The sequence below is a fragment of the Nomascus leucogenys genome, chromosome 18 (genome assembly GCF_006542625.1).
Source record: "Nomascus leucogenys isolate Asia chromosome 18, Asia_NLE_v1, whole genome shotgun sequence".
NCBI classification, from domain to species: Eukaryota; Metazoa; Chordata; class Mammalia; order Primates; family Hylobatidae; genus Nomascus; species Nomascus leucogenys.
In genome coordinates, this window is record NC_044398.1 from 98,573,015 (window position 1) to 98,850,863 (window position 277,849).

The following is a 277,849-nucleotide window of genomic DNA, read 5'->3' on the forward strand; positions in this document are numbered from 1 at the left end:
ACCCTTCCCCACTTCTTTCACCTGGGGAATCCTACACATCCTTCAAGTCCCAACTTAAATGTCCCCCTCTCTGAAGCCTTCCTTGTTCGGGCACTCCCTCTCCTGAACTCTCAAAGCACTCTGTTTTGACATCTTGAACATAAGCTATTGTATTAGTCTCCCGTGCTGGACTGTGTGCGCTTTGAGGACAGAGATTGGGCTTTATTCCATTTTGTGTATCTCCAGGCCTAGAACAGGACCTTGCTTGGTCAAATGAGTAAATGAATAAATATTCTAGATCTGTGCTGTCCAATACAGTAGCCACAAGCCATATGTGGCTATTGAGCCCCTGAAATGTGACTGCTCCAAATTGAGATGTCCTGTAAATATAAAGTACACATTGCATTTCAAAAACAGGGTGAAAAAAGAGTAAAATATATCATTGATAATTTTTTTTTTGAGACAAAGTTTTGCTCATCGCCCAGGCTGGAGTGCAATGGCGTGATCTTGGCTCACTGCAACCTCCGCCTCCCGGTTCAAGTTATTCTCCTGCCTCAGCCTGCCGAGTAGCTGGGATTATAGGCGCCTGCCACCATGTCAAGCTAATTTTTTGTATTTTTAGTAGAGATGGGGTTTCACTATATTGGCCAGGCTGGCCTTGAACTCCTGACCTCAGGTGATCTGCCCACCTCGGCCTCCCAAAGTGCTGGGATTACAGGCATGAGCCACTGCGCCCGGCTGATACTTTTTTATGTTGACTACTAAAACAATATTTTGCATATATTGAATTAAATTTATTACTAAAATTAATTTCACCTGTGTCTTTCTATACTTTTAATGTGGTTACTGGGAAATTTTTATTTTTAAATTTTCATTTTTTTTTTAGAGACTGAGTTTAACTCTGTTGCTCAAGCTGGAATGCAGTGGCACAATTCTTGCTCACTGCAGTCTCAAACTCCTGGGCTTAAGTGATCCTCCTGCCTCAGCCTCCCGAGGAGGTGGGACTATGGGCGTGAGCCACCACAGCTGGCTAATTTTTTAATTTTATAAATTTTTCTGTAGAGATGGGAGACTCACTATGTTGCTCAGGCTAGTCTCAAACTCTTGAACTCAACGTCCCAAAATGTTGGTTTTACAGGTGTGAGCCACAGGGCCCAGCCTGGAAATTTCTGCATTACATATGTGCTGGTCGCCCAGCCTTCTATTTGCCTCTCTTGGTCTAAACCATTCTCCACACCGTAGTCAGATGATCCTGTGAAATATCAATCGAATCATATAAGTTGCCACAAACACTGAATTAAGCAAATACTGAACCACTGCTTCTGGGGGAACAACCTAGGTTCCTGTGAGCCTGTGGACACAACATTTTTGTCAACCAATCAATACATTACCTTGTTTTATGGGTGTTTCTGGTTAAAGGCAACTTAGTTAATATATATTGTTGATTCAGTGCAATTGAACTCAATTGCCTGCACCAAGCTAACTGAGCACAGCTGTTTTCTCTACAAGGCAAATCACCACCTTCTTGCACTTAGGAATGCTAGACAGCACTTCTGCACAACACTAAGGGCCATTTTAAACAGCAGAATCACCAACGAAAAGCGTAAAAATGAGAAAAAGGTGACACTATATAGACCAAAAAGGAGACCTGTAGGCAGCGCTGCCCTATTATTTTTAGAGACAGGGTCTTGCTCTGTTGCCCAGGCTGGAGTGCAGTGGCACAATCCCAGCTCACAGCAGCCTCTACCTGCTGGGCTGAAGGGGTCCTCCCACCTCAGCCTCCCGAGTGGCTGGGACAGAAGGCAAGTGCCATCATGACAGGCCAGTGTTGCCTTATTTGACCTCAGTGGAGAATGTGCAGGATCGTTACGTCCACGAATGAATGAGAAAGCACCACAAGTATTGATTTTGGGATTAGAAATAAATGTTAGTGAGTAGGCAAATTTGCAAACACAAAATCCGTAAATAATGAAGATTGATTGTAACTCTACTGCTTAAAACTCTTCAAGGGCTTCAAATTCCACTTGAAATAAAATCCAAACTCCAGCCAGGTATGGTGACTTATGCCTGTACTCCCAGCTACTTGGGAGGCTGAGGTGGGAGGACTGCTTGAGCCTAGGAGTTCAGTCACAGTGAGCCACGATCATGCCACTGTACTCCAGCCTGGGTGCCAGATCAAGATCCTATCTCAAAAAAAAAGAAAGAAGAATCCAGAGTTTTATTTTATTTTGAGAGAGTCTTGCTCTCTCAGGCTGGAGAGCAGTGGTGTGATCTTGGCTCACTGCAACCTCTGCCTCCTAGGTTCAAGGGATTCTCCTGCCTCAGCCTCCCAAATAGCTGGGATTACACGTGTGTATGCCTGGCTAGTTTCTGTATTTTTAGTAGAGACGGGGTTTCACTATCTTGTCCAGGCTGGTGTCGAACTCCTGACCTCAAGTGATCCACCTGCCTCAGCCTACCAAAGTGCTGGGATTACAGGCATGACCCACCACGCCCGGCCAGAGTTCTTAAAATGACCTACAAATCTCAACATGACTTAGATCCAGCCTGCCCCACTGACATCCTCACCTTGCTGACTCACCAAAGGCAATCCCTCTCTCTGGAATGCCCTTCCAGAACAGAATGTCTTTTCAGTTTCATGCCCCTGCCTCAGCATCACCTCCTCTGAGAGGCCTTTTCTCTTTTTTTTCTTTTTTTTTTTTTTTGAGACGGAGTGTCGCTCTGTCACCCAGGCTGGAGTGCAGTGGCGCGATCTCAGCTCACTGCAAGCTCCGCCTCCCGGTTTCACGCCATTCTTCTGCCTCAGCCTCTCTGAGTAGCTGGGACTACAGGCACCCGCCACCACGCCCGGCTAATTTTTTTGTATTTTTAGTAGAGACGGGGTTTCACCGTGGTCTCGATCTCATGACCTCGTGATCTGCCCGCCTCCGCCTCCCAAAGTGGTGGGATTACAAGCGTGAGCCACTGTGCTCTGAGAGGCCTTTTCTAACCTCCCTGTTTAGAGGCACCATCCCGGAACTCTGTTAGGGCATCCCTTCCTCTCCTTCACAGTCCTGGGCATTTTGTGGTTTCTTTGTATACTGTCTGTAACAAAGGAAGTACCTGAGCAAGTAGCCACTCAGTGGGTTCTTCTTCCTGGCTGCCCTGATAGAGCCAATGTATCAAGACAGGGGAACTGCAATAGAGAAAGAGTTTAATCCACACAGAGCTGGCTGAACGGGAGACCAAAGTTTCATTACTCAAATCAGTCTCTCTGAAAATTCAGAGCCTAGAGTTTTTAAAGAGTAATTTGGTAGATAAACTGCCAAGGAGTAGGGAGTGCTGGTTGGTGGGGTGGGAGATGAAATCACAGGGTGTTGAAGGATGCAAGAACTGGTTGAGTCAGATTACAGGTCTAGGTGGCCTTGGCTGGTGCATCAGACTGCAGGGTCAGAAAAACACCTAAGAGTACCAATCCTAGGTTTTACAATAGTGATATTATACCTAGGATCAACTGGTGACGTTTAGAATCTTGTGGCCTCTGGGTGCATGACTCCTAAAGCGTAATTTCTTTATTTTTTTGAGATGGAGTCTCAGTGTGTCGCTCAGGCTGGAGTGCAGAGGCATAATCTCAGCTCACTGCAACCTCTGTCTCCCAGGTTCAAGCAATTCTTGAGCTTCAGTCTCCCTAGTAGTTGGGATTACAGGTGCGTGCCACCATACCCGGCTAATTTTTGTATTTTTAAATAGAGACAGGGTTTCACCATGTTGGCCAGGCTGGTCTCTAACTCCTGACCTCAAGTGATCCACCTGCGTCAGCCTTCCAAAGTGCTGGGATTACAGGCGTGAGCCACTGAGCTGGGCCCTAAACCATAATTTGTAATCTTGTAGCTAACGTGTTAGTCTTACAAAGGAAGCCTGGTTCTCAGGCAAGAAGGGGGTTTGTTTTGGGAAAGGGCTGTTACTATCTTTGTTTCAATATTAAACTATAAACTAAGTTGCTCCCAAAGTTAGTTCCGCCTATGCCTAGGAATGAACAAGGACAACCTGGAGGTTAGAAGCAAGATGGAGTGGGTTAGGTCAGCTCTCTTTCACTGTCGTAATTTTCTGTTGCAATTTTTGCAAAGGCAGTTTCAAGCGCAGGGACAGTGACCGCGTGGTTCAAGGTTTTATGTAATGTACCTCCCAAACTCAATAAATATTAGTCGCATAAAGGAAAAAATGCAGCCCTGGAGGAAGATGCCCTGCCCTGTTGCTGGCATGAGTGAAGAGGACGCGCTCACAGGGAGGGTTCTTTCCCTATTCTCCAGCCTCGTATACATTGGGCAAACAGGCCCCATTGGGCAAACAGGCCCCGAGCATCCCACGTGCTCAGCCCCAGCTCCAGGCCAAATCGCCTCCGCTCCCACTGACGTCACCACGGCGCATCACGTGCCTCCCGAGACCCCGCCCCCGCCGTGACGCCCGGGCCTCGGCCCTGGTCCAAAGTCTACCCGCCTCCTTGTGACAGAAGTGCGACCGCCAGCTGCTGAGGCGTTCGGTCGTGCTATTGCGGCCGCTGCCCCAGGGCTGCGGGGACGGTGAGTCGCCTGGACGCATTCGGAGACGGCCTCTCGCGGGAGCCCTCCTCCCCAGGGGAAGGGTCTGGGCGCCGGCTCCCCTCAGGTCGGGGCGTGACCTCGGACCGTGGCGCCCCCTCCCCGCCCCCGCCCGCGGCGCCTGGGCGGTGCATGCCGGGCACCGTAGTCCCCAGCCTCTCAGAGCGCGCTGTAGGGGGGGGCGACCGGGCGGACTACAAGTCCTAGAAGCCTCTGGGCGGTGGGGCGGGCGGTGGGCCGGGGGGTGTTCGTGTGCGCGCAAAGCCCCGCGGGGCTGAGGGTCTTGTCCTGCCGGCGCCTGTCCGGACCCGGGCCCGTCTCCGCGTTCGGCCGGCCTCGGGCACCGGGCTTCTGGAGGTAAAGCGGGGCCGGCGGTTGGGGCGGCATGGCGGGGCTCGTCCTCCCCTCAGGGCGATGCCGAGACCTAGCGCGGCCCTGGGGATGTCGAAGCCGCTGCGGTGGCGGGGCCCGGGCGGGCGCCCCACTGTGTGCCGCGGGGTTGTGCGCCCGGAATGGCAGCCTGCTCGCCCGCACGCTTTTCCGTCAGGGAAGGTTGTGGAAATTGCCATCTCCGTCTTGCAGGGCGAGACGGGGAGGGGAGGGGCGGGAGTTGTTTTCTCAAGGAAAGAGGGTCGAGGAGGAGCCCCGTGGCCAAGCCAGCCCCTGCCGAGCCCAAGCCAGCCCCTGCCGAGCCCCGCGGGTGACCTTGGCAGTCCGGGAGCCCAGCAGCGTCCTGCACCCGCGCCCGGCTCGCCGACGTGTGGAGTCGGGATGTGGCGCTCGGCCGCGCATCACCGGCGGAGATGGCGACGGCCTGGCCTAGCTTTGGGCTAGGAGTAGCGTCTTCGAGGACTTTGGCTTAGCGAGTTCCTTGGGGGGCTTCTCAACAGGTGTTAGGTGAAGTGGGGCGAGCCGCTGTGAGTTCCTCCAAAGGTGGGCTCAAGATCTTCTGCGTCAGAACCACCTGGGGCTCTTGGGAAACGGGCAGATTCCTGGGGCCCACCCGAGGTGTTGCGATGCTGTAGTTCCGTCGCGCGGCCCGGGAATCTGCATTTAGTAGGCTTCCCAGATCATTCCCGGGCGCAGCTGTGGCTGAGAACCTGTCCCAGTAAGAAGGATGGTGGGCCCGGGGCAGGGACGTTCCATAGCGTTTCTGCCAGTTTCTTCTGTATTCTGGGGCCTGATGCTGGGCAGGGCGGTGCCTGGGCAAGTGACTGCTCTCCTGGGTTCTTTGCTGCTTCCCTTGGGGCCGATCTAGGTAGAACTGGGTGGAGGGAGGTGTGCCAGCTCTGCCTTGCCCTCTGCCCTTAATCGGAAAGGTTATGCCCAGTCACTTGCCAGTCTCAGAAGACTCCGCCTCTACACATTCAGTTATGAAAAACGTGAAACATACAAAAGTTGAAGGAATTTTACAGTGAACACCCACAGACCACCACCTAGAATGTAGAGTTAACACTTTATTGTATTTCATCACATATCTGTCCAACCAGCAGTCCCTCTTGTTTTTTGTGTCAAATCAAGTTGCAGATATCAGTGCCTTTCCCTCCCAAATAAGCATGCATATCATTAATTAGAGTCTTAGAATTGTTGTTTATTGGGTTTGACTTTTTTATCTTCTTAATGGTTTTTACCTTAATGGAAGCCCTGGGTATTTAGAAATCCATCTCTCACCCTTGAGAATTTGAAGGAGTTTGGAGGTTTTCCACAGGATGGGAGAACCGGGAAAGAGCTTTACAGGTTCTCTTACAAGGGTTCATTTATTTTTTTAGAGCCAGGGTCTTGCTCTGTGGCCCAGGCTGGAGTGCAGCGGTGCCGTCACGTTTACTGCAGCCTTGAACTCCTGGGCTCCAGCGATCCTCCTAAGTACCTGGAACTACAGGCATGCGCCACCATGCCCAGCTAATTTTTTTTTTTTTTTTTTTTTGTAGAGATGGCGTGTCATTATTTTGCCCAGGTGGTCTCTAACTCCTGGGCTCAAGCGATCCTCTCGCCTGACCCTCCCAAAGTGCTGGGATTACAGGCAGGAGCTACCGTGCCCAACTTCTTACAAGGATTTAAGAGCAGCCAGCCATGGTTCTAGATTCACCATAAGAGCAGAACATTGACCGTGTGATGTAAAGTAATACTTCAGGGAACATAATTGTTTTGAGAAGGAGCTAACGGAATGCGTCCCAAAGGCCAGCTTGCCCCAGCAGATCACGTTGGCAGTAATTGAAGCTAGTCATCAGCTTGCAGCTCCGTGTCGGCTCTTTACACTGTAAGCTTGTCCAGGTTGAACCTACCAGTTCAGTGTGTGTTTTCTAAGGTCTAGGGGAACTGGGGTGTGTAGTGCAATTGAGCTCATGGTGTTGATGGACTAGAGGCCATGGCTTTGAGACCCTTGTGCCCAGGTACTTTTGTTCCTTAGCCACAAACGCCAGCCCTTCACCCTACTCAGTTGCCTGAGTGGGAGGGAAAAGATAGGCCCTGTGAAAATTTGTCTCCACTTTGAGGAACATGGTTCCAAGGGCTAGGACATGTTTTTACTCATAGGAGGACACAGGGAAATGTGGCAGTTAAAGTTGTGGCATTTTATAGCATGTCACTGTCCTGTAGGTGGAGGCAGTGCTGGTGAGAAGGTGGCAGGCAGGGAGAGCTCTGCAGAGGACCTTGGTGCTCCATGGGGAGGATGGAGAGAGCGAGCCAGGCTGGCAGTGGTGACAGGAGGTTCCCTTTCCCCCACGAGGGGACTTGGAAATAGATTACTCCAAATGGAAATGTGCCCCTTTCTAGGATCCCACAAAAAGTTTCTGTTTCTGTCTCTGCCTAGTCAGGAGTCTCCCAGCCACAGTCTCTGTGGGAGGTGGTAGAGGCTGCCTTGCAATACAGTGCAGCAGAGGTGGGGGCGCCTAGTGCCTGGGCCAGAATCTCCCCATGCCCAGAGGGCTGTCCACTCTGGGAGACACTGGTTTGGCAGCTCCTGAACCCGTGGGCCTGATGGCCCTGGTCACCACTTCTCCTACTCTGTGAGTCATCAGGCAGTGGTCCGGTGACAGTGGTGGTGTCCTGGGACCAGGGCTGCCTAGACATGGAGACCTCTCTGTCACGTTGAAGCTGTGTGACAGACAGGCCTTGCTGGCTGCATCTGTGATAGGTGAAGAGCAACACCCAGGCCACAGGAAGGCCTGCATCTGCTGTTAGTGCTGAAGAGATGAAGGGCCCCTGACAGCGGACAAAGCAAAACCAATACTAAGCCTGCAGTGCAGGGTGAGGGGGTCCAGCAGCATTCTGATTCTTTCCTTGAAAGCAGTTGTGATGCATTTTTGGTAATACTGGATCATTTTTCCAGAAAACATTTCTTGTCACCTTTTCAGTGCTCCTGATTTGTGGGTGAGACCTGGCTTGGTCTGTATATTGAGTGATCCAGTACCATCGATTCTTACTGCAAGGAGGTGTAACGGGGGTTCAGTAAACACTGAGGGTCTTCTTGAGATGTAATTGTTCAATCAATGCTAATTAAGTCTGAATTCATATCTAGTCCTAGTGTCTGGGTTTTCCCCCCAAGAAGGAAAAGAGGCCAAGACAGATGGAAGCAGGTAGAGAAGGGTGCGAGAGTTCCCTTGGGAGGGTTTAGGGAGAATTTCAACCCATATTACTTCAGGAAGAAAGCGAGCTCGGTTGTCACAATTCTGATTAACATGCAGGCCGGGTGCTGTGGCTCACGCCTGTAATCCCAGCACTTTGGGAGGCCGACAGGGGCGGATCACCTGAGGTTGGGAGTTTGAGACCAGCCTGACCAACATGGAGAAACCCCGTCTCTACTAAAAATACAAAATTAGCTGGGCCTGGTGGTGCATGGCTGTAATCCCAGCTACTCCGGAGGCTGAGGCAGGAGAATCACTTGAACCTGGCAGATGGAGGGTACAGTGAGCCGAGATTGTGCCACTGCACTCCAGCCTGGGTGACAGAGCAAGACTCTATCTCAAAAAACCAAACAAACAAAAACCAAAAAGAAAAAAAAACATGCAAACAGCGGCCTGACAGGCTGGGGAAGCAGGAGGAAATAGGGTTCTTTGCAGCGTACCGCCCTGCGAACATGCGTTGTTCTCACCTGTCAGCCAGGGAGGTGGCAGCACAGTGGGACTTGGCCAGCTGAGGCAGCAGCCAGAGTGTCTAAGTGACTTGCACGTGGTTGCCAAATAATGGCAGAGAAGGGCCCATGGCTGGCCCTGAAATAGCAGGGGTGGCGGGAGAGCAGCTGAGGGAGACGTGGGCTCTCCCAGCCCCATTGTGATCACTGCGTCATGGAGTTGACTGGAATTCAAGAAATGGTGTTTTTTCCTGTCTGGATATTTGGCTATGAACGTAAGTACTTTCCTAAGGAGGCAGTGGAGTCCGTCTCGGCTGCGGCTGTGTTCTCACCCTGGGCCTTTGGGTTAAGAATGGCACAGGAGGGGCTGGGCGCAGTGGCTCATGCCTGTAATCCCAGCACTTTGGGAGGCTGAGGTAGGTGGATCATTTGAGGTCAGGAGTTCGAGACCAGCCTGGCCAACATGGTGAAACCCCGCCTCTACTAAAAATACAAAAATTAACCAGGCGTGGTGGCAGGTGCCTGTAATCCCAGCTACTCAGGAGGCTGAGGCAGGATAATTGCTTGAACTCGGGGGTTGGGGGTTGCAGCGAGCCGAGATCGCACCACTGGACTCCAGCCTGGGCGACAGAGTGAGACTGTTTCAAAACAAACAAAAAAGAATGGCACAGGAGGTCCACTTAGGTTAACCCCAAACCTGTGCACTCATTTCTTCAACGCATATGGACCAGGCGCCAAGCAGGGCCCAACAATACAAATGGGAGAGTCCCAGGATTCTTGAGGGGAGATAAGACAAGGGACAGAGAATCCCCTGGCAGCGGAATCCTCAGGAAGGCCCAGGTTTGCAGGGAAGTGGGGTATGGGGGTGTTTGGAGGCCAGGGAAAGAGTACAGGGGCGGGCTTGGGAAGAGTGGGGGGATGAGATAGTTTGGAGGAGTGTGAGTTAAGATCCGGTAGGGTCGTGGTAGATCCAAGTCTAGACTCTTCCCTGTCACCCTTGACTGTTAGATGAGATAGTGGATCTGAGGGCCTTTGAACCATGGAGTTAGTAGGACTTGCTGACTGGTCATGGTTTAAGGGGATGAGAAAGGTCTGGAGCGCCTCTCAGCCATCCAGTTTGGCAATGGGAGTGAAGTGAACAGAAGGGTCCGCTGGCTGGAGAGCAGAGTTCCTGCCTGGAGCAGCAGCCAAGCTGCAGCCCATCCACCCACTCACCCATGTTTCACAGGCTGCCTGGTACCTTGGAGAAACTGGCCCCAAGGCCTGATCCTGCCCTCCAGGAGCTATGGGTCTGACTGGGAGATGGCCCTGATCACAACTTTCTAATTCTGCATGTTATGAATGACTCTATTGCCCTAGACCCAGAATTCCCTGCCCACCTCCCTGCAGGGCTGTGAAGCCCCTGACAGGCCTCACCTTTTCTCTCCTGGAGCACCTGCTGTCACAGAGGTGACAGCTCCTGCTGGCCTTGCCTGTGTATTTTTTTATAAGTTCTTCTCAGCCGGGCGCAGTGGCTCACGCCTGTAATCCCAGCACTTTGGGAGGCCGAGGCGGGCGGATTACCTGAGGTCAGGAGTTCGAGATCAGCCTGGGCAACACGGTGAAACCCCATCTCTACTAAAAATACGAAATTAGCTGGGCGTGGTGACACATGCCTGTAATCCCAGCTACTCGGGAGGCTGAGGCAGGAGAATCGCTTGAACCTGGGAGGCGGAGGATGCGGTGAGCCGAGATTGTGCCATTGCACTCCAGCCTGGGCAACAAGAGTAAATCTCCGTCTCACCAAAAAAAAAAAAAGGAAAAAAAGAAAAAAAATAAGTTCTTCTCAAGTGTCACTTGTCTTGCCAGGTGCATCTGCAGCTCCCTGAGGGCAGGGACCATGAGGTGAGTGACCTCCATGGAGAGTCTGATGAGTCTTTTCAAACAGGTAGTCACTTAAACAAAAGAGAGAGGAACTTGGATGGTGATGGATTTGCTGAGTGAAATGGCCTCATCCTTGAACCTGAAGAGTCCTGCCCTGTTCAGGGGAGAAGGCCTCAAGTGAGCACTTCTCAGGTCTCAGATTCCCCAGGCATTTTGTGTCACCTGACCTCAGGCCTTAGTTTCTGTCCCCAGCATGGTCAAGCTTAGGTTCTGTGGTGTGTGTTTAGCTGCTTTGCAGGGAGAGTGGCCACACCATGACACATTCCTCTGTGGCCCCAGTAAAATTGGCCAAAAAGGAACTACACCTGTTGGAGGTGGTGGCCGAGTGCTCTCAGGCTCCCCAGCTCTAGGAGCCACCTACTTGATGTCAGAACTTTGGAGGACTGGATTAGCATGGCAGGTGAGTGCAGAAAATGGAGAATCGCGGGGCGACATGACTTCCCAAGCTCTCTGCAAGCCTCTTGGCTTTTCAGGGTAAAAGTGGGCATCCTGCTGTGGCCAGAGGACCTGGCTCACCCGTCCTCCAATACAGGGAGTGTTCCCTGCTCAGTGGAGCTGTCCCTGGTGAGAACTGCAGCCTTGCGGCAATCCGTGCCACGGTTTGTTCTGTGCCAGGCCCGATGTTTTATTTCTGTATTTTATCCCCTCAACCCCCCACTGAAGGTGCCTGCCATTAAGACAGACGTTGATCTGCCATCTTCAGTGCCTAGGAAATGCCTCACACATAGTGTGTGGTTCATATTTATTGGATGAATGAAATGATACACCATGCCTGCGTTTCAGCCGTCTCATCTTCCTAAGAGCCAAGACGCAGGGACCGTGGTCTGCATGTGCTCTGTCGTTCCCTGAGTGTTGGGGGTGCTGTTTTGCATGCTGTGTTGAATTCTTCAGTACACATTCAGTGGGTTAGGTTCTAAAGTCAACTAGCAGAGCAAAGACCTCATTAGTCAAACTGTCCTCTAAAGTCCTTGAATTGCCTATTAGCTCAGAGGCACTCCCCCTGCCAGAGGCCCAGCGGGGCCTGAGGAAACAGCACGTTCTGTGTCCCATTTCCCTCCCCAGGGAAAGCAGGGGACTGGGCAGCGCTGCTTCAGCTTTTTGTCCTGCGTACCATGAAATAAATGTATGTAAACGGAATGCATGTGATGGAATTGCACTGTGAGCTGCACCGTGTGAAGCACTTTATTGGGAGTGTGAGATCCCACTCAAGTGTATTTTGAAAACCGTTTCTGGAGAATGTCTGAGAAAAGAAACAGGGCTGACAGTGATGTGGAAGGAGAGAGTCAGGACAGCTGAGGTCCTGTCTTGGCTCTGTCATCTTCAGGCAGCTGGGGTGCCTGGGGCAGCCACTTCTCTCCTTGGAGACCGCTCCCCAGTCTGTGCCACCGCTTGTTCGCCCACCATCATCTCCAGCACTTCACAGGGCTTACTAAGCACATGGGTGCTTAGTAAACATTTAAGACAGAAATGAATGGCAGTTTAGACTTGGACTCAGTCATCTCTGATGGCCTTTCAACCTCCAAAAGGTGTTCTCTGGCCAGGCGCAGACACTCACGCCTGTAATCCTAGCACTTTGGGAGGCTGAGGCAGAAGGATCACTTGAGGCCAGGAGTTTGAGACCATGGCGAACATGGCGAAACCCCGTCTCTAAAAATACAAAAAAAAAGGCTGGGCACAGTGGCTCACACCTGTAATCCCAGCACTTTGGGAGGCCGAGGTAGGCGGATCATGAGGTCAGGAGATCGAGACCATCGTGGCTAACACGGTGAAACCCCATCTCTACTAAAAATACAAAAAACTAGCCGGGCGTGGTGGCAGGCGCCTGTAGTCCCAGCTACTTGGGAGGCTGAGGCACGAGAATTGTGTGAACCTGGGAGGTGGAGGTTGCAGTGAGCAGAGATCATGCCACTGCACTCCAGCCTGGTCTCTGAGTCATAGAGAAATATATACATGGCCATGCATATGGCAATCCCAATCATGACGTGAGCTCCTGTTTTCCCAAGCTTCTGGAATAAGTCTTCTGTCTCAGCCAGCATGAGTGAACTCAGGGCCAGATGTTGACTTAGAGTTACAGGAACTTAGGCAAAAACTGCAGTTACTTTTGTACCAACCTAATAAACTTCTGTATACTATTTCTTTCTTTCTTTTTTTTTTTTTTTGAGGCAGAGTCTTGCTTTGTTGCCCAGGTGGAGTTCAGTGGCGCACTCATAGTTCACTGCAGCTTTGAACTCCTGGTCTCAAGCGATCCTCCTGCCTTGACTTCCCAAAGTGCTGAGATTACAGTCCTGAGCCACAGTGCCTGGCCTACTATATACTATTTCTGTTTTGTTTTGTTTTTGAGATGGAGTCATGCTCTGTCACCCAGGCTGGAGTGTACTGGCGCAATCTCGGCTCACCACAACCTCCACCTCCTGGGTTCAAGCGATTCTCCTGCCTCAGCCTCCCGAGTAGCTGGGATTACAGGCATGTGCCACCATACCCGGCTAATTTTGTATTTTTAGTAGAAATGGGGTTTCTCCATGTTGGCCAGGCTGGTTTCGAACTCCCCACCTCAAGTGATCTGCCCGCCTCAGCCGCCCAAAGTGCTGGGATTACAGGCGTAAGCCACCGCACCCAGCCTATGTACTATTTCATATAATGCAGTGTAAACTACTAATTCAGTTTGTTTCACACCCAACCGGTATAAGTGAATTCTTAGGGTCAGATGCCAACTAAGAGTGATAGAAACTCAGTTAAATTTCTGTATGCTATATACTGTTGCATTTAATGTAGTGTAAAATACAAATGAGATTCCCACTCTCAGTTCCTAGAGCGCTTTCTTCACCCAGCAGAAATGTCTTCAAAATAATTGAAAGAATGCCCTGTAACATGAGAGATCTAAATGTCGCAGGGGTGAGCCACTCTCCTCACTGCTCTGAGGGAAAATTGCTGGAGGAGGAGCTTTTGTGTACAGGTATGTATGGTGACTGACACATTTGGAGGAAGAAAGCCTAGAGGTTTGCTTTTCCACATTCCACCCCGACCCACGCAATAGGGGGACTCAGGCAAGGCCTGGCCGCGGGCAGAGCCCAGCTCCCCGGCTAAGGAGGGCCAGGAGACATTTGTGTCTGAATTAAGACTCTTCCACCTGGGTGGCCGTGAGTGGCCACATGTCTTGACTGCACTTAACGGCCTGGTGCTTTTTTGTAGATTGCAATGGTGTGTCTTGATCTCACCCAATAGACAGCTGCTTGAATAGAGTCAACCCAAGACTGTCCATTTTGTGTCTGCTCAGTACAGGCAGACGGAAGGATTTTTTTTTAAGGGCTCCATTTTGAGCGCTTAAGTGATGGTTCTTTAGGTTCATGCTGTTTCTAAAATTAGTCAGCCTTGTAGTTACCAAGCCCTGCCTGTGGGACAGGTGCAGATGACTTGTTTATTCACTTGTGGTTGAGCTGTGTCTGTTTCTTTCCTTTTGCTCTGCATTTCCCCTCTTGTCTCTGCTTCCTTCATTTTCTCTGCCAGCAGGAGAACATGCAAGAACAAGCTCTTGAGCAGCGTTCTGCCTGGGAGGTAGTTCAGAGTCCTGACGAGATCACTGGGCGAGTTGGGAGGCCGGGGCTGTGTCCTCAGCATGGGCTCCATCACTCTCGTTTTTATTATGCATCCAATGGGGACTTTCTTACCAGCCCTCCTTGGTCAGGTGACCTCCTGCTGGGTCTCCTGGCAGGGTCTCCTAGGCTAGCACGACTTTGAGGTCTTTACATTCCAACTTTACAGATCTAAACTTTCCATTTGCCTGGAGTACCGGGAGGTGATCTGGCAGAACTGACTCATTTGACCAAACTCATGGGAGACCTACGGCCATAAGGGGCTGGCTTCGGAGAGGAGGCCACTAACCAGTCCAGGCCTCTGGCTTGCTCTGCAGAGCATTTTCTCCTGTAGGTGAAATCAGATTATAGTCTGAGGTGTGTTTCTGGATTGAAGAGGAGTATATGTATTTTTTTGAGATGGAGTTTCGCTCTTGTCACCCAGGCTGGAGTACAATGATGCGATCTCAGCTTACTGCAACCTGTGCCTCCTGGGTTCAAGTAATTTTCTTGCCTCAGCCTCCCAAGTAGCTGGAATTACAGGCATGCGCCACTGTGCCTGGCTAATTTTTGTATTTTTAGTAGAGATGGGCTTTCACCGTGTTGGCCAGGCTGGTCTCAAACTCCTGACCTCAGGTGATCTGCCTGCCTCTCAGCCTCCCAAAGTGCTAGGATTACAGGTGTGAGCCATCGCAGCCAGCCTTTTTTTTTTTTTTTTTTTTTTTTTTTTTTGAGACAGGGTTCCCCACTGTTGTCCATGCTAGAGTGCAGTGGTGCAATCATGGCTTACTGCAGCCTCCACCTCCTGGGTTGAGTGTTCTCCCTCTTCAGCCCCCCAAGTAGCTGGGATTATAGGCGTGAGCCACTGTGTCTGACAATGACCATTTTGAGGAAGGAGTCATGTAAAGGTGCTGCCTACCGTTAAAAAACTAGAAACTCCACATCAATAGAAAGTTTCTGTATGTGTACTTACATATAAACAAATCCCCTAAACTCTTACTGCCCAGAAAAACTGTTAATATGTGGTATGGCTGAGTGCAGTGGCTCATGCCTGTAATCCCAGCTCTTAGAGAGGCAGAGGCGGGAGGATAGCTTGAGCTCAGAAGTTCGAGACCTGCCTGGGCAATATATTGAGACCCTGTTCTCCACAAAAAGGAAAAAACAAAGACAAAAAAATGTGTTATGTATGTAAATACATCTAAAGAAGAATCACACCGTGTTACTGCTTTTTTATTCTTCACTCACTGCTATATCAAAACCATTTTTCTATGTCAATAAAAATCTATATCATTGGCTGGGCACAGTGGCTCATGCTTGTAATCTCAGCACTTTGGGAGGCCAAGGCCGTCAAAATCACCTGAGGTCAGGAGTTCGACACCAGCCTGGCCAACATGGTGAATCCCCATCTCTACTAAAATACAAAAATTAGCCAGGCGTAGTGCTGGGTATGTGTAATCCTTGTTATTCAGGAGGCTGAGGCAGGAGAATTACTTGAACCCGGGAGGCAGAGGTCGCAGTGAGCCGAGACTGCACCATTGCATTCCAGCCTGGGCAACAAGAGGGAGACTCCATCTCAAAAAACAAAAACAAAACTATATCATTTTTTGGGGGCTGAATGCAGTTACATTATATAGCTAATCACATGCATGTAACCAGTTCCATTTTCTTGAACATCAAGACAGTGGTGCATATAAACATCTTTGCCTGCGAATCTGTGTTCACACGTCCATTTACCTCTAGAACGAATACCTTGAAGTGGAATTGAGTCCGTAAGAGTGTACAGGTAGCAAGGCTGTCCAAAAAAGTTGTACCAATCCACTATGCTGTGGCCCCGTGCCGTGGACGGAGTGTCAGCAAGTGAGAGTGGTTTGCCAGGAGGTTTGACCAAAATTCAGCATGATGTACATTGCATAGTAATTGTCATCATCCTAGTTCCTAGAGGCCTTAGTACTTTTAGGTTTAGAACCATTCTTTGAGTCCTCTGTGCCTTTTGATTTTGCTTCTGCTTAAGAGCAACAGTGTCACTGGGCGTGGTGGCACATGCCTGTAATCCCAGCACTTTGGGAGGCCGAGGCAGGTGGATCACGAGATCATGAGATTGAGACCACCCTGGCTAACACGGTGAAACCCCGTCTCTACTAAAAATACAAAAAATTAGCCAGGTGTGGTGGCGGGCGCCTGTAGTCCCAACTACTTGGGAGGCTGAGGCAGGAGAATGGTGTGAACCCAGGAGGCGGAGCTTGTAGTGAGCTGAGATCCCACCACTGCACTCCAGCCTGGGTGACAGTGCAAGACTCCGTCTAAAAAAAAAAAAGCAACAGTGTCTTCTTTTTTCTTTTGTACTTCCTCTCTCAGGCTCCTGTGGCAGGCCGAGTGGTGTGCTCTTCACCCATGGCCTCTCCCGTGCCTCATCACAATTCTTGATAAGGGGCTGCTCCTACCGCCATATCACAGATGAAAACAAATCTGAGACTGGAGAGTCAGGTGGCAGGGCAGGGTGGTGGGCGTGGGGCCTGATACCTGTGCCCCACTCGTGCAAGATTCTGCCCCTGCAGCTCTGCCTGCGACACAGGGCTCGTGCTTCTGTTGGAGGGCGCAGTGGTGTTTGGGGCCATGGGGTTGGGCTGATACCTTTTTTATTTTATTTTTATTTATCTTTTTTTTTTTTTTTTTGAGATGGAGTCTCGCTCTGTTGCCCAGGCTGGAGTGCATGGCGCGATCTCAGCTCACTGCAAGCTCCGCCTCCCGGGTTTGCGCCGTTCTCCTGCCTCAGCCTCCTGAGTAGCTGGGACTACAGGCGCCCGCCACCATGCCTGGCTAATTTTTTTGTATTTTTAGTTGAGACAGGGTTTCACCATGTTAGCCAGGATGGCCTCAATCTCCTGACCTGTGATCTGCCTGCCTTGGCCTCCCAAAGTGCTGGGATTACACGTGTGAGTCACCGTGCCCGGCTACTTTTTATATTTTGAAACAGAGTCTCAGACTGTTGCCTGGGCTGGAGTGCGATGGTGTGAGCTCGGCTCACTGCAACCTCCGCCTCCCTGGTTCAAGTAATTCTCCTGCCTCAGCCTCCCAAGTAGCTGGGATTACAGGCGCACGCCATCATGCCCAGCTAATTTGTGTATTTTTAGTACAGACAGTTTTACCATGTTGGCCAGCCTGGTCTTGAACTTCTGACCTCGTGATCCGCCCACCTCTGCCTCCCAAAGTGCCGTAATTACAGGCATGATCCACTGTGCCTGGCCAGGCTGGTGTCTTATCTCCGTTGAGACTCATCATGATAGAGGAGGAGCATGTAGGGTTGGGTGGGAGGAGAGCCAGCAGATGGGAAAACCAGATCTGTTTTCTGGTCCTTTCTGTGACTTAAGTTGAGCTTGTTTTGAAGTGTTTAGAATTCCCAAGGCATCAGATACACCCATGTTCAAGTGTAAAAATAAATAAATGGTTCATAGCCATTTATTTAGCCCGAGATGTTATCTGAGGGAGGGACTGTCTCGTCCTGCCTCCATCAGGACAATGGGAAATGGGCCATGTTCAGGATTTCCCAGGCCTGCCTGTGCTAGAACTTGGCAGTCGAGGACAACGGTCCCACAGAAGGGGACACATTGGCAACCTCCCTTAGTCTTGGGAGGGCTCAGCCTCACTAGAGGCTGCTCCGCAACTGAGTGGACCTTTGTGGAGGGCCTCCTCTTTCCTGCTCATGACCCAGCGTTGGGAATAATGTCCCTCTGGTCAGCTGCTGAAAGGCCACAGGGAATCCTGGCCTGGTCCCACATGGACTGGGGTGGCTGGATTAGCCCCAGGTTTGGGTAGGGCATGGTGGAGAGAGGACTGGAGAGGGTTTGGGGCCCAGGAGCAGTCTCACAGCAGGGGCTCCCTTTTGAGCACCTCCTCACTTGGAGCACGCACTTCCTTCGTGTCCCTGTGCTGGGCACCTGCATCCAAACAGTGCACGCTCTATTAACGTTCACTGCACGCCATTGTCCTCCTCAGCTCCTCCTTGAGCCAGTGGTCATGCTGAAATGAGCGCTGGAGTTGCAGAAGAATGTGTCCTCGCTCCAAGGCAACCAGCTGCACTTCTCTCGGGGCCTGTTTTAACTACGGAAGCATCTGCTCCAGCCTTCCCGCCAGGGAGTATTCCCCATGCCTTGGCCTCTGTACTGGCTGAGGCTGTGTCGTGTGACCTAAAGAAAGCCATGATCCTTTTGATCATGGATCACTTGAAGAGAACTTGTGTTCCTTCAGGCCTAAGGAACTGTAGACATATATTTTTGTGGTGGAGGGGGGATGGAGTCTCACTCTGTCACCCAGGCTAGAGTGCATTGGCGTGACGTAGCTCATTGTAGCTTAGAATCCCTGGGCTAGAACAATCCTCCCGCCTCAGCCTCCCAAGTAGCTGGGACCACAGGCGTCTATCACCATACCTGGCTAATTTTTTTTTTTTTTTTTGTAGAGATGGGATCTTGTTATGTTGCCCAGGCTGGTCTTGAACGCCTAGCTTTAAGCAATCCTCCCACCTTGGCCTCCAAAGTGCTGGGATTACAGGTGTGAGCCACTGCACCTGTCTATGCTGTATATTTGTAATGACACTTGTTAATACTTAACCTGAAATTAATTTACCAATAATTAACCAGTAAAACAAGTTTTATTACTCATGTGGAAGATGTGGGAGGTGGTCAGTTTGTTGCTTGTGTGGTGTCCCATGGCTGTCCTAGGCACTGGCCTCCATCCCAAGGCCCTCATGGTGAAGCACAGCTACTGGAGCCATGGCATCCATCTTCCAGGTGGCAGATGGGAGGAAGGCAGGAAAGATGAAGGGCCTGGCTCTGGGCTGAGTCGGCTTGCCCTGAGTGCCTTCTTATGGTCTGGACACTTCTGCTTACAGCTCATCAGCCAGAGTTTTGTCACCCTAAGAAAGCTCAGGGACCCTCTTGGTTGATAGACTTGCCCTGAGTGAAAGTGGAGGTCTGTATTCAAGAATGGGGGAGAGAGTGGATTTGGGTGCAGCTGGCAGTCTCCATTCTGTACTTCATTAGGCGGAACATTGCTGTTTGAGATCTTGTTTTTCTGCCTTCTTCCTTTGCAGTGTGATGTGGAGGAATACAGCACAGCTCTGTATGGATGGTGTTATCTGCGTAGTCATTCATGGAAGGCGTCTTCAGCAATACAGTCTGGACATTTACATGTGGGGTTTTGTTCAACCTTCCAAGAACCTCATTTTCCACGTGGGAAAACTGAGGCTCAGAGAGGTTGAGGAATTTATCTAGGGCTGCAGACCATCAGCGGCGAGGCAGGGTCCCAGGGAGACCTGTGCTCTCCCAATATTCTATTGACAGTCAAGCAAAGAAGGCCACTGTCTTTGTTCCCAAGGGCCACAGTGCAACAAGGCTGAATGGTGCCGGAGGTCTCCTGGGGAAGCCTAAAGCCTGAGGAGAATGGCCTGGGACACTGCCCAGCTGGCCTTGTCATCCTTGTCCTAGAGATCTGGGGTATTTGAGCTCTGGAACAACCCCTGTGGCCGGGTCGCTGTAAGGGCCCCAGGCTGCCATCTGGCCACCCTCAGGGGCACAGCCCTCCTTCCTTAGGCCTTGTGTACTCACTGTTCCCTCTGCTGTCCCCATGCCTCCCTTTGCCTGCTGGTCTCATTAACTCTTCCGCCACCTCCTCCCAGGCTTGCTTGAAGAGATGGTGTTAGAGCTCCAGAATGGCGATCTTGCTGTCCTTCTATTGTGCCCTGGACTTTCTCGACACCACTGGTCACAGATGTAATTGTGTTTGTGGTTTTTTGGCGAGGGGGGTGATTATTTAATGCGCATCCTCTTCATTTGACTGTAAGCTTCTGGAAGGCAGGGATGTGTCTTTTTTTTTTTTTTTTTCCTTTGAGATGGAGTCTCGCTCTGTCACCAGGTTAGAGTGCAGTGGCGTGATATCCGCCTCCCGGGTTCAAGCGATTCTCCTACGTCAGCCTCCCAAGCAGCTGGGATTACAGGCACGTGCCACCACGCCCAGCTAATGTTTGTATTTTTAGTAGAGATGGGGTTTCACCATGTTGGCCAGGATGGTCTCGATCTCTGGACCTCGTAATCCGCCCTCCTCAGCCTCCCAAAGTGCTGGGATTACAGGTGTGAGCCACTGCGCCCAGCCAGGGACATGTCTTTAATCCCCAGCCTGTATCTGGCACGCAGGATGTGCTGAGTAACTATCAGAAGGAAGCACCATCCCCCGCCCTCCCCTTAGAGGGCCTCTGTTACGTGGTCACCTTACAGACTGTGCTTCAGCCCAGCCCTGGGGTGCTTGGGAGAAAAGGCAGAACAGCTACGTGGTACTGTGCAGGGAGTCAGCGGCCATCCCTTGCAAGTAACAGTCCCCCTCCTAATGACCCTCACGCTGCATGGCCTGTTGCAGTGGTTCAGTAAGTTTTTATATCCATGCCTCACTTAATTCTCACACCGCCTTCCAAGGTGGGTTTGAACTAATCTGTGTGTTGGATGGAGATGTCACAGGATGGAAAGGCCTAGTGTGGGCCAAGCCTCCCTGGAAGGGTCCCCTTCAGGCCTGCACCCTTGGTGGGGATTCTGTGCTCTCCTTTTCCCGCTGCCCTGTCCCTGCAGGGTGCTGCTGTCTGGACTGAGAGCATCTTCCCTGAGGCCCACATCAGCTCCTGCTTGCTTCTGGCTCGCTTCTTGCTTTGGCCTTTTCCTCCAGACCTGGTTTGGGCCTTGCCATTCTCTTTTCAGACCCAAGAAGCACAGAGAGTGTTTGTCTTTTACCTCAGCTCTACCCCTCGTGGAGCAGCGGGCGCCGCCTTTATTCAGCACATGGAAGCTGCAGGCGAGGCAGAAAGCGGCCTTTCAGTTTTCCCAGCAAAGCAGAAAGCCCTGTTCCTGGCTGGGTGCCTGGGACCTGCCTCCTGGGGACAGAGAAGCCCCTCTGAGGCCAGCTGGCGTCCCGATGCCATGGCTGCCACGTGGGTAAGCACCTCCTGGGGATGCAGCGCCAAGCCAGCCAAGCCCTGAGAAATGTGTCTGGGCAGCGGCTGCTGCAGAGCCCCTGCCACCAGGGTCTTTCGGTGGAGCATCCTTCCAGGGGCATTGCCAACCTTGGGCACTCCCAGGCAGGCCCCTGGCATTTCCACAGCCCACCAGGAGAGATGGCCCTTGGAGGACTGCTAGTGTCTCTGCCTTCTCAAAGGATTGTCTTGGGTTCCCGTGGAGCAGGTGGCCCAGCTGAGCTGTGCTGTGAGGGAACGCTGCTGAGCTGAGCTTAGGGCAGGGTTTTGATTGCAAGTCCCTCCGGAATCCTGTAGAGGCATCCCCTTGTAGTCATATTAGTGAACGTGCACCCGGATCCCTCATTGGGAATCAGAAGCCACCGCATGGCAGAGGCATCAGTACCTGTTGTTTTCCTCCCTGTTGGAAGTTGCCTAATAAAGCATAATAATAGCAGGTTCCATTTATTTAGCGTCCTTGTGTGCTAGGCCCAGCGTTCCTGCTGCAGGCATTTCACACACACTGTCTCTCTTCAACCTCACTGTCACCCTGAGAGGTAGGCATGATCGTCTCTGTTTACAGAGGAAGAAACCGAGGCTCAGCTCGCTCAGCTGGAAAGTGGTGGGTCTGGGGGGTCTGGGTTTGAACTAACCTGACGCAGAGCCACCCCCGCTTTTTTTTTTAAATATTGATGACGTCTTGCCATGTCGCCCAGGCTGGTTTCGAACTCCTGGGCTCAAGTAATCCTCCTGTCTCGGCCTCCCAGAGTGCTGGAATTACGGGCCTGAGCCACCACACCTGGCTCAGAGCCCATGTTCTTGATCGCTTGCTTCATTTAAAGCCTTCCATGGGGTGGCAAGCACATCCCTGGGGTGGAGCCTTGCCAGAACAACAAACTCAGGGCCTCCGCAGGAGCGACTCCAAGACTTGCAGGCCACTCTTGATCCTTCTGGTTGTGAAGCCCTGTCCCAGCCCTGCACTTGGCTGATACGCACCCCTTAACTCCTAGTGGGGGTTCCTTTAGCACAGCAGTTCTTGAAATGTGATCTGCAGTCTCCTGGGGGCTTCCTGAGACCACTTGGGAGGCTGAGGATCAGAAGTGTTTTAATAATAACACGGCCATGATTTGTCACCGTGCCTCTTTGTTTGTGATGGCTTTCACATTGATGGTGTAGGAGCAGTGGGGAAAGAAGCTGTGGGGCCTGCACTGACTCAAGACGGGCACCACACTGTGCTGGTCTTGTTGTAACTGAGTCTTCACCACCACACACACACAGTACACACACACACATGCCAGTGTTGCATCAGAAAAAGCAGTAAAATCAACTTTATTAAGTCCTGACCCATGAGTCCACATCTTTTCACACATGAAATATGTCAAATGGAGTTTGATGCTGTCGTGAGGAAAAGCACACGTGCATTCATTTGACGTGTGGGCTGAACTAGCTGCCCTTTTCATGGACTCCGTCTTCACTTGAAGAACAACTGGCACACACTGTGGTTATTCAGATTTGGATATTTAGCATATGCTTTCTTGAAAATGAGCACAGTGAACTTGCTACTTCAAGGGAAACAACTGACCTTTTATTTTTGTATATGTTGCTGTTTCTGTATTTGTTAGTGCTTTGTTGCCAGTGATGAAATTCAAGCTTTCAAATGATGATTAGCATAACAATATTCAGTGACTTTAATGATGACATTGGTGGTGACACCAGCAATGTGATTTTAAAAAATAAATAGTGTTCAATGAGATGTGTCAGCATTGGTAGATCTGCATTACAGGAACCAGTATTTTCAGGTGACCCACACATGATGTTAAGAAATCATGTCTGTGTAAAAGACCCATTCCAAATGCAAGGTACACCAATGACTTCTATGTAACACATTAGAAAAAAATCATTGTTAAGGCTTCCAATTCCTGTGCAGCTAACCCTTAAGAAACTACCACTTGTCGGTCAGGCGTGGTGGCTCACACCTGTAATCCCAGCACTTTGGGAAGCCGAGGCGGGCAGATCATGAGGTCAAGAGATTGAGACAATCCTGGTCAGCATGGTGAAACCCCAACTCTATTAAAAATACAAAAATTAGGCCGGGCGCGGTGGCTCACGCTTGTAATCGCAGCACTTTGGGAGGCCGAGGCGGGCGGATCACGAGGTCAGGAGATCAAGACCACGGTGAAACCCCGTCTCTACTAAAAATACAAAAAATTATCCGGACGTGGTGGCGGGCGCCTGTAGTCCCAGCTACTCGGAGAGGCTGAGGCAAGAGAATGACGTGAACCCGGGAGGCGGAGCTTGTAGTGAGCCGAGATGGCGCCACTGCACTCCAGCCTGGGCGACAGAGCAAGACTCCATCTCAAAAAAAAATTAGCCAGGCAGCACGCCTGTAGTCCCAGCTCCTCGGGAGGCTGAGGCAGGAGAATCGCTTGAAACCAGGAGGCGGAGGTTGCAGTGAGCCAAGATCGTGCCACTGCACTCCAGCCTGGTGATAGAGCGAGCCTCTGTCTAAAAAAAAAAAAACAACACAAAAAACCTACCTCTTGTCAAGTCTTGATGTAGTATTAGTCCATTGTGCTTCTCTAACAGAATACCTGAGACTGAGACTGGGTCATTTATAAAGAAGAGGAATTTATCTCCTTACAGTTCTGGAGGCTGGTGTCTTAGTCTATTTGTGTTGCTCTAAATTACCTGAGGCTGAGTAATTTATAAAGAAAAGAGAGTATTTGGCTCCTGGTTCTGCAAGCTTTACAGGATGGCATGGTGCCAACATCTGCTTCTGTTAAGGGCCTCAGGCCGCTTCCATTCATGGTGGAAGGCACAGGGGGGTCTCTGTGCAGAGATCACATGGCGAGAGAGGGGGTGAGAAAGGGAGGGGAAGCGCTGGGCTCTTTCTGACAACGAGCTAGGATGGAGGGACTAACAGAGTGAGAAGTTACTCACTTCTCCCCCACCCCAGGGAGGGCATTTATCTATTCATGAGGAATCCACCTCCCATGTCCCAAACACCTCCCACTAAGCCCCACCGTCAGTCACCCACAGTCACCAAAACTGTGGTGGCTGGGAAGTCCAGGATCAAGGCACTGCCAGCATCTGGCAAGGGCTTTCTTGCTGTGTCATCCCATGGTGGAAGGGCCGTGGGGTGATGCACCCACAAAAGACTAGCTAATCCTCTTATAAGGAATCTGCTCCCAAGATAATGATTTATAGCCAGTCTGTCAGAAGCGCAGGTCGCAAGCTAGGAATTGCGATTGACATCAGAAGTGGGGGGCAGTCATGGGACTGAGCCCTCAACCTGTGGGATCTGACACAGTAGCATAAGACTTGAATGCGACTAGAAGATGTCCAGCTGGTGTCCGCTGCAGAACTGACTGCTTGCTTGTTATTGGGGAGAAACCCCCAAATGTTTTGCCACAGAAGTCTTTTCTGTTGATTGTTATGGTGTGAAAGCAGAGGAGAAACAGGTTTTTTCTCCACACCTTCACATGCCACAGAACCCAGAGGGTGTGGAGGGATAGACTTTGCAGAGGTCTCTGGTCTCCCAGAGGAGTGACTTACTATTAAGTTTATGATTGAACTTGAAAAGATTTTCAAACAGGCACCTATTTTGTTTACAATTTGTAAATCCAAGATTTAAAGCAAGAAGGCCAAGAAGCCTCTCTTGGATTTGTCAGGGCTGCAGGTTGACTTCAGTGGGCTCCCCAGACCCCCCAAGTCTCCCCTTCTTCCTCTGTTGGGAACTGGGCAGATCCCCAGGTCTCCCAGCCGCCTCCCTCACCAGCACCTTCCCACAGCAGAGGTGCTGGGGCTGCATTTTCAGATCAGACATTTTCCATTTTGTAGCTTAATTTGAACAGTACTCATCTTATTGGAAAACTATTTTGCTTCTGATCGTGTGATTGAAAGATTATTCTTGTAGTTTTTATTACACCCTACACAACATGGTTTTGTGGGAACGCGTTTGATTTTATATTGGAAGGCACTGGGAGAATGGGTGTTTGAATTCGGGAAATCTTCATGAGCTATTTCCCAGATACCTCTCCTTGGTAGAGAAGGATCTGCCCTGCAGTCTCTGCTGGGGTTCAGGAAGACAGCAGGAGGATGCATGTGGATATGGAGGGGTGAGAGGGAGCAGTGAGTAGCAGGCATGGCCCTAGGTGGGGAAGACACGGAGGAGCAACAGGGCCCTGCGGCCCCCGGTAAGGGGCAAAGAGAAGGTGGGCTCTGGTGTGGCCAGCGAGCTGGAGTGGAAGCCAGCCCTGTGCAGGTCCGAACGCTTCCCCATGGCCTGCATTGTCTGTACCCAGGTTGGGTGGACACCAAAGGAGGGCCTTGCCCTGTGCGCTTGCACCCTATCATCATGGGCAAGGCTGTATGTGGAATTCCAGAAATAGAATTTTTGAGCTCTAAGAGACCATAGGATTATATCTGTTGACTTTGATGAAAAGATGGGCCAGAGAAAGGCAACACCTGCATTCTCAGAGATGGGGTGTGTGTGCACACGTGCGTGTGTGTGTGCTCCCTGCAAGGGACCCAGGCTGGGATCTGCAGGTGCTTAAGTGACTCACCAAGCACAGTGCAGCTTATTTTCCTGGTCTGCTCAGAGCATCCCAGGGCCTGGACCATTCCCTGATGAGCAAGACCACTGCAGACCACAGTGTTGGGCCACTGGTGGATGGTGGTGCCACCCAGAGGTGCCAGGGAGCATTTTCTGGGAGTCTGGGAGTTTGTAGCAGGGGCTGGCACTTATTCCAACTCAACATATTGGAGCAGTTTTCCAGACGCAGGTAAAGCCCCATGAAAGGCTGCCCTCTTCTCCCCTGCAGGAGGGCACCTGGCGGGCTAGGAGCAGCCTGGGCAAGGGACCCCAGGACCAGCTCCAAGAGGCACTGCCGCTACTCTCTGTTGTTCTTTTTTTTTTTTTTTTTTGAGACAGGGTCTCGCACTGTTGCCCAGGCTAGAGTGCAGTGGCCTGACCATGGCTCACTGTATTCTCTGAGTCTTGGGCTCAGGTGATCCTCCTGCCTCAGCCTCCCCAGTAGCTGGGACTACAGGCATACACTATCACGCCTAATTTAAAATTTTTTCTTTTGTAGAGACAAGAGTCTTGCCATGTTGACCATGCTGGTTTCGAACTCCTGGCCTCAGTTCATTTTCCAGCTTCAGTCTCCCAAAGTGCTGAGATTACAGGAATAAGTCCCTGCACCTGGCCACTGCTCCCTGTTCTTAACCCCGTGCCATTGGAATTCACTCTGCGGGCAGGAGGGTGGGAGAGTCATGCCGGGGTCCTAGACTTATGCCCCGCCCCATCCTTTTCTGGGCCTCCATGTCTTCCGTGGATAATAAGGCAACTCAGAAGAGTGTGTAATTTCTGAACACTTGGAAAGATGTTCTGTCTCCCGATTGCCAAAGAAATGCATATAAAAATAAGTGTCATTTTAATATTAAAATTAATAACTAGCACTATAAATTGGCATCCTTTCAAAAAGGCATAAAATGCTCATGTCCTTTGACCTAGTCATCTCACTCTGACAAACTTAGCCTGAGGAAATAATCTAACAAAAGGGAAAGAGCGGTGGACAGAGGTGTTCTCTTGTATTTCATGAAAGCAGCAAGTAGGGCCTTGCCTAAATGCCTTAATAGGGTTTGGTCAAGTATGCCCATTTTGTGGAATATTAATATCAGTGGTCACGGAGTCTTGTAAGATGGAATATGTGTGACACAACATTAAAAGGATTTACCAGCCTGGTCAATGTGGTGAAATCCCGTCTCTACTAAAAAAATACAAAAATCAGCCAAGCATGGTGGCGTGTGCTTGTAGTCTCAGCTACTTGGGAGAGGCTGAGGCAGGAGAATCGCTGGGACCCGGGAGGCAGAGGTCGCAGTGAGCCAGGATTGCGCCACTGCACTCCAGCCTGGGCAACAGAGTGTGACTCTGTCTCAAAAAAAAAAAAAAAAAAAAAAAAAAAAGGATTTAAAACTGTCAGGACAGCAACTATATTTTTATATAGTATGGGCTGGGCGCAGTTGCTCCTGCCAGTAATCCCAACACTTTAGGAGGCCGAGGCAGGAGGATTGTTTGAGGCCAGGAGTTCGAGAGCAAGCCTGGGCAACATAGTGAGACCCCCGTCTCTACAAAACAAAACGAAAAGGTACAGGTGCCTGTGCATACAGACCAGCAGGGACATGTGGAGACGGGCTGCAGTAGGACTAATTTTCTTTTCCCTCATTTTTTTAAAAAATAAGTTTTATTGACTAATTTATGTGCCATTCAATTCACCCATTTAAAGTGTACAATTCAGTGGTTTTTAGTGTAGTCACAGAATTGTTCAACTGTTGCTACAGTCAGTTTCAGAGCATCTTCATTACCCCAGAAGGAGATTCCACGTTCCCCATTTCCCCCTCTCCCCCAGATCTAAACAGCTACTAATGTACTTTGTTTCTATGGGTTTGCCTACTGGGGACATTTCATATAAGTGAAATCATACAGTATGTGGCCTTTTGTGTCTGGCTTCTCTCACCAAGCATGTTTTCAGGGTTCATGCTGTAGGGTGTCAGTGCTTCCTTCCTTTTAATAGCTGAATCGTCTTCCATTGTCTGGGCAGCCTACGGTTTTGTTTATCCACTTTGTTGATGGACATTTGGATTGTTTCCACTTTTTGGCTATTATGATGCATGCTGCTGTGAACATTTGTGTACAAATTTCTGTGTAGACAGGTTTTCATTTCTCTTGGGCAGATAACTACGGGTGGAATTGCTGGGTCATCTGGTAACTCTAGGTTTAACCTTTTGAGGAACTGCCAGACTGTTCCTCAAAAGGGGAACAGGGGCTGGCAGTTCCTCAAAAGACTGGCAGGGGCTGTCCCCCACCAGCAGTGTATGAGGGTTCCAGTTTCTCTACATAATGCCTATTACTGACTTTTTAAATTTTAGCCATCTAGTAGATAGGAAATGGTCTCCTTGTGGTTTTGGTTTTCATTTGCTTTATGAAAAGACGCTCAGTAGTTTTTCATGTGCTTTTGGCAATTTGTCTTTTAAGAAGTCTTTGTTCAAATCCTTTTAAAAATTGGGTTGTCTTTCTGTTATTAAGTTGAGTTCTTTGTATTTCTTAATACAAGTCCTTTATCAGATCTACGAATTATAAAATGTGATGGTGTCCTTTGAAGCACAAGAGTTTTTCTGATGACATCCACTTTTTTTTTTCTTTTGTTGCTTTGCTTTTGGTGTCATATCTAAGAAACCGCTGCCTAATCGAAGGTCGTAAAGATTGATGCCTGCATTTTCTTCTAACAGCTTTTTGATCCCTTTCAGTTTTCAAACTGCCATGGTACTTTATAGTTGAACCCAAGAGCTTGGACTTGGTTCCTCTGGCCCTGCCCCTGCCCCTGCCCCTGATTTGTTAAACTTTATATTCAAACTTATGTGCCCTCCATCCCCTGCAGGTGCTGGGCTTTCTGGGAAACACTCCTCTCCCTGTATTTTTTGTTCCACTGAAACTGATTTTTGTCTCATTGTTTTACTTTTTTTTTTTTTTGAGACGGAGTCTGGCTGTCACCCAGGCTGGAACGCAGTGGCGCGATCTCGGCTCAATGCAGGCTCTGCCTCCCGGGTTCACGCCATTTTCCTGCCTCAGCCTCCCGAGTAGCTGGGACTACGGGCGCCCACCACCTCGCCCAGCTAATTTTTTGTATTTTTAGTAGAGATGGGGTTTCACCGTGTTATCCAGGATGGTCTCGATCTCCTGACCTCGTGATCCGCCCGCCTGGGCCTCCCAAAGTGCTGGGATTACAGGCGTGAGCCACCGCGCCCGGCTCATTGTTTTACTTTTAGCTAAGGTAACTGAACCCCACTTCCCAAGTCCTTTATGATGCTAAGTAACAGCAAAAGCTTCCCACCTTTCTGAGCTGTGCTCAGAGTTTGGTGACAGAAATGAGGGAAAAGATTTCACTTGACTCTTCTTCCCCCCGACCCCTGCCTCAACAAACAAACCAGAAGGGCACAGGCCAGAGCACAGCTTGCCTGGCAGTCGTCATGCATGGGAGCTCAGGCTTGGTGGGAGGGGATGCAGAGGGCCCAGCCGTGGCCCTTGGGTGCCAACAGTCTTGGGGGAGGGAGGAAGCAGACTTGTGATGGGACTGAGGAATGGAGGGGTGGTCGGGTGTGTGGATGGCACAGAGTGACAGCCAGGGAGAAGGCTGATGTGGGAAGGGGAGGAACTGTGTGGTATTCCCAGGCCCCTGGGCCCAGCCCTGGCTTGGCAGCCCTTGCTCCCTGCTGAGGGCCCTGCCTTTCCTTCCACTGAAACAGCTCCTGGAGCCCTGCCTGTTCCCTGTCCTTCCAGGCCAGCAGCTGAAGGAGCCTCACCTGCCTCCCTTCCCTGAGTAGCAAGGATTTGAGGTAAGAAATCCCCCAGAATCCCCATTCCCAGTCCAGCGTCTGGCAGAGATCAGTCCAGTGTCTCCTCTGACTGCCTTAGTGCCCGCTAAACGTTTGGGGAGGGGAGAGCTCGGTGCCAAACTGCTCTCGTGTGGGGCAAGTGCTGAGTTAGGCTCCCTGGGGGACTTTACCTCACTGGGCCCTGCTTACTGGGTTCTGTCCTTGCCCTCCAGCTTCCAAACAGGGAAGAGCAGGTGACTGCTGAGAGGTGTGGATGGTGGCTCTGGGCTAGGTGGCCCTGGGGAAGGTGGAGGATCCCCAGTGCCTGGAGGCAGCCCCTTCTGAGGATGGTCACACGCCTTGTCCAGCATCTGAGCCACCCCCCAGGGCTGAAGGAGAGGAACCTGGCTGGGAGCTTAGTTCATGTCTGGGTTTTCCCTCCATGTCCAGGAGAAGCAGTGAAGATGTCCAACGAGCCTCCCCCTCCTTATCCTGGGGGCCCCACAGCCCCACTTCTGGAAGAGAAAAGTGGAGCCCCACCTACTCCAGGTAGGGGGTCACTACTCCTGAGGCTCCTCCCTGTTGCAGCCCCCTGCCCCCATGGCATGGTTGGGACTCTCTAAGTGGTGATGCCCACTCCAGGGTTACCCCTGGGCCCCATCTGTGTCCCAAAACAGTGGCCTCTGGTCCAGCTCATCGTGCAGAGACTCCAGCTCAGTCTCCTCTTTCTGCCTCTCTCTGTCCAGGCCGTTCCTCCCCAGCCGTGATGCAGCCCCCTCCAGGCATGCCACTGCCCCCTGCGGACATTGGCCCCCCACCCTATGAGCCGCCGGGTCACCCAATGCCCCAGCCTGGCTTCATCCCCCCACATATGAGTGCAGATGGCACCTACATGCCTCCGGGTGAGTGGGAAAGGGATCTGAGGGGAGCATGGGGAACTCCTGGCTGCTGTCTGGCCTGCGCTGGCTGTCCTTAGTACAGGTGGGCATCTGCTGTAGGGCAGGGACTCCACACGCCCAACCAGCCCTGGCCTAGGGCTCAGGCTGTGTGTGGACAGGGACTGTGGACGTGGGAAGGTGGGACTGCTCTTACTCAGGCTGCTCGGGCAGGGCTGGTCCTTGGCAAACCAGGACCTGACATGGGTGGGGAGGGGCGCCCTGTGTGCAGGAGAGGGGTGGGTGACCCGCAAGGCTTTCCCTCCCTTGGTCATGGGCTTGAGGCTGAGTGCCCTGTCCTTGCATGCTGGAGACAGAGGAGCAGAGGGACCGGGCCATGTGCCTGGCTCTCTGCGACATCTGTCATGGTCCCCAAGGGGTGGGGACCAGGAAGGGCTGGGAGAATGTGGCCCCACTTGACTTAGGGCCCCAGCTGTAAGGCCTCCCACTGGCCCGTTAGGAGGGCGGTAGGAAGTGTGAGGCCTAGCCTTGCACGCTGGGCGCTGTGGACCGTTGGGGCTTTGCGCTGATCTCTTTGTCTGGGGCAGGTGGCAGGCCAGTGACCTCTCGCCTCCATCTTCTGTGCCATTCCAGGTTTCTACCCACCTCCAGGCCCCCACCCACCCATGGGCTACTACCCCCCAGGGCCCTACACGCCAGGGCCCTACCCTGGCCCTGGGGGCCACACAGCCACAGTCCTGGTCCCTTCAGGAGCGGCCACCACGGTGACAGTGCTGCAGGGAGAGATCTTTGAGGGAGCACCTGTGCAGACGGTGTGTCCCCACTGCCAGCAAGCCATCACCACCAAGATCTCCTACGAGATTGGCTTGATGAATTTTGTGCTGGGTTTCTTCTGTTGCTTCATGGGGTAGGTGGTATGGGCACTGGTAGGGTGGGGGCTGCACCAGGGTCAACTGGCTGCCTCTGCCTCCTCTGCAGCAGGCCTCAGCCTGTTCTTCCCTGTCTCTGATTCAGATGTGATCTGGGCTGCTGCCTGATCCCCTGCCTCATCAATGACTTCAAGGATGTGACGCACACATGCCCCAGCTGCAAAGCCTACATCTACACGTACAAGCGCCTGTGCTAACGGAGCTGGGACTCAGGACTCCCCCGCCTGTCAGTCTGGCCCCCTGTGCTTTGCTCCCTGCGCTCAGTGGTCACTTTCCCGCCCCCACTTGGGGCTGGGAGCTGTGCCACCATCCCCTAGAAGTCCTGTCCTCTTCGACCTGCCCTGCCCTGAGCAACTGACTCTTCTGGCAAAAATTCTGTTGGGATTTAAGGCCAAGGGTCAGTGGGTGGCAGGGGGCTGGCACTGAGCTTGTGTGTTGTTGGTCTGCTTGGTGTGTGTGATCAGGAAGATAAGCTGGGAGGGGTCTCCTGCTGGGGTCCTGATTCCTCTATTTCCAAACAAGGTACAGATTCAGTCCAGAGTCTTTCCCCCTGGGACCAAAAGCAGCCAGAGCAGTAGCCAGTTAGTTCCCCAGGCCTGTGGCCACAGTTGTTTCTGACCTGCTGGGCCAAGAATGGGTAAGTTGTCTGGAGTCAGGCGGACCCACGTAGCACAGGGTCACGAAGCCTGGGTTTGTTTCTGGGTACTTTGCATCTCTGGGGTGCTAGAGGTGGGGCATGGTGGCTGGAAGTAAAACTGCCAACTCTGGCCCTCAGAACTCTCAGGTATAGAAGCCCAGGGTGTCTAATACCCTGTCCCAGTGCCCGAGAGCTGCCTGGTGTCAGGTAGAGAGGACAGTGTACCTGGGTGAGAGATCAGACCCTGGTAGCTAAGAAGGAACTTGTCCCTTTGAATCAGTGTGCAGACCCCCTTTCAGGCCATGCCTCTGTGAACTCTGTATTGCTGGGGCCGGAAGGAGCCCCTGAGCCTAGCCCCTTCCCGTCTGCCCTGTGTCCTCACTGCGTGTGGGCATGACTTCTGCCCGGTGGCTGGTGTGTCCCAGCTGGGCAAGACATGGCAGAGGGTCCCCCTTGTGGGTGCGCTTGGATGTGCAGAGCCTTCTCCATGGGTTTCCTTCCCTGTAAGTGCCGGGCCCCTTGCCCCAGCTGACAGGCTGTTGCTGTGCCTGCTCACACCTGCTCCTGCAGGCCCACTGGGCTAGGGACGAGGAAGGAGCAGCCACAAGTGGTAGAACTGCCTTGGTGGACACCAGCCTCGCCCTTTCTTTATTTCCTGAATGGTTTGTGAACTTGCTCACCTGGACTGCTGTATCCTGCCACTGTCCTTCCTGGTCTCGCACTGCCACTGCATGGCCTCCTGTCACTGTGAATCGTGGCCCAGTCTCAGTTTGTAGTTTCTCATTAAATTGGCCCTTTCACTCCCCCGCCCTGGGCCTCTGCTCTCTTGCCTGGATTCCTTCTTTTTTGAGGGAAAGAGGGTGGGGCTGCAGGCAGTCTACTGGCAGGGCAGGAGGCTGAGTCCTCAGGGTCTCACACCCTCAGTGCTGATGCCATGCCAACTGCCTGGGACAACACCAACATGTAAGGACCTAATTAAACCAAACCAGAGTCGGGTGTAGACCAGCCCTGGGAATTCCAGCTGTGACTGGGCCAGGGCACACGTTGGTCTCAGCAGTGGCTGTAAGGTCACCTTTCTTCCTCTGATGCTGGTTTCAGCCATCTACATACCATGGCATCCACGCATGGGATCTGCAAGCTGGAGCCCTCCTACCCACAGGCTTGAGCACAGCATCATCCAGCTCTGGGGAGGCGCACCCTTAAGCAAGACAGACTTGGCCAAGGCTGATAGGCTGAAGACTAACAGCACAGTCTGCACACCCAGGTTCTGGGCCAGCTCTGGCCCTGGCCACCTCTGCACTAACTCATCTGAATTATGAAGGTGGCAGGCTTGGTCAGTAGTTTAAAGTGTTTCCCTACTTTTTAACCCTTTTTGAAATAAAACTTTTACAGGTAGTAGATTCCTATTAATAAAAATATTTAAGTTCATGTTTCTATTTTAGAAAATGAATTGTTTAAATACAAATATATGGTTTTTTAAAACCCTTATTTATATATATAGATATATTTTAAAAACTTTTAAGTAGGAAACCTCTAAGGTATTTCTGAGCTAAAAAAATAGCAGTGCTGGATACACTTTAAAGACCTTTGCAAGACGGTTAGGGTGACTTTGCTTTGGAGACTAGGGGTGCTGGAGAGTAGACCAAGGTCAGGAGGTGGCTGCTGGGGGCCATGATGGACGATGTCCACTCCCCACACAGACATAACATGCCCTTGCTTCTCAGGGACTCTCCTGTGGGGAGGTGGCTTGACCCACCCGGTGCCAGGAGGCAGGGAAGGAGGCAGCTTGCAAAGCCCACTTTATTGAGTGCTGGAGCATTTACACAGGGTGGAGGAGGAGACAAGCTGGGGCTGAGCAAACCTCACCCAGGCGTTAGAGGGATTCTGGGTAAGAGGGATGAGCTCCTAAGGCCTCTGAGGCTTCCACCCACACCCACCCTCACTCCCAGGGTCCAAGAGAGGCCCAGAAGTTGTACAGCAGCATCCAGCAAGGCCCCCTCCCACAGCCTGGGCTTACAGGCCACTCACCTCCAGCAGGGGAGATAGTCACCCGTGTACTGCAAAAACGGACTACCGGAAGCAGCCAGAGGTGTGGAAGCCTGGAGTAGAGCTGGCTCGGGGGCCAGGCCTGCTACACTGTGCCGACTGCTCCCAGGGTGACAGCCTGTGCCCAGTGCGGAATGTGGCCCATAGAGAGGATGCTGTCAGGCAGAGGCTCTAGCATCGGGCTTTTATTGGTTGCCTTTCTTAAACCCAGCATTTTTTAAAAAGCCACCTGAGGTGGTAGTTTAGTCAGGGCTGGAGAAAGGGGTAGGCCAGTGGTCAGTCGGGAGGGTACCGGCGTGGCATGATGGGTCCTTCACATGTAGTACCAGGCCAAGAGTCCAGCAGCTAGGGCCACGCCAGCGGCCAGGATGAACTGGAGGCTGGGCTTCCTCAGCACAGCCATGGCTGTTCGGAAGGGACAGCTGCTGCCCTCCAGGGCACCTGTGTGGCAGCACCAATAGGAGACATGGCATCAGTGGAGTCTCCTGCTACACCTGTCCCAGGAGGGGAGCTCAGGACACACAGACCTACCTTTGTCTTGTTCAGCAGCGTAGAAAGGGCATTTACGCATGTCTCCTTTCCCATCGTGTACAGGGAACCCATCCTCCAAGGTCTCTCTGGCCAGCGTGGAGCCGGCCTGGTCCAGTTCATTGAATATCTGCAGGAGCAGAGGATCAACTGAGCCATCTTTGGGCTGCCCATACTTTTTTTTTTTTTTTTTTTTTAAATGCCTTTTGAGATGAGGTCTCTGTTGCCCAGGCTGGAGTGCAGTGTTATGAACATGGCTAACTCACTGCAGCCTCAAACTCCTAGGCTCAAATGGTCCTCCCACCTTAGCCTCCTACATGTGTGTACCACCATACCTGGCTAGTTTTTAAATTTTGTGGGGAGATGGTGTCTCACCTTGGTTGCCCAGGCTGGTCTTCAACACCTGGGGTCAAGTAATCCCCCTGCCTCAGCCTCCCAAAGTGCTGGGATTACAGGCATGAGCCACTGCGCCTGGCCACACTCTTCTTTTAGAGGATGCCCTCCAGATAGAGTGAGCTGGAGCAGGTGAGCTTGCTCAGGTGTGCCAACTACACAGCAAGCAGCACTGGTGGGCAGCAGCTGCACTGCCAGATGCTCCTCCCTCCCTAGCACGAGCTTTGGGGAGGTGTGGATGTTGGTACCCCAAGAAGGCTGCCAACTGCTGGGTCTCCCCTGGGAACTGACCAGACATGCACCCCATGCCTGGCCTTCTCTGAGGTGGCTCAAGCCACTGAAACTACTACAGCACAGACAGGAGGGCATGAGTACATCCCCATTTTAGCTGCTGGTTATTTTTTTTTATCAAGAAGCAACAGAAAACTTGGAATATGGGAGAACGAGGCTGTGGCAGGGCATACCCATCCTGAGTGCCCTGGGAGGCCTCAGTGGAAGCTGACAGGATCTGGGGACAGAGTAAGCCTCCTCAGGTTCAGCCTCATTTAAAGGCTACTTGTAAACAGAGCTTACTTACTCTCCTTGGTGGCACTGGCTCTCTATTAACTTACAAAGGGCTTTTCAGAGCAAAACTTAACTAAAAAGAAAATTATCCATTCTTCAAGACCAGCATCCTGCAGTGAGGGAGGAAGCCAGCTCCATTCTCCCAGACCCCTCTATGTGCTAGAGGACTCACCCTTCCCAAAACACTACCCACTGGCATCTATCACACCAGGCCTCCATGCTGGGAACCACCCACTGGGCCCACAAGCTCTGGTGGCCAATCTGGTGGCCACCTTCCTCTCGGCACCCTGCAGCTCATCTGTCCTAACGCCATGTGTGCCTTCCTAGGCTACTATGGATCTGCTACCACTGTCAAAGTTTCCCTCTTCAGCCCTGGCAGCTGGCAGCCCCCAATAGTACCTGCATGTTATACTCAAAAGCCTTGTTGGCCTCCTCCACGATCCCCTCTTTGGTCTTCATGTTCAGGTCCAGGGCGTTCATCCTGGCCCGGTAGAGCTGCTTGAACTGCTGGGCATTGTCCACATTCTCAAACAGATAGAACTGGGTCCCTTCCCCTGTGCTGGGGAGTTTCAGTGCTCGCTGGGCCACCTTCTTCAGCACCTGGCCCCCCGAGAGGTCCCCCATGTAGCGGGTGTATGCATGGGCCACCAGTAGCTCCGGCTTGTTCTGCCCTATGTAGTGGATCCGCTCCACATACTTTTGGGCAGCCTTGGGGCACTGCACCTGCTCCTCCCAGTTTTCACCAAAGAAATACTCCATGTCCTTGGTCAGCGCCTCCTTCCGGTGCAGCTCCATGGGGAAGTACAAGGGGGCAAAGGCTGGATGGTCCTTGTTGCGCTCCATTTCCTCCTCGAGGGCTGAGTATGTGAAGTAAAGTGCCGTGGTGGCCAGCTGTGGAGGTGACAGGAGGAGGCCAGCCATGCCTGAGCACACCACATCCAAGCAGCTGGATGCAGAGGCTCAAGTGACAACCCCCAACCCCGAAGAACCAATCCTATGGCCCATTTTTATGTAGTGAATTATTTAACACACAAGGAAGTTTTTGTGTTTCTTAAAGGAATGGCATGGTGAAGTCTTTGGAACACCCATACTTTTGCTTCCTTCACACCACTATGTTATTCTATCTAAGCCATGAGAACCATTTTTTTTTTTTTTGGCGGGGGAAAGAGTCTCGTTGTGTCACCCAGGCTGGAGTACAGTGGGGCGATCTCGGCTCACTGTAACCTCCACCTCCCAGGTTCAAGTGACTCTCCCACCTCAGCCTCCCAAGTAGGTGGGAGTACAGGCATGTGCCACCACACCTGGCTAATTTTTGTATTCTTAGTAGAGACAGGGTTTCACCATGTTGGCCAGGCTGGTCTCAAACTCCTGGCCTCAAGTGATCCACCTGCCTTGGCCTCCCAAAGTGCTGGGATTACAGACCTGAGCCACCGTACCCAGCCGAGAGCCAGAGCTTAACGTCAAGAAGGAATGGAGTGTGGAGAAAAGCCTAGCTTTTCCCTCAGAGTGGCTCCAGGGGCACTTTTCTCGACTAAGGCCCCCACCCCAACCCCGTATGACAGTCTGAAACCCAATGCAGGGCACAAACCTTAAACAGCTCCTTCTTAATATTGCCTTTCAAGAAGTCCTTGACAAACGGGGTGTTTTCTGCCCGGTCGTGTGCTTCCTTGGTCCCTTCCTTCAGGAGCTCCGAGAGGTCAGCCATTCTGTGGAGAGATAGGAGGTGTTTGTGTGTCAATTAGCCCTTCCCAGCTTCCCAGAAAGGACCATAGGAAGAAGATTGAGTCCAAACCCCACGGTGACCACCTGTTGTACTGGAGGCTGGGGCTTCTCAGACACTTCACTCCAACACAAATAGCAGGAACTTGTCAGGGAACACAGGGCAAGCAGACATGACAGTCTGCTCCAAAGACTCAGGACACAAGGGATAACTGTGGCCTGCTCCTTGAGAATAGTACCCACGTCCATGTGTCTGTGTTGGGAACCACCCAAATGAGCAACGCTTTGCTTCTGTGGCCACCTAGTGGTCGAAGAGACACACATCTGTATTTCCATCAGTATTTGCTGGCTTCTCTAAGAACAGCCTTGGAACGTGTCTCCTGGAATTCACACACCTCGGTAAGGCTGTGACCGTGGGTCTCCTCAGATGGCCCTACTGCCTTCCTCCCACCTTGGACCAACAGCTTCTTTGGGACTATATGTGACTAGGACCAAGCACGGAAGGATGCAAAAGAGAGAACCGAGAGGCTGGGGCCAGGACCTTGGGTTTGTGCTGCTTAACCAAATTACACAGTTGTAAAGGTGTGTGGATGGATGGACAAGGTAGAAAACGTGATCCTAAAGATGGTGGTACTTGGGCAGGGGCTTACATGTATCCACACAATCCACCTACAAGAGTGACAAAAATTTGGCCTTATGGTCTGGCTTCTGCTGTCTTCTTTAGGAGATTAGCTCGTTATCATCCATGTGCTGAGAATTAATTTATTATTAGCAATGATTTCAAGGGATAAAAAAAAACTTGGCCAATGACAGGGCTATAATGAGGGGCTAACGATGCAGAACAGGGCCTGGAAGCTCAGGTTTAGCATGAGCTGTCCCTATACAGAGTAAGGAAAGGCTGCCCTGCAGTCAGAGTTACTCCATTTTATGGGGTAAAATACTGAACAGAGCCAGCTTTGCCTGTGTTTACCCTTTCTCAGCCCAGATGAGGAAACACGCAAGTTTTTAAGAAGAAAAAACGATAACTACCATCAAATCCTATCAGCACTCCCAGGAACACCTGCCCTGCCTCCTTGGATGAGACAATGGACCAGTGGGGAGAGTTCTAAGCAGCAGAAGCTGTATGCAGTCCCTGCAGGGCCAAGAAGGCACCCAGGGGTCCAGAGCTCATGGCCCATGGCCACCCCCCAGTGCTGCTGGCAGACAAAACCAGGTGTGCTGAGCACGACAGGTGCTGGGCCCACCTGATTCAGTGCAGCCAGCCCCCATCGCTCACCTCATTTGGTTCTCCTTTTCTAAGGCCCCAGAGTTCTTTTTCTCTGACTCGTCTACCCCCTCTGAGGTTTCCACTTCCACTGACATTGCTGCTGGGTGTGGTTCTTGCTGCTCTCGCTCCTCTGGTCCTGCAGAGACACAAGGAGCTGGTGATGTGGCACCCACGGCAGTCACTTCCCCAAATACCTGCCAGTTCTTTCGTCGGAGCCAATGTAACCAAGGTGACACCCACACACCCCAGGATTGTTTTCTTTAAAATAAAGCTCTGCCATTGCTGGGACCATAGTGGAATATGGAAAAAATCTGAATATGAACAATGTATTAGATAATAGCATTGTATTGACATTAAGCTTGCTGATTTTTAAAAATAATCGTACTGCGATTATATAAGAGAATGTCTTTGTTCCTAAGAAATACACGCTGGGGTATTCAGAAGTAAAGGTACACTGCTTGCAACTCCCTGTCAGATGGTTCAGAAGAGAGTGTGTGTGCATGTGCATACGCTGCAGGGTGGGGGACACTGGAAAGTCAGAAAAGCAAACAAGGCAAAATCCTAGCAGTGAATCTGGGGAAGAGGTATGAGAGTTCTTTGTACTATTCTTACCATTTTTCTGTATGCTTAAAACTGTATCAAGGCAGGGCACGGTGGCTCACACCTGTAATCACAGCACTTTGGGAAGCTGAGGCAGACTGGAGTTCAAGACTAGCCTGGTCAACATGGTGAAACCCTGTCTCTACTAAAAATACAAAAAATAGCCGGGCATGGTGGTGCGCACTTATAATCCCAGCTACTCGGGAGGCTCAGGCAGGAGAATCTCTTGAGCCCAGGAGGCAGAAGTTGCAGTGAGCCGAGATCATGCCATTGCACTCCAGCCTGGGCAACCATTGCACTCCAGCCTGGGCAACAAGAGCAAAACTCTGTCTAAAAAAAAAAAAAAAAACAACAAAAACAAAAAACTATCAAAATTAAAAGTTAGGCTGGACACAGTGGCTTATGCCTGTAATCCCACCACTTTGGGAGGCCAAGGTGGGTGGATCACCTGAGGTTAGGAGCTCAAGACCAGCCTGACCAACATGGAGAAACCCTGTCTCTACTAAAAATACAAAATTAGCCGGATGTGGTGGTGCATGCCTATAATCCCAGCTACTCGGGAGGCTGAGGCAGGAGAATCGCTTGAACCTAGTAGGCAGAGGTTGCAGTGGGCCAAGATCGCGCCACTGCACTCCAGCCTGGGCAATAAGAGTGAAACTCTGTCTCAAAAAAAAAAAAAAAAGAAAGAAAAAATTAAAAGTTACCAAAAACAAAGAAAACCTCAAAAACTTTAGGGAAACAAAAAGCTTGGCAAGCAACACACAGTTCCACCCCTCTGCAAGCGTACTGAAGCCAGTTCATCCTACCTGTGAGAGACTGGGTGCCTTGTGCAGAAGGCAGCCTACAGGAGTTACCAAAAAAGCAGACTGTCCCTAGCCTACTCAGGACTTTGCTAGGCTGAAGGAAATATTAAGCTGGCCAATCAATTCCCATTGCCTGCTGCAAAGGCTGAGCCTTCGTCAGCCAGGGAAACACAGTCCCATAACAAGGCAAGCTCATCCTCCATCCCTCCGGGCTTCTGCTCAGGCAATGTAAGGCACAGCCCATTTGGGGAAACTTCCACATGAATAGCAGCACAGTAGCACCAACAACTAATAAAGTAACTCACAAAGACAGAACTGGGGCCAAATCAGGCCAAACTGGGCCAAGGAAAAAGAACTTATTTACTGAGCATTTTCTATGTGCTCTACCCAGAAACAGGTGTCAGGAAGAACAAAGAAGTGTAAGAAACGGTCCTTAAAAGGCTCAAGGCACATATCCTTCCTGAGTTTTCTCTAGATACCTAGTTACATTTTTGTTATCTTTTAGGATATTATAGTACACGGTTTGCTCGCTGAGGTCTTTTTGAACCGTCTCTCTCACCTTTAGATTTAGCATCTATACTGAGATTATTTTAGGAAGTCAAGCGATAACTCATATAGCACAATGCCTACCATGTGGAAAGCACTCAATGAACATTACATCATGATCATACTTTATTTTGACTGAGGCTTAGTGATGTCTGAGAACACTCAGAAAATAAACATCGGGATGTACAGAAAAATGGAATCTTCTGACTCCAAATCAGAGACACTCTTTTCTGCAATAACACTGATGAACTGTACGATGCACAGCACAGTCTAGAAGAATGTGAAAGCAGGCAGGTATTACATGGAGGGAACAGTATGCAGAGGGCTTCCTCGGGCAGGACCCTCAACACAGACAGGATTTGGGGCAGGGATCAGGGAGGGCCTCTATCAAGGGAATATTATGAACAAAGCCAGAAACGGGTGGTTCACAGAGATAGCATAAGGCTGCCCAGTTGTGCATCCACTTACCAAGTGGCCAAAACAGGCACTGCAAGCTGTAGAATAAGCCTCACATGGGCCTTCAGACCTTGAGTTATAAATGTTTTCTTTTCTTTTTTGTAAAAGTACAGCTTTGCTGGCCGGGCACGGTGGCTCACGCCTGTAATCCCAACACTTTGGGAGGCTGACGTGGGCAGATCACAAGGTCAGGAGTCCGAGACCAGCCTGGCCAACATGGTAAAACCCTGTCTCTACTAAAAATACAAAAATGAGCCAGGCATGGTGGCAGGCACCTGTAATCCCAGCTACTCAGGAGGCTAAGGCAGGAAAATCCCTTGAACCCGGGAGGCAGAGATTGCAGTAAGCCAAGATCATGCCACTGCACTCCAGCCTGGGCGACGGAGCAAGACTCTGTCTCAAAAAAAAAAAAAAAAAAAAAAAAAAAGGGAAGAGAAAGCTGCTTCCTTTGGCACCCACTTGGGCATTTTCTCAGCAGCACTTTACTTGTGTTAGCTCCCCTTAGGCACACCCTCTTCAACCTCACTCCTGTGTGCCAGCTCCTGGTTCTGACCTCCCAGCCCGTGGGAAGCCAAACTCTGGACCAGAGCTATCTTTTCCACTACTATAGCTCCAGGGTCTGGAAAATACTAGACTCTCAATAAATACTTGTTGAGTAAAAACATCCAACTAAAAAAATATAGGGAGAGGAAGGAAGGAGAACATCTCGTGCATGATGCCAATAATATGCAATTTTTTGTAATCTGCTGTCCACAACTTCAAATTTTCTACACTCAAAACAGGTTCTACCAATTTTACTTTGAAGGAAAGCTAACAGGAAGAATACTGAGTCCTCAAGGCGGGCTGAAAGTACCAACTACCATCTGTACAGACCTGGGGGCTGGGGACTGGGGACAGAGGAGGCTCCTGGGAAGGTTCGGGTAGCACATTCAACCCACAGACTGGGGCCAGGGGAGGCGACCTTGTGGCCTAGCCACTGACCAAGGGAGTGGCCCCACAGTGTGGCATTCAGAGGCCACCTTGCAACGGCACAAACATAAATTTTTTTTCACTTTCTGAAGAGCTACATGTCCAGACTTAGTCTGGCTGGTTTCTATACTTGAATGCTCTTTTCTTTGCAGGAACCATTGGAATCTCTAGAAAATTGCGGGCCAAATCATAAACGTAGAACCTTTTTAGACTTCAATCTCTAATATCCACAAGAAGCTACATGTTCCCCACCCCCCACAAAAGAGAAAAAAAGATCCTAAAATATTCCACTCTGGGAAATACACTTCAATAAATAGTAATAGTAATCGTAATCTGTATCAAAATAATACATAGCCATACTATGATGTTAGGAAAAAAACAACACACAGCCAAAGAACAAAGGGCATGACTGCTCAAACAACAGTTAACAATGGAATCCTGGCACAGCTGGGGCAAGTTGATAAGCTGTGTTCATGCATGGAAAAGCCTACAGAAACTTTTTATTTTTTTAAAAAGGACCCCAAACACTGACTATAACTGTGTGCAAAAGTATACCGATAATGACAAGCGGGAAATTTGGAGAGCTATAAATACTTGTTTTTTGTTGGACTTCTTATCCAACTGGCTGCTTCTTTTACCTGGAGTGACTCAATTCTCTTGGAAAGAAAAAGGGAAGAGGAAGAGGAAGGCAGGGAAGGGAAGGGAAAAAAGAAACCAAGAGACAGGAATTAGACCAAGCAAACCAGCTAAGATCCTTCACTGCATTAACTAACTAGTCAATGGAAGCTCCTGGGTCCTCTTTCCTATTACAAATTCTAGAAAGGCCAGTCTATCCTCTCTCTTTCCCATTTCCAAAAAACTGTGACCCTCTTTATAAAATCTACCTCCACTACTCCATAATTCCAGTACTCCTAACTGTTCACCTGATCAGCTGCTGATTCTCATTCCAACACCTGAGTTAAAAGAAGCAGTAACAAAGTTCCTATCACAGTTACTTCAAGCAAAAGAGGTTCCTTTAGACCAGCTCAGCAGATCCAGAACACTGTGTCAAAGCTTTTGCTCCTGCTAAATTGCTAGCATGAGGCACTACTAGGACTTCTGAGACAACAAAGATGGTAAATCCTCCTCCATGGAGACTAAGTCCAACAAATTTCAGGTCAGGTAACTCAGTGCATTGCTGCCAGATGGGAATATAATCTAAGGACTATATTATAATTCATTTCCCATCTGGTGATACAGAAAGGAACAATAAAGACTTCTTTGCCCTGCAGAGACCTGAACAGAAGGAAGAGAGCAGGTTGCTGAGCTCAGCCAGCACCGAGTAAGGAACAGCAGGACTGACTCACTCCCTGGAATAAGAACAGTTCTGTAGGCTTCTGACTCAATGAAATAGTGACACTTGACAGTGACCAGCTACTGCACTGCATGAGATGCCCACAACATGAACTCGGGTTGTTATCTCACATGCACAGGGAGGCTAAGTGGCTGCTCAGAGACTTCTGCACTGGGACTCCACCAGTGCTCCCTCCCTGCTGAACACCTTGCAGCTGGGCATCAGGATTCTTACCATCACCCTGGATGGGGGTCTCCTGCCTGCTTCTTAGAAGGCTGTTTGCAGCTCAGAGCTCACTCCAATATAAAATTGCCACCATATTAATATGAGGTGATTACGCTTCAGCTTCCACAACTGACTGTCATCCTGTCTTCCCAGTTAAACCAAAAGCTTCCTACAAGACAGATCCAGATTCCCTCAGATTCAGATCAGGGTCCTATATAGGCCAGCACTCTGGGGAGCATCCAACCTGAGTTACAGCTGTTGCAAATACACAGATGGAGTTCCTACTGAGAAAGCCAGTTAAATAGAGGATTTGTGTGCCTGTGCCTGTGTGTGTAACAAGAAAATAACAGTTAAATTCTAAAACACCAAGTAAAGTAATACAAATTTTTAATTGGGTGCCATATCTCTAAATTAACTGTATGAAATCTGTTTTGACTTCTCTTCAGATCTGACTTGACTCTTCTAAGTTTTTAACTGACAATTATATTTATGGGGTACAGTGTGATGTTTGGACACGTGTATACATTGGGGAATAATCAAATCAAGGTTATTAACATATCCATCAGCTCATATGCTTATCATTTCTTTGTGGTGAGAACTTTTAAAATCCACTCTTTTAGCAATTTTGAAGTATACTATTATAATAGTAACTATATTAACTATAGTCACCATGCTGTAACACAGATCATCAGACCTTATTTCTCCTAACTGAAATTTTGTACCCTTTGATCAACATCTCCCCTTTCCACACCCACCTTTCCCTTCCCCCAGCCGCTGGTAACCAACATCTTACACTCTCCTTCTATAACTTTGACTTGATTTTCAGATTTCACATATAAGTGATATCATGCGCCATTTGTCTTTCTTTCTTTGGCTTACTTCACTTAGCATAATGTCCTCTAGATGCATCCATGTAGTCACAAATGACAGAATTTCCTTCTTGTTTATGGCTGAGTAGTATTCCATCATGCATAAATACCAGCTTTTAAAAATCCATTAATCCACCATGTGCTGCGAAGACTAAGTGGGCTAACATGTATGAATGTTTGACAACATGCAGCACCATCTCAAATATTAAGCTCTTACCGAGGAAGTTGCTGGTGAGAATGAGCAATTGGGTGATTGTTAAACACTGAGGAAGAACAAGAAATCCAGCAATTTCAGATCGTTCTGGGCAGGTCACACCTGAGGACTTCTGACTTAGACCTCATTCTCCGGCAGCATCAGGAAATAGGAATATCTGCCCTTTCTAAGGTGAGCCACGTAACCACTGCAGGCTAGAATATCCACATTGCAGATGCCACTGGAGATTGGCTGAGCCACATGTTTGGGGCAGCAGACAGCTCAATCAGCTCTAATCCAATAAGGCACTAGATAACAGAGACTTCTCAACACCCTGAAGAAGCCACATCATCTAGAACTATAGCTTCTGAGTTTATAGAATAAATGGCCTGAGGTCTCCTCTGAACTCTGGTACTACCACGCCTCAGGAAATGTTATACATAAGCCCTTTCATTTCAATCACTGGGGGAATTCAATCCCACAGTTCATTGAACGGAAGAATAACTATTAACCTCTTGATAAAAGAGCAAATCCAGGCTGGGTGCAGTGGCTCACACCTATAATCCCGACACTTTGGGAGGTCAAGGTGGGAGGATCGCCTAAGCCTAGGAGCTCAAGACTAGCCTGGGCAACACAGTCAGACCTTGTCTCTATGAAAAATAAAATTAGCCAGGCGTGGTGACACACGCCTGTAGTCCCAACCACTCAGGAAGCTGGGGCAAGAGGATCTTTTGACCCCAGGAGTTCATGGATGCAGTGAGCTATGATCACACCATTGCACTCCAGCCTGGCAAGGGAGACTCAAAAAAAAAAAAAGAGCAAGTTAAGACTGAATCCAGCCGGGCGTGGTGGCTCATGTCTGTAATCCCAGCACTTTGAGAGGCTGAGTGGGTAAATCATCTGAGGTCAGGCATTCGAGACCAGCCTGGCCAACATGGCCAAACCCCATCTCTACTAAAAATATAAAAAAACTAGCCAGATGTGGTGGCGTGTGACTGTAATCCCAAATACTCGGGAGGCTGAGGCACAAGAATTGCTTGAACCCAGGAGGTGGAGGTAGCAGTGAGCCGATAGTGCCACTGCACTCCAGCGTGGGCAACAGAGCAAGACTGTGTCTCAAAAAAAAAAAAAAGACAATGAATCCTGGAAAAGTGGGGACTCTGGGGACACAAAGCACTTGAGTCAGATTTACTAAATAAGCACTTGCACGTTTGGGCAAGAAGGAAGGCAAAGGCAAAACAACTGCAAACTAATTTAAAGGCATTAACCTCTTAAGTAACCTCAAAAACTGACAAGAGACCGGTTGTGGTAGTTCGAGCCTGTAATCTCTGCACTTTGGAACACAGACAGAAGGATCACTTTTGGCCAGGAGTTCAACACCATCCTGGGCAACAAAGTGAGACCCCCTCCATCTCAAAAAATATATTGAATTAAAAAAAAACAACCGAGAGCAGTTCAAGAAGTCCAAGACTTTTGTTGCAGGCTTTTTTACTGGAGAAGAGAAGTGTGCTCATCTCTAGCCATGTTCAAATATAACTGAGCAAGCAGTGAAGACAGACACCAAGGACGGAACCCGAAACACTGAAATGAGTTCAAAGAAGGGGCCTGGAATCGACTATTGTTGGGACAACGATGAGCCCTGGTAGTTTCCTATTGTAACTGAAATAAGCACAAGACTCGCCCCTGTTCCCTGACTGCCACCTCGCTTTATATGAGGAGAACGTGTCCCAAGGCTGAGATGAGGATTCCATAAGCAGCACCAGGAGGGGGAGGGGTGAAGTCCTGAGTGAATTCTAAAATGGTTCTGGTGGGATTTTTATAGGGACAGAGCCTAGGCTTCACGCATCCCATAGGGCTGGCTTTAACTGATGAAACCTTGGGTCATCCCTAGGTTACCATCAGGCAAAAATTATTCCAACACTGAACAACCTTGAAAGCAGGTGTCCTGTGGATAAGTGGAGTCAGTTATGTTTCCTTTCATACAGGCACAAAAATTGTCACCTGTAAGCTTCAGCTTCTATCATAAACAAGGACTGTGAATAGCATTTGGGGGTGGAGGGAAAAAAAGTAGGTGATTAAGGTGCATATGCAGAACTGTCATTTTGGGAAACCTGAGAGTGCCATCAGCTCCCAGATGCTTTCCTCTCTACAAACAGCCTGAAGCCTTAGAAGCCATTCCTGGAGGCTGGTACTGGTAGCTCACACCTATAATCTCTGCACTTTGGGAGGCCGAGGGTGAAGGATCACTTGAGTCCAGGAGTTTGAGACCAGCCTAGGAAACACAGTGAGACCCCTGTCTCTACAAAAAAATAAAATATTTTTTTTTAAAAGAAGCCATTCTGCCTTGGCAGAAGGCCCTCAAGTTCACCCAAGAGAGCACCAGACTGTAAGTCTGACAGACCTGGGTATACCAGGCTAAGTCACTTTCATGCACTGTCTCATTGGCTCTGAAGAAACTAAGATCAAGAGAATTAACATGGGTAAGGTCACTCAGAGAGCTAATGGTCAAGTTGAGTCTAAACTTGAGTCATTCTGAATGCAAGGTGACTCCTCCTGTGTCCCTGGCTAATCCTCATTGGTTCCTGCATATGAGATTAGTATGGTGTCACCACAGACTGCTAGCAACAAGGAAACTGAAGTTATGGGCTACAGAGGCACTCGTACCACACTGCATTTATGCATGCAGTAGAGAGGTTAAACTACAGGCTGTAATTTGTTATTTTAGTATGAAAAGTGAGCAAGAGGCCAAGCATGGTGACTCATGCCTATAATCCCAGCTCTTTGGGAGGCCAAGGCGGGCAGATCACTTGAGGTCAGGAGTTCGAGAGCAGCCTGGCCAACATGGTGAGACCCTGTCTCTACTAAAAATAGAATGATTAGCCAGGCATGGTGGCGCACGCCTGTAATCCCAGCTACACAGGAGGCTGAGGCAGGAGAATTGCTTGAACCCAGAAGGTGGAGGCTGCAATGAGCTAAGATTGATCCACTGCACTCCAGCCTGGGCAACAGAGTGAGACTCCATCTTAAAAAAAAAAAAAAGAAAGAAAGAAAAGTGAGCAAGATTCTATTATTTCTGAGAAATAAGTGCTCAGGCCCAGTTGAAGATTCCGAAGTTGATGCTGCTTGTCCCCAAAACACTCACCTTGGCTCACTCAGATTACACAACAACCTGAGAAGATTATTCCCTAGTGAGATCTATTTTTGATGACTAACAGGGCAGGCCAAGGCTGGTTCCAGCAGGGGAGGATGGCATACCCCACCACTCAGTGCCTGAAAAGAGGCAATCAGACCTGCCAGACCTTAGTGGACAAGGAAATCAGGGGCTCCAGAGCATCCCTATACCAAAGGGAGGTCACAATAGGGTCTGCACATCTCTATAGCACCCACTGCCATAGTAACTAAAGAGAAATAGACTAAACTGTGTCAAGCATGTACTGAGTGTTTAAAATCTAAGCAGTCCTATCTTTCTGCCTACTGAAATATATTGTGCCTCAGGAATGGTAGTGCAATGGATAGAAAGTATGTTAACATAAACTTCCTGTAAAATTAGTAACTCCATAGGACAAGCCTTTGGTCAATCAAACAAGGTGGCTCCAATTTCTCACTCTGGGCCTGCAAGGTATCTTTACGCGTTTCCACAGGCCTATAGAGTAAGGTATTATTCCTAGGCTTCTTCACAATGACTGCCCAGATTCTGGTGGGGGCTGAACCTGGGGCAAGGAACAAGCCCAGACCAAGAACCAGTAACTCCACATATAGTTGGCTCATCCTACACAGACTGTGCCTACAGTGGGACGGAACTAGCAGCAGCAGCTATTGGACTTGCTCAAAGAAGGATGGTCGGCTTTCCCAGCACTACCAGCAGGCCCTGCCTACACCCAAAGAGTGGTAAGGGGAGTGGAATCTGCTTCCTTCTTATCCTCTGACTCACTATCTTAATGCACAAGGCACCAAGAGCTCCTAAAAAAAGGAGGTCCTCAACTGTTTTCCCCTCTTAGTATATAGGGCCTGATTTGCACATGAATGACAACGTCCCATAGGAGTAGTCGGGCAGAGTGCCCAGAAAATATATTGCAGATGATGTGAAATTACTAACAATTAGCTGTAAATGCAGCCCTCTCTTCTACTCTAAACAACTTCTCAGAATTAGAGCCAACTTACAGGGATAATGTTTAACCCAATCAAATCCAGACTGGTCTTGACCTCCTAGCCTCAACAATCCTCCCACTTTGACCTCCCAAAGTGCTGTGATTACAGTTATGAGCCACCATGACTGGCCAAACTTTTTTTTTTTTAGACAGTCTCACCTTTTCACACAGCCTGGAGTGCAGTGGTGTGATCATAGCTCACTGCAGCCTGGATTTCCCAGGCTCAAATGATCCTCTTGCTTCAGCCCCCGAAGTAGCTGGGACTACAGGCACACGCCACCACACCTGGACTCAAGCGAGCTGCCTGCCTCAGCCTCCCAAAGTGCTGGGAATACAAGCATAAGCCACTGCACCCCTCCCAAACTTATTTTTTTAAAGGCAAAGCATTCATCAACTTCATGGTTAGTAACAAATTATTTGGAACACATCTCATAACCACACTTAAAGAGCAGAAAATCGGGGGGAGGGACAGCATTAGGAGATATACCTAATGCTAAATGACGAGTGAATGGGTGCAGCAAACCAACATGGCACATGGATACATATGTAACAAACCTGCACATTGTGTACATGTACCCTAAAACCTAAAGTATAAAAAAAAAAACAAAAAAAAAAACAGAAAATCTAAGTGACACAGTGATTACTTAGTAAAATGTACACTTGCTTTCTAGGAAAGCTTTCTAGACACTCCAGCTGTTCAAAGAAACCTTTCAGGATTGGGGCAAAGAGAAAACAGATCACCATGCATTACTCTGCCTAGTCAATGTGTTAAATTTTCACAGCCATGTTTTCTTTTTTTTTTTTTTGTGAGTAGAGTCTCACTCTGTCGCCCAGGCTGGAGTACAATGGCGCTATCTCGGCTCACTGCAAGCTCCACCTCCCGGGTTCACGCCATTCTCCTGCCTCAGCCTCCAGAGTAGCTGGGACTACAGGCACCCGCCACCATGCCCCGCTAATTTTTTGTATTTTTAGTAGAGATGGGGTTTCACCGTGTTAGCCAGGATGGTCTCGATCTCCTGACCTCGTGATCCACCCGCCTCGGCCTCCCAAAGTGCTGGGATTACAGGCGTGAGCCACCGCGCCTGGCCCCACAGCCATGTTTTCTACTTTCCTCACCAGTATGTAACTCCCCGGACATGGCCTCCCAACACAGCTGTCACTTGGCTGTAACTCGCTATCTGTATAAATGGCATACGTGACTATTAATTTAGATAAAGATTTAAATATTTGTATTTCTGTATATATTCTATGATAAGAAGACCGAATCCCTCCATCTGAATGAAAGTTTCTAGAAACTGGGTTCAACAAGTGTAATAGCAGGCATATGCACAGAAGTCCTTTCTGCACAGCACAATACTAATGTGTTCAAAAGACACACGACGAGCTGGGGCAGTGGACTGGATTTTACAAAGATCTCTACAGCCTGAGCCGTAGTAGGCACCCAACAAATGTTAATTAAGACGAGCCTAACCATGAGAGAATCTACTGGCCACACAGAGGCCAAGAGGCAGCACATGGATGTGGTTAAGGCACAGGCTCTAGAAAGGCACAATCAAGAGCAAACCCTGGTTCTGCCCATCCCAGTTGAGTGGACTTGGGCCAGCTACTTAATTTCTTGGAGTTTCTTTCTTCATCTGTAAAGGACAGTGATAACAATTCCACAAGGTAGGTATGAGAATTAAATGAGATAAATGAGTTATAAAACTGTGACATCATATGGTGCTGATTAATAAACTAAAGAAAACGTCACTTGCAATTTAAAATTAATGGCTGAGCCCAGTGGCTCATGTCTGTAATCCCAGCACTTTGAGAGGCCAAGGCAGGAGGACTGCTTGAGCCTAGGAGTTTGAGACTGGCCTGGGCAACACAGGGAGACCCCATCTCTACAAAAAAAAAATTTTTTGAATTAGCTGGTAGGCAGACGGGGGTGGAGGGGAGTGGCATGCAGTTGTGGTCACATCCACTTAGGAGGCCTAGGTGGGAAGATCACTTGAGCCTAGGAGGTAAAGGCGGCAGTGAGCGATGACTGAACCACTGAATTCCAGCTTCCAGCCTGGGCCACAAAGCGAGACTCTGTCTCAAAAAAAGAGGAAAAAGAAGAGAAAAGAAAAAAGAAATATAAAATTAACAAATGTCCCCTAATATTTCCTTTTTCTCCCCACTCCTGGGTTCAAGCAATTCTTGTGCCTCAGCCTTCTGAGTTGCTGGGACTACAGGCATATGCCAACACACCCAACTAATTCTTGTATTTTTAGTAGAACCAGGGTATTCCCATGTTGCCCAGGCTGGTCTCAAACTGCTGACCTCAACTGATCCGCCTGCCTCGGCCTCCCAAAGTGTTGGGATTACAAGGTGAGCCACTGTGCCCAGCCTTTTTTGTGTTTTTTGTTGTTGTTGTTTTGTTTTTGAGACAGTCTCGCTCTGTCTCCAGGCTGGAGTGCAATGGCGTGATCTTGGATCACTGCAATCTCTGTCTCCCGGGTTCAAGGGATTTTCCTGCCTCAGCCTCCCTAGTAGTAGGGATTACAGGCATGTGCCACCACACCCAGCTAATTTTTTGTATTTTTAGTAGAGATGGGATTTCAGCATGTTGGCCAGGATGGTCTCGATCTCTTGACCTCGTGATCCGCCCGCCTCGGCCTCCCAAAGTGCTGGGATTATAGGCGTGAGCCACCACACCTAGCCTGTATCTAGTGCTATTAGAATGAAAATGGAGATTCTTCATGATGAACCTCAACTCAAAGTCTGTGACCCTCAGTGTAAACCATTTATTTATTTATTTAATTTTTTTTTTTAGAGACAGGGTTTTGCTCTGTCTGGAGTGCAGTGGTGAGATATTAGCTCACTGCAGTCTCTACCTCCTGGGATCAGGCCATCCTCCCAATTCATCCTTCTAAGTAGCTAGGACTACATGTGCGCACCACCATGCTAATTTTAAAGTATTTTGTAGAGATAGGGTCTCACTATATTGCCCAGGCTGGTCTCGAACTCCTAGCCTCAAGGAATCCTCTCACCCTCCCAGTGTTAGGATTACAGTCACGAGGCACCACACCTGGCCCCTAGTGTAGATTTGATGCTGCCTGTAGGGCTTTTCATGGAGACAGTGATATTTCCATTTTTTGTTTGAAAGTAAATGGGCGTTAGGCACAGGGGCTCACACCTGTAATCTCAGTACTTTGGGAGGCCAAGGCAGGCGGATCACAACATCAGGAGCTCGAGACCAGCCTGGCAAATATGGTGAAACCCTGCGTCTACTAAAAATACAAAAACTAGCCAGATGTGATGGCATGCGCCTGTAGTCCTAGCTACTCAGAACCTGGGAGGTGGAGGTTGCAGTGAGCCAAGATCATGCCACTGCACTCCAGCCTCAGTGACAGAGTGAGATTCCGTCTCAAAAAAGAAAAGGAAAGAAACAAAAAGAAAAGAAAGAAAAACCTTGGAATTTCTAGCAAAATATATATATTTTTTGAGACAGAGTCTCACTTTGTCACCCAGGCTGGAGTACAGTGGCACAATCTCGGCCCACTGCAGCCTTGACCTCCTAAGCTCAAGTGATTCTCCCACCTCAGGCCCTCAAGTACCTGGGACTACAGGCATGAAACACCATGCCCAGCTAATTTTTTGGTATTTTTTGTAGAGATGGGGTTTCACCATGTTGCCCAGGCAAGTCTTGAACTCCTGAACTCAACTGATCCAGCCGCCTTGCCCTCCCAAAGTGCCAGGATTACAGGAGTGGGCCATAGTGCCTGGCGTAGCAAAATAAATTCTGCAAAAGACCTAAGGGAAGATATCGTATTGTTTTAGTTTAACTCCTTCAAGGAGATCCTAAACATGACTTAGGTGAAGGGCCCTCCAGGAACCGAGAATCAGGATGGAAGACAGGACACACTTTTGTTTCTTTAGAGTGACTTATAAAAAGTAAAGGTTTAATTAGGTAACTGAAAATTTACTTTGTCCGGTGACAAATCTGATTTGCATTTTTATCTCATGACAACCAACCTCCAATCCAGTGTTTCTCCACTGGGGGCCAACTTGTCCCCCAAGGAACATGTTTGGAGATGTGGAAATGTTTGCAGACATGTTTAGTTGTCACAACTGAAAGATGGGAGCGTGCTATTGACAATAGTGGGTAGAGGTCAGGGATACTGCTCAATGTCCTATAATGTACAGAAAGCACACAAATGTGCTTGCATGCACGCACACACACACACATACCCCACCACCACAAACAATCCCGCCCAAAATCTCAACAGCACTAACGCTGAGAAACCCTGCTGGACCACAAAAGCAGTGTGCATTCAAAAGAGGACATGAGTCTAATACCCATCTCATCCCTTCATCAATTTACAGAGACGAGATTGTTAGTCAACTTTATCAAACATCCCTTACATAGATTTCTGAGGAAACTGCATTTCCACCAAAAAAACAGAAAAGGCTATTAGAGGCAGCTTGGCACTGCCCACAAATGACAATGAAAAGGGTTACAGTATCTTCCTGGGAATAGACCTTATTTGTATGTATTTGGATCTCTGGAAGCTAAACATTTAAAACAAACTCAGTAACAAAGCCAGGCAGGCTGAAGCCCCTGACAGAAATGTGTTTATTACTTCTTTGTGGGATGGAACATATAACTGGGAGAAATCTGATTTTCGTTTATCAGCCTGGTACCTGACTGCTAAGAAAGCTAAGAATCAGGAGAACTAACTTCTACTACCAGCTCTGCTACTAGCTAGCTGTAGGACTTCCTTAGAGCTCCAAGGAGTCATTTCTCAGCGAACTGCAGGGAGGATGGCTTGGAACAGGAGGCAAAGCAGGAAAGGCTGTGGGCCTCCCATACCTTGCTTCAGTCAGAACAGCTCCCCTATTCCTTGCTATATTTCCTCCAAGAAAAAGGTTGTGCTGCTTCTAAAAATAAGATCCAAAAAACAACGTAAGTGATAATATTGTAGGCCTGATATTACATTCAGAGCTACCTAAGTAAGCCTTTTATGATCCATCCTAGTACTTGTATCTCGTTATGGTATGTATCTGTTTATATGTTTGTTTTCCAGATTACAGTTCATTTATCTTGACCTCCTACTGCCCAATTACACACCAGTCAGGGTTTGTTGACTGAATGAATGATTTCCAGAATACAAGGTATTCTCAAAATTGAGGCATTCTCAAAATGCTCATGACAGAGGGCAATTAAAGGTGAATCTCAGATATAAGAATAATGGGCTGAGCGTGGTGGCTCACACCTGTAATCCCAACACTTTGGGAGGCTGAGGTGGGCGGATCACAAGGTCAGGAGATCAAGACCATCTTGGCTAACATGGTGAAACCCAATCTCTACTAAAAATACAAAAAATCAGCCAGGCGTGGTGGCGGGCACCTGTAGTCCCAGCTACTCAGGAGGCTGAGGCAGGAGAATGTCGTGAACTCAGGAGGCGGAACTTGCAGTGAGCAGGGATCACACCAATGCAATCCAGCCTGGGCAACAGGGTGAGACTCCATCTCAAAAAAAAAAGAAGAATGGGGCAGGTGTGGTAGCTCACACCTATAATCCCAACAGTTTGGGAGGCTGAGGCAGAAGGACCACTGAGATCAGGAGTTCGAGACCAGCCTGGGTAACATATGGAGATCCCTGTTGCTGCCTCCCCGCCAAAATTATAAAATTAGCTGGATGAGGCTGGGTGCAGTGGCTCACACCTGTAATCCCAGCACCTTGGGAGGCCAAGGCAGGTGGATAGCTTGAGTACAGGAGTTCCAGACAAGCCTGGGCAACATAGTAAAACCCCAACTCTACAAAAAATACAAAACTTAGCCAAGCATGGTGGCACACGCCTGTAGTCCCAGCTACCTGGGAGGCTGAGGTAGGAGTATCACCTGACCCTGGGGGTGGAGGCTGCAGTGAGCCAAGATCGTGCCACTGCACTCCAGCCTATGTGACACAGCAGGACTCTGTTTAAAAAAATTTTTGGAGGCCGGGCACGGTGGCTCACGCTTGTAATCCCAGCACTTTGGGAGGCCAAGGCGGGCGGATCACGAGGTCAGGAGATCGAGACCACGGTGAAACCCCGTCTCTACTAAAAATACAAAAAAAATTAGCCGGGCGTGGTGGCGGGCGCCTGTAGTCCCAGCTACTCGCAGAGGCTGAGGCAGGAGAATGGCGTGAACCCAGGAGGTGGAGCTCGCAGTGAGCCGAGATCGCGCCACTGCACTCCAGCCTGGGCAACAGCGCAAGACTCCGTCTTAAAAAAAAAAAAAAAAAAAAAATTTTAAATAAAATAAGGCTGGGCGCGGTGGCTCACGCTTGTAATCCCAGCACTTTGGGAGGCCGAGGCGGGCGGATCACGAGGTCAGGAGATCGAGACCACGGTGAAACCCCGTCTCTACTAAAAATACAAAAAAATTAGCCGGGCGCGGTGGCGGGCGCCTGTAGTCCCAGCTACTCGGAGAAGCTGACGCAGGAGAATGGCATGAACCCGGGAGGCGGAGCTTGCAGTGAGCCGAGATTGCGCCACTGCACTCCAGCCTGTGTGACAGAGCGAGACTCCATCTCAAAAAAAAAATAAAATAAAATAAAATTAGGTGGATGTGGTCGTGAGTGCTTGTGGTCCCAGCTACTCGCGAGGCTGAGGCAGATCACTTGAGCCCATGACTGTGCCACTGCAGAAGGAAGAAAGGAAGAAAGTAAGGGAGGAAGGGAGAGAGGGAGGGAGGGATGATGGCTGCCTAGTGACTAAACACTTGGTGAAAGGTAAGAATGGCCTTGTGGGGGGATCAAGCATTTGATGCTTTGTGCTTGAGTAACTCACTGTTTCATGTATGAAGGGAAAATGCTGCATTACATTGGTCTTAAACTGGCTTCCTTACATTCCACAGATATGACTACTAAGAGCGTACCTTTTAGATTTTGTTTTATGGTCTCTGAAAGCCTGATTGGTAGCATAACACTGAGTTACTTGCCCCCTCCTTATATAAAGAAATGTATACCAGCATGGGCAACATAGCAAAAACCCTGTCTCTACAAAAAAACTACAAAAATTAGCTGGGCGTGGTGGCACATGCCTGTCATCCCAGCTACTCAGGAGTCTGAGGCAGGAGGATTGCTTGAGCCCAGGAAGTGGAGGTTGTACTGAGCCACAAACACAGCACTACACTCCAGCCTGGGCGACAGAGTGAGATCCTGTCTCAAAAAAAAAAAAAAAAAGAAAGAAATGTACAGGCACATTTTTAACAGTCGTGGTAGCAAATGCTTGCCAGCCTTCTCCACTCAACGCATACACAAACCACTGACTCCTTGATGTCTACATCTGTGAAAAAACATCCAGTGTCCCCCAAGTTGTCCTTAGAGTCTGGGTTTCATAGCAGCAGCAAGGTGTCTTCATGTTGTTCTCTAGGGAAGGGGTCAGCCACAAAAAGGCAATAGTTACACAACTTTGTAACAAACCCACATCATGTATCTACGTGTATTTTGGAGGAAACACCAAGGCCTTAGGTTATCATTATTGCAAAGGAAAATGCTACAGTTATCATAATTTACTGAAAAAAAAATAATAAATCCCAGCAGTTTGCTGTAAAACTGTGTAACTTCCTGTTACAATCTTCTCCAATGGGGCAGCACCCACAACTATACACATTAAAGTGAAGTTTAATGTCCAATAGTTTAATTCCTTTAACTCCCAAGAGTTCCCAGAACTGGTCAAACATCATTATCTCCATTAATCATTATTCAGAGGAAATTCAAATAGCCCAGAACATCAACTACTGACTGAGGACATGATTAGGCAACACTGAATGAATAGCTTTAGAAAAAAGCAGACAAAATGGAAAAGGCAACTGTCCAACAGCTCAGGCATTCTCCAGGGCTGTGAGAGGTATACTCAAGCCTTTTTTTTTTTTTTTTTTTTTTTTGAGATGGAGTTTCCCTCTTGTTGCAGGGAAAGGGAAACAGTGGAGTGCAATGGCACAGTCTGAGCTCACTGCAACCTCTGCCTCCCGGGTTCAAGCGATTCTCCCGCCTCAGCCTCCTGAGTAGCTGGGATACAGGCATACGCCACCACACCCGGCTACATTTTTTTTTTTTTTTTTTTTTTTGAGACAGAGTTTCACTCTTGTTGCCGAGGCTGGCATGCAATGGCGTGATCTCCGCTCACCGCAACCTCCGCCTCCCGGGTTCAAGACGTTCTCCTGCCTCAGCCTCCCGAGTAGTTGGGATGACAGGCATACACCACCGCGCCCGGCTAATTTTTTTTTTTTTTTTTTTTTGAGACAGAGTCTCGCTCTGTCTCCCAGGCTGGTGTTCTCGGCTCACTGCTGCAACCTCCGCCTCCCGGGTTCACACCATTCTCCCACCTCAGCCTCCCGAGTAGCTAGGACTACAGGCACCCACCACCATGCCCGGCTAATTTTTTGTATTTTTAGTGGAGATGGGGTTTCACCATTCACAGGATGGTCTCGATCTCCTGACTTCGTGATCCACCCGCCTCGGCCTCCCAACGTGCTGGGATTACAGATGGGAGCCACTGTGCCCGGCAATTTTGTATTTTTAGTAGACATGGGGTTTCTCCATGTTGGTCAGGCTGGTCTCGAGCTCCCACCCTCAGGTGATCCGCCCACCTCAGCCCCCCATAGTGCTGGGATTACAGGTGTGAGCCACTGCGCCCGACTACGCCTGGCTAATTTTGTAGTTTTAGAGGTCAGGCTGGTCTCAAACTCCTGATCTCAGGTGATCCTCCCACCTAGGCTTCCCAAAGTGCTGGGATTACAGGCGTGAGCCACTGTGTTCAACCTTTTTTTTTTTGAGACAGGGTCTTGCTGTGTTGCTCAGGCTGAAGTGCAGTGGCTCAATCATAGCTCACTGCAGCCTCAACTCCTGGGCTCAGGTGATACTTCGGACTTAGCCTCTCTAGCAGCTAGGACTACAGGCATTCACTACCATGTCTAGCTAATTTAAAAATTTTTTTGTAGAGACAGGGTCTCACTATGTTGCCCAGGTTGCTCTCGAACTCCTGGGCTCAAGCAATCTCTCTTTGGCCTCCCAAGGTACTGGGATTACAGGCGTGGGCCACCATTCCCAGCCTCAAGCCTTTTTTCAAACAAAACCCTACACGAACGGCCAATACATAAAGGAAATAAGTGAGCTTCCATACTTAAAATGAGGAGGGAAAGAGAAAGGAGGGCCAAAAGGGACTGAGCTCAGCTCCTCATTCCCCTCAGGACCTTGAGCTTGGCCTAGTTTGCTCAGCTGTGGTCTAGGAAACATAAGATATTCAATTAAACATTTGCTGGCTACCATTTCCCACTACCTGTGCTAAGTGACCAGTGGCTCTGGGTACGGTCTCTTATCTTAGGCCTGTATGTCCAAATCAGCAGTGGGAAGCTGGGCCTGGATTAGTCACTGTTCCCAGACCTGACCTGCCCAGAGCTTTCTGGCCGCTGGGCCACAGCTCCCTCTACTGTTTCACACATCATTTCCAGTTGCCCACTAGCTCCTCGAAAACTTCATGACCTTCCAAAAAACCAAGTAGTTTCTGTGTCTTCAACTCACCTCATCCCCAGCATTGGTACTGAGCTCTAACCCTGTATTAGGGACAGGCACATACTCTAATCTGCTGTCCTTGACTAAAGGCAGACCTTGAGCTTCAAACACTTCTGCCTCACCCACACTAGCCAGTTAAGTTGCTGTGGCCTCAGCAGTCCTCTCCTAGGAACCAGATTAGACTACTGCCTACACATGGGGACACGCTGTCCTTTGGACAAGTACTCAGGCAAGTCCCTTGACAGTTGGTGTTTGGTAAAAGGCTGTTTGTTTACAAAGGAGTGTCCTACAGTTTCTGTCTTTAATCTACTCAAATACTTCCTTTTTTGAACACAATTTGTGTTTGAAGACACAAACTGAGAGATGTGTACTTCTGAAGATGGGAAGAAAGGGTATTTGTCAGAACAATCCTTATCCTTTTTTGGTTGCAAATCCCTTTCAGAATCAGAGCAAGTCTTCACATTCTATCTCCAAGACAATCGTACAGTTTAAAAATGGTGGCTGAAGCCTGTAATCCCAGCACTTTGGGAGGCCGAGGCGGGTGGATCACCTGAAGTCAGGAGTTCGAGACCAGCCTGGCCAACATGGTGAAACCTCGTCTCTACTAAAAATGCAAAAATTAGCTGGGCGTGGTGGCAGGTGCCTTAATCCCAGCTACCTGGAAGGCAGAGGCAGGAGAACTGTTTGAACCTGGGAGGCAGAGGTTGCAGTGAACCGAGATCGAGCCATTGCACTCAAGCCTGGGGGACAAGAGCGAGACTTCTCTCAAAAACAAAAACAAAAATAAAAACAAAAACAAAAACAAAAACATAAAATCAATCCCTGTTCTAAAAGGAGTCTATCAGTGACATTCTCTTTTTATGGGTAAAGTTTTCAGCAAGACCCTGAGTGCTCTAAGAAGGGGTTCTTCTTTCTTTGGCCTCCTTCCTTCTCTTCTCTTCCTACTCTGTCCTAGTGGGTTCAGTACAAGTTCTCCCGTTTTCTCCATTTCTCTGCTCTTTAACTTCCCTGGCCTCTCAAAACTCTCATAAACCTTACAAAGTGATTTTACTGTTTTGTGTCTTCCCAAAGTTACTACCAGCTCCTAGTAAACAAAGACTATGCTTCGTTTGTTGTTGTATTTGCACATCCCCTCAGTGCCAATACTCTGCACACCTTAGAAGCTCAATACAGTACAGTTAGCCCTCCATATCCATGGGCTCTGCATCTGTGGATTCAACCAACCTCACATTAAAAATATTCAGAAAAAGGCCTGACATGGTGGCTCACGCCTGTAATCATAGGACTTTGGGAGGTGGAGGTGGGTCAATAACTTAAGGTCAGGAATTCGAGATCACCCTGGCCAACACGGTGAAACCCCGGAATCTGCTAAAAATATAAAAATTAGCTGGGGGTTGTGGCAGGCACCTGTAATCCCAGCTACTCGGGAGGCTAAGGCAAGAGAATCGCTTGAACCCAGGAGGTGGAGGTTGCAGTGAGCCAAGACTGCACCACTGCACTCCAGCCTAGGTGACAGAGTGAGATGCCGTCTCAATCAACCAATCAATCTTCAGGGAAAAAAAAAAAAACAGATGGCTACATATGTACTACACATGTACAGATTTTTTTTCTTGTCATGATTACCTAAATGATATAGTATAACAACTATTTACATAGCACTGTATTAGGTATTATAAATACAGATGATTTAAAGAATACAGAAGATATGCATAGGTTATATGCAAATTCTATACACCATTTTATATAAGAAACTTAAGCAGGGCACAGTGGGTCATGCCTGTAATACCAGCACTTTGTGAGGCCGTGGCAGGAGGATCACCTGAAGTCAGGAGTTCGAGACCAGCCTGGCCAATGTGGTGAAACCTCGTCTCTACTAAAAATACAAAAATTAGCCAGGCGTGGTGGTGCACACCTGTAATCCCAGCTACTCGGGAGGCTGAGGCAGGAGAATCTTTTGAACCTGGGACGCAGAGATTGCAGTGACCCGAAATCGTACCACTGCACTCCAGCCTGGGTGACAGTGCAAGACTCTATCTCAAAAAAAAAAAAAGAAAAGAAACTTGAGCATCCTGAATCTTGATACCCTTGAGGGGTCCTGGAACTAATCTGCACAGATACTGAGGGATGACTATATATACTTGTCAAATGGCCTCATATTACTGTTTCTTGATCCTTCTACCTTTAGGCGTTTGGACTTGAATGTGTTGCCTCCTTTAAAATTTGGGCATATGAGGCTGGGCGCAGTGGCTCACGCCTGTAATCCCAGCACTTTGGGAGGCCGAGGTGGGTGGATCATGAGGTCAGGAGATCCAGACCATCCTGGCTAACAGGGTGAAACCCCGTCTCTACTAAAAATACAAAAAATTAGCTGGGCATGGTGGCAGGAGCCTGTAGTCCCAGCTACTTGGGAGGCTGAGGCAGGAGAATGGCGTGAACCTGGGAGGCGGAACTTGCAGTGAGCCGAGATCGCATCACTGCACTCCAGGCTGGGCGACAGAGCAAGACTCCATCTCAAAAAAAAAAAAAAAAAAAAAAAAAAAAAAAAATTGGGCATATGCACGGGTGTGATACTGTAATTTATAAGAAGATACACAGATAAATTTGAGGCTGGATGCAGCGGCTCATGCCTGCAATCTCAGCACTTCAGGAAGCTGAGGTGGGCAGATCACTTGAGGTCAGGAGTTCAAGACCAGCCTGGTTAATATGGTGAAACCCCGTCTCTACTAAAAATACAAAAATTAGCCAGGTATAGTGGCGCACACCTGTAGTCCCACCTACTCAGGAGGCTGAGGCAGGAGAATCGCTTGAATCCAGGAAGCGGAGGTTGCAGTAAGCCGAGATAGCGCCATTGCACTCCAGCCTGGGTGTCGCAGCAAGACTCCATCTCAAAACACAAACAAATAAAAAGATTTATAGATATATTTGATCTGCACCCTAGGTTCCTGGCACAAAGCTCCTAAAACCTTTGTAGATGGGGACACTAGGAGAATCTTTCATTCTGATATTGGTCTTTAACTCCAGTTCCTGACACAGAGCTCCTAAAACTTTTGTAATTTTCTAAATCCTTTGGAATTTCCTGGGTAATAGGAGCATCTTTTGTTGTAAGTAAGTAACTCTTGGTGGGCTCCTAGATGGGGGCTGATTGCCTAGGGAACCAACCATGTGATTAGAGGGTGGGAACTTTCAGCCCTACCTCAGGCGAGGGGAGAAGGTCTAAAGGTTGAGTTGATTCACCAGTGGCCAATAATGTATTCAATTACGCCTTTGTAATGAAGCCTCCATAAGCACACACACACACACACACACACCACACACACACACACACCAGGGTTTGCATTAGCTTCAGGACAGCTGAATACACGAAAGTTCTACAGAGGGCGTAGAAGCTCCATACCCCTTCCTACATGCCTCACCCTACACATCTCTTCCATCTGGCTATTCATCTGTATCCTTTTTTTTTTCTTCCAGCCAGGCTGGATGGAGTGCGGTGGCGTGATCTCAATTCACTGCAACATCTGCCCCCAGGGTCCAGGCGATTTTCCTGCCTCAGCCTCCCTAGTGGCTGGGACTACAGGCATGCACAACCACGCTCGCCTAATTTTTTTGTATTTTTAATAGAGATGGGGTTTCACCACGTTGGTCAGGCTGGTCTCAAACTCCTGACCTCAGGTGATCTGCCCTCCTTGGCCTCCCAAAGTGCTGAGATTACAGGCATGAACCAGCATGCCCAGCCATCTGTATCCTTAATATCCTTTAGAGTAAATTGGTAAAGTGTTTTCCTGAGTTCTGTGAACCACTCTAGCAGATTAATCAAACTTGAGGAGGGATTGTAGCTGGTAGGTCAGAAGTATAGATGACAATTTACTACTTGTGACTAGTGCCTCAAGTTGGGACAGTTTTGTGGGCCTGAGCCCTCAACCAGTGGGATCTGACGCTATCTCCAGACACAGAGTGTCAGAATTTAACTGACTTAGAGGACATCCCACTGGTGTGTCTCCTAGAGAATTGCTTGGTGTATGGGGAAACAACTCCCATATATCTGCTATCAGAAGTGTTGTGTTGAGTGACTGTGGGAACAGAGTAGAAAAAACACTTTGGGTATTTTTGCCTCCATCAAATAACTAGAAGAGCCGCAAGCAAAGACAGAAAAGCATAACCTACAGCAGCTAGTTTCTCAGCACAGCACATTTCTCCCCTTCTGGGTCCACTTGCGTTTTTATAAACACAAAAAGTCTTACAAAGCAGGACAAATATGACACTGAGCACAGACATTTGAAAATTTTGCTGAGATTGACAAATAATCAAGTATATGGTAAAGGAATGGAGTTTTTAAAGTTATTTTCTAATTAGTGGCCTGCCTACTATTACCAAGCAGACCGAAGGCCTGACTTTCCCTGTCAAAAAGAAGGGAGTAAAAGTTTAATGACTTCTAGGTAGAAGTCAGAGGACCACCCAGGCCACACTTCACCAAGTTTGCTTTTTCATCTGCCTTCAAATACCACTATCCACACTCAGCTTTGCTCATTTATTCTTTCCCTTCTCCCTCCTGCCCTCCTCCAGACTGCCACAAAGATAGTTCAAGGTGACAACGGCTCCTCTGCAGCAGCACATAGTGGTCTTGCCAGAGACAACAGCAGATCAAGTAACTACTGAAGATGATGGCTACACTTGGACAGATGATATTACATTATCATTGACAAATATTTATCACCCTCTTGAGTACTGTGACTACAAAAAAAGATAAGATCTTGTTCTGCACGTCAAGTACCTTTCAATCTAGAGAGTTAGGTGGAAAAATAAAAAGATAACATAAGGTGTATCATTCTATAAATATTAATTGTGCAATACAGACAACTGTGCTAAAGATAGAGCTTTATGTTCCCAACTTTCCAGAACAATTCTGATTTCAAATATCCTGTTCCACTCAATTCTTTCAGTACACCTGTATGCTCAGACAATGACATGTGTTTGGCATAAAACTTATGATCATCACAGCTACTTATGAGGCCAGCCAGTCAACTAGATTAACTAAAATCAGGATGGCATTATAATGCCAGATTTTTTTTTGAGATGGAGTCTTGCTCTGTCTCCCAGGCTGGAGCGCAGTGGTGTGATCTCTGCTCACTGTAAGCTCTGCCTCCCGGGTTCCCGCCATTCTCCTGCCTCAGCCTCCGAGTAGCTGGGACTACAGGCTCCCGCCACCACGCCCAGCTAATTTTTTTTTCTATTTTTTAGTAGAGACAGGGTTTCACCGTGTTAGCCAGGATGGTCTCGATCTCCTGACCTCGTGATCCGCCCACCTCCGCCTCCCAAAGTGCTGGGATTACAGGTGTGAGACACCGTGCCAGGACCAGATTGTTTTAATCACACTAGTAACTTCTTGCAGCCTTAGCACAGTGCTTTAATAGTAGGCCCTCTATCTCAGACAGGTAAACATGAGCAAAACAAAAGATACTAGGCCTGGCCTGGCCCGGTGGCTCACGCCTGTAATCCCAACACTTTGGGAGGCTGAGGTAGGTGGATCACCTGATGTCAGGAGTTTGAGACCAGCCTGGCCAACATGGTGAAACCCCGTCTCTACTAAAAATACAAAAAATTAGGCAGGCGTGGTGGCAGACGCTATAATCCCAGCCTCCCCAGAGGCTAAGGCAGGAGAATCGCTTAAACCTGGGAAGTGCAAGTTGCAGTGAACCAAGATCACACCACTGCACTCCAGCGTGGGTGACAAGAGTGAAACACTGTCTCAAAAAAAAAAAAAAAAAAAAAAAAAAAAAAAATAGTAGGCCCTTAGCCGGGCACAGTCGCTCACACCTGTAATCTCAGCACTTTGGGAGGCCAAGGTGGGTGGACCACTTGAGGTCAGGAGTTCGAGACCAGCCTGGCCAACATGGTGAAACCCCGTCTCTACTAAAAATACAAAAATTAACTGGGCATGGTGACACACACCTGTAATCCCAGCTACTAAGGAGGCTGAGGAAGGAGAATCACTTGAACCCAGGAGGCAGAGGTTGCAGTGTGCCGAGACGGCGCCACTGCACTCCAGCCCTGGCGACGGAGCAAGACTCTGTCCAAGGAAAAAAAAAAAAAAAAAAAGGCCGGGCGCTGTGGCTCACGCCTGTAATACCAGCACTTTGGGAGGCTGAGGAGGGTGGTTCGCTTGAGGTCAGGGGCTGGAGACCAGCCTGGCCCACATGGCGAAACCCCATCTCTACCAAAAATACAAAAATTAGCCAGGCATGGTGGTGCATGCCTGTAGTCCCAGTTACTTGGAAGGCTGAGGCAAGAGAACTGCTTGAACCCCAGAGGCAGAGATTGCAGTGAGCTCAGATCAGATCACTGTACTCCAGCCTGGGTGAGAGAGCTAGACTCTGTCTCAAAAAAATAAAAAATAAAAAAGCCAAGCACAGTGGCTCATGCCTATAACCCCAGCACTTTGGGAGGTAGAGGCGGGCGGATCACCTGAGGTCAGGAGTAGGAGACCAGCCTGGCCAACATGGTGAAACTTCATCTCTACTGAAAATACAAAAATTAGCCAGGCATGGTGGCACAGGCCTGTAATCCCAGCTACTCAGGAGACTGAGGCTGGAGAATCGCTTGAACCCAGGATGCGGAGGTTGCAGTGAGCAGAGATTGTGCCACCACACTCCAGCCTGGGTGACAGAGCAAGACTCTGTCTCAAAAAAAAAAAAAATAGAACAAGAAAAAGGCAGGCTGGGTACAAAACACCGGTCTGTTATGCCATTCTTTCCCACAGCCTTTTTAAAGTTATTGAGAACTATGACAGTAATTAGGCCTATAATACTCCCGGGAAGGAAACGAATCTATTTGTGAAACAAAAATTAATTTTTTCCCTAAGCTGAGTGAAGAGAATATCCACTTCGTTGGCCTCTGACATACACACTGACAGCACAGTTCACCACACAACAATCACCTCTTCTGGTGTCCCTTTCCCCAGGTATTCTATTCGCTTATTGCTCTATCATCCCTGCCAGTCCACTCTCTCCTCTTTCCAGCCTGTGCCTTAGACAAGGACTCCAAACAAGGATCACCTGGGAAACTCCAAAAACAGATTCCTAGTCATAATCCCAATTTTACCAAAAAACAAGGGTTTGGAAACCCCTTAGATCAACAAGCAGCATCCAAAGACACCAAAAACTTAGGCTCATCAAGTCTTAACTTCCTACCTCAGCCTCCCAAGTAGCTGAGATTACAGGTATGTGCTAGCATCCCAATTACTGTTCACTCTAACAGAATTTTTTTTTTCTTTGAGATGAAGTTCTGCTCTTGTCGCCCAGGCTGGAGTGCAATGGCACGATCTTGGCTCACTGAAACCTCTGCCTCCCAGGTTCAAGCAATTCTCTTTGCTCAGCCTCCCGAGTAGATGGGATTACGGGCTACTTTTTGCAAGGCTAATTTTTGTATTTTTAGTAGAGACAGGGTTTCACCATGTTAGCCAGGCTAGTCTCGAAATTGCAAGGCTAATTTTTGTATTTTTAGTAGAGACGGGGTTTCACCATGTTAGCCAGGCTGGTCTCGAACTCCTGACCTCTGGTGATCCACCCGCCTCGGCCTCCCAAAGTGCTGGGATTACAGGCGTGAGCCACCGCACCCAGTCTAGGTCAAGTTTTTCATCTCTTTCCTCTCCAAGGAGTTGGAAGCTGAATTTCAAATTTTACACTGAAATACACAATTCTAATTTTCTTTTTCTTTCTTTTTTTTTTTTGAGATGCAGTTTTGCTCTTGTTGCCAGGCTGGAATGCAGTGGCATGATTTCAGCTCACCGCAACCTCCGCCTCGCAGGTTCAAGAGATTCTCCTGCCGGGCGCGGTGGCTCACGCTTGTAATCCCAGCACTTTGGGAGGCCGAGGCGGGCGGATCACGAGGTCAGGAGATCGAGACCACGGTGAAACCCCGTCTCTACTAAAAAATACAAAAAAAAAAAAAAAATTAGCCGGGCGTTGTGGCGCGCGCCTGTAGTCTCAGCTACTCGGAGAGGCTGAGGCAGGAGAATGGCGTGAACCCAGGAGGCAGAGTTTGCAGTGAGCCGAGATTGCGCCACTGCACTCCAGCCTGGGCGACAGAGCAAGACTCCGTCTCAAAAAAAAAAAAAAAAAAAAAAGAGATTCTCCTGCCTCAGCCTCCCAAGTAGCTCGGATTACACGCATGAGCCACCATGCCCAGCTAATTTTTGTATTATCTTTTTTTTTTCTTAGTAGAGACGGGGTTTCTCCATGTTGGTTAGGCTGGTCTCTATCTCCCGCCCTCAGGTGATCTGCCCATCTCGGCCTCCCAAAGTGCTGGGATTACGGGCATGAGCCACTGCACCGGGCCCACGATTCTAATTTTCAAAGATATCTTCCTCCTGGAGGAGTGATATTCCAGTTTTGGGTGCAATCCTGATGTAGAGCCCAACTGTCCTGTGAAGAGAGTCAGCTGTTAAAAGGAAACCAAAAAATCAAGGTAGCTCTAGCTGTCCAATTTTACAAGTTTTCAACAGACTTGATGACGGGTGAGCTAAAGGCGGTCAATGCTTTATTGTGTGTAACTCATTGGCACCGGCATTTCTAGAGTTGCTCATGTTCCCCCTTTTGGTGACTCACAGCATTTCAACATGTTGCCACAGCCAAGGAAAAAAGGAAATCAAGTCAGACAATGGAGGAATCACAGGATTTCCCTCTTCACGTCCCCAGTTAGATGAGGTCATTCAATGAGTGTGTGTGTTTCCAAGGCTCAACAAATTCCCACAGCCTCACCAGTGTTTAAACCTAAATGTTTTATCTGATAACTTTTTCTACTTTCACCAAGTAAGCTTATATATGTCTTAACTGTGAACTCCTGATAAGCACAAATTTTGACTTGTGACATTTATTTTTTTCTTTTTTGAGACAGGGTCTCACTCTGTCACCTAGGCTGGAGCGCAGTGATATAATCTCAGCTCACTGCAACCTCCACTTCCTGGGCTCAAGTGATCCTCCAACCTCAACCTCCCCAGTAGCTGGGATTACAGACACGCGCCACACCGCCCGTTTAATTTTTTTGTATTTTTAGTAGAGACGGGGTTTCACCATGTTGGCCAGGCTGATCTCGAACTCCTGACCTCAGGTGATCTGCCTGCGTCGGCCTCTCAAAGTGCTAGGATTACAAGTGTGAGCCACCCTGCCCAGCCTAAGCTGAGTCTTAACACTGACCTCGTTTTACACGTGGAAAAATCATCAACTCGCAAGGCTTTGCAAGGGGCTGAGAGGAGAGGGCTTCCTCCAGTGGAAAGTATTATGCAGTGCTTTTTTTTTCTTTTTTTTTTTTTTTGAGACGGAGTCTTGCTCTGTCACCCAGGCTGGAGTGCACTGGCGCAATCTCGGCTCACTGCAAGCTCTGCCTCCCGGGTTCACGCCATTCTCCTGCCTCAGCCTCTCCGAGTAGCTGGGACTACAGGCGCCCGCCACCACGCCCGGCTAATTTTTTTGTATTTTTAGTAGAGACGGGGTTTCACCGTGGTCTCGATCTCCTGACGTCGTGATCCACCCGCCTCGGCCTCCCGAAGTGCTGGGATTACAAGCGTGAGCCACCGCGCCCGGCTTTTTTTTTTTTTTTTTTGAGATGGAGTCTCGCTCTGTCGCCCAGGCTCTGCCTCCCAGGTTCAAGGGATTCCCGCCTCAGACTCCCGAGTAGCTGGGATTACAGGCACGTGCTATCACATCAGGCTAATTTTGTATTTTTAGTAGGGATGGAGTTTCACTATGTTGACGAGGCTGGTCTCGAACTCCTGACTTCAAGTGATCTGCCTCCCTCGGCCTCCCAAAGTGCTGGGATTACAGGAGTGAGCCACTGCAGACCGGCCAGCGTTTCTTTTTTCAATCACACTCCACCTTGTCTGGTTTATAGCGGCATCAACAAAACACAGTATGTAAGGATGGACAGCCACAGGCCACAACAACTGGCTCATCAGAAGCGATTTTTTTTTTTTTTTTAGATGGAGTCTTGCTCTGTCGCCCAGGCTGGAGTGCAATGGCGTGATCTCGGCTCACTGCAACCTCCGCCTCCCGGGTTCAAGCGATTCTCCTGCCTCAGCCTCCTGAGTAGCTGGAGCTACAGGCTCACGTTACCATGCCCGGCTGATTTTTGTATTTTTAGTAGAGACGGGGTTTCACCATATTGGCCAGGCTGGTCTCGGACTCCTGACCTCAAGCAATCCGCCGGCCCCGGCCTCCCAAAGTGCTGGAATTACAGGCGTGAGCCACCGCCCCGGCCCAGACGCGATTTAAATGGCATGACACAGGCAGCCGTCGTGCAAAGACTGCAAGAAGGTCCCGGCAGCTTTTGCAGGGCAATTAATGCACCCAGAGCACTGCGCTCAGAAGGTAACAGGTAAGCCCGCGTCCGGACTAACCGGCTGCCCCCACACTTCATCCCTCCCAGTCCGACTCTGCTCCAAGGCGTACCAGGGTTCACTCGTGAAGTCACGACACCCACTCAAGGGGCACTTCCTATAGAGATAAGGGCACTAGAGGAAGGGCAGAGCCCCGGTCAATGCCAACAGCCCGGGAAACAGCCAAGCCGGGCTCCAATCTCTGCCGGCATCCCCTGTCTGCACCGCAGACGCCCCCAGCTACGACTCCGGGGGTCACCTCGCCCAGCACAGCCGTGACGCTGGGAGGGGGTGGGCCCAACGGGGACGCCAAAGAGAGCCGCTTAGGCCTCCCCGCGCCCCCGGGGAGACGACTTCTGGAGAGCGGCATCCGGGGTTTCGCCCTCCCCTGACAGCCCCTCCACGCCCGTCTTCGTCCTTCTGCCCGGTCTCACCCAGCTTCCGGCAGCTTCCGGCCGCCCCCGGCCGGGTCTCCCCTCACACCCGCGCAGGGGACCCAGAGGGCTGTGGCCCAGCCGAGCCCAGGTCCGAAGGCCTGGACCGAGGCAGGGTCCGCGAAGGACGCGGCGGAGTCCGAGAAGCCGGGCGGAAGGAAGGCCCCACGAGGGCGCAGACAGCTCACCTGCCGCAGGACGCTGTTGCCCGTCCACCAGCCTCCACTCAGCGTGCCCGTCAACGACTCCCTCAGGCGCCGCAGTCCCTGCAGCCCAGCGGACTGGCGCGAGGCCGGCGTAACGTAGGCACGCAGCGCGGGGCGGGGCCTAGGGATGACACGCCCCTTGTAGCTGACACGCCCTTGCGGGGGGCGGGAAGCGGAGCATGTGGCTTTCTCCAGGTCTCTAGAGGCTGCAGGCTCAGGCTCTGCTCAGCGGGGTAAGTAGGCTTGCTTCGGCAGGAACGCTAGTGTTCACAAGAGCCGAGGTGTGTGAGGGTGCCTCAGGGCTGAGCACTTTTCTTCCCCAGTGTGGTTTAATCCTTGTACATCCACTCAGTGATGTAAGAAATAGGATTGTCAACCGTGGCACCACCCACTTGGTCAGTTGCCAATGCAATCTGCGAAACTGAGTCTCAACTCTGACACCTCGGTTATCAGTCTTGTATCTGATCTCCCTGTTGCATTATTCGCATTCTTCAAACAGCAGCCAGAATGACAGAATGATTTTTTTTTTTTTTTGAGACGAAGTTTTGCTCTTGTCGCCCAGGCTGGAGTGCCATGATGTGATCTCGGCTCACTGCAACCCCCTTCTCCCGGGTTCAAGCGATTCTCCTGCGTCAACCTCCCGAATAGCTGGGATTACAGGCACCCGCCACCACGCCCGGCTAATTTTTGTATTTTTAGTAGAGACGGGGTTTCACCATGTTGGCCAGGCTGGTCTCGAACTCCTGACCTCAAGTGATCCACCCGCCTCGGCCTCCCAAAGCGCTGAGATTACAGGCGTGAACCACCGTGCCTGGCTTTTTTTTTTTTTTTTTTTGAGACAGGGTCTGTCTCTGTCACCCAAGCTGGAGTGCAATGGTGCAATCATAGCTCTCTGCAGCCTCGAACTCCTGTGCTCAAGCCATCCTCCTGTCTCAGCCTCCCAAGTAGCTGGGACTAAAGGTACGCACCATCACACCAGGGAATTTTTTATTTTTTGTAATCCCAGCACTATGGCAGGCAGAGGCAAGAGGATTGCTTGAGTGCAGGAGTACAAGACCAGCCTGGGCAACACAGGAAGACCCCGTCTGTACAAAAAAATTTTTAAATCAGTCTGATGTGTGCCTATAGTCCCAGCCAGTTGGGAGGCTGAGGTGGGAGGATTGCTTGAGCCCAGAAGTTCCTAGGCTGCAATGAGCTGTGATGTCGCCCTTACTCCAGCCTGGGCGACAGAGTGAGGACCCGTCTCTTCCAAAAAAAAAAGTCACCAGAGATATGAATATGAATACATAGCTCAAATAGGACACAATGGCTCATTGCTGTATCTTTTTTTTTTTTTTTTTTTTTTTGAGATGGAGTCTCACGCTGACGCCCGGGCTGGAGTGCAATGGTGCAATCTCGGCTTACTGCACCCTCCTCCCCGGTTCAACCAATTCTCCTGCCTCAGCTTCCCAAGTAGCTGGGATTACAGGCAACTGCCACCATGCCCAGCTAATTTTTTGTATTTTTTTTAGTAGATATGGGGTTTCACTATGTTGGCCAGGCTGGTCTCGAACTCCTGACCTTGTGATCCACCTGCCTTGGCCTCCCAAAGTGCTGGGATCACAGGTGTGAGCCACGGAGCCTGTCCCAATTTTTGTATTTGTAGTAGAGACAGTTCACCACGTTGGCCAGGCTGGTCTCACACTCCTGACCTCAAGTGATCCACCCGTGTTGGCCTCCCAGTGTTTTTTTTTTCCAAAGAGAGTGGGGTCTTCCTATGTTGTCCAGACTGGTGTGGAATGCCTGGAAGCGATCCTCCCACTTGGACCTCCCAAAGTACTGAGATTACAAATGTGAGCCAGGTCACCTGCCTACTGTCTCATTTTACTGTCTCTCTGGGCCTTACATTTTAAAAGGACTCACTTTCCTCAGATAAAATTTCTTTTCTTAGCCAGGCGCGGTGGCTCACGCCTGTAATCCCAGCACTTTGGGACGCTGTGGCGGGCAGATCACCTGAGGTCAGTTCAAGACCAGCCTGGCCAACATGGTGAAACGCCATCTCTACTAAAAAAAAATATAAAAAATTAAACAGGCGTGGTGGTGGGCACCTGTAATCCCAGCTACTCGGCAGGCTGAGCAGGCTGAGGTTCCAGCCTGGGCAACAAGAGCGAAACTCCATCTCAAAAATAAATAAATAAATAAATATTTTCTCAAACTCTAATTAATGTACACACTGAAGTGTTTAAGGGTGAAGGGCACTGGTGTCTGCAACTTACTTTAAATGAGTTTAAAAAGTAAGACACTTGATGAATGGATAGATGGATAAATATATCTAGGTGGTAAGTATATGGGAGTTCACCATTCAGCTCTTTCAACTTTTCTATATGTTTACACATTTTCATAATAAAATTTTGGTGAAAATAATGTAACTGCAATAGTCTATTGCCAGATGTGCACAGCAAGTCAATACACCAAGACACAGGGTTGCAGCAGAGAGAGGCTGAATAGTAGGGCCAGTGAGGTGCAGTGGCTCATGCCTGTAATCCCAGCACGTTTGGGAGGCCAAGGTAGGAGGATCACTTAAGGCCAGGAGTTCGAGACCAGGCCGGGCAACATAAGAGAACTCATTTCTACAAAAAGTAAAAAAAAAAAATGGCCTGGCGCAGTGGCTCACGCCTGTAATACCAGCACTTTGGGAGTCTGAGGCGAGCAGATCACAAGGTCAGGAGATCGAGACTATCCTGGCTAACGAGACCATCCTGGCTAACACGGTGAAACCCCGTCTCTACTAAAAATACAAAAAATTAGCCGGGCGCAGTGGCTCACGCTTGTAATCCCAGCACTTTGGGAGGCTGAGGCGGGCGGATCACGAGGTCAGGAGATCGAGACCGCGGTGAAACCCCGTCTCTACTAAAAATACAAAAAAATTAGCCGGGCGTGGTGGCGGGCGCCTGTAGTCCCAGCTACTCGGAGAGGCTGAGGCAGGAGAATGGCGTGAACCCGGGAGGCGGAGTTTGCAGTGAGTCGAGATTGCGCCACTGCACTCCAGCCTGGGTGACAGAGCAAGACTCCGTCTCAAAAAAAAAAAAAAAAAAAAAAAAAAAATTAGCCGGGCACGGTGACGGGCACCTGTAGTCCCAGCTACTCGGAAGGCTGAGGCAGGAGAATGGTGTGAACCCAGGAGGCGGAGCTTGCAGTGAGCCGAGATAGCGCCACTGCACTCCCGCCTGGGCGAAAGAGTGAGACTCCATCTCAAAAAAATAAATAAATAAATAAAAATAAAATAAAATAAAATTAGCGGCGCGTGGTGTTGTGTACCTTTATTCCCTGCTACTGGGGAGGCTGAGGTGGGAGGATCGCTTGGACCCAGAAATTTGAGGCTGCAATGAGCTATGACCACACCACTGCACTCCAGCCTGGGCAACAGAGTGAGACTCTGTCTCTTAAAAACTAAATCTTAGGGCCACCCAGTGAGGAGATGGGAGGAAACCTCAAATCTGTCTCCCCCAGGAATTTGGGGCTAGGGTTTTTAAGGATTTTGAAGTGGGCCAAAGTGTGGAGACTGTTGATTGGTTGAAGAATGCAGAATGAAGCCATGGGACAGGGAGACAAAGGAATTATAATCTCATGCTGACTCTATGGGGGTCTTCAAACTGGTTGACATCACCTTTTTTCCTGGAATTTGGAATCTGAAAAATATCTTAAGCAATTCTTTTTTATTTTTATTTTTTAATCAATATTTTTTTTATGATGCACTTTCTGCTTTCGTAGTATCTCAAGCAATTCTTTTTTTTTTTTTTCAAGCAATTCTTAAATAAGAGCTTATGATTCTAGTGTCACAGATCCTAACTATAGGAACAATGGGGAGGCAAAAGGTCAGTTCTCAGTGACTTTCAATTACAAGGAAGTAGGTAAAAGTGCACAGCCTGATTAGTGCTTCATTATAACTGAGTGTCTGTCCAGAATTCTTGTTAACAATGTGAGGGAGTCGGGGGGAGGGGGGAGGGACAGCATTAGGAGATACACCTAATGCTAAATGACGAGTTAATGGGTGCAGGAAATCAACATGGCACATGGATACATATGTAACAAACCTGTACATTGTGCACATGTACCCTAAAACCCTAAAGTATAATAAAAAAAAAAAAAAGCAAAAAAAAAAAGCAACAACAACAACAAAAAAATAAAAAAAGATTCATTTAAAAAAAAAAAAAACAATGTGAGGGAGTCTTAAATATATTCATTAAGATCCTCCAACTTTTTTTTTTTTTTTTTTTTTTTGAGATGGAGTCTCACTCTGTTGCCGAGGGTGTACAATGGCATGATCTCGGCTCACTGCAACCTCCAACACCTGGGTTCAAGCAATTCTCCTGCCTCAGCCTCCCAAGTAGCCTAGACTACAGGCGCGTGCCACCATGCCTGGCTAATTTTTTGTATTTTTAGTAGAGACAGGGTTTCACCATGTTAGCCAGGATGGTCTCCATCTCCTGACCTTGTGATCCACCTGCCTTGGCCTCCCAAAGTGCTGGGATTATAGGCGTGAGCTACCGTGCCGGGGCGATCCCCCCCCTTTTTTTTAAGAGATGGGGTCTTGCTTTGTCACCCAGACTGGAGTGCAGTGGCACGATCTTGGCTCACTGCAGCCTTGACCTCCTGGCCTCAAGCCATCGTCCTGCCTTGGCCTCCCAAATAAGTGGAATTACGGGCCACCGCACCCTACCCACAGTCATTTTTTACTTTTATTGAACACAAAGAAATTACTGAAATCGTGGGCCAGGCGTGGTGGCTGATGTCTGTAATCCCAGCACTTTGGGAGCCTGAGGTGGGAAGATCACTTGAGGTCAGGGGTTCGAGACCAGCCTGGCCAGCATGTCGAAACCCCGTCTCTACCAAAAATACAAAAAAAATTTAGCCGGGCATGGTGGCTCCTGCCTGTAATCCCAGCTACTCAGGAAACTAAGGCAGGAGAATCGCTTGAACCCAGGAGGCAGAGGTTGCAGTGAGCCAAAATCGCACCACCACTGCACTCCAGCCTGGGCGACAGAGCAAGACTCCACCTTGAAAACAAAAAACAAAACAAAACAAAAAACTGAGATCAGTGCAAGCAGCAGCAACTTCAAAAGTGAGTTAGGGCTGGGCATGGCAGCTCCCACCTGTACTCCCAGCACTTTGGGAGGCTGAGGCGGGTGGATCCTTTGAGGCCAGGAGTTCGAGAACAGCCTGGCCAACATGGTGAAACCCCCCCCCCCACTAGAAATACAAAAATTAGCCGGGCATGGTGGTATAGCAGGATGAGCCGCAGACAAGAACCCCTCAGACACTGAGTTGTAGAAGGAAAGGGCTTTACTCAGCTGGGAGAATTGGCGGACTCACAACTCCAAAAACCGAGCTCCCCAAGTGAGCAATCCCTTTCCCTTTTAAGGGCTCACAACGCTAAGGGGGTCTGTGTGAGAGGGTCATGATCAATTGAGCAAGCAGCGGGTACATGACTGGGGGCTCCATGCACCGGTAATCAGAACGGAATGGAACAGGACAGGGGTTTTCACGATGCTTTTCCATACAATGTCTGAAATCTATAGATAACACAAGCAGTTAGGTCAGGGGTTGATTTTTAACTACCAGGCCCAGGGCGCGGTGCTGGGCTATCTGCCTGTGGATTCCATTTCTGCTTTTTAGTTTTTACTTCTTCTTTCTTTGGAGGTAGAAATTGGCCGTAAGACAATATGAACCCAGGAGGTGGAGGTTGCACTGAGCCAACATCATGCCACCACTGCACTCCAGCCTGGGCGACAGACAGAACCAGACTCTGTCTTAAAAAAATAAATAAATAAATAAATAAAATAAAAGAGGCTGGGTGCGGTGGCTCCCAGCAATTTGGGAAGCCGATGTGGGTGGATCACGAGGTCACGAGTTCGAGACCAGCCTGGCCAACATGGTGAAACCCTGTCTCTAGTAAAAATACAAAAATTAGCCGGGCACGGTGGCGGGTGCCTGTAATCCCAGTTACTCGGCAGGCTGAGGTAGAAGAATTGCTTGAACCCGGAAGGCGGAGACTGCAGTGAGTGGAAGTCGCTGCACTGCAGCCTGGGCAACAGAGTGAGACTCCGTCTCAAAAAAAAAAAAAAAAAAAAAAAAAAAAAGAGACCGGGCACGGTGGTTCATGTCTGTAATCCCAGCACTTTGGGAGGCTGAGGCGGGTGGATCAGTTTAAGTCAGGAGTTCGAGACCTGCCTGGTCAACATGGTGAAACCCCCTCTCTACTAAAAAATACAAAAATTAGCCGGGCTTGGTGGCACATGCCTGTAATCCCAGCTACTCGAGAGGCTGAGGCAGGAGAATCTGTTGAACCTGGGGGGCGGAGGTTGCAGTGAGCCAAGATCGTACCACTGCACTCCAGCCTGGGTGACAGAGCAAGACCCTGTCTCAAAAAAAATAAAAATAATAAAATTTTAAAATTGAGTTAGGCAAATAAAATATCAAGCGGACAAGGCCTCAAGGGATAAGAGTCATGGACATAGCTTTAATTATCTTTGCCTGACGCCCAATACCTGAAAATTCAGATGTTCATGCAAGATAAAGAGGTAATTTTTTTCCTCCTCCCAGTCGTCACTCGTAGCATCCGGCTAAGCGGCTCTCCACCTTGCTCATTTTGGTCTAACTGGATTTACACAAATTCACTGTGCACGTGCCTGGGGCCCGCAAACCCGGAAAAGACGCCGAGTCCCGCGGGATCCAGGAGGCACCAACTGCGCCGGAGGTGGGGTTTCGGCCGACAGGTCGGGATTGGCGGCTGCAGCCAGGGGTCTTCGGACGCTGGGCTTCCGGGAGCGGCGCTCTGCCGGGTGGGGCCGGAGCTGCTGGGAGGGAGTTGGCGCCTAGAGCGCAGCTCCATCCCCGCCTCTGTGGTGGACTCGGCCGCAGAATCGGGGTCCGGGATCCTGGAACTTGTCCCGGCCAGGCCGCGGCGAGGAGGTCACTCCAGCCGGTGGGACCCGGGCCAGGGGGCGGGTGACCGGAACCGGGGGAGGCGGGAAGGAGGAGAGGATCGGGCCCAAGGGAGACGAGGTGGGTCGCGGGACCCCGATATCTCGGGACGGGCATCTTGCCGCTCCGGGCCCAGCCTCCCCCCTCGACACATAATCGGTGCGCAGACAGTGGAGGTGTCCGTTGCCGCTCCTGGCGGGAACCCCGGCCCCACCCCCAACTCCACGCCTCTCACTACCCCCAGATCTCTCTGGACCGCATTCGTCGCCTTCTCGTCCTCATGGTGGACAAGAAACTGGTGGTGGTTTTCGGAGGCACAGGTGAGCGAAACCCCAGAGCCAGGGCGCCTAGTCCTGAAGACCGCCCGTCCTGGGGTCTGCAGGGAGGGGTAAGGTCACTGGGACCCCCGACCCAGCTTGGGGCTGTGGTCGCAGGAACGAGGCCCGAATTGCTTTCCAATTTTTTTTTTTTTTTTTTGGACGGAGTTTTGCTCTGTCACCCAGGCTGGAGTGCAATGGCACGATCTCGGCTCACTGCAACCTCTCCCTCCCGGGTTCAAGCGATTCTCCTGTGTCAGCCTCCCGAGTAGCTGGGGATTACAAGTGCATGCCACCACGCCCGGCTAATTTTTGTATTTTTAGTAGAGACGAGGTTTCATCATATTGGTCAGGCTGGTCTCAAACTCCTAACCTCAGGTGATCGACCCGCCTCAGCCTCCCAAAGTGCTGACCCGCCTCAGCCTCCCAAAGTGCTGGTATTACAGGCGTGAACCACCATGCCCGACCTGCTTTCCAAATTAAAAAAAAAAAATTACTTAACTTACTTGAATAGGAGTACTTGAACATGATACCAAAATTAAATATTCTTCCTAGCCTCCTCTTCCACCTCATCTATCGCTGTTACCAAGTTTCTTGAATATCCTGCCAGAGTAGATAACATGTTACCATTTTTTCAAATGATAGCATATTATTTCACTCCTATTTTTTCTTATTTATGCATATTTAATATCTATAACAGCTTTATTGAGATATAATTCACATACTATACAATCTATCTGTTTAAAATGTGCAACTCACTGTTTCTAGTGTATTCACAGAATTGTACAACCATCACCACAATCAATTTTAGAAAATTTCCATCACTCCAAAAAGAAACTCTGGCCCAGGTGCAGTGGCTCAACCCTGTAATCCCAGCACTTTAGTTGGACCAAATGGGCAGATGGCTTGAGCTGAGGAGTTTGAGACCAGCCTGAGCAACATGGCAAAATCTCATCTCTACAAAAAATACAAAAATTAGTGGGGCATGGTGTCCTGCACCTATAGCTACCTGGGAGGTTGAAGTTGGAGTATCACCTGAGTCCAGCAGGTCAAGGCTGCAATGACCTGATTGTGCCACCGCACTCCAGCCTGGGTGACACAGTGAGACCTGATCTCAAAAAAAAAAAAAAAAAAGAATTCCATGAACCTGTGAACAGTTACTCCCCATTCTTACTCCTCCCAGCCAACCCCTAGAAAGCTCCAATCTACTTTTGGTTTCCATGGATTTGTCTATTCGGGACATTTCATATGAATAAAATCATAATATGTAGCCTTTTCTGTCTGACTTCTTTCAGTTAGCATGTTTTCAAGGTTTGTTCGTGTTGTAGTGTATGTCCGGGCTTTACTCTTTTTTTTTTTTTTTGAGACAGAGTCCCGCTCTGTTGCCCAGCCTGCAGTGCAGTGGCGTGATCTCTGCTCACTGCAACCTCTGCCACTCGGGTTCAAGCGATTCTCCTGTCTCACCCTCCTGAGTAGCTGGGACTACAGGTGTGAGCCACCATGCCTGGCTAATTTTTGTATTTTTAGTAGAGATGGGGTTTCGCCATGTGGGCCAGGCTGGTCTCAAACTCCTGACCTCAGGTGATCTGCCCACTTCAGCTTCCTAAAGTGCTGGGATTAGAGGCTTGAGCCACGGCGTCCGACCAACTTTACTTTTTTTTTTTTTTTTTTTTAAAGACAGAGTTTCTCTCTTGTTGCCCAGGCTGGAGTGCAATGACGTGATCTCTGCTCGCTGCAACCTCCGCCTCCCCGGTTCAAGCAATTCTCCTGCCTCAGCCTCCCAAGCAGCTGGGATTACAGGTGTGCACCACCACACCCAGCTAATTTTGTATTTTTTTAGTAGAGACGGTGTTTCACTATGTTGGTCAGGCTGGTCTCGAACTCCTGACAGCTTTACTTATTTTTATGGCTGAATAATATTCCACTGTATGGATAGACCACATTCTGTTTATCCATTCATCAGTGGATGGATAGTTGATTTATTTCGACTTTTTGGCTATTATGAATAATGCTGCCGTGGAACATTGTTGTATACTTTTTTCGGAGTCAGGGTCTTGCTCTGTTGCCCAGGCTGGAGTACAGTGGCTCAATCATCACTCACTACAGCTTTGACTTCCAAGCCTCAAGCAATCCTCCTGCCTCAATCCGAGTAGCTGGGACTTCAGATAAGTGCCAACAGGCCCAGCTGATTTTTTAATTTTTTGTAGAGACTGGGTCTCACCCTGCTGCCCAGGCTGGTCTCAAACTCCTGGCCTCAAGCAAAACCCATCCCCCTTACCCTCCCAAAGTGCTTAGATTACAGGTATGAGGTACTGTGCCCAGCCTCAGTCCTTATTTTTGATGCATTTCCGTGTAAATTGCAGATATGTGTACACCGCCCTTCCATACTAAAGCATGCATAACATTAGCTAGAATTCCGTATTTGTTTACAGATTTTTTTTTTTTTTTTTTTTTTTTTTTTGAGACGGAGTCTTGCTCTGTCGCCCAGGCTGGAGTGCAGTGGCGCAGTCTCGGCTCACTGCAAGCTCCGCCTCCCGGGTTCACGCCATTCTCCTGCCTCAGCCTCTCCGAGTAGCTGGGACTACAGGCGCCCACCACCACGCCCGGCTAATTTTTTGTATTTTTAGTAGAGACGGGGTTTCACCGTGGTCTCGATCTCCTGACCTCGTGATCCACCCGCCTCGGCCTCCCAAAGTGCTGGGATTACAAGCGTGAGCCACCGCGCCCGGCCTGTTTACAGATTTTTTTAAATTATGAGGTAAAATATACATATAATACAGAATTTTTTTTTTTTTTGGAGACAGGGCTTTACTCTGTCACCCAGGCTGGCGTGCTGTGGTGTGATCACGGCTCACTGCAGCCTCAACCTCCCGGCTTCAGGTTTTCCTCCAGCGTCAGCCTCCCTGGTAGCTGGGACTACAGGCACATGCCACCACGCCCAGCTAATTTCTGTATTTTTCGCCATGTTGCCCAGGCTGGTCTCAAACTCCTGGGCTCAAGAGATCTGCCTGCCTCAGCCTCCCAAAGTGTCAGGATTACAGGCATGAGCCACCGGGCCCAGCTGCAATGCACAAAAATCTTAAGGGTACATCTGACAGATGCGCATGCCTGTGTGACTCAAGCTCCATTGAGATCTGAATAAGTTTTTGTATTCCTTTCTGTTAACTACTTTTCTTTGTCCCGTTTTTGAGCAGATCTCAGTATGGTTGTGTATCTGAATATGGCTTTATATTCTACTTCAGGAAGAATTCAAATCCCAGCAAGATCTGAATATGGTTTTTTTCTTTTGTTTTGAGACAGAGTCTCACTCTGTCACCCAGGCTGGAGTGCAGTGGCCCGGTTTCGGCTCACTGCAACCTCTGCCACCCTGGTTCAAGCGATTCTCCTGCCTCAGCCTCCCGAGTAGCTGGGATTACAGGCTCCACCGCGCCCGGCCTAATTTTTTTTATTTTTAGTAAAGATGGGGTTTCACCATCTTGGCTAGGCTGGTCTTGAACTCCTGACCTCATGATCCACCTGCCTCAGCCTCCCAAAGTGCTAGGATTACAGCCACTGCACCCAGCCTGAATATAGTTTTGTATTCTACTTTTTTTACTTTATTACATCACAAATATTTTTACCTTTATGTTTTTGAGACCGAGTTTCGCTCTTGTTGCCCAGGCTGGAGTGCAATGGTGCAATCTCGGCTCACCGCAACCTCTGCCTCCCGGGTTCAAGCAATTCTCCTGCCTCAGCCTCTCCAGTAGCTGGGATTACAGGCATGTGCCACCATGCCTGGCTAATTTTGTGTTTTTAGTAGAGACAGTGGTTTCTCCATGTTGGTCAGGCTGTTCTGGAACTCCTGACTTCAGGTGATTTACCCACCTTGGCCTCTCAAAGTGCTGGGATTACAGGTGTGAGCCACCGCACCAGCCCCCACCCCACCCTTTCTTTTTTTTTTTTTTTTTTTTTGAGAGGGAGTCTCGCTTTGTCACCCAGGCTGGAGTGCAGCAGCGCGATCTGGGCTCACTGCAACCTCTGCCTCCTGGGTTCAAGCGATTCTCCTGCCTCAGCCTCCTAAGTAGCTGTGACTACAGGCGGGTGCCACCACACCTGGCTAAGTTTTTGTAGTTTTATTTTTATTTTATTTTATTTTATTTTTTTTTTTTGAGAAGGAGTCTTGTTCTTTCACCCAGGCTGGAGTGCAGTGGCGCGATCTCGGCTCACTGCAGGCTCCGCCCCCTGGGGTTCACGCTATTCTCCTGCCTCAGCCTCCCGCGTAGCTGGGACTACAGGCGCCCGCCAGCTCGCCCGGCTAATTTTTTGTATTTTTAGTAGAGATGGGGTTTCACCGTGTTAGCTGGAATGGTCTTGATCTCCTGACCTTGTGATCCGCCCGCCTCGGCCTCCCAAAGTGCTGGGATTACAGGCGTGAGCCACCACGCCCGGACAGTTTTTGTATTTCTAGTAGAGACGGTTTCACTGTGTTAGCCAGGATGGTCTCGATCTCCTTACCTTGTGATCCACTCGCCCTGGCCTCCCAAAGTGCTGTGATTACAGGCATGAGCCACCGCGCCTGGCCTTTTTTTTTTGATACAGATTCTCGCTCTGTCACCCAGGCTGCAGTGCAGTGGCGCAATCTCAGCTGACTGCAACCTCCGTCTCCTGGGTTCCAGCAATTCTCGTGCCTCAGCCTCCTGAGTAGGTGGGAGTACAGGCATGTGCCGCCATACCCAGATAATTTTTGTATTTTCTGATAGAGGCGGGGTTTCACCGAGCCAAGATCGTGCCACTGCACTTCAGCCTGGGTGATAGACTGAGACTCCATCTCAAAAAAATAAAATAAATAAAATAAAAATACTTGAATGAGAATCGTCGCTGAGAAGGTTTCCTGGATGTTTCTTGCTGTGGTGGAGCACTCCCTTCGGGGTTTCGCTCTTCAGTGGGACTTTCAGGCAGGTCTGACCTGAGAGGTATTTTTGACTGTTTGTAGGTGCCCAGGGTGGCTCTGTGGCCCGCACACTCCTGGAAGATGGGACATTCAAGGTTCGAGTGGTGACCCGAAACCCTAGGAAGAAGGCAGCAAAGGAGCTGAGGCTGCAAGGTGCAGAAATAGTGCAGGGAGACCAAGATGACCAGGTCAGCATGGAGCTGGCCCTGAATGGGGCCTACGCCACCTTCATCGTGACCAATTACTGGGAGAGCTGCAGCCAGGAGCAGGAGGTCAAGCAGGTGAGGGCAGGCGGGAGCTGCAGGGAGGCCGGGCCAGGCTAGGAGCAGAGGGCCTGAGAGGAGCTCCGCCACTGCAGGGAGGGCCAACCACTGCAGGCCTTTTCCTCTTCTTCATGCCCCGGCCTGCTCTAGGCTTTGAAGCAGGTGGACGCTGTTGCTTTCTCATCCAATGCCTTTTTTTTTTTTTTTTTTTTTTTTTTTTTGAGGCAGTCTCAGGCTCACTGAGCAACCACACCTGGCCTGTTTGTTTTTTTTTTTTTAATCAAAAATGTTAGAAGTTTTTTTTTTTTTTAAATAATTTCCACTTTTGTTTTAGATTCAGGGGGTACACGCACAGGTTTGTTACACTGGTATACTGAGTGATGCTGAGGTCTGGGGTGTGACTGGACCTGTCACCCAGGTAGTGGGCACAGTACCCAGTAGGTAGGTTTTCAACCCTTGCCTCCCTCTCTCCCGTGGTCCCCAGTGTCTGTTGTGGCCTTCATGTCCACGTGTACCCATCCAAACTTGTTATTAGCCTTGACCCTTTCTTCAATTATGGTCTTACCTAGAAGCCCATTATATAGAGCGGACAAAGACAACTTCTCTGATTAACGCAGATCTTTTTTTTTTTTTGAGATGGAGTCTCGCTCTGTCGCCCAGGCTGGAGTGCAGTGACGCAATCTCGGCTCACTGCAACCTCCGCCTCCCGGGTTCACGCCATTCTCCTGCCTCAGCCTCCCCAGTAGCTGGGACTACAGGCGCCCGCCACCACGCCCGGCTAATTTTTTGTTTTAGTAGAGACGGGGTTTCACTGTGTTAGCCAGGATGGTCTCGATCTCCTGACCTCGTGATCCGCCTGCCTCGGCCTCCCAAAGTGCTGGGATTACAGGCGTGAGCCACCGCAGCCGGCCAGATCTTTTTTTTTTTTTTAAGACGGAGTCTCATTCTGTCACACAGCCTGGAGTGCAGTGGTGGAATCTCAGCTCACGTCAACCTCTGCCTCCCAGATTCAAGCAATTCTCCTGCCTTAGCCTCCCGAGGAGCTGGGATTACCGGTGCGCACCAGCACACCCAACTAATTTTTGTATTTTTAGTAGAGATGGGGTTTCACCGTGTTGGCCAGGCTGGTCTTGAACTCCTGACCTCAGGTGATCTGCCCACTTTGGCCTCCCAAAGTGCTGGGATTACAGGCTCTTATTTCTTTTATTTATTTATTTATTTTTTGAGACCAAGTTTCGCTCTTGTTGCCCAGGCTGGCGTGCAATGGTGTAATCTTGGCTCATGGCAATCTCCGCCTCCCGGGTTCAAGTTATTCTCCTGCCTCAGCCTCCCAAATAGCTGAGATTACAGGCATGCGCCACCATGCCCGGGTAATTTTTTTGTATTTTTAGTAGAGGAGGGGGTTTCTCTATGTTGGTCAGGCTGGTCTCGAACTTCCGACCTCAGGTGATCCGCCTGCCTCGGCCTCCCAAAGTGCTGGGACTACAGGCATGAGCCACTGCGCCCAGCCCAGCAGGTCTTATTTCTAATCCTGATGATTCCGTGTGGGCTTCCTGGTACTGTCACGACAAAGGACCACAATCCACGTGGCTTAAAACCATAGAAATCAGCTGGGCGCAGTGGCTCACGCTTGTAATCCCAGCACTTTGGGAGGCCGAGGCGGGCGGATCACTTGAAGTCAGGAGTTTGAGACCAGCCTGGCCAACACAGTGAAACCCCATCTCTACTAAAAATACAAAAAGTAGCTGGGCATGATGGCGGGCGCCTGTAATCCCAGCTACTCAGGAGCTACTTTTTGCCCCGGAAAGCCCAGGCAGGAGAATCGCTTGAACCCGAGAGGTGGAGGTTGCAGTGAGCCGAGATTGCGCCACTGCACTCCAGCCTGGGCGACAGAGCTAGACTCTGTCTCAGAAACAAGAACAAAAACCACAGAAATCAATTCTTTAATATTCTAGAAGCTAGAAGTCCAAAATCAAGGTGTCAGCAATGTCACCCTCTCTCCAGAGGCTTTGAGGCCAGGCTTGGTGGTTCATGCTTGTAATCCCAGCACTTTGGGAGGCTGAGGTGGGCAGATCACTTAAGGTCAGGAGTTCAAGACCAGCCTGACCAACATGGCAAAACCCTGTCTCTACAAAAAATACAAAAATTAGCCAGGCATGGTGGCGGGTGCCTGTAGTCCCAGCTACTCAGGAGGGTGAGGCAGGAGAATTGCTTGAATCCAGGAAGCGGAGGCTGCAGTGAACAGAGATCGCGCCACTGCACTCCAGCCTGGGTGACAGAGCGAGAGTCCATCTTAAAAAACAAAACAAAACAGAACAAGGGGTTTGAGGGAAATCCTTCTTCACTGTTTCCGGCTTCTCATGGCTCCAGGTGTTCCTGGGCTTGTGACTACAAAGCTCCAATCCCCACTTCCCTCTTCGCATGGCCTTCTCCAGGTGTCGTCTCTTCTCCCGTGTCTTATAAGTACCCTGGTTACTGGATTTAGGGCCCATCTAGTTAGTGCAGCATGTTCCCATCTCAAGATCCTTCATGTAATTACATCTGCCAAGACCCTTTTTCCAAATAAGGTCACATTCACAGTTTTCAGGAGTGAGGATGCGGCATATCTTTTTGGAGGCCACCATCCGAATCCCTGCATCACCTCATGCGGTAGGTAGTGTTGTCATCTGCATTTAACCAACGAGGTCAGGATGGTGCCTTCACTTCTCTGGGGTCACACAGCTCGTACATGGCAGAGCCTGATTGGAACCTAGGCAGCTGTGCTGCCTCTGTATAGCCTTCCAGGGCTCTCCAAGGAAGATGGGTGAGCTCCATGGACAGGGTGTTCTCACACCAGCAGAGATGGGACGTGTGCATTGTCCTTTGGGCCTCCATGCAGGCCGTCCCCCTGCAGCCGACCTGCCCGCCCCTCCTATGTTGCACATGGTGGGCCAGAGTCGGTGGCTGGTAGAAGGCTTCCGGGGCTGTGTTAACGGGCGCGGTGTCGTGTGTGAACATCATTCCGGGAGAGGGGGCCTCCTCAGGGGTAAGTGGGGTCTGGCTGTTAACCTCGCAGATGGTGGCCGCTCCGGGATTAGAACACTGGGGACGTGACCAGGGACAGACGTCCTTCCTCTGAGCCTTGTGGTCTCTCCTTCCCTGCCCTCCAGGGGAAGCTGCTTGCTGATCTGGCCAGGCGCCTGGGCCTCCACTATGTGGTCTACAGCGGCCTGGAGAACATCAAGAAGCTGACGGCAGGGAGATTGGCCGCCGCGCACTTTGACGGCAAAGGGGAGGTGGAGGAATATTTCCGGGACATTGGCGTTCCCATGACCAGTGTGCGGCTGTCCTGCTATTTTGAGAACCTCCTCTCCCACTTCTTGCCCCGGAAAGCCCCAGACGGAAAGAGCTACTTGCTGAGTGAGTGCCCTTCCTCGCACATGGTGAGGCAGAGCTCTCGCCTTGTAAAGCCGTTGGTGTAGCAGACCGCGGGCCGCTGTCACGTGGTGCCAGGTTCAAGCCGTGGCTCCCTCACGTTAGGCCCAGGACTGAGCACGTCCTGTTAGCTTGTGGGGCCTCAGCTTCCTGTTCTGTGAGATGGGCTTTATACCAACGTTCGCAGGGGTGGCAAGATCTACTGAGATGATGGGGACACGATATTCGCTTGGTCCATTGGAAGGCTTTACAGAGAGGACCTAGTGATTGTCAGTTCTCCTTCAAAGATGAGGAGGAGGGCAGGGCACCGTGGCTCATGCCGGTAATCCCAGCACTTTGGGAGGCTGAGCTGGGGAGATCACCTGAGGTCAGGAGTTCAAGACCAGCCTGGCCAACATGGTGAAACCCCGTCTCTACTAAAAATACAAAAATTCGCTGGGCCTGATGCCACCCACCTGTAGTCACAGCTACTAGGGAGGCTGAGGCAGGGGAATTGCTTGAACCCAGGAGGTGGAGGTTGCAGTGAGCCGAGACTGTGCCACTGCACTCTAGCCTAGGCGACAAGAGCAACACTCTGTCTCAAAACAAACAAAACAAAACAAAAAAACCAAAGACAAGGAGGAGAGGATTTGGAAAATGAAGTTCAGTTGCAGATTTCACAAACTAGGAAAGCTCTTTCTTCTCAGTGCCCATCGGGGCTATAAACAGGTTAGGTGCACTGGCCCTGGCTGGGAAGGAGGCTCACCCAACCTGTGTCCTGCTGGTCACTCAGTGATCAGGGCAGGAGGGGTTGGGCCTCTGGCTGGCCACTCCTTCCTCTGCTTGAATGCCAGGTCACCCTCGAATAAGGGCCTGCGGGGCTGCAGATAGCCCATGGGAGTTCTGCTCACTTGGTGGGCCGAGTCTGGTGGTAGCAGTAGCCCCTTGGTACCACCATTTATTATAGTTTGCAAAGCTGGCCGGGCACAGTGGCTCACGCCTGTAATCCCAGCACTTTGGGAAGCCGAGGCGGGTGGACCACCAGGTCAGGAGTTCGAGACCAGCCTGGCCAGCATGGTGTGAAACCCCATGTCTGCTAAAAATACAAAAATTAGCCAGCCCGGTGTGGTGGCGCACGCCTGTAATCTCAGCTACTCAGGAGGCTGAGGCAGGAGAATCGCTTGAACCCAGGAGGCAGAGGTTGCAGTGAGCCGAGATTGTAGCACTGCACTCCAGCCTGGACGACAGAGCGAGATCCCGTCTCAAAAAAAAAAGGCCAGGCGCGGCGGCTTATGCCTGTAATCCCAGCACTTTGGGAGGTCAGGAGATCGAGACCATCATGGCTAACTTGGTGAAACCCCTGTCTCTACTAAAAATACAAAAACTTAAGCCGGGTGTGGTGGCAGGCACCTGTAGTCCCAGCTACTCGGGAGGCTGAGGCAGGAGAATGGCGTGAACCCGGGAGGTGGAGCTTGCGGTGAGCCAAGATTGCGCCACTGCACTCCAGCCTGGGCGACAGAGTGAGACTCCTTCTCAAAAAAAAAAAAAAAAAAAAAAAACCTGCAGTCAGGGATATCTCCTGCTCCGGTCTCTGAGCTCTGCACCCTTGAGCTCCCAGATGATCTGAACAGGAAGCTGCATTGGCCCCTGTCTCTAGGTAAGGAGGATGGGACCCGAGCATTCCATTCCACAAGCCACACCCAGACACTTGCCAGCCTCCCCATCTACGAAACCTCAGCCTGGAAGGTTGCGAGTCATTCATTCATTCAGGATTTATCACAGACGTGCTGCTCTAGGCCAGCCGTTGGTGTCCGGTTAATCAGGATTCCTGGTAAGCGAGTTGGTATTTGCAGTATCCACCCAGAGGTGGACATTCCAGCTTCCAGGAATTTGGGATATGACAGAGTTCTTCCAGCTGGTGCCTCGGGATCAGCAGAGACCCTGGGCTCCAGCCACACTCTCTGTAGCAGCTTTCAAAGTCCTTTTCCTTTGTCCCTTCTCCGTCATCCTAGTGCTCAGAGAGCTGGGCAGGCCCATGTTCTTAGCCCCATTCTAGGAATGCAGTGACCCAGGCTCACAGAGCCTCAATAGCCTGCCCTAGGTGGCAGTACCCGGATTCCATCCCGTTTCCTGACTCAATTCCACTGCTGCCTCTGTGCTACCACAAATAGCAAGACTTGTCTTAGCTATGCCCGAGTGCTGGAGTGTGCAGCTGACTGCTGGGAAGAACCAGCTTGCACCCTTTGGAGAGGGGCTCTGTCCCTACCTGTGTCTGCCCTTGGGACATGTGCCAGCTCACATCTCTGCCCCACAGGCTTGCCCACAGGTGACGTTCCCATGGATGGCATGTCCGTGTCCGACCTGGGTCCTGTGGTGCTCAGCCTGTTGAAGATGCCAGAAAAATACGTCGGCCAGAACATCGGGCTGAGCACTTGTAGGCACACGGCCGAGGAGTACGCTGCCCTGCTCACCAAGCACACCGGCAAGGTCGTGCACGATGCCAAGGTGGGCCTCCCGCCCCAGGGGACTGAGGCATCCTCGTCAGGGCTTTCTGGCTCCCATAGGGAGGGTGTATCCAGGGCTGCCCACCCCTCTGGGCAATGGATCTAAATTCATTTGTTCATTGTCAAAGTTTATTTTCTGCTGTTCCAGGAGCTAAGTGGCCACAGAGTGAAATTTCTGACTTAGATGTTTTGACCAAATAGAAAAGCTTCCAGGAGGAGGGGGCCATAGGAGCCAAGGCGAGGAGGGGTGAAAATGCAGGCCCTGCTGGGCTCCTCTGTGGGAGGGGATTTGAAGGGAAAGAGTCTGGAAAGATAGGCCCAACCCCTCCCCTGTGGGAGGGGATTTAAAGGGAAAGAGTCTAGAAAGATAGCCAGCCATTGGCCTGGCTGGGTGGGCAGGAGGCCTACTGGACAGACTCTTGGGTACCTGGTTTCTAACGTTTGTTATTGCCATTAGGAAAGTAAGACATACTCATTAAAGAATCTGGGAGGCTGGGTGCAGTGGCTCACGCCTGTAATTCCAGCACTTTGGGAGGCCGAGGCAGGTGGATCACCTGAGGTCAGCAGTTCGAGACCAGCCTGGCCAACATGGTGAAACCTTGTCTACTAAAAATAAACAAATTAGCCAGGTGTGGTGGCAGGCACCTGTAATCCCAGCTACTTGGGAGGCTGAGGCAAGAGAATTGCTTGAACCCAGGAGGCAGAGTTTGCAGTGAGCCGAGATGCCACTGCACTCCAGACCGGGCGACAGAGCGAGACTCCAACTCCAAAAAAAAAAAAAAAGAATCTGTGAAACACTGGAGTCCTTAAAAGGCAAAAGTTGGGCCGGGCGCGGTGGCTCACGCCCGTAATCCCAGCACTTTGGGAGGCTGAGGCGGGCAGATTACAAGGTCAGGAGATCGAGACCATCCTGGCTAACACAGTGAAACCCCGTCTCTACTAAAAATACAAAAAATTAGCCAGGCGTGGTGGGCCTAACTCCTGGGCTCAAGCGATCCTCCCACCTCCACCTCCCAAAGTGCTGGGATGACAGGTGTGAGCCACCGTGTCTGGTCAAGCTTTGGTTTTTGAGCAAGAAAGTGATGCAGGCAGGTCTCTGATTTGGAAGGGACTGAGATATTTTCGTCTCATGATCTGAAAATAATAGTCTTTTTATTTATTTATTCATTTTTGAGACAGGGTCTCACTCTGTTGCCCAGGCTGGAGTATGGTGGTGTGATCTCAGCTCACTGCAACCTCCACCTCCTGGGTTCAAGCGATTCTCCTGTCTCAGCCTCATAAGTAGCTGGGATTACATGCACCCACCACCAGTCCTGGCTAATTTTTGTATTTTTGGTAGAGACGGGGTTTTATCGTGTTGGCCACGCTGGTCTCGAACTCCTGGCCTCAAGAGATTTGCCTGTGTCAGCCTCCCAAAGTGCAGGGATTACGGGCATGAGCCACAGCATCTGGCCAAGAACAATCTTTAAACTGATCTAGAATGTCAGGCAGGCTCAGGAGAGCAGCAGTTTCTGAACTTTTGGCTCTTAGTAGAAGTTTTCAAATGACCTTGTACTGAGGACCTGGGTCAGGGACCGAGATAATAGTGGCTCTGGGTGTAGCAGGTCGGGAGACCCCAGCCCATCCGGCCTCCCCGCCCCGCCACCTCCCGGGGCACTGGAGGACACCAGCCACGACAGGCTCCTCTGCTTCCAGATGACTCCTGAGGACTACGAAAAGCTTGGCTTTCCCGGTGCCCGGGACCTGGCCAACATGTTCCGTTTCTATGCCCTGAGACCTGACCGTGACATACAGCTGACCCTGAGACTCAACCCCAAGGCCCTGACGCTGGACCAGTGGCTGGAACAGCACAAAGGGGACTTCGCCCTGCTGTGACTTGCCCGCCTTGTGGCCCCTTGTGGGGGGTCAGGAGCACCAGAGGGGCAGAGGCAGCAACATCTGAATAAAGCCATTGTTCTCCCAGATGGCTTCCAGGAGAAAAGGACTCTGCTTCCAGGACTTGGGTTGGGGTGGTAGCTGTGTACCAACACAGCAGTAAGGGGGGGTCCAGGGCTGTACCAACACAGCAGTAAGGGGGGGGTCCAAGGCTGTACCAACACAGCAGTAAGGGGGAGTCCAGGGCTGTACCAACACAGCAGTAAGTAGGGGGGGCACAGGGCTGTACCAACACAGCAGTAAGGGGGGTCCAGGCTGTACCAACACAGCAGTAAGGGGGGGCCAGGGCTGTACCAACACAGCAGTAGGGGGGTCCAAGGCTGTACCAACACAGCAGTAAGGGGGAGTCCAGGGCTGTACCAACACAGCAGTGGGGGGCACAGGGCTGTACCACGCAGCAGTAAGGGGGGCACAGGGCTGTACCAACACAGCAAGTGGGGGGGCACAGGGCTGTACCAACACAGCAGTAAGGGAGGGTCCAGGGCTGAAAGGATCACTTGGTGACTGGGACAAGTGACCTAAACGTGTTTAGTCAAACAGATGTGAAGTGGCCTGTTCTGACCTCGGCTAGCAGAACAGCTCTGACCAGCAGCCTCTGTTCCCACATTTGAAATTCATTCACAGATGGGGACATAGCACAGGACACAGAGGAGCCCCAGGAGCTGAGCTTCTGACACACCCCTTTCATCTCGAGTTAGTGAGGCATCTGCACATGTGAGCTGGAGACAGGCTCTACAGGGAGGCAGGGGAGATACGGGCTTCTCCCTTTCTCTCCTCATCCTTGTCCTGGAAGGAACCGGCCTTGGGGTGCCATCCTGGACACAGGTGAACTTCAAACAGGTTGGAAAAAGGAAAATCGGATGTGGCAGAGCTGTGGTCCACAACGCACAGTTAATTGGACACTGCTGGGAAAAGGTGACACTGCCTGCAGCAAAGGCTGGGAAGCAAAACTGAAGGAGAAACAACCCACCTTGCTTGCTGGGGTGGGTCACAGAGAAGAGAGACAGGCCGAGAGACCAGTAATTTGCCTGAGAGTTTGTGGTCCATGGCAGCTCCATTTTTTTTTTTTTTTTTTTTTTTTTTTGAGACAGAGTCTCACTCTGTCACCCAGGCTGGGGTGCAGTGGCACGATCCCAGCTCACTGCAGCCTCCACCTCCTGGGTTCAGGTGATTGTCCTGCCTCAGCCTCCCGAGTAGCTGGGATTACAGGCATGCACCATCACACCCAGCTAATTTTTGTATTTTTAGTGGAGACGGGGTTTCACCATATTGTCCAGGATGGTCTCGATCTCTTGACCTCGTGATCCGCCCGCCTCAGCCTCCCAAAGTGCTGGGATTACAGGCATAAGCCACTGTGCTCGGCCAATTTTTTTTTTTTTTTTTTTTTTTTTTTTTTTTTTTTTTAAAGAGTCAAAGTCTTGCTCTGTTGCCCAGGCTGGAGTGCAGTGGCACAGTCATAGCTCGCTGCAGCCTTCACCTCCCACGCTTAAGAGATCCTTCCACCTCAACCTCCTGAGTAGCTGGGATTACCGTACAGGCGTGAGCCACCGAGCCCAGCAGTTCTGTGAATTTCAAAAGGTTTAGGTTTGTGTGACTACCATCACAGTTTTTATTTTTTTACTTCCCCACCCTTGCTCTGGCACCCCCAGGCACAGAAGTTCATTCTATCCATTGACTGAAGCATTTCTTTGACAATTTACCAGTGTGCTGGGCCCTAAATACAATGTAGCAAAAAAAGTTATGCTCCCTGCCTTGAGGAGCTTATATTTAGTGGGAGAGCCTGATAGAAACACACAATAAATAGTTATAAATCCACGCCTGTAATTCTGGCACTTTGGGAGGCCGAGGTGGAGGATGGCTTGAGTTCAGGAGTTCGAGACCAGCCTGGGCAAAGAGCAAGACCCCATCTCTACTTAAAAAAAAGAAATACGAAAGAAACTAGGGCCAGGCACATGGTGGCTCATGCCTGTAATCCCAGTACTTTGGGAGGCCAAGGCAGGTGGATCACTTGAGGTCGGGAGTTCAAAACCAACTTGGTCAACATGGCAAAACCCTGTCTCTACCAAAAAATACAAAAATTAGCTTGGGCATGATGGCGTGTGCCAGTAGTACCAGCTACTCGGGAGGCTGAGGCAGGAGAATCAGTTGAACCCAGGAGGTGGAGGTTGTGGTGAGCCAAGATTGTACCACTGCACTCCAGCCTGGGCGACAGAGGGAGACTCTGTCTCAAAAACAAAAAAACAGAAGAAATGGTGGCAGGTGTGGTGGCATGTGCCTGTACTCCCAGCTACTCAGAAGCTGTGCTGGGAGGATCACTTGAGCCCAGGAGGTCAAGGCTGTGGTGAGCTGTGATTGCACCACCACAAGCCAGCCAGGAAAAGAGTGAAAGCCTGTCTCAGAAACAAAACAAAACCCAAAAAACAAATTGACATAAGGGCTGCAAAAAACAAAACAGAAAGGATAAATAAATGGGGACAGGAGCAGCATCAGGAGAAGTGACCAGTAAGCTAAGGTCTGTGGATCATGCCCTTGGCCATATGACTGTGGACCCACTTCGCCTTTTACATTCCCAGCTGGCCAATTTGTGACCCTTCAAGAGTCATGACAAATAAGCAGAACTTCTAGTTAAAAGATGAGACCTGCACAGTATTTATTAACAAGCAAGAGTGTGAAACAGCCCACTTGCAGGAGCCGTGCAGCTGCCGTCCTCCACATCAGAGCCAGCTCTGCAGTGCTGCGAACACAGAGGGGCAGGGGTAGCTGGAGGTCTGTGGGCCTTGAGAGGATTCTTGCACACTGAGGGGGGTTTGTTTGACATGGAAGGAAACAAAGGCCAGTCCACCAGAACCCAAAGGACTATGAGTGAGGAGGGGTTTCAGGTTGGAAACAGGCCAATCCCAGGCCTGAGGTGGGGATGGGGCTCAGGACCAATGCCTGAGAGCTTGCCTTGTCCACCCTCCTAATGTTTTTTTTGAGATAGAGTCTCACTCTGTCACCCAGGCTGGAATCCCGTGGCGCAATCTTGGCTCACTGCAATCTCCGCCTCCAGGGTTCAAGCGGATCTCCTGCCTCAGCCTGCCGAATAGCTCGGATTACAGGCGCCCACCACCATGCCTGGCTAATTTTTGTATTTTTAGTAGACAGGGTTTCACCGTGTTGGCCAGGCTGGTCTCGAACTCGTGACCTCATGACCCACCCACCTTGGCCTCCCAAAGTGCTAGGATTACAGGTGTGAGCCACCACGCCTGGCCCACCCTCCTAATGTTTAAGCAAGTGCCAAACATGCACCTCCCACAGGCTCATGGGCCTAAAGATACTTTATTTTCTTGAGACAGGGTCTGGCTCTGTCACCTAGACTGGAATGCAGTTGCATGATCACAGCTCACTGAACCTTGAACTCCTCAGCTCAAGCAATCCTGCCACCTCAAGCTTTCTAAGTAGCTAGGACTACAGGTGCAAGCCACCACTCCCAGCTAATTTTTAAAAATTTTTTGTAGAGATGGGGGTTTCACTCTCTCGCTCCTGGACTCACGCAATCCTCCCTCCTTGGCCTCCTAAAGTGTTCGGATTACAGGCGTGAGCCACCATGCCTGACCCTTTTCTTGTATTTTAAAATAGATACTCCTACTCAGAAGCTATAAAGAAGTCTGGTAACAAATACATCAGGAGCACAAATGGAAATAAACCAAACCCAGGCCTGGAAAGGGCACTGAATTCTACAGCTGTTGCACGGCCACTTTTTTTTTTTTTTTTTTTTTTTTTTGAGATGAAGTCTCGTGCTGTCGCCCAGGCCGCGGTGCAATGGCATGATCTCCAATCACTGCAACCTCTACCTCCTGAGTTCAAGTGATTCTCCTGTCTCAGCCTCCTGAGTAGCTGGGATAACAGGCGTGCGCCACCACGCCTGGCTAATCTTTTTGTATTTTTGTAGAGACGGGGTTTCACCATGTTGGCCAGGCTGGTCTTGAACTCCTAACCTCAAGTGATCCACCCACCTCAGCCTCCCAAAGTGCTGGGATTATAGGTGTGTGCCACCTTGCCTGGTCATGCACAGCCACCTCTAATCCCTTGAGGGAAGAATGCTTCAACACAACAATGGTTTCTGTTTAGCAAGAAAATCCACCTTTCTCTTCCAAAGTCTTTCTCTAGACTTCTGCTTTGAAGCAATAGGACATGAATGAGATTCAGGGCGACTGTTCCAGGACTATGCCCAAGCTTTCACAAGAGACACGGTCTAGCTCCCCACTGCTGTATCCCCAGGAACTAGAATAGGGCCTGGTCCATACTGAGTGTCCACAGTAGGCAGGCAATCAGTATTTCATTGATGAAAATACTGGGAAGTATCTGAGATGAGCAGAATGTCACTGCTGAGTCTCTCCTGTCCGTCAGCTCTTTCCCAAGTCTCTTCTCCACCTGACCCAGCGAATAGACTCTCATCTCACCTTGCTCAGCCCGGAGCGCCAGGGTGGACTGAGCTGTGTATCAGGGCCCCTCTAGCCATGCCAGGCATAGAGCTTGGCTGGGAACCCAGAGTAGCCAAACTATAATACATAAAAATTTTGGCCAGGCATGGTGGCTCACACCTGTAATCCCAGCATTTTGGGAGGCCGAGGCAGGCGGATCACCTGAGGTCAGGAGTTCAAGACCAGCCTGGCCAACATGGTGAAACCCCCCCCCCATCTCTACTAAAAATACAAAAATTAGCCAGGCATGGTGGCATGCACCTGTAGTCCCAGCTACTCAGAAGCCTGAGACAGGAGAATCGCTTGAACCCAGGAGGCAGAGGTTAGCAGAGACAGTATCACTTCACTCCAGTATGGGCGACAGAGCGAGACTCCATTTCAAAAAAAATAAAATAAGATTGAATGTAAAATATGCAAAGACTGAAAAGAATGGAGGGAAACAATCCAGTGAGGGAGACTGAAATGCAGGGACCCAGGGACATTGGCCAGCTCTCACAGCATGGGGTCCCAAGGAAAAAGTCCCATCCAGATTCTAGAACATTCACTCACATGGGACTGTTGCATCATGGCAAGCACCCTGCTCTGGAATCCGAGTGAGGGTCAGCACTGTCGGCACCCCAGACCCGTCTGCCTCTGTGCTCTGGGTGGCTGTGAGCACAGGGTGAGGCCAGCCAAGTCTCCTGTAACCCCCATAAGCCACCTGCAGACGCTGTCTGAATTCTTACAAAGAAGAAATGACCAAAATTTAGGTTTTAAATATCTTTTTGCAATAGATAATCTTATTTACATTAATACAGAATCATTTTACATTCCTAAATCAGACACTAATAGATGCTTTATTTTAGTGAATTATAAAGGAAAACAAAAAGGAAACTGTTGAGAAATGTTCTTCATTAACCTGTCTGACGACAGCCCGAGGATCCTGAAACACATGGAAACTGTGACATGCTACCAGCAGAGGCTGGGGAATGGGGGTTCTGCTCTCACTGAATGGTAGGGAACCTTCAACTGCTTAGCCTGTGCTTTCCTTTTCTGAATCAACATTTACACAGGAAAATACAATGATTAGCACTGAATAATTTAAACACACTTCAGAAAATAGATGTCAACAGTGTAAGTGGGAGAACCAAGCCCCTGGCTAGCAACGGTGGCAGGGCTTCAGTTCCCAAGGCAGCTGAAGTCTGGCCAGCACAGTGCTGCAGTGGGCTGTGGCTCAGCAGAAGGGCAGGAGCCCTCCATGCCTGGCTTACAACAACAGGACTCAATGGTCAGGGACAGGTGGCCATCCTGGATGGGGTGGGAGCAAGGACTGTACATCCTGACAAGGATCACAACCCACACGGTCAGGAGCAGAACCCACAGGGACTCTCTGGGCCTCTATGTACCTCCCAGGCCCCGATTGTGCAGCTGCTTGGTACCCCAGGAATAAAAACTAACTGAGCAGAGCAGCTGACGCCTCAGCAGGGCCCCTCATCAGGGGAAGACGGTGCTGGTGGGGCCTGGGGGCCCCAGGCTCCCAGTGAAGACAACCTGTCAGGAAGAACTCATTCTGGAACCTCCCGGAGGTTTGCTGAGAAGGAAATTAATCACTTCGTAACTTGATGCAGCTTAAGGCTTCATTTCTAAGCTGTAAGCATGGCCTTTAATTAAGATCTCCACAACATTCAATTCCAAATTAGAGTTTTAGCCCTGCAAGAGTCTAACCATCTCCCTCTGCCTGAGCCAGGGGCCGTCACCTACCCATGGACAGGAAACTGCCACCAGCCTTTGGGGCTGCATCCTACTGCCCGGGCTGTCCACTGTGACCTTTCCGTGGAGAGAGGTGTTGTCCATGATTTTGCTGTTGCCAAGGCTGTCCAGAGGCTCTGCGGGTGGGAGCTCAGTGCTGCTATTCTGGAATCCTCCCGTCTCCCAGGTGCCCTGGCCCTTGGAAAGGCTGCTGCTTCCCGGCCTAGTTTCCAGTGGATCTTTTTCCTGAGCCAAAGAGATAGGCTGTTACCTTACACTCAACATCTCAAGGGAACACACCCTTGTGGGGAGCGTCTGTTAATCCCTGGAAAGCAGCTGTGCCAAGAGAGGGGCGAGAACCCCAGCCGATGAGATAAGCATAATAAACATAAGTGGGTCCCAAGATGACACGGCGAGCAAGCGCTACCCCGGAGCAGCCCCCAGGCTTGCACAGCCCTGCGCTGTCCATGCAGGAGGACAGCTTCCAAGCAGGCAGGACGTGAGGAGATCTGAGTTCTAGGCCTGGCTCTGCCTGACTCGCCCTCTTGTGACCATAGGCAAGCCGGACCCACCACTGCAGGGGGGCTGTACAACAGCCCCCAGCATCGCCACCTCCCCAGGAAGAGGACACAGCCAGAGGCTGGGCGCGGCAGCCTAGCAAGTCCTGCACTACAGGCTGATTGCCACGTCATCTATTCCCTAGGCTGAGAGGCCAGCTCCTAGTGGAGCTAGGTTTACCACACCTTGGACTGGCACCTGTTCCAACTCCTGGGGGTGGGGGCACAATATTGGTTAAAGTGGGAGAAAACCAGGATTAGTTCACAGAGGAAAACAAAGGGAAAAAAACCTCCAGGGTTTTCCTACCTCGGCTGGGATATCAGGAGGTAAAAATTTTCTTAAGTTTGGAAAGGAATCCCTCCTCGTCCTCCCCAGCCTCACGCCTAGCCTTGCTTCCTGCGGAGCTATCCATGGTGCTGCCACCTGGGCACAAACAGCAGAAAGAACTGGCATCAGGGGCCCGCACCTCCACAGTCACATCCCAGGGCCCACCTACCCCCCCCCGGCCACCCAGGGGCCCACATTCAAGGAACGGCCAAGTGCCACCTCAAGAAGAGTGAGGGCCACTCCTAAAATGGCACAGGATGCCTCACCTGGCAGATGACTGAGATGAAAAGGCCACTCAGAGCCTGAGGGTCTCCCAGCTGCTCTTTTAATCATGGACCCACAGCAGGGAAACAAGAAATAGAGACGGACTATGACAGCTGTCTCTATCTGAACAACAGTGACAAAAACACAGTCAAGTGCCAGGCACCTCCCAGGCCAGGCCACACACTTCCTTACAGGCAAATTTCACAGATGCAAAAAAACAAAAAAGGAGGCACAGAGAGGTTACAGGGTTTACCCAAGGCCACAGAGCCAACAAGCGGGAGGGAGGACTGAGTGCAAGCCCGTGCAGTCTGACTCCAAAGCTGAGACTCAACCACCATGCTATTGGCTATAAGAAGGTAAATAATGACTGCCAAGAAAAACCCTACTCTAGACCAACTGACCAGATTCCATGCTGCTGGGCACGCAAAGACCCTGCAGAACAGCCCATGTGGGAGTCACGGCCACACACAATCCTCTGTCACAGGCAATCCATCTCATCCCTCACATCAGCAGTCTATCTCCCTGAGCGAGTTGTCCCCATTAGGGGCACCTAACCTAAGTGCTCTCAACCTAGGGAAGCTGTGCTGCAATTTCTTTAGGGCCCAGGCTGACACCATCTAGAGGTACGTTCTCGCACAAACGTGTTACAGATCTGCCAACTAGACAAGGAGTGCACACTTTTGTTGTGAGTTAGAATACAGACCTGAACTTGGCATGTTAACTGCAGAGCGCATTTTTAACGTGCTCAGAGACCGAGGCCATGCACAGTGCAGAACAGAGTAACGGCCTCAGTCTAAGTAAGACGGTGCCTTCGCTAGTGAAAGGTCCAAAGTTTGGGGCCACAGGTCCCCAGGAAGGGGTGAGAGAGGCTACATAAAACAGAGTGAGACCCAGTCTCAAAAAAGAAAAGGCCGGGAGCAGTGGCTCACACCTGTAATCATCGCACTTTGGGAGGCCAAGGCAGGCGGACTGCCTGAGCTCAGGAGTTTGAGACCGGCCTCGGCAACATGGTGAAACCCCATCTCTACTAAAATACAAAAAATTAGCCAGGGGACGGCATGCACCTGTAGTCCCAGCTACTTAGGAGGCTGAGGCAGAATTGCTTGAACCCAAGAGGCAGAGTGCGTTGCAGTGAGCCGAGATCGCGCCACTGCACTCCAGCCTGGGTGACAGAGTGAGACTCCGTCTCCTAAAAAAGAAAAAAAGAAAAAGAACAACAAAGAGCCATACTGTGTCTCTCACTCAAAAAGTCACATAGTAATTGCAAGCCCCCCCAGTTCCCTCTCTTTTTGCCAGAAGATGGATCTGTTTATCCCTGCAAGTGCTGAGTCTCTAAGCACACCATGGTCTTTCTGGGAGACCGGGGTCAGCTCTTAAGGTTTTCAGCAGCTACATTAAGATACTAAACGCATCAAAAACTATGCTGGTCAGGCAAGTGGCTCATGTCTGTAATTCCGACACTCTGGGAGTCCAAGGTGGGAGGATCACTTGAGTCCAGGAATTTGAGGCTGCCATGAGCTATGACTGCACCACCACACTGCTCTGTGGCTGGGCCACAGAGCAAGACTCTGTCTCAAACAAATAAATAAATCCCACTGTTGCTTAAGTTCTTAGGACATGAGAATTATATGTCCTGTAATACTGTCATATGTGGACGCAAAACTAACTTCCTTCACAGTATAATGAGAGACTTAGCCACCCACAGGCAGCAGACTGACATGTGACGGTGTATGCTTAGGGACAGAGTCTCGCCCTGGCACCCAGGCTGGAGTACAGTGTCGCTGTCATGACTCACTGCAGCCTTGAGTACTGGGGCTCAAGTGATCTTCTCATCTCAGCTTCCCAAGTAGCTGGTGGTAGAGGTGCATACTACTTTGCACCTGGCTAGTTTTAAAATTTTTTGTAGAGACAGTCTGGCTATATTGCCCAGGCTGGTCTCGAACTCCTGGGTTCAAGTGATCTTCCTGCATTAGCCTCCCAAAGCGCTGGGATTATAGGAGTGAGCCGCTGCATCCGGCCTCACCAAGATCTTTAAAAGGAAGAACTGACAGTGTCTTGCACACAGGAGAAGAAACCCTGGCTGAGTGAGGGAACAGCTGAGTGAGGCTGAGTGATCAGGACAAGGAACCATGAAAGTGACAAAGGATCTCAGTGGGTGGTGGAATCAACTCTCAACTTACAGCATCAGAGAGGGGGTCAAAACATGAACTGGTGACCAATAATACCCAACCTCCAATAGAGTAAGCAACACGTCCACGACCTCACCCAGGGCCCGGCCCTAGCACACCTCAAGCTACCCTGATGGGCAGGAGGAGGGAAGGACAGCTGTCTGTGGAACCAATCTTGCATGTTATGCGATTGTAGGGTTTGAGGAAGGAGAAGCCACAGGTGCACTGATTAGAGTTCCGGGGAATAGCTACTCTATTACCACTTCTATTTTAGTTCAAGAGATAAAACAAGAACAAAAGATAGTATACATATAACATAGTATATGTACCAAACCATTAAAATAAGTGACATTCGGAACCTGGTTGGGCTACAGAGTTTTGTGGCAGCTCCTTTTTTTTTTTGAGACAGAGTCTCGCTATGTCACCCAGGCTGTAGTGCAGTGGTGCAATCTCGGCTCACTGCAACCTCTGCCTCCTGGATTCAAACAATTCTCCTGCCTCAGCCTCCTGAGTAGCTGGGATTACAGGTGCCCACCACCATGCCCGGCTAGTTTTTGTATTTTTTTTTTTTTTTTTTTTAGTAGAGACAGGGTTTCACCATGTTGGTCAGGCTGGTCTCAAACTCCTGACCTTATGATCCACGCTCCTCGGCCTCCCAAAGTGCTAGGATTACAGGCATGAGCCACCGCGCCAGGCCTTTTTTTTTTTTTTTTTTTTTTTTTGAGATAGTCTCACTGTCGCCCAGGCTGGAGGGCAGTGGCACAGTCTTGGCTCACTGCATCCTCCGCCTCCCAGGTTCAAGCGATTCTCCTGCCTCAGCCTCCTGAGTAGCTGAGATTACAGGCATGCACCACCATACCCAGCTGATTTTTGTATTTTTAGTAGGGATGGGGTTTCGCCATGCTGTCCAGGCTGGTCTCAAACTCCTGACTTCAAGTGATCCACCTGCCTCTGCCTCCCAAAGTGCTGGGATTACAGGCGAGAGCCACTGCGCCAGGCCAGCAGCTGCTTTTTAAGAGAGGACTTCCGGTCCCCTAGGAGCAACAGAAGCTCAGTGAAATTCCAGGGACTTCCATCCCAGCCCCTGCCCCTGCCCCTGCCCCTGGAGCTCCAAATCCTCCACTTTATTGGAAAATCTGCCCCCAGCTCCAAACACCTGCTACGAATTACCATGCACTAATCTAAGGCCGCTCAAGTTCTGAGAACTCCACCCAGGATCCGAACAAAGACAAAATGATGCAATGAGGAGGAAATACATGCAGCCTGAACCAAGGACCCCTGGGCAGAGCCTGCCCTGCCCTGAGCAGGAGTCCCAGGAAAGAGGCCCCAGGCCCCATGGGAAGAGGGGCTGCAGCTGGGGTGCCATTGTCACAGCACCCACAGCAGGTGTTCTGGTGACAGATCCCTAACACAGCCACTTGCTAGCACGATGTCTGAGCTCAGGGTAAATGGTGCATCTGTTCACGGCTAGATGAACTCGGAGGGAGTCCTGCTCTAAAGCGGCGGACTGAGTCCTCTGACTGCGGCTCCACTGCTGTGGCTACTGTTGTTTTAAGACACTCTGAAATCCTGGAGGAGTGTCCTAGGTGGGAAGTGCACAAATCCTTCCAATCCATGCTCTCCTTACGCTTTTGCCAGGAGCTCTCAGGGAAGGATTTGTCCGAGGTCACAGAGCAAGTGGCAGAACCAAGAATAGAACTCAGAACACTGGGTCTAAGACACACAGAGTTGCCTGCAGGAAGTGCCCTGGTGCTCTCACCTCAGCACAGGAACACAAATAGAGAGAGGAGGCGAAGCTTGGACTGGGGGCTGCGGCTCCCTGCCCGCTGTTCCCGCCCACAGCTCCCCTCTTTCAACTGCACATTTTAAAGGCTTCATGAAGAACCCGAAGTGGAAACCCCAGCATGCTGCCCTGAATCATCCATACCCCGGGGGGCTCTGAGGCCCCCATGTGTCGCTGTGTAGTCTTCAGACTCCTTACCAGAGCTGGTGAGGGTGACGCCATTCACCGTCCCCTCCACATCTGTCTCATCCTCGGCGTAGCTCAGGATCAGGCTCTGCTGCCGGCTCGTTAGCCTCCTGTGGACCGAGCAGAGTCAGCAGCCAAGGCTTCCGCCGGGAAGCTTTGGAAAGAACTCAACGGGCAGCCAGCGCCCTCGCAGCACATGGGAAGAGAGGGACCTGACCCTGGCAGGGGCAGACACCCTGAGCCAGCGCAGTGGTGAGAACCTAAGGACCACGCCCTCAAAGCTTCTGTACAGAAAAGCTCCTAAAACACCCTACTAAGTCGTTTAAACAAGTGTCACTGTGACTATGCTAAATACAGTTTACAGGAGGGGAAACAGATTTTACGAGTGTGTATGTGAAGCAAGTAAGAAATTATCTAATTAAGCCAGGCGCAGTGGCTCATGCCTGTAATCCCAGCACTTTGGGAGGCCAAGGTGGGCAGATCACAAGGTCAGGAGATAGAGACCATCCTGGCCAACGAGGTGAAACCCCATCTCTACTGAAAATACAAAAATTAGCTGGGCGTGGCAGCGCATGCCTATAGTCCCAGCTACTTGGGAGGCTGAGGCAGAATTGCTTGAATCTGGCAGGTGGAGATTTCAGTGAGCTGAGATTGCACCACTGAACTCCACCTAGAGACAGAGCTAGACTCCATCTCAAAAAAAAAAAAAAAAAATGCAATTATCTAATTAACAAAAAGCATGAGTGCTCCCGAGAGGAGTCAGGCATGTCCCGCCCGAGGTACCCACAGCACTCTGCCCAGGCCACCTCTCCAGGTCCTAAGAGTGCTAGTAACATCAACAAGAAAAGCAACGGGCCAGGCGTGCTGGCTCACACCTGTAATCCCAGCACTTTGGGAGGCCAAGGTGGGCAGATCACCTGAGGTCAGGAGTTCGACACCAGCCTGGCCAGTGAAACTCCGTCTCTACTAAAAATACAAAAATTAGCTGAGCGTGGTGGTAAGCGCCTGTAGTCCCAGCTACTCGGGAGGCTAAGGCAGGAGAATCATTTGAACCGGGGAGGAGGAGGTTGCAGTGAGCTGAAATGGCACCACCACACTCCAGCCTGGGCAACGCAGTGACAGACTCCTCAAAAAAAAAAAAGAAGAAAATCAACAATAGCAGCAGCAGCAGCAAAGCAATTCCTATGTGTTGTTCATTTAATTCTCCCAACAACTCCAAGAAGTCGACCATTCTGCCCAGGCATGGTGGCTCACGCCTGTAATCCCAGCACTTTGGGAGGCCAAGGTGGGCAGATCACTAGGTCAGGAGATTGAGGCCACCCTGCCTAACATGGTGAAACCCCGTCTCTACTAAAAATAAAAAAAATTAGCCGGGCATGGTGACAGGCACCTGTAATCCCAGCTACTTGGGAGGCTGAGGCAGGAGAATCACTTGAACCTGGGAAGCAGAGGTTGCAGTGAGCCAAGATGGCGCCACTGCACTCTAGCCTGGGGGACACAGCGAGACTCCATCTCAAAAAAAAAGAAGTCGACCATTCTATTATGTCCACTTTACAGACAAAGAACTCGGGCAGGAACCACCTGACTTACAGGGAGCAGTGACCTGCCCAAGCCACAGAGCTCCAGGGGCAGTGCCACCGCAGGACCAGGCGGGCTTGGCCATGGCCGAGGGGGCACTTACTTTGGAACTCGTATCTTGATGTGGATGTAGTGGTCTCCGTAGCCGTAGCTGTTAATCCGGGGGATGCCTTTTCCACCCATCCGAATCTTCTGGTCTGTCTGAGTCCCAGGGGGGATCTATAAAGAAAGAAAATCTGTGGTTTCCCCTGGTCCCCAGTTGCTCAAATAAAAAGTTTTCACTGCCGGGCGCGGTGGCTCACGCTTGTAATCCCAGCACTTTGGGAGGCTGAGGCGGGCGGATCACAAGGTCAGGAGATCGAGACCACGGTGAAACCCCGTCTCTACTAAAAATACAAAAAACTTAGCCGGGCGTGGTGGCAGGCGCCTGTAGTCCCAGCTACTCGGAGAGGCTGAGGCCGGAGAATGGCGTGAACCCGGGAGGCGGAGCTTGCAGTGAGCCGAGATCGGGCCACTGCACTCCAGCCTGGGTGACAGAGCAAGACTCCGTCTCAAAAAAAAAAAAACAGTTTTCACTATATGAAGACAATCTTGATAGGAATTCCTTGAAAAGAACTACCACTGGCTCACGCCTGTAATCTCATCACTTTGGGAGGTCGAGGTGGGCTGATCACAAGGTCAGGAGTTCAAGACCTGCCTGGCCAACATGGTGAAACCCCATCTCTACTAAAAACGCAAAAATCAGCCAGGCATGGTAACGTGCACCTGTAATCTCAGCTACTCAGGAGGCTGAGGCAGGAGAATTGCTTGAACCAGGGAGGCAGAGGTTGCAGTGAGCCAAGATTGCGCCATTGCACTCCAGCTCTGGCTGACAGAGCAAGACTCCGTCTCGGGGGGTGGGTAAAAAAAAAAGGCTGGGTGCAGTGGCTCACGCCTGTAATCCCAGTACTTTGGGGGGCCGAGGCAGGCGGATCATGAGGTCAGGAGACTAAGACCTTCCTGGCCAACATGGTGAAACCCCGTCTCTACTAAAACACAAAAAATTAGCCAGGCCTGGTGGCGCGTGCCTGTAGGCCCAGCTACTCAGGAGGCTGAGATGGGAACTGCTTGAACCCGGGAGGCAGAGATTGCCATCAGCCAAGATCATGCTACTGCACTCCAGCCCGGCAACAGAGCGAGACTCTGCTCAAAAAAAAAGAAAGAAAGAAAGAAAGAAAGAAAGAAAGAAAGAAAGAAAGAAAGAACGAACGAACGAACTGCCACTGAGCTGGGCGCAGTGGCTCACACCTGTAATCCCAGCACTTTGGGAGGCCGAGGCGGGTGAACTGCCTGAGCTCAGGAGTTGAAGACCAGCCTGGGAAATACGGTGAGACCCTGTCTCTACTAAAATACAAAAAATTAGCCAGGTGTGGTGGCGTGCGCCTGACAACAAAGCGAGACTCCATCTCAAAAAAAAAAAAAAAAAAACTGCCACTTGGGTTTCTGGGCCAAGCCCGCCCACAAGCACATGGAAATGAGCTAAGTTGGGTCTGCCCAGAGCAGAGCCTGTGACTAGGATGAGGGGGCAAGAGTTTGGGCAAGTGAGCCCAGGAAGCAGGAGTGAGGGAGCGAAGCAGGAAAACTCGGGAGCAGGAAAAGCCAATACAGGGTGTGTGGCTGAGGTCGCTCCCTGGCCCTTGGAACCACAGGACCCTGGAGAAGCCAGGGAATAGCCCCCAGATGGAGGAGAAAGCCTTGGCCCAAAATGCCCACCTCCTTGGTGGAGGTTACCCCAAGGTTCCCCACAAAGAAGATGGAGAAGGTTCTGAGGCGAATACAGAGAACGATGTGGCCTGGAGGTGGGAGGAGCTGGCGGGGCAGGTCAAGAGAGAGGTGGGGGACAGGTGCAGGCAGCACACAGGCAGCCATCACTGTGGCAAAAGGGATGTGCACCCCAAGGCTTCTGCTCTCAGAGCCAGACATTGGACAGAAGCAAGTGCAAAGAACACAACCCAGGGTGAACCCCTCTGTGTCCTGGGTGCGCCTAGTTCCCAGGCCCCGCTAACCAGTGTGGGAGTGATGCCAGCCAGGAACTGCTTCCCATGCGATTATAGAGTCAAGGCCTGTGGCTTGTGGTCCACACTCAAGAAGCAGCCTAAAATTCCTCATGTCCTCCCCTGTGAGTGCCCCCCGACATGCTGGTCACTCATGGGTTCCAAGCCACTGGTCAGTTCTTTTCCATTTCAGAAAATGAGCAATAAACTACAGGGGTGACAAAGGTGTTCTCACACACCCTCTTACCGTCACGTTGATCGTCTCGTACAGGCCCTGGGCTCTGGCTGTTCCCCCAAGAAGAGCTTGAGCTATAGAAATAAAGAGGTCGGAGTGGATGTCTGCGCCGTCCCTCCGGAACATAGGGCTTTTCTGCACCTAAGGCCAAACATGACAGATGCATGTGAAGATAAGCCCACTGCAGACTAAACACCAGCTGCGTGCCTGGCCAGGCCCAAGCTCAGACCTGACAAACTACACACTCCTTCCAAACATAAAGCGCAGTGTTGAGGGAAAGAACCGTCCTTCCACCAAGGTGACACCATCCCAGGCCCAGGAATGACATGTTCTACATATTTCAACACTGCAATGTTCTACACACTTGAAACGCTGAAATGGAAGCACGCCTGGATTTCCTCAGTCTCAGATCAAGCCATTCAATCGTGAAGGGAAATAAAAATGTAAAACTGTCTTTTGAATTTTTTTTTTTTTTTAATCTTACTTTAGCCAGGCACAGTGGCTCACACCTGTAATCCCAGCACTTTGGGAGGCCGAGGCGAGTGGATCACCTGAGGTCAGGAGTTTGAGACCAGACTGGCCAACGTGGTGAAACCCCATCTCTACTAAAAATACAAAAATTAGCAGGTGTGGTGGCGGGCACCTGTAATCCCAGCTACTCAGGAGGCTGAGGCAGGAGATCCACTTGAACCTGGGAAATGAAGTTTGCATTGAACAGAGATCACACCACTGCACTCCAGCCTGAGCAACAGAGCGAGACTCCATCTCAAAAAAAAAAAAAAAAAAAAAAAAAAAAATCTTACTTTATTAGAAAGTATAGAGTTGCAGTCGTGTTCTCCGAGTTCCTGTCTCTCTGCCAACGCCGCCCGGATGGCTTCCCAAAACCGCGACCCAGCCGCCACTAGCGTTGCCGCCGCCCGTAAAGGAGCTGAGCCGAGCGGGGGCGCCGCCCGGGGTCCCATGGGCAAAAGGCTACAGCAGGAGCTGATGACCCTCATGATGTCTGGCGATAAAGGGATTTCTGCCTTCCCTGAATCAGACAACCTTTTCAAATGGGTAGGGACCATCCATGGAGCAGCTGGAACAGTATATGAAGACCTGAGGTATAAGCTCTTGCTAGAGCTCCCCAGTGGCTACCCTTACAATGCGCCCACGGTGAAGTTTCTCACGCCCTGCTATCACCCCAACGTGGACACCCAGGGTAACATATGCCTGGACATCCTGAAGGAAAAGTGGTCTGCCCTGTATGACGTCAGGACCATTCTGCTCTCCATCCAGAGCCTTCTAGCAGAACCCAACATTGATAGTCCCTTGAACACGCATGCTGCCGAGCTCTGGAAAAACCCCACAGCTTTTAAGAAGTACCTGCAAGAAACCTACTCAAAGCAGGTCACCAGCCAGGAGCCCTGACCCAGGCTGCCCAGCCTGTCCTTGTGTTGTCTTTTTAATTTTTCCTTAGATGGTCTGTCCTTTTTATGATTTCTGTATAGGACTCTGTATCTTGAGCTGTGGTATTTTTGTTTTGGTCTTTTAAATTAAGCCTCGGTTGAGCCCTTGTGATGTATATTAAATAAATGCATTTTTGCCCTTTTTAAAAAAAAAAAAAAAAAAAAAAAAAAAGAAAGTATAGGCCGGCTGCGGTGGCTCATGCTTGTAATCCCAGCACTTTGGGAGGCTAAGGTGGGTGGATCACCTGAGGTCAGGAATTCGAGACCAGCCTGCCAACATGGTGAAACCCCATCTCTACTAAAAATACAAAAATTACCTGGGTGTGGTGGTGCATGCCTGTAGTCCCAGCTACTCAGGAGGCTGAGGCAGGAGAATTGCTTGAACCTGGGAGGTGGAGGTTGCAGTGAGCTGAGATCATGCCACTGCACTCTAGCCTGGGCAACAGAGCAAGACTCTGTTTCCAGACAAAAAAAGAAAAAAAAAAGGCAGAGTAAATAATATAACAAGCATGTCATACCCACAACCCAGTGGAGGTAACAAAATATCACAGGCCAGGCACAGTGGCTCATACCTGTAATCCCAGCACTTTGGGAGGCCAAGATGGGTGGAACATTTGAGCCCTGGGGTTTGAGACCCGCCTGGGCAACATGGTGAAACCCTATCTTTACTAAAAATACAAAAGTCAGCCAGGCCTGGTGGCGTGCGCCTGTACTCCCAGCTACTCAGGAGGCTGAGGTGGGAGGATCACCTGAGCCCAGGGAGTCTGAGGCTGCAGTGAGCCAAGATCGCCCCACTGCATTTCATCGTAGGCAACAAAGCAAGACCCTACCTCAGAAAATAAAGTAAAATAAAATAAAACATCATAAACACAGGTGAGTCTTGCCCTCCTCAGCTAACCACGACCCTGACTTTAGCATTTATCATTCCTACGAGCTTCTATTTACTATGTATTTCCATGTCCCTAAATAATACATAATGCCATCTCACATGCTTTAAAACTTTACCTAGATGGTCTCTGAGGCCCTACAGCCACTGGCAAGCTGCCTTCCATCCCTGCTCTCTGTACCCGCAATGCCTGGAGCACCCCTTGAGTGCAGCTCTTACTTTTTCCTTCCGACTGCCCTGCAGCAGCCTCTGACCACCACGGCTCACTGAGCCATTCTCTTGTTGGAGGAAGGCTGTGTCTTGCTACCATGGACAGGACTCTCACGCACCCCTTTGTACCTATCACCTGCTAGGCTTGTGTGGATTTTTCTCAGGTGTACACATAGGAGGGCAATTGCCAGTAGAAGGCATTGTCTTCATTAATGTTTCCACCATCTCAGAAAAGCAAGGTTTGCCCCTCTATACAGTATGTAAAATTGTAACTTTCACACTCACTGCCTCATCAACAATCTTATCATAAAAACACAAGATGTTTTCTGTATTTTTATGTGACCTGTATTTCTAACTTGTTAACATCTTGAAGAAGTTGTCTTCTCTCCACACAAGGCACAGAATCTTGAAGGTAACAGATGGCTAAAAACCGCATCTAGGTGGCCACTGTGCCCCTCAGAAACATGAATGGCAAGACATGTTCCTGTGAATCTTTGACCGCGTGGGAACAGCCTCAGCCACACCCATCCGAAGAGAGGAAGAGCCCAACAGAAGCTGTGCGGGGCAGAGCACCTACCCTGAACGTAATGAAAATTTCCCTTTTTCCCACAGGCATCCTCACGGTCTGGCCATCCTCGACTCCTACAAGGGACATTAGAAAGGGAGCAGTTAGGCAGGATGCGGTGGCTCATGCCTGTAATCCCAGCACTTTGGGAGGCCAAGGCGGGCAGATCATGACATCAAAAGATCAAGACCATCCTGGCCAACAATGGTGAAACCCAGTCTCTACTAAAAATTAACTGGGCGTGGTGGTTCACGCCTGTAGTCCCAGCTACTCAGGAGGCTGAGGGAAGAGAATCGCTTGAACCCAGGAGGTGGAGGCTGCAGTGAGCCGAGATCGCTCCACTGCACTCCAGCCTGGAAACGGAGCAAGACTCCATCTTAAAAAAAAAAAAAAAAAAAAAAGAAAAAGAAAAAAAAAGAAAGAGAGCAGTTATTGTGAGACCTCCCACAGCACTTCCCACCCAAGATCCATTTGTAACCCACAGCTTCTTCCCCACTCCTGTTTCTTATTAACGAGGAACGATGTGATTATCTAAGAGGCACATGGGTAACGTTCCAGAGATGCAACACAGACACCTGCTGACTGAGCACCTGCCTCAGGCCTGGTCTATGCAGTACCTCAGGAAGTTCGTGGTCTGACTGGGGTGATGGGTGTTAACCAAACGATAGCATTAATGCATAATTACAAACAGAGACATGTTCTTCAATGGAAATGCTCACAACTCTAGAGAAAGGGACATCTAAAGAATAGTAAAGCAGGCCGGGCGCCGTGGCTCACGCCTGTAATCCCAGCACTTGGGGAGGCCAAGGTGGGTGGATCACGAGGTCAGGAGAAGGAGACCATCCTGGCTAACATGGTGAAACCCCATCTGTACTAAAAATACAAAAAATTAGCCAGGCGTGGTGGCAGGTGCCTGTAGTCCCAGCTCCTCGGGAGGCTGAGGCAGGAGAATGGCTTGAGCCCGGGAGGCAGAGCTTGTAGTGGGCCGAGATCGGGCCGCTGAGCTCTAGCCTGGGTGACAGAGCGAGACTCCGTCTCAAAAAAAAAAAAAAGAACAGGGAGGAGGGTGTGAGGCTAGCTAGGGAAGGGATACTCAAGCTGGGATCCCCAAGATGAATAAAGTTAACCCAAAAAAGAAAGCAGAAAGTGAGTTTCAGGCAAGGGAACAGTAGACATGGAGTGGGAAGTGGGATCCGTGGGGCTGATGTAGACAGGGTGGCAGTAGGGACAATGATGGCTTCAGTGACTAAGACAGAGGAGAGAGGAGCCCGGGGGTTGGAAGCTGCTCCCTCACCTGGAAGAAGCAGAGTAGGCACGTCAGGTCTCTTCTCCCCAGTGTGACATGCAAAGTGTAGATTTTAAGGATAACTGGCACAAACAGAAAGACTCAAGGAGACTCCAGTTCCTCCTCCAGCCTGGGGCTCCAGGGCCTCAACCATAACTTCTACCAAGAGCCCACTCACACACAGCATGGTGGCCTCAGCCCTTTCCGCCCTCTCCACAGAGTGCGGTGGCCTCAGCCCTTTCTGCCCTCTCCACACAGTGCAGTGGCCTCAGCCCTATCTGCCCTCTCCAAGCTCCTGGACATGGCAGGCCCAAGCACCCACCTGCAGGCACAGGGACCATCACTCGCTTTTTCTGCTTGGCTTGTCCTGCTCCCCTGCAGACCACACAGGGCGATATGATGATGGTGCCGCGGCCACCACATCTCCTACAGGTGGAACGCATCACAAAAGGGCCCGTGTTGATGGTTTCCTGATAAAAACAAGAAACATGGTAACCGAAGTAGGCAGGTAAACCGATGGGTGGTTCTGGGACCACAATGTGCATAAGAAAAATGTCTCTTTAAGGCTTGTTTTTTATGTGCATGTGCACTCAAACACACTGCCTAGGAACCCAGGTGCAGGGCCTCAATCTGTTCATCTGATTTTCTAGAACACACAAACTTCTGCGCTCCAGATCATCAACTTGACCACACGACACTGAAAAATATGATACCGCCTCTCCACAGAAGTACCTGAAGACTCCTGGGAGCTGAGCAGTACATTTAAAAAAGATTATTTCCCTTTGAATTACAAAAGCAATTGTTAGAAAAATAAAGAAGAAAGTGACAACTGGATGCAATCCCCCGCCCCGCCCCCAGAGCTGCTGTGCTCTGGTTGCTGAGCCTGTGGTGCCAGGGAAGGAGGAGCACAGGCTCGTCTCCTCAGGGTCACGGGGGAAAGACAGCCAGGCTGAGTGCACCAACTCCCCCTGCTCCCAGCATAAGTTCTCTGGGAGCAGTGCCACAACCAGCTCTTCTCACGGTCAGTGGCGCAAGCTGTGGGAGGTGGAGTCTCGGGCAGACCCTTACCATGCCGGAGCCGCCGCAGTAGTGGCAATGCTGCACCTTGGTGCCGGGCTCGTTCCCCTTGCCGTTGCAGCGCTCACAAGTGTCCATGATGTTCACGGTGAACTCCTTGTTGACCCCCTTTGCAGCTTGATTGAATGTCAACTCCATGAAGTACTAAAGAAACCAAGGGACAGCCTGTCAACTTTTGTTTGCAACGACCAAAACTGACGCTTGGCTCTAAAGGGAAAGGAGGGTACTGGCCCACATTTTCAGTCACTCTTTCACCACTGTACTTACTTGCACTCTGCCAAGTAAGCATAGGTAGGACTCACTGAACGAATTCTGCCCTGCTTTTTGGGATTTTTAAGAGATAATGTATGAGTTAAATGAAAATGTGCTTTCAACAAACTGAAAATGTTCACAGATAAATACTCGTACATGGCACTTAAAAACAGCCTGAATGATCCACAATCATAACTTAGATCATAAATATATCTCCTCTCTCTTCCACTCTGACAGTGTCTTATAAGGACATAAATGAGAGAAGATCAGCAGTGCCTTCCCACCGGATAGAGCTCTCCTGGAATACTGTAGCAGATGAGAGATAACACTCACACCCTCATCATGGGCTCTGAAAGCCTTAGGTGCTACCTGATTATGCAACTGTTAAGAATACCATCAGAATGGAGGTACTCATTACTACCTATGCGATTTTTCAAATACCGAAATTATTTTCTACTAAAATGGCTGCCTCCAGATCATTCCATTTAAGCTGCCTTGCCTTTCTGAGAAACAGAAACTGATAAAAAAATTTGTTTGACTCATACTTAGTCTAAAATTTGAATAATTCTTCAAAGTGAGGAACTTACTTCCTGAGGCTGATCAAACACAGTCTGGAAATCTCCAAATGAAGAGGATGAGAACTCGCCAAAGATCTTCCTGAACAGCTCCTCGGGGTCCACAGTGGGGCCTCCCTTCCAGTAGCTATGCTGGGAGCCGCTGGCCCCAGGATCGAAGCCTGCAGAGCCATAGGCATCGTACTGCTTCCTCTTCACCTCATCACTCAAAACCTACAGTGAAAAGCAGAGCCACTGGGCATCCCGGGTCTACCAAGGCTCAGGAATACAGACGAGAGTTCACAGCAAATAAGGCAGCCATAACGTTTACTAAGTGGCCCTATGTGCAAACACATCCTATGAGATTGGGGTGGGCCTGCGACTTTAGCACCTAGAAGAGGGACGAGATGACCAAACTGAATGCTAAGTGTACGGAGTGAAGTGCTTCCAAAAGTCTCACGAACTCTCCCATGCTGGGGAAATGCTTGTGTTGATCCTCACTCGGCCTCACAGGCACCCTGGATTCTTCACAGATTCACATTCACCACTCTCCTCAGGAGACATTACCTCATAGAGAATTTATGCTTCCTACCCTTACCTTTATCGACAGGTCTTCTGGAAGCCAGAACAACCGGAGTAACAGGTAGAAGTAACAGCAACGACAACAGCAGTGGTGCAATCCTAGCTCACTGCAGCCTCAACCTCCCAGGTTGAAGCAATCCTCCTGCCTCAGCCTCCCGAGTAGCTGGGTCTACAGGTGCACACCACCAGGCCTGGCAAATTGTTTTAAGTTTTTGTAGAGACTGGGTCTTGCTATGTTGCCCAGGCTGCTTTCAAACTCCTGGCCTCAAGCGATCCTCCCCCTTCAATCTCCCAAAATACTGGGATTACAGGCATGAGCCACTGGGCCTGGCCCACAAAACTATTAATAAGGACTAACTACCTCAAAAAGGGGGATTAGGGAGGGGTAAGAAAAAATGAAGTATTCACTTTGTATCTTTTTTTTGTTTGTTTTTTTGAGACAGAGTCTCGCTCTGTCACCAGGCTGGAGTGCACTGGCGCGATCTCGGCTCACTGCAACCTCTGCCTCCGGGATTCAAGTGATTCTCCTGCCTCAGCCTCCCGAGTAGCTGGGACTAAAGGCATGCGCTACCACGCCCAGCTAATTTTTTTGTATTTTTAATAGAGATAGGGTTTCACCACGTTTGCCAGGATGGTTTCGACCTCTTGACCTCGTGATCCGTCCGCCTCAGCCTCCCAAAGTGCTGGGATTATAGGCATGAGCCACCGTGCCTGGCCCTCACTTTGTATCTTTTTTTTATGTGTTTGTCTTACTTTTTTTTTCTTTAATTAAAAAGACACTGCCCTAGGCTGAGTATGGTGGCTCACACCTGTAATCCCAGGACTTTGGGAGGCCAAGGCAGGTAGACTGCTTGAGTTCATGAGTTAAAGACCAGCCTGGGCAACATGGTGAAACCCCATCACAAGAAAAATACAAAAAAATTAACCAAGAATGGTGGTGCACGCCTATAGTTCCAGGTACCTGGGAGGCTGAGGTGGGAGCATTGCTTGAGCACGGACGTTGAGGTTGAGGCTGCAGTGAGCCGTCATTGCACCATTACACTCCAGCCTGGGCAACAAAGTGAGACCCTGTCTCAAAAAAATAGGCACTGTCCTTAAGGCCAAAGAGAAAAGAGTACGCTTCCTCCAAAGGAAAAGACACTTCCACCTAGAATGGAGGGGGACTAAGAAAGCAGGTGGAGGACAGCTTGGTGTCTAGGGTAATTTTTAGGGCACCCAGTTAAGATGCCAAAGAAGAAGGAGACAGGTAGGAGTTCATGACTTCCTGGTGGCTTTTATCTCCTGGTTCCAGCCCTTCCCAAGGAATTGCTGCTCTTAGGTTCTGAGGCTCGGTCCTTTTAATAACACCCCCCTTGGAGACAGAAGTCAGCAAAATGGTGGATTAGGACTCTCCAATACTCATCCCCCTGGCAGAAACACAAAATCAACTAACCATGTGGAAAAACACATTCACAAGAATAACACTCCCCCATCCCACTAAAAACTGAATCTTCTGGGTGCAGTCGGGAACCTGTAGTCCCAGCTACTCAGGAAGTTGAGGTTGAGGCAGGAAAACTGCTTGAGCCCAAGAGTTTGAGGCTGCAGTGAGCCGTGATCTTGCCACTACACTCCAGCCCAGACAACAGAGTGAGACTTCAACTCTTTTTTTTTTTGGATTGGGAGTCTCGCTCTGTTGCCCAGGCTGGAGTGCAATGGCGCAATCTTCAGCTCACTGATGCCTCCCGGGTTCAAGCAACTCTCCTGCCTCAGCCTCCTGAATAGCTGGGATTACAGACGCCCACCACCACACCTGGCTAATTTTTGTATTTTTAGTAGAGACGGAGTTTCACCATATTGGCCAGGCCGGTCTCTTGGCCAGGCTGGTCTCGAACTCCTGACCTCGTGATCCGCCTGCCTTGGCCTCCCAAAGTGCTGGGATTATAGGGATTATAGACGTGAGCCACCTCACCTGGCTGAGACCTCAACTCTTAAAAAAAAAAAACTAATTTTATCTTCCACAGAAGCAGGTTCCAAGACTCTCTAGTTATGGTATCAATTAGTTTGAGCTACTTAATAAAAACATATTATTTTAAAATTACACTAGTAAATAAACCTTTCATTAGATCTAGTTGACAGATATTTACTCAAAAAAGATTTACTGAGTTGAGACTGTTCTTGTACGTGGCTGTCTGCTCCCGAAGATATATGAGCTCCTGTATATCCTGAACCCCTTTAGGACGGCCAAAGTCGGCCAGCTGTGGTGCCTTGCACCTATAATCCTAGCACTTTGAGAGGCCGAGGCAGGAGGATCTCTTGAGCCCAGGAGTTCAAGGCCAGCCTGGGAAACATAGAGGGACACTGTCCCTTAACCAAAAACAAAAAAGATGGTCAAAAAATCTGGGGAAAAGGTCTACTTTCAGAAAACTATGGAAGTGGTCAATAGCTGTTTTCAGAGATGTACGCTTTGTCCTCTGATTACATTGAAAATTCTTATAGGACAATAATGGGCTTCTACTTTTACAATAACCGCTATCTCCAAAAAGCACTGATGCCCTGAGGTGGAGGAAGGGGGTGTCATTGAATAAGGGCTGACTTAATTAATCCAACTGTGAATTCCCAAATCAGCTACAAACCTAAATTACCGGGCAACTTTATTAGTACAGATTATTGGATCCTGTTTTTTTTTTTTTTTTGAGATGGAGTCTCGCTCTGTCGCCCAGGCTGGAGTGCAGTGGCGCAATCTCAGCTCACTGCAAGTTCTGCCTCCCGGGTTCACGCCATGCTCCTGCCTCAGCTTCCCGAGGAGCTGGGACTACAGGCACACGCTGCCACGCCCAGCTAATTTTTTTGTATTTTTAGTAGAGAGGGAGTTTCACCATGTTAGCCAGGATGGTCTCGATCTCCTGACCTTGTGATCCGCCTGCCTTGGCCTCCTGAAGCGCTGAGATTACAGGCATGAGCCAGCGCGCCCGGCCTGTATCCTGTTCTTCACTGAGATTCCAAGTTAGTCTTAGAATTTTTTTTTTTTTTTTTGGGAGAAGGTCTTGTTCTGTTGCCCAGACCATAGTGCTACGGCACAATCATGGCATCATGGGTCACTGCAGCCTTGAGCCCCTCAAGTGATGAACCTGACTCAGCCTCCCAAGTAGCTGGGTTTACAGGCGCACCACCACCATGCCTGGTGATTTTTTTTTTTTTTTTTGTAGAGGCGGGATCTTACTACATTGCCCAAGCTGGTCTCAAACTGCTAGGGTCAAGCCAACTCCTGAGGTCAAGTGATCCTCCTGCCTCAGCCTCCCAAAGTGCTAGGACTACAGGAGTGAGCCACCATGCTTGGCCTGGAATCTCTCTCTTTTTTATTTTTTTAACAAGATGACTTGGTGCAGGGACATGGCCTTCACACTGGACTGTATGACACACCAGGCTGTCCCAGGTAGCAATGGAACCTTTGATTCATACACATAACTGAACAGCAGTGACCGCATGCACCAAAGTCATATTACCTCATAGGCTTCCGCCAGCTGGGAGAACTTCTCCTTGGCTTTGGGATCATCCTTATTTGTGTCAGGGTGATACTTCTTGGCAAGCTAAGGGAAAAACATGATAAATTACTCCAGATACAACATGAACCCCCAATACCAGATACAACAAAACCCCAGATACAACAAAACCCCAGATACAACAGAACCCCAAATACCAGTCATAATTATGTTCCCTTTATAAAAGTTGTCTCTCGGCTGGGTGCAGTAGCTCACGCTTGTAATCCCAACACTTTGGGAAGTGAAGGCAGGCAGATCACTTAAGCTCAGGAGTTCAAGACCAGCCTGGGCAACATGGCGAAACCCCTCTCCACCAAAAATACAAAAAATTAGTCAGGCATGGTGGCACATGCCTGTGGTCCCAGCTACTCAGGAGGCTGAAACACAAGAATCACGTTCGAACCTGGGAGGTGGAGGTTGCAGTGAGCAGAGATCGAGGCACTGCACTCCAGCCTAGGTGACAGAGGGAGATTCTGTCCGCTCCACAAAATAATAATAATAATGATCTGTTTTAATGTATCCATCTCTTAACTTGAGGGCAGGAACTGATTCTGATGTATCTTTGCCCTTAGCACCCAGCATGGCTTAGAATAGGTAAATGAACAAAAAAGAAAAACAAATTTTTAAAAAGGGGGCCGGGCGCAGTGGCTCATGCCTGTTATCCCAGCACTTTGAGATGCTGAGCTGGGTGATCAACAGAGGTCAGGAGTTTGAGACCAGCCTGGCCAACACGGCGAAACCCCATCTCTACTAAAAATACAAAAATTAGCCAGGTGTGGTCACACATGCCTATAAACACAGGTACTTGGGAGGCTGAGGCAGGAGAATTGCTTAAGCCCGGGAGGCAGAGGTTGCAGTGAGCCAAGATTGCACCACTGCACTCCAGCCTGAGCAATAGGGTGAGACTCTGACTGAAAAAAGAAAAAATTTTAAAAAAGGGAAGAAAATGACTGAATAAATAGACGTCTCTGCTGTTTCAATTATTTTTGTAAGTAAATAAAATACAGTAATTGCTACAGCTTTACCTGATCTTTTTACTTCCATGCCTAAAAACTTGAATGGTTCTCTAAATTAAGTCTTTCTCTTAAATTATGTCTCTAGCACTTGCTAAGGGCCTCAAATCAACTGTCATGTGAGTTCAACTCAGCCTCCATCTTTTCAATCTTTTCCCACTCTTGGATCAGGCACCTAACTCTTGAGCTCAGGAAGAGACAAGCCATTCGCTATTCACAGGCCAGGATCTCTGCTTCCTGTCCCCATGCCTCTGTTCATTCCATTACAACCCAATTAAAAAAAAAGACAACCCAGTTAAAAGTGGGCAATGGATCCAAACACACATTTCTCCGAAGACATAGTAATAGCCAACATGCACAAGATGCTCAACATCATTAGTCACCAGGGAAAAAGCAAATCGAAACTCTAATGAGATAGCATTTCATATTCACTAGGGTAGTAATTAAAAAGACAGATGATACTAATAAGTGTTCACTGGGATGTGGAGAAATCATGGACCTCACATGCTGCTGATGGGAATGTAAAATGGCGCAGCTGCTTTGAAAAAGGCTGGCAGCTTCTCAAAAGGTTAAACATCCAGTTACCATATGACTCAGCAACTATACTCCTAAATATCCAAGAGAACTGAAAACATGTCTACACAGAAACTTACATATGAATGTCTATGTAGCAGCACTGTTCATTGATAGCAAAAAGTGGATAATATCCAAATGTCCATCAAACGATGAATAAACAAAATGTGATCAATCCATGCAACAGATTATTTGACCATGAAAAGGGATGAAGTATTGACACAAGCTATAACACAGATGAACCCTGAAAACATTATATGAATGAAAGAAGCCAAGACACACAAAAGGATACATATCGTATGATTCCCTGTATATGAATATTCAGAACAGGCGAATCCGAAGAGGCAGAATGCAGGTTAGCATCTGCCAGGGACCGGGGAGAGAGGACAATGGAAGGGGAGTGCTAATGAATACAGGGTTTCTTTTTGAGGTAATGAAAATGTCCTAAAGTTGACTGTGGTGACAGATGCACAACTCCAGTGAAGTGTGCACTTATAAAAAGCTGCCAATCCTACAATGGTGCCTCCAATATTATTTTATTGGTCAGAGCAAACCAAGGGTCTAGGAAGCAGTGGTGTAGACATCTCGTATACAACTTTACTCAGCTACCCTAACTACCCTAATACACCCTGGGATACGAAAATGGGAATTTCACATCTTCCAGGTTAAGAAAGGGCCAGGCGGAGTGGCTCACGCCTGTAATCCCAGCACTTTGGGAGGCTGAGGCAGGTGGATCACCTAAGGTCAGGAGTTTAAGACCAGCCTGACCAACAAAGTGAAACCCTGTCTCTACCAAAAACACAAAAAAATTAGCCGGGCGTGGTGGCGGGTGCCTGTAGTCCCAGCTACTTGGGAGGCGGAGACAGGAGAATTGCTTGAACCCAGGAGGCAGAGGTTGTGGTGAGCCAAGATTGCACCACTGCACTCCAGCCTAGGCGACGGAGTGAGACTCCATCTCAAAAAAAAAAAAAAAAGAAAGTAAAGGAAGTAATTCTAAACCTATAAACTTTTATCTGGATGCAAAGAATGACTACCTAAAACTTAGACTAGCGTACCTACTGATTCAGAAAATACAGATTAAATTTAATTATGAAAACAGCTCTGGAAAAAAAAAAACTTTTTAAAATGTCTGGTTTGGACTCACCTCTTTTTTCTGAAGCACCAACCTCTATGGCATTGTGCACCGAAAAACAGTCTAGCAAAGTCCAGCTTTATCACACCCTTCTATACTATCAGCTCATGAGACCTATCCATATGGGCACATACGCCGTACTGATCAGGATCAGATGGGATCAACAACATTCCTTCTACAATTTGGTCACCAAAATGTGACTTCCATACAGACCTGATAATAGGCTTTCTTGATCTCTTTCTGGCTGGCATTTCGAGGCACTCCTAATATCTGGTAATAATCTTCTTTGGCCAAAGGGGCACTCGTGTGGAAGGAGGCAGTACAAATGAAAGGGTAATGTTTTGTTCCTAAAAAGGAAAAAACAAAGAAAATCACTCTGGGAATGTTCTCAACAAAAGAAAACTGTGAGTACATGACCCACCAGGCTGTATCTGTGAAGGAACAAACAAACTGATAGGGTTTGGCTGTGTCCCCACCCAGATCTCATCTAGAATTTTAGTTCCCATAATCCCCAAGTGTCATGGGAGGGACCTGATGGGAGGTAATTGAACCACAGGGGCGGTTACCTCCATGCTGGTCTGGCGATAATAAGATCTCACGAGATCTGATAGTTTTATGAGGGGCTTTTCACCCTTTTGCTCATTCTTCCTGCTGCCATGTTAAGAAGGATGTGTTTGCTTCCCCTTCCACCACGATCGCTGAGGCCTCCCCAGCCATGCTGAACTGTGAGTTAATTAAACCTCTTTCCTTTAAAATTCACCCAGTCTTAGGTATGTCTTTATTAGCTGCATGAGAATAGACCAATACACAGGCTATGGCTTTAGGGCTGTTCCCTAATGCACTTCAATAATGGCTAAAGAAGCCACAGTATTCAATTAATATTAAACAATGTCAGAGTATTGGATGAGGCTGATTCTCCTGGCTTATACTACTGGAGTGGTCTCAGTACACCACTAAAGAAATAATACTCCTGACTGGGAGATGATTAAAAAGGGATTCAGCTCCCCACCTTATGCCACATGAGCACTTACCATTTGCTAGGTATTTTCACATTCTCATATTCTTCTGTCACACTTAATGCTTAACAGCTCCCCACTTTCTTTTCCCTCTATCTCGCAGCCTTGGGTATCTACCTAAGGAGCAGTTCTCAAGATTGTGCTCCCTGGACCAACAGCATCATCAGATTGATGAAAATACAGACGTTCAAGCGCTACTCCAGACATTCACCAGAAACTCAGGTCTCCACCCACTAGATGCCAGTAGAGAACTCCCTGTCTCCAGGCATTGCCAAATGTCCCCTGGGAAGTAAAAGTGTCCCCTGCTGAGAACCAGTGACAACTCAATCTAAGATGGTCGGGGAAGAACTTCTAGGCATCAGCTGTTAAGCTGCAGAAACTGGCTGAGCTGCCCAGGAAAGCATTTGCCATTTTCAGTGGAAAACAAGTGGCGGTTACTAACTAGGATGACTTCGTACTTTGGATCTGGATTCACAGCACCTTTTTAAATAGCAAGACACCAACTGCTTAAAAAACAAGGATGTTTTAGTTCATCCGTTTAACAGATAGGAAGAGCAGGTTTTTTTTTTTTTTTTTTTCAGACGGAGTCTCACTCTGTCGCCCAGGGTGGAGTGCAGTGGCGTGATCCTGGCTCACTGCAAGCTCTGCTTCCCGGGTTCACGCCATTCTCCTGCCTCAGCCTCCCAAGCAGCTGGGACTACGGGCACCCGCCACCACGCCCGGATAATTTTTTTGTGTTTTTAGTAGAGACGGGGTTTCACTGTGTTAGCGAGGATGGTCTCGATCTCCTGACCTCGTAATCCGCCTGCCTCGGCCTCCCAAAGTGCTGGGATTACAGGCGTGAGCCACCGTGCTCAGCAGGCTTTTTGTTTCTTTGTTTTTTTGAGACGGAGTTTCGCTCTTGTTGCCCTGACTGGCGTGCAATGGTGCGATTTTGGCTCACTGCAACCTCCGCCTCCTGGGTTCAAGCGATTATCCTGCCTCAGCCTCCCAAGTAACTGGGACTACAGGCGTGTGCCACCACGCCCAGACTGGAAGAGTGTTTTAATAGGTGAAATCTGTTTAAAAAGTGAATAAGCCGGGCCGGGTGTGGTGGCTCATACCTGTAATCCCAGCACTTTGGGAGGCCAAGGTGGGTGGATCACTTGAGGTCCGGAGTTTGAGACCAGCCTGACCAAAATGGAGAAACCCCGTCTCTACTAAAAATACAAAATTAGCTGGGCGTGGTGGCGCATGCCTGTAATCCCAGCTAGTAAGGAGGTTGAAGCAAGAGAATCGCTTGAGCCTGGGAGGCAGAGGTTGCAGTGAGCCAAGATCGCGCCATTGCACTCCAGCCTGGGCAACGAGAGCGAAACTCCATCACAGAAACAAAAAAAGAAATAAAAATAAGCCTGGGCCCAGTGGCTCTCGCCTATAATCCCAGCACTTTGGGAACCTGAGGCGTGAGGATTGCTTGAGCCCAGGAGTTCGAAACCAGCCAGGGCAACAGAGACCCTGTCTCTATTAAAATAAATAAATAAATAGATCAAAGACTTGAACTTATATGGCATACTAGATATGTTTGTAAATAAACTTATGACATGGAAAAAAAGGAGAGACAGAAATAGGCTAAAGAGGACTTTGAATCCATACAGATTTATGCCTATAACTAAACTAGAGACTGTGTATGTGGTGGCAGTGGTGGTTAGAGATGATAACGATTAATGGGGCCTAGGAATAGGAAGGGCCTTAGAGCTATGCTAAGGAGTCTGGATTTTATCCTAAGGGCAATACGGAGCCACTGCAAATGTTAAACAAAGAACCCCTTAGGTTTGCATGAGAAACAACTCTAGGCCGGGCAAGGTGGCTCACGCCTGTTGTAATCCCAGCACTCTGGGAGGCCGAGGCGGGTGGATCACTTGAGGCCAGGAGTTTGAGACCAAGCTGGCCAACACGGTGAAATCTTGTCTCTACTAAAAATACAAAAATTAGCTAGTCATGGTGGCGCACGCCTGTAATCCCAGCTACTTGGGAGGCTGAGGCATGAGAATTGTTTGAACCTGGGAGGCTGAGGTTGCAGTGAGCCAAGATCACGCCATTGCACTCCAGCCTGAGCGACAGAGTAAGACTCCATCTGAAAAAAAAAGAGAAACAACTCTAGGAAGCCTGGGAGACTACTCGAAGTTAATGAGCACAAAACACAACCAGAGGTTGGTTGAGCACATCCAAGTAGGAAGCCAGGTAAAGGATGATCAGACAGGAGAATGAATAGGAATGGTCAAGATACTTAAAGTTAGAAATAGGAAATAAATCCGTGTGTTTGGCACACCCAATACCCTCGGAATACAAAAAGCACACTGGAAGTAGTAGGGGTCAGAAGACCACTTTGTGTTTCTTCAGTCAGACTTGAGAAAACACTAGAGCTGGCCTATTACTGAACTTGTACTCAACCCTCTTTTTATTTCGGAGTAAGGGGTTGCCCTGGCCCAGTCCAGCCTCTCTGTCACCACTCCTTCCAATGCTAGAAGGCTGAGGCTGGTAGTGACCTGTGGCAGCTGTGGCTTCAACACTGTGGGCAGAGAACATGGACTGGAGTTAGTACAGAGATAGTAACGCACAAAACTGCATGTGGATAAAGACAAATCACATTTAATTACAAGATTGATGGCTTCGTTTTTTCTTTTTTTTTGAGACAGAGTCTCACTCTGTCGCCCAGGCTGGAGCGCAGTGGTGTGATCTCGGTTCACTGCAACCTCCGTCTCCCCGGTTCAAGCGGTTCTTCTGCTTTAGCCTCTCAGGTAGCCAGGACTATAGGCGCACACCACCACGCCTGGTTAATTTTTGTATTTTTAGTAGGTAAGAAGTTTCACCACGTTGGCCAGGCTGGTCTCGAACTCCTGACCTCAAGTGATCCGCTGGCCTCGTCCTACCAAAGTGCCGGGATTACAGGCATAAGCCACCATCCCCAGTCTGATGACTTTTGACACTATCCAAAGCGCATCAATGATTAACAATAATTAGAGTTCATTTAATAGACAATTTATCAGATACGACCAGTAAATGTCCTGTCCTTTTTAGAACTCCCCAGAATAAAATAAGCCTCCAAGTCGTTCCAAGAATGGCCAAACCCACTGTCCAACAACTGCTTTTTTTTTTTTTTTGACAGGGAGTTTGGCTCTTGTTGCCCAGGCTGGAGTGCAAAGGCGCGATCTCGGCTCACTGCAACCTCTGCCTCCTGGGTTCAAGCGATTCTTCTGCCTCAGCCTCCCGAGTAGCTGGGATTACAGGAACCCGCCACCACGACTGGCCAATTTTTTCTATTTTTAGTAGAGACAAGCTTTGGCCATCTTGGCCAGGCTGGTCTCAAACTCCTGACCTCGGGTGATCGATCCACCTCCCAAAGTAATGGGATTGCAGGCATGAGCCACCACGCCTGGCCACCAACAACTGCTTTCTTTCTGCTTGGAAGAAAAGTCAGATCTAAAGTGTTGTTACATCATCTTACTACTAGATTTGAAACTAGATTTAAAACAATATCACAGACTAGTGTTTGGAAACTGAGTCGATGACCTTTTTAAATTTTTTTTTTTTTTTTTTTAAGAGACAGGGGTCTCATTATGTTGCCTAGGCCAAATTCAAATTCCTGGACTCCAGCAATCCTCCCACCTCAACCTCCTGAGTAGATAGGACTACAGAGGTTCGCCACCAGATGGCTTCTCAGTTAATGACTTTATTTATTAATTTTTTGGTAGAGAAAGAGTCATACTCTGTCGCCCAGGCTGGAGTGCAGTGGCAACATCATGGCTCACTGCAGGATCAACCTTCTGGGCTCAAGTGATCCTCCCACCTCAGCCTCCCGAGCAGCTGGGACTATAGGCAGTTGCCACCACAGTTGGCTAATTTTTTTTTTTTTTTGAGACACAGTTTCACCCTTGTTGATCAGGCTGGAGTGCAATGGTGCGATCTCGGCTCATGGCAACATCCGACTTTCAGATTCAAGCAATTCTCCTGCCCCAGCCTCCCGAGTACCTGGGTTTACAGGCATGCGCCACCAGGCCTGGCTAATTTTGTATCTTTTGTAGAGACGGGGTTTCTCCATGTTGATCAGGCTGGTCTCAAACTCCTGACCTCAGGTGATCCGCCTGGGTAGGCCTCCCAAAGTGTTGGGATTACAGGCGTGAGCCACCGTGTCCGGCCACAGTCAGCTAATTTTTAAAAATCTTTTTGTAGGCCGGACACGGTGACTCACACCTGTAATCCCAGCACTTTGGGAGGCTGAGGTGCGTGGATCACGAGGTAAAGAGATCGAGACCACCCTGGCCAACATGGTGAAATCCAGTCTCTACTAACAATACAAAAATTAACTGGGAGTGGTGGCACGTGCCTGTAGTCCCAGCTACTCAGCACACTGAGGCAGGAGAATCGCTTGAACCCAGGAGGCAGAGGTTGCGGTGAGCCGAGATCATGGTGAGCTAAGATCACACCACTGCACTCCAGCCTGGCTACAGAGCAAGACTCCGTCTCAAAAAAAAAAAAAAAAAAAAAAAAAAAAAAAAAAATCTTGGCCAGGCGCGGTGGCTCACACCTGTAATCCCAGCACTTTGGGAGGCCGAGGCGGGCGGATCACGAGATCAGGAAATCCAGACCTTCCTGGCTAACACAGTGAAACCCCACCTCTACTAAAAATACAAAAAATTAGCCGGGCGTGGTTGCAGGCGCCTGTAGTCCCGGCTACTCCAGAGGCTGAGGCAGAAGAATGGCCTGAACCCGTGAGGCGGAGCTTGCAGTGAGCTGAGACCACGCTACTGCACTCCAGCCTGGGCGACAGAGCGAGACTCCGTCTCGGGGGGGGGAGACAAAAAAAAAATCTTTTTGTAGAGATGGGATCTGCCTATGTTGCCCAGGCTGGTCCGAAACTGCTGGGCTCATGTGATCCTCCTGCCTCAGCGCCAGCATAGCGCTGGAATTACAGTCGTGAGCCACCCCGCCCAACCACTTGACTCTATCTGTGAAAACAGAATGTACCCTGAAGGATGCCACCTCTCACCTGTGTACACTACCTGATACAAAACTTGCCCATGGCAGGTTATGGGCTCACTTGGGGAACCAGACCGCTAACGGCAGTTCCTTAGTCACAGCCTCACACAAAGCTTAGTGTTTAGTGCCTGTTTCTCTCTTTCACATACATAATAATAATAAATGCTCCCAAATTTGTACAGCTGGAACATGAACAAATTTGGCTTAATAAAACAAGTCACCTAAGGAATTAATATTTGAACAAAAAGATGCAGCCAGATTCTATTTAAAACAACCTTGACATTAGAAAATGTTAGCAAGCTCTAAAAATGGCCACTTTTGCTCATGTTGAAAAATCTAGCCTGGCATGGTGGGTCACACCTATAACCCCAGCACTTTGGGAGGCCAAGGTGGAAGGGTCATTTGAGGCCAGGAGTTTGAAACCAGCCTGGGCAACGTAGTAGGACCATGGCTCTACAAAATAAAAAAAATATGTATGTGTTTAAGAAAAAAATAAACAAAAAAAATCCATCATGACATCTCTCCAAATAATCCAGATGAAACCTAGAAAGAATACTGAACAGACAACTGCTCCTTCCATGAGGTATATAGAAGCAGGGACAGAATTTAAAAATTCATTCTTGGGCCAGGCCTGGTGGCTCACGCCTGTAACTCCAGCACTTTGGGAGGCCAAGGTGGGGGGATCACTTGAAGCCAGGAGTTCAAGACCAGCCTGGCCAACATGGTGAAACCCCATCTCTACTAAAAATATAAAAGCGGACTGGGCATGATGGCTGACACCTGTAATCCCAACACTTTGGGAGGCCAAGGCAGGCGAATCATCTGAGGTCAGGAGTTCAAGACCAGCCTGGCCAACATGGTGAAACCCCGTCTCTACTAAAAATACAAAAATTAGCCAGGCATGGTGGTGGGCACCTGTAATCCCAGCTACTCAGGAGGCTGAGGCAGGAGAATTGCTTGAACCCGGGAGGCGGAGGTTGCAGAGACCTGAGATCACACCACTGCACTCCAGCCCGGGCGACAGAGCAAGACTCCATCTCAAAAAAAAAAAAGTTAGCGGGCACGGTGGCACCCACCTGTAATCCCAGCTATTCGGGAGGCTGAGGCAGGAGAATCGCTTGAATCCGGCAGGCAGAGGCTGCAGTGAGCCAGGATCACATCACTGCAATTCGGCCTGGGCAACAGAGCAAGAGTCCATCTCAAAAATAAAAATAAGGCCGGTCGTGGTGGCTCAAGCCTGTAATCCCAGCACTTTGGGAGGCCGAGGCGGGGGGATCAGAAGGTCAGGAGATTGACACCATCTTGGCTAACACGGTGAAACCCCATCTCTACTTTTTTTTTTTTTTTTTGAGACGGAGTCTTGCTCTGTCACCCAGGCTGGAGTGCACTGGCGCAATCTCGGCTCACTGCAAGCTCCGCCTCCCGGGTTCACGCCATTCTCCTGCCTCAGCCTCTCCGAGTAGCTAGGACTACAGGCGCCCATCACCACGCCCGGCTAATTTTTTGTACTTTTGAGTAGAGACGGGGTTTCACCGTGGTCTCAATCTCCTGACCTCGTGATCCGCCCGCCTCGGCCTCCCAACACGCTGGGATCACAAGCGTGAGCCACCACGCCTGCCCCATCTCTACTAAAAATACAAAAAATTAGCTGGGCACGGTGGCGGGCACCTGTAGTCCCAGCTACTCGGAAGGCTGAGGCAGGAGAATGGCGTGAACCCAGGAGGTAGAGCTTGCAGTGAGCTGAGATAGCGCCACTGAACTCCAGCCTGAGGGACAGATCGAGACTCCGTCTCAAAAAAAAAAAAAAAAAAAAAAAAGTTAATTCTCTTGGCCAGGTGCAGTGGCTGATGCCTGTAATCCCAGCACTTAGGGAAGCGGAAGCAAGCGAATCACTTGAGCCCAGCCTGGGTAACATGGTGAAACCCCATCTACAGAAAACTAGCTGAGTGTGGTGGTGCATGCCTATAGTCCCAGCTACTCAGGAGGCTGAGGATGGAGGATCGATTGAACCTGGGAGGTCAAGATTGCACTGCGTTGTAATTGTGCCTCTGCACCAGTCTGGGCAACAGGAGGCCCTGTCTTTTTTTTTTTTTTTTTTTTTTGAGACGGAGTCTCGCTCTATCGCCCAGGCTGGAGTGCAGTGGCGTGATCTTGGCTCCGCCTCCCGGGTTCATGCCATTCTCCTGCCTCAGCCTCCCAAGTAGGTGGGACTACAGGCGCCCGCCACCGCGCCCGGCTAATTTTTTGTATTTTTAGTACAGATGGGGGTTTCACGTGTTAACCAGGATGGTCTCGATCTCCTGACCTTGTGATCCGCCCATCTCGGCCTCCCAAAGTGCTGGGATTACAGGCATAAACCACCACGCCCAGCCCTGGAGGCCCTATCTTAAAAAATAAATAAATAAACAATCATTCTCTTAACCAAACACACATCCAATCTCTTTGTTCTCTGCCATCTCCTCAGTGCCCAGAACACTGGCTGGCATACAATTGCCCTCAATTAATACCTGTGAATGAATGAATTTTCAAACAGAGGCTCAAAGGGATTAAATAATACACCCCGCTCACACACACTGGGGAAGTTCACCCCTGAAGCCCAGGCTCTTTTCTTTACATTGCATGAAGTAACCACAATCACTGATACTTTAACGACTGTTAACTATGTATTACAAACTGGACTGCAATAGGAAGTTACTTCGTATAAATTATCTTGTCAGGGCCCTTTAATTAATCTTTACAAATTTATAGATAGCTTAAATATCATTTGCACAAATTCTAGAGGACACAAAACTAGCACAATTCAGGTACGTACAACATACAGCACAAAACTCACAGCATAAGAAAACAAGGCTAAGCAGGGCACGGTGGTTCACGCCTGTAATCCCAGCACTATGGGAAGCCAAGGGGGGGCGGATCACCTGAGGTCAGGAGTCTGAGACCAGCCTGGCCAACATAGCAAAATCCCGTCTCTATTACAGATACGAAAATTGGATAGGCGTGGTGGCGCGTGCCTGTAGTCCCAGCTCGTTGGGAGGCTGAGGCAGGATAATCTCTTGAACCCAGGAGGCGGAGGTTGCAGTGAGTCGAGATTGAGCCACTGCACTCGAGCCTGGGCAACAGAGCAAGACTTAGTCTCAAAAAACAAACAAACAAAAAAAAATTAAGAAAATAAAAGAAAACATGACTAAGCACTTCAAGGCTTAATGTAAAATTCAGTGTCATCTCAAGCAATGAAATCAAGCTTCCACCTCTGTGACATTTATAAGTGGTTTAACATCTAAGCCTCAGTATCTTTATAAAACAGAATAACAGTGCCTATCACGTGGAAATGTGATATAAGGGGAAAACCATGCCTGGCCAACAGTAAGTGCTCAAAAATGTCTGACTGTGTTATTATTACAATCACCAACTAAAGACTTCTAAAAAGATTGTTAACTGTGCCCTTCAATTAGCACCACGTGGTAGAAAGAGGGTAAACTATGACATGACAGCTTTGGGTTTGAGACAACTCTTCTAGTCTAACTTCATGACCTTGGGCTGGTCGATTCCTCTGTTGAATCTCAGTTTCTCATTCTTTAAAATGGGGATGACGACAGGCATCTTGCATGGTTGTTGTAACAAAAAGTACCTAGGCCTCTCCGAATGGCAGTTAGCTCTTCCGTTCCGCTACGGGCTAGAAGGTGGAGAGATGGGAAAGGAAGAGGACGAGGGAGCAGCGGCCTCCAGAAATGTTGACAAAGAGCTGAAAGTTCACAATCTACTGGGCGTTTCATCACCGCCGCCGGGGGCTCCACGCTTCTCTCCCTTCCTGGACGGCTGAGTAGCCTCTGGGGCCTCCCCACCACCTGCCTGTCTGTATCTCCGGCAGTTGTGCATCCGGGTCGGAAGACACCCTCCACCCCACTACCCCTGCAGCCGTAGCCACAGCGAGGAGACTCACTCCTTTCTAGGCCCTGAAACCGCCACTCGGGAGTTGGAACCTGCCCTCACCTGTGAGGCTGACACCAGGTCTCAATGTCAGCAGCGCTCGGGGGCCGCGAGGGGTCAGGGAAGATGCAAAGGCGGGGACGCTCAGCTTGCGGCTCAGCCATGCCCCCACCACGCCCTCCCTGGGCGACCGGGCCCCTCTCCCCGATGCAGCCGGCAGCCGCGGGGTCCCCACAGCCACCAGCAACCAGCGTGGGGAGCGCCGCGCAGCCATCTTGGCCCGGGGACACTGCGCCTGCGCCGCCCGGCTCTAGGTGGCCTCGCGGGAACGGCGGGTGCGCGTAGAGGCGCATGCGTCGGGCGTGCGCAGCCGCACCGTACGTGTAGCCGCATCCAACGCGCCTTCCGGGTAGCCATCGCCTTTGCTCTGAAGAGTGTGGTTTGGTAGACTTGCCCTGCAGAACCTCGTTATTCTGTGCTAGACAACCAATGAGTGTACCTTTTCGGTGTAAGGACGTAGTTGAATGTAGCCGAACTTAATAGGTCCGAGGGTTCTGGCTAAGGGCGAGACTACAAGTCCCGGCATACAACGCGGCCTTCCGTCGCGCCGCTCCCAGCACGTAGAGCGTGGTTCCCTCCTGCTGACCCTGAGACTTACGACGAATTGCGTGAGTTTTACTCATGCCGTCTTCGCGCGCTTCTAGTAAATCTTCACCGCTACCTCCAAATCTTGGCTGCAGTCTCACTTTCTCTTAGGCTGATTCCCCACCCGCCTTCTCTAACAAGACTCCGTTCTCTCCTTTTTTTTTTTTTTTTTTTTTTGACAGTCTCGCTCTGTCGCCGAGCTGCAGTGCAGTGGCGCGATCTCGACTCACTGCAACCTCTTCCTCCCAGGTTCAAGCAATTCTCTGCCTCAGGCTCCCGAGTAGCAGAGATTACAAGCGCGTGCCACCACGCCCGGCTAATTATTTTGTATTTTTAGTAGAGATGAGATTTCACCATCTTGGTCAGGCTGGGTCTTGAACTCCTGACCTCGTGATGCACCCGCCTCGGCCTCCCAAAGTGCTGGGATTACAGGCGAGAGCCACCGCGCCGACCTCAGCTCTCTGCTTAAGCGTGTTAGCCTTCTCCAAACCTGCAGTGAACTTGCTGGTTCAGAATGAGAGCCGTGCTGCCCAAAAACTAAATTAGTAAAACTTGTGAGCGCCTACTGTGTGTCATGCATGTTCTAGAATATCAGGGATACAATGATGCATGATACACCATCCCTGCTGGGGAGGAGCAAACAATGACTCGAGAGATGCTCCTTAGCAACTAACAATGTTAAATGCTATCACAGGAATAAGCACTGTTACCGGCACACAAGGTGAAGATTCCAATTCTAAAATGGGGAGAGGAAGTTTGGAATGTCAGGGCTTCTAAGAGGTAAGATTCCAATTGAACATCGATGAAAAGTGTGTCAGGTAGGGATGGAGTATTCCAAGTAGCCTGAACTTCAGAAACATGTCTAAGATATGAAAGTGTTTGCGTTCTTTGCTTAAGCCCTAAATTTAAGAGTATGTGATGAGGCTGGTCGCGGTGACTCACGCCTGTAATCCCAGCACTTTGGGAGGCCGAGATGGCGGATCACGAGGTCAGGAGTGTGAGACCAGCCTGGCCAACATAGTGAAACCCCGTCTCTACTAAAAATACAAAAATTAGCCAGGCATGGTAGCACGCACCTGTAGTCCCAGCTACTCGGGAGGCTGAGGCAGGAGACTCGCTTGAACCCAGGAGGTGGAGGTTGCGGTGAGCCAAGATCGCGCCGCTGCACTCCAGCCTGGGCGAAAGAGAGAAACTCCATCTCAAAAAAAAAAAAAAAAAAGTGGCGGGGCGCGGTGGCTCACACCTATAATCCCAGCACTTTGGGAGGCCGAGGCGGGCGGATCACCTAAGGTCCGGAGTTCGAGACCAGCCTCACCAACATAGAGAAACCCCGTCTCTACTAAAAATACAAAATTAGCCGGGCGTGGTGGCGCATGCCTGTAATCCCAGCTACTCCGGAGGCTGAGGCAGGAGAATGGCTTGAACCCGGGAGGTGGAGGTTGCTGTGAGCCGAGATCGCGCCATTGCCCTCCAGCCTGGGCAACAAGAGCGAAACTCCGTCTCAAAAAAAAAAAAAAGAAAAGAAAAAAGTATGTGATGAGATGAGGGTAAGAAGGGAGACCTGAGGTGGTTAGTCTTGCAAAGGACTTTCAATTTTCACCCTCCCACCATCATAACCACCTCAAGCAGTAGGAAAAAAACCTGAGGATTCTTCGTTGGGTTTAAAACAATCTGTGCTCATAAATCTTCGCCCCCATCCCCAAAGCCTGGGAATCTGTGATACTCCCCCTCCGCCCTACTCCTAGCATTGTACACCAAATTTTTGTGTATGTAGATGTTAATTTGGGTAGATACCCATAGCTTTCGTCAGTCAAATTCTCCACAGGCATTGAGACTCGAAGATTAAAAACCACCAGTCCTGCCAGGCGAGGTGGCTCACGCCTGTAATCCCAGCACTCTGGGAGGCTTAGGCAGGCGGATCACCTGAAGTCAGCAGTTTGAGACTAGCCTGACCAACACGGAGAAACCCCGTCTCTACTAAAAATGCAAAATTAACGAGGTGTGGTGGTACATGCCTGTAATCCCAGCTACTCGGGAAGCTGAGGCAGGAGAATCGCTTGAACCCAGGAGGCAGAGGTTGCGGTGAGCCGAGATCGCGCCATTGCACTCCAGCCTGGGCAACAAGAGTGAAACTCCCTCTCAAAAAATATATATATATAATAAATAAGTTAATAAATAAATAAAACCACCAGTCCTTTGAAGAACAGTGACCAAGCTATTGTAAATTGCAAGTAATCGTTGAAGAGAGTTTGGGCTATGGAATGGAGAGGACTGAGATGAACAAGGGTGTTGGGAGGTGAGCAAGAGTGCCTTTAATACATTCAGCAAATACTTAAATGACCAGCATAGTGATCATAGTGGGCCGGACGCAATGGCTCACACCTGTAATCCCAGCACTCTGGGAGGCTGAGGTGGGCGGATCACCTGAGGTCAGGAGTTCAAGACCAGCCTGGCCAACACGATGAAACCCTTTCTCTACTAAAAATACAAAAATTAGCTGGGAATGGTGGCAGGCACCTGTAATCCCAGCTACTCGGGAGGCCGAGGCAGGAGAATTGCTTGAACCCGGGAGGCGGAGGTTGCAGTGAGCTGAGATAGTGCCACTGCACTCCAGCCTGGGCAACAGGGTGAGACTTTGTCTCAAAAAAAAAAAAAGATATGGGTTCTGACTGGGCGCGGTGGCTCATGCCTGTAATCCCAGCGCTCTGGGAGGCCGAGGAGGGTGGATCACGACGTCAAGAGTTCAAGACCAGTCTGGCCAACATAGTTAAACCCCGTCTCTACTAAAAATACAAAAATTAGCGAGGCATGGTGGCACGTGCCTTTATTTCCAGCTACTTGGGAGGCTGAGGCAGGAGAATTGCTTGAACACAGGAGGCAGAGGTTGCAGTGAGCCAAGATCGCGCCACTGCACTCCAGCCTGGGCAACAAGATCAAAACTCCGTCTCAAACAAAGAAAGAGTATGGGTTCTGGCCGGGCGCGGTGGCTTACGCCTGTAATCCCAGCACTTTGGGAGGCCGAGGCGGGTGGATCATGAGGTCAGGAGATTGAGACTATCCTGGCTAACATGGTGAAACCTCGTCTCTACTAAAAAAATACAAAAAAATTAGCCTGGCCTGGTGGCGGGCGCCTGTAGTCCCAGCTACTTGGGAGGTTGAGGCAGGAGAATGGCGTGAACCCGGGAGGCAGAGCTTGCAGTGAGCCGAGATTGCACCACTGCACTCCAGCCTGGGCCACAGAGTGAGACTCCGTCTCAAAAAAAAAAAAAAAAAAAAGAAAGAGTATGGGTTCTGTGGCCAGGCGTGGTGGCTCACACCTGTAATCTTAGCATTTTGGGAGGCTGAGGCAGGCGGATCACCTGAGGTCAAGTGTTGGAGACTAGCCTGGCCAAATGGCGAAACCTCGTCTCTACTGAAAATATGACAGTTAGCTGGGCATGATGGCGGGCGCCTATAATCCCAGCTACTCGGGAGGCTGAGGCAGGAGAATTGCTTGAATCCAGGAGATGGAGTTTGCAGTGAGCCAAGATTGCGCCACTGCACTCCAGCCTGGGCGACAGAGTGAGAATCTGTCTCAAAAACAAAGAGAAAAAGAGTATGGGTTCTGTGCCAGGCATGGTGGCTCATGCCTGTCAATCCCTGCACCTTGGGAGGCCGAGGCAGGAGGATCACTTGGGCCCAGGAGTTCAAGACCAGCCTTGGCAACATAGCAAGACCTCATCTTTACAAAAAAAATTTTTTTAATTGGCCGGGCATGGTGGCGCATGCTTGTGGTCCCAGTTATTTGGGAGGCCGAGGTGGGCGGACCACTTCAGTCCAGGAGTTCAAGGCTACAGTGAGCTATGATAGTGCCACTGCATTGCAGTCTGAGCAACAGAGCAAGACACTTTCTCAAAAAAAAAAAAAGAGTATAGCTCTGGAGTCAGACTGCCTGGGATTGAATTCTAGCTGTGCCACTTACCATGTGTGCGTCCTTGGGCAACTTACTTTACTCTGCTCTTCTGTTTCCTTTTCTCTAGAATGGGGACATAGGCCGGGCATGGTGGCTCACACCTGTAATCCCAGCATTTTGAGAGGCTGAGGTGGGAGGATTGCTTGAGCCTGGGAGGCTAAGGCTGCAGTGGGCCATGATTGTGCCACCGTACTCCAGCCTGGGTGACAAATGGAGACCATATGTCAAATAAATAAATGAGGACTTTTTTTTTTTTTGAGATGGAGTCTCGCTCTGTTGCCCAGGCTGGAGTGCAGTGGCGCAATCTCGGCTCATTGCAAGCTCCGCCTCCTGGGTTCACGCCATTCTCCTGCCTCAGCCTTTCTGAGTAGCTGGGACTACAGGTGTCCGCCACCACACCCGGCTAATTTTTTTGTATTTTTAGTAGAGACGGGGTTTCACCGTGGTCTCGATCTCCTGACCTCGTGATCCGCCTGCCTTGGCCTCCCAAAGTGCTGCGATTACAAGCGTGAGCCATCGCGCCCAGCCATGAGGACTTAATAGTAATGACCTCGGCCAGGCATGGTGGCTCACGCCTGTAATCCCAGCACTTTGGGAGGCCGAGGTGGGGGGATCACCTGAGGTTCAAGAGCAGCCTGGCCAACATGGTGAAACCCCGTCTCTACTAAAAAGTACAAAAATTGCTGGGCGTGGTGGCTCATGCCTGTAATCCTAGCACTTTGGGAGGCCAAGGCAGGTGGATCACCTGAGGTCAGGAGTTCAAGACCAGCCTGGGCCACTTGGTGAAACTCTGTCGCTACAGAAATACAAAAATGAGCCAGGCATAGCAGCACGTGCCTATAATCCCAGCTACTTGGGAGGCTGAGGCACGGGAATCACTTGAACCCAGGAGGCAGAGGCTGCAGTGAGCTGAGATTGCACCACTGCACTCCAGCCTGGGCAACAGAGTGAGACTTTGTCTCAAAAAAAAAAAAAAAAAAATTCACCAGGCATGGTGGCGCGCACCTGTAGTCCCAGTTACTGGGGAGACTGAGGCAGGAGAATCACTTGAACCTGGGAGGCGGAGGTTGCAGTGAGCTGAGATCACGCCACTGCATTCCAGCCTGCACAACACAGCAAGACTCTGTCTCAAAACGAAACAAAACAAAAAATAGTAATGACCTCAAAGGGTCGTCTGAGTGAAATAACTATGTAAAGGCTTCCTATAGTACTTGATGCATAGCCAGTGCTCAATCTGTGTTGGCCCCATGTGCCAGGCTCTACTAAACACTGAGGATACTAAGAACTCAGACAGAGTTACTTACTCACAGGGAGCCCAAAACTTAGGGGAAATGGGGGTTGGGGAAAAGTTGCTGGTTGAGAAGAACAACTTTCAAGAATAGAAGCTGAGAACAAGAGCCCAAAGGACTTTGATTTACTGCCTCAGAGTGAGTTAGGAACTAGAGGAGAGCTCAGTAATATGAAAACTGTCACCGTTGTAACTTCTCCTTTTTTTTTTTTTTTTGTATTTTCGTTTATCCCCCATCTATTTCCCCATAGTGATGAACAGTAAAAATCGTCTACATTGAAATGGTGTGTGTGTTCTGGTTTTCAGGGATAGCAGGAAGGCTGATTGTCGGGGAACCAGCATTTTCTGTTATGAAGCAGAGAACTCTTAAGGAGTGGAGTGGATGATGGTAATTACCAAAAGAAAGGACAAAGTCCTTGGGATCTGCCACACAGAAGAAAGAAAAACATGGGAAAGACTCCCAGCTGAGAGCAGCCTAGGCCTATGCCTGGTCTCTTTTTGGTTAGACTTTATTTTATTTTATTTTTTTTTTTGACACAGTGTTTTGCTCTTGTTGTCCAGGCTGGAGTGCGATGGCGCAATCTTGACTCACCACAACCTCCACCTCCTGGGTTCAAGCGATTCTCCTGCCTCAGCCTCCTGAGTAGCTGGGATTACAGGCATGCGCCACCGCACCCGGCTAATTGTGTGTATTTTTTGATACAGATGGGGTTTCGCCATGTTGGCCAGGCTGGTCTCGAACTCCTGACCTCAAGTGATCTGCCCGCCTCAGTCTCCCAAAGTGCTGAGATTACAGGCATGAGCCACTGTTCCCTGGCTTTGTTTTCTATTTTGATATGAGCACAACCCTATGAGGTAGGTAGTGGGAGGACTATTCCCATTTTCACAAATGGACACCAACCTGCCCACAAAGAAAAAAAACAACAATAAAATAAGCTCTGAAAGATGAAAAGACTTGTCCAAGGCCACATAGCTAGTAAGTGAGTGAATCAAGACCCAAGCCCAGGTCTTCTCACAATAAAACCGTGTTTTTTTTCCTTTAAACCACGTGCCTATCAGTCGTCATTGTGATCAGTATCTCCCAGGCATATGGCTCTTGAGAGTTTCTGAAGTACTTTCTCATGCTTATTTTCATTTGCTTTTCACAACAAAAGAGAGGCAGGGCAAGCATTTATTACTACTGTGGGTACAAACTGCCGCCCTGCCTTTCAAGGACTTCTGCTGCAACTGGACACAAAAGGATCCATCCCAGGCTTGTTGCCAAAGACTGCAGAAGCCACAGGCTATACCTATCCACAGTGCCAGTCAGAATATGACCCCGTGTTCTCCAGGCAGAAGCTCAAAAATGTGAGCTTTAAGGAGAAACCGGCCAGGTGCAGTGGCTCATGCTTGTAATCCTAGCACTTAGGGAGGCCGAGGTGGGCAGATAGCCTGAGCTCAGGAGTTTGAGACCAGCCTGGGCAAGATGGCGAAATCCCATATCTACGAAAAATATAAAAATTACCCAGGCATGGTGGTATGCACCTGTAATGCCAGCTACTCAAGAGGCTGAGGCAGGAGAATCGCTTGAATCCAGGAGACAGAGGCTGCGGTGAGCTGAGATCGCGCCACTGCACTGCCTTGGTGACAGAGACTCTGTCTCAAAAGAAAAAAAAAAGAGAAACAAATGTTACTTGCAAAGGGAACACAAAGTCGTAAGCGTTTCCCCCTCCATACTTTCATTTCACTAGACCAGCAATTCCACCAAGCCGTTTCCCCATCTCCTGAGCTGTAGATATCTGTGAGAGCTCGGAAGGAGTTTAATGGTGCTCCCCGAAGTGCTAGGCTGAAGGCAATGGGAGACAAGATGGTCTCCGTGATTTCTTGCTGAAACCACTGATCATTTGAAGTATAATGGGACTGGCCAAGTTCATGGCTGCCAATGGCTGCAACTCTCCCACGTAAGCTCAGAGCTCTTTTACAGAGGGCAGAAGAGCTTGAGCCCAGCTCTTCAGGGGCATGATTTCTCTAAGTGTAGCATTTTCTTTACTTCACAGGGAGTATAGGACAATTCCAAGTGGGTGAGCAGTGTGTGGTCCAGATGTTCTGGTCTGTGATATCTGTAGCAGGTGCAGTTCCCTATGAAAGGGGATGAGCTGTGCCTCGGTCGCCTAGGATCCAGTGGGACCACTGTCCTGATGATTCTCTTTTTTCATTATTATTTTTTTGAAACAAAATCTCACTTTTGTCCCCCAGGCTGGAGTGCAATGGCCTGATCTCGGCTCATTGCAACCTCCGCCTCCCGGGTTCAAGTGATTCTCCTGCCTCAGCCTCCTGAGTAGCTGGGATTATAGGCGCCTGCCACCACACCTGGCTAATTTTTGTATTTTTAGTAGAGATGGGGTTTCACCATGGTGGCCAGGCTGGTCTTGAACTCCTGACCTCAGGTGATCCACCCACCTCGGCCTCCCAAAGTGCTGGGATTACAGGCGTGAGCCACTGTGCCTAGCCACTTGATGATTTTCTTTTTTTCTTTTTTTTTTGAGACAGTCTCGCCCGTCACCCAAGCTGGAGTGCAATGGCGTGATCTCGGCTCACTGCAACCTCTGCCTCCTGGGTTCAAGCAGTTCTCTGCCTCAGCCTCCCAAGTAGCTGGGATTACAAGCACCCACCACCACGCCCAGCTAATTTTTGTATTTTTAGGAGAGACGGGGTTTCACCATCTCGGCCATGCTGGTCTTGAACTCCTGATCTCGTGATCCACCCACCCTGGCCTCCCAAAGTGCTGGGATTACAGGCGTGAGCCACCGGGCCCGGCCAACATGATGATTTTCTAAAAACCTTTTTGGACTGGGCGCAGTGGCTTATGCCTCTAATCCCAGCACTTTGGGAGGCTGAGGCAGGTGGATCACTTGAGGTCAAGAGTTTGAGAACAGCCTGGTCAACATGGCAAAACCCCATCTCTACTAAAAATACAAAAATTAGGAGTAGTGGTGCACGCCTGTAATCCCAGCTGCTTGGGAGGCTGAGGCAGGAGAATTGCTTGAACTCAGGAGGTGAGGTTGCAGTGAGCTGAGATGACACCACTACACTCCAGCCTGGGCAACAGAGTGAGACTCTGTGTCAAAACAAACAAACAAAAACCTTTTCAATAAACCACAAGTGACTTTGGCTCACAGTAAATATACTTCTGCCCAAACTAAGATAAAATGTAAGCATTGATTTTCAGACCTTAGAAATGCAAGAATCAGCTGGGTGCATTGGCTCATTCCTATAATCCCCACACTTTGGCAGGCCAAGTGGGAGGATTGCTTGAGTCTCGTTCGAGACCAGCCTGGGCGATAGAATTAGACCTCATCTCTACAGAACATTTTTAAAAATTAAAAAATAAAAAAATTAGGTGGGAGTGTTGGCTTGCACCTGTAGTTCCAGGAGGCTGAGGTGGGAGGTTCAATCACCTGAGCCCAGAAGACAGAGGTTGCGGTGAGTCAAGATTGCACTGCAGCAGTACAATCAGGGCAATGGAGTGAGAACTTGTTTCAAAAAAAAAAAAAAGAAAAGAAAAGAAAAGAAATGCAAGAATCTCGGCCGGGCGCGGTGGCTCAAGCCTGTAATCCCAGCACTTTGGGAGGCCGAGGTGGGCGGATCACGAGGTCAGGAGATCGAGACCATCCTGGCTAACACGGTGAAACCCCGTCTCTACCAAAAATACAAAAAAAAATTAGCCGGGCGTGTTGGTGGGCGCCTGTAGTCCCAGCTACTCGGGAGGCTGAGGCAGGAGAATGGTGTGAACCCAGGAGGCAGAGCTTGCAGTGAGCCGAGATCGTGCCATTGCACTCCAGCCTGGGGGACAGAGAAAGACTCCGTCTCAAAAAAAAAAAAAAAAAAAAGAAATGCAAGAATCTCTATTTTAAAGGAAAAAAAGTCTGGGCACGGTGGCTCACACCTGTAATCCTAGCACTTTGGGAGGCCAAGGCAGGCGGATCACTTTGGGAGGCCAGGCAGTTCAAGACCAGCTTGGCCAATGTGGTGAAACCCCGTTTTGTTTGTTTATTTTTTTGAGATGGAGTCTTGCTGTGTTACCAGGCTGGAGTGTAATGGCGCCATCTTGGCTCACTGCAACCTCCGCCTCCCAGGTTCAAGCGATTCCCCTGCCTCAACCTCCCAAGTAGCTGGGACTACAGGCATGTGCTACCACGCCTGGCTAAGTGTGTGTGTGTGTGTGTGTGTGTGTGTGTGTGTGTGTGTTTTAGTAGAGATGAGGTTTCACCATGTTGGCCAGGATGGTCTTGATTTCCTGACCTCATCATCCACCGGCCTCGTCCTCCCAAAGTGCTGGGATTACACGTGTGAGCCACTGCGCCTGGCTGGTAAAACCCTGTTTCTACTAAAAATAAAAAAATTAGCCAGGCGTGGTGGCCCATTCCTGTAATCCCAGCTACTCGGGAGGCTGAGGCAGGAGAATCGCTTAAACCCGGGAGGCGGAGGTTGCAGTGAGCCGAGATTGCCGCCATTGCACTCCATCCTGGGTGACAAGAGCGAAACTTCGTCTCAAAAAAATAAATAATAATGGCCGGAGTCCAGAGAGTGACCATTTGTCTCACATGTTCTCAGATCCTTTCTGGCTGAAGAGAGTGATTTCATGAGAGTTCAGAGTATGCCGGCTGCCACAAACTTAAGCAGAATAAATAACTTTCTGAATTGCAAAGTTGAACTGGGAGGGCCTCCGATATTCCTCCCAGTCCCATGAACCTTTGAATAATCAGCTTTGTTTCTTTATACTCCTAGTAATGCAGACAACTCCACTTTTTGTCTTAAGGATACTAGAAGACACCTCTCTACCCTGAATGGCTGTCCGTCAAATGGCAGGTCAAATTCCAGCAAAACAATGATGTCTGGTTAGTCTGCTGCCTGGCATTGGTGATTTGGATTTCACAAGTCCTGTTTTCAAGAATAATTAATAACAAACAAGAATTTGAGAGTTCATTGTAATGAGGCCCTCATTCTGGAAAACTCAAAAACAATTCATGCAACTGAAGGAAGTAACATTAGCAGAAAGAAAAAGGGCTTCGTGATGAAGAAGAGGGCAAAAACCTTGCAGAAAAGCCTGGAAGAGTCTCACGATGCGTCCCAATTTTTCACTGTCATGCCAATGAAAGAAGTTTCCAACCTGCTGTCACTTAATCTTCTGGGAAATCAGTGATTTCCACAAATCAGAGTTTCAGTGGGAGAGGGATAAATGAGGCCGGCTTCAATGTCAACAAACTCCTTAGATCTAGTTATCTGTCCCCGAACTGACTATTCATTAAAATGCATATTGAAAACATTTTTTTGGCTGGGCACTGTGGCTCACCCCTGTAATCCCAGCACTTTGGGAGGCCAAGGCAGGTGGATCACCTGAGGTCAGGAGTTTGAGAACAGCCTGGCCGACATGGTGAAATCTTGTCTCTACTAAAAAAAAAAAAAAAAAAATGGCTGGGTGCATTGGCTCACACCTGTAATCCCAGCACTTTGGGAGGCCGAGGCGGGAGGATCACGAGGTCAGGAGTTCGAGACCAGCCTGACCAACATGGTGAAACCCTGTCTCTTACTAAAACTACAAAAATCAGCTGGGCGCGGTGGCAGGCGCCTGTGATCCCAGTTATTCGGGAGGCTGAGGCAAGAGAATTGCTTGAACCCCCGAGGCAGAGGGTGCAGTGAGCCGAGATCGCGCCACTGCACTTCAGCCTGGGTGACAGAGAGGGACTCCGTGTCAAATAAATAAATACTAAAGAAAAATTACAAGCTATTATTATTTTTTTAAGAGACAGGGTCTCTTTCTGTCCCCCAGGTTGGAGTGCAGTGGCACGATCACAGATAACTGCAGCCTCGACCTCTTGGGCTCAAGGGATCCTCCTGCCTCAGTCTCCCGAAGTCCGGGATTACAGACCTGAGCTACCGCGCCTGGCCGGATGCAGAGCGCCTGGCCGGATGCAGAGGCTTTTGAGTAGGCCCGGAGGACAGGTATTTGCTTTAGACCTGGGCCCCTGTTCCCCCTCTGCCTCTTACCATTGGTGTGACTTGGGGACCAACAGCTTACACTCTCCTTTAGCAGGGGGTTTCCTGTCTCTGAAATGGGGCTAATTTCGCCCCTCTCTACGGGAAGAGGTAGATAGTGCTGGAAGGCGTGCTAGGTACACCGCAAAGACTCCACAGCAAATCCTACAAACAAAATCGCGAACGCTGCAGCCCAGACCCCACGCAAGCAAGCACCTCAGGGGACGTGGGCGGACAGCTGCGCCCCACGTGACCTCCCACCAGCGCCTGTCCGTCCCCTCTATATCAGGGCGTGGTCTCGCGGGGCGGCCGTACCGGGATTGGCCGGGAGGCGGGGCCAGTGGTGCGCGCGCGAAAGGAGAGGGGGTCGGGGGCGTGGCCAGCGGGCCGGAGACGGCTGCGATTGGCAGTGGGGCGTGCCGGGGGCGTGACCGCGGCATTAGGTCCCGGGTGGGGCCGAGGCAGCGGGAGTCGCGGTTGCTTATCGTGCACCTGAGACCCGACGCCCGGGGTCCTCGAAGCCGCGTCCGCCGCCGTCCCCGTCGCCATGAGCCGTTTCAGGGTGTCCAAGTTCCGGCACACGGAGGCTCGGCCGCCCCGCCGCGAGGTGAGTCCGGCCCGAGGACCGGGCGCTGTCGCCTCGGGCCCCGTCCGGCTGCCCCTCTCCCTGCCCGGACCCCACACGGGTACCCCCCAGGGCCGCCTGGACCCCCGAGACCTCCATCCCCGGGGAACCCCCTTCAGGCCAGAACCCCGGCGTCCGGGCCGTTTCGTCGCCGCCGGAGGGCAGAGTCCGGTACTCCCGTGACTCGCTCTGGCGCTTGGTGACCCTGGCGGTCTGCCCCCCTCGCCCACCTCTCCCCGAGACCCCCGAGGCGGCGCAGCCCTCCTAGCCGGGGCACAGGCCTGCGAGGCCGCCTGCCTTCCCAGCTTCCGGTCGGCCTCGCCGGGAGCCGGGGCTCAGGGCGCTGCCGGCCCCTGGCTCCTCCTCCATGCCGCCGCAGGTCGCCCCTGCCGCGGGCTGGGCTGTGGGGAGACGCCCCTCTCTCCTCTGGCCCTGGCGAGCCAGAGTGTGTCAGTGGTGGGGAGGGAGCCCCTCGGCCGCACGCGTCCCTCCCTCGGGTTTCCGCCGGTGCTTCCTCCTCTTGCTGCTGGTGCAAGCTCTTCCTTTATCTCGGTGATGCTGCCACGGCTGGGTGGGGCCTGGGGAAGCCTGAGCAGGTGGAGCCCCAAACAATTGCTGAGCCACGTGCCGGGAGACCCTTCGGACCCCCGAAACGGCAGGAGGACTGATGAGGGGTGTGCCTTGGAGACGATGTCAGCTCTACTCTTCCGCTTTCCGTGTTATTTGTAAGGCCTGGGAGCGTCCTCCGATAACTGGGCCTAGGAATTAACATCAAGTGACCCCATCAGGGTCCCAAAGCAAGTCAGGGCAGTCTGGGTAGAGGCTCCGTTTCTGTAGTCTGGACAAGATTTCCTCTGCTTCCACTTTATGCTGTGCTAAGCTGCTGGAGACATCGCGGTGAACACAATGGCATTTTCCTCCCCCTGTGGCACTTGTAGCCTCATGAGGGAGACAGCAAGCAGACAAACGAGAGCACTAGAGGTTTTCATAAGGACATTGAAGAACACACATGAGGGGCTGGGATGGAGAATGGAGGGGGCCAGTCTCAGTAGGATGGTCAGGAAAGGCTGCCTGGAGTAGATGGCGTTTCAGCTGAGGCCAGAAGGGTGAGAATTGAGAAACAGTCTGGTGGAGAAATGGAAAGTGAGCATGAGTGGATGGAGGGGATGGCCGGAGCAGCATGGTGACAGATGAGTCCAGAGTGGTCCTGCAGAACCCAAGGGCCACCAGAAGAAGCTGAGCTTTATTCTGAATGCAGTGCAGAGCCATTGAAAAGTTAGGGGGAGGGGCTGGACACCATGACTCACGGTAATCCCAGTACTTTGGGTGGACTGCTTTGAGCTGAGGAGTTCGAGACCAGCCTGGGCAATGTGGCGAAACCCCTCTGAACAACAAGTTAAAGAAAAAAAAATTAGCCAGGTGTGGTGGCTCACTCCTGTGGTCCCAGCTACTTGGGAGGCTGAGGTTGGAGGATCTCTTGAGCCCAGGAAGTGGAGGTTGCAGTGAGCCGAGATTGTGCCGCTACACACCGGCCTGGGCAATAGAGTGAGACACTGTCTCAAAAAAAGAAAAACAAACAAACAAACAAGAAAAGTTAGGAGGAGGTACCTAGGTTTGCATCAAGACAGCCAGTGGCTCTGAGTGCAGTTAAGTACTGCTTGGAGGGGTCTGGAGAATACTTGAGGGGCCCTAATTCTTGCTTCTGTGTGGGCCTTAGTCCAGCAACATAAACAGATAGGCATGGAACTACAGACTGTAGGGAGTACTTAAAACAGTTTATGTTAGGGAGGTGGGAGAACAGGTGATCTGTTCTTTTCAGAGATATTTGCAGTCACTGTGTTTATACAGTAAATACGAATCAGGAGGGATAAATAATAGGGTGGGACTGATGCACTAACCATGGCAGGTGAACATTGATATAGAAACTTCAGGTGGTGGAGGTGGTTTCCGGGGTGCTATGGGTGGGTGGAGTGGAAAACATGGGTGTTCCGTCATCGAGGGCAGGAAGGAGTGCTGAGCGGTGGTTTGACAACAGAGAAAATGTGTGAACCTTGCGAATCTTAGTTTCAGAAACATTCTCCTCTGCCTCTCCTTGGGCGGGGGTGTTTCTTTCACTCACTTATAAGACTTTGTGGAGAGGTGTGTCCTGATGAGGCCAGGCCTTGGTGGTTCCCCTCTCGGAGCTTGAGTGTTTTTCTCCGGGTACTTGGAGGAGACCTGGCCACATTTTGCATTTTCTTTTTTTTTTTTTTTGAGACGGAGTCTCGCTCTGTTGCCCAGGCAGGAGTGCAGTGGCGTGATCTCAGCTCACTGCAACTTCTGCCTCCCAGGTTCAAGTCATTCTCCTCCCTCAACCTCCTGAGTAGCTGGAATTGTAGGTGCCCGCCACCATGCCTGGCTAATTTTTGTATTTTTAGTAGAGATAGGGTTTTGCCATGTTGGCCAGGCTGGTCTCGAACTTCTGACCTCAGGATGATCTGCCTGCCTCAGCCTCCCAAAGTGCTGGGATTACAGTCATGAGCCATCGCACCTGGCCCACATTTTGCATTTTCTAAGGGACTTCGTGAGTGGGGACAGAGTGTGATCTGAAGTAATACAACACGGCTGGGCGCAGTGGCTCACGCCTGTAATCCTAGCACTTTGGGAGACCAAGGTGGGCAGATCACTTGAGGCCAGGAGTTCGAGACCAGCCTGGCCAACGTGGTGAAACCCCATCTCTACTAAAAATACAAAAATTAGCTGGGCTTGGTGGTGGGTGCCTGTAATCCCATCTACTCAGGAGGCTGAGGCAGGAGGATCACTTGAACGCAGGAGGCAGAGATTGCAGTGATCTGAGATCGCGCCACTGCACTCCAGCCTGGGTGACAGAGTGAGACCCTGTCTCAAAAAGAAAAAAAAAGTAAATAAAAGAATGCATCTCAAATGGTGCAGCTTTGAGCTAGAGTTCCCCAGATTATGCCCCACCTCTTGCTTTAGGCATGCGTGGAGGTGGAACCCTGGCTCTCATCACATACTTCTTTACTCCTGATTTTCAGGCCTGGATCAGTGACATTCGAGCAGGAACTGCCCCTTCATGCAGGAACCACATCAAATCAAGCTGCAGCTTGATTGCATTCAACTCCGACCATCCAGGTAGGGAGTCGCCCTGAGTGTGGAGATTTGCTCACGTATTCGGTCATCGTCACCATAGATGGGGTGGGGAGCAGGGGCAGGCTTGGTGTATTTGGAGACTTGGAACAGAACTGCCTTGGGGGGCTCAGAGGTGAGCCCCATGCCAGGCCTTAGACCTCTACAAACTGGTCCAGGTGCAGTCATCTGATTGCTTTTGATTAGGGCATGTGTGTGTACAAACCACAGGCAAGAGCATGGCCAGGAGGGCTGGGAGGGGACTGACGCTTGTATTTCCAGCTGTCCCCCCGTGCTCCCTGCTCCTCATCTTCGGGACCTGGATGGCTGGGGACAGTAGGAACATAAAGGCTTGAAAAGCCCATGTGTTGGTTGGCACTCTCTTGATTGCTACTGGTAACTCAGACCCTCAAGCTGGCTTAAGCAAAAAATGGATAAGGTTTCAGCCTAACTAAGAGGTCAGGGGCTTCAGGCAGATCGGTACCCAAAGGCTCACATGTACTGTTGGCCGTGACCTCTCTGGGTCTCTCAGCTCTGCCACCTTGGGTGTTGGCTTCTTTCTCAAGCAAAGGTGGGAAAAGTGGCAGATGGTAGCCGCAAGCCCCATACGAAAGCCCCACGCCCCTTTTGTACAACCCCTGTGAAAAAGAGAGGACCTCTCGCCTAATGTCTTCTGTATCCATCCGAGGCATGGATGGCTCATGCATGGGGCCAGAACCTACCCATAGGCCATTGCTACGTGCAGAGGATATGATCTTGTGATTGGTGGAGGCTCTGGTGAGCTGCTGGGTTTCATCTACTCTGGGATCCCTGGGCAAGGAGGTGGGTGGCCGTGTGGGGCCTGAAGTCAGAGCCTCCGTGTTTGTTTAACAGGTGTACTGGGCATTGTGCCTCTGCAAGGCCAAGGAGAGGACAAGCGACGCGTGGCCCACCTGGGCTGCCATTCAGGTGAGTGGGTGTCTGACTAGCAGTTGAAGCCTGAAACTTGCACCTCCCTCTCCAGGGCCAGATCATCCTCACCTGGTCCCACTGCCCCGTGGCTTGCCGGGTCCCTCCTGACACCCTGTCTGTGCACTCTCTGAGAGACAGTGGGCCTCAGAAGGCTTCCTTCTGGTGTAGAATTCCGGCCTGGGCAGAGAGGAGGGAAGCTGTGTGCTCCATTTGTGAGCTGGATGGAGCAGGGTGTGCAGTGGCCAGGCGATGCTGGCTCCCTGTCCCTGCCGAGGACTCCGCGTTGGATGGCTCTGAGCCCTCCATCTTCTCCTGGAGCCCCCTCTCCACCAGGCATCCTCCCCAGCCCAGTCGCTCGGGGCCCTCCAAGGAGTTGGTGGCTGTGTTGGGCTGCAGGGGTGGAGATGGGCCCTCACAAAGAGACCTTTTGTGTGCCGCAGCTGCTTCTGGGGGCGCCCAGCAGCCTGCCTGGCAGGCTGCCCGCCTTGAGGGAACAGTTTGCTCGCCTCAGATGGAGGCAGAGCAGCCCAGCTGGCCTCGCCTCTCACTGTCCAGCTGCAGCGGCCGTGGGCCCAGTCTCTCTGGCCTGCATTTCTGGCTGCTTGTTTGGAGGCCTTCGGGTGAGGGAAGGCGGTTGATGCCTGGTCCTCAGGCTGGGTGTGCAGGGTCGTGGAGGGGTTCTGATGATGGTAATGACGGTGGTTAATAACAACAGTAAAGATTTATGGAGAGTGCTCCGTGTACTAAGTACGTTAGCTGAGTTTTCTCATCTAAACTTTTTAAAAAAAATTTTTAAAAAGTATATAGAGACGAGGTCTTGCTATATTGCCCAGGCTGGTATCAAACTCCTGGGCTCAAGCAATCCTCCCAAGTCAACCTCCCAAAGTACTGGCATTACAGGTGTGATCCACCAGGCCCAGCCAATGTTACCCGTTTTTTGTTTGTTTTTGTAACAGGGTCTTGCTCTGTCACTCAGACTGGAGTGCAGTAGCATAATCATGGCTCACTGTAGCCTTGACCTCCTGGGCTCAAGCAATCCTCCCATCTCAGCCTCCCAAGTTGTCAGGACCACAGGTGTATGCCACCACCCCTCCCGCTAATTTTTAAAATTTTTTTGTAAAATGGAGTCTTGCTATGTTGCCCAGCCTGGTCTTGAACTCCTGGCCTCGAGATATCCTCCCGCCTTGGCCTCCCAAAGTTTTGGGGCCTGGTCAGATTACCTGTTTTAAGTAAAGAGCCTGATGATTCTTATTAAAGTGACCGAGTCATGTGCACTGCGATCCAGTTTTAGAACGTTTCCATCATCCCCAAAAGATCCCGCATGTCCCTTTGCAGTTAATCCATTTCCACCTCGAATACCACAGCCTCAGGCAACAGCTGATCTGCTTCCTGCCTCTGTGGCGGAGGTCTGCAAACTACTGTCATGGCCAGATCCAGCTGGCTGCCTGTTTTTGTAAATAGTTTTATTGAAATACTGCCACGCCCATTCATTGATGTATAGTCTGTGGCTGCTTTCTTGCAACAACTGCAGAGTTGAGTTGTGACCGAGACTGTTGAGCCCTGAAATCCTAGAATATTTACCGCCTTGCCATTTGCAGGAGACGTTTACTGGCCTCTCCTCTATAGAGTGGCCTCTTTTGCGCATCTCACGTAAACAGAATCACACAATAGACGATCTTTGGAATCTGGCATCTTTCACGTAGCATGTTGTTTTAGAGATACATCTGTGTGGCAGCTTGTATAACAAGTCTGTTCTCATCTAATCTCAGATCTCTTTGAAGCAGCTTTTAAAACAACCCATTTTATAGCTATGAAAACTGAGATTCCTGCAAGGTTAGGAACTTACCCATTGTTATAGCAGGGCCAGAATCAGAACCCAGGTTTATAGGAGCCTGTGTTTGGGTTTGTCTTTTTAGACACAGGGTCTCTCTCTCTGTCGTCCAGGCTGGAGTGTGGTGGTGCAATCATAGTTCACTGCAGTCTCAAACTCCTGGGCTCAAGGGATCCTCTATCCTCAGCCTCCCTAGTAGCTGGGACTGTAGGCACACACCACCATGCCCAGCTGATTTTTTGATGTTTTGTGGAGATGGGGTTTTGCTGTGTTGCCCAGGCTGGTCCTGAACTCCTAGCCTCAAGTGATCTTCCCACCTTGGCCCCCCAAAGTGCTGAGATTATAGGCATGAGCCAGTGTGCCTGGCTTCATGTTTGATTTTTTGATGCTTTTTAGCCCAAGTTGGTGATGCTTGCAAGGTGGTGAGTCCTCTGCTGCTAGGGCTGTCCAAGTAGAAGCTGGACCAGGGTCCTGTAGGCAAGTCCATAGCCTCACTGTGGCTGCAACTATTCAGAGCCTCGCCTGTACAAGCAGCCCTGCCAGGAAACTGCTCATGGGAAGGTGAGCTCCAGCAGCCCCGGAACCTGCACTAGAGGCACCAGGTGCCCTTCTGCCTCAGAGGTGCCGGTGTCGGGAGAAATGGCCAGGCCGGGCTCTGGCTGCTGCCCTGCCTACAGGGGCCCCTTCAGCCTCTCAGCTCAGGGCCACTCTTGCCCTTCCGCCCAGCGGCCAGGGGGTCAGAGGGTGAGCAACTTCTGTCCAGGCTGCGGGGTGGCAGCTGGGGCCCGCTCCAGTGGGGAAAGGCAGCAGCATGTCGTGCTGAGCAGCACAGGTTCTGAAGCCAGCCCTGTCTCTTAGCTGCGTGACTTGAGGCAATTAGTCACCCTATCTGGGTTTTGGTGTCGTCATCCTCCAGTAGGGGATGCTGCCGCATCCTTATGAGGATTCAGTGAGGTCCCTGCATGTCAACCCCTGGGCACCTGTGGTGCCGGCACACGCTGAACACTCAGATTGCTTAATTATGTCATCACATCTCATTTACGCCTGAGATGCCAGCCCACCTGTGCCAGTTGCTACACCTGCCCAGGGACCTGCTTTGCCCTGCAGGGCCCAGCAAGCACACCCCAGAGTGAGGGCAGCAGGGGTTCTGTGGCTTTAGGCCCAGGACTGTTGTGGTCCTGCCAGCTGGGATTCCAGGCCAGGGCTATCCCAAGATGTGCCTGTGCACGTCCGTCCTGTCTTTTCCCTGTCTCCTGCAGCCGGGAGGAAGACAGTCCTGCTCAGCCCTGTTGGGAGGCAGATAGCAGCGGGTGGTCGCTGTGCTCCCAGCTCTGGTGATGCCTCTCGTCCTGTTCACACCCTGAACCCCCGCCACCCTCCATGCCTAGTCTCTACCTCCCCAACCACCCACTGCATTTCCCTCTGGGGTCTGGCTCACTCTGTGCACCCCACCTACCCCTCCCCACCTCTGGAACTGAGCCGTTCGAGTTCTTATTTATTTAATTTTTGAGACAAGGTCTGGCTCTGTCGCCCAGGCTGGAATGCAGTGGTGTGATCTCCGCTCACTCCAGCTTCTGCCTCCTGAGTTCAAGCAATTCTCCTGCCTCAACCTCCTGAGTAGCTGGGACTATAAGTGCACGCCACCATGCCCAGCTAATTTTTATATTTTTTGTAGAGACGGGGTTTCACCGTGTTGCCCAGGCTGGTCTTGAACTCTTGAGCCCAAGTGATCTGCCCGCCTTGGCTTCCCAAAGTGTTGGTATTACAGGCGTGAGCCACCATGCCTGGCCACCATTCAGGTTCTTTGGTTGCAGAAAACTAAAGCCAACTCCGGCTTGCTTAACCAAAAAGCAATTTATTAGTTGACTCCAGGGGACCTTCCACAACTGAAGGAGCAGCGGGCTGTGCTGCCCTAGGAGGGGTCGGGCTGGGCGGCTGCGTTCCTGCAGGTGCCTGGTGACTCAAGAGGCTTTCTGCCCATTTCCTGCCAACCTCCTGATGCCACAGCCTTTGGCCACCCTGGGTCAGCAGGGCCCTCGGGGACATATGTCACAGGAGGGGCCTGTGGCGTTTGCCCCCATGGTGTCCAGAGGGGCCTTGTAGACTTGCAGCCTGTTTCTGTGTGCACACAAAAGTGTCACCTTGGAAGCCCTGGGCATTGCTTCATACTGGGTTGGAAACAGGACATTCCGGTGGATTCAGCCATTCCTCTCCCACAGACCTAGTCACCGACTTGGACTTCTCGCCCTTTGATGACTTCCTCCTGGCCACAGGCTCGGCTGACAGGACGGTGAGTGGAGCCAGTTGGAAGAGCTGCTTTATGTCCCAGCCCGTAGTCCAGGGCCTTCTGAGCCCCAGCGCCATCCCCACAGGGCTCTGCTGCCTTCCAGTCCAGCCCCGCCCCACACCCCAGGGCTGCGGGGCTGCTCTGAATTCCTGGTCCCACACCGGCTCCCAAGGGCTTGCTTGGAGCCGTGGCTCTGACCTGACCTGGAGCCCGAGGACAGCAGGCAGGGAGGCTGCCAGAAACAGCAGAGCCACTTGCCCGACTCTGGGACCATGCCCTGGGGTCCAGGAGCTGAGATTCCCTCCCTCCTTTCTCGGATGTGGGGTATGCAGCCCCTGGCCCAAGCAAGCTGAGGCGGGTGGGCGCTCCCCCAAAGGCCAGGGTGTGTGGTCTCCTGGAGCAGCCTAGTTCCAACACGGGACCTCACTGGGGTCATGGCAGCTGACTCAAGGCAGTGAGGCCCTCAGCCCTGTGCTCACAGACTTGGTCTTTCCTGCAGGTAAAACTCTGGCGACTGCCAGGGCCCGGCCAGGCCCTGCCCTCAGCACCCGGGGTGGTGCTGGGCCCCGAGGACCTCCCAGTGGAGGTGCTACAGTTCCACCCCACCTCTGACGGCGTTCTGGTGAGCGCAGCAGGCACCATTGTGAAGGTCTGGGATGCGGCCAAGCAGCAGCCCCTGACAGGTACAGGCCACCCTGGCCTGCCCTTCCCAGGGCAGCCCCACTCTGGACAACACTCCGTTTCTTTGTTGGCATGTTTAGTAACATAAATTTAAAAACAGATATCAAAGTTTTACACTTACATAGTATAGAAGTCTTAAGATTCTATGAGGCTGTAATAAACAGCCCATCTCTCTTTGCTCTCCATAGCCATCAGTTTCATCCTCTTAGCTGTTTTTTTTTTTTTTCTGTTGTTTTTCTGCATTTAAAAAAATAATGGCTGGGCGCGGTGGCTCATGCCTGTAATCCCAGCACTCTGGGAGGCCGAGGTGGGTGGATCACCTGAGGTCAGGAGTTCAAGACCAGCCTGGCCAACATGGCGAAACCCCGTTTCTACTAAAAATACAAAAATTAGCTGGGCATGGTGGCAGGTGCCTATAATCCCAGCTACCTGGGAGGCTGAGGCAGGAGAATTGCTGGAACCCAGGAGGTGGAGATTGCAGTGAGCTGAGATTGCGCCACTGCACTCCAGCCTGGGTGACAAAGCAAGACTCCGAAAAGTAGTGGGAGCTAGGACTTCACCATCTTTTTAGGGGAGCACAATTTAACCTGGAACAGGAGTTGCAGAGGATGTAGAGAAGTATTTTAAGACCTCACACTAGCGAGGGAGAGTATAGATGGCAAGAGTAGAGGTTTAAGGCAGGAGTGACCCTGTTGGGTGGGAGCTGTGTTGGAAGTGAATCTGGGAGGGATGAGAGAGCCAGGCCAGGAGCAGGGAGCCTCGGAAGGTAGTTGAGTGATGTATAGCTGCACAAAGGTGGGGTGAAGGAAGCAGCCTGTGGTGCAGGGGAAGCCTGTCTGGGAGAAGCTTCTACCCTTGCCCCCTTGGCTGAAAAGGACCCTCGTAGCTGCTGCCTTTGCTCTGGGAGTTCCCCCCAGCAAGGCCCTCCCCCACCCACTTCCCTGGTGCCCTCACTGCCCGGGGCCTGACTGTGACTGCTTCTCTGCAGAGCTGGCGGCCCATGGGGACCTGGTGCAGAGTGCCATCTGGAGCCGGGATGGAGCCCTGGTGGGCACAGCGTGCAAGGTGAGCAGGCAGGCGGGGATTCCCTGTGGGGCTCTGTGCAGGCCTCCTGGCCTGGGACCCCCTGGGCTGGGCCTTCCAGGCTTGTTGTTTAGGGGGCAGTGGAGCCCTGAGGTCAGGATGGTCATCTGTGTGCCCTGCCCCCTAGCTGCCCCTCACACCCTTGCTCACCTACATCTGGAAGCCCTTACCTTGCCTGGGCCCCTGTCAGTTGAGAGTCCACGCTGGTCCCTGGTTTGTGCCCTAACGTCCCCACCCTCAGCGAGCCTCCTCTGGCCGCCTGTCTGGTCTGTCTGAACCACCAGCCTTTCTGCGAGACTCTTGTTAAGCAGCATTTGGCCGCAGGTGCTGGGCCAGGCCCCAGTTGCTAGGGAGGTGACTTCTGTCACGGACAGTACAGACAAGAGGACCGGTGACCCGGGCTCTGCAAGAGGGAAATGGTGCTTTGAGCTGGTTGGACAGGCCAGGGACGCGTGGCCTCAGGCAGGGATCGGGGCTAGGACAGGCAGGTTTAGGGCAGGCGGGTGCTGGGTGGTGAGTAAGGGTTGTGCCTATTGCCGTAGGGGTAATGGGAAGGCAGTGAAGTGTTAAAGGCCAGAGTAGGGCAGATGGTGCAGTGAGGGGAGTGGATTTGCATTTGGAACCACATGGACAGTGCGTGGCAGGAGGGGCAGTGTCTACAGGGGGATGTGGGGCAGCCTGCGGGGAGGTGACAGCTGTTCTCTGCCGGGAGTGGGGAGACCTTTGGGAGGAGGGAGCCAAGTATTGGAGAAGGGTTGGGTGGGAGGTGTGGCGATCCTGAGGCAGCAGGAGAGGCCTGTCACTCGGACGGGGATGTGTTGTGGCAGGGAGGGGGCGCTAGAGGGGCACTTAGTGTGAATGTTCTGGGCAGAGCCACTCCAGGGTGGCTGCAGCCTTGTTGAGCTGCCGGCGGTACCTGGAGGTGTCAGTGGAGTCTGGGCCCGGAGGGGCTCTCAGCAGAATCCGGCTGCAGGTGAAAAGGTCCCGTTTGTTTGATTTGCTGACCGCACAGTGCTGCTCCCAGGAGGGGATGAGAAGAGCTGCAGGGGAGGAGGTGGGAGGAAGAAAGCCAGGACTGGGCTGGGGCCTGAGACCAGGGCCAAAGGGCTTCCCTAGGGAGGCAGCCGTGGGTACCACCAAGGGTCTCTGAAGACATGTGGGGGTTGCTGGGCACCCATCAGGGCCCTTCTGAAGGTGTGCCGAGCCTGAAGACACATGAAGAATGGCTGAGAGGCCTGGGAATGGAGCCGAACAGGAGCTAGCAGGGCAGGGAGGCCAACCAGACCTGAGCATCCCACCCCAGGGCTCTGCATACTTGGAGGGACCCTAGTCTAACTTTCTTTTCTGTACTCTGCTTTTGTGGAAGCCACATCTCCCAGTCTTGATCAGTTTTTCCTTTGTGGTGTTGTTGAGCAAAGAGTCCCAAGACACTGGCCTGGGCTCTGGGGGCCAATAAGGCCCCCAGGGAGCCCCTTCTGGGGCGACCTGTTATGCGTGCTTTGACCTAACCCTGCTGGGGATGGTTTTCCAGGCAGAGTGGGCTCGAGGCCGGTCCTTGAGGGATGAGCCCTGGCTGAGAAGGAGGAGATGGGCATCCCAGGCAGAGGGGATGGCCTGGGCAGTCTCAGCAGGACTCAGGGATGGCTGCCTTGAGACCGTGATGTCTCTTTTCTTTGAGAAACTGTCTCTGCCTCTCTGTCACTGGTGTGGTGGTCCAGGCCCTCCTCCTGGGGGTCCAAGCCCTATTTACCATCACAGTTGTGCAGGGAAGGACAGTGAGCAGCCCCATGGGCCACCGGCTTGGCCACTCTTCTCCTTGCTTGCTGGTGTCTTGCAGGAAAAGTCACAGGAGTCACAGTACAGAGGAGCTCCTGCTGCTTCCCCACTGGATGTGTTTTCCCCCACTAAACGCAGAGCTTAAAGTTGCAGGGACGAGAAGCAGACATTTCCCAAGTGGGTCGTGGGAGTGATGCTTAGTGGAACGACACCGCCTTCCTTCCCCTGGTTCCTGGACCTAGGAATTCCCCCTGCGGGCATGCAGCATTGCCTCCAAGCCGCACCTGTCACCACAGTCTAGGGCCAATGGGTACCTCAGCTCTGGGTCGGCTGCTGCCTTCTTTTGCTGTAAAGGGAGTACATCGGGGTCCTGGTGGGGGCATCCTACAATGCAAACCCTGGCAGTATGGAGCCGGGAGTGGGGGGCGGCCTGACTGTAGTGGGGCAGCCGGTGATGCCTATGAGTGTGCAGAGAGCGATGGCTTGTCCTGAGCTGTGCTGGAGCTGCTGAATGGGCCCACCCCACAGCAGGAGCGAGCCTGAGCCCCTCTTTGCAGTGGCACCTGGCTCTAGGTTTATGCACTGGAGCTGCTCATGCCATGGGCTGCCAAATGGGTATGGGGTCGGGGGGTCATGGGACTTCCTACCGGAGTTTGCCTCCGCCCCCGCCCCATCTCCTTCCTGGCTGGGAAGCCTCCGTGCCCCTGGTTCCCACTCCTGTCCTGCCGCTGTGTGAGCAGGTCTGCCTCCCAGGACCACCAAAGCCCCCTCCTGCTCCCCTCAGCTCCTCCCACTGGGTGAAGGGGCCTCCCGAGCTGGGAGAGAAGGGGCAGGAGGCCGCCAGGGGGCGCGCTCTCCTCACGGATGGCCCATCCCGGCCTGCTGCGCTTCTTACTCCCGGCATGGTTGAGCCTGATGAGCCGGGGAGGACGCGGCCTCTGCAGTCCAGTTCCTCTCCGCTGAGCCAGAGCAGCCTCAGTGCCCACTATGAACCCTGGTTTGGACCCCGCGTTAAGCTCCTGCACCCGGTGGCCCAGCTGCCCTCATGGAGTGTGTGCTGTGAGTTCCGCCCTTAGCCCCAGCGCCCAGCCCTGCCCAGCGGTGGCGCTGTCCGCATCCTCATAGTTCGCAGGGCTGGGCGGGTGGCCAGGCGCTGGCTCACGCCTGTAATCCCAGCACTTTGGGGGCCAAGCAGGCGGATCACCTGAGGTAAGGAGTTCGAGACCAGCCTGGCCAACATAGTGAAACCCCTCCTCTACTAAAAATACAAAAATTAGCCAGGCATGGTGGCACGCACCTGTAATCCCAGCTACTTGGGAGGCTGTGGCAGGAGAATCACTTGAACCTGGAGGTAGAGGTTGTAGTGAGCCGAGACCGCGCCATTGCACTCCAGCCTGGGCGACAGAGCAAGACTCCGTCTCAAAATAAACAAACAAACAAACTAAAACCTCAGAAAAAAAAGAAAGAAAAAAAGAAACCATAGGGGGCTCGGGGGCTTGCCCATGTCATAGCTGGTCAGTGGTGGTGTTGGCATCTGGACTCTGGCTGTCGGTCTCTGCAGCTCTGTGGGGTAGGAGCAGACCTGACTGCTGGATGTCGTGTCCTGCCCTTCATCTCTTGAGAGCCTCTGTCGCTTGCTGTCCCTGGTGTCCTGCCTGTCTCCTGCTGTCCCCTCTCTCTGTCCTTGATCTCTAGTTGCTCTGTCTGGCCTGCTCTGTCATTGTCCTCTGTTTCTGTCCCTCTCTGTCCTCTCTCATCCCTCGCTGTCCCTCGTGTTCTCTCTCTGGTCTCTGTCCTCTGTCTCTCATCCTCCTCTCTCTGTCCCTCGCCATCCCTCTGAATCCGAGGTGTAGAGTAGTGGAGTGTTAAGAGCCAGTCCCTGGACTGTACCTGGTGCCCGCCTGGCACGTAGCAGGTGCCTGGTAAGCTGCAGCTGGCAGGGCTTTGCCAGGAGCAGCATAAAACCAGGGCCCTGCCGTGGCAGACCAGGGAGACCTGGCTTTTGAGGCCCTCTCCAGACAGGCCCCCGCCTCTGCCAGCCATGCGTGTGCCCACGGCCCCCTTGGTTCCCACCATCTGCCTCACGTGGCCTCTCCTCCCCCAGCGCCACACACCAGCAAGCTCCTTTCTCCACCTCTTTGCTCATGCTATTTTACCTTCCTCGAATGTCTTTCCCTCCCGAGCACAAGCTCTGTTTGACCTTCCATGACCAGGTCTAAGTTCTACCCCGCGGTTTTCCATGACAACCTCCAGGCCCCAGAGTCCAGCACTTAGCCTGGAGCTTCGTAGTAGCAGAGAGGCTACTCATCTCCCAGGGAGGGGTTGCACATGGAGCGGGAATTCACCTGGTTTTCCCCTGCATTTCTTTTTGTGTTCTTTTAATTGATAGACTATTTTCTAGAACAGTTTTAAGTTTACAGAAAAAGTGAGCAAGTTGTACAAGGATTTTCCGTATTCCTTACCTCCTCCCCCAGTGTCTGTGATGAACATCCTGCATGAGTGTGGTACGTTGTTTCAATTGAGGAACCAATGGTAAACATTATTATTGTTATTATTGCACTACCGGAGCACAGTGGTGCCATCTCAGCTCACTGCAATTTCCGCCGCCCAGGTTCAAGTGATTCTCGTGCCTCAGCCTCCCGTGTAGTTAAGACTATAGGCACGTGCCACCACACTCGGCTACTTTTTGTTTGTTTGTTTGTTTGTTTGTTTGTTTTTGAGACAGAGTCTCACTCTTGTTGCCCAGGCTGGAGCGCAATGACGCGATCTCAGCTCACCGCAACCTCCGCCCCCCGGATTCAAGCGATTCTCCTGCCTCCCTCTTCCGAGTAGCTGGGATTACAGGCATGTGCCACCATACCCAGCTAATTTTGTATTTTTAGTAGGGACGGGGTTTCTCCATGTTGGTCAGGCTGGTCTCTAACTCCTGACTTCAGGTGATCTGCCCACCTCGGCCTCCCAAAGTGCTGGGATTACAGGTGTGAGCCACTGCGCCTAGCCTAATTTTTTGTATTTTTAGAGATGGGGTTTCATCATGTTGACCAGGCTGGTCTCAAACTTCTGACCTCAAGAGATCCACCCGCCTTGGCCTCCCGAAATGCTGGGATTACAGGCATGAGCCACCATACCCGGCCTGATAGATTATTATTAACTAAAGTGCACAGTTTACATGAGGGGTCAGTCTGTGTTATATGTTCTATGGGTTGTGACAAATGCATGACGTAATGTAACCACTATATGGAATAGTTTCACTGCTCTAAACATACCCCGGATTCCACCTATTCATCCCTTCCTCCCTCCTCCCAGATCACTGCCAAGCGCTGATCTTTTTGTCATCTGTATGTTGGAGTTTTCCGGAATGTCATATAGTTGGAATTATATGGTATGTAGTTTGTAGCTTTTCAGATTGGCTTCTTTCACTTAGCAATGTATTTTTGTGGCCTAATAGCTAGTTTTTAAAATTGTGGTAAGAAAACACATATCATAAAATTTACCTTCTTCCTCTTTTTTTTAGCTTGCTGCAGCCTCAAACTCCAAGGCTCAAGCAGTCCTCCCACCTCAGACTCCTGAGTAGCTGAGACTACTAGCACATGCCACCACGCCCAACTACTTTTTAAATTTTTTGTAGTGACAGGGATCTCACTATGTTGCCTAGGCTGGTCTCAAACTCCTGGGCTCAAATGATCCTCCCGCCTTGACCTCCCAAAGTGCCAAAATTCACCATCTTAACCATTTTTAAGTGTACAGTTCGGTAGTGTTAAGTATATTTACACTGTTGTGAAACAGATTTGAGAATTTTTTCATCTTGCAGAACTGAAACTCTATACCCATTAAATAACAGTTCCCCTTTGCCTTACCTCCCATCCCCTAGGAACTACCATTCCACTTTCTATATCTATAATTTGACTACTTTAGATGCCTCACATAAGTGGAATCATATACTATTTGGTCTTTTGGGGCTGACTTATTTCTCTGAGCATAATGAAATGCTGCATCGTCAAGGGTTACTCGTTGTGGTGGCGTGCAGTAGGATTTCCTTGCCTTTGAAGGCTGCATAGTATACGCAGACCACATTTTGTTTATCCATTTATCCATCAGTAGATCTTGGGTTGTTTCCACTTCTTGGCTATTGCGAATAGTGCTGCTATGAACATGGGTGTGCAAATATCTCTTCATGGCCTGCTTTCAGTTCTTTTGGATATGTACCCAGAAGTGGGGTTGCTAGAAGACATGATAGGTCTATTTTTAATTTTTTGAGGAATTGCCATACTGTTTTCCATAGCAGTTGCACCATTTTACAATCCCACCAGCAGTGTGCAAGGGTTCTAACTTCACGTACCCACCAACACTTGCTTTATTTTTTTTATTTTTTTTTGAGATGGAGTCTCGCACTGTCACCCAGGCTGGAGTGCAGTGGCGCCATCTCAGCTCACTGCAACCTCCGCCTCCTGGGTTCACGCGATTCTCCTGCCTCAGCCTCCCCAGTAGCTGGGAATACAGGCGCACACCACCAAACCTGGCTAATTTTTGTATTTTTAGTAGAGACAGAGTTTCACTATGTTGGCCACACTGGTCTTGAACTCCTGACCTTGTGATCCGCCCATCTTGGCCTCCCAAAGTGCTGGGATTACAGGTGTGAGCCACCACACCCAGCCTTGCAATTTTTTTTTTTTTTTTTTTTTTGAGATGGAGTCTCACTCTGTTGCCTAGGCTGGACTGCAGTGGCGTGATCTCGGTTCACTGCAACCTCCACCTCCTGAGTTCAAGTGATTCTCCTGCCTCAGCCTGCCGAGTAGCTGGTATTACAGGTGCATGCCACCATGCCTGGCTAATTTTTTTTTTTTTTTTTTTTTTTTTGAGACGGAGTCTCACTCTGTCGCCCAGGCTGGAGTGCAGTGGCACAATCTCGGCTCACTGCAAGCTCCGCCTCCCGGGTTCATGCCATTCTCCTGCCTCAGCCTCTCCGAGTAGCTGGGACTACAGGCGCTCGCCACCACGCCCGGATAATTCTTTGTATTTTTATTAGAGACGGGGTTTCACTGTGTTCTCGATCTCCTGACCTCGTGATCCGCCCGCCTCGGCCTCCCAAAGTGCTGGGATTACAAGCGTGAGTCACCGCACCCGGCAATTTTTGTATTTTTAGTAGAGACCGGGTTTCCCCATGTTGGCCAGGCTTGTCTCTAACTCCTTACCGCAAGTGATTCCCCCCTGCCTTGGCTTCGCAAAGTGCTGGGATTACAGGCATGAGCCACCATACCCGGCCTGACACTTGCTATTTTTAAAAATGTAATAGGCATCCTAATGGGTGTCAGGGGATATCTTATTGTGGTTTGGATTTGTATTTCTCTAATGGTTAGCGATATTGAACATATTTTCCTATGCTTTTTGGCCATTTCTAGATATATATTTTTAAAATGTATATTTAAACCAGGCCTCGTGGCTCACACCTGTAATCCCAGCACTTTGGGAGGCTGAGGCAGGATTGCTCGAGGCCAGGACTTCAAAACCAGTCTGCTCAACATAGTGAGACCTCATCTCTACAAAAGAAAAATTAAAACATTAGCAGGGCCTGGTGGCTTGTGCCTGTGGTCCTAGATACTTGGGAAGCTGAGGTGGGAGGATCGCTTGAGTCCAGGAGGTTGATTTGCAGTGATTGCACCGCTGCACTTGGGCCTGGGCAACAGAGCGAGACTCTGTCTCAAAAACAAACAAAAAAGCCCAGGCACAGTGGCTCACACCTGTAATCCCAGCACTTTGGGAGGCCAAGGCAGGCAGATTACCTGAGGTCAGGAGTTCGAGACCAGCCTGTCCAACATGGCAAAACCCCGACTCTAGTAAAAATACAAAAAATTAGCCTGGCGTGGTGGCAGGCATGTGTAATCCCTGCTACTTGGGAGGCTGAGGCAGGAGAATCGCTTGAACCCGGGAGGCAGAGGTTGCAGTGGGCCGAGATTGCGCCACTGCACTCCAGCCTGGGTGACAAGAGTGAAACTCCATCTCCACAACGACAACAAAAAAATACGAAAAGAGAGAAATGTCCATTGATGGACTTTGCCATATTGCTCAGGCTGGTCTCAAATTCCTGGGCTCAAGTGATTCTTCCACTTTGGCCTCCCAAAGTGTTGGGATTACAGGCAGTACCCACTGTGCCTGGCCTACGGTAGCTTTTTTGTTTTTTAGATGGAGTCTCAGTCTGTTTCCCAAGCTGGAGTGTAGTGGCACGATCTCGGTTCACTGCAAGCTCATTGTAACCTCCGTCTCCCAGGTTCAAGTGATTCTCCTGACTCAGCCTCCCGAGTAGCTAGGATTACAGGCACATGCCACCATGCCCGGTTAATTTTTGTATTTTTGGTAGAGACGAGGTTTCACCTTGTTGGCCAGACTGGTCTCGAACTCCTGACCTCAAGTGATCTGCTGCTTAGGCCTCCCAGAGTGCTGGGATTACAGGCATGAACCACCTTTCCTGGCCCTACTTACTATATTTTCAATTTAAGATGGGTTTATTGGGACGTAACTCCATTGTATGTTGAGGAGCATGTGTATTTGAAGTTTTTTTTATGTGTAGTGGTGCATACGATGTTGTTTTTCTTTTTTTCTTTTTTTTTTTTTTTTTGCGTGAGACGGAGTCTCACTCTGTTGCCCAGGCTAGAGTATAGTGGTGCAATCTCAGCTCACTGCAACCCCTCTCTCCCAGGTTCAAGTGATTCTCCTGCCTCAGCCCTCTGAGTAGCTGGGATTGCAGGCGCCTGCCACCATGCCCGGCTAATTTTTTTATTTTTAGTAGAAATGGGGTTTCACCATGTTGACCAGACTAGTCTCGAACTCCTGACCTCAGGTGATCCACCCACCTCAGCCTCACAAAGTGCTGGGATTACAGGCGTGAGCCACCATGCCTGGCTGGTGGTATTTTTCATTTCAAATTCCAGTTGTTTACTGTTTTTCAAAATATGAAAACAGAAATCTGTGCTGAATGAAACAAAATAGACCTGTGCTAAGATGTAAAAAGGAAAAGTTAACCAGCCCCCATCTTCCCCCTCTTGGTACCCAGCATTAGCACACCAGCCTGTGTTAGTCTAGACCTTTCTCCTTGCTCAGCAAACTTGTAAAATGTATGGGCTATATGACAGTTGCGTATCAATAAAAACAAACAGGATCATGGTCACACAAATGGAGATTTTTGTTGATTTTTACCATAGTAGAATCACACTATGCCATGTTATTCTACAATTTCCTTTTTGCACTTAATTTATTATGGCCAAACATGGTGGCTCACACCTGTAATCCCAGCACTTTGGGAGGTCGAGGCGGGTGGATCACCTGAGGTCAGGAGTTTGAGACCGGCCTGGCCAAATTGGTGAAACCCCGTCTCTACCAAAAATACAAAAATTAGCCAAATGTGGTGGTGGGCACCTGTAATCCCAGCTACTCGGGAGGCTAAGGCAGGAGAATCGCTTGAACCTGGAAGGCGGAGGTTGCAGCGAGCCAAGATTGCACCACTGCACTCCAGCCTGGGTGACAGAGCAAAACTCTGTCTCAAAAAAGAAAAAAAAATTATTATGGCCCAGCCTGTAGTAGTGGATACAGATTGTGCCCTTGTTCTTTATGCATGAATGTTTGTGTACACACACACACATGCACACACACAGAGATTGTTCCACAGAAAGAAGGTCCTATACAAAGCATGAGTGTTTTATTTCAGTACATTTTTTTCTGATTTTTGTCTGTTTCCATCTTCCCCTTGGATAATCTGAATCAGTAACTGCTGAATGGATGGTTCGGAGATGTAAGCTCGTCTTCCTGGTTAGGTGCTAAATTCTGTAAGTGCAGAAATGAGGTCGTCGTGTGAGCCTCTCCAGGCTGGGCCTAGCACAGGGCTGAGCATGTGTGGGGCTCTGACAGCCTAGAGTTTGGTTCTGGACCTCCATTTGTCTGTCTGTGAGGGGTCATGGTGATAGTACCACTTCAGAGGGTAGTTGGAAGACTAGGAGGGGTCGAGTGTCTGGTATGCCTGATGTGGAGTAGGTCTCAGGAAGCTGAACACTCCTCACAGAAAACTGGGGGACTGGGTGGTGGTTGCTGCTGTGCGGAGGAGGAGAAACGGGGCTGAGGAGGGATGCCTTGGTGTGTGATGCCAGCCCTGCCTGCTGGGGATGGGCTGCTCAGAGCCGGGGTTGGCGGGGGGGAGGGACAGGCTGGCCCCCAGGGACCCTCCAGCCCCTGGTGTGTGATGCCAGCCTTGTGTGCTGGGGATGGGCTGCTCAGAGCTGGGAGTTGGGAGGTGGGCGGAACAGGCTGGCTTCCAGGTACCCTCCAGCCCTAATCGCAAGTGGTTTCCTCCTCTCTGCTTTTCCAGGACAAGCAGCTGCGGATCTTTGACCCCAGAACAAAGCCGCAGGCCTCTCAGGTGAGTTGTGTGGGCAAGCCGGGGTGGGTTGAAGCCTCCACTGAGGCAGAGGACCCAGTGGCTCTAGCAGGTGGAGGTAGGGGCAGGCCTGGGGTCCTGGCAGACATGTTCTGCAGCACCAGGGGTCCCCAGGAGGTGGGCCACCACTGCTGGGAGCTCTTCCTGTGAAGTGTGTTGTGGGTCCTGGGAGGGCCTGGCTTTGATCACAGGGTGGCAGAAGCTAAGCTTCCCCCAGGCTCTCCACGGAGGCCATCCTGTGGCTTCAGGCAGCGATCTGAGATTCCCACTTCCTTCCTTTGAGACCTTCACCCTCCCTTCACCCTGGCATGGTCAGCAGAGACCAGCTGCAGAGGAGCCAAAAAGAAATAGCCCCTGTCCTCTGCAGGAAGACCCTGGGTGGGACCTATCAAAACGTACAGGGTCCAGGGACTGAGCGTGTTCTGGTTTGTGTCTGTGCATGGAGTGTGTGTGGCCATTTCAGTTCCGATCGGGGAAGCTGGAACCTGGCTCATGCTGCAGGCATCCAGCCACTGGGACACCGTTCATTCGCCCTACAGAGATCTTGTAGGCAGGAGCAACAACCCCGGGACAGGGCCCTGTGTCTGGCTCCATAAACATTGCCTGCGCTAGGCAGGGAATGTTTATGGAGCCAGACACAGGGCCCTGTCCCAGGGTGGTTGCTGGGGGCTTCTCTTGCTGGGCTGGTTTAGTGCTTCCGTGAGCAACTGGTGGGGGAGCAGAGGCCTGCGTAATGCCAAGGGGGCAGACACAGATGGCCTGAAGGAGGACGGGCTTGTCCGAGGGATCTGCACGAGGGATGCTGGGGGATCCAGGCCCGTGGTCACCTGGGCTGTGGGAAGCCATTAGAGAGTTGTTTTTTTTTTTTTTTTTTTTTTTTTTTTTTTTCAGACGGAGTCTCACTCTGTCGCCCAGGCTGGAGTGTAGTGGCATGATCTTGGCTCACTGCAAGCTCCGCCTCCCGGGTTCACGCCATTCTCTCGCCTCAGCCTCCCGAGTAGCTGGGACTACAGGCAACCGCCACCACGCCCGGCTAATTTTGTTTTTGTGTTTTTAGTAGAGACTGGGTTTCACCATGTTAGCCAGGATGGTCTCGATCTCCTGACCTCGTGATCCTCCCTCCTCAGTCTCCTAAAGTGCTGGAATTACAGGCCTGAGCCACCATGCCCGGCCACCATTAGGGCGTTTTAAGCAGGAAGTGCGATGAGTAGATTTACATTTCTTTTTTTTGGGTTGGGGGGATGGAGTCTTGCTCTTTCGCCCAGGCTGGAGGGCAGTGGCGCAGTCTCGGCTCACTGCAAACTCCGCCTCCTGGGTTCAAGTGATTTTACTGCCTCAGCCTCCTGAGTAGCTGGGACTACAGGTGCCCGCCACCATGCCCGGCTAATTTTGTATTTTTAGTAGAGACGGGGTTTCACCATGTTAGTCAGGCTGGTCTCGAACTCCTGACCTTGTGATCCACCCTCCTCGGCCTGCCAAAGTGGTGGGATTACAGACGTGAGCTACTGTGCCTGGCCATGGATTTACATTTCTAAAAAGAACTTTCTAGAAGCTGAGGAGGCTTATTCCCTGAGGAAGGTGAAGTTTAGGGTCCTACTGTTAGCTCAGGAGAGGAGCTCCCCAGCAAAGACCTAGGCCCATCACAGATACCCCCTCCCCATTTCTAGGACTTTTTCCCCACCTGGGGTCAAGGGCAAACCACCAGGCCAAACCAAACTAGCGGTAGCCTGGAGCCCCAGAGACCCCTACACACACAAGACTCAGGAGAGAAACCCAGTCACATGGAAGATTGCAACTTTTTAGTCCAAACGGTACAGTCAGTTCCATTTTTGTCCAGCTGAAGACCGAGAGGACTCCCATTTAACCAGTGAAACTAGCCGGGCAGAGTGGTTCTGGCCACACCCTGGTCATACTTGCTGGTGAGGCTGGCTGACCGCTTCGTCATGTGGGACCTGGGCCTAGTAGATGGTGGCTGTCTGTATCTCAAGGCAGTGTGGGTGTGTGCGGTATCCTCACTAGGTAGCTTTCTTTGACTTCCAAAGCCTTTGCCCAGAAAGCGGGGCCCAGGCTCAGCTTGAAGGCGCCACGGAGGCTTCCCCCGGCCCCCTTCACTTTCTCAGGTTGCACTCTCCTCTCCAGAGCCCAGGGCACTGCTGGGGCACCTATGCTTCTGCCCCTGACCTACCGGGCATGGCTCTGAGCCAGCTCGCTGGGCCCACGTGATTCTTCCTCTTCTCCCCTCCTCCGCCCCCTCTTTCCAGCCCTCCTCCTCCTCTCCCCTCCTCTTCCAGCAGGGCTGGGGGCGGTGACTGATGCCGAGGTGGGGATAGAGTGGCTGCTATCCAAGGGGCTCCCAGCTCCGTGAAGAGAGAGGGAGAGGATCTGGTTCTGGAGGGAGCCCCCCTGCGGGGCTTTGGGGCGAGGAGACCTGGGAAGAGCGTGGGTGGCTCCCACCCCTTCCAGCTGCTGGCTGGGGCCTGTGCTCGGGCCCTGGTGCGGGGGCAGCAGGCCTGGAATGCCGCTCTCCGTGTGGCCCTGCCCCCCACTTCCGCCCAGGGCATCTGGCCCACACCTGGCTTCTATTAGGAAAACCGCTGCTGGCAGCCAGGGCCGGTGTGAGCCGAGGGGCCGGCTCGAGGGAGAGGCCTTCTGGGAGTGCCTTCTCTGGCAATCCTTCCTGCCTAGTGGGGTGTGGCTGGGGGTCAGGGAGCGGGGCCGCCTGCCCTCCATCCAACCTCTGTCCTCTGTGGGTCCCACCCCACCTGAGCCCTGGTGCTGTCCGGGAGCCCAGAGTGGGCCAGGGAGTCCGCCCTCCACTGTCTTGTTGGAGCCCTGCCTCAGGCGTGAGCTTGGAGCAGGGGACCCTGGGGAGCCTCCTCCTGCTCACACCCCTGCTTGGTTCTTAGACTGCACGTATCACCCTTTGTTATGCGCCAGGCACTTGGCATATTCCACTTCCTCGGAGGTGTAGACCCCAAGGGTCGGATGGTTCTGTGGCTTCTCCAGGGTCCCACCTCAGGGTGACAGAGGCAGGCTCGCCCCTCTGATTGCAGAACCCCCAGGACCCCCACTGCTGCCCCTTCCCTTTACAACTGGCCCAGCTGGGGCTGGGTGAGGCCCTGGAGCCCAGGCTGTTCCGGGAAAGTGGCAGCCCCAAATGAGTGTCGAGGCCTCAGAACCGTTGTCTGGGCGGGAGGAGGCCCCGCATTGAGCCCTCTAGGAATCCCAGTGCATCAGACAGGCCAGTGGGGGGTGGTGAACCTCAGAGGAGGGAAAGGGGTAAGTGGGGGAGTCTTACTATTGAAGCAGGTCCCCTCACCCCAGCAAGGAGCCAGGGCTGCTCCTGGAACCATCCTGCCCTGCACAGGAAGTGTTGCCATGGTGATGAAGGGGCGGGCATGCACCTCCCCTCCTGCACCCCTTGCGGGGCTGACACTGCTCCTGCCCTGCCACAGCCCCTCCTGTTCTCAGAGCCAGGTGGCGGGGGACCCTCTTGGGGCTGCAGGGTAACAGGATGCCTGGGTCCCAGCTGCAGCCCCTGTTCTTGCCCCCTACCCAGGAGAATGAGGAGCTGGGGAGAGGGCTGTTCTCTGAGGCTTGCTGAGGCTGGCAAACGGGTCTCGCTCTGTCGCCCAGGTGGGAGTGCAGCGGCACCAACACGGCTCACTGCAGCTTTGACCTCCTGGGCTCAAGCAATCCTCCTGCCTCAGCCTTCCTAGTAGCTGGGACTACAGGCACACACCACCACATCAAGCTAGTTGGGGTTTTTTTGTTTTGTTTAATTTTTGTTTTGTTTGAGATAGAGTCTTGCTCTGTCACCCAGGCTGGAGTGCAGGGGCACGGTCTCGGCTCACTGCAAGCTCCGCCTCCCAGGTTCAAGCGATTCTCCTGCCTCAGCCTCTCGAGTAGCTGGGATTACAGGTGCCTGCCACCATGCCCGGCTAATTTTTGTATTTTTGGTAGAGATGGCGTTTCACCATGTTGGCCAGGCTGGTCTTGAACTCCTCACCTCAGGTGATCCACCCGCCTCGGCCTCCCAAAATGCTAGGATTACAGTCGTGAGCCACTGTGCCTGGCCTAGTGTTTGTTTTTTTAAGAGAGAAGTTTTCAGTTTGTGGCCCAGGCTGTTCTGGAACTCCTGGGCTCAAGCCGTCCTCCCATCTCAGCCTCCCAAAGTGTTGGGATTACGGCAGGTACCATTGCACGCAGCCCACCTCTCATTTTTGATACTGGCGATCACTCCATTGATGAGGAGTTATAGGGTAAGGGGTGGGCCACTGACGCCCTCCCTCACCTGGGGGCTTCCTGTGGTCTCTGGGCAAACTGAGCTAGGTGTACCCACAGTGGGGAGTGGCTGGGCACAGCCAAAGCTCTTACCTGGAACTCCGAAGGCTGAGCTGAACGCTCCAGGGAGCAAGAGCTGGCCCAGGATGTTTGCTGGAAACCAGAGCATTTCTGGGGCAGCTGCGGTCCTGGGCGGCTGCTCCTCCCTTCCCTGCTGCCTCCTAGCTGCGACTTTGTGCAAGCCTCATCACCACTCTGAGCCTCACGTCCGTCTTGTGCAGGTGGAGGAGACAGCTGGGGCCGGGCCACTTTGCACCATGGCTTCCTCTCTCTGTGCCTTTGGCTTCCCACATGTGAATTAAATGGAAGGGGGGAGATACAGGCCAAGGGTGTCCCACCCCTAGCCTTAGCCTGTGCCCCTAGGTGAAAAGTGCTCAGTGGTAGCTCCTGGGGGACCCTGCAGCTTGGCCCAGCCTCCACCTCCCTCGTCTCCACGTGCTGGCTGAGCGGGTCTCTCTGCTTCCAGTTTCCAACTCTTTGCAGATGCCAGTTTCCATACCTGGCTCACGCCTGTCAACCCTCCCAACCTAGCGGGAATGACGCTAGGTCTTCCCTCACTTACACTCTGACAGTACCCTGCTATCACCTGTGAGACATGCACACTTGACACGTTTCAGACACAATCCTGGGCCTTCTACAAGCGTTCCCTCTTACTCCTTGTGGCCATCTTCAAAAGTAGGTCCTTCAGCACCATAGGAAAGGTTAAAAAAAAAAAGTAAATTCTGTTACAGTGCTTTTTACAGACATGGAAACTGAGGCACAAAGCCAGTGACTGACCCACCATGGGAGGTGGCCAAGCTGGGGCTCTCCTGGGTCCACCTCCAGAGCTTCCTCCCCTAACACCATGCGGCTCCCCCATGGCATGCACAGTCACATGGAATGACACACTGATTTCTTTTTGGCCTACATCTGCCTCCCGGATGTGTTTATTCCAGGGGTACGGGGACTTTTCCCATTTTGTTCACCATGTCATCTAGAATAGTGTGTGGCTCAAATATCCGTATGACGAGAGAACAGATGAGTGAGGGGCACTGCTTCCCCCCAGCACCTGTCCTCTATCTGAGAACCATCCGGCCCCACCGCCAGCTCCTAGCACAGTTCTGGCCCCTGGGAGGCCTTGTGTGTTTCTTGAATGAATGACTTTTGGACAAGCTAAGAACCACCTGGTGGGCTGCACACACACAGATAATTGCACTCCAAACACCAACGAGAGGGCAGGAGCCTGAATGACACTGTGACCCTCTCCAGGTGTTGAGGGCAGGGCTGGCCAATGGCTGGACCCTTGTCCTGACCTGATATCGCCTCTTACGTGGAGAGAGGGCAGTGGGGCCTTGGTTCTCAGGCTCCAGCCCCAACTTCCTGTGCTGGCCACAGCCTGGTGGGAAGGGAACAGTGAGAAAAGCCCCTCGAAGGACGGGACCTGGAGCCGTTTCCGATGGTCTCCCACGCTGGAGTCAGCCTCCACGGGCTGGGGAGGGGGCCCTGGGCCAGCTCCTCGCAGGCTGCTTCCCTCCCTCATTCATTCCCAAGGAGATCGTGGGAAGCTTGGGGGAAGCTGGCCGTGGTTTGGGGTGAGCTATTTTTGGTAACAGGGTCCTTCGTCTCAGGCTCCAGGGGCCAGGGTGACTGGGAGGAGCTGTTTGCATTTCCTCTGGCCCCTTCAGCTCCCCACTGCCAGGGCCCAGGAGGACAGGGCCCCACCCACCATGTGAGCTTCCCTCTCCTCCCAGGGGCTGGGAGCCTTCCTGCTGGCAGCTCCAGCACCTCGGGGGGGCCAGGAGAGGCACTACTTGGCGCTCTCTGGATGTTGCCCAGAGGTGGGTCCTAGGCCCTGCCTCTTGCCTGGGGCGGCCGCAGTGATCCTCAAAATCCCCCGATTTACACGGCGCTTTGCCACAAGCCCTGCCCTTCCACATGGCAACAGCCCTGGGAAGCGGGTGGCACTGCACTGTGAGCCCCTTACACAAGCGAGAGAAATGAGGCATTGAGAGAGTGTGGCGTCCCCAGGATCACACAGCTCTTAGGGGCAAGAAAGTGCCAGTGCCTTTAGCCCCTGGTGCCGCAGGGAAGGGGCCTGGAGCTGGGGAGCGAGGTAGCCCTCTCCTTGGGAGGAGGGACACTTGGGAGGAGTGGCCAGGTTGGCCTCTGGGTGCAGAGCTCCCCTCAGCTGGGGCAGAGGCGGGGCTGATCCCTGGGGTGCTTCGGAGACCACCCTTGGTCCCAGTGGGGACGTGGAGAAGGACTCAGCCCTTCCCACCCTCTGTGAGGCCTTCAGGCAGGTGGGCAGCAGAAGTTCCCTAGCTTAGGCCCATTCCAGGGGGCCCCACCCACCAGCAGGGGCCCTGGGGGCTCAGGTCCACCTCTTGCCTCCTGCAGAGCACGCAGGCCCATGAGAACAGCAGGGATAGCCGGCTGGCATGGATGGGCACCTGGGAGCACCTTGTGTCTACTGGATTCAACCAGGTAGGGGGTTCCTCCTGGAGGAGCAGGGCATGGCCAGGTGGGGACGTGTCCAGCCCTTCGGGCAGGGACGAAGCCAATGGGAGGCGGGGGACCGAGGGCCAGTTCCAGGCCTGTCCATATACGGCCTGGCTATGCGGCCGGGTCTCAGAGCCTCAGGGGACTGATGGCTGCTGAAAACTGGCAGATTCCATTTGTAATAGCTCAGCCTGACCCCAGGAGCCATAGTGGCCCCACAGGGACCCGAGTCCACGGAGGGAACCGCCCCTCATCTTTTGTCACCTAAGAGTTCTTAAAGGGGCAGAACATGAAAACCCAAACTTTCTTTCCCAGGGGTGACTCCCACCCCCACTCCAAGTCCTGCTCTGGGGCAGGTGCCCCGTGTCAGGCTGTACCCTCAGGCGCTGGGTTCCCTGGGAGCCCCCAGGCGGGGCTGGGGACAGGCCACTCTGAGCCCCTCTCTCGCCCTCCCTGCAGATGCGTGAACACGAAGTGAAGCTGTGGGACACGCGGTTCTTCTCCAGCGCCCTAGCCTCCCTCACCTTGGACACCTCGCTTGGGTAGGAGCTGCGTCACGTGGATGGGCTGGGGGTCCTGATGACCCAGGGCGCCGCAGGCGAGGGCACCTGATCCGGCCTGTCAGTGAGGCGGGCTGATCTCCGGGGTGTTCTGGGGTACCTGATCTGGGCTGCAAGGCCTTGCAACAGACACCTGGCCCTGTACCCCCGGAGCTTCCAGACGTCATGAGCAGCAGGTGCTCAGGTGCCCCTCTGGCCCCTGGTAGCAGAGTGGGCCCTTGGTCACCAGAGGTTTCGTGGCTGGGGGTTGACCCAGGTATCCTTGGCATTCAGGGAGAGGGTGTGATCCGGAAGTGCAAGAATACGCTTCATTTTTCTGTGGATGTTCTGGCAGGGCTGAAGCCCAGGGAGGCTCCAGGCTATGATAGGAGGGTGGACGTGGGCATTGTTGGACAGCCTGGCAGTTTGGAGGTGGAGGTGGAGGTGGAGGTGGAGGTGGGCCTTGGCTTATGCGGCCCACTGAGGTTTATGTGGCCTACTCCGCACCAGCCACGTGGCTGTCCTGTTCTATCCTGAGGTGTGTCCCCAGGTGGAGCTGGTGCCCAGGCAGCCTGGGGGGGCTCCAGGTGCACCTCATCCTTCCATCTGCCCCCAGAAGTGTGTGGAGAGGGCTTTTGGCAGTGCCTGGCGGGGTCCTGGCCAGGCACAGTCAGCTGTGTGCAGAGATGGCGTTGGCCCCTGCAGCTCAGGAGCCAGACACCAGGAGGCCCAGGGCAAGCATTTATGAGTGACTCATCTGTTCAGACCACCCACAACACAGCTGGGGAGACTGAGGCTGGGGGGGGTGTTCAGAGACGTAGCCAGGCAGGGCCGGGGTGGAGAGACAGGGACTCCATCCACCTTCTGAAGCTTCAACTGTGACTCACGAGGGCCTTGCTGGAATCCACAGGCAGGGGGATCCGAGAACGTCAGAGCCAGGAAAGGGGTGGTCCTTGGCAAGCTTATTCATTCTTCCATTGCATAACTGAGGAAACTAAGTCACAGGCAACAGTGACCTGTCCAGGCTCTGGGAGCAGCAAGGGTATGTGTCTGGGGGTAAGGAAGGCTGCGGGATCTTCCGGGGAATCCCCAAAAGAGCTCCCACCTGAGTACCAGTGAGAGCTCCTGCCAAGGGCTTCCCCGGGCTGAGAGCCGCCCAGAGGAGAGGTAGGGGTCAGGGTGACAGTGACGCCCTTTCCTACCCTCTCACACCCAGGGAGGGGCTGAGAAGCTGGCAAGGCCCATTTTACAGATGAGGGAGGCAAAAGTGAGCAAGATTCAGCACCTTCCCTGAAGCCATATGGAGGGTAAGAGGCAGAGTCAGGGCTGCCCTCAGCCTCCTGCCTGCTCTGGGCATTGGGGATTCAGGGAGGAGTCAGTGGGACTCGCCCCGCCTTGAGGAGTCAGAGCTCCCGGGCCTTCAGACTCCACGTATAGGATCTGGCCCCATGTCCCCCATCCCGGGCCCGGAGCTGCCTGTCATCTTGTCTTCTAGACCTTCCTAGGTCAGACAGCCCCTTCCCTGCAGGGCCCCCAGCAGAGGCATTGGTGTGAAGGGACCTGGCACCAGTCACTTCCACCCACCACTTCCTGCCTTCCAGGCTCCGCCCCCAGTGACAGGGTCCCCATCCCCTGCAAGCATCTCCTGCCCAGCCCCAGTGTGGCCTCTGTTAATGATGCCCAGACCTCACGGTGCCACTGGCCAAGGCTGACCCTGTAATTACCACAGTTAAGAATAGCCTCGAAGGACCAGTGAGGACTGGAATTTCTCAAATCACTCCCAGATGGGTGGCCAGGCCAGGGTCCTCTCCCCTTTGCCCCCGAGCCCTAGCCCCTGCTCTGCCAGCCCCCATGAAGCTGGTGGATGCCAAGGATGTGTGCCAGCACCCTGTTGTTCTGAGAGGTGGCAGGTCCCCTGCACCCCCAGGCGTCCTGGAAGCTGAAGCCCCCCACTAACTCCCTGGCGTGCCGGGGCCTCTGAGCGAATCTGGGCTGAGCATGGAAAGTCTGGAGTGTCATCTGTGGGCACGGCTAATGGGGAGGTTGGCAGCTGCATCCACGCCACCACCCTCGAGTTCTTCTGTTTTACAGATTTTCCATCTTGGCTTGGGCAGAACAGTGTGTGCCCTTATGAGAGCTAGAGGAGGCCAGGGCTCGTGCACATACCCCGTCCCCTTCTCATCCTCACCCAGGGGACTCTGCTGTGATCCCACCTATGCCCTTCCCCTGACATTCGCGGAGTATCTGAGGGGAAGCTGGCCACAGTGAGAGGAGCAGGGGCTGGGAGCCAGGCCAGCCTCGAACACCAAGGTCCTGTCTGTGCTCAGGCAGCGTCCACCGAGGGCTGCCCAGCACTTTGTGTGCCTGGCACCATGCTTGGCGCAGGGTGGAGGTGGGGGGATAACGAGAGGGACCAGCAGCCTGCACCGAAGGAACAGCTCATGCTTTGGTCTTGGAGACGCAGAGATGCACCTGTCTTGGGTGCCACGCTTCTGGGTGTGAATTGAGCGGGGATGAGTGTGTGAACGCCTGTGAGGGGGCTGGGTGAACTCTATCACCCCCTACCCCCATAGAAGTAGGGTCTATTGCTTCTGTAGCTCACAGTGGCCCTAAGCCCTCCCACGTGGCCGGCAGCCCCATCCGTGGCTGGGGAGCAGGTGCTGGGGTCTTGTCTCCACTTACTGTGAGCACGTTGTCTTCCCTCCCTGTGGCCGCTCCTTTTCAATAGACGAGGTCGCCGGGCATGAAACAAGAGCATGTGTCGCCCACATGGCCCAGGGCCTGCTGCAGTCAGCACCTGTTGATGGGGGCTCGCACACGCCCACATCTGCCCCTGGTCCCTGGCCTAGAGTCGGGGGGCTTGTCCCGGGTCGAGGCTGCATCTCAGCTTGGTCGCCCCCTGGCTGGGTTCTCCCCTTCCCCGAAGCCCTGATCTGATGGCACACTCCAGAGAGTGTTCCCGGGAAGGCTTCCTTTCTTTGGGCCCTGCCACCCCCCCGCCACTGCCCCTTGCCACCGTCCCACTCGGCCAGGTTTGCTTTGCAGTGAAAACATTTCTTCAGCAGCCGCCGTGTTCAGCAGCAGCCTCAGGCCCACAAAGGCCCCTTTGACGATGCAGCCACGGGCGGGGGGAGGCAGCCCTGGCCGCAGCCACTCCCCTAATGGGACCCAGGCCTACAGGAAATCCACCTGGGCTGCCGCCGCTGCCTCAGGAAGAAGGGGCCCCACCCAGGCCCACTGCCACCACCCACTGCCCGCCATGACCCACGGCCCGCCTCCTCCCTCCTCGTGCCAGAGCCCTCAGCAGCCGCTAATTGAATCCAGAGCCTCGCGTGGCTGGGCCTGACTCGGCGCTGACATCAGCACCCGCGCGGCGGGGCCTGCTCCCTGGGTCTGGCTGGGCTGACTCTGTCCCACCAGGGGTGAGCCTGAGTGCTGGGGCCCAGGGCCATGACCTGTGGGACAGTGGCATGGGGTCTGCTGGAGGCTCACTCCAGCATGTTCTGGGTGCCCCTGCAGCGGCAGCCCAGTGGGTCCCCTCCCCTCCATCCCACTGAGAGTAACAGGAAAAGGTGCTGTGTGTCCATCACTGTCCCCAAGCTCCCTGCACCCAGTCCAGGCCACAGCTGCACTCAGCATCCCTGCCCCCACCTCAGCATGCAGGCTTCCTGGAAAATGCTCCCACTTCTAGGGTTTCCGGAAAGCCTAGGCACATCCCTAATGCAGGGGCTGAGGGGGCATCCCAAGGCCACCAATCCTGGCACCATCTGCAAGCCAGCCTGGGCCCTTGGTTCCTGTCCCCCAGCTTGTCCCGCTTACTGGGGCTTGGCCCCTTTCTCCCCATCCATGGGGTCCCTGCCTTTGATGATTCACACTTCCCCTCCCACCAAAGCCCTCGCTGTAGCCAGGGGCAGGAGGCAGGGAGCAGGATTTCTTGCTGTGCCCATGCTGGGCAGTGGAGTGGCACGGGGCTGGGGCCACGCAAACCGCTTGGCTCTGCCGGGATGCTGTAGGGAAGGTCCTGGAGGCCACCTGGTCCTGGCACCATCCATGAATCCTGGAATGAGAGAGCCCAGGGCCCTGTCCCTAGAGGAAAGCAGGCAGTGAACTGCCCATCAGACCAACCCACGAGGGCCTCACCTGGCCCCACATCTGTCACAAGCCTCTCCCAGCCGCACATGGGCCAGAGCTCCTGCTGGCAGAAGACAGGGCCTGGGGAAGGTGAGGCTCCCTGACCCGTCCTTGTCCGAGGCCAGAGGCAGCCCTGCTCCCACCTGGGCCCAGCCTCACCTCATTCAAGCCTAGGGTGGATGGCACCCAGGTCAGGACACATGGGAGGGCTGCCCAAGCCCGGGGGCTGCTGACTGAGGGCCCCGGCTCCCCATAGCGAGGGCCACTCCTTCTTCATCTCCCTCTACCCAGCCCTTCTACCCTGGGGCTGAGCCCAAGAAACACACTTCATCTTTTATTTTTTCTTACAAAAAGCCTTCATATCATCGTTTGTCTTACAAAAACCAAAGTCCTTGTCTCTTGAGTTTGAAAAACATCTTCCCAGAATAAATGGGAAAGGATCTCTTATAAATATATATATATTTTAAAAAAGCAAAACATGTTCCTAAAGCATCTTCCTTTCCAGTTTCTTTTGTTCCTTCACTTCCTGGGGCCAAGGCTAGAGCTAGAGTCACACAGCCGCCCACCCACTCTCCCTCTGCTCTTTCCGGGAGCTTCCTTCACTGGCCCCCAGGGTCTGCCTGGAGTGGGAGAGCCCAGCAGCGCCCAGGCATGTTACCAGCACATGGCAGGGCCCGCCGTGCCCAGGGACTGCACGTTGCAGAGGGCAGGGCGGACACCGTCCTCACAGGCACTCGGTTCTGGGGACGTTAGGGCTCGTCAGCTGGGCCACAGCATCTCACAGATGAGGAGACCGAGGTCCAGAGGGGACAGGGCCCAGCTGTGGTCACACAGCCCTATCTGCACACGTCCCTGAGGTTGGGACTGAGAACTTACGTGGTGTGGCAGCAGGAGAGGGCTGGCCATCTCACTGGCTGAGAGCCCGGCCCCGGCTGCCCTCTCTCTCTCTGGCTTAGATGTAGGGCTTTGCGTGGAGGGGTGACTGGAGGCCAGGCCCTGGGAAGCCCATGAGTGGCACTTCACACTCAGACCCACTGGGCAGGGCCTCTCCACCGCCCTCTGTTGCCTTTGGGCCTGGCTCCAAGGGGGCCTTCACTCCCTCCAGTTCCAGGGGCCCAGCCCCTGGCCCCACCTGCCCTTTGTCCTGAGCCGCTGCTGCCATGGCCCGCCCCCGCCGCACACAGTAGGCTGCCCCCACTGCAGCCAGCGCGGCCAGGAGCACCGCAGCCAGGGCGGGCGCAATGAGGAGCGGCAGGTTGCCCTCTCGGGCCTGGGTGACTGGGGCGTGGTTAGAGTGGACGGCTGGGGGTGTATGGGCCTCCCCGCAGGCCTCCTCGCCCTCTGGCACCCGCCCGGGCCCCAAAGGCATGACACAGATAGAGTAAGTGGCGTTGGGCCGCAGCTGGGTGACCGTGTACTCAGTGAGCGAGGCGGGCAGCCGCAGCGTCACCAGCCGTTTATCAGGGCCCGATAGGTTGCGGTAGGTGAGGCGGAGGCTCCTGAGCTGCACAGAGCTCCCTTGGAGGTAGCGCTGCAGCCCCACGCGCAGGGAGGTGGGGCTCACTGGCTCGATGCCCAGGGTCAGGGGCCGTGGTGGCCTCGGCGTGACTGGTGTAGGGCTGGGCCGTGTCCCCTGCCCCATCTGGCTCTCACAGTACAGGCCCGTGAAGCCCTCGGGGCACAGGCACGCCAGGTGGTGCCGTGCCCCCAGGCGGCATGTGCCCCCATTGAGGCAGGTGGACGGTGGGCAGTCCTGGGGCTGGGGGACAGGCCCTACAGTCGGTGGGGCAGTGGAGGGCGGGCTGGGGGCCTCAGTGGCCGGCTCTGTGGGGCTAAGCCAGGTAGGAGCCAAGCTAGAAGACAAGGGTGTGGGCTCCCGCACCACGGGCCTCGTGGTGGGCACTGTGGCTGTGGTGGTGGTGGCTGGGCAGCCAAAGTCGGCGTAGTCAAGCTCCAGGAGCAGCCGGCCAGCATTCTTGGGCGGGAAGTGGCAGCGCGTCTCCTCAGGGCTGGCCAGTGTGACATGGCTCTCGCGCACCCAGGGGCCAAACCAGCCCAGGGGGCACACGCAGTTGAAGGGGTTGCGGGCAGCTGCCAGCAGCCGCAGGCGGGGGAAGAGGCCCGAGAGGTCGCCAGGCAGGGCCTGCAGGCTTAGGTTGCTCACGTCCAGCTCCTGCAGGGCAGCCAGGCCGGCCAGGTCCTCGGGCCGCAGCTGGGCAATGCGGGTGTTGCCGGCCAGCCGCAGGCGCGTCAGGCCCCGGAGGCCTCGGATCACAGGTGGCACTCGCTCCAGCTGGTTGTCAGACACATCCAGGTCGTGGAGGTTGCGCAAGCGGCTGAAGAGCCCCTCGTCCAGCTGCTGCAGCCCCAGACCGGCCAGCCGCAGCGCCTCCACGTTGGCAGTGTCCAGGATGCCGGGCTCCAGGGCCAGGAGGCTGTTGTGGCTGAGGTCCAGCAGCAGCAGGCGGGGCAGGCGCAGCGGGGGCAGTGCCCGCAGCTCGTTGTCCTGCAGCTTGAGCTCCAGGAGGCGGTCGAGCGTGTCGAAGGCACCAGGCTGGATGTGGCGGATGCGGTTCTTGCCCAGGTAGAGGCGCTCGAGGCGCCGCAGGCCACGGAAGGTCTCATTGGTGATTTCATGCAGCCTGTTGGCTGTCAGGTCCAGGTTGCTGAGGTTGGCGAGTGGCTGGAAGACTCCGCTGGGCAGGCTGGCGATCTGGTTCTGTGACAGGTCCAGGAGCTGCAGACCCGGCAGGCTGGCAAAGCTGCCTGCGTCGAGTGTGGTGATGCCATTCTCAAAGACATACAGCCCCACCGTGTCAGGTGGCACATCTCGGGGCACCGTGGTCCCCTGGCGGGCAGTGCAGAAGACTGTCTGTGGCTGGCTGCACTGACAGCCGGATGGGCAGCCCTGCACCCCAGGCCTCAGGGCCAGGAGCAGGAGCAGTGGCAGCAGCAGAGGGACCCTGGAGCACATCTTCTGTCCCTGGGAACAGAGAGGAGGCAGAGACAGAAGACTGTGAGTCAGGGGCCTAGAAGGCAGCCACGCCGGGAAGAGCCAGAGGGAATTCACTGCTCCTGCCCCCAAATGCAAGAGAACCCAATGGTTATAAGTCAGGTCACCAGTGCCCCGACCCAGGTTCTGTCCCAGCCCCGTCACTCCCTCACTGTGTGACCTTGTCATTATATCCATTGCACACCGAGGTCATCATGGGGCGTGACATCCACTGAATGTGCAGTGATCATGCACTGCTTCCTCCTGAACCCCAGGCCCTCCTGCCTCTGCCTAGGTAGGTTCCCCCATCCCCTGCCTCGGAGATGGACAGGGAAGGAGAGAATGGTGGGACTTGGAGCGGCAGCTCCTCCCTACAGGGTCTGGAAGAGGGGGCAGGCAGGCAGCTGGGTGGGTGTGTAAGCAGAGAAGCTGGCTGCCTTGGCCGCCGGCTCCTGCTGCCACGCTCCGTGTCCCACCCTCCTTGGAGGAGGGAATGCAGCGGGAAGACTTCACATGGAAACTATGGGATGCATGTTTTTCCACTTGGGCAGTCAGACCTGCTTAGCCTGGGGGCTGGGGGCTGCGGGCCACCAGGAAGTGGCCGGCGGGAAGGTTCCTGGAGGAGAGGCAGAGGCCACAGGCATTGGCAGGTGTCCCCTGTGAGGGAGGGAGGCAGGGAGCTGAGGCTGGTGACAGAGCTGGAGCTGGGGGGCCACAGGGCTCAGGTGGGGACACTGGCTACATGGCAGCCCCCGGGGCAGTGCCAGGCCTGGGAAAACTGCAGAGTCATTAATCTACTTTTTTTTTTTTTTGAGACGGAGTCTTGCTCTGTCACCCAAGCTGGAGTGCAGTGGTGAGATCTCGGCTCACTGCAACCTCTGCCTCCCAGGTTCAAGCAATTCTCCTGCCTCAGCCTCCCATGTAGCTGGGACTACAGGTGCCAGCCACTGTGCATGGCTAATTTTTGTAATTTTTTTTTTAGTAGAGACAGGGTTTCACCATGTTGGTCAGGCTGGTCTCGAACTCCCGACCTCAGGTGATCTGCCCGCCTCAGCCTCCAAAAGTGCTGGGATTACAGGCGTGAGCCACTGCGCCCAGCTTCATCTACTGTTTCTTGGGGTCTGCCCTGAGCTGGGCACCAAAAAAGATGAGCAGCAGCCATCCCCTTGGCAGTGATGGTGCAAGTCCTTCCCACGTGCCAGTGAAGTGGGAAGGACGAAGGAACACTAAGCGTTTACCGTCACCTCAGGTAGCCCCCCAGCAGCCACGTCAGGGCAGACAGAAGAAAGCAGGGCTCATGGAGGTGTAAGGACTCACTGCCATTGCAGTGCCAGCAAGTCCGAGCCAGAGCCCAGGTGTGCATGCTCTCCAGATGCCCTGGGGCGGGGGCTCCCACCAGCCACTCCAGGCCCCAGATCTTAGCGGCACTGCCCGAGTCAGGCAGGTCTGTGGCTGGCCCCCATCACCTAGACTCCTGGGGAGACCGCTGGGGCCGTCCGCAGGAGCAGCCCTCCCCACTTTGGCACCCCTAGAAGTCCCTGAGCCTCATACGGGGTGCCAGCCCGTCCCCAGGAAGCATCCTGCCCAGTGGCGCCTGCAGCTCACACAAGAGCCCTTTGTGCTGGAGCCCGGGCTTCCCCTTCCCCCACACAGGCCGTGCAGGTAATCCAGGGAACACGACCCCAAACCCAGCCTGCACTCCGCCCCAGGCTGGGGGAACCCGTCCATGGGGCTGCCTCTCCCCCAGGTACGTGGGTTCCTGGAATGTGAGGAGGAGGAACAGGTGGTCCCAAGACAGATTAGACAAGTCACTGGTGAGGTGGCCACTGGGGTCTGCGGGTAGTTCGAGGTGAAGGAAGGAGCCCTTGTCCCCGGGGTTGGGCCCACGCAGGCCCTGCCCACCTGTAGTATCGCACTGCCAGAGTCGTCTCCCCTAGGAGCTACCGACCCTGAGCCCCTAGCCAGTTAGCGACAACAAGCACCCTTCAGAGGCCAGCAGGCTAAGCCTCCCCGACCTAGTGGTGTCCCCCTTGCTGTCGTGTGCCCCCTCACCTCCCTAAGGTGAGACCCAGCCTGCCTTTGCCATAGGTGTCTCCAGGCCCACTTAGCTCAGCTCTGCTGAGTGAACAGCCCAGGAGGCCCTGGCACTGAGCACTGGAAGAAGTTAGCACCCCAAACCCCAGGCACGGGTCCCTGGCCTGGCCAGCCCACCCCAGGGGGGCTCGTGTCTGATGACCTAAGGCCCTGGGGCCACACCCCCAGCCTTCTCCTCCCCCATGGGACCCGCTCCACCCTCACTGACTCAGAGGACGGCGGGTGCGGCCTGGCCTCCAGATGTGGGCTGTGAGTGACCCCCACCCACCCCATGTCCATGTGGGGGGTGAGGCCACCTCTGCCTGAATTAGCCCTCCCAGCAGGGCCAGGCCAGGGTCAGGAAGGGTGCAGCCAGGTTCCAGGGTGGGAGGGGATCCTCCACGTGGCCAGCCTGGCCACCACTGTGGCCTCAGCTCCCCTTGGGCCTCGTTTAAGGTCACAGTTAAGAGCTCTCACTCCAGGCAGGCGGCCCTGTGCTCAGAGGTGTCCAAGCTGTGAGGGTACAGACAGTGACTTTGCTCTCACACCTCGGTTTCTTCATCTGAGTATCTAGGACACTTCAGGGCTGCAGTGGGGGATGCACGTGGAGTCCTCAGCCCTGTGAGGCCAGGTGTGCAGGCCAGCTCTTAGGGGCACGTGCTGGGGGGTGCTCTTCGCCCTGCACTGGGGAGGGGGACCAGCCATAGCTCTGGGCTCCGTGATCTGTTGGGTCTTTAATCAGCAAGGTTGTGAAGGGGGAGGGGACGCTGTGGGTCCATCTGGCCACAGGGTGGCTTTCCGGCTGACAGGTAGTGAGCTGTGGAATGTGCGTCCCTGTCAGCAGGACAGCGGTCTAGGTCAGGACTGTGGGCTGGGGTCCTGGGCTGACCACCCAGCAGGCGGCAGCCAGCCTGCTTCCCAACCCCGTAAAATGTGTGGTGAGCTCTTTCGCCTGAGCCCCAATTCTACCCCCACAGCAAAGGGAGGAGGGAGGAGGCAGCGCTGGGGCTTTGGAAAACCCCAGAGTTTGTAAGCTACAGGCTGGCAGCTCTGAGGGCGCCGCCAGGGGCTCCTGGCACTGAGAACCCATCAGCCAGCCCCGAGAGGAACCTAGCGAGGGAAGGCTGACCGAAAGAAACCCAGCGAGGGAAGGCTGACTGTGGAGGGGACGGTGGCAGGGGACACAGGCCAGAGTTCCTTTGTCAACTGTGGGCCTCAGTTTCTCACCTCTGGAGTTGGTGCAAGCAGCCCTGCCCCCTCACCCTCTGGAGTTGTAGTTTTCTGTTGTTCTGTTTGTTTTCAAATGGGGAAGTTCTTTTAACCAGTTGTGGGAGCTGTCCCGCCCGCCTGGGGTCTGGGCGTGTGCTTGGAGTGTGCGTGGGGCTGGGGGCTGTCTACAGGTCACACTGTGGTTGCCGCCGCCCACCCACCCTCCCACCCGGTAATCCCAGGACCTGGGCTTTGATATTTGATCCTCTAGTCAGGCAAGGAGGTGAGACCTTTTCCTCTGCCCGGTGCAGGAGGTGTTCCGGAGGCAGCCCTGGGATTCAGGGATGTTGCGGGGTGGGAAGATGACAGCAAGCGTCTGGGGTCTCCCTCCTCCACCCAAGTTCCTCAGCCTTGCTGAGTGCTGCTGCCGGCCTTGCTCCCTCCCTGGCACAGTAGCTGGCATAGGGCAACAGGGTCCACAGCCCGGCCACGGCCCCCACCTCAGCCCCCATCGTGCAGTGGGGGCTGCTCGTGGCGCCTGTGTCTGGGGTGACTTGGTTTGTGCTCGGGGCACGTGCTAAGTGGTCAGTAAACATTCACCGCAGAGGGCGTTACTCATAAACGCAGAACCCTGCCTGCCCCCCGGGCATGGGTACTACTAAGGGAGAGGGCTTCAGGCCAGCTTTTCACAGATCGGACATCCCCACACCAAGGCTGCCCTTCACCCTGGGGGCTGGGGAGCGGGGGTGGCGTATCTCTGGTTCTCGAAGGGGGCATGTGGTGGGTGAGCTGTCCTTTGGCAGCCCCTTCAGCACAGGACTTCAGGGAGGGGCCCTATGAGTAAGGAGGACAAGGCACTCGTCATCTCAACTCCCAGGGGGACGGCCACCCACCCCCTGGGGTATACCACACACGCCCAGGGTCAGGCGGGGACGGGCGAGGGGATAGCATGGCTGGGGTGGGACCCAGGCATCTGGTGACCACATCAGCCCCTGGCGAGCACATCTCACTGATCCTGGGGCAGGCGGTGTGCCTGCTGAGTAGGGGACAGGCTTGGACAGACAGATGGACAGACAGATAGACAGTCTGAAGCCAGTACGCCCCTCCTGTGCTAGATGCTTCAGAGTGGGTGCACGACAGGCGCTGCAGATCTGACCCTGAGACTCCGGGCCCCTGCTCCTCATGCTGGCCCGCCAAGGCTCTGTGTGGCCGGCCAGGCCTGGCAGCAGCCCAGCCCCGGGAGTCTGCCAACCCCTCCAGGCAGGCGGGACTGTGCCGGCGGCCAGGACGGCTGGCTCCAGTTTCGCTGACGTGTCCGAGGAGGCTCAGGGCCTGGCTGGGTCCGCCCTGTCTCCCCTTCCTTGGGACACAGCAGTTCCAAGGGCAGGGCAGACAGGTCAGGGGTCGTGGGCCCTCACAGAAGGGGCAGAGAGGGCTGGGCCTCGAGTTCCTCAGGGACTGCAGCAGGTAGGCCCTCCCTATAGGCGCAGGGACCCCTGGCTGGTGATTGAGCGGGGGTCCCCATGGGTGTCAGCCTCTTTCTTACTCCATCCATCACCCCAAGCTGGCGCTCTTCATTCCACAGATAATGCCACAGCCAGGAGCTCAGTCAGGCACTCACACGCTTTGTGACCTCACTCAAGCACGCTCCCCTCTCTGGGCTTCCATCTCCCACCTGTGATGCCAGGGCTTTGCCCCCTGGGCTACACATCAGAATCACCCAGGAAGCTTTCAAAAAAAACCTCCATGCTGGGGCCTCACCCCCAGGCCAATTAAACAAGAAATTCTGCCGGGCGCAGTGGCTCTTGCCTGTAATCCCAGCACTTTGGGAGGCCAAGGCGGGAGGATCACGAGGTCAGGAGATGGAGACCATCCTGGCTAACATGGTGAAACCCCATCTCTACTAAAAATACAAAAAAATTAGCCGGGTGTGGTGGCAGGCGCCTGTAGTCCCAGCTACTTGGGAGGCTGAGACAGGAGAATGGTGTGAACCTGGGAGGCAGAGCTTGCAGTGAGCCAAGATTGCGCCACTGCACTCCAGCCTGGGGGACAGAGCACGACTCCGTCTCAAAAAAAAAAAAAAGAATTTCTAGGAGTGAGACCCAGGCAGAGCTGTATTTTGGAGAAGCTCCTTGAGCGAGTCCTTCGCACAGCCAGGGTTCAGAACACCAGGATAGAGGGTTGCAGAGGGGACAGTCAGGATGTCAGCTTGTCTTCCTGTGCAGGGAGGAGGCTCTGGATCCTGCAGCAGGTGTGGACCACCTGGCAGGGCTGGGAGAGGGGCAGGCACAGGGCCTTCCCTCCTCCCTCCACCCAGGAGGCTGGCCCGGCCCCAGGTGGGTGCCTTCAGTAGCACCGTGAGTGACTTGGCAGCTGCCAGACCTGTTAGCCCAGGGCAGGGAGACCAGTGACTAAGGCCAGGCCCCAGCTCAAGTGAGCCCCTGGGGCAGTGGGACGTGCCATCTCAGTCACAAGAGGTGCAACCTGTCAGGGAGGACACCTGTGGCCCTGGGAGCTGTGCAGTGGCTGCAGCCCAACTAGAAATGGACCAGTCCAGATGCCACTTTCGGCACGCGGCAGGTGTGATGCCACCAGGGCTGGGCCCTCACACGGGGCCTCCTCACTGCCCTGTCCCCACCCAGGGGCAAGCACCCATCTAGTAAGGCCCTAACCTGCAATTAACCCTGAACTTGCCAGAAGAACACCTTAGTCACCAAGGAAGGCTGCTAGCCTTAAGCTTCCTGCGCCTGGGGGTCTGAGAAGGAAGTGGCCCTGGAAGGGGTCTTGCCCTTCTCAAGCTCCCCATGCCGAACCCCCCATAATCACCCAGGGTTCTTGGCCAACTCGTGGCAGAAATGGCGCCCCTGGGGTCTGTGAGCTGATCAATGGGCAGGCAGGATGGATTCAGGGAGGCAGAACAGGACCTGGCCACTGAACCACAACCCTGCCCCCGCACTGCTCTCAATGCCCAGCCAGGCTCGGGGCCCAGGGCCAGCAGGGGCCCCAGCGGCCGCCCCAGCCCCTTCCCGGTGCAGGCTGGCTCCCTCCTCCCTCCTTAATTAAATCTCTCAGGCAGCCCCTGAGGAATGTCAGAGCCTTATTGCATTCCCCACAAGGAGTCTGGTGGGGGCCGTCCCCAACCCTGGAGAATAACTGGCCCCTCGCCTGCCCCCACCCCCCCCAAAACCGAGGTGGCCCGAGGGAGCCTCCTCCAGCCTCCTCACACCCAGGGAGGCTGGAATGAGGAAAAGCGGGGGAGGCCGGTGGCCCAGCGCGGAGGGAAAGCGATCCGGCTGACTCTGGAATGTGGAAACCGATAAAAGGAAGGAGGCTGAGGCCCTGCCCCTCCTGGTGCAAGCAGGCTCCCCCAAACACCCCCACCCACCCCCAAATACACAGCCCTGCTCCAGTCACGCGCACACAGACACGCCCACGCCAGACACACGCCCACTGGGCAGTGCTCCTGCAGACACACACACACACACACACACACACACACGTGCACCCTCCCCCTTCTCCAAGAACTCACGCAAATTCCACAGCAGTGAGGGGAGCTGGTTTTCTTGGCAGCACAGAGCCTTGGGCTCCCCAGCCCAGGGAGGGGACTCTAAGGGCAGCTGATGGGGGTCCAGGAGAGGTCACTAACAGAGTTAGGTGGCCTTGCTGCCCTCCCGTGAGCTCAGGGCTGGCCAGTGGTCAGGGATGGCTCTGTGGGCAGCCTCCGCTCTACACACCTCTGCTCACTGGCAGGACTGGCTGTGTGGCCTGCTGAGGTGGGAGCTCCCTCCTGGGCTCAGCAGGGCCCTGCTTTGTTGTTCCCAGAGGCTGCCCAGTGTAGTGTTGGGATCCACTTATAAGCCCAGGCAAGGACTTAATTCTCTTTACCTGGGACTTGTCCCAGCTCCCCTGGGGCTTTCGGTGGGGGTGACAGTACTGGGAGCTAGGAGCCATGGACCCATCTCTTACCCGGGGCATCTCCCTTGCCATCTCCCTGGCCCTTGGGCTGCCTGCCAGAGGGGCCTTCCTCGGGTAAGCACAGGTCTGGGCAGTGTCTGAGAGGCTCCTTATGCTGAATCCCGTTCTCCCATTCCCAGAATATGGAGAGAGAGGTGCCATCTGGACAGATGCCCTGGGACCCCAGCCCCCAGCCCCATCCCGATCTGACCCTCCAGACCCACAGGTGTCAGGCTAGCTGTTCCAACATGCAGGAGACAGGGGGCGGGATGGGGACAGGCAGTGCCCGGCCCCCAGGCTGGCATGCGTGTGCGCATCCTCCCTCCCCAGGCCCAGGGGAGGCTAGATAATGGTCTGGAGGGGATCCAGCTGGGCTGCTCATCACCAGAGCCTCTTCCTGCCTCTGACACTCTGTTTACAGAAGCTCCAGGCCAACTCCCCTGGGAGAAGAGAGTAAACTCAGGGGACTGCTCCCCATCCCCCACCCGCCTGCCCCAGCTCTTTTGGGTTTTTGTCAATAGCTGGGCCCATCCTGGACTTTGCTGCCCACTGGACTGGCCCTAATGGACCCTGCTTGAAAGGTCCCAGCCCGGCCATCCCTCTATGCCCTCAACACCCAACCCAAAGTACCGTCTAGTGTGAAGGGACCTTGGAGATTTTATCCAGTCCCCAGCCCTGGAGGCTCTCAGCCCGGGGAAGGGGGCTCTAGGTCCTGCTGCCTCTCTCCAGAGCCTCACCTGTCCTTGGTGCAGAAGGCAGGCATGGGGACCTAGACCCCCAGGACCTCTTCCACCCTGCACACTCCACCCCTGGGCCACACAGCAGGAGAGGCGGTCAGTGACCCTGGTGTGGCAATCGTTAACGAATGAGGGAGAGGCAGAATGGTTGGCACCAATCGGCTGGCCTGCCAGTGACCACAGGGGACCTCAGCAGTCCTCAGGCCCCAGCACTGCCAGCCCAGGGACACAAAGGACTAGGCTGGCTCCAGGCCACTGGGTTTGCAGCCCAAGCAAAGCCCCTTCCCTGGCAGAAGCAGAGACCCGGCACCCTGATCACCCGGAGCTCTAAGGGCCCTGGCCAGTACAGGTCCATCCCCCACCCTCCAGGATGGGCATCGGACGCCCACCAGCCACTCCCCGCCCCTCCCTAGGGGTGCATATCTGTAGCCCCCAGCTGTGCTTTGAGTGACAAGGGTCCGGAGGACCCCAGGCAGCCCTTCTGCACAGCAGCACCTACTGCCGGACCCCAGGAGGGAAAAGTAACCCAAGCCTGCGGCTTGGCTATCCCCCTCAAAGGGGTTTGATTCATAAAACTGGTCGTGCCGGAGGCCCAGCCGTGGGAGGAGAAAGCATGGGACGGGGTGTTTATTTTGTCTACTTGCAGCCTCGCGGGCTCACGGCACACTCAGGCGCGCACCCTGGCCGGCCGCGGGGCTGTCGGCGCCCCAGGACGGCGGGGGAGGGAGCGCACAGGGCCTGCCCGCCCGGCGGCCCAGGTGACCGTGCGGGACTGGGGCCGCGGTCCCGCCCGAGAGTGCGTGTGTGCGCGCGGCGGCGGTCCTCGCGCGTGAACCGCGCGTGTGCACAGCCTGGCCGTGGCGCCCCCTTCCTCGCCCGCAGCCCCCCAGCCCCGCAGAAACTCACCGGGAGGCGGCGGCGGCGCAGGGAGCCGGGCGAGGCAGGCCGCGGCCTCAGTCTTTCCGGGCCGGTCGGGCCCGAGGGGGGTCCTGGGTCCCGAGGCAACCGCGTTCGAGTCCGCGTTCACCCGCCCCGGGCTCGGGCTCCGGAGTCGGCTCGCTGGAGGCAGGTCGCGCCTTAAGAGCCCCGGGGGGCGGGCCCGCCGCGGCAGGGGGCGGGGCCTCTCCCCATTGGCCGGGGCGGAGCCGCGTGGAGACACGCCCCTTCCCCACCGAGGGGCTCGTGGGCCGGATTGCCCTGGCCCTCACCCTGCGGCCTCCCGACCTGGGCGGGGAGACCTTGCCCGTCGTGGGTTTGCCGGATGACACTGGGCAGGTTTCTGCTTTTTGTGTAAAAACCGAGAGACTATTTAGGAATCCTAAGCGTCACAGCCCAGATGTCTATGAGGCACCAGGCAGGTGACAAATGCCAGAAGTCCACCCCAGGGCCTCTGTGGCCCTGTAGAGGTGGGATGGCGGGAGTGGGGCTGGTAAGGGCTGAGTCCTCATGACCAGCCTGGGCCAGCTAGAGCTTTGGATTTTTTAAGAGAAACTGGAAATCCAGATTTTTAGGTGAAATCTCTCAATGTGTTATTGTTGGTAGCTAATCCCAATTTCAAAAAACTTCTGGCAGCCCACACAAAGCCCTTTCAAGAGCCTCCTAAGTACAAACTCCAATGCCAAATCTGAGCTCAGGGTCCTCTTAGCCACGACAGCCTTCAGAGTTGTGAGCAGCCCTGGACTCCCTTCCCCACCATATTATGAGATGAAGAGGCTGTGTCAGGGAGGGCAGTGGTGGTCTGCTCATGGCCCCACAATTACTGGCAGCTTCAAGCCTGAGATGTGGAGGCATAGGGGTGGTCACCGTCGGTGGGTGGGGCCTGGGCTGCAGCTGACAGTGGCCCTTGATGGGGCGGGTGCCAGGGGCTGGACTAGTCCAGAAAAATCCCCTGCCTTGGAGGATTCCAGGAAAACACTCTGCCCTCCTCCCCCTCCGCGTTTGTGGTCAGTCATGCCTCAGAGCCTTTGGGGGCCCAGCTCAGCTCCTGACTTCCGGAGAGCCTTGGGACACCCACACCCCCTCCTGCCCGGCCTGTAGCCAAGCCCCTTGGCTGGGCTAGCTCTAGTCTTTGGGGGGCCTGAAGGCTTATCCCTGGGAGGCTGGGCCACACCAGCTGGAGGGTTTCCTACTCTCTGGAGGACTCAGTTATCTCCAGAAGGCAGGATAGCCTCTGTGTCTAGCCATCAAGGGCTAAGCAGGGTCTGGCTGGGACAGTCACCTTCTGGACCTCCCGTCCACAGGGCCCTCTCCCCACAGGGCCCCTTTCCAGGGCTGATGGGGCTCCACACCCCGTACGTTTCTCAGTCTACATGGATTAGGGCATGGCTGGCGGACCTCTGTTCCTGGGTTGGGGCTGGCCTTTGGGTGCATTTAGTGCAGGCTTTATGGGAGTTTTTACAACTTTGAAGGCACTGCTAACATTGAAAAATCAGGTGGTTTCATATTAAAATGGGGCTTCCCAGCTTGCATTGAACAGGAACTCTCAGCTGGGGCTGAGTGGCGGTTGCTCCCTCTGCCAAAATGTGGGCTCATGAGTCACCCCAATCCCCACCGCTCCCTCTGCCAAAATGTGGGCTCATGGGTCACCCCAGTCCCCACCGCTCCCTGCTGCCTCCTGCCAAGCTGTCCACTCACTTGAGTTTCCTGCCTGGCCCCAGAACCATCTGAGCTTCCAATCAGTGCTGTGCAGCCTCTTGTCGGACTGTCCCTGCCTCTTCCCTTGGCCCTGTGTCCTCTGAAGCCCTCAGAAGCATCCACAGATGCCCAGGGTCAGGGGTAAAGAGGGCTCCAAGAGCCTCCAGCCTGGCTTTCCTCAAGGAACAGGACCTCCTGATGGTCTTGAAGCTTCTCACCTCTGTGGCCAGTTCTTGTAGACGGAGAGACCTCATCTGCCTGGTGTTCACCCCCTGCCCCAATCCTGTACCCTGGCCTTACACAGGTCCCCACTTACCCAAAGGCTCAAGGGAAGCTTTTAGGAGACCCCTCTCAGTTTATCCAACATTGCCTTGTATGGTTTCAAGGTGCCACCTGCCTTTAGAACCTGGTTACCAGCAGTCTGCACACAGCGGGGGATCTAGGGGCTGTGGGGGTGGAGGGGAGTCGAAGGATCCTAATTAACTCTCCAGCCTGGGTGATAGGGACAGATCCAAGGGACCCAGCCTGCTTTGAACTGGTGCAATGGCAGAATGTCTGGGTTGGTGGGAAGGGGCCTGAGTGGGAGGGATGCGCTGGAGGGGAGGACAGAGGAGGAGACTTGCAGCCGCTCCGTGTAGCAAGCACACCCTTGGTGCTTCCCCTCTGTGCTAATCATAGGAGTCCTGGGAGAGCTGGCGGGGCTTATCCAGAGGCTGAAGCTGCTCGTGCCCCCCAGTTGGTACTGAGGTTGTCTTCTAGCTCCTGGGACCTGGCTGAGGGGCGGGGGCAAATCTGGGCTTTAGACCTTCTATAACTTTATGCCTGGGACAGACCCCTGGATCTGGGTCAGGGTCAGAGCCCTTCCCAGTGGCAGGCCCAGATTCCAGCAGGAGACGTGCCGGCAATACCTCTTAGCACCTTTGGCCCCTCTGCCTGGCTGGGGCTCATGTACCATGTTCTGGACCCAGACCCAGCTTGACTCTCTGTACACGGCCTGGGGTCAGGCCCATGCCAACACTTGGCCAACCTTTGGGGCTGGGTGCCGTGACCCCATTTCTTGGCCCGTGCCACAGCAGACAGGATGCCCCTGCCTGGCAGAGTTGTCCAGATGGCTCTGCCTGAGGCAAGGAAGACTGGCCTGACCTGTCAGAGGAGCCAGCCCTGCCCTCCCTGACTTCCTGCCCCCTCGGCCCCAGCACCTGAGTCAGTGGCTGGCTGGCTGGGACGATGGAACGGGGATGAGGGAGGCTGAGCACCAGGCCTCCTCAGGCAGTTGGCTCAGCGCACAGGTGAGCCTCTGATGCCATGAGGTGGCCCCAGGCCTGTTTCCCACCTCTCATAAGGGCAGGAGAGGGGCCACAGGAGACCTGCCCATCCTACTTGCCCTCAGCTTCTGTCGTGGGACCTGTTTCCACTCCTCCCAGCCTGTGCCCCCGGCAGCCAGTGTGATCCTTGCTCAGTGCCAATCTCATCCTATCCTCTTTCTATTTTTATAGTTTTGAGGTAGGGTCTTGCTGTGTTGCCCAGGCTGAGCAGGGTGATGCGATTTTTTTTTTTTTTTTTTTGAGATGGAGTCTCACTCTGTTGCCGAGGCTGGAGTGCAGTGGTGCGATCTCGGCCCACTGCAACCTCTGCCTCCCGGGTTCAAGTGATTCTCCTGCGTCAGCCTCCTGAGTAGCTGGGATTACAGATGTGCACCACCATGCTCAGCTCATTTTTGCATTTTTAGTAGAGACGAGTTTTCACCATGTTGGCCAGGCTGGCCTCAAACTCCTGACCTACAGTGATCTGCCCGCCTCGGCCTCCCAAAGTGCTGAGATTACAGATGTGAGCCACCACGCCCGGCCGGTGATGCGATCTTGACTCACTGCAGCCTCAAACTCCTGGGCTCAAGTGACCCTCCTGCCTCAGCCTCCCGAGTAGCTGGACCACAGGTGTGCAGTACCACACCAGGCTAATTTTTAATTTTATTTTTTGAGATGGAGTCTCACTCTGTCACCCAGGCTGGAATGCATTGGTGCCATCTCGGCTCACTGCAAACTCCACCTCCCAGGTTCAAGCTGTTCTCCTCCCTCAGCCTCCCAATTAGCTGGGATTATAGATGCACACCACCACACTTGGCCAATTTTTTGTATTTTTAGTAGAGACAGGGTTTCACCATGTTGGCCTGGCTGGTCTCAAACTCCTGACCTCCAGTGATCCACCCGCCTCGGCCTCCCAAAGTGCTGGGATTACAGGCATGAGCCAGCATAGCTGGCTAATTTTTTAATTTTTAATTTTTTGAAGAGCCACGGTCTCATGATGTTGCCCAGGCTGGTCACAGTGTTGACCTACTAGGCTCAAGTGATTCTCCCACCTCAGCCTCCCAAAGTCCTGGCTGGGATCACAGACATGAGTCACTGTGCCTGGCCTAGCCTCTTTTGCTTGAAGTGCACCGTCACCTTTTCATTGCTCGTCCACTGGAGGCAGAACTTGCCCTCCCCACATGCACCAGGCCCCTTCCCATCTAGCCTCCACCTGCCCATCCTGAGCCTCAGCCCTCACCCACACTGTCCAGGCTGTCAGGCACATTGTCCGTCTTGTTCCTCAAACAGGCCATGAACCCACCTGCACAGGACCTTTGCACAGGTTGCGTTCTCTCTGAAACTCTCTTCCTGTGAGGTGTTTGATTTCTGCATGACCTTGCGATTGCAGGGAACACCCCTTCCCCCACTGCTGAGGCCCTATCCCCCTGCTGTGTCACTGTGTGTCCTCGGTGAACCTTCCCTTCACGTGTTTGTCTATGGGATTGTGTCTGTCCGCCTCTTGTGCTAGGCTGTGAGCACCTTGAGGACAGAGGCAGGGTCTGTTGCACTCATCTCTGGGCATACCTACATGCAGGTCGAGCCCAGGACCAGGCACAGACCAGCTCATCAAAGGAGTGAATGATTGTGCACGAATGAATGAGTGAAAGCCCTGTCAAAGCTGCTGAAGGGACTTGCTTCTGGCCCCAGTGGAGCCAGTGTCAGTGTGGAGGGCACTCCAGGTCACGCACCACCTTGGTCCCCTACCCTCCGCCTCCGCCTCCACCACTACAAGCAGTGGTCAGGGCGGGTTGCAAAGGGCATTGCTGAGCCCGGCTCACCCTGCTGGGCCCTCAGTTAAATTAGGAGCCTGTGTTACTCACAGGTGACCAGCCCAAGACACTCCAGGAAGTCATGGAGACACCCGGGGCCCCACCCAGCTTCCCAGCCACTCTGTGGCTCCTGGAAGTGGGGGGAGGGGAGGTGGGCAGGACTGCTTAGTGGTCGGCTGGCAGGAGGGGATGGGTGGACACTGGAGGGTGCCCGGGCCCTTTGTCGCCACGGTGAGGGATAGAGGCAGCTGCCACAGCTGGGTGACCTCTGACCCTGGCAACACAGTGGGGACGGGGTCCTGTTTGAGGGTGTCAGTGTCTGGGTTGGGGGGTCCAGGCCTGCAGGTCCCAGAAACAAGAAACCAAGACCAAGTGCAGTGGCTCATGCCTATAATCCTAGCACTTTGGGAGGCTAAGGTGGGAGGATCACTTGAGGCCAGGAGTTTGAGACCAGCCTCGCAAACATAGTGAGACCTTGTTTCTACAAAAATAGAAGTATGCCCGGCACGGTGGCTCACGCTTGTAATCCCAGCACTTTGGGAGGCCGAGGCGGGCGGATCACGAGGTCAGGAGATTGAGACCACAGTGAAACCCCGTCTCTACTAAAAATACAAAAAATTAGCCGGGTGTGGTGGCGGGCGCCTGTAGTCCCAGCTACTTGGAGAGGCTGAGGCAGGAGAATGGCGTGAACCCGGGAGGCGGAGCTTGCAGTGAGCTGAGATTGCACCACTGCACTCCAGCCTGGGCGACAGAGCGAGACTCCGTCTCAAATCAAAAAAAAAAAAAAACAAAATAGAAGTAAAAATAGCCAGGCATGGTGGTGCACACCTGTAGTCCCAGCCACTCTGGAGGCTGAGTGGGAGGATTGCTTGAGCCCAGGAGATTGAGGCTGCAGTGAGCAATGATTGTGCCACTGCACTCCAGCCTGGGTAACAGAGGGAGACCTTGCCTCTAAAAAAAAAAAAAAAGGCAAACATCAGGAGCAAGAAACACAGCAGGAAGGCATCTGTCAGAGTCCTTCCAGGTCCCCATTCCCCTCAAAATGCCCTGGAGTGGGAAGGCAGCTCTCACAGGGCTGAGGGGCTGTGCAGGGGTCTCTGAGGGGCCCCAGGAGGGAGGCATAAAGCCCTGGCCAGTGACAGCCAGTTGGCCAAGGCTGAGCTGGACACAGAGTGGCAGGGGCTCTGGGGGCTTCCGGCCTGCCCACTCTATTCCCAGCTGCCACCCCATCCTGCTCCTGCCTCGAGACCAGAGAAGGCCTGGGAGCATCCTGCCGTCAGGCTGGGCCAGGGCAGCAGGCCTGGGGTGGGCAGGGAAGCCCAGCGGCCGGAGGAGCCCCTTCTCCCGGGCATCTGGCTCAGATTTGGACACAGGAACTTTAACTCAGCGTGAAGGGGTCTCTGAGCTTCCAAGATATCATTGAGGCCCAGGAAACGTGGGGTAACTGAGTAGAGGGCCCCAAACCTTAGTGCAGATTCAGAACGGCAGGGCTGCCTGCACTGCTCCCAGATGCTGCCCGTCCACAGGCAGTGCCAAGTGGGGATGGGAGGCTCCTCGCCTCTGGCCTCACCTCTCCACCTTCCCTGGCAATGCTGACCTGATGTCTAGGCTGTCGGAGGTGCGAGGGGGACAGAATGCACGTGGTGTCTTCTTGGAGGAAGAGCTGGGGCTGGGATCGGGCCCGGGTTCCCCTGTGCCCACTCCAGTCCTGGAGTGACGCAGGTGTGCAGGTGGAGGGCCTGGGGAGGAGCAGCTGGGGTGTGGGCGTGTGTTGGGCATGTGGGAAGCTCAGGAAGAGGAGGGGGTTCCTGGGGACCAGGCTGAACATGGCTGGATGGCCAAGCGGCTCCCAGTCGCTGTGGTGCCTGTCCTGGGCTCCTACATGGGGTTACGGGTCTGGCAGCCCTCCCACTGCCCCGACCCGCCATCTTGCCCTCTCTTCCCCAGGTGTCTCATGCCTCTGCTGGACCCTGACTCTGGGCTCCTGGTCCTGGCAGGAAAGGTGAGTGAGAAGCTGGGGCTCCCACCCACATCCACACCCTGGAGTCCAGCCCCTGCCCTTCCCCAAGAGAGAGGAGGAACTAGAACAGGGACTCGGTGTCTTCCCCTGTGCACCCGAGGTGACTGTAGCTCTCCTAGAACACTGGCCTTCCTGAGAACAAGGCCGAGAATAGAGCGGCGTCAGCACACAGTCAGCACTCCGTAAATACTGACTTACACCCCCGGTGCTCACCCCATGTGCAATGAGGCTGAGCAAGTGAGGTAGAGTCGGCCTAGGGCTCAGCTCAGCGCCCAGCATGTGGGGGAGCCCCACCTCCAGCCACTGTGGTTCTGTGGCTCAGATCCTCGAGAACCTGTGGGGGAGCTGGTGCCAGCCCTGGGCCCTCCCCAGGGGTGCAGTCAGCAAATGGGGCTCAGTTCAGACTCATTTCAGGGTGAGAGGCAGCTGTACTGTTACGAGGTGGTCCCGCAGCAGCCAGCGCTGAGCCCAGGTAAGCCTCACTTCCTCGCCCCCTCTCCCCTACCCTCCACTCCCCGGCCCATCCTGCCTGTTCCCCTGTGGTGTCCTCAACAGTGAGCCAGTGTGTCCTGGAGAGCGTGCTGCGGGGGGCCGCCCTTGTGCCCCGGCGGGCGCTGGCTGTCATGAGCTGCGAGGTACTCCGCGTCCTGCAGCTGAGCGACACAGCCATCGTGCCCATTGGCTACCACGTGCCCCGCAAGGTGAGAGGGACCTGGGTGAGGGGCTGCGGGGGCTGGGGAGTCGGGGGGCCTGGGCCTCACTGGCTGCCTGCTTGTCTGCGGCCAGGCTGTGGAGTTCCACGAGGACCTGTTCCCGGACACTGCCGGCTGTGTGCCTGCCACCGACCCCCACAGCTGGTGGGCTGGGGACAACCAGCAGGTAGGACCAGGGCTGATTCACCTCTCCCAGCCTCCCCGAGCCCCTGGTAGCCCCCTGTGTGGCTGTGTGCCAACTCAGTCTGTCCTGCTAGGTGCCCCCCATCCCTACCCAGTTTACCCTCCCATGGGGGCCCTCCTGACTGGGCAGCCCATGCCCCCATCTCCCCACTGCCGGCCTCCATGTAGGTGCAGAAGGTCAGCCTCAACCCCGCCTGCCGGCCCCACCCCAGCTTCACTTCCTGTCTGGTGCCCCCTACGGAGCCCCTCCCTGACACAGCCCAGCCTGCAGTGATGGAGACGCCCATGGGTGATGCAGACGCAAGCGTAAGTACCAGAGCCACCCCCATGCTCCCTCAGCAACACTGCAGTGGCTGCCCTGAGTGTTCACCGGCTCAACGGCCTTTTTTTTTTTTTTTTTGAGACAGTCTCACTCTGTCACCCAAGCTAGAGTGCAGTGGCGTGATCTTGGCTCACTGCAACCTCCTCTTCCTGGGTTGAAGTGATTGTCCTGCCTCAGCCTCCCAAGTAGCTGGGATTACAGGCATGTGCCACCATGCCCGACTATATTTTATTTTATTTGTTGAGACAGAGTTTCGCTCTTCTTGCCCAGGCTAGAGTGCAATGGTGTGATCTCAGCTCACTGCAATCTCCTCCTCTTGGGTTCAAGTGATTCTCCTGCCTCAGCCTCCCGAGTAGGTGAGATTACAGGTACCCACCACCATGCCTGGCTAATTTTTGTATTTTTAGTAGACATGGGGTTTCACCATGTTGGTCAGGCTGGTCTCGAACTCCTGACCTCAGGTGATCCACCTGCCTCGGCCTCCCAAAGTGCTGGGATTACAAGCGTGACCCACTGCACCTGGCCTAATTTTTGTTTTTTTTTTGTTTTTTTTTTTTTTTTTCTGAGATGAGTCTCGCCCTGTCGTCTAGGCTGGAGTGCAATGGTGCAATATCGGCTCACTGCAACCTCCGCCTCCCAGGTTCAAGCAATTCTCCTGCCTGAGCCTCCCAAGTAGTTGGGATTATAGGCGTGTGCCACCACGCCTGGCTAATTTGTATCTTTAGTATCTTTAGTAGAGATGGGTTTTCACCATGTTGGCCAGGCTGGTCTTCAACTCCTAACCTCATGATCCACCTGCCTGGGCCTCCCAAAGTGCTGGGATTACAGGCGTGAGCCACCACGCCCGGCCAATTTTTATATTTTTTTGGTAGAGTCAGGCTTCACCATGTTGGCCAGGCTGGCCTTGAACTCTGGACCTTGTGATCTGCCTGCCTCGGCCTCCCAAACTGCTGGGATTACAGGCTTGAGCCACCACGCCCGGCCCCAGCCTTCTTTGTCAAGTGTAACAGAGACAGAGAAACACGTGGAGCATAAAGAAGGAACTTCACAGTGCTTTCTAAATTGGGCAAACACTTAAAAAGCAAGAATTTTCATATAGATCTAGATTTCTGGCTTCTCCTAAAATACTGGCAGATCTAACCCGCTGGGCACACCCTCCTGCAGGGCCGGGAGCCAGCAGCTGCCACTTGCTGTCCCCGCGGTCTGAAGCTCAGCTGCTTCCCTGTGTGTCTGCGTTTATGCCCGTGCCCCCCGCCGCTCCTGTCCCATGCCCACAGTGGGGGCTCCTCCAGTCCGCAGGGGGCCCAGAGTGGTGACCCTGGAGTCGGCTGGTGCGCCCTCCTTTTGGCCAGCACACCTAGGAGCAGGCTGGCTGACCCCATACCCCTCCCCAGGAGGGCTTCTCTTCCCCTCCCAGTTCGCTGACCTCGCCCTCCACGCCCTCCAGCCTGGGGCCCTCACTCTCCAGCACCAGTGGCATCGGGACCAGCCCCAGTCTGAGGTCGCTGCAGAGCCTGCTGGGTAAGGAGGCAGGACGGGGAGCTCACCCCTACCGCAGGAGCCCTGTCTGCCCCACTCCCCATCATCCTCCTCTCTACCCTACTGCTGAGCACAGGCCTCTTGCAGGGCACCCCCTCACCCAGACTCCCTGGCAGGGTCATTTGTCCTGGGGGCTGGGGTGTGGCGGCTGAGTCTCACCTGTAAAACAGGAGGGCGACTGGGGCCACCAGCTTCTGAGCAGCCGAAGCCCTGGGCTCCACCAAGATTCCTCCCAGCCGCCGTGGAACAGGGCATCATTCCAGACGTTATTCCTGGGCGAGCTGCATCCACTGGATTAGCAGAGGCCTGGGCCTAGGTCCACACTGCACACCCACCTGGGGTGAGGGGAGCGGGCAGCCGGGACTCAGAGTGCAGGGCAGGCGGGGACGGCATCCTCACACATGGTTCCATGTCCCTGCCACCCGCCAGGCCCCAGTTCCAAGTTCCGCCATGCTCAGGGCACCGTCCTGCACCGAGCCAGCCACATCACCAACCTCAAGGGGCTCAACCTCACCACACCTGGTGAGAGTGACGGCTTCTGTGCCAACAAGCTGCGTGTGGCCGTGCCCCTGCTCAGCAGCGGGGGACAGGTGGCTGTGCTCGAGGTGAGGGCCCCACCCCACCAGGGCTGCCCCTCGGTTCCCTGCCAGTGGCAAAGACACGGAGGGCCTTAGCTACCCAGACAGCACAGGGAGCACAAACCGTGTGTCAGGCTCCTGCCCGCCTGTCCTGTGATCCTCCCAGCCGCCTGCCACGGGGCATGCCACTTTTATCCCCATTTTACAGATGAGGGAGAAGAGGCACAGAGAGGTTTAGTGACCTGCCCGGGTCACACAGCTGTGTAAGTGGTGGAGCTGGGATCCGAAGCTAGGCCACCTGAGCCCCAAGCCGGAGCTTTTCCCGCCAGTTCACGCTGCTGCCCCCTCACTCTCTGGGGCCTTGTGGTTGGCACTTGGGGCTCAGAGCACAAGGTGGTCAGGGCAGAGAGCTTGGGTCACCCAGCGGTGGGAGCCTCTGCTGCAGAGGGTGGGCTCCCAGACATGCTGCTTGCCCGCAGCCCCTGGGGACTGGCTTTTCTGCCTGGCACTGATGGGCCACGGGGTGGGGGCACCTCCCACAGCTACGGAAGCCTGGCCGCCTGCCCGACACGGCACTGCCCACGCTGCAGAATGGGGCAGCTGTGACTGATCTGGCCTGGGACCCCTTTGACCCCCATCGCCTCGCTGTGGGTAAGGAGGCTGGGTGCCTGGGCTTGAGGGAGGGTCCTGGGTCCCGGATGGGGTCTGGGGAGCCCAGAGGTCTTGGGCTCAGCAATGATGAGCCCCTGTCTGTCCTCTGCAGCTGGTGAGGACGCCAGGATCCGACTGTGGCGGGTGCCCGCAGAGGGCCTGGAAGAGGTGCTCACCACACCAGAGACTGTGCTCACAGGTCAGGCAGGCTCAGGAATGGGGCTGGGGTGGCCAGTGTCTCCCAAGGGCTCCCGATCACCCCTGCCTTCCTCCAGGCCACACAGAGAAGATCTGCTCCCTGCGCTTCCACCCACTGGCAGCCGATGTGCTTGCCTCGTCCTCCTATGACCTCACTGTTCGCATCTGGGACCTTCAGGGTGGAGTTGATCGGCTGAAGCTGCAGGGCCACCAAGACCAGGTAGGATGGCTACAGAGGTGGGGCCAGCAGTGTGGAGAGGCGGGGCCAGCAGTGAGGAGAGGCGGGGCCAGCAGTGAGGAGAGGCAGGACCAGCATTGAGGAGGGGTGGGGCCAGCAGTGAGGAGAGGGGGGCCAGTGGTGAGGAGGGGTGGGGCCAGCAGTGAGGAGGGGCAGGGCCAGCAGTGAGGAAGGGTGGAGCCAGCAGTGAGGAGAGGGGGGCCAGCGGTGAGGAGGGGTGGGGCCAGCAGTGAGGAGGGGCGGGGCCAGCAGTGAGGAGGGGTGGGGCCAGCAGTGAGGAGAGGGGGGCCAGTGGTGAGGAGGGGCAGGGCCAGCAGTGAGGAGGGGTGGGGCCAGCAGTGAGGAGAGGGGGCCAGTGGTGAAGAGGGGTGGGGCCAGCGGTGAGGAGGGGCAGGGCCAGCAGTGAGGAGGGGTGGGGCCAGCAGTGAGGAGAGGGGGGCCAGAGGTGACAAGGGGCGGGGCCAGCAGTGAGGAGGGGCGGGACTAGCATTGAGGAGAAGGGGGGCCAGCAGTGAGGAGAGGCAAGACCAGCGGTGAGGAGGGGCGGGGCCAGCAGTGAGGAGGGGTAGGAGCAGTGGGGAGGCGTGGGGCCAGCAGTGAAGCAAGGCTGTCTCTCACATCCCCTCCTGCCCGAAGATCTTCAGCCTGGCCTGGAGTCCTGATGGACAGCAGCTGGCCACTGTCTGCAAGGATGGGCGTGTGCGGGTCTACAGGCCCCGGATTGGCCCTGAGCCCCTGCAGGTGAGCACACAGGGGCTGGGGAGTGGCCTCAGACCTGGTTCAGGGGTCCTGGCTGGGTGTCACTCCATGTGTCTCAACAGGAAGGCCCAGGGCCCAAGGGAGGACGTGGAGCTCGCATTGTCTGGGTGTGTGATGGTCGCTGTCTGCTGGTGTCTGGCTTTGACAGGTGAGGACTCAGGGATCCCCATCCCCAGGCTTCAGCAGCCACCTGTGTCCCCCTTCTCCACAGTCACATACATTTGTCAGGCTTTCAGAAACCATCCGGCCCCTCACTGGAAGGTTGGGTGGGTGTGTAGATGATTGGATGAGTGGGTAGATGGGTGGATGGATAGGTGGGTGAATGGATGGATGGGTGGATGAATGAATGTGGGGATAGATGGGTGGATGGATGAGTGGGCAGATGGGTGGATGGCTGGATGGATGAATGAGGGGGTAGGGAGAGATGGATGGATGAGTTGGGGGTAAGGGGGAGATGGATGCAGGGGAGGGTGAGGGGGGTAGGGGAAATGGATGGAGGAGTGTTTTGGGGGTAGCGGGGAGATGGATGGAGGGTGGGTGAGGGGTTGGGGGGAGATAGATGCAGGGGTGCATGAGGGGGTCTGGGGGAGATGGAAGCAGGGGTGGTGAGGCAGTCAGGGGGAGATGGATGGGTCAGTGATTAGTGGGGGAGAAAGAGTCAACGGGGAGCCCAGAGGTGGAAGGGCAGGTTAGAGTGTGGCTGCGGTTCCGGGCCACACTAGGCCTCACCTACAACCCAGAAAAGAGCAGGGGCTACGTGGGCACCTTCTCCCTGCCCCAGGCCCCTTCAGCTCTGAAACACCTGCTTCTGCCCCCAAACCCCCTTGCAGCCAAAGTGAGCGCCAGCTGCTCCTATATGAAGCTGAGGCCCTGGCTGGCGGACCCTTGGCAGTGCTGGGCCTGGATGTGGCTCCCTCAACCCTGCTGCCCAGCTACGACCCAGACACTGGCCTGGTGCTCCTGACCGGCAAGGTGGGCTGGGCTGGAGGGCGGGGTGGCAGGTGAGAGGCGGCGGCGGGGAAGGCCAGTGTTGCCGAAGGGTCCCCAGCCTGCCTTCTTCCCCGCAGGGCGACACCCGTGTGTTCCTGTACGAGCTGCTCCCCGAGTCCCCTTTCTTCCTGGAGTGCAACAGCTTCACGTCGCCCGACCCCCACAAGGTGAGGCCACCGTGGCGCCTGGTCCCCGATGGGATCACAAGGCTGCCCTGCCCCCTGGTGGCCATATGGGCAAGTACAGGAGCCTGTGGGTCAGGGGTCAGAGTCCTGGGCTGGGGCTGGGGCTGGGCCTGGGGCTGTGCCAATCACTGGCAAGAAGAGCTGCTGCTGGAATTATTTAAGAATTTTGAAAGCTTGGCCGGGTGTGGTGGCTCAAGCCTGTAATCCCAGCACTTTGGGAGGCCGAGGCAGGCGGATCACGAGGTCAGGAGATCGAGACCATCTTGGCTAACACGGTGAAACCCCGTTTCTACTAAAAATACAAAAAATTAGCCGGGCGAGGTGGCGGGCACCTGTAGTCCCAGCTACTCGGGAGGCTGAGGCAGGAGAATGGCGTGAACCCCAGGGGGCGGAGCCTGCAGTGAGCTGAGATCGCACCACTGAACTCCAGCCTGGGCCACAGAGCGAGACTCCGTCTCAAAAAAAAAAAAAAAAGAATTTTGAGAGCCGTTGTCATACTCAACCATTATTAAAAATCATATTGTAGGCCAGGTACGGTGGCCTGGAATCCCAGCACTTTGGAAGGCTGAGGCAGGAGAATTGCTTGAGCCCAGGAGTTCAAGACCAGCCTGGGCAACATAGCAAGACCCCATCTCTTCAAAACAAACAAAAAATTACACTAGATAAGGTTAAACTATATGAACCCACAATATGAACCTAAAAATAAGAATATTAAAAACCAAAGTAATAAACACTCAGTTTATCACTTCTAATTAATTTATCCAATTTTACTATTATTTGTGCTGAGGTCACATGTTTCTGTGTTGGAGTGCATGGAGGAAATGCAGGATGATGTGCTATTTACATCTCTTCCCAACACCACATTCAGGGAGTGGAGGTGGCATGTAGAAGCCACCCATGATGGGAGTTTGTACACTGTGGAAATAGGAAAACACCACAAAGCAGGGCTTTCCCTCCAGAGAGCAGGTTGTTCAACATGATCAGCACGCTACTGTCCAGGGACAGGCCCTAGGCATGGTGGTCCTAAGTGAGGGGTGCCGGCACCCTGGGGAGACTGTGTGCCCAGCCATGAGCTCTAGGTCCCAGCGGCAGCTCCGACTCCCTTGCTCCCCCAGGGCTTCGTCCTCCTGCCTAAGACGGAGTGCGACGTGCGGGAAGTGGAGCTGATGCGGTGCCTGCGGCTGCGCCAGTCCTCCCTGGAGCCTGTGGCCTTCCGGCTTCCCCGAGTCCGGGTGAGGGTGGGGACCTGGGACTCCCATGCCCACCCCCTTCTCGGTGCCTAGAGGGGACTTTGGGTCCCGTCTGGCTCTGCTTCCAAACTTCCCTACCCATTGTTCATGGGGACACCTACCCCCTTCTACTGAGATGCTGAAACTCATGGAAGCCCCAGGCTGGTGGGAGGGTCCCAGGTCTTGCCCTGTCCCTCCCCAACAGATGCCCGTGTGCCCTCAGTGCCTGGTCAGTGTCTCAGGACAGCCCGTTTCTCCCTCTGCAGAAAGAGTTCTTCCAGGATGACGTGTTCCCAGACACGGCTGTGAGCTGGGAGCCTGTGCTCAGTGCCGAGGCCTGGCTGCAAGGCGCTAATGGGCAGCCCTGGCTTCTCAGCCTGCAGCCTCCTGACATGAGCCCAGGTGCACAGAGGGACTGGGTGTGGGGAGGAAGCGGGATGGGGGTTGGAGAAAGGGACAGAAGGCCCAGGTTGAAGTTCCATTCCTGTTGGCACTCAGAATCCTCTGGCCTTTGGGAGGGTGGAGTGGCTGTGTCAATCAGTCTCTGAGCCCCTGGAGGGCAGGGCCTGTGGTCTGTGTTTTCATGACATGTCCCCACCCCTAACACACACACACACACACACATGCACACACTCTGGTGTCCAGGGTAGGGCTTATGCACTGAGGCTCCATTGACTGTTAATACCACCTCTTAGATCTGTGCCATAGAAATCCCCTAGGTCGGCCAGGCATGGTGGCTCACGCCTGTAATCCCAGCACTTCAGGAGGCTGAGGCAAGTGGATCACCTGAAGTCAGGAATTTGAGACCAGCCTGGCCAACATGGTGAAACCCCATCTTTACTAAAAATACAAAATTAGCCGGGCATGGTGGTGGGCGCCTGCAATCCCAGCTACTCCAGAGGCTGAAGCAGGAGAATCGCTTGAACCCAGAGGAGGCGGAGGTTGCAGTCAGCGTAGGTCCCATCATTGCACTCCAGCCTGGGCAACAAGAGCAAAACTCCATCTCAAAAAAAACAAAAACAAAAAGAAGAAAAAGAAATCCCCTAGGGCTTCGCACCAAAGAGCCCTCACAAAGGGGACTCTCTGACACCTGTCCTTGCCCTGTCCCAGTGAGCCAAGCCCCCCGAGAAGCCCCTGCTCGTCGGGCCCCATCCTCAGCACAGTACCTGGAAGAGAAGTCAGACCAGCAAAAGAAGGAGGAGGTAGGCATGGGAGAGAGCAGCCGTGCGGAGGTGACAGAGTCCTGGCTGCACCTGGCCACGGCCCCTTAGTTCTCCATCCCCAACCCAGACTGGGACAGCAGCCACATGTCACATCCCCTTCACACCAGAGCCTGGTGGGGTACCTTCCAGAGCCCTGCCGCTGACCACGGGGCCCGGGAAGTGGGGGAGGGCAGTGGGAGCCCTGCCCTGGCCAGACCAAACCCAGCCCAATCTGGCGGTTCTGGGCCCAAGTTCTTTGGGGACCCTGGAGTATATTTTGAGCGCTTGAGGCCATGTGCGGAGATAGTAGCCCCTGGTACCACATGCCACAGCCTCTCAGTCTCTGACTCCCCCTGTCTCTTCTTTGTGTCTTTTTCAATAGAAACCCATCAATTTTGTCAGGGCTGTAATTAAAATGGCTCTTTTGAGGCCGGGCACGGTGGTTCACATCTGTAATCCTAACATTTTGGGAGCCCAAGGCAGGTGGATTGCTTGAGCTCAGGAGTTTGAGACCACCCTGGGCAACACGGTGAAACCCTGTCTGTACTAAATAACAAAAATTTAGCCCGGCGTGGTGGCAGGTGCCTGTGATCCCAGCTACTCGGGAGGCTGAGGCAGGAGAATCACTTGAACCCAGGAGACAGAGGTTGTGGTGAGCCGAGATTGCGCCATTGCACTCCAGCCTAGGCAACAAGAACAAAACTCTGTCTCAAAAAAATAAAGAAATAAAATAAAAATTAACCAGGTGTGGTGTTACATACTTGTAGTCCCAGCTACTTGGGAGGCTGAGGCAGGAGAATCGCTTGCACCCAGAAAGTCAAGGCTGCAGTGAGCCATGGTTGCACCACTGCACTCCAGCCTGGGTGACAGAGCAAGACCTTGTCTCTCCCTAAAAAAAAAAAAAAAGGCCAGGCGCGGTGGCTCTCACCTGTAATCCCAGCACTGTGGGAGGCCGAGGCGGGCAGATCACGAGGTCAGGAGTTCGAGACAATCCTGGCTAACAAGGTGAAACCCCGTCTCTACTAAAAATACAAAAAATTAGCCTGGCGTGGTGGCGGGCGCCTGTAGTCCCAGCTCCTCGGGAGGCTGAGGCAGGAGAATGGTGTAAACCCGGGAGGCAGAGTTTACAGTGAGCCGAGATCACGCCACTGCACTCCACCCAGCCTGGGCGACAGAGCGAGACTCCATCTAAAAAAAAAAAAAGCTCTTTTCACAGCATTGTCAGGGTTGTTCTTGGAGTGGGAGAGGGAATAGGGAGTCCTATTCCCTTCCCTACCCTTCTCCTGCCCTCTCTCCCAGCTGCTGAATGCCATGGTGGCAAAACTGGGGAACCGGGAGGACCCACTCCCTCAGGACTCCTTTGAAGGCGTGGACGAGGACGAGTGGGTGAGTAGTGAGTGGCCTCACTTCCCGGCAGGCAGCGTGATCCCTCGCACTCGCCACGGTGCATGCCTCCTCCCTTCCCAGGCCCTCCTGACTCCCTCCCACCACTTGGTGTTTCGCCCCAGGACTAGTCTGCGCCCCTGTCACCTCCACTTCACCTGCGCTGCCACTTCCTAGTGCACACCTCACGGCTCATCCTCAAGCTGGAAGATACCTCTCTGGCCCCGGCACATGTCACCCCTGCACTCCTGGCTTCCCGTGGGCACTTCCACAGCCTCTGGGCCTCTGGCAGTTCCCAGGGACTGTTTTCACCACTGCTGTCTCTGGGGTAGCTGCTGCTCATCAGCTGCCCACTAGCATGTAGCCAGGGGTGCAGGGTGGTGGGGGATCAGTAGCATGTCCCTGGGCAGGCCCTGGGCACCCTGTCTCCCCCGGTCTCACTGCTGACCTGGGCTGGTCCCAGCCTGGGTTGGCCTCATCCAGGATCTTGGGTTACCCCACGCTGCCCCATCTTGCCTGTTGTCCCAGTTCTGGTCAAGGGCCTTGGGGGCTGGCCCCCCACCAGGCCTTCTAGAGCAGCACCAGTCTCAGGGCCCTGGGACCAGCTGCCCTACTTCCCAGGTTTGTAGCCAGGAGAAGGGGGCATCGCAGAGCTGATGGTCCAGTAAGGGGGGTGTGAGCCCTGCAGGGACTGGCCCGCACCTGCCTTGGATCTTCTCAGCAATTAAACTTTTTTAAGCTGGCCACCTCTTGTGCTGCTGTGGTCTCTGGGCTGGCTGGAAAGGGAAGGGGACAGGAATGTGGGTGACAGGGGTCTGGCCCTGGGCTCCCCTTTATCTCAGCCTCACTCTGGTCCCAAGGCCCAATCAGCTGCGCACTGCTAGGAGTCATTCGCTCACCACGCAGGTTCCTGGCAGTGCTCTGGATGGCGGGATGCTGTAAAGGACAAGAGAGATAAGGTCTCGCAAGGACCTTCAGCTTCTTACACCCTCCTTAAGCAGGGGAACCAGACTGGACACGAGCAGATAGAGTGTGAAGACAGCAGTAACGAAGAGAAACTGGCTGGGCACAGTGGCTCATGCCTATAATACTAGCACTTTGGGAGGCCAAGGCGGGAGGATCGTTTGAGGCCAGGAGTTCAAGACCAGCCTGGCCCACATGGTAAAACGCCGTCTCTACTAAAAATACAAAAAGCCAGGTGTAGTGGTAAGCACTTGTAATCCCAGCTACTTGGGAAGCTGAGGGAGGAGAATTGCTTGAACCCAGGAGTCAGAGGTTGCAGTGAGTGAAGATCCTACCATCTCACAGCCTAGGTGACACAGCAAGACTCAGTCTCAAAAAACAAACAAAAAAGCCTGTGGGACAGGAAGCAACTGGGATGCAGCAAGGCAGGGAATTCAGGGCCTGAGAAGGTGACTTTCAGCTAAGAGCCAAGACTTGAAGGCTGATGAGGAGCCAGCCAGGGAGAGAGCCACTTCCGAGGTAGGGAAGTACAATGTGGGCACAGAGAGAGGAATGTGGAGGGCAGGAGGAAGAGGAAGAAGGGCAGCGGTGTAGAGCAGGGGTCCAGGTGGCCCAACTTTCATCCCACCATTTGTCGAATGCTGTGCGCCAGATGCTCTTCCAGGCGCTTGACATCTAACAGCAGAGAAGAGAGAGAAAAGCTTGCCCAACAGGAACTCCCATTCTAGTGGAAGGAAACAGATTCTCAACAATAAACATAAAAATAAAGTGAGGCCAAGGTGGGAGGATTGCTTGAACCCAGGAGTTTGAGGTCAGACTGGGCAACATAGGGGAACCCTTGTCTCTACGAAGAATACAAACATTAGCTGGGCGTGGTGGCTCACGCCTGTAATCCCTGCACTTTGGGAGGCCAAGGCAGGCGGATCATGAGGTCAGGAGCTCGAGACCATCCGGGCTAACACGGTGAAACTCTGTCTCTACTAAAAATACAAAAAATTAGCCAGACATGGTGGCCCACGCCTGTAGTCCCAGCTTCTCAGGAGGCTGAGGCAGGAGAATCGCTTGAACCCAGGAAGCAGAGGTTGCAGTGAGCCGAGATCGTGCCAGTGCACTCCAGCCTGGGCAACAGGGAGACTCGGTCTCAAAAAGACAAAAGACAAAAAACAAACATTAACCACGTGTGGTGGCACACGCCTGTGGTCCCAGCTACTCAGAAAGCTGAGGTGAAAGTATCAGTCAAGGCTGGAAGGTCAAGACTGCAGTGAGCCATAATCATGCTACTGTACTGCAGCCTGGGCAACAGAGTGAGACCCTGTCTCGAAAAAAAAAAAATTTTTTTTGGCTGGGCACGGTGGCTCACACCTGTAATCCCAGCACTTTGGGAGGCTGAAGTGGGAGGATCACTTGAACCCAGGAGGTGGAGATTGCAGTGACCCAAGATTGGGCCACTGCTCTCCAGCCTGGGTGATAGAGCAAGACTTCATCTCAAAAAAAAAAAAAAAAAGGAAAAATAATTTAAAAATAAAATAAAAAAATAAACCGGTTGGGCACAGTGTCACATGCCTATAATCCCAGCACTTTGCGAGGCTGAGGCGGGTGGATCATTTGAGGCCAGTAGTTCAAGACCAGCCTGGCCAACATGGTGAAACCCTGTCTCTACTAAAAATTCAAAAATTAATAGGGCATGGTGGTGCATGCCTGTAATCCCAGCTACTCAGGAGGCTAAAGCATGAGCATCACCTGAATCTGGGAGGTGGAGGTTGCAGTGAGGCAGGATTGTGCCACTGCACTCCAGCCTGGGCGACCGGGTGAGACCCTGTCTCAAAATAATAAATAAAATAAATAAGTAAATTATGTGGTATGGTAGAGTGTGATCAGAGCCTTGGGAAAAAAAAGAGACAAGAAGGGAGGATAAGCCAGTCACAAAAGGCTGCACATTGTATGATTCAATTTCTTCTTTTTTTCATTTTTACCTTTTTTTTTTTTTTTTTTTTTTTTGAGGCAGGGCCTGACTCTGTCGCCCAGGCTGGAGTGCAGTGACCACAGCTTACTGCAGCCCCTACCTCCTGGGCTCCAGAGATCCACCATTCAGCCTCCCAAGTAGCTGGGATTACAGGCGCCTGCCACCACACCCGGCTAATTTTTGTATTCTTTGTAGAGATGGGGTTTCACCGTGTTGCCCAGCCTGGCCTTGAGTTCCTGACCTCAAGCCATCCACCTCGGCCTCCCAAAGTTCTGAGATTACAGGTGTGAGCCACCACGTCTGGCTTGTATGATTCCATTTCTATGAAATGTCCAGAACCAGGCCGGGCGCGGTGGCTCAAGCCTGTAATCCCAGCACTTTGGGAGGCCGAGGCGGGCGGATCACGAGGTCAGGAGATCGAGACCATCCTGGCTAACACGGTGAAACCCCGTCTCTACTAAAAATACAAAAAAAAATTAGCCGGGCGTGTTGGCGGTCGCCTGTAGTCCCAGCTACTCAGGAGGCTGAGGCAGGAGAATGGCGTGAACCTGGGAGGCAGAGCTTGCAGTGAGCCGAGATTGCGCCACTGCACTCCAGCCTGGGGGACAGAGCAAGACTCCGTCTCAAAAAAAAAAAAAAAAAGAAATGTCCAGAACCTGTGAATCCATAGAGAGAAAAATGAGTGGTTGGCATGGGCTGGAGGAGGGCGCTGGGGAGTGACTAATGGGTGATGAAAACGTTCTGGAACTAATAGTGGTGACAGTGGCACAGCTCTGTGAATAAAAGGCATTGGATTGTGCACTTGAAAATCGTGAAATGTACAGTGTATGGATTATATCTCAATAAAGCTGTTACTTTTTTCATTCATGGAGGGCAAGTCACGGCATTTTAAGGGGTCCAGGTGGACCTCATTGAGGTGACTTTTGTGCAAAGATTTGAAGGAGGGAACGAGCTTCCCAGGCAGGAGGAATGTGGATGAAACCTATTTTGAAGTTTTCTATTTTCTAAAGTATTTTCGAGAATTTGGCATCCTACTCCATATTATGTTCATTGATTTCATATAATGTTGCATTCCCAAATATTTTGCAAAATCAAGGGCAGAAATCGCCCCACGTCTGACCGATTTGCTTAGCTGCTCTAGGGCACTGGGGTAAGCACGCGGGCAATTGAGGCTCCTGGTAACGCCCCTCGCCCTCCCAAGCTCGCCCCGAGTTATCCAGAGCCCGACGCAGGCTCAGCCCTGTGTCAAACCCCGCCTCCGACTCCGCCCCGAGCCCCTACGACGCTGCCGGCGCCCCGCCCCGAGACCGAGGCAATACGCATGCCCAGCGCCGTGTCGCGCATGCGCTCTCTGAGGCTTCCCTTGACCTCTGACCCGCCGACCACGCTTGAGCCCCGGCCGCGGGGCCAGGAAGTCGGAGTTTGAACCCCCGAGGCAGAGCGGCTGCCATGGTGAGGCCCGAGTCGGGCGCTACCGGGGACGGGAAGCGGAGTCGGGCCGGGGGCCGGGCGGCGAGCTCCGGGCTGGGGGGCGGGCGCCGTGCGCCCCGCGCCCCCTGCGTGCCCGGCAGGAAGCATGGTCTGGGGGCGTTGCACCCGGGGGAATCGAGGCCGGCAGTGGTGGCAGCGGCGGCCTCAGGGCCAGGGAAAACTGCCTGCCTGGAAGAGGCCGGGCAGATGTGGTCGCGCTGTGCTTAGCCCGCGTGTGAGCGAGCAGCCGTGGGCGGCGGTGGAGCATGAGTCTGGCCGGTGAGCACATCCCCTGCCCTGGAACCTTACAGCGCTGCAGAGTCGATGTTGCTGCCCTGTTGTTATCCCCACTGGAAAGCTGGCCTTTCCAGAGAAGTGGCAGACCTGGGGCTTGAACTAGGCCTCGAGACACCGAGCACGGAGCGTTTGTGTGATACCGTTGGCACCTAGAGCCAGTCAACAGACCTGCGCTACACTGACTGTCAGGTCACCTGGGGAACCTTTAAAAGTGCAGGTTTGGCTGGGCGCGGTGGCTCACGCCTGTAATCCCAGCACTCTGGGAGGCCGAGGCGGCGGATCACGAGGTCAGGAGTTCGAGACCAGCCTGGCCAACATGATGAAACACCGTCTCTACCAAAAAATTTTAAAAATTAGCCGGGTGGGGTGGCGCGCGCCTGTAGTCCAAGCTACCCAGGAGACTGAGGCAGGATAAACGCTTGAACCCGCGAGACAGAGGTTGCAATTGGAGCCGAGATCCGCCAATGCACTCCAGCCTTGGCGACAGGGTGATACTCCGTCTCAAAAAAAAAAAAAATTATATATATGTATTATATATACCATATACATCTATGTATACTATATATTGTGTTATATATATTTTTACATATTTATTTTATACACACACACTATATATATATATATATATATATATATATATATATATACACACACATATATTAGCTGGGCATGGTGGCGCACACCTGTAATCCCAGCTGCTTGGGAGGTTGAGGCGCGAGTATTGCTTGAACCCAGGAGGTAGAGGCTGCAGTGAACCAAGATTGTGCCACTGCACTCCAGCCTGGGTGACAGAGCAAAACTCTCTCAAAAAGAAAAAAAAAAAGAGAGAAAAAAAAAGTTCAGGTTCTCGAGCTCTATCCCTGGAGGTTCTGCACACATGAGTTCCCCAAGTGACTCTGTTGCAGCTGGTTCGGGGAACCACTTCTTAACTAACGTAGTATTAAGGATAATGTAACAGCTAACAGCTTACAAGTGTCAGCCCCTGAGCTGAGGCTTTATGTAGAGTCTCTCATTTAGTGTTTATGAAGTCCTGCTGTCATTGTCCTTATTTTACAGATAAGGAACCTGAGCCCCAGACAGTTTTGACTCCACCATAGTCATGCATCCCACGGTGTCAGAGACCTCTTTTGAGCCCAGCTCTGTCCCAAAACTCACGGGGTTTTTTTGGTTTGTTTTTTGAGATAGGATGTCTATCTGTCGCCCAGGCTAGGATGCAGTGGAGTGATCCTAGCTCACTGCAGCCTTGAACTCCTAGGCTCAAACAATCCTCCTACCTTAGACCCCGAAGTATCTAGGCCTACAGGTGAGTGCCAGCACACCTGGCTAATTTTTAAATTTTTTGTAGAGATGGGGTCTTGCTGTGTTGCCTGGGATGGGTCTCCTAGGCTGGAGTACAGTGGTACGATCACAGCTCACTGCAGCGTCAACCTCCTGGGGCTTAGGTGATCCTCCCATCTCATCCTCGCAAGTAGCCTCAGCCTCCTGGGTAGTTGGGACAACAGGCCTGCTCCACTATGCCCAGCTAATTTTTTGTATTTTTTGTAGAGATGCAGTTTCGCCATGTTGCCAGGCTGGTCTCAAACTTGTGGGCCCAAGCGGTCCTCCTGCCTTGGACTCCCAAAGTGCTGGGATTATAGGCGTGAGCCACCGCACCCAGCGTGACAGTATATTAACAGGAAAGGAAAGTGCTGGCTGGGCACAGTAGCTCACACCTGTAATCCCAGCACTTTGGGAGGCCGAGGCGGGTGGATCACGAGGTCGGGAGATCAAGACCATCCTGGCTAACACGGTGAAACCCCGTCTCTACTAAAAATACAAAAAATTAGCCGGGTGTGGTGGCAGGCACCTGTAGTCCCAGCTACTCAGGAGGCTGAGGCAGGAGAATGGCGTGAACCCGGGAGGCGGAGCTTGCAGTGAACCGAAGGTCGCGCCACTGCACTCCAGCCTGGGTGACAGAGCGAGACTCCGTCTCAAAAAAAAAAAAAAAAAGAAAGTGCTAGGCCGGGCGTGGTGGCTCATGCCTGTAATCGCAGAACTTTGGGAGGCCCAGGCGGGTGGATTGCCTGAGAGCTCAGGGGTTCGAGACCAGCCTGAGCAACACGGTGAAACCCTGTCTGTACTAAAAATACAAAAAATTAGCCGGGCATGGCAGCGTGCGCCTGTAGTCCCAGCTACTCAGGAGGCTGAGGCAGAAGAATTGCTTGAACCCGGGAGGTGGAGGTTGCAGTGAGCTGAGATCGCCTTACTGCACGCCAGCCTGGGCGACAGAGCAAGACTCCATCTCCAAAAAAAAAAAGAAAGTGCTGTCGGAAGGTATACATGGGAGAGCCTGGAAAGGGTTTCACCTGAGGGATGGGGGATGATGTTAAGTCCTGAGGGATGCTGCATTTTGACAGGATCAGGGGAGAAGGGAGGATGTTCAAAGTGGAGGAACTCAGAACGGCAAAGGCCCTGAGGAGTACAGAAGCATGAGAGCCGCTCTAGGAGCAGAGGGTGTGGCTGCAGCGTGGAGAGAGGTGATGATGAGAAGTTGAGGCCAGACCAGGCGCTGTGAATGCCAAGCTGGGGAGTGGACCAAATCTGCAGGCGGCAGTGGAGAATTGTGTGTTTACTGGGAGATGGCCAGAACCCTCCCGCAGAAGGCTTAGGAGGCGCTTGGAAACGCTGCCTGGGGACATGGAGTTCATGAGACAGCAGGTTGGGCAAAGCTGCAACAGCCATATTCATTGAGATGCACCAGGGGCACTTGCTGCGCCAGCCACTGGCCAGGCCCCGGATGTCGTGGCACATGCTACAGTTGTGGTCCTGAGCTTTCTCTTGTCTAGTTGTGATGCCCGTATCTGTTCTCAGGAGCCCTGGGTGACCAGCGTGTCCTTGCGAGTGAGTCTCAGGCTGTCTGCTTATCTACCCGGAGCCTGGGGCTTGGCCTCAAAGGCGCATTGCATGCGAATCTCAAAGACACAAGTCAGTGTAAGCCCCATTGCTGAGTGCCTCCCACAGCACTGTCTGTGGTCCCAGCTGCTGGGCTCTGGTTCTGCCTTGGGCCAGGTTGCTGCCCAACAGCGAACTGCATGTGCCGCCCCCACGCATGCCAAGGTTGGATCCTGTGCTTCTGACTGCTGCTCGCTGACAGCCGCATGGCCTCAAGTTGGATGCCAAGTCAGCTGGGTCCTCTCACCTGGGACCCTCAGGCCCAAGTGTCAGTCAGTGGACTATGGGATGTTTGGAGCCTCTGGGAGAGGCCTCAGACAGTGGTTGTTTTGGTCACCCATGGTAGCCACAGCTGGCAGAGCTCTGCTCCCTATGAATGAGCTCTGAACTCAGCCTGACCCATGGCAGAAGCTCAGGGGATGTTGGGGTACTGGATAGGTGGGTGAGGGGCTTGGCTGCACCGCCTAGTTCTGGACCTGCCGCTGTCTGTCCATGTGGTGTTAATGGGCGTTGCCTCCTGAGGCCTTACTGTCCTCTTGTGAGGAGGGTATTATTCTCTCCATCTTGCAGTTAAGAAAACTGAGGTAGGCTGGGCACAGTAGCTCACACCTGTAATCCTAGCACTTTGGGAAGCTGAGGAGGGCAGTTCATGTGAACCTAGGAGTTCAAGACCAGCCTGGGCAACATGGCAAAACCCCATCTCTCCAGAAAAGTACATTTAGCCAAACGTGGTGGCATGTGCTCAGCCTCCAGAAGTTATGAAATTTCCACCTACTTGTGAAATCCTAACCCATTTGTGTTTGTTCATTCCCCTAATGGCCCATATCACATCCCGCCTGTTAAGGAAAGAGCAGGTCCTCTGAGGCTGAGTACAAGTAGCTCCAGCTACTCGGGAGGCTTAAGCAGGAGAATCTCTTGAGGCTGGAAGGCTGAGGCTGCCAGTCAGCCATGATTGCACCACTGCACACCAGCCTGGACGACAGAGTTAGACTGTGCTTCCAAAAAAAAAAGGCCAGGCGTGGTGTCTCATGCCTGTAATCCCAGCACTTCGGGAGGCCAAGGCGGGTGGATCACCTGACGTCAGGAGTTTGAGATCAGCCTGACCAACATGGTGAAACCTCTTCTCTATTGAAAATACAAAATTAGCTCGGCTTGGTTGTGTTCACCTGTAATCCCAGTTACTTGGGAGGGTGAGGCAGGAGGATCGTTTCAACTGGGGAGGTGGAGGTTGCAATGAGCCGAGATTGAGCCACTGCACTCTAGCCTGGGTGATAGAGCGAGACTCGGTCTCAAAAAAATAAATAAAAAATAAACCCAAACCGGCCGGGCACGGTGGCTCACGCTTGTAATCCCAGCACTTTGGGAGGCCGAGGCGGGCGGATCACGAGGTCAGGAGATCGAGACCACGGTGAAACCCCGTCTCTACTAAAAATACAAAAAAATTAGCCAGGCGTGGTGGCGGGCGCCTGTAGTCCCAGCTACTCGGAGAGGCTGAGGCAGGAGAATGGCGTGAACCCGGGAGGCGGAGCTTGCAGTGAGCCGAGATTGCGCCACTGCACTCCAGCCTGGGCGACAGAGCGAGACTCCGTCTCAAAAAAATAAAATAAAATAAAAAAATAAACCCAAACCAAAACAAAATAGATTCAGAGAGGCCGAGTAATTTGTCCAGGGGCACACAGCTATTGAGAAACAGATCTAGGGTTCTGGTCCCAGGTCAATGTGGTTCTCATTCTGCTTCCTTGCTGCTTCCCAGCTCCCTGAGGGAATGTAGTATGGTGTTTTGCAGCCTTCATCCCTGAGGAAGCAAAGGGCCTGTATCAAATGAGCTGCTATTTTGAAAGAAGCTTTGTTACTTCGTAGTGCCTGGTCATTGTCAGATTTTGTGAAACGGTAGTAATGAATGAAAACCAATGTTTACTGAGCACCTACTGTACCATTAGGCTCTGTGCCAGGCACTTGACAGGCATTATCTCATTTAATCCATATGACAGCTTTATCGGTGGCCACATTTTACAGGTAAGCAAACTGGGGCTCAAAGGAGTTGAGAACGTGTCTGTCACACAGCTGGGATTTGCACACAGGTGATCCCAAAGCCTGCAGGTGTAACTGTCACACTACAGTGCGTCTTCTCGGAGATGCCTCCCGCAGGAACCTTGCTGGCCTCAGTGGGCCGTACAGTCTGCTGAAACTTTGCAGGCCAGCCGCCCTCTGTCCTGCAGCTCTAGGCAGCTGAAGCCACAGGCCACCATGGCGCTTTGGTTTGAAGTGTGCAGGGGATGGTTGGGGAAGCTCCCCAGTTATGACCTCAGCTCTTACCGTTCGTTATTTTGTAACAGTCTTTGGCCTTGGCAGAAAAGTAAACGAGTGATTGCAAGGCTGTGTGATGGCAGCAGAGGGACGGAAGGCTGTTGGTGGGAGGGGTAGTCTGAGACCTGAGCTGTGTTTCAGGCCGAGGGGACCCTCTGCCTTTCACCTCTGTCCTTCAGACAGCACCAGCATCCCATCCCTGAGCCTCCTGTTCCACTCGGGAGGGGCTTTAGGAAGGTGAAGTCAGGTGAGACCGCAGGTGTCAGCAGGTGCATCCCTGACCCTCCCTCATCTGTAGTACAGCCACAGCCCTGCCCCTCGCTGTGATCACAGGAGGGTCTTCTCTGGGCTCTTTCTGCTGTGAAATCCAGAAGTTACGAAGTTTCCACCTACTTTTGAAATCTTAACCCACTTGTGTTTGTTCATTCCCCTAATGGCCCATAATCACATCCCGCCCGTTAAGGAAAGAGCAGGTCCTCCGAGGCTGAACAAGGCCAGCTCTGGAGTCGAATCCACTGGAATCTGGAGCAAGCCCCTCTGGCCTCGGGGTTGGGTTCTTGATACTTGTCGGCTTGCCCAGGTGCCCTCCCTTCGGACCCCGGGACCCTGTGTAGTGACTACTGTGACAGATAGCACCAGCCTCGGGTTTCCGGTCTGCCTCCGTGGCACCCGCTGTATGTCCTCGGGCCGGTCACCAATCCCCCACCCCCCGAGTTGTCAGAATTAAACGGCACAATGAATTGAACGTGTTTGGCACCGTGCCTGGTGTGCGGACTCAGTTGATACTTGTTGACGGAAGGGAAATCTACAGAAAAGCACTAGGAAGAAAGGGAAAGTCACTCGGCTGTGCCACATGAGCTTTCAACCTATGCTAAGCTGCCTCCAGCCCGCGCCACCCCCCTGCGTCTACGGCTTTGCAGTCACAAGGTCCTTTGTATGTGCTGTCTATATATAATCGCTTTGTTTCACATAAGATCTGTGCATCTTTCCATGTCATCCGCCAGATTCCCAGTCTTTCCCAGGGCAGCCTAGACTGCTGGCTGCTCACAGGAACTCCCTTCTGCCTTTTCTCCTGCCAGTTTTGGCTCAACCCAGTCCCTCTGTCTAGAAAGCTCAGTATTTCCGTCATGATTCTTCCTACCCTGCAAAGCCCAGCCCAGGAGGAACCCCCTCCTCTCACAGAGTCCCCTCCTCCCACACAGAATCCCCTCCTCTCACAGAAACCCCTCCTCTCACAGAAGCCCCTCCCTCCTCTCACAGAACCCTCTCCCTCCTCTCACAGAAACCCCTCCTCTCACAGAAGGCCCTCCTCTCACAGAAACCCCTCCTCTCACACAATCCCCTCCTCTCACACAATCCCCTCCTCTCACACAATCCCCTCCTCTCACACAATCCCCTCCTCTCACACAATCCCCTCCTCTCACACAATCCCCTCCTCTCACACAATCCCCTCCTCTCACAGAACCCCCACCTCTCACAGAATCCCCTCCTCTCACACAATCCCCTCCTCTCACACAATCCCCTCCTCTCACAGAATCCCCTCCTCTCACACAATCCCCTCCTCTCACACAATCCCCTCCTCTCACACAATCCCCTCCTCTCACACAATCCCCTCCTCTCACACAATCCCCTCCTCTCACACAATCCCCTCCTCTCACAGAACCCCCACCTCTCACACAATCCCCTCCTCTCACACAATCCCCTCCTCTCACACAATCCCCTCCTCTCACACAATCCCCTCCTCTCACACAATCCCCTCCTCTCACAGAACCCCCACCTCTCACAAAATCCCCTCCTCTCACACAATCCCCTCCTCTCACACAATCCCCACCTCTCACACAATCCCCTCCTCTCACACAATCCCCTCCTCTCACAGAACCCCCACCTCTCACAGAATCCCCTCCTCTCACACAATCCCCTCCTCTCACACAATCCCCTCCTCTCACACAATCCCCTCCTCTCACAGAACCCCCACCTCTCGCAGAACCCCCTCCTCTCGCAGAACCCCCTCTCGCAGAACCCCCTCCTCTCGCAGAACCCCTCCTCTCACACAATCCCCTCCTCTCACAGAACCCCCACCTCTCGCAGAACCCCCTCCTCTCACAGAACCCCCTCTCGCAGAACCCCCTCCTCTCGCAGAACCCCTCCTCTCGCAGAACCCCCTCCTCTCGCAGAACCCCCTCCTCTCGCAGAACCCCCTCCTCTCCCAGAACCCCCTCCTCTCCCAGAACCCCCTCCTCTCGCAGAACCCCCTCCTCTCCCAGAACCCCCTCCTCTCGCACAATCCCCTCCTCTCGCACAATCCCCTCCTCTCGCACAATCCCCTCCTCTCGCAGAACCCCCTCCTCTCGCACAATCCCCTCCTCTCGCACAATCCCCTCCTCTCGCACAACCCCTCCTCTCGCACAACCCCCTCCTCTCGCACAATCCCCTCCTCTCGCACAACCCCCTCCTCTCGCACAACCCCCTCCTCTCGCACAATCCCCTCCTCTCGCACAATCCCCCTCCTCTCGCACAATCCCCTCCTCTCGCACAACCCCCTCCTCTCGCACAACCCCTCCTCTCGCACAATCCCCTCCTCTCGCACAATCCCCTCCTCTCGCACAATCCCCTCCTCTCGCAGAACCCCCTCCTCTCGCACAACCCCCTCCTCTCGCACAATCCCCTCCTCTCGCACAATCCCCTCCTCTCGCACAATCCCCTCCTCTCGCAGAACCCCCTCCTCTCGCACAATCCCCTCCTCTCGCACAATCCCCTCCTCTCGCAGAACCCCCTCCTCTCGCACAATCCCCTCCTCTCGCAGAACCCCCTCCTCTCGCAGAACCCCCTCCTCTCGCACAATCCCCTCCTCTCGCACAATCCCCTCCTCTCGCACAATCCCCTCCTCTCGCAGAACCCCCTCCTCTCGCAGAACCCCCTCCTCTCGCACAATCCCCTCCTCTCGCAGAACCCCCTCCTCTCGCAGAACCCCCTCCTCTCGCAGAACCCCCTCCTCTCGCAGAACCCCCTCCTCTCGCACAATCCCCTCCTCTCGCAGAACCCCCTCCTCTCGCAGAACCCCCTCCTCTCGCACAATCTCCTCCTCTCGCACAATCCCCTCCTCTCGCACAATCCCCTCCTCTCGCAGAAACCCCTCCTCTCGCAGAAACCCCTCCTCTCGCACAATCCCCTCCTCTCGCAGAACCCCCTCCTCTCGCACAATCCCGTCCTCTCACAGAATCCCCTCGTCTCACAGAATCCCCTCTTCTCACAGAATCCCATCTCAGTCTTGAGTTTTCCCTCTCGACTCTCTTGCTTCCAGTCATATCTTACTGAGTCCCCAGGACCTCCATGGGGCATGGAATCACACGTGCAGCCTTCCGGCATGTTCTGCCTGCTGTGTGACAGTGGGGTTCCCTGCCAGGCCAGCAGTGTGCTCTTGACTCGGGGCAGGGACCAGTTTCTGTGTAGCTTTGTGCTCAAGTGCTGAGCAGAGTAGACTCTCAGCAGATGTTTGAATGAATGAGTGAACCAGTGGCTGCACAAATGAACGAGCCTGACTCTCCCTCATGATTTGGTCCATAGTGTGTTTAAATACCCTCCTAGTGGGCTTTTAGCTCCTTAAAGATGGAAGCAAGTTTGCTTAGTAAGTTTGTTTTATTGAATGGAACAGACTTAAAGTCATCGGACTTGGGAGAATTAGGACAGATCTGTTTCCCCATTGGTAAAATAAAGGTTGGGCCTGATGATCTCAGAAACTCAGGAAGAGCGATCGTCAGCCCCAGGGTCGAGAGTGAGATACTGCCAGGTCCAGGACTGTCCGTGTTCTGGCTCCCAGACCACAGTGTTTCTTCCTGAAGCCGGTGGCTACAGCCACTTTGCCTTGCTCCTCTACGCCGTTCCTGAAGGATGAGGGGGGGCCAGTCTGCCTCTGGGAGCTCCATCAAGTTCACCCACCTGCCTGCCTGTCCAATGAGTAACTAAGCCACGCACCATGGAGGCTTTCATTCAGGGTGCTTCGGAGGGGTTGGCCTGGGGCTGCAGCTCTGTGCATCATGACCTCGGGTCTCTGGGAGCCTTGCCCCTCGGCAGCCATTTCCAGGGCCCATCTCTGTGGGCCCACAGGGAGCAGCCTGCTAACCGGGTGCCTGCTTTGCCCACAGGCCAAGTACCTGGCCCAGATCATTGTGATGGGTGTGCAGGTGGTGGGCAGGGCCTTTGCACGGGCCTTGCGGCAGGAGTTTGCAGGTAAGCATGGGTCTGTCTCCCCTGTGGGCTGGGAGTTCCTCTCCAGGTCAGCTTTTCCCCATAGCCATGGGCACCTCAGGCCTGCTGGTTCTTCAGTGTGCGTGGCCTGGGGCACTTCTCATGGTGGGGGGTGGTGCCAGACCAGGGCATCCTTCAGTGGTACCTGGTTAGCAAGAGCATCCAGGGCAGGAACTGGTACACTGGCCCATCTGGATACCTGGTTTTGTAAACTTTTTTTTTTTTTTTTTTTTTTTGTTTTTTTGGAGATGGAGTCTCACTCTGTCGCCCAGGCTGGAGTGCAGTGGGGCAATCTTGGCTCACTGCAACCTCTGCCTCCTGGTTCCGGTGATTCTCCTGCCTCAGCCTCCTGAGTAGCTGGGATTACAGGCACCCGACACCACACCGGGCTAATTTTTGTATTTTTAGTAGAGACAGGGTTTCACCATGTTGGCCAGGCTGGTCTGGAACGCCTGACCTCAGGTGATCCGCCTGCCTCAAAGTGCTGGGATTACAGGTGTGAGCCACAGCGCCCGGCCCTGGTTTTGTAAACAGATCTTTTTTTTTTTTTTGAGATAGAGTTTTCGCTCTTATTGCCTAGGCTGCTGGAGTGCAATAGCGCGATCTCGGCTCACTGCAACCTCTGCCTCCCGGGTTAAAGCGATTCTCCTGCCTCAGCCTCCTTAGTAGCTGGGACTACAGGCATGTGCCACCACGCCCGGATAATTTTGTATTTTTAGTAGAGACGGGGTTTCTCCGTGTTGGTCAGGCTGGTCTTGAACTCCCAACCTCAGGTGATACGCCCACCTCGGCCTCCCGAAGTGCTGGATTACAGGCGTGAGCCACCACACCCAGCCTTTTTTTTTCTTTTGAGAGGGAGTCTCACTCTGTTGCCCAGGCTGGAATGCAATGGTACGATCTCGGCTTACTGCAACCTCTGCCTCCCGGGTTCAAGCAATGCTCCTGCCTCAGCCTCCCGAGTAGCTGGGATTATAGGCATGTGCCACCACACCCAGCTAATTTTTGTATTTTTAGTAATTTTGTATTTTACAGGGTTTCACCATGTTGGCCAGGATAGTCTCGATCTCTTGACCTCGTGATCTGCCCGCCTCGGCCTCCTAAAGTGCTGGGATTACAGGCGTGAGCCACCGCGCCTGGCCGACAGGCTGCTTTCAAGGCAGAGTTGAATGGTTCTAATGCAGGCTTGTTAGCCTACAAAGCCTAAAATAGCTACTCTCTGAGCCTTTAGGAAAAGTTTAGCAGCTCCTGATTCTAGGTTCTGGGGTCACTGAAAGGGAAGAGGTCACCCAAGGCAGTGGCTTTGGTGGTCTAGGGTGATAGGTGGGCAGCTGGGCCCCTGCAGAGCCCTCTCATGCCCGCAGCCCCCTATACAGTCTCCATCATAGCCTAAAGCTCCCCAATTTGCTGTGCCCCTGGGATATGGGGGTTGGGGGACAGGGTCATCTCATGGTCTAGGTTGGGGACCAGGAGCCAGGTTTAGTGGTCAGATCCTGCTCTTATCCTCCAGTGAGGCACGTCTGTCCTCACTTTCCCAGCCTCTACCCCCTAAAAAAGAAACCACTCCTGGAGAAGAGACAGCTCCTAGCCACCTGTCCCCTGTGTCTCTCATCCTGTGCTGGTGGCAGGGGTGAGCCACCAACTTGGAAGGCCCAGGGTGAAGTGTGGGCTGCTGAGGACTGAGCGATCACCCACATGTCCACACAGCCAGCCGGGCCGCAGCTGATGCCCGAGGACGCGCTGGACACCGGTCTGCAGCCGCTTCCAACCTCTCCGGCCTCAGCCTCCAGGAGGCACAGCAGATTCTCAATGTGTCCAAGCTGAGCCCTGAGGAGGTCCAGAAGGTGAGGCCACTGGGCCGCCCTGAAGTTTGAGGGGGAGAGGCTGCCAGGGTGGGAAGAGTGAAGGGAGGCCTGGCCAGGGAGGTCCGATGTGGAGGCTGCAGCTGTACCCAGCTCGGACTCCAACTTGCGGGAGCCACTGTTGCTCGTGAAGTTTTAGGCCTGAGGCAGGACAGTCTAGAGACAGAGTGCCTTCCGGTAGCAGCTGAGTCACCCTCCAGGGTACCTGTCCCCATCTCTGCCTCTCAGTGGCCACAACAGCTGGGTGTGGCACACAGGGTGGAGAGGAGTCCTGTTGCCTCTCTCATGTGGCCCCACATAGCCTGCCCAACGTCTCTCGCCTGCAGTCTGCAGCCCTCTCACCCGTCCCCTCTCCTCTGCAGAACTATGAACACTTATTTAAGGTGAATGACAAATCCGTGGGTGGCTCCTTCTACCTGCAGTCAAAGGTGAGTGGTCTTTGCTTCTGGGAGGAAGGAAGTCATGGGACCCCCTCTTCTCACTTGGGGCTCGATTCCCAGTTGGGGGAGCTGGCCAGCTAAGGGCTTGGCATACAGAAAACTGTGCCGGGCCTTCCCATGGTGCCCCAGCCTCAGGGAGGCCCCCTGAACTGCCACCCCTCTGACTGCTTCAGCTTTGCAGGGTCCAGCCACTCAGGCTTTGTCACCCCAGACAGCAGCCCTCCCTCCCAGCAGCTGGGACTTCGAAGGAGCAGGAGCCCCAGTGGGTGGGGTGCTAGAAACAGCTCTTAGCTCACAGAGGTCGCAGCATGCACTGGGCCCCTGCAGCCCAGCTCTGTCTCCCTAGGCCACCCCGACCCTGGGGCGCCACTGAAGGAAGCATTGGTATCCACCCATTGCCCTTCAGAAGATGGACCTAGGCTGATGGGAATAGGCCGTCCCATGTAAGCAAGGGGTGTGGGGCAGAGGCTTGGCCTCCCGGCCTGATTATCTGTGACCCACTAGGTGGTCCGCGCAAAGGAGCGCCTGGATGAGGAACTTAAAATCCAGGCCCAGGAGGACAGAGAAAAAGGGCAGACGCCCCATACGTGACTGCTCGGCTCCCCCTGCCCACCCCGCCGCCTCTAATTTATAGCTTGGTAATAAATGTCTTTTCTGCATTTCTCGTGTGCATGTGTCCAGATTCCAGAAGGCAGGTTGCTCCTCCTGCCAGTTGCAGGGCTGTGGGTGCTGGAGATGGGGAGGCAGCAGCCTTCAAAAGCCCAGAAGGGCCGGGCTGGGCGAGGTTGGCGGGCAGCCAGCCAGTGGGCCCCAGCTGAGTCCTGTCACGTACAGGATGCAGCCGCTCCTGCTTCCACAGCACCCGTGCCAGGGTGAGGCTCCCTCCCATGGCGCCCCTGCCCCTCCCACGGGGTGGCGGTCTTCTGGCCCCAGAGCTCTGTTGGCAGCCACCCTGTCCCTGGGGCAGGTTTGAACCTAGCACCTCAGTAATCTGGGCACAATACCCCAGAATGTGGCTGGGGGGAGAAGGGCCTTTGCCCACTGCTCTCCAAAGCCACAGCGGGCAGTAGTGGGCTGAGGACCTGAACCTTGGGATGCTCTGCCTGTAATCTTCTGTCTCAGTTCCTGTCACCTGTGCGCCCTCAGCACCTACCTCCTTCCCAGCCTTCCAGTTCCTGCTCTAGGTGGCAGATTGAGAGGGAGGAACACCTGCAGGGTTGGGGAGAAAGCCCGGATCAGGCCTGCAGGGGCTCAGGGCAGTGGTGGCCTCATGTCAGGGCCGGGTTCCTGGCACATCCACGACATACAAGCCATCTTTGCAACTCACTTTTATTGTTTCTTTATAAACTTCCTCTCCCATGGAGGAATATATTGTTATAGTCATTAGCTTATCTCTTTTTTTTTTAAAACTCTATGCTAACAGCAATGGAGCCAAGAGGAGGAAAAACATAAGCTACAATAGAAAGGCACTTAGAACCTGTTAAAATACTGACATCCTGGAATGTGCAACAACAAACCAATGACAACCACAAAAAGTACACTGGCCCTGCCGAGCCTGGTCCGTCACCGAGTCGCACGCTGAGCTCGTCGGCCTTCCAGTGCCCTGTTCCTCCGCTCTGCTCAAGTCGCAAACCCATGAGCCCGCCAGGGACTTAAGGCCTGGGGCCCTCACAGGGGTGGGGGCTGCTCAGGGCCTGGGTAGGGCCCGCAGAAAGGAGACCAGCTCCCTCCTACCTTGCTCATAGCCCCTTCGAGGGGCAGAGCCAGTGCGGCTGGGCCGTTAGGGCTGGAGTCCAAAGCCCAGTGGCAAGGTGGGCCGGGTCAGGGTGACCCCTCTGGGACAGAAGGGCAGTCTGGGAGAGGGTGGGGTCAGCAGAGCTGCCAGAGGAACTGCAGGGCCACTAAGGACCCCAAGGCTGTCTGGGCAGCTGCCTCGTTCTACAGATGGGAAGGTGGAAGGGCTTGGCCACTCAGAGGCCTGGTGACAGGGCAGCCCTAGAAGGCAGAACTCCCAGCTGCCAGGTGGGAGAGGGAGCAGGGAGAGGCCCCAGATGGGAGGCGCATGGCTGCGCCCATCCCCCAGGGCGTCCTGGGATGGGACTGGGGCACAAGGCCCTCCAGCACCACCCTTAAGTGGTTCTGGCCCCTGCCAGGGTTCCTCTGAGTGGCACAGAACCTGGGGGGGCCCGCTAGGTGTTAGGGGTGAAGAAATGCCTCTGAGAAAGCGGCCCAGCAGGGAAAAGCCAGAGGAAGCAATGTGTCATGAGTCCAGCACCCTCCTCCAGCCACTGCTTCCCTCAATGCCTTCAGTCCACAGCCTCCAGAAAGCTCTCAACACAGCACTGACTGGGAGCCCCCTCCCCTGCAAGCTGTCACTTGGAGCCCCCAGACCAGGAGCTGTCCCAGCCTGTGGTCGGTCGTCCCCAGCCAGCCTCCCCTTCCTGGTACAGGACCAAGGACCCAAAGGCCTCCGCAGGGGGCACTGCCCAGGCCAGACCCAGCAGGGGTGGAAGGAGGAAGACGGGGCACTGGGCCTGGCCCCACATGCTCCCTGAGCCAGGGCCCAGGCCACTCAGTATCCTGACACCATAGCTGGCCTGGCACCTCCCCTTGCCAGCTCAGGGGCCCTCAGACCTGCTCCCCACGCTTCCAGGGTGCCCCAAAAGGTAGAGGGAGGAGACCCTGGGGTGCAGGGGTGGAGTGGCCAGCTATCCCATCTGGTACTGTGGGCCTGGCCTGGGGTGAGGAGGGTGGCTGCAGAGCGGGCCTCCCTCTAACTGGGAGGCGCCTTGTCCTGGGGGGCATGCTTCTACCTGGGGCTTTGCAGGGGCCCGCATCTGTCTTGCTTTCCCTCTGGAGGCAGGGTCAGAGGGAAAGGGGTCCAAGGAGCCCCCAGGGCAGGGGCTGGGTAAGCCTAGGAGGGAAGGGCAGGCCTCTGGTCCCTAGGGGCTCCTCTCAGGAAGGGGGAGCCTGGTGCCAGCAGGAATGGCAGATGCCACCCCCTCTGCTGGGAGAGGGCAACTTGCCCTGGGTGGTCACTAGGTGAGGGAGGTGCCAGGGTGGGAGAGGGAAACGGGAGGAGGTCGGGCAGGGGAAAGCCTCTCAGAAGCTGAGGGCCAGGTCGTGGGGGACAAACAGGAGCGAGGCTTCAGCACCCAGGAGCACAGCTCTCCCTGCATGACAGGCCAGGTCCCCACCCAGGGGCTGGGAGGCCAGCCATGAATGACCTAGCACCAACCTTGCTCCCGGTGGGCTGGGGCTGCCTGGGCAGTAGGACATTATTGCTATTTCACAGAAGAGTTTCTGTTCGTCGGGGGCAGTGCCGGGAGCTGCCGGCGGGGCCACCACAGCTGTCCGTAGGGTGGGCTCAGTTCACCACAGCCGGTTTGAGCAGCACCGAGCCCGGCGGGATGACCACCCAGCCAGGGGCCAACGCCTCTGGGCTGCTGGCGGCTGAGTTGACGCCCGTGGACAGGTCCAGCACGGTGCCTGGCAGCAGGGGGAGTCCATCGGGGCTTGGCCGGGAGCAGCTGCTCTCCGTCCTTTCGAGGGGCGTCTTGCGGCCCTCCACGCCCAGGGCCCTGGTGGGCACCGACCCACGCCCCTTCTCCCCCTCGGCCTTGCCACCAGCGGCGCCAGCGAGGAGGGAGACCACAGGCAAGCCCAGTCCGCCAGCCCCAAAGGGCGAGGGCAGCAGCGGGTTCTTGGCCAGATTGAGAGGCAGGACGGGGCCTGGCAGCCCAGGGCCCATGCCCCCCCCACCCCCACTGCCCGCACCATTGCCACAGGCCAGGGCACTGAGGTCGAGGGGGCCGGGGGCCAGGGGTAGGGGCAGGCCGGGCAGGCCAGAGCCTCCAAAGAGGGCAGCTGGGTTGGGGATGATGATCTGGGCCCCACTGACATAGGGGCTGCCGTCGGGGGTTGGCAGTGGTGGCTTGGGGGGTGGGCGCAGCTGTAGGAGCTCTTGCTGCTCGTGGGACACGAAGTGGCCGTGGGCCTTGATGTGCTTGCGCAGTGAGCTGGGGTCCGTGTAGCGCTTGTGGCAGCCGGGCATCTTGCAGTAGTAGGGCTTGTCCACGTAGTGGGTGCGCGTGTGCTTAAAGCGGTCACTGGAGTTGGAATAGCGCTTGTTGCAGCCCTCGTAGGGGCAGACGTAGGGCTTCTCACCTACAGGGTGGTGCAGTGCAGTGCCGCCGTGAGGGGTCTCTCCCCTTCCTGGGTCTCACCCCAGGCACTCAACATTCCCCCAGGCCAAGCACTCCCTGGGAGCACAGATGCCCCAATTCTGGGGGCAGGGGGCATCCCCGGCATGTGGCATGAGATCTACCCCCACGCAGGGCACAGAGGCTGAAAACCCAGCCTGGTTGACTCCAGCTCTGCCTGGCCTCGCCCTGCACCCTCTGCTACAGAGGGTGTGCCTTTCAGCAGCAGAACATGGCTTTGGAGGCCGGGCCCGGTGGCTCACTCCTATAATTTCAGCACTTTGGGAGGCCAAGGCAGGCAGATCACTTGAGGCCAGGAGTTCCAGACCAGCAGGGCCAACATGGTGAGACCTCATCTCTACTAAAAATACAAAAACTAGCTGGGTGTGGTGGCGGGTGCCTGTAATCCCAGCTACCTCAGAGGCTGAGGCAGGAGAATCACTTGAACCTGGGAGGCGGAGGTTGCAGCGAGCCGAGATCATGCCAGTGCACTCCAGCCTGGGTGACAGAGTGAGTCTGTCTCAAGAAAAAAAGACACCATGGCCTTGGAGATCACATCCTGGCACAAGGCGCCCAGCGTGGGCTTGGCCACAGGGAGTGCTGCCTCGGTGCCACTGCCCTCACTCAACAAATGGCTGAAGGTTCACCAGGCATCTGCTGCTGCCCTGGCCAGAGCAGGGGGCCACATGTAGTGACTGACCTCCTGATACATGGCTCTTCACCTGGAGATGTGCTGCCAGGGTGAAATAAACACCAGGAAAAAACATACACATCAGTTCCTTGAGGCTTTGTCATGAAATGAAGAACTTCCACATCTCACCGATTTGTCTTTAATATCGAATTGATAACACATTGGATGTACTGGGGTCAACCAACCATATTACAATTAATTTCACCCATTTCTTTTTGCTGTTTTTTATGCAGCGATTGGGAAATGTAAAATTATGTCTGTGGCTCCAACAGCCAGAGCTGTCCTGCTATGGGCCTGGGCTGTAGTCGAGTGAAGCGGACCTGGCCTCTGCGATCACAGAGGTGGCATTAGTCAGATGATACCCACGGGACCCAGGAAATGGCATTGGTGCTCCAAGAGCAGGTGCTGGGTGGGGGGTCTGACCCTCAGGGGATGCTTCCCCCAGCAAACTGCATTGGAAAAGCGACCCCTGGGTGATGAGGTCAACCCTTATCTCTGAGGCCAGGGACTTACTTACAGTCCCCTCCCCCCGGGGACCTGCCCAGCCGGTCTCAGCTGAGCGCCCCCTTCATGGGCCAAGCCGCCTGGCCCCAGCCTCTTACCTGTGTGCGACCGGTTGTGGATCTTCAGGTTCTCCAGGCGGGAGAAGCTCTTGCTGCAGGTCGGACAGCGGTGCGGCTTCTCGTTGGTGTGTGTGCGGATGTGGATGAGCATCTTGTACCTGCTCCAGGGAGGGCAGGGGGCGTGGCTCAGCTCACTGGAGACCCCAGTCCTCCCTCTACCTCCCTCTACCCCTCTCTCCCCCGCCTCACCTGGCGTTGAAGCCTCGGCCATGGCGAGCGCAGCCTTCCCAGTGGCAGCAGTACCCCGCGTCCTTCTCGGGCTTGACATGGTAATCGTTGACGTGGTCCACCAGGTCTTGCAGGAGCTCAAAGAGCTGGTTACACTGCGGGGGATGGGAAGTGTTGTGAGCCCATGCGGGGTGATCTGCCCCAGACTCCACACCACTCTTCCTGGCCCCCACTCACCTTGGCCCAGCGACACACCAGCTGCTTGGGCAGGGGCAGGTCTGGCGAGAGGCACTTGTCCTTGGGAGGGGTAAGGAAGGAGGAGGCAGGCAGGTGCAGGGCCCCCCCGGAGCCGAGGGGCAGGAAGAACTGGAAGGAGCTGGGGACACCATCCAAATAGCGCAGTGGCTGGAAGTCCTGGGGTGCGAAGGGAGGGTTAGTCAAGGTCCCGCTGGCCTGGAGCGCCCCTGTCCCATCTGTAGTGGACTGAATGGTGTCCCCAAACAGAGACATTCAGGTCCTCTTCTCCCCAGCCCCTACCTGTGCATGCGGCCTTATTTGGAACTAGGGTCTTTGCAGATGTGATCAAGTTAACATGAGGTAACACTAGATTAGGGTGGGCCCGACATCCAGTGACTGCTACCTTTTTTTAATTTTTATTTTCTTAATTAAAAAAAAAATACATAGCCAGGTGCGGTGGCTCACGCCTGTAATCCCAGTGCTTTGGGAGGCTGAGGTGGGCGGATCACTTGAGGTCAGGAGTTCAAGATCAGCCTGGCCAATATGGTGAAACCCCAATTCTGCTAAAAATACAAAAATTAGCCAGGCCTGGTGGCACATGCCTGTAATCTCAGCTATTTGGGAGGCTGAGGCAGTAGAATTGCTTGAACCTGGGAGGCAGAGGTTGCAGTGAGCCGAGATCATGCCACTGCACTCCAGCCTGGGTGACAGAGCTAGACCCTGTTAAAAAAAAAAACAAAAAAAAAACGGGCACAGTGGCTCACACCTGTAATGCCAGAACTTTGGGAGGCCGAGATGGGCAGATCACTTGAGGTCAGGAGTTCAAGATCAGCCTGACCAACATGGTGAAACCCCGTCCCTACTGAAAATACAAAATCAGCCAGGTGTGGTGGTATGTACCTGTAGTCCCAGCTTGGGAGGCTGAGGCAGGAGAATCGCTTGAACCCGGGAGGCAGAGGTTGCAGCGAGCTGAGATCCAGGCCACTGCACTCCAGCCTGGGCAGTGGAGCAAGACTCTGTCTCAAAAAATAAATAAATAAATAAATAGAGATGGGGTCTTGCTATGTTGCCCAGGCTAGTTTTGAACTCCTGGGCTCAAGCGATCTTCCCACTTCGGCCTCCTAAAGTGCTGGGGTTACAGGTGTGAGCCACCATGCCCGGCCATGACTGGTGTCTTTATAAGAGAAAGCAGAGAGAGATTCGGACACAGGGGGACAAAGACCGTGTGAAGACAGGGCAGAGCCTGGAGTGAAGCAGCTACCAGGCTACAGTGCCAGGCATTGCCAGAAGCTGCCAGAAGGCAGGAGAGAGGCAGGGAAGGTTCTCCCCTAGAGCCTTCCAGGTAGACTGCAGCCTCCGGAATCATGAGGGTAACATGTCTGTTGTTTTCAACCACTCAGTGTTGGGGTACTTTGTCATGGCAACCCCAGGAAACCCTCTCTCTGGAACTCTCATCCCTCCTTACCGAGGCACTGGGCACTGGAGGCAGGTCACCATTGCCCTGGCGCTCAGGGGACAGCGAGCTACTGCCATTGGGGGAGTCCAGCCCAGATGGTGGTGACAAGCTGAGGTCCACAAGAGGGGCTGCTGAAAAGCGTCCCTCCACCTTCTCAGGGAACTTAGAGTTCAGCAGGAAGCCTAAGGGAGAGGCACAATTCAGAGAGTGCTGGAGCATAGAGTCCCGGTGGGCCAGGTCCTCCTGCCTCCGAACCCCCACTGTGACCTTAGGAGCAGACACCAGCCATGCCCCCAGATCACACGAATCTGAGGAGCAGCCTGTGGAGCTGACAGGTGTGTGACACCACCCACCACCTCTGAGCCCCCGTGAGCCGGGAGGAGGAAGTGCCCGCTTTACAGACGGGAATGGTCTGGCAGACAGGGTTAATAACAGAACAGCACGAACCCAGGGCCCCTGGGTCCCTGTCAGACGGGCAGGTAGGAACCTTTCTAGCTTTTCCCAGGCCCCTTCCTGCCTCAGTGCTTCCTTCTGTAAAGTGGCAGGTTCAGGCTGGGCTGCTCCCATAGCCTTCCCCTTCGGACAAGCGGTGAATCTGGTTTTCGGGTGAATCTGCTCTTGGGGGCAGGGCAGAAGTGGTGCACGCCACCCTAGGCCCGAGCACTGGGAATCTCTGAGAGCCACCTGCTGGGCTCAGACCCAGCCTCTACTGCCCAGGTTGGCCAGCTGCACCACCCCACAGCCCACGGTGCAGGTCCTGGGACCACTGCCACTCCTTCTGAATGCCTGGTTGCCCAACCAGCTGTTCCAGATCTGCCCAGAGGCCTCAGTTTGCATCGTGTGCTAGCCACGTGAGCTGGGTGTTGGAGCTCCCACCTCCCTCCAGGCATACACTGCTGGGCGGATGGAAGGACAAGCGTGTGGGCTTCCCATGAACCGCAAGCCAAGAGGGGCTGCAGCTACATGCTGATGGACACACTTGGCCATTCTCTCTGTCACCATGGCTGGATCAGGGCTGAGTCCCCCTGCCCTGCCCAGGGCCAGTACCTGAGGGCGGGGAGCCTGGAGAGCCAGGTGTGGGGCTGTCATCCACCAGGCCCAGCTCCCTGTGCAGAGCACGGGGCCGGACCACACCCAGCGTCCTCTCCCGCTTCTCTCTCGCCGCCCGGAGCTTGGTGATACTCAGCTTCAGGTCAAGCGGCTCGTCCAGGGAGTGCATGGTGAGGGGGGCTGGAGTTGGAGGTGGCAGCAGGCAGTGGGCTCCCAGCTAGTCTTCACGCAGGAATCTGGGGAAGGACAGGAGCTGTGCTGTGGCACTGAGACCCCAGGCTTCTCCTCGGGCTGCACTCATGACAGTCTAACAGGAGCAGGAGCAGGGGGCAGTGTGAGGTTGTCTCCTGGGTAGGGAGACCCTCCGAGCGACCTGACTGGCAGCTATCATGGGGGGAGAGCCAACAGCCTCCTCAGAGATTCCACATCCGCTTCCCATGAGTCTCTTGGGGAAGACAAAGCTCATGTTCTCCATTTTGCCATGAAACTGAATTTTATTTATTTGCTGACAGGGTCTCGCTCTGTCACTCAGGCTGGAGTGCAAGTGGCACAATCATAGCTCACTGCAACTTCGACCTCCTAGGCTCAAGCGATCCTCCCACCTCAGCCTCCCTGGTAGCTGGGACTACAGGCAGGCACCACTACTGGCTAATTAAAAAAAAAAAATTTTTTTTTTTTTTGGTAGAGATGGGGTCTTGCCGTGTTGCCCAAACTGATCTCGAACTCCTGGCCTCAAGCAATCCTCCTGCCTTGGCCTCCCAAAACGCTGGGATTACCTGCCTGAGCCACCACACTTGGCAAAACTGAGTCTCTTAGAGGCATCGCCTCAGATCGCAGAGCTCAGAAGTGGAAGAACTATCAGACTTGCCAAGACCAGCTCAGTCGGGAGACTCTAATCCAGTAGCGCTAGAGGAATTAAAGACACACACACACAAATATAGCGGTGTAGGGTGGGAAATCAGGGGTCTCACAGCCTTCAGAGCTGAGAGCCTCTAACGGAGATTTACCCACGTATTTATTGACAGCAAGCCAGTGATAAGCATAGTTTCTATAGATTATAGACTAACTAAAAGTATTCCTTATGGGAAATAAAGGGATGAGTCTGGCTAGTTATCTGCAGCAGGAGCGTGTCCTTAAGGGACAGATCGCTCATGCTATTGTTTGTGGTTTAAGAACGCCTTTGGCTGGGCGCGGTAGCTCATGCCTGTAATCCCAGCACTTTGGGAGGCCGAGGCAGGGGGATCACGAGGTCAGGAGATGGAGACCATCCTGGCTAACATGGTGAAACCCCATCTCTACTAAATAACAACAACAAAAAAATTAGCCAGGTGTGGTGGCAGGCGCCTATAGTCCCAGCTACTTGGGAGGCTGAGGCAGGAGAATGGCATGAACCCGGGAGGCAGAGCTTGCAGTGAGCTGAGATCGCACCACTGCACTCCAGCCTGGGCGACTGAGCAAGACTTTGTCTCAAAAAAACAAACAAACAAAAAAACACTTTTAAGCGGTTTTTCCGCCCCGGGTGGGCCAGGTGTTCCTTGCCCTCATTCTGATAAACCTACAACCTTCCAGCGTGGGCGTCATGGCCATGATGAGCATGTCATAGCGCTGCAGAGATTTTATTTATGGCCAGTTTTGGGGCTAGTTTACAGTCAGATTTTGGGGGGGCCTGTTCCCAACAAGATTCAAGGCCTGAAGCCAGATCTCCCAGGAACTGGCTAGCCGAGTCCTAACAGCCATTTCTAATAGAGCAGGAGCCATGCTCTGGACTGCCACCCTGTTTGACCCCAAAGATCTAGAACCAGGCCAGGGGGCAAGGAGCATCCTCTGAAATGGCCAGCAGGCAGCCACGCTCACCTCCAAGGAACTCGCACCAGGCAAACCGAGGAAGTGGGCACAGCCAGGGGCCCCACCTCCCTCCCTGCAGAGGCCTAGAGGAGAGGCATCGCAAGCCAGGGAGCCCCAGGGCACTGGGCTGCCACCAGGGGGCAGCTGGGGATTGTGGCCTGGCCCGGCCGGCTGGGGCAGGGTTGGTGGAGTTGACCAGCTCTATCTGGGCGTTAACATATAAATATGTAGAAATTATTTTTTACTGGAGATATTATTTTGGTATAACTTCCCATGCTGTAATTTTCATCATTTTTCTTAGAATTTCTCACTGGTTTAATTTTCGTTTTCTTTTTGGAAATGGAGTTTGTCAGTCACCCAGGCTGGAGTGCAGTGGCGCGATCTGGGCTCACTGCAACCTCTGCCTCCCGAGTTCAAGCGATTCTCCTGCCTCAGCCTCCCGAGTTGCTGGGATTACAGGCGTACACCATCACACCCAGCTAATTTTTCTATTTTTAGTAGCGACAGGGTTTCACCATGTTGGCCAGGCTGGTCTCAAACTCCTTACCTCAGGTGATCTGCCCGCCTCGGCCTCCCAAAGTGCTGGGATTACAGGTGTGAGCCACCTCGCCCCACCTGGTGTAATTTTCCTCACATGCAAATGATTTAACAGTATCCACCAACCCAAGAACAAGGTCAACGCTTCATTCTAAACCCAAACTTCACATTCAGAGCACCAGTCTTTTCCTGCGTGGTTAAACACGACATTTCCTTGCGTTTGTTCACTGGGATTATTACAGCTTGAAAATCTAACTGCCACACAATCACACTGTGAGATCCCGTCTTTCGCGGTATTGGGGTCTTTACTCAATACCAAAGGGCAGCCATGGTGGACATAACTACTACATGGTGAAATACTTTGGATATGCCCCTGTGTGTTTCCCTGGGGGCTAGCATGGCCTGTGAGTGGGGAGAGCTGCCCCGATGCTGTCCACAGGGCAGGACAGGAAGGCAGCTCCCACGTCATCCCCTTCTGCCCTGACTCTCCAAGCAAGTAGGGCATAAAACGGTCCCCCCTTCACTGGAGATCCTCTGCTTCTAGGGACACATCCCAAGACCCCACCCCAACATGGCTGATACAGGGGTCTCAGCACAGGGAGGCTGCCCACCTCTCCCAAGGCTGCATCATCAGAGTCAGGGGACCTAGTCAGGGCCGTGGGACCTAGGTCTGCGACTCACCCCTGTTGGAGCCGTCAGATTGTTTGAATTTGCCTCCCAGGCCATGCACGGGCCAGAGGCTCCCAGGGATGCGGTGGGGTAGGGACCACACCCCCGCTAGCAGGTGGGTGGGTGACAGTGATGGATGGACCAGGGTCCCCTCCACCATTTCTCTGGCTGGACAGGGAGTTGCCCTCTGCCTGAACCCCTGCCAGTTCCATCTGTCTATCTGTGTGTCTATCGTCCTGCTACCTGTTTATTTTTAGACACAGGCGCAGTCCAGCCTCCCCGAAGCTCCTCTGTGCTGGGAGCCTGGATGGGGAGGAAGGAAGTAAATATTTATGCTGATGAAGAATTCAGGAGCCAGGAAGGGCTGGTGGCCTGGTCCCTTGGCTGGCCCAGGGCCACAGGCCTCACCACAGCCTCTGTCCTCACCCCCACCCCCACCCTTCCGGAGAAGGGGACCACAAGGGCAGGATGGTTTGGGAACTGGGAATTCCAGCTGACGGGGACACTCAACTGGCAGCGCTGCCCAAGCAACATCCTTTGGCACCTGCCCCACTGCCTTCCCAGGACAGATGGGGACTCGGGGGAGCCAGGGGCCCTGAGTCACCTTGTTCTTAGGGCCTGCAGGGGACACTTCCCCTGGAGGAGCCTGTCTCCCCAGGTGGGGCCAGCCACACGGCCCAAAGCCGGAGGGAGGACTCCAATGCCCCCCCTTCATCAGCAGGCCCAGTCCCCAGGGGCACCCCCACACAATTCCTGCCACTGGGTCCTGCCAGGGAGGCAGGGGTTCATTCCAATGCAGGCCAGACCCCGGCACAGGGCCTGGGTCCCCGCCCCCGGGAAAGGAAGGAGCTGCCCCCAGCGCTACACCTCCCAGCATCCCCGTTCCAGGCCCTCCCCACCCAGAGTTTTTCTTCCTATGGAGGCCCCACCCCAGAGGGGAGACGGTCAGTGACCCTGCTTCAGTCCTGACCTTGGCCAGCCTTAAAGCCTCCCCTTCCACCCCCGCCCCGACCGGCAGCAGCCAGTTCTGGGCTCTGCTCTGTGCTTTGTTCCCGGCTGGGTGAAGGGGGCAGGCGAGAGCCAGGTTCCTGCTCTCCTGAAAGCCTCGGAGGCCCAGAGCGGGGAGCAGCGGGCCTGCAACCTGGGAACCCTGAGTGAGTGCCCATGAGCGGGTGGCCGTGGCTCTCCCCAGCGTGAGGCCGACAGCCTGCTCTGGACAAGCTCAGCCGGAGGCCCGGGGTACTGCGGGGTCCCGAGGGCAGGAGCCGGCTCTCGGTCAGGTGGGGGCACCCTGTGGATGCTCCCCGGGCGCATCGCAAGGCCCGCCGGCCCCACGCCCCTCTGCGCCTCCTGTTGGAGCCTTCCGTGCCTCAGTTTCCCCCTTGGTGGGACGGCGCAGCGTGGAGGGTGCATAGAGCCCAGGGCCGCGTCTCTCGAGCACCCAACCCGGGATGCGCCCACGGCAGCGCCCCCACACGCAAGGGCCCAGGGGTTGGGGCGAGGGCTGGGGGTGTCGGTGGGGGGTGGGGGCCGCCGCGGTGGTCGCGGAACCGGCCGCTGCGCGGCTCCTCCAGCTGCAAAAGGAACTAATTAGAGCGGGGCTAGCGGGAGGAAGCGGCTGCGGCGAGGGAGGAAGCGCGCGGGGGCGGCCGCGGGGACCACCGGGGCGGCGGGGGCTTCGGGGGACCGCGCCCGGCCCTTCCCACCCCCCCAGAGCGGGGGTCACCCGGAGGGTGGGCTGGGCGGGCCCCCCGCCACCCCGGCCGAGACAATGGCTGCTATTGTGTGCCCGCCCGCAGCCCGAGCAGACGGCCCCCAGCTGCTGCGCTGGCGGAGCCACCCGGCCCCCCGCCCGCAGTCCCCGGCCAGGCCAGGTAGCCAAGGATCCCGCCCCGGCAGGCGGGGCCGGCCACTGTCCCCACCCTCCCTACTGGAAGGCACGGGGCGACCCAGCACACTCAGGGAAACTAAGGCCCGGAAAAGACAGTCTCTTCCAGGGCCCCTTGGCCTGGGGTGGGTCATACACCAGAGGGGGTAAAGGACCATTAGGTACTGACCACGTGTCAGGCCCATCTGTCCATGGATTCACTGAGCCCTCTACAACCCTGCCTGGCAGTAGCTGCCGTCGTTTTCCCGGTCTCACAGATGGGGAAACTGAGGCTTGAGATCACTAGGCTAATAGGGAGCTGGCTGGAGTCCTGCTGTGAATAAAGCTCCTTCTAGGCCAGGCGCGGTGGCTGACGCCTGTAAGCCCAGCACATTGGGAGGCCGAGGCAAGAGAATCCCTTGAGTGCAGGAGGTCTACACCAGCCTGGACAACATGGAAAAATCCCGTTTGAAATACAAAAATCAGCTGGGTGGCCAGGCGCAGTGGCTCATGCCTGTAATCCCAGCACTTTGGGAGGCCGAGGGCGGATCACCTGAGGTCAGGAGTTCCAGACCAGCCTGGCCAACACGGCGAAACCCTGTCTCTACTAAAAATACAAAAATTAGCCGGGCCTGGTGGCGGGTGTCTGTAATTCCAGCTACCCGGGAGGCTGAGACAGGAGAATCACTTGAACCAGGGAGGCGGAAGTTGCAGTGAGCTGAGATCGCACCACTGCACTCCAGCGTGGGCGACGGAGCGAGACTCCATCTTGGAAAAAAAAAAAAAAATAGCTGGGCGTGGAAGCAGGGACCTGTGGTCCAGCTACTCGGGAGGCTGAGGTGGGAGGATCGCCTGAGCCTGGGAAGTTTGAGGCTGCAGTAAGCCGAGATCACACCACTGCACTCCAGCCTGTCTCAAAAAACAACAAAAAAAGCTCCTCCTTTCCTGCTTCGGGGAGGGTGGCTGGCAGGCCCTGGGCCTGTGGAGGTGCAGGGTGCACTGGGGGGCTGTGTGCACCCACCCTGAGAACCACTTGGTCTCTTTGCAAAAGGAAGCGGGTCCTCTGTAAGATGGGGCTGCATCCCTGCCCCGCTCCCAGCAGCATGGGGTCAGGTGAGTGACCAGCGTGGCAGTTTTGTCAAGGGCAATGTGAGGAACACCCCTTGCCTTGCAGTGTCCTGCGAGTGCCCTTTCGGTCAGCAGTGGCCATTTAGCTGAGGACTTGAGGACAAGGCCTCAAGATGCATCTCTCAGAAGTCTACGTGGTCACCTTTGTTTTTTGTTATTGTTGTTGTTTTTTGAGATGGAGTCTCGCTCTGTCGCCCAGGCTGGAGTGCTGAGGCGCAATCTCCGCTCACCGCAAGCTCTGCCTCCCAGGTTCACGGCATTCTCCTGCCTCAGCCTCCTGAGTAGCTGGGACTACAGGCACCCACCACCATGCCTGGCTAATTTTTTTTCTTGTATTTTTTTAGTACAGACAGGGTTTCACCATGTATTAGCCAGGATGGTCTCAATCTCCTGACCTCGTGATCCGCCCGCCTCGGCCTCCCAAAGTGCTGGGATTACAGGCGTGAGCCACCAAGCCTGGCCTTTTTTTTTTTTTTTAAGACACAGAGTCTTGCTCTGTCTCCCAGGCTGGAGTGCAGCGGCGTGATCATAGCTAACTGCAGCCTAGGCTTAAGAGATCCTCCTGCCTCAGCCTGCAGAGTAGCTAGGACCACAGGTGCACCATCACCACACCCAGCTAATTTTTAAACTTTTTTATTTTGCAGAGATGGGGGTCTCACTGTGTCATCCAGGCTGGTCTCAAACTCCTGGACTCAAGCCATCCTCCTGTCTCTGCCTCCCAAAGTGCTAGGATTACAGGCAGGAGCCACCACGCCCAGCCCATGGTCTTCTAATTTAACAGAAAGAGGAAGTGAGTCCCTGGTCACTCCTGAACCAGTCAGCGAAGCCCTGGTCTGTGGGTGTCCCTGAGTCTATTACTGGAACCATCACTTCAGCACTCTGGTCTTACAGATGGGGAAACTGAGGGCTGAAGGGGGAAGCATCCAGCCCAGGCTGCACAAGTAGGTGACAAACCCACAACTGGAAGCCACGGGCAAGCAGCATGAGGACAGTATCCACAGCCAGGTGCGGACAGGCATGCCTCTCCTGTGAAGGCAGGTGCTGCTTCATCCCCATTTTATGGATGCAAAAACTGAGGCTCAGGGGAGTGAAGGGACCCATCCAAGGTCACACAGCTTGTCCATGGCAGAGTTGGGTTTCAACCCCAGGTAAGTCCAGAAGCCATGTTCACCATTGGCCCTTCCTATGCCAGGGGCTCAGGCTTGGTACCCCCTCCCCGCTCAGGGACTCGTGGGGCTAGGAGGGACAGCAGAGCAGGCAGTGGGTGGGCGCTGGAGGGGCTGGCTGGGGTGGGGGGCCTACCAGGAGGCTTGGAGAGCCGAGGGCAGATCTGCTGCCAAAGCAAACGGCCCCACAGCCCCGAATTCCTGGGAACCAGCTGCGGCTCCCTGCTCTGGCCAAGAGCTCCACCCTCCTTGGCCGCCCAGCAGCAGGGGCTGGAGGGCAGGGGCAGGGCCTGCTGGGGGCCCCAGGCAGGAAGCCTCGTCCTCTCAGGGCCCCCCCTTCCTGACCAGGCAGCAGAACCGGGCACGAAACCTGGGGCCCCACCTGGCTCTGCTGCTCCCTCTGCATCTCTTCAGTCTGAGCCTCATCCCCCTCATCCCAAATGGGATTATACAGGACCCCCATGTTGGGTTTCAGGGAGAAACCAATGCAGTGCTGCACATCCAATCATTATTGAGTGCTTCTCATTCGTCCGTAACGTTCAGCACGGAGAACAGAGCCTGGCACATAGTAGGTGCTTAATAAAACGTGCTGAATGAATTGTCGCCAGTGTGCATGAGTCCACAGCCTTTGGCCCGTCTACCGCTGTGAGGGCAGCTGAGTGGGGACTGGCCATCCCCTCTACACCACTGCAGTCTCACCCCGAACCAGGAGAACTTGGGCTCTGCCGCCTGCCAGCTAACATGCCCCCTAAACAAGCCTATGCCCCTCAAAGAACCTCAGGCTTCTTCGATCCTGGGGAGTGACCACAGCTGGCCCTAACCACCTTCCAGAGCCCAACTGCATCAAAGAAAGAGCACTAGAAGGCCCCGGGGAGGCCTGATCAACCCTGGAAGGAGCTGGCCGCAGAGAGGCCTCCTCCCAGGGCTGGGGAGGGAGGAGCTTATCCTGAGGCCTGGCCCAGCAGATCCCAGGAGAGGGGCCAGGGCAGGCAGCACTTCCTGGAAGAGTGGGGGGTTCATCGTCCCTGGGAACCTTCAGCTCAGTAGGCAGCACCTCCCCCTCCCAAGACGGGGCACTCAGCCAGCACCCCCAGACCTTTTGGGAGGGCAGAGCCCCCGCCCCCCGCCCAGGTGGGAACACAAGGGGCCCCAGGTGACCCAGCCAGGGCTGACCTCTGCTCTCTGCCATGGGGTCCTCGGGAAAGCACCTGAAGATGGGACGTGCCAGGGATCTTGTTTCTGCGTGTTCACAGAGTGTGCCCCAGGGCCAGGCTGCCTGGTTACAGCCCCCTGTGCCACCCCTGGCTGTGGGAACTCAGAAGGGCCCTGCTGTCTCTGAGCCTTGGTTTCCTTGTAGGTAACACAGGAACCACGGCAATGGTTCCTGGGAATCAGGGCATCCTGCAAGGGAGGGCCTTGTCCCCATGCCTGCCATAAAGAAGGTGCCAGCTACTGGTAACCCAGAGGATTCTTGTTTCCAGCCCTAGGCTGGGGGTGCCCTGCACAGCAACTTGGGCCTGCCAAGGTCACCCAGATAATTCAGGCAGAGCTGAAGCTGGAAGACGGGCCGGAGGGCTTCCCTGCCCCGCACCAGCCCGGGCTTCCTAGGAGATGCCCCACCAGAAGCACTTCCTTCTCCAGCGCCAGCAGGGAGGGTGACACCGGGCTCCGGGAGCCCCGGCACACACACGCACACTAACACAGATGGCCATGGCAGTCCAGCTGCAGGGCCGGCCTGGCACAGAGGCCTCCCCATCCTGGTGGCTCAGGGCCCCTGCTGCAGCGGCCTCCACCCCCTGCTGCCTGCCCGCTGCTGCACCTTTGCACAACTATGTCTGGTATTTTCCTGTCTGCCCAGCTTTGGGGGGGTGCTTGGAGCTATGAGCACCGCCTGCACCTGGGCCCCAGCCAGAGGAAAGCCCGCCCCGCAGCCCCCACACCTGCCCACCCACCCAGGCTGGGAGGGGAGGGGACCAGAGCACTGGGCCCTGCCACCCAAATCCCTGGGAGGGGCTGGCACCAGGGAGCGAGACAGGGATGCACGCCCAGCAAGGCTGGGGCACAGACAGCCCAGGCCCTGCCAGGCAGCACTGCCATTCTCAGCAGACCTAGCCAGAGCTATCTGGGGCCAGCAAAGGGATGGGCCAGTGTCGCACAGGACGTGAACAGGCCCCCACAGCACCCCCGGATGTACAGACACCTGTGCACAAATGTGGCACACACAGGACATGACAGTAACCCCTTGCCCCAGTGTCAGGGCCAGGACTCAGGAGCCTTGGCTTATGGGGGAGAGCAGAGATGAGGCCCGGTTCCCAGAGGGAAGGAAACACCACGCCTCCCAAGCCACGCCTGGCTGCAGGCAGATCCCACAAGGAGCTCCTAAGTCCTGGGGGGTGGGGGGCATGCCCGTGATCCACGCCTCCCCTGCCCGGGGCCAGGTAGCAGGTCCACTGGGAACGGCACCCGCCAACTCCCAGAGCAGGAGTGGGTAAGGCGGGCGGTGGACCTTGGCCTGCCCTCCTGCCTCGGTTCTCCAACCACGCATTCATGCATTCCAACGCCAGGCCCTGCTAGATCGAGCCGGACCTTGAGGGTGCCCCGACCAAGGTGGGGTGGGAGAAACAGTGTCGGGGCGCTGCTCCTGCAGGGGGTCGGGCACAGATCCGAGTCAGCCTCATGGACATGGGGTGAAGAGCCTTGGGGTGGTGGGAGCCCTGTGGGCCGGCGCCCAGTCAGCATGCCCGCTGCACATGGTCCATCGCCCTGATGACCCCGCGAACAGATGCCATTTTTCCCATTTTCCATGTGGGGAAACCTGCCACTGTCGCAGAGCCAGCAAGGGGCACAGCTGGGTTCGCCTGCAGACCCCAAAGCCCAATGCCGCAGAGGACCAGACGCATGGCCTGGCAAATCTGCAGTGACCCTGCCAGTCACGAAGTAAAGGAGGAGGCAGGAGAGAAAGCGGCCCCTCAGAGAGGCTGGGACAGAACCTAGAGGGCACTGGGGAGCCACAGAGTACCCTACACAGAAGAGTGCCACCTGCTCTCTCAGCCCAGAGCCTCCTGCCCCAGGCCCTCTCCTTTGGCACCCCCCTTCCTCAGGATCCCCTGCCCCCTGGGAACCTGATGCTCCCAGGCACCAGCTCCTCCCTCACCACCATCCATGCCCCCCTGTTCTCCTCCAGCCACCATCCCCTTCTGCCGCCTCCTCCAAGTGCTCCCTGGTTCACCCTCCTCAACCTCGGTCTCTGGAGCTGCACACGGGCTGTGGGTCCAGGTACCCGAGGGCCTGCTGGGCAAAGACCTGCCTCTGTCCACCCCTGCTGGAGGCAGGCTGTCCCGGGTCCAAGTCCTTGCCAATGCATCACTGAAGCCACAATGTCACCTGTGCACAGTGTGGTGTGCACAGCCCCGACCTTCAGCCCCAGGGCCCCCACTGGCCCTGGCATCCAGAGCCTCCTTCCAAGAAGAGAGCCTAGGAGTGGGCCGGGATACATCTGGGATGCCGGGCAGCTCCAGACCCACTGTGTCTACTGAAGAGAAGGCCTCACTGGCAGACCCCTGCCCCAGTTCCCAAGGCCCCTGGCATGGAGCCCACCCCTTCCACCAGAGTGAACTGGGCAGTGGGGCAGGGAACCCAGAATGAGAAAACTAGGCCTGAGTTTCCCCATCCATAGGAGGGGCCTGCTGAGAGGACAACCGAAGCTCCAACAACCCCAACCACTCACCTTACGTGGCACAGTGGCACCTGCCCTTCACATATCCCAACACCTGGCACTCCGCGAATGAGTCCATCTCATTCATGTATTCATTCACTCGACAGACATTCCCGCCCTTACCCCCAGGTGAGGAGGGGAGGGGTAGGTATGGGGGGGTTCATGCCCAAAGAGGAATGTGACTTGCCCAAGGTCAAGGCTAGAAGGAGGGGCTGGTCCTCCTGACACAGATGCCTCTTTCTCCCTGTCCCAGGCAAGGGACCGAGGAACAGAGCTGGACAAGGGTGGGGTGGCCCCCAGGAACCACCCTGGCCAGCTGGGATGGCGGGAAGGGCCCAGATACCCCCCCAGCTCCATCTCCTGCCACGCCCGCCCAGCCCTGGCCCCCAGCCTCAGACAGCTGGGCAAGATCAGGCCCAGCAGGGCACTGCACACACCGGACTCCAGCCCATGCCCTCCTCCTCAGCCACCCGCCCCTCTCCGCTCACCTACTCTGGAAGAAAGCAAGTCCAGAAGCCGGGGACAGCCTCCAAAGCCATCGAGGTCCTTTTCCTTCCAAAGGGGAACACCCACCGGCAGGATCTGCCAGGCACGGTGGCTCCAGGCCCTTGGGGCCCAGCGTCCCTAGAACCAAGCAGGGTGACCACTAGGTGCTCTGGGGGGTGCTGGGGGAGGCCGGGGCTGGCAGGGAGATGAGCACCAGCACAGGGTTGGGGGGACTTCAGAATAGGGAGGAGAATGGAGGCCCCTACAGCCTTTCGGGGAGGGGACATCCCAGCTCAGAGTCAGTCTGCCTGGAAGTTGGGGTGGGGAATGGGGGCTCTGGATGAAGGCGGGAGTGGCCCAGGGGAGAACTGGCCCAGGCAGGCCGGGACTTGCTAGACAGCCCCAGGCAGACGATGCAGGGAAGGGGAGAGGCTTCTTCCAGACACATCGGTCCCCATCATGCCCTTGAAGTGGACGTGGGGGCAGGAGTGGAGCTGGGGGGATGCCCAGGCTGAACCGACATTTCAGGGGTCAGGGCCAGGCAGCCCCAGACTCCAGTTTCCCTCTGTTCTTCCCTGATTGGGAGTGACCTCGGGCCAAACCCTCAAATGTCTCAGAGCCTCAGTTTCCCCCCACCAGCCTCCGATGACCTCTTGGCTCCCAGGGTCCCAGCGAGGCTGCCTTGGGAGCGTGCTGTGCCAGCGGTGGGGACCCTCCATGTGAAGGGCAGGACTGTTTTCCAGAGGCTCCCGGCCGGGGGCTGACTCAGTCCACTCAGCGGTCTCCTGGGGCCTCTGCTGGCTTCCCACCCGCCCTTGGCCATGACTGGAGGAAGGGGCCAGGGCTGGGTCTCCATCCCTTCCCTGGCAGCCATCTGCCAAGGCTGGAGTCCGTGTGCACGCACATGTGACACTCACGGGCCGGCCCCTCCCTGCGGTGGGCACTACCTGGCCTCTCAGGCACCGAAGACAAAGGGCACGAGGAGCCCAAGTCACCCGCCCCCCAGCAGGGGCCGCTGGAGCAGATGGGAAGCCCCCACCCCTCAGCTGGAATCACTTCCCATCTCCATGCCCCCCAGGCCCACTTAGCCTGGCCACCAGCTAACCAGAATCCTCTAGCCCATCTGGGGGAGCCGGGGAGTGGAAGGCGAGTACCTGGCCTCTGTGCCTGCCCAGCCTCACCCAGGGGCTAAGCAGGAGCCAGGAGAGAAAACTGGGTCTCCTCCAGACTGTGCCCTTCAGACCCCGCCACCATCATCACCATGATCCCTGTCCAGTCCCTGGGATCAAAGCAGTGCCCTCCACCCTGGCCCCCCAGCAGAGTACTAGAGGTGCTCGTTGGAAGCGCGGAGTCCCTGCCCCCAGCCACGCCTGACTTAGAATTCACCAGGGTGGGGCGGAGGCGGCCACCTCAGAAACCACTGAGAGGCAGATGTGTCCCGGGAGGCTCACTAGGGCTGCGGTCCCCACACCCAGGGCTGGCAGCAGCCTGGGCAGGGCGAGCGTTCCCAGAGACGTGAACCCCCAGACACACATCCTCAACCCATCTCTGTGGACCTTTTCACAGCCCCTGGGAAGGGAGGCAACTTAGGCAGAGGGTGGAGAGCATCTTTCGGCTGGTCCCAGAGACCCCCTAGCCAGCAAGGAGAGAGTCTCTTACTGCTCAATACACAGCCCCGCCAAGCTGGGGATGCCCCCTACCCCTGAGAAGGGCATTTATCTGGGTGAGAGGAAGACCACCCAGGATTTTCCGGGGTTCCCCTGTGGCCTCGGTCACCTGCTGTGAAATAAAGTAACAATTATAGCCCTGAGAAGAGGAAGGGATTCAGGGGACACTTTTCTCTGCAGCCACCCCCGCCCCAATTCCACCCAGCACAAGGCCTCTCCCATGGAATCCATTTCCTCCTTAGGTGCCGGAGCCTCATGGGCCTCCCCTTAGAGGCAGGAACCTTCGGAGGCAGCCTCTGGGGCTGGGGGGCAGGCCAGGTGACCCCCAAAACTGCCTCCCCAGGAGCCCCCCCCAGATGCCCCACAAGAGCTCCACATCTGGTCCCCCAGTCACAGCTGTCGCCACCCTCCCTCATCCAGAGATTGCCCCAAACCCTGGCCAGCACTGGCCCTCACCCCCTGGTCCAAGAGGGGAATTCAGATTCCAGGCGAGTGCAGCGGGTGGCTAGAAATACACATGGGAAATTGTTGCCGGGAAAACACATTCTTCCCCCTCTACGGCTGCCCGGACCCTGAGAGGATTAGGTAGCGAGAAGACACTCCCACCGCCCGCCCGGGGCCAAGGCCAGGACGGGAAGGAGGGTGGACGGGAGAGTGGGGGCCTTGGAAATGGGGTCCAGGCCTTCCTCCAGGCCCCGAGAAGGGGCCCTGGGAGACCTTTGTCTTCCCTCCGGCCTGTTCACTCTCAGCCCTCTACTCGTCCTCCCTGCAAGGGGAGTTCAGGCGGGGGAAGAAATCGCTGTGGCTACCCAGGCGCAGCTGGGTTTCTCAGAAACAAAAGCTTTGGGGGGACGCAGTTCACACGATTGTTTGCAATGAGGTTTTGGGATGTCTGTGGCATCCAGTTATTCATCCGGGCTCCACCCTCGGATAATTGAGAGTTGGCTTTTGTTGGATTTACACCCTCTCTCCTCCCCCGACGCCCCTCCACCCAGGCTTCTCATGGACTCTGGGAGCTCACCTGGTCTGACCCCTTGGTTTCATAGACAAGGCCGGGAGAGGGGAGGAGCCTGACCCAAGGACCACTGGAAGTTAGTGGTGGAGCCAAGACTTGAACCCAGGGCAGGAGACTCCCAGGCCAGGGGCTTTCCCCGGTCACCCTCCAGGCTGTGACTGGGCTCCAGCCAATCCCCAGAAGCCACTGACCCCAAAAGCAGCAGTGCCTGGAAGTGGGGTGACTCACTGTCTGGCTTCCCAGGGCACCCCCTCCCCATTGGTGAGGGAGGGACTGGCAGGTGTCCCTGTGTAGAGAGCCAGGAGCAAGGAGAGAACTCCCCAGGGGGCCTGGGCCAGGGTCACTCAGGGGCCGAAGAGCCCCAGCTGGAGGGATTTAACACCAAAGGTCAAAGGTCACAGACAGGGAAGGGCGGGCAGGCACAGGGGGTCAGGGGGTCAGCGCTAATGGCAGCTCTGGAAAGGAGGGGGGAGGAGAAAAGGCTAAGAAAAACAGGGTTGCTTCCAAGGGGTCCGCACACCCCCCAAAACACCATCCCAAGTCCCTAGCACTGTCTCCTGCTTGGCTGGCTGCAGACAGGGCCAAGTTGAGCTGGAGGTGGGCGGTAAAATGGGCCAGGCTGGAGCTTGGCAAAGGGTGTCCCGGGAGGGGCCTCCCAGGTGCAGCCCCTCCTCCTGTGCAGGCCAGGCCAGCTAGGAGGCCCAGCCTGGGCTCTGGGGAGAAGCAGAAGCAGAGGGGGAGGTCCGAGGTCACCCGGGAGGGGTGTGTGGGTTGGGCCTGGACAGCTGTGGCACTGTGGCACCAGAATGGGGCTTGGGGAGGGGTGACCCAAGGGGCCAGTTTCCCCTCCCCTGAGCCAGGGGGCTGGAAGGCCCTCTGAAGCACAGTGTCTCTGGGCTTCCTCCCCAGCCACAGGCTGGCCCCACCTTCCCTCCAGGATGCCAGGACACGCAGGATGGCGGCCTACTAACCAGAGTGCCAGCCTCCGAGAACCATGGCCCAGGCCCTTTCCATGGCCCAGACCAAGCCCAGGCCTTGGCCAGGTCCCCAGCCGGCCTGGCTGCCCCCTCAGTGTCAAGCGTTCCCTCCAGAGCCAAGATCCTGGGCTGTGATGGCTGGGGGCCCAGGGCCCCTCCCAGCATCCCTTCCAGCTTCCCAGGCCCCAGGGCAGGGCTGGGCAACTCCTTGAAACCATTGCTTCCCGGCCACCCTCCGGCCAGGCTGGGCGGGCCCTCCTGGACAGGCAGACAGGCTGCACGCTGCCCTGCTGTGGCCCAAGTACCCTGCTGGGCAGGGCAGCATGCCAAGGCCTCCAGGTGCCAGCCTGGATTCCAGCCCCATCCCAGGGGGCCAGCGGGGAAGCTGTGCGTGCATCTCCTCCCTCGGGATGCACCTGCCTCGCCCCCTCCTCCATCCGCTCCAGACCCGCCCTCCGGCGAGTATGGACCCCCCTGCCATCTCCTCCCTGCCAGGCCCCTCGCCTGCGTCCACCCAGACCGCAGGGGAGTAACAAGTGCCGGACTTGTCCCAAACTCCCAGTCCTGACCCCCCAGGGACGCCCCTTCCCGACATCCAAGGAAGGACCCGGGCTTGCGAGGGGCAGCAGGAGGGAGACTTTCCCGGCCAAGGGAGGAGGCACCTTCCAAAGCCCTTCCTAGAAGCAGCCCCGGCGCGGCCGAGAGGAGGGGCGGCTGCCCGGGACAACTTCATGCCCAAGCTCCGGGTGACCCCCTCTCACCTCGCCGCACGCCCCTCACCGCGGCTGCCCAACTTCCCAGCTGAAGTTTGCGCTCGCCCCGGGCCCAGGCGCTGCTCGGCCGGGCCTCCAGACGGAGGGAGGGAAGGAGGGAGAAGAAAGACCGAGAGCTCGAGGGACCCGGCCGGGGAGCCGGCGAGGGAGGGAGCGCGCGAGCCAGCGAGCGAGCGAACGCGGGGGCCTCGGCGAGGGCTCACAATGGCCCGGGGCGCGGACGCGAGCGGGAGAGGCGACCCTCGGGCCCCACAGCCCCAGCGCGACAGGCGCGCCCCCACTCCCGCCCCGGCCCGGTCCCCACGGCGCGACGCCCGGGGGGCTTCCTACCTCAGCGGCGGGGGCGGTCGGGATCCGGGCTGTGGGCTCCGGCGGTCGGGGCGCGCGGGGAGCCGAGCGGGGGAGGGGCCGGGGCGGGCGGGGGCCGGGGCGCGAGGCTCACGGGGCGCGGGCTCCCCTGGCACGGCCGCCCGGCGCCCGGCCGCTCCGCCACATCTGCAGCTCGGGCAGGGAAGGTGGCCGCGGCGGCCGGGCCGTGCGGGGATGTCTTAGAGGGAGGGCGGGCGGGCGGGCGGGAGGAGGGAGGAGGCGGGAGGAGGGCCCGGCGGCCGCGGAGGAGGGCGAGGAGGAGGGGCGCGGGGGGCGGCCTCCACCCCTCCCCTCGCTCGCTCGCTCGCTCCCGCCCTCCCAGCAAAACCCCTCTCACCGCTGCGGCCCCAGGCCCGGGGCGCCAGCTGCCAGGCGGGGCGTGCGCGTCGAGGGAGGGGGCGGCGGGAGCCGGCGCTGGGCCGAGGGAGGGGGAAGGGAGGGCGGCGCGGCCGCGGGGAGCGGGCACCGGGAGGGAGGGGTGGGAGAGGGAAGGGGGGCGCCAAGCCGCGCGCGTCCTCCTCGGCCCCATCCTCACGCCACCCCCCCCCCGCGGCCCCGCCCCCGGCCCGAGGGCAGCGCTAGGACACGGCCGGGAGGTGGCCTGGGGGGGGCGGGGGAGCCCGAGACGTCCCGCCCTCGGGGAAGCCCGGGGAGGGGGCCGGGCGCGCGGGCCTGGAGGAAAAGCCCCGCAGACCGGGAAGATGGAGGAGGTCGCGGCGGCGGAGCGGGCGGGGACCCCTCGCCTCTTCCGGCGGGGTCACCTTGGCCAGGCCCCCCTGCGGCCCCGGGCGGCGGGGAAGGCGGCAGGAATGCCTCTCTGCGGGCCCTGATTTCTCCGCCCAGCCCAGTTCCAGGAACGCGCAGGCAGCGCCCGGCGGGCAGAGGTCCCGGATCCCGATGCCGGGCGGCGCAAACCAGGGTTCGGGGCCCGGCGCAACCCCTCACGCTGGTCAGACGGCGGGCGACTCCCTGCCGTGCCCTCGGTCTCAGTTTCCCTCACGGTAAATGATGACGAGGCCCGATGCCGAGCAATCCGGGCTTCCGCTTGGTTCCTAGCTTGGTGGAGGCATTTGGGACCACCTGCATCCACTAGCCCGAGAGCCGCGGGAGGTCTAGATCCCTCCTGGACATCAGCACCCTGCGCGGCTCCCGCGGCCAGGGCAGCGAGTGCAGTGAGCGGATACAAGCGAGGGAGAAACCCCGCACCCGGCCCAGCTGTTTTCTGCCTCGTGTTGAACCACAGACTCGCGTTCTTGAGTGTGTTTTGTTTGGGCTAATCCTGTGCCCCCCGCCCTGTTATCTTCTTGCTGCTCTGCTGTATGCTGGCAAATCGTAGTTCAAAAAAACAGCCCTCCTGCTGTTGGACACCCCCTCTTCCCAGCGCAGTTGGCCTTGAGGAGCCTAGGAGACGAAAAAGGCATCTCAGAATCAGCATCCCCTAGAGGTGAGGCATCTGACGCTGGTTTTAAGTCCGTCTTCATTCGTGCATTTGATGTTGCGGTCCCCTCCAGAGCCTGAAGCACGTGGCTCTTGATCACAAGGCATCCATGGCAGGCACAAGGCTTGGCACATAGTAGGTGCTCATGGGCTGGTGCCCATAATACTGGTGCCCATAGTACTATGGGCTGGCACATAGTAGGTGCTCATGGGCTGGTGCCCATAGTACTGGTGCCCATAGTACTATGGGCTGGCACATAGTAGGTGTTCATAGGTTATGTGGACACACAATCGATGCTCATTGTATTTTAAGAGAATGCACACATAGTAGGTGCTCAGGACGTTGTGAGTGAATACACTCATAGTAGGTGTGGACTCGTAATGGATGCTCATGTTTTGGTCTAATGGACACATATTAGGTGCTCATGACCTATTGTGGAAATGGGCACATAGTAGGTGCGCAGGAGCTGTAGGTTGTACCTGGAAGGGATGTAGGAAGGCCGTTTGCCTGGAGCAAAGGCTCAGAAGTTGGCGATTTAGAGGTGACCTCCCCCAGCCTCCACCCTCACCTCACCCGGGTCTCCTGAGTGTGGATAACTTGGAGTGTGGCCGGGTTAAACATTAGCTGGGAGATGGGCCCCCGGGGAAGGCCAACTTCGGGACCTAGCGCTTCCAGGAGGGGGCTATTAAGGGCCGACTCTCTGGGTCCGGCGACCTGCGCGGGCGTCCGGAAGGGCCGAGGCCGAGGCCGAGGCCCGCAGAGCGCCCCCTCCCGGCGGTGGGAATCGCTGCGCTTCAGCCCGGAGCGCTGCCCTGCAGCCGACCGCATCCGACCTCAGGCAGGCAGAGGAGCTCTGGGGTCAAGTTGTGTAGAAAAAAGGTACAGGAGACGCTAGTTTAAATCTGTTAGCAAAAATGGTTATTGGTCGGGCGCGGTGGCTCATACCTGCAATCCCAGCATTTTGGGAGGCCGAAGTGGGAAGATCCCTGGAGGCCAGGAGTTGGAGACCAGCCTGGGCAACATAGCAAGACCCCCACCTCCCGCCTAGTCTCTATTATATTTTTTAAAATTGGCCAGGCGTGGTGGCTCACGCCTGTAATCCCAGCGTTTTGGGAGACTGAGGCGGGCAGATCACTTGAGGTCAGGAGTTTGAAACCAGCCTGGCCAACATGGTGAAACCCCGTCCTTACCAAAAACACAAAAATTAGCTGGGCATGGTGGCACGTGCTTGTAATCCCAGCTACTCAGGAGGTTTAGGCAGGAGAATCGCTTGAGCCTGGGAGGCATAGGTTGCAGTGAGCCGAGATCGCACCACTGTACTCCAGCATGGGCAACAGAGCAAGAATAACAATAATAATAATTTTTTAAAATGTTTATTGAGTGCTTGCACGATGCCAAGCCCTGTGCCACAGTGTGGATAAATGGCAAGCAGCCCCAGCAGGGGAGACAGACCTGAACCAAATGACCAGAGAAATCAGACGACTCCGTGCCATGAGGGAGACTTGACCAGAAGCAACTTCACCGTTGAGGGTCTTTTTTAGAGATTTATTTATTTATTTATTTATGAGACAGGGCCTCCCACTGTCGCCCGGGCTGGAGTGCAGTGGCACCATCTTGGCTCACTGCAAGCTCCGCCTCCTGGGTTCAAGCTATTCTCCTGCCTCAGCCTCCCCAGTAGCTGGGACTACAGGCGCCCGCCATCATGCTCGGCTAATTTTTTTTTATATTTTTAGTAGAGACAGGGTTTCACCCTGTTGGCCAGGCTGGTCTTGAACTCCTGACTTCATGATCTGCCCGCCTCAGTCTCCCAAAGTGCTGGGATTACAGGCATGAGCCACTGCGCCCCGCCTTTTTGAGAGATTTCTGCATGTTGCTCCCAGGAAGAACTCTGACATGGGCTCCCCAACTCCCTCTGGGTTCTTACATCTGAATGACGAAGAAGAGCTCTCTTTTCTGAGGCTCCTGTGATGAGTAAATGCGGTGCGCTCCCAATACATGTTAGCAATCCCTGGGAGATGTCAGGCCCAGCACAGGGCTTGTCAATTCCAGGAATTAGCTGCTGTCTGCTTAGTCTCCAGCAAACCCCTTAAATTTGGCTGTTTGGCTCCTGCAAAACCAGTAAGAGTGAAGAAAGAACTGTGTGGTCTTGGTTGGGGTGATTTAACCAGAAACCTCCAGTTCTCGGCCAGGCACGGTGGCTCACACTTATAATCCCAGCACTCAGCCGGGCGCGATGGCTCAAGCCTGTAATCCCAGCACTTTGGGAGGCCAAGGGGGGTGGATCACGAGGTCGGGAGATCGAGACCATCCTGGCTAACATGGTGAAAGCCCGTCTCTACTAAAAATACAAAAAATTAGCCAGGCATGGTGGCGGGTACCTGTAGTCCCAGCTACTCGGGAGGCTGAGGCAGGAGAATGCCATCAACCCAGGAGGCAGAACTTGCAGTGGGCCGAGATCATGCCACTGCACTCCAGCCTGGGCAACAGAGCGAGACTCCGTCTCAAAAAAAAAAAAAAGAAAAAAAAAATCCCAGCACTTTGGGAAGCCGAGGCTGGCGGATCACCTGAGGTCAGAAGTTCGAGACCAGCCTGGCCAACTTGGTGAAACCCCGCCTCTACTAAAAATACAAAAATTAAGCCGGGAGCAGTGGCTCACGCCTGTAATCCTAGCACTTTGAGAGGCCGAGGTGGGCGGATCACAAGGTGAGGAGATCGAGACCATCCTGGCTAACACAGTGAAACCCTGTCTCTACTAAAAATACAAAAAATTAGCCGGGCGTGGTGGCGGGTGCCTGTAGTCCCAGCTACTCAGGAGACTGAGGCAGGAGAATGGTGTGAACCCAGGAGGCGGAGCTTGCAGTGAGCCGAGATGGCGCCACTGCACTCCAGCCCGGGCAACAGTGCGAGACCCCGTCTCAAAAAAAAAAAAAAAAATTAGCCAAGCATAGTGGCATGAGCCTGTAATCCCAGCTATTTGGGAGGCTGAGTCAGGAGAATCGCTTCAACCTGGGAGGCAGAGGTTGCAGTGGACCGAGATCATGCTATTGCACTCTAGCCTGGGTGACAAAGCAGGACTCCATCTCAAAAAAAAAAAAAAAAAAAAAGAATAAGAAACTTCCAGTTCTCAGCCAGACCAGTCTTTCTTTTTTTATTTTTCTCTGAATTTTTTTAGAGACAGGGTCTCCTTCTCTTGCCCAGGTTGGACTGCAATGGCTCTATCCTAGCTCACTGTAGCCTCCCTCCAACTTCAGGGCTCAAGCAAGCCTCCCAACTCAGCCTCCCAACATGCTGGGATTACAGGTGTGAGCCACCTCCAGACCAGTTCTTTCTCTCTACCAGACATTTTATTTTTTTACTTTTATTTTTATTTGTATAAATAGAGACAGGGCCGGGCACAGTGGCTCACGCCTGTAATCCCAACACTCTATGAGGCCAAGGCGGGAGGATCACTTGAGCCCAAGAGTTTGAGACCAGCCTGGGCAATATAATGAGACCCCAGACCTTTTTTTTTTTTGAGACAGAGTTTTGCTCTTGTCGCCCAGGCTGGAGTCCAATGGTGCGACATCTCGGCTCACTACAACCTCTGCCTCCTGGGTTCAAGCGATTCTCCTGCCTCAGCCTCCCAAGTAGCTGGGATTACAGGCACTCGCCACCGTGCTGGCTAATTTTTTGTATTTTTAGTAGAGATGAGATTTCACCATTTTGCTCAGGCTGGTCTTGAACTCTTGACCTCAGGTGATCCCCCCGCTCCGGCCTCCCAAGAGAACACATCTCTTTATAAAAAATAAAAAGTTAGCTGGGCCAGGCCGGGCGCAGTGGCTCACGCTTGTAATCCCAGCACTTTGGGAGGCCGAGGCGGGCAGATCATGAGGTCAGGAGATCGAGACCACGGTGAAACCCCGTCTCTACTAAAAATACAAAAAATTAGCCGGGCGTGGTGGCGGGTGCCTGTAGTCCCAGCTACTCCGAGAGGCTGAGGCAAGAGAATGGCGTGAACCCGGGAGGCGGAGCTTGCAGTGAGCCGAGATTGCGCCACTGCACTCCAGCCTGGGTGACAGAGCGAGACTCTGTCTCAAAAAAAAAAAAAAAAAAAAAAAGTTAGCTGGGCCTGGTGGCACACATCTGTAATCCCAGCTACTTGGGAGGCTGAGGTGGAAGGATCGCTGGAGCCCAGGAGATCAAGGCTGCAGTGAGCTATATGATCATGCCACTGCACTCCAGTCCGGGTGCCAGAGCAAGACCCTGTCTAAAAAAAATAATAATAGCTGGGTGCGTTGGCTCACACCTGTAATCCCAGCACTCTGGGAGGCCGAGGCGGGCAAATCACCTGAGGTCAGGGTTTGAGATCAGCCTGCCTAACATGGTGAAGCCCTGTCTCTAATAAAAATACAAAAAGTAGCTGGGCGTGGTGGTGTGCGCTTGTAATCCCAGCTACTGGAGAGGCTGAGACCGGAGAATCGCTTGGACCCAGGGGGCGGAGGTTGCAGTGAGCCAAGATAGCGCCACTCTACTCCAGCCTGGGCAACAGAGCAAGACTCTGTCTCAAATAATAATAATAATAAGCCGAGTGTGTTGGCCTGTAGTCCCAGCTACTTGGGAGGTTGAGGCAGAAGGATCACTTGAACCTGGGAAGTGGAGGCTGCAGTGAGCTGAGATTGTGCCGCTCCAGCCTGGGTGACAGAGTGAGAATATGTCTCAAAATAATAATAATATTTAGAGATAGGTCTCACCATCTTGCCCAGGCTGGTCATGAACTCCTGGGCTCAAGTGATCCTCCTGCCTCAGCCTCCCGAAGTGCGGGGATTCCAGGTGTGAGCCATCCCCAGCTCTTTCTCTCTACTGGACATTTTCATTATATTCATGACAACCGCACAGAGAAGTTCACTAACTTGTCCAGGGTTGTATAAGCTAGTACGAAGCATAGTCCAGATTGCAGTCTCCATGTGTCTGCAGTCTGAATCCAAAGCTTGTGCTCTCTAACCCACTACTTCCCTGGGGCATCAGGTAGATGGCAAGGTGGGGGACAGGCAGTGGAGACAGCCAACAAGGCCAGGCTCTGAGCTGTTTTCTCTAGGTTCTGCTTTTCCAGGAGGCAGCAGCTGCCATTGCAGGAGAGCCAGGCCCCATTTCTCCTTCTAGGTGAACAACAGGCCTGGAGGCATGTCCTCCCTCCCTGCCATTGTGCTGGGCATCCTGGTCTCAGAGTAGGGCGCTCTTGGAGGGAGGATGGTCTCCCCTATTAGACGGTAAGATCCCCAAGGAGAGGGACATTGTTTGCTTTGTCCCTCCCCCTGCAAGGTCCTGCCCAGGGCCTGGCCTGTTGTAAATGCTTCCTGAGTACTGCTGATAGATACACTTTGGGGGCTGAACTTGGTCCTCTAATCCTTTACCAGTAAATATTTATTGAACATCACCTAGGTTCCCATTCACTTTTTTTTTTCGAGACAGAGTCTTGCTCTGTCGACTAGGCTGGAGTGCAGTGGTATGATCTCGGCTCACTGCAGTCTGCACCTCCCAGGTTCTCCTGCCTCAGCCTCCCGAGTAGCTGGGATTACAGGCCTATGCCACCATGCTTGGCAAATTTTTGTATTTTTAGTAGAAATGGGGTTTCACCATGTTGGCCAGGCTGGTCTTGAACTCCTGACCTCATGATCCGCCCGCCTTGGCCTCCCAAAGTGCTGGGATTACAGGCGTGAGCCACCGTGCCTGGCTCCAACAGATTATTAAGCTCTCTTTTTTTTGAGATAGGGTCTCACTCTATCGCCCAGGCTGGAGCACAGTGGTGCGATCACGGCTCACTGCAGCCTCGACATCCCAGACTCAAGTGATCCTCCTACCTCAGCCTCCCAAGGAGCTGGAACTACAGGCATGTGCCACCACGCTCAGCTAATTTTCATATTTTCTGTAGAGACAGGGGTCTCAGTATGTTACCCAGGCTAGTTTTGAACTTCTGGGCTCAAGCAATCCTCCTGTCTTAGTCTCATAACAGGCGTGAGCCACCATATGCAGCTGAGACCCTATCTCTTTTTTTTTTTTTTGAGACAGAGTCTTGCTCTGTCAACCAGGCTGGAGTGCAGTGGCGCGATCTCAGCTCACTGCAATCTCTGTCTCCCAGGTTGAAGCTATTCTCCTCCCTCAGCCTCCTGAGTAGCTGGGATTACAGGCGTGTGCCACCACATCCGCCTAATTTTTGTATTTTTAGTACAGATGGGGTTTTGCCATGTTGGCCAGGCTGGTCTCTAACTCTCAACCTCAGGTGATCCACCCACCTCAGCCTCCCAAAGTGCTGGGATTACAGGCATGAGGCACCGCGCCTGGCCCTGAGACCCTATCTCTAAAAAAGCAGAAAAACAAAAAAAAAGAAGTAACCCTTGAGACGTACCTTGTAGATGTAGGAGAGATGACGGGAATCAGAATGGATAAATGGTGGCAGATCCAGACCTGTGGCCCTTGACCTTGGCCAAGGGCCCTCTAACCTCTCTGAGCCTCAGTTTCCCCATCTATGGAATCGCAGTCCTCAGGGTACCTATCACCACCGGCCTCTGTGAGGCTCAGTGGGAAGTGCACAGAAAAAGCTTCCAGCAGCACGTGGCTGGGAGAAAGAGCCCGCAAATGGTAGCTATTATGAATGAAGCAGCCCACAGTGGGCAGGGCCCAGGCACAAGGCAGGAGTGATGGAGGGAGTGAGATCAGGATGACTTATGAACCCTGAGCCGGTGGCCTGGCGAGCATCTCTCTCTACTGGCTCTGGCTGGCTGAGCCTACAGAGCTGGGGCTGTCTGTGGGTGGGGTGTTTATTCTGGGAAGCGGCCCTGGCTGCTTCTCATTCCCTGCCCCAGGGAGAAAGGAGGGGTTCAAGTCACAACCGAAGCCATGCTGGGCCTGGCATGTACAACACAGCGCCACCTGCCCGCAGGGTCCAGAGCTGAAAATGCCCAGGAGGTGCAGCCCCAGGGGCCTGGCTGGGACTTGCAGATGTGAGACACTCTCAGGGTGACCCACCTGACTCCCCAAGAACCTGTCCTGCAAAGCCTGAAATGCTCAGCTTTTGGAAGTCTAGAGACTGGGTCCTGCATCCCAGGGCGGGGACGGGATGGGGCGCCTGGGCTAGGGGGGAGAGTTCTATCAGAGGTGGGGATGTCCCTGGTGGCAGCGCTGTCACCCTTGGGCTCCTTCATCAGAGGCTTGCTTCATGGAAGCCATGTGAGCTATGCAATTGCACAGGGCTGGCCCTTAGAAGGGCCTGAGTGTGGCTGAATGTTCTGCTGTCACCGTCTTGAAATTCTTAATCATTTTAGAACATGGCCCTCAAATTTTCATTTTACATTACGCAGCCTGTCCTGCCTTCATGGTTTCGTTTCTCCTAGCATGTAGCTTCTCCCTCCCATCAGTGCGTGCAGACCCAACCTTCAGCCACATCCAGCAAGACAGGAGTGCCTTAGGTAAGCCTCATTTCCTGAAAGGCGGTGGGAGACATGCACCTGCCCCCCCAATCCAGCAGGACCAACCTTTCTGGAAAACCTGAGGCCGGCTGTGTGATGTGGGTGAGTCACTCAACTGCTCTGAGCTTCTCCGTATCATAATATTGCACAGATCCTTGGGAAGTTTAAAAGAGGTAGTTTTGGGCTGGGCCTGGTGGCTCATCCCTATAATCACAGCACTTTGGGAGGCCAAGGCAGGTGGATCTCTTGGGGTCAGGAGTTCGAGACCAGCCTGGTCAACATAGTGAGACACGGTCTCTACTGAAAATACAAAAATTAGCTGGACATGGTGGCATGCGCCTGTAATCCCAGCTACTCAGGAGGCTGAGGCAGGAGAATCGCTTGAAACCAGGAGGCAGAGGTTGCAGTGAGCTGAGATTGCACCACTGCACTCCAGCCTGGGTGACAGAGCGAGATGCCATCGCAAAATAAATAAATAAAAAGTAAAAGAGGTAGTTTTGGTTGGGCACGGTAGCTCACGCATGTAGTTCCAGCACTTTGGGAGGCGGAGGCAGGAGGACTGCTTGAACCCGGGAGGCAGATGTTGCGATGAGCCGAGATCACGCCATTGCACTCCAGCCTGGGCAACAGAGCGAGACTCCCAACTCAAAAAAAAAAAGTTAAGATTATTGCAGGGCTGGGTGCAGTGTGTGACGCCTGTAATTCCAGCACTTCGGGAGGCCGAGGCGGGCGGATCACGAAGTCAGGAGTTCAAAACCAGCCTGGCCAACATGGTGAAACCCCATCTCTACTAAAAATACAAAAATTAGCCAGGCGTGTTGGCGCGCGCCTGTAATCTCAGCTACTCGGGAGGCTGAGGGAGGAGAATCGCTTGAACCCGAGAGGCGGAGCTTGCAGTGAGCCGAGATCGCGCCATTGCACTCCAGCTCTGGGCGACAGAAGAAGACTCTGTCTCGGGGGAAAAAAAAAAGATTATTGCAGGCGCTAACTTGGAGGGAGGGGAGTCCGCCCGGGATCCCTAAGGACCTGCCCCGGGGAGGAGGAGCCGTCCCTCCTTTGGCCCCGCCCCTCCCGCCTTCCGAAGGAGCAGACCCCCCCCGGGGCAGGAACGAGGGGGCGGAGAAGCGCGAGCGACACATTTTTGAGTCGTGACCAAGTGGAAACTCCCTCCCCGAGGCGGAAGCCGGGGGCGCCCCAATGGGGCCCAAGCCTCCGCCGGGGCGGGATTCCAGGCCAGGGGCGGGGGGCCGCCGGTGACCCGGGCCCCGCCTTTGGCCCGCCTCATGAATATGAACAAGCCGGCTGGGGAGCGGAAGTGCGAGGCGGCCCCAGGCTGGCTGGCTCCGCCGCTGACTGGGGGCACGAGTCCGGGGGGCGTGGTCTGGCCCGGACGCCCCTCCCCTACCCTCAAGCGGGGCCTGCTTCCGGCCCGCGCGCCCCGGACGTGACCTCCGGGGCGCGCCGGGAGCCGCCAGGCTGGGCGCCGACAGCACCTTCCGGGGGTAGGCGCCCGCAGTCATTCTTTCCATCGCTGCGGACACGGGAGTGAGAAGTGAAACAGTCCTGTCCTCGTGGGGCTTACGTTCCAGGCGCAAGAGCCACAGGTAGTCGAATTGGGAAACCGCCTCGGATGTCACATAAGCGCCCAGGGAAGACAGGGCAGGCAGGGCCTCGCTGGGGAGGTGACTGGAGTCAAGACTCAAAGGAGGGAAGCGAGGGAACAAGCCATGCGAGGAACTAACGAAGGAAGATTCCAGAAAGATTTCACATCCCAAGCCTAAGGTCCAGGGGCAGCAGGCATTGAGGCCGATGTGGCTGGAGTGGAGAGAAAGAGGAATTAAAAGGATGGAGTAGGGCCGGGCGCGGTGGCTCACGCCTGTAATCCCAGCACTCTGGGAGGCTCAGGCGGGCGGATCACTTGAGGTCAGGAGTTCGAGACCAGCCTGGCCAACATGGCGAAACCCCATCTCTACTGAAAATACAAAAATTAGCCGGGCGTGGGAGCGGGCGCCTGTAATCCCAGCTACGCGGGAGGCTGAGGCAGGAGAATCGCTTCAACCCGGGAGGCGGAGGTTGCAGTGAGCCGAGATCGCGCCATTGCACTCCAGCCTGGGTGACAGAGCGAGGCGCTGTCTCAAAAAAAAAAAAAAGGATGGAGTAATGACAATAATGGCTCACATTTTTTAGCAAGTTGTGGGTTCACTACCTATCTATCGTTATCTGGGGGAAAGTAGGCTCTGAGAGGTCAAATAACTTGCCCAAGGTCACACAGCTTGTAAGTGGCCAGACCAGCATTGGAACCCAAGGGGACGGATGTCTGAAACACACCCAGGAGTCCCAAGGTGGGATGACCTTGACCAAGACAGGCCCTTTACCCCTTACCTCAGTTTCATCCCAAAGAGCTGCCCAAATGCAGCCTAAAATCAGGGCACAGAACAAGGGTGTAGCTGAGTGTGACATCTGTTCTCCTGGGAGATGCTTTTGTTGTCTGGGAAGCACTTGTCACCTCTCCAGGCTCTGGGGCAGGTACAAGTGGCTTCGGGGAGGAAGGGTGGGAGCCAGGAAGAGGCTGCTTCTGGTGGCAGGAGGAGAGAGGGAGTGGGTGGGGGCTCCAGGCTGGCTGAGCACTTTGGAGCATGACAAAGGCAGTGTCAGCCAGGCAGCTGTGTCTGCTGCTAGCAACCGCGCAGGCAGCATCCCCCGCCATCCCTCTGAGCCTGGAGAGATTGAAACACGCACAGTCAGTGTGCCTGCTGCCCAGGTGAGGTGCAGAAGGCCTGGGGGTTGCCAGTCTGGGCTCTGCCTCGAGAAAGTGGCTTTTCTGCAGTAGGAAGCGGGGAGGAAGCGCATTCACCCTTCTGCAAAGCTCTGTCTCTGCCTCTGGATCCACAGTGCTGCAGGCCTGAGGGCTCTCATGGGTATGGGCCTGGTGAGTCATCTAGAATTTGCCCCTTCCCCAGCCTGGTACAGCCTCTAGTCTCGGCCTTTACGCTGTGCTGTAAAATGAGGCTGGGTCAGGAGTGGGACCCATCCTCCGTGTTTGAGGAGCTGGGCTATTACATGACCCCCTACCTCAGGTCGCCAGCGAGTCAGAGGTCCTGGTGGGACCAGACCAAAATGGAACCTGCTCTCGGGCCCATTTTGAGAGGGAGACACAGAGAAGTTAAAAGTACATGCACACACAGCTCTAAAGTAGCAGAGATGGCATTCAAGTCCAAAGCCTTTGACTCCAGGACGGGCACAGTGGCTCACCTGTAATTTCAGCACTTTGGGAGGCCGAGGTGGGAGGATCTCCTAAGCCCAGGAGTTCAAGACCAGCATGGGCAACATGGTAAGACCCTATCTCTATTAGCGGGGCGTGATGGCACACAGCTGTAGTCCCAGCTACTCCGGAGGCTGAAGCAAGAGAATCGCTTGAGGCTGGGAGGCAGATGTTGCAGTGCGCTGACAGAGCAAGACTCCATCTCAAAACGAACAATCAAAAACACTAGTCTTGCCCGGCGAGGTGGCTCAGGCCTGTAATGACCAGCCTGGCCAACATGGTGAAACTCCTTCTCTAGTAAAAGTACAAAAATTTGCTGGGCATGATGGCAGGCACCTGTAATTCCAGCTACTTGGGAGGCTGAGGCAGGAGAATCCCTTGAACCTGGTAGGTAGAAGTTGCGGTGAGCAGAGACTGTGCTGTTGCACTCCAGCCTGGGCAACAAGAGTGAAACTCCATCCCCCAAAACAAAAAAAACACTAGTCCCAAGCCATAGCCGTGGCTCTAACCTCACCAGCCAGGTTTCTCAAAAGAGTGGGCTACCTGAGGTCACCCACTCCTGCCGAACTCCAGGCGGGCTTCCTCATCCCTTGCTCTATCCTAAACTGGTCCTTAAGTGACACTTCACACCCTGACGTCATACAAGCTGAGACCCCACCAGCAGCTAGCTTCTCCTTTGTGGTTCCACCCACCTCCTAAATCTAGGAGCCAGGCGCGGTGGCTGACGCCTGTAATCCCAGCACTTTGGGAGGCCGAGGCAGGTGGATCACGAGGTCAGGAGATCGAGACCACGGTGAAACTCCATCTCTACTAAAAATTCAAAAAATTAGCTGGGCGTGGTGGCGGGCTCCTGTAGTCCCAGCTACTCGGGAGGCTGAGGCAGGAGAATGGCATGAACCCGGGAGGCAGAACTTGCAGTGAGCTGAGATCGCGCCACTGCACTCCAGCCTTGGTGACAGAGTGAGACTCCATCTAAAAAAAAATACCTCTAGGGTCCTGCCCCTCTGCCTGTAGCCCCTAAAACCAAATACTCCTGAAAGTTTTATCCTGGGAATCCCTTTCCTTGACACTTTAACTCAGTGGAAGAGGCAAAAATGAGGGGAACCCCCATCTCTACTTAAGAGTTCCCCACATATTTTTATTATTATTATTATTATTATTATTATTATTTTGAGATGGAATTTCGCTCTTTGTTTGCCCAGTCTGGAATGCAATGGCACAATCTCAGCTCACTGCAACCTCTGCCTCCTGGGTTCAAGTGATTCTTCCACCCTAGCCTCCCGAGTAGCTGGGATCACAGGAGCCCACCACCACACCAAACTAATTTTGTATTTTTAGTTGAGACGAGATTTCACCATGTTTTCCAGGCTGGTCTTGAACTCCTCAGGTGATCCGCCCTCTGCCTCCCAAAGTGCTGGGATTACAGGTGTGAGCTACCGCGGCCGGCTCAGAGTTCCCCATATTTATACTTGCCCTCCAGGGCACACTGGCCTCCATTTTTAGGGACTTGCTTAGTATCTGCCCTTGGGTAACCCACTGGAGCTTTCCAAATGGACTCCTTGATTGGAAGGGAATCTGGCTACACCTGTCACCCTAGGATGGACCAGCAGGGCCCGCCTTGAGGCTGCACTTAAAGATAGAGGAAAAAGTGTCATCTTTAAGAGTCCCACTGAGTAGCCAGGTTTCCCTGCTGGAAATTCCTGCCTTGTTTTCCTTTCCCTGGTAAAACTAGGAGAGCCACCTCATTTTCCTGAGCCCTGAGCCCTCAGCGCCCGCCCCCACCCCTGTTGGTTCCAGCTACACAGGCTTCTGGCCTCGGGGTTGCTTTGCACCATCCCCTTCCCCCAACCCAGGCAAGTTCGCTTCTGCTTCTCTCTTGCCCAGCCCTCATTAGCAGGCTTTGACACTTCTCAGCCGCCTGTCGGCTTTGCGGAGAACTGACATGTGAGCTGTGCCCAGGGACATCTGCTGAATGGGCGGGTCCCCTGCCGGACCAGCCCATCTGTCCCTCACTCAGTGTTCCTTCTGAGCTGAAGCTGCCCAGCATCCCCCATCTGTGTGAGTATTCACACAGCACTGGCCAAAGCCCTGTTGGGAATGACGTGATTGAGATCCTGGTTTTGCCCCTGTCAGCCTTAGGACAAGACAGATTTCTTTTTCTTTGTTTCTCCTGAGATAGGGTCTCACTCTATCGCCCAGGCTGGAGTGCAGTGGTGCGATCTCAGCTCACTGCAGCCTCAGCCTTTGGGGTTCTAGCAAGCCTCCCACCTCAGCCTCCCAAGTAGCTAGGATTATAGGCACACACCACCATGCTCAGCTTTTTTTTTTTTACATTTATATTTTTGTAAAGACAGGGTCTCACTGTGTTTCCCAGGCTGGTCTCAAACTCCTGGCTCCAAGTGATCCTTCCGCCTTGGCCTCCCAAATTGCTAGGATTACAGGCATGAGCCACCATGCTCTGGCTACCCAATAGATTTCTTTTCTTTTTTTCCCCCCTAAGACGGAGTCTCACTCTGTCATCCAGGCTGGAGTGCATTAGCGCAGTCGGGGGTCACTGCAACCTCTGCCTCCTGGGTTAAAGCAGTTCTCCTGCCTCAACCTCCTGAGTAGCTGGAATTACAGGCACATGCCACCACGCCCGACTGGCTAATTTTTTTGTATTTTTAGTAGAGACGGGTTTCACCATGTTAGCCAGGCTGGTGTCAAACTCCTGACCTCGTGATCCACCTGCCTCAGCCTCCCAAAGTGCTGGGATTACAGGAATAAGCCACCATGCCCGGGCCACCCAACAGATTTCTTGAGGTGAGTTTTGGTTTCCTGGCATGGTATTGGCTATGTGAGCTCATCTGTAGTGTCTTTGGCAAACAGAATAACTTGTTTTGTATTACTGTGTTTAATCTTCAAAATCACCCTATTGAGTAGATTGTCACAATCAGGCCTGTTTTGTGGATGATGAGAGGGAGGCTTGGAGAAGCCAGGTGATTCATCCAAAAATGCAAAGCTGCAAAGTAGTGGAGGTGGGGTTCAAGTCCTGACGCTTTCACCACTGAGCGCTTGGCCATCCCCTGCTGCCATCCTCTCTTGGTTCTGATACTTCTTCTTCTTTTTTTTTTTTTTTTTTTTTTTTTTTTTGAGATGGAGTCTCACTCTGTCGCCCAGGCTGGAGTGCAATGGTGTGATCTCGGTTCACTGCAACCTCCACCTCCCAGGTTCAAGCGATTCTCCTGCCTCAGCCTCCGGAGTACCTGGACTAAAGGTGCCCGCCACCACGCCCGGCTAATTTTTTTGTATTTTTTTTTAGTAGAGACAGGGTTTCACCCTGTTAGCCAGGATGGTCTCACTCTCCTGACCTCATGATCCACTCGCCTCGGCCTCCCAAACTGCTGGGATTACAGGCATGAGCCATCACACCTGGCCTTTAGGCCAGCTAATTTTAAGGTGCTCCTCTGAGTAGTGCGAACTGGGGGTCATGCGAGGGGGTCCTCAGTGAATCTGGGCAGAGTGTGGTGCTGCTGGGAGCCTGCAGCCCCTTTCAAACAGTCTGGTTCCTTGAAAGGTTAAACATGGAGGCCGGGTACAGAGGCTCAGGCCTGTAATCCCAGCACTTTGGGAAGCCGAGGCGGGCAGATCACTTGAGGTCAGGAGTTGGAGACCAGCCTGGACAACATGGCGAAACCCTGTCTTGATGTAAAAAAAAGAAAAAAAAAAATTAGCTGGGTGTGGTAGCAGGCACCTGTAGTCCCAGCTACTCAGGAGACTAAGGCAGGAGAATCCTTTGAATCTGGGAGGCGGAGGTTGCAGTGAGCTGAGATCAGGCCACTGCACTCCAGCCAGGGTGACAGAGTGAGACTCCATCTCAAAAAAAAAAAAAAAAAAGTTAAACATGGAGTGACCATATGACGCAGCAGTGCCCCTCCTAGGTATATATCGTGTATATCCAAGAGGAATGGGGACATACCTGCACAAAAACTTGCATGGGAATGTTCAGAGCAGCGTTTTTCATAAGAGCCAAAAAGTGGAAACAGCCATGTGTCCCTCACCTGATGAATGGATAAATCAACTGTGGTCTCTCCAAACAGTGGAATATGATTCAGCCATAAAAAGGAATGAAGCGGCTGGGCGTGGTGGCTCACGCCTGTAGTCCCAGCACTTTGGGAGGCCGAGGCTGGTGCATCACGAGGTCAGAAGATTGAGACCATCCTGGCTAACACGGTGAAACCCTGTCTCTAAAAAAATTAGCTAGGCGTGATGGCATGTGCCTGCAGACCCAGCTACTTGGTAGGCTAAGGCAGGAGAATTGCTTGAACCCGGGAGGCGGAGGTTGCAATGAGCCGAGATCATGCCACTGCACTCCAGCCTGGGAGACAGAGTGAGACTCCGTCTCAAAAAAAAAAAAAAAAAAAAGAACGAAGCACCAATACATACTACAACAGGGATGACCCTTGAAAGCGTTATGCCCAGTGACAAGCCAGACACACAGGACGCATGTTGTGTGTTTCTGTTCATATGAAATTTCCAGAATAGGCAAATCCATAGAGACAGGAAGTAGATTAAGGGCTAGGGGCAGTGGCTTACATCTACAGGCATGAGCAGTTTGGAAAGCTGGGGCAGAAGGATCACTTGAGACCAGGAGTTCAAGACCAGCAGTTCAAGACCAGCCTGGGCAACAGAGTGAGACCCCATCTCTAAAAAAAATAAAGTTAGCTGAGTGTGGTGGCACTCACCTGTAGTCCCAGCTCCGCGGGAAACTGAGAGGAGAGGATTGCTTGACCCTGAGAGGTAGAGGTTACAGTGAGCCATGATCAAACCACTGAACTCCAGCCTGGGCAAAACAGTGGGACCCTGTCGCTGAAAATAAATAAAAAGATAAAGAGAGTAGCTTAGGGGTTGCCTGGGGCCGGGAGTGGTGGTGAGCATCGGGGAGTGACTCCTAAATGGAGTTTCTTTTTGGGTTAATGAAAATATTCCAAAATTGGTTAGGTGCAGTGGCTCATGCCTGTAATCCAAGCACTTTTAGGAGGCCAAAGCACATGGATCACTTGAGGTTAGGGGTTCGAGACCAGCCTGGCCAACATGATGAAACTCCGTCTCTACTAAAAATACAAAAAAATTTAGCTGGGCCTGGTGGTGCTCACCTATAGTCCCAGCTACTTGGGAGGCTGAGGCGGCAGAATCGCTTGAACCCGGGAGACAGAGGTTGCAGTGAGCCGAGATCATGCCACTGCACTCCAGTCTGGGTGACAGAGTGAGACTCCGTCTTGAAAAAAAAAGAAAAAAGAAAATACTCCAAAATTGCGGTTATGGATGCACAGATCTGTGGATATTTAAAAACAACTGAATCATCTACTGTGGTGTAATTGTAAAGTGGTGAATTATATGGATTATATCTCAATAAAGGTCTTTTTTTTTTTTTTTTTGAGACGTAGTCTTGCTCTGTCGCCCAGGCTGGAGTGCAGTGGCGCAATCTCGGCTCACTGCAAGCTCCGCCTCCCGGGTTCACGCCGTTCTCCTGCCTCAGCCTCTCCAAGTAGCTGGGACTACAGGCGCCCGCCACCACGCCCGGCTAATTTTTTTTTGTATTTTTAGTAGAGATGGGGTTTCACCGTGATCTCGATCTCCTGACCTCGTGATCCGCCTGCCTCGGCCTCCCAAAGTGCTGAGATTACAGGCATGAGCCACCGCACCTGGCCTGTTTCTTCCTTTTATAGCTCTTCCCACACTTGGAATTCTTTTCTGCCTCTGGACCTGAGTTTGTTTGGCTCTTGCCCAGCTGAGTTCCGTGAGGTTAGGGGCTTGTCTGTATCTTGTCTGCCACATAATAGGTGCTCAGTGCACACCTGTTGAATGGATGAACCATAGATAGATTGATAACAGCTGTGAGTGGTTGTGAGCGAGTGAGCAGAGCAGGGCTGCTCAGGGTGTCTCCAGCCCCAGTGGCTTTCTCTCTGTTCCAGTTCCAGGAGAAAGGCTGTGGAAAGGAAGCCCGAAGTCGGGTCTGGCTGGGAAGAGGTGGGGGCTGGGGCGAGTGCCGGGTGCTGGGGCTGGGAGGAAGTCTGCAGCCAGGCTGCTGAGGGTGTGGCGTCTGTGTGTGCACCTTTGGAATGTGGCTGATTCACTCTGAGGGGAGCCATATGCTGCCGCCACCGCCTCGGATCTGACATCTGGAGGCTGAATTCCAGGAGGAGAGAGACAGATTCCTGCAAGCAGATGCCAACTTTGAAGGTCAAAGGAAGCAATGGAACTGCTTTAGGAGGGGGCAAGAGGGTCCAACACTCCCTCCAGGGGCTAGGAGGGAGGTGAGGCCCCCTGCCCAGACTTGCCCCAGCCCCTGATCTACCAGAGCCTCTATGGTGATGGCTGGAGCACAAGGAAGAGAGCATGAGCTTCAGCGTCCAGACCTCGATTCAAAGACCAGTTACTGGGCCAGGCACAATGGCTCATGCCTGTAATCCCAGCACTTTTGGAAGCTGAGGTGGGAGGATCGCTTGAACCTAGAAGTTTGAGACCAGCCTGGGCGACATAGTGAGACCCCATCTCTACAAAAAAATAGAAAAATTAGCCAGGTGTGGTGGTGAGGGCCTGTAGTCCCAGCTACTGAGGCAGGAGGACTGCTTGAGCCCAGGAGGTGGAGGCTGCAGTGAGCCAAGATTGCACCACTGCACTCCAGCCTGGGCAACAGAGCAAGACCCCCCCATCTCAAAAATAAATAAATAAATAAATAAAATAAAGACCAGTTCCTTGACAGCTTGTGTAACTGCAGAGGCCGAGGGTCTAGCTGGGTCCAGTGCTCACAGGAACACTGGCTTGCATCTCCCGGCCAAGTTTCCTCCGTGTTTGCTTTGCTCTTGGGCCAGCGCTTCCTGAGAGGAGGCCCTGATGTCACAGACCTGTGAACCTCCAGCTTGTGTCTACCACGGGTACCAGCAGAATCCTAGGTTTGCCTCTCTTTGGCCGGAGCTGGGTCCCAACCCAGCCCTGTAGCGATTACCATACTCCTGATGGGACAGGCCTGGGTCAGGAGCCTGCCCAGCACAAGGTGATACCCCTGTAGCCCCATGGAGCAAATGGAAATGAGGGGGGCTGTCCCTTAAAATAACCACACTGGCCGGGCGTGGTGGCTCACGCCGGGAATCCCAGCACTTTGGGAGGCTGAGGTGGAAGGATCGATTTATTCCGGGAGTTGGAGACCAGCCTGGGCAACATAGCGAGACCCTGTCTCTACAAAAAAAATTTTTTTTTTTGAGATGGAGTCTCACTCTGTTGCCCAGGCTGGAGCACAGTGGCGTGATCTTGGCTCACTGCAAGCTCTGTCTTCCGGGTTCATACCGTTCTCCTGCCTCAGCCTCCCAAGTAGCTGGGACTACAAGCTCCTGCCACACACCCGGCTAATTTTTTTGTATTTTCAAAAAAATTTTTTTAATTAGATGAGCATAGTGGTGTGTACCTGTGGTCCCAGCTGCTTGGGAAACTTGAGACGGGAAGATGGCTTGAGGCCAGGAGGTTAAGGCTGCAGTGAGCCTTGATCACACCACTGCATTCCAGCCTGGTCAACAGAGCAAGACTCTATCTCAAAAACAAAACAAAAAAACATAAATACAAGAGCGACCTCCTAGCTCTGCTAAGCTGCCTCTACCATGCTGGCTGCCAGGCCCTGTGCTCAGCCTCATAAGCTTTGACGTCCCCAGGTGTCCCTTTGGTTGAGTCTCTCCCTTAAGCTCTCAGATGCTCATTTTCTTCATCTCTGAAATCTCCAAGCTTCTTTTCAGGATTGGATGAGACAATCCTGGCAAATCCCTTGGCACAGGCCTTGCCCCAAAGAGGCAGATGATAGCTCACGTCTAGTTCCTTTCCCATCCTGACATCTAGGTTCTCTGTGATCTGCCCGTGGGCTTGAAGAATGGTGTGCCTGTGTGTGTGTGCATGTGTGTGCGTGGCTGTGCATGAGTGTGTCTGCACGCAGCAGCAGCAGCCCCCTTTCTGTTCCCCGAGGAGTTTTGTATTTGATTTCTCCTCCAGAGTCTTGGGGGCTCCACAGGAGAGATGGTGGAGGCAGGAAGAGCAGGAAAGGGATGAGGTTAGAAGCCTGGTCCCAGCTGGGGGCCTGCAGGCTCTGGCCTGCCCTGGGAGGCCCTCCCTGTACCTGCGGCTGCATCTGGGGCTGGAGGAGAAGCTAGGCGTCCTCCCGCTCCAGGAGCTGCCGCCTGTCCCCCTCCCGTGCCACATGAGGACTGTGTCTGGTCGATTCACATTGGAGGGTCTCTGAATGAGCTTTGTCCATTACAGGACCTGTATTCTTGTTCCTGGAACCTGGGAGTGGGTCAGAAGGGTGACTCACACCTGTAATCCTAGCACTTTGGGAGGCCGAGGCGGGCAGATCACCTGAGGTCAGGAGTTCAAGATCAACCTGGCCAATGTGGTGAAACCCTGTCTCTACTAAAAATACAAAAATTAGCTGGGCATGGTGGTGTGCATGCCTATAGTCCCAGATACTTGGGAGGCTGAGGTAGGAGAATCGCTTGAACCCAGGAGGCAGAAGTTGCAGTGCGCTGAGATCACGCCATTGCACTCCAGCTCCAGTCTGGGTGACAGAGCGAGATAGACAGAGAGAGAGAGAAGAAGGAGGAGGAGAAAAGAGGAGGAGAAGGAAGAAAGAAGAGAGGGGAGAAGAGGCGGGGGAGCAGAAGGGGCAGGGGAGGGGAGGGTCCTGCAAGGTCTGGGCTTAGGAGACCAAGTTCCCAGAGCCAGAGCCTCCAGGACACCTCCAGAGAATCTTGGAACCTCCGGGAGAACAGAGAGAGGCCAGCAATGAGATTTTCACTGCTGTCTGTGAGCCAGCAAAGTAAAGCAACTCCTGGAATTAGCTCGAGGTAGAGGGAACATTAGAACCTATGTACCTCCCCCTGCACTCCATGACCTCCAGTCCTGTGCCCAGTGTCACGTATGCCTGCCCATCCCCTTCACACCACCGAGTCCTCCCAGTTTCAGCTCAAACCCTGCCTCCCTGAAGTCCTTCTAGACCGGCCACTAGAACCCTTGGTGGCATCTTGACGGCCGTGGGTTCAGTGTCTGTTTGGAGACTTGCGGGGACACTGCCTCTGTCAACACGGTGGTTGGCAGTTCTTCTTTGCACAGCCACCTTCCTGGTCCCTCACCCATGTCCTGCGTGCACCAAGAACTGCCTGAGTCAGTGCTCCAGGCTCTGGCAAGGCCACACTCTGCCAGGGCTCAGCTCTCTTCCGGGAGCGAGACGCTTTTTCAGGGTGCTCATCCAATCTCTTTCATTTTATAGCAGACTCCCTGAAGTTGGACACAGTTCTGAGAGCTGCATTTTCTGAGCTTTTACTAAGCGCTTTTAAAAAATTGAGCTATAGGACCAGGCATGGTGCCTCACACCTGTCATCCCAGCACTTTAGGGGTGCGAGGATTGCTTGAGCCCAGGAGTTGCAGACCAATCTGGGCAACACAGTGAGACCCTGTCTCAAAAAATAAAATAAAATCGGCTGGACACGGTGGCTCATGCCTATAATCCCAGCACTTTGGGAGGCCAAGGTGGGTGGATCACCTGAGGTCAGGAGTTTGAGACCAGACTGGCCAACATGGCGAAAACCCATCTCTACTAAAATATAAAAATTAGCTGGGCATGGCCGGGCACGGTGGCTCACGCTTGTAATCCCAGCACTTTGGGAGGCCGAGGCGGGCGGATCACGAGGTCAGGAGATGGAGACCGCGGTGAAACCCCGTCTCTACTAAAAATACAAAAAAAATTAGCCGGGCGTGGTGGCGGGCGCCTGTAGTCCCAGCTACTCCGGAGGCTGAGGCAGGAGAATGGCGTGAACCCAGGAGGTGGAGCTTGCAGTGAGCCAAGTTCGCGCCGCTGCGCTCCAGCCTGGGTGACAGAGAGACTCTGTCTAAGATAAATAAATAATAAAAATAAAAAATAAAATCAAGCTGGGAGTGGTGGCTCATGCCTGTAATCCCAGCGCTTTGGGAGGCTGAGACCGGCTGATCACCTGAGGTCAGGAGTTCGAGATCAGCCTGGCCAAAGTGGTGAAACCCCATCTCTACTAAAAATAGAAAAATTAGGCCGAGCACAGTGGCTCACCCCTGTAATCCTAGCACTTTGGGAGGCCGAGGGGCGGATCATGAGTTCAGGAGATCGAGACCATCCTGGCTAACACAGTGAAACCCCAGACCCCGTCTCTACTAAAAAAATTAGCAGGGCGTGGTGGCAGGCGCCTGTAGTTTCAGCTACTCGGGAGGCTGAGCCAGGAGAATCCCTTGAACCTGGGAGGCGGAGGTTGCAGTGAGCTGAGATCACGCGTCTGCACTCCAGCCTAGGCGACAGAGTGAGACGCCATCTCAAGGATTAGAAAATAAAATCAAGATATAATTCACATACCATAAAATTCACCACTTTGAAGTGTACAGTCAGTGGTTTTTAGTGTATTCAGAGTCGTGCAACCATCACCAACATCTAATTCCAGAACATTTTCACCATCCCAAAAAGAAACCCTATACTCAAGAAGCAGCCACTCCCCATTCCTCTTTCCTCCCAGGCCCTGGCAATGCACCAGCCTGCTTTCTGCCTCTATGGATTTCCCTATTCTGGATATTTCAAATAAAGTTGTGGTCTCTTGTGATTGGCTTTTCACTTAATGTTTCAAGGTTCGTCTATATTATAGCATAGATCAGCACCTTGTTCCTTTTTTTTTTTGAGACGGAGTCTCGCTCTGTCACTCAGGCTGGAGTGCAATGGTGAAATCTCTGCTCATTGCAAGCTCTGCCTCCCGAGTTCAAGTGATACTTGTGCCTCAGCCTCTGGAGTAGCTGGGATTACAGGCGTGGACCACCACGTCCGGCTAATTTTTGCTCATTTTTAGTAGAGATGGGGTTTTGTCATGTTGGCCAGGCTGTTCTTCAACTCCTGGCTTTGTGATCAGCCCACCTCAGCCTCCCAAAGTGCTGGGATTACAGGGCAGCATGAGCCACCACCCCCGGCGTCTGTCTATCTGTCTATCTGTCTATCTATCTATCTATCTATCTAATCTATCTATCTATCATCTATCATCTGTCTATCTATTTTTGAGACAGAGTCTTCCTCTGTCCCCCAGGCTGAAGTGCAGTGGTACAATCTCATCTCACTGCAACCTCTGCCTCCTGGGTTCAAGTGATTCTCCTGCCTCAGCCTCCTGAGTAGCTGGGATTACAGGCGCCCGCCACTACCCCCAGCTGATTTTGTATTTTGAGTAGAGATGGGGTTTCACCATATTGCCCAGGCTGCTCTCCAACTCCTGGCCTCAAACAATCCGCCTGCCTCGGCCTCCCAAAGTGCTGTGATTACAGGCGTGAACCACCGTGCCCAGCTTTTTTTTTCTTTTGAGACAGAGTCCTGCTCTGTCACCTAGTTTGGAATGCAGTGGCACGATCTCTGCTTACTTCAACCTCCACCACCCAGGTTCAAGCGATTCTCCTGCCTCAGCCTCCCGAGTAGCTGGGACTACAGGCGTGCATCACCACGCCCAGCTAATTTTTGTATTTTTAGTAGAGACGGGGTTTCACCATATTGGCCGGGCTGGTGTCGAACTCCTGACCTCAGGTGATCCACTTGCCTTGGCCTCCCAAAGTGCTGGGATTACAGGTGTGAGCCACTGTGCCTGGCCTATTTTTTTATTAAAAAAAAAAAAAAAAAGAGTACAGATAAGGCACTCGCGCTGTGCCTGGTACCTCACCTCTCTGGTTGGTGCTTATGCATCCCTGAGGTGCCTGTGCAAAGGCAGGCGGACACCGAGGCCAATGGAGGGGGCAGCAGCCCTGCAACCTTCCCAGCCCCCAAGCAGCAGGAGGCTCATTTATCCATTTATCAGGGAAGCTTCCTGTGCCTTAGCTTTCCCAAGGTGGGGAAGGGTGAAGTCGAGGCCAGGCCCCTGCGGTTGGGACCCCCCAAGGGATCTCCCTGTCCTCCTCCTCGGTTCTCCAGGCCCCACTCTGCCACTGCCCCATCTCCCCACCTAGAGCTTCCTGCAGAGCCAGGCAGAGCCGGGTGCCTTCTCTGCTGGTTGCCTGGGCACCTGTGCCCCTTCTCTAGATCTGCAGCAGGGAACTGCTGCCCGGTGGCCTAAGGGCTTGGGCGCTGGCCATGACCATGGACACCCCCACCACCCTGCGAGGGTGCCATACCCCAGCCCGAGGCTGGAGGGCCAGCTGTACGGCGGGGCCGTGGAAGGGAGGACCAGGCAGCCTCCTGTGGCTCCTGCCAGGGAAACTCTCTCTGCTCACTGCTGCTCAGCCTTTCCCAGCCCTGCCCCTCTCGTCCTGCTTCTCACATTTCAGCTTCTGAGTTACTGGCACCACTGTCTGTTGCTGCTGCTGCTGCTGCTGCTGCTGCTTCTGCTGAAGCCGGCACCAGCCAGACATTAACCCCTGATGTGCTGGCGGCCGCAGCTGCACAGCAGGAAAGGGGCACCAGGGGCTCAAGCTCTGGCGGGCTTGAGGGAGGAGAGAGCAATCCCAGAGCTGGTCCCTTTGCTCCCCCTGTCCCCACTCCGCAATGCTTATTGCGCTTGCTTCTTCCCTGTCTGCACAGACTTGAAGCCAAAACCCTTTCTGACCCCTACGAGTTGCTCTTTCCTCTGACCATGTGGGTCTGACCATCAGCCCACAGGACGGGGCTACATTTCACCTGGTAGCTGACCTTGTCGTTTCATGCATGGCCATGTTTTCTCCCTCTGTATGCCTTGTCATGCCCAGCGGGACCCTCCTCTTGTACCCGGCCTTACCTGGTCAGGACTGGGCCACCAGGACCAGGTAAGCTCTGGAGTTTTGAGGCCAACAGGAAGCCATTCTCCAGGGCAGCCACGGGGGGTCTGGAGGAGCCTGAAAGAAGTGCAGGCCCTGGTAGTGGCTGGCTGTGACGGCATGATCAGAGGACTCAGGACACCGTGGTGAGGATGAAACTAGGAGTGCAGGTGGGGCGCGGTGGCTCATGCCGGTAATCCCAGCACTTGGGGAGGCCGAGGCAGGCAGATCACCTGAGGTTCGGACTTCAAGACCAGCCTGGCCAACATAGTTAAACTCTGTCTCTACAAAAATACAAAAGTTAGCAGGGCATGGTGGCTGGCGCCTATAATCCCAGCTACTTGGGAAGCTGAGGTGGGAGAATTGCTTGAGCCTGGAAGGCTGCGGTTGCAGTGAGCCAAGACTGCAGCATTTCATTCCAACCTGGGTGACAGAGTGAGGCTCTATCTCAAAAAAAAAAAAAAAAAAAAAAAAAAAGAAAGAAGGAAGGAGGGAAGGAAAGAAAACTAAAGGAAGGAAAAAAAAAAAAAAGAAAGAAAACTAGGAGGCTGGGCGCAGTGGCTCACGCCTGTAATCCCAGCACTTTGGGAGGCCGAGGCAGGTGGATCACGAGGTCAGATCAAGACCATCCTGGCCAACACGGTGAAACCCTGTCTCTAATAAAAATACAAAAAAAAAAAAAAAAAAAAAGAAAATTAGCCAGGCATGGTGGCAGGTGCCTGTAGTCCCAGCTACTCGGGAGGCTGAGGCAGGAGAATATCGTGAACCCAGGAGATGGAGCTTGCAGTGAGCCGACAGAGCGAGACTCCGTCTCAAAAAAAAAAAGAAAAAAACTAGGAGTGCGAAGAAAGCCCCCACAGCAGCACTGGCCTGCACTGGCGATGGTCCATGGCTCCCGCCCCCGGACCCACACTGGGGCTTGGAGCCTGCCCCTCCCCAGGGAGAGCTGGCCCTATTTCCCGGTTGCCTCTCCAACCTGGAAACTCACCCAGCTTTGGTTTTCATGAGAGCAGGCCTCCAACCCTCCTCTGGCCTGGTCAGCCCAAGCCTTCCCTTTTCCAGTCTCAAGTGGAACTTGACATTCCACCTTCTGTCCCCAACCTCTGTCCACTCCATGTGAAGAGAGCCAGTCACCCAGAGGGACACTGGAGATGGCACCTCCCAGGTGTCCTCGTCCCACATCTCTCTGCTTCCTGCCTTTCTCCTGATCCCCAAATGCAACTTCCTGGTTTCTTTCTTTCTTTCTTTCTTTTTTTTTTGAGATGGAGTCTTGCTCTGTCAGAGGCTGGAGTGCAGTGGTGCAGTCCTGGCTCGCTGCAACCTCCACCTCCCGGGTTCAAGGGATACTCCTGCCTCAGCCTCCTGAGTAATTGGGACCTACAGGAGTGTGCCACCACACCTGGCTAATTTTTGTATTTTTAGTAGAAATGAGGTTTCACCGTGTTGGTAAGGCTGGTCTCAAACTCCTGCATTCAAGTGATCTGCCCACCTCAGCCTCCCAAAGTGCTGAGATTACAGGCGTGAGCCACCATGCCCGGCTGTTTGTTTTTTTCAAGAGTCTCACTTGGTTGCCCTGGCTGGAGTGCAGTGACATGATCATGGCTCCCTGCAGCCTCAACCTCTTGGCCTCAAGTGATCCTACCTCCTCAGCCTCCCAAGTAGCTGAGCCAGGTGCACCACCAACACACCCAGTTAATTTTTAAATTTTTGTAGAGATGGAGTCTTGCTATGTTGTCCAGGCTGGTCTCAAACTCCTGGGCTCAAGTGATCCTCCTACCTCAGTCTCCTGAAGTGCTGGGGTTACAAGTGTGAGCCACGGCCCCTAGCTCCCCTTGATTTCTTGTGGGCCTCCTTTGACCCTCCACTCTCTCTGGCCACACTGCCTTGGTTCCTTGGCTGGCTCTTTTCTCTCTCTCTCTCTCTCCTTTGTTTTTTCTTCTTTTTTTTTGAGACGGGGTCTCGCCCTGTTGCCCAGGCTGGAGTACAGTGGCGCGATCTCGGCTCACTGCAAGCTCCACCTCCTGGGTTCACGCCTTCTCCTGCCTCAGCCTCCTGAGTAGCTGGGACTACAGGCGCCCACCACCACGGCTAATTTTTTGTATTTTTAGTAGAGATGGGGGTTTCACCATGTAGCGAGGATGGTCTCGATCTCCTGACCTCGTGATCCGCCCACCTCAGCCTCCCAAAGTGCTGGAATTACAGGTGTGAGTCACCATGTCGGGACTCTTTCTTTCTTTCAATCTTTCTTTATTTTTTTTTTATTTTTTTTTTATTTTTGACATAGTCTCACTCTGTCGCCCATGCTGCAGTGCAGTGGCACGATCTCGACTCACTGCAATCTCTGCCTCCTGGGTTCAAGCGACTCTCCTGCCTCAGCCTTCCGAGTAGCTCAGATTACAGAGGTATGCCACCACGCTCAGCTAATTTTTGTATTTTTAGCAGAGACAGGGTTTCGCTATGTTGGCCAGGCTGATCTCGAACTCCTGACCTCAGTTGATCCACCTGCCTCAGCCTCCCAAATGCTGAGATTACAGGTGTGAGCCACCATGCCTGGCCTGATTTACTCTCATTTTCTATTAACCGTAGGCCTCCTGGTGAGAAGGCCCCAGGCTGGGTGTCAGGGGTCTTAGATCTGATCTCATGGTTACAGCTAATTCTTTGAGGGTCTTCAGAAGTGTCCGTCCTCCATGTCAACAGGCCTCAGGCTCTTGCTGTGCTTGATGAAATTATTATAACTGCCCCATGGCCTCACAGTCAATTGATAAAGCAGTTTGATGGCCATTTCTGTGTAAAGCAGCAACAGTCCAGCCAGCATGGCTGTGAATTGAATGTTTCTAGAGGGGGTGCACTCTGTTGGAGGCCTGGCCACCTGGTTCCCCCTTGCTGACACTGAGAAGCGGAGAGGCACTTCCCTAGGGGAAAAGTCCCTAAAGGGAGCTGAAATCCCCTTAGAGTGTGGGAGGAGGAAGAGAAATTTTGTGCTGAAAAGGACAGGGCAGGTGAGCTGATGGAGGGGAGACAGAGAGGCAGAAGGAGAAGGAGAGGGAGAGGGCTGGCAGGAGCCCATAGCTGGGGCCAGAGAGAGAGGGTGCAGGGGACTCCAGCCACCTCAAATAGGGTTGCAGCCAACCCTGTTTTTGTGTGTTTGTGTGTGTATCTGTTTGTTTGTTTTTGAGACAAGGTCTCCCTGGGTCACCAAGGCTGGAATGCAGTGGTGCAATCATGACTCACTCCAACCTTAACATCCTGGGATCAAGTGATCCTGTCACCTCGGCTTCCTAAGTAGTTGGGACCACAGCATGCGCCACTAGGCCCAGCTAATTTTTTTTTTTTTTTTTTTGAGATGGAGTTTCGCTCTTGTTGCCCAAGCTGGAGTGCAATGGCGCGATCTCAGCTCACTGCAACCTCCACCTCCTAGGTTCAAGCAATTCTCCTGCCTCAGCCTCTCGAGTAGCTGAGATTACAGGCATGCGCCACCATGCCCGGTTAATTTTTTTAGTAGAGACGGGATTTTACCATGTTAGCCAGGCTGGTCTCGAACTCCTGACCTCAGGTGATCCACCCACCTTGCCCTCCCAAAGTGTTGGGATTAGAGGCATGAGCCACCATGCCGGCCTTTTTTTTTTTTTTTTTTTGGTGGAGTTTCTCTCTGTCGCCCAGGCTGGAGTGCAGTGGCATGATCTCAGCTCACTACAGGCTCTGTCTCCCGGGCCCAAGCAATTCTCATGCGTCAGCCTCGCGAGGAGCTGGAAATACAGGTGCCCACCACCATGCCCGACTAATTTTTGTATTTTTAGTAGAGATGGGGTTTCGCCATGTTGGCCAGGCTGGTCTCAAACTCCTGACCTCAAGTGATCCGCCTACCTCGGCCTCCCAAAGTGCTGGGATTGCAGGAGTGAGCCACTGTGCCCAGCCAACTAAAAAAAAAAAAATTTTTTTTTTTTTTGAGACGAAATTTCGCTGTTGTTGCCCAGGCTGGAGTGCAATGGCATGCTCTTGACTCACCGCAACCTCTGCCTCCCGGGTTCAGGTGATTCTTCTGCCTCAGTCTCCCAAATAGCTGGGATTACCGGCATGCGCCACCACGCCTGGCTAATTTTGTGTTTTTAGTAGAGACGGGGTTTCACCATGTTGGTCAGGCTGGTGTCAAACTCCCGACCTTGGGTGATCTGCCCGCCTTGGCCTCCCAAAGTGCTGAGATTACAGGCGTGAGCCACCACACCTTAAACTTTTTTTGTAGAGATGGGGCTTGCTATGTTGCCCAGGCTGGTCTTGAACTCGTAGGCTCAAGTGATCCTCCTGCCTCAGCCTCATGAGTAGCTGGGACTACAAGTGCACACCATCATGCCTAGCTAATTTTTTTTTTTTTTTTTGAGACGGATCCTCACTCTGTCACCCAGGCTGGAGTACAGTGGCACAATCTCAGCTCACTGCAACCTCCACCTCCCGGGTTCAAGTGATTCTCCTGCCTCAGCCTCCTGAGTAGCTGGGATTACAGGTGCCCACCACCACGCCCAGCAAAGTTTTGTATTTTTAGTAGAAATGGGGTTTCATCATGTTGTCCAGGCTGGCCTCGAACTTCTGACCTCAAATGATCCACCTGCCTTGGCGTCCCAAAGTGTTGGGATTACAGGCATGAGCCACCGTGCACGGCTAATTTTTTTTAAAGATGAAATCTTGCTATGTTGCTATGTCCCCTGGCTGGTTTGGAACTCCTGAGCTCAAATGGTCCTCCCGTCTGGCCTCCCAGAGGGCTGGGATCCCAGGTGTGAGCCACCGGGAACCAGCCGCATTTTCAGTGCTTACTCATGGCCAAGGTGAATGAGATCCGGCTGAGGAGGAGGAGGCGGGCATCACAGGTCTCCCTAGACAAGCCAGGCACCATAGGGATCTGCAGGGCCTCGGGACTGTGGGGGGCTGCGGACAGCCCCTTCACCCCAACACCTGCCTGGGGCTCCCCCACCGTGTTCCCGCTCGGCGTCCACAAAGCAGCGCGTGTGCCGGACGCCCCCTACTGGTTGGGGGAGCCCCAGCCCTGTGAGCCTAGAGATCTCCCCCTGACTTGGGGAGAAGAGGGCCAGAGGACTGGAATGGGCTTTGCTCCAAACCCCAACAGGGGCATCTGACCCCCGTTCCACCTTCCTGGGAGCATCCAGGATCCTTTCCCAGGCAGGGACTTTCTGCTTCTCAACCTGGCTCCAACGACTGGTATCCCTGCCCCAGCCACCACCCCAAGGAGGCTATGGTTCCCCATATGCACGGGAGTATATACCAGGGCCGGAAAGGTCGGGAGGTGCGTCCCCCTGCTCCTAGCAAATTTCTATAGAGGAACAAGCCTCGTTCAGACTGAGGACATAGATTCCTGCCTGGGTTCCATCTCCAATTCTCTGTATGTTCTCAGGAAATTCTCCTCCCTTACTCTATCCTACCTTCAAACCCCCCATCTGGGGCAGCAGAATTTTCCTGTGACCCCCAATGCCCTTTGCCCTGGGGTAACCCCCTCTTGATGAGTGTGGGCAAAACCTACAAATATATCACTTCTGTGGTTAAGATGTATGACGTGGTATGGTTGATCTTGAGACAGAGAGATTATCAGTGATTCTGACCTAATCACGTGCACTCTTAAAAAGCAGAGTTGGCCAGGCACAGTGGCTCACGCCTGTAATCCCAGCACCTTGGGAAGCTGAGGCTGGAAGATCGCTTGAGTCCATGAGTTTGAGACAAGCCTGGGCAACATAGGAAGACCCTATCTCTACAAAAAAATTAAGAAAATTAACACATGTAGGCCGGGCGCGGTGGCTCACGCCTGTAATCCCAGCACTTTGGGAGGCTGAGGCAGGCGGATCACCTGAGGTTGGGAGTTCGAGACCAGCCTGACTAATACGGAGAAACCCTGTCTCTACTAAAAATACAAAATTAACTGGGTGCAGGCTGGGCGCTGTGGCTCACGCCTGTCGTCTCAGGACTTTGGGAGGCTGAGGTGTGCGGATCACCAGAGGTCAGGAGTTCAAGACCAGCCTGGCCAACATGGTGAAACCCGTGTCTACTAAAATGTACAAAAAACTAGCCAGCCATGGTGGTGCATGCGTGTAATCCCAGCTATTCAGGAGGCTGAGGCAGGAGAATCACTTGAACCAGGGAGGTAGAGATTGCAGTGAGCCGAGATTGCACCATTGCATTCCAGCCTGGGCGACAAGAGCGAAGCTCTGTCTCAAAAAAAAAAAAAAAAAAAAAAAAAGGCTGAATAATATTAGGCCAGGCGCGGTAGCTCACGACTGTAATCCCATCACTTTGGGAGGCTGAGGCAGGTGGATCACGAGGTCAGGAGATTGAGACCAGCCTGGCTAACACAGTGAAACGCTGTCTCTAGGTGGGCACGGTGGCTCACACCTGTAATCCCAGCACTTTGGGAGGCCGAGGCAGGCAGATCACGAGGTCAGGAGATCGAGATCATCCTGGCTAACATAGTGAAACCTCGTCTCTACTAAAAAATACAAAAAATTAGCTGGGCGTGGTGGCGGGCGACTGTAGTCCCAGCTACTTGCGAGGCTGAGGCAGGAGAATGGCGTGAGCTTGGGAGGCGGAGCTTGCAGTGAGCCGAGATTGCACCACTGCACTCCAGCCTGGGCGACAGAGCGAGACTCTGTGTCAAAAAAAAAAAGAGAAAATTCTAGAAACAGCGTGTGTACTAAAAATACAAAAAAGCCAGGCGTGGTGGCAGAGGCTGAGGTGGGAGGATCGCTTGAGCCCAGGAAGTTTTGTTTGTTTGTTTTGTTTTTAGAAGGAGTCTCGTTCTGGAATGCAGTGGCACGATCTCAGCTCACTGCAACCTCCGCCTCCTGGATTCAAGTGATTCTTCTACCTCAGCCTCCCGAGTAGCTGAGACTACAGCCGTGTGCCACCTCCCCTGGCGAATTTTTGTAATTTTTTAGTAGAGACGGGGTTTCACCGTGTTGCCCATGCTGATCTTGAACTCTTGACCTCAAGTGATCCGACCCCCTCTACCTACCAAAGTGTTGGGATTACAGGTGTGAGCCACTGCACCCGACTTGAGCCCAGGAAGTTGACACTGCAGTGAGCCATGATTGCACCACTGCGATCAAACCCCATCCCCCGAAAAAAAACCCCAAAAACCTAAGTGTAAAAATGAGAATAACCTATCCTCACCTCTGCAGCAGCCACCTTTGCCGACAGCGCTTCCTCCTGGCTGCAGTTCTTATGATTTCCCATCTCCAACCAGTAGCTCCCAACCAGCCTGGGAAGGGGTTGGGGGTAGCCTTTGTCCTGAGAAGTGCTGTGCTGATGGCATGGTCAGAGCAGCTGACACCCCTGAGCCAGTGAGGAAAGAGCCAAGGGAAGGAACCCTGAACCCTCTGCTCTAAGGAATCCCTCATGCTTGGTTTCTGGGGCTTCCCGGACTTGTGGCCATCTTTAGGCTTAGTTAATAAAGTTGCTTTTTTTTTTTTTTTTTTTTTTTTGTTGAGATGGAGTCTCGCTTTGTCACCCAGTCACCCAGGCTGGAATGCAGTGGCATGATCTCGGCTCACTGCAACCTCCGCCTCCCGGGTTCAAACGATTCTCCTGCCTCAGCCTCCCAAGTAGCTGGGACTACAGGCGTGTGTCACCATACCCGGCTAATTTTTGTATTTTTAGTAGAAACGGGGTTTCACCATGTTGGCCAGGCTGGTCTCAAACTCCTGACCTCAGGTGATCCACCCGCCTCAGCCTCTCAAAGTGCTGGGATTACCGGCATGAGCCACCATGCCCAGCCAAGGTTGCTTTTTTTTTTTTTTTTAAGAGTCGTAGTCTCTGGCTGGGTGCAGTGGCTCAGGCCTGTAATCGCAGCATTTTGGGAGGCCAAGGCAGGAGGATTGCTTGAGCTCAGGAGTTCTAGACCAACCTGGGCAACAAAGTCAGACTCCCATCTCTACAAAAAACTAGCCGAGTTTAGTGGCACATGCCGGTAGTCCTGGCCCTTAGGGAAGCTGAAGCAGGAGAACTGCTCGAGCTCAAGTGGTTGAGGCTGCAGTGAGCTGTGTTCACACCACTGCACTCCAGCCTGGGTGTAAGAGCGAGATCCTATTAAAAAAAAAAAAAAGAGTGGGAGATTTGCTCTACTGCCCAGGCTTCAGGATGAAGTACAGTGGCGTGATTATGGCTCACCACAACCTCAAAACACTGGCCTTAAGCAGTCCTCCTGCCTTGACCTCCCAAAGTGTTAGGATTACAGGCCTGAGCCACCAACCCTGGCGGAAGATGCTTTTTTTTTTTTTTTGAGACTGAGTCTTGCTCTATAGCCCAGGCTGGAGTGCCGTGGCCTTGGCTCACTGCAACCTCCGCCTCCCAGGTTCAAGCGATTCTCCTGCCTCAGCCTCCTGAATAGCTGGGATTACAGGCGCCCACCACCATGCCGGGCTAATTTTTGTGTTTTTAGTAGAGACGGGGTTTCTGCATGTTGGTCAGGCTGGTCTTGAACTCCTGACCTCAGGTGATCTACCTGCCTCAGCCTTCCAAAGTGTTGGGATTACAGGTGTGAGCCACCGTGCCCGGCCTAAAGATGCTTTTTAATAATAGCTTTATTGAGAGATAATTCACATACTATACAATTCACCCATTAAAGTGTATATTTAAGTGTTTTTTTAATGTATTCACAGAGTTGTGCAATCATCACCACCATCAATTTTAGAACATTTTCAGTACCCCAGAGAGAAATCCCACACCTGTTAGCAGTCACTCCCCATTCCCCAGTCCCCAGCCCCAGCCAACCACTAGTTTACTTTCTGTCTTTAAAGATTTCCCCATTGTGGACACTTCGTAAAGTGGAATTACGCAATATGTGGCCTTTTGTGTCTGGCTTCTTTCACTTAGCAGAAGGCTTTCCAGGTCCACCCATGCGGTAGCATGTGTCAGTGCTTCATTCCTTTTTACGGCTGAGTAATATTCCATTGTGCGGATAGTCTACTTTTTTTTTTTTTTTTTTTTTTGAGACAGATTCTCGCTCTGTTGTCTGGCTGGAGTGCGGTGGCGCGATCTCAGCTCACTGCAACCTCCGCCTCCCGGGTTCGAGCGATTCTCCTGCTTCGACCTTCCAAGTAGCTGGGACTACAGGCACACACCACCACGCCCAGCTAATTTTTGTATTTGTAGTAGAGACAGGGTTTTACCATGTTGGCCAGGCTGGTCTCAATCTCGACCTTATGATCCGCCAGCCTCGGCCTCCCCAAGTACTAGAATTACAGGCGTGAGTGACCATGCCCAGCCATAGACCACATTTTGTGTATCTATTCAATAATGCGTTTTTTTTTTTTTTTTTGAGACAGGGTCTCGCTCTGTTGCCCAGGCTGGAGTGCAGTGGCACCATCACAGCTTACTACAGCCCCGACCTCCCATGCTCAAGTGATTCTCCTGCCTCAGTCTATCTAGTAGCTGGGACTATAAACCAAGCATGCACCACCATGCTCAGATAATTTTTTTATTTTTTGCATTTATTTATTTATTTATTTATTTATTTTTTTTTGAGACGGAGTCTTGCTCTGTCACCCAGGCTGGAATGCAATGGCACAATCTCTGCTCACTGCAAGCTCCGCCTCCCAGGTTCACGCCATTCTCCTGCCTCAGCCTTCCGAGTAGCTGGGACTACAAGCGCCTGCTACCATGCCCGCGTAATTTTTTGCATTTTTAGTAGAGACGGGGTTTCACCATGTTAGCCGGGATGGTTTCGATCTCTGGACCTTGTGATCCGCTCGCCTCAGCCTCCCAAAACACTGGGATTACAGGCGTGAGCCACCGCATCCAGCTTGCATTTATTTGTTTATTCTTTTTTTGAGAGGGAGTCTCAGTCTGTCGCCCAGGCTGGAGTGCAATGGCGCGATCTCGGCTCACTACAACCTCCGTCTCCCAGATTCAATCAATTCTCCTGCCTCAGCCTCCGGAGTAGCTGGGATTACAGGTGTGCACCACCCCGCCCGACTAATTTTTGTATTTTTAGTAGAGATGAAGTTTCACCAGTTGGCCAGGCTGGTCTCGAACTCCTGACCTCAGGTGATCCACCTGCCTCGGCCTCCCAGAGTGCTGGGATTACAAGCATGAGCCACTGCCCCTGGCCTTCCCTTTTTTTTTTTTTTTTTTAATTATTTTATTTTGTTTTGAAGTATTTCACTCTGTTGCCCAGGCTGGCTTTGCAATCCTGGATCAGGGGATTTTTCTGTCTCAGCCTCTGGAGTAGCTGAAATTACAGGTGTGTGCCACCACACTCCGCTGATTACTTTTTTTACAGAGACCCACCTTTTATTTGTATTTATTTACTTATTGATTTGAGACATGGTCTTGCTCTGTCGCTCAGGTTGAAGTGCAGTGGCGTGATCACGACTCACTGCAGCCTTAACTCCTAGGCTCAAGCAACCCTCCCGCCTCAGCCTTCTGAGTAGCCGGGACTTCAGACATAAGCCACTGTGACCAGCCAAGAGACCCACCTTTTATAGGGTAAGTGGTTTGTTTACCAATTTTCACTGCCTCACCACATGAGGGTGTTTCGAGTGGGAAGCAGGTGCACCCTGTGTGAACAGCAAAGCCCAGCGCATGCCTGCTGCCTCCCACCTGCTGCCAGGTAGAGCTGGGAAGGGGAAAGGCTGAGCCCCACCTCCATCCTTCCCTGCATATCAGGAAATCTTGTCATTCTCCAAGGTCAGCTCAGACGCTTCTGGCCACTGCCGCCCATGGCATCTTAGTGCCAGGGATGACGGCAACCAACACTCATTGATGCCGTGACATGCCAGGCTGTCACCGGCTTTTCACAACAGCCCTGCCAGGGAGATGCTGTGTGGCTTTCATTTTGCACATGAGAGAGCAGAGTCAGGTTAGTAGGGTTGGGGTTCAGGCAGGACCTGGATTCTGTACCACACTTCG

At 53.4% G+C, this 277,849-nt stretch overlaps 9 protein-coding genes across 30 annotated transcripts; 5 read left to right on the forward strand and 4 right to left on the reverse strand.

Moving 5' to 3' along the window:
- The first annotated feature begins 4,411 nt into the window (after positions 1-4,411).
- On the forward strand, positions 4,412-33,368 carry CDIP1 (cell death inducing p53 target 1). 2 transcript variants are annotated; one of them, XM_030798819.1, is made up of 6 exons: positions 4,412-4,538; positions 29,410-29,499; positions 29,929-30,027; positions 30,225-30,380; positions 31,008-31,281; positions 31,389-33,368. In XM_030798819.1, exons 3-6 carry the CDS (start codon positions 29,943-29,945, stop codon positions 31,498-31,500), a joined length of 627 nt encoding a protein of 208 aa, XP_030654679.1. In that variant the 5' UTR covers positions 4,412-4,538; positions 29,410-29,499; positions 29,929-29,942; the 3' UTR covers positions 31,501-33,368. The 2 variants fall into 2 exon arrangements, with proteins under 2 accessions (XP_030654679.1, XP_030654678.1); XM_030798818.1 differs by lacking the exon at positions 4,412-4,538 and adding an exon at positions 4,769-4,913.
- A 355-nt stretch (positions 33,369-33,723) lies between these two features.
- Positions 33,724-69,223, reverse strand: HMOX2 (heme oxygenase 2). 2 transcript variants are annotated; one of them, XM_004091275.3, is made up of 9 exons: positions 47,594-47,762; positions 47,352-47,473; positions 41,138-41,255; positions 39,598-39,695; positions 38,467-38,593; positions 37,060-37,177; positions 35,871-36,362; positions 34,518-34,644; positions 33,724-34,427 (listed from the first exon to the last, which is right to left on the reverse strand). In XM_004091275.3, exons 5-9 carry the CDS (start codon positions 38,550-38,552, stop codon positions 34,300-34,302), a joined length of 951 nt encoding a protein of 316 aa, XP_004091323.1. In that variant the 5' UTR covers positions 38,553-38,593; positions 39,598-39,695; positions 41,138-41,255; positions 47,352-47,473; positions 47,594-47,762; the 3' UTR covers positions 33,724-34,299. The 2 variants fall into 2 exon arrangements, with proteins under 2 accessions (XP_004091323.1, XP_003269274.1); XM_003269226.4 differs by lacking the exons at positions 39,598-39,695; positions 41,138-41,255; positions 47,352-47,473; positions 47,594-47,762 and adding an exon at positions 69,114-69,223.
- Positions 69,224-75,616: 6,393 nt separating this feature from the next.
- NMRAL1 (NmrA like redox sensor 1) lies at positions 75,617-89,465 on the forward strand. Of its 13 annotated transcripts, none has more exons than XM_030798820.1 (7): positions 75,617-75,886; positions 76,339-76,414; positions 81,384-81,622; positions 84,754-85,003; positions 86,655-86,828; positions 87,312-87,502; positions 89,197-89,465. In XM_030798820.1, exons 1-7 carry the CDS (start codon positions 75,671-75,673, stop codon positions 89,374-89,376), a joined length of 1,326 nt encoding a protein of 441 aa, XP_030654680.1. In that variant the 5' UTR covers positions 75,617-75,670; the 3' UTR covers positions 89,377-89,465. The 13 variants fall into 13 exon arrangements, with proteins under 13 accessions (XP_030654680.1, XP_030654681.1, XP_030654682.1 ...); XM_030798826.1 differs by having other exon boundaries at positions 75,784-75,867; XM_030798823.1 differs by having other exon boundaries at positions 75,862-76,095.
- A 5,178-nt stretch (positions 89,466-94,643) lies between these two features.
- DNAJA3 (DnaJ heat shock protein family (Hsp40) member A3) lies at positions 94,644-128,163 on the reverse strand. Of its 4 annotated transcripts, XM_030798833.1 has the most exons (12): positions 127,877-128,163; positions 118,068-118,201; positions 115,101-115,184; positions 111,070-111,270; positions 110,222-110,374; positions 109,476-109,623; positions 107,881-107,945; positions 104,772-104,900; positions 102,595-102,710; positions 100,926-101,023; positions 96,492-96,608; positions 94,644-95,873 (listed from the first exon to the last, which is right to left on the reverse strand). In XM_030798833.1, exons 1-11 carry the CDS (start codon positions 128,085-128,087, stop codon positions 96,505-96,507), a joined length of 1,443 nt encoding a protein of 480 aa, XP_030654693.1. In that variant the 5' UTR covers positions 128,088-128,163; the 3' UTR covers positions 94,644-95,873; positions 96,492-96,504. The 4 variants fall into 4 exon arrangements, with proteins under 4 accessions (XP_030654693.1, XP_030654695.1, XP_030654696.1 ...); XM_030798835.1 differs by lacking the exon at positions 96,492-96,608; XM_030798834.1 differs by lacking the exon at positions 94,644-95,873 and having other exon boundaries at positions 96,491-96,608.
- Positions 105,630-106,169, forward strand: LOC100599256 (ubiquitin-conjugating enzyme E2 C-like). 4 transcript variants are annotated; one of them, XM_012497289.2, is made up of 2 exons: positions 105,630-105,914; positions 105,987-106,169. In XM_012497289.2, exons 1-2 carry the CDS (start codon positions 105,630-105,632, stop codon positions 106,167-106,169), a joined length of 468 nt encoding a protein of 155 aa, XP_012352743.1. The 4 variants fall into 4 exon arrangements, with proteins under 4 accessions (XP_012352743.1, XP_012352746.1, XP_012352745.1 ...); XM_012497292.2 differs by having other exon boundaries at positions 105,630-105,782; positions 105,960-106,169; XM_012497291.2 differs by having other exon boundaries at positions 105,630-105,765; positions 105,847-106,169.
- Positions 128,164-140,114: 11,951 nt separating the features above from the next.
- Positions 140,115-201,637, forward strand: LOC100600175 (coronin-7). Its single transcript, XM_030799120.1, has 28 exons — positions 140,115-140,320; positions 143,374-143,470; positions 144,338-144,412; positions 148,466-148,536; positions 149,033-149,216; positions 150,203-150,279; positions 160,427-160,477; positions 167,216-167,302; positions 167,777-167,859; positions 190,649-190,703; positions 191,136-191,193; positions 191,277-191,422; positions 191,508-191,600; positions 191,786-191,923; positions 193,334-193,460; positions 193,908-194,083; positions 194,599-194,707; positions 194,820-194,906; positions 194,983-195,125; positions 195,780-195,884; positions 195,965-196,050; positions 196,733-196,874; positions 196,970-197,059; positions 198,193-198,309; positions 198,573-198,708; positions 199,417-199,508; positions 200,808-200,894; positions 201,017-201,637. Exons 1-28 carry the CDS (start codon positions 140,261-140,263, stop codon positions 201,020-201,022), a joined length of 2,778 nt encoding a protein of 925 aa, XP_030654980.1. The 5' UTR covers positions 140,115-140,260; the 3' UTR covers positions 201,023-201,637.
- VASN (vasorin) lies at positions 172,309-184,047 on the reverse strand. Its single transcript, XM_030799121.1, has 2 exons — positions 183,859-184,047; positions 172,309-174,970 (listed from the first exon to the last, which is right to left on the reverse strand). Exon 2 carries the CDS (start codon positions 174,959-174,961, stop codon positions 172,940-172,942), a length of 2,022 nt encoding a protein of 673 aa, XP_030654981.1. The 5' UTR covers positions 174,962-174,970; positions 183,859-184,047; the 3' UTR covers positions 172,309-172,939.
- Positions 201,638-205,133: 3,496 nt separating the features above from the next.
- PAM16 (presequence translocase associated motor 16) lies at positions 205,134-218,025 on the forward strand. The gene is made up of 5 exons (XM_030799123.1): positions 205,134-205,269; positions 214,965-215,049; positions 216,772-216,908; positions 217,289-217,354; positions 217,871-218,025. Exons 1-5 carry the CDS (start codon positions 205,267-205,269, stop codon positions 217,955-217,957), a joined length of 378 nt encoding a protein of 125 aa, XP_030654983.1. The 5' UTR covers positions 205,134-205,266; the 3' UTR covers positions 217,958-218,025.
- Positions 218,026-218,677: 652 nt separating this feature from the next.
- On the reverse strand, positions 218,678-242,013 carry GLIS2 (GLIS family zinc finger 2). Of its 2 annotated transcripts, XM_030799122.1 has the most exons (7): positions 241,969-242,013; positions 225,791-226,029; positions 224,753-224,925; positions 223,288-223,464; positions 223,072-223,205; positions 222,862-222,980; positions 218,678-221,533 (listed from the first exon to the last, which is right to left on the reverse strand). In XM_030799122.1, the coding sequence occupies exons 2-7, from the start codon at positions 225,960-225,962 to the stop codon at positions 220,734-220,736; spliced, it is 1,575 nt and encodes a 524-aa protein (XP_030654982.1). In that variant the 5' UTR covers positions 225,963-226,029; positions 241,969-242,013; the 3' UTR covers positions 218,678-220,733. The 2 variants fall into 2 exon arrangements, with proteins under 2 accessions (XP_030654982.1, XP_003269271.1); XM_003269223.3 differs by lacking the exon at positions 241,969-242,013 and having other exon boundaries at positions 225,791-226,328.
- Positions 242,014-277,849: the final 35,836 nt, after the last annotated feature.

What these genes read in the sequence shown, in the direction of transcription:
- CDIP1 (XM_030798819.1), top strand. Translation starts at nt 29,943, where the DNA reads ATGTCCAACGAGCCTCCCCCTCCTTATCCTGGGGGCCCCACAGCCCCA. An exon ending in TGGAGCCCCACCTACTCCAG is followed by an intron (nt 30,028 to 30,224) that starts GTAGGGGGTCAC and finishes CTCTCTGTCCAG; the next exon opens with GCCGTTCCTCCCCAGCCGTG. An exon ending in TTCTTCTGTTGCTTCATGGG is followed by an intron (nt 31,282 to 31,388) that starts GTAGGTGGTATG and finishes TCTCTGATTCAG; the next exon opens with ATGTGATCTGGGCTGCTGCC.
- HMOX2 (XM_003269226.4), bottom strand. Translation starts at nt 38,552, where the DNA reads ATGTCAGTGGAAGTGGAAACCTCAGAGGGGGTAGACGAGTCAGAGAAA. An exon ending in GAAAAGGAGAACCAAATGAG is followed by an intron (nt 37,178 to 38,466) that starts GTGAGCGATGGG and finishes ATCTCTCCACAG; the next exon opens with AATGGCTGACCTCTCGGAGC. An exon ending in CTTTTGAGTATAACATGCAG is followed by an intron (nt 34,645 to 35,870) that starts GTACTATTGGGG and finishes CTGCTCCTGCAG; the next exon opens with ATATTCAATGAACTGGACCA.
- NMRAL1 (XM_030798820.1), top strand. Translation starts at nt 75,671, where the DNA reads ATGTTCATGCAAGATAAAGAGGTAATTTTTTTCCTCCTCCCAGTCGTC. An exon ending in GGTGGGGTTTCGGCCGACAG is followed by an intron (nt 75,887 to 76,338) that starts GTCGGGATTGGC and finishes CACTACCCCCAG; the next exon opens with ATCTCTCTGGACCGCATTCG. An exon ending in AGGTCGTGCACGATGCCAAG is followed by an intron (nt 87,503 to 89,196) that starts GTGGGCCTCCCG and finishes CTCTGCTTCCAG; the next exon opens with ATGACTCCTGAGGACTACGA.
- LOC100599256 (XM_012497289.2), top strand. Translation starts at nt 105,630, where the DNA reads ATGGCTTCCCAAAACCGCGACCCAGCCGCCACTAGCGTTGCCGCCGCC. An exon ending in ACCCTTACAATGCGCCCACG is followed by an intron (nt 105,915 to 105,986) that starts GTGAAGTTTCTC and finishes GACATCCTGAAG; the next exon opens with GAAAAGTGGTCTGCCCTGTA.
- DNAJA3 (XM_030798833.1), bottom strand. Translation starts at nt 128,087, where the DNA reads ATGGCTGCGCGGCGCTCCCCACGCTGGTTGCTGGTGGCTGTGGGGACC. An exon ending in AGCTGGCGGAAGCCTATGAG is followed by an intron (nt 111,271 to 115,100) that starts GTAATATGACTT and finishes TTTTCACTGTAG; the next exon opens with GTTTTGAGTGATGAGGTGAA. An exon ending in ACTGCGGCGGCTCCGGCATG is followed by an intron (nt 109,624 to 110,221) that starts GTAAGGGTCTGC and finishes TGTTTTTATCAG; the next exon opens with GAAACCATCAACACGGGCCC.
- LOC100600175 (XM_030799120.1), top strand. Translation starts at nt 140,261, where the DNA reads ATGAGCCGTTTCAGGGTGTCCAAGTTCCGGCACACGGAGGCTCGGCCG. An exon ending in ATTCAACTCCGACCATCCAG is followed by an intron (nt 143,471 to 144,337) that starts GTAGGGAGTCGC and finishes TTTGTTTAACAG; the next exon opens with GTGTACTGGGCATTGTGCCT. An exon ending in GCAGCCAGCGCTGAGCCCAG is followed by an intron (nt 191,194 to 191,276) that starts GTAAGCCTCACT and finishes TGTCCTCAACAG; the next exon opens with TGAGCCAGTGTGTCCTGGAG.
- VASN (XM_030799121.1), bottom strand. Translation starts at nt 174,961, where the DNA reads ATGTGCTCCAGGGTCCCTCTGCTGCTGCCACTGCTCCTGCTCCTGGCC.
- PAM16 (XM_030799123.1), top strand. An exon ending in CTTGCGGCAGGAGTTTGCAG is followed by an intron (nt 215,050 to 216,771) that starts GTAAGCATGGGT and finishes ATGTCCACACAG; the next exon opens with CCAGCCGGGCCGCAGCTGAT. An exon ending in GCCCTGAGGAGGTCCAGAAG is followed by an intron (nt 216,909 to 217,288) that starts GTGAGGCCACTG and finishes TCTCCTCTGCAG; the next exon opens with AACTATGAACACTTATTTAA.
- GLIS2 (XM_030799122.1), bottom strand. Translation starts at nt 225,962, where the DNA reads ATGCACTCCCTGGACGAGCCGCTTGACCTGAAGCTGAGTATCACCAAG. An exon ending in TGGTGTGTCGCTGGGCCAAG is followed by an intron (nt 223,206 to 223,287) that starts GTGAGTGGGGGC and finishes CATCCCCCGCAG; the next exon opens with TGTAACCAGCTCTTTGAGCT. An exon ending in CCACAACCGGTCGCACACAG is followed by an intron (nt 221,534 to 222,861) that starts GTAAGAGGCTGG and finishes ACCACCCTGTAG; the next exon opens with GTGAGAAGCCCTACGTCTGC.